The 257,814-nt window shown below is 49.5% G+C and overlaps 3 protein-coding genes and 2 long non-coding RNA genes across 10 annotated transcripts; 2 read left to right on the top strand and 3 right to left on the bottom strand.

The window, feature by feature from the left end:
• Positions 1-18,198: 18,198 nt before the first annotated feature.
• On the top strand, positions 18,199-51,684 carry TFAP4 (transcription factor AP-4). Of its 4 annotated transcripts, none has more exons than XM_044980561.1 (7): positions 18,199-18,372; positions 28,069-28,234; positions 30,634-30,732; positions 32,816-32,986; positions 36,396-36,479; positions 49,430-49,588; positions 50,624-51,684. In XM_044980561.1, exons 1-7 carry the CDS (start codon positions 18,284-18,286, stop codon positions 50,816-50,818), a joined length of 963 nt encoding a protein of 320 aa, XP_044836496.1. In that variant the 5' UTR covers positions 18,199-18,283; the 3' UTR covers positions 50,819-51,684. The 4 variants fall into 4 exon arrangements, with proteins under 4 accessions (XP_044836496.1, XP_044836497.1, XP_044836495.1 ...); XM_044980560.1 differs by having other exon boundaries at positions 18,204-18,372; positions 36,396-36,533; XM_044980563.1 differs by lacking the exon at positions 18,199-18,372 and adding an exon at positions 26,582-26,728 and having other exon boundaries at positions 36,396-36,533.
• A 25,442-nt stretch (positions 51,685-77,126) lies between these two features.
• LOC123344109 (paraneoplastic antigen Ma1 homolog) lies at positions 77,127-78,893 on the bottom strand. The gene has a single exon (XM_044979907.1). The coding sequence runs from the start codon at positions 78,891-78,893 to the stop codon at positions 77,127-77,129; it is 1,767 nt and encodes a 588-aa protein (XP_044835842.1).
• Positions 78,894-88,332: 9,439 nt separating this feature from the next.
• SRL (sarcalumenin) lies at positions 88,333-194,089 on the top strand. Of its 3 annotated transcripts, XM_044981177.1 has the most exons (7): positions 120,794-120,938; positions 151,816-153,030; positions 157,515-157,613; positions 159,409-159,504; positions 186,655-186,771; positions 188,094-188,327; positions 189,585-194,089. In XM_044981177.1, the coding sequence occupies exons 2-7, from the start codon at positions 152,004-152,006 to the stop codon at positions 190,394-190,396; spliced, it is 2,385 nt and encodes a 794-aa protein (XP_044837112.1). In that variant the 5' UTR covers positions 120,794-120,938; positions 151,816-152,003; the 3' UTR covers positions 190,397-194,089. The 3 variants fall into 3 exon arrangements, with proteins under 3 accessions (XP_044837111.1, XP_044837110.1, XP_044837112.1); XM_044981176.1 differs by lacking the exons at positions 120,794-120,938; positions 151,816-153,030 and adding an exon at positions 88,333-88,429; XM_044981175.1 differs by lacking the exons at positions 120,794-120,938; positions 151,816-153,030 and adding an exon at positions 110,601-110,949.
• On the bottom strand, positions 110,524-117,213 carry LOC123344711. The gene is made up of 3 exons (XR_006572628.1): positions 117,124-117,213; positions 115,027-115,090; positions 110,524-111,244 (listed from the first exon to the last, which is right to left on the bottom strand). It is a non-coding gene; the product is annotated as an uncharacterized LOC123344711 (long non-coding RNA).
• LOC123344712 lies at positions 183,572-217,778 on the bottom strand. Its single transcript, XR_006572629.1, has 3 exons — positions 217,690-217,778; positions 201,062-201,204; positions 183,572-183,662 (listed from the first exon to the last, which is right to left on the bottom strand). It is a non-coding gene; the product is annotated as an uncharacterized LOC123344712 (long non-coding RNA).
• Positions 217,779-257,814: the final 40,036 nt, after the last annotated feature.

The following is a 257,814-nucleotide window of genomic DNA, read 5'->3' on the forward strand; positions in this document are numbered from 1 at the left end:
TCCTCTCCCACTTTAAATCACCCATGTTGGATGAAGGGGACCCTGGAGTGGAGGTGGAGCCTCTGGGGCTGGCCCGGATGCTGAGTCCCATACCCAGCCAGCCCTGGCATGCCTCACTTGTGTGTGTGTGTAGGGGTGGGGGTGGAGGAGGCTCTGTCTGCGTGTTCACCTTTGGAATGCAGCTGATTTGCTGCAAAGCAGCCATGTGCTGCTGCTGGTTCTCCAACATCTGGAGGGCTGAATTCCTGGTGGGAGAGCTCACAGCTTCCTGCCAGCACAGGCCACCGCTTGGCAGGCCCAGCAGAGAAACAACATGGGGGAAGGGGGCGGGGGGACTCCCTGTGTGCTCAGGAAGGCAAGAAAACCACCCTCAGAAAAGGGCCAGGCCTGCCAGAGCCAGACAGCACCACACGGCCTGAGCAGGACAGTGCCAACACAGGACACCCAGCACAAGAGGTCTGCGGCATGACACCAGCAGCTGGGGGAAGCCCTCCCGCCCCTGAGATCCTGTCCTGTTGCTCTGCAGGGCCAGGGATTCAGTCCAAGGCCCAGCCTAGACAGCCTATCTGCACTGCCCTCCGCTGTCCAACAAGTGACCCACCACAGATGCAGTCCCAGATTCAGTCCCAGCTTGTGAAGCTCCTGGGCAGGTAGGAAGACAACAGCACCTCCTGCTGGCCAATTTCAGGGGATGAGTCAATGGGCTCCAAAGTGCCCCCAATTCAATGCCCTTAGTTGGAGATTATCCCTGTTTGGGGAAAAGGGAACCTGAGGGAGAGGGAGTTGGTGGGAATCCTTGGTCTGCAGAAGGGTGAAAGGCCATGCTGGGAGAGCTGGAACCCATCCACTGGGGCACCTGGTTCTGCTGGTCCCCTCCTGCCCGTGCCCTTGGCACACTTGGGATGCTCCTCCTCTGGGCAGCACCCCCTACACCTGCACCCTTCCCCTGGGAAGGCTGAAAAGCTATGGCACCTTCTGAATGATGGGGCAGGGCCTGAAGCCTGAGCTGGGCTCACGCTGGGCTGTTGCTTTAGTTCTGTGAAATTTGGTGCTCATGAAAGCAAGGAGCCCACTGGCTGTGGCCAGGTGTAGTGTGCTTTCACGGCTTCCTTCAGCTCTGCTAGTGCCCCTCAGTCCCAGCCTGCAGCCCGCTGCTGTTCCACTCCCAGGTTCCCCATGCAGCCCTGCCAATGCCCCTCAGTCCCAACCCACAGCCCCCTGCCACTCCAGTTTTGCCCTCCCACCCCTACACAAACAAAATTGCCAGTGCTGAGTCCTGCCCCGCCCCCCACCCCTACTCTAGTTTTGGGGTCTCCTCTGGGCACATGCTGCCAGTTCTGACAAATTCTGCTTTTTGCTCTTTGAGGTGGGCACATGCTCACGACCTGCAGGCTGAGATGCCATCAACTTACTTCCCGGGTGACGTGAACCAGGAGTACCTGGTTCCAAGGCCGAGCGTTTGGAGCGTTTGGACGGGGTCTGTGCCTAGGAATCTTATGCATCTCCTGCCTGGCATAGCTGGGCAGACCCAGAACAGAGACCATCTGCTCTCACTCCACTCAGAAATCCTGCTGGGCGGAGAGTCCGGGACAGGTGAGTCCTGAGCACTAACACAGCCAGCCCCTGCTGCAGAGAGCCAGAACCACCCCGCCTGCAGCAACACACTGGATGCAGGAGTGAGAGACCACAAAGATTTCAGGCCACTGACCCTGCCAGTGGCTTAACCCCTTCAGTGCCTTGGGAGGACAGACAGTACCCACTGGATGAAGGGAAGCTCTCTGGGTGCTGTGGACACACAGGAACCCAGGTGTTCTGCTGCCTCCCTGTCTCTAACACCACTTCAAACTGGGAGCAACCAAAAGTCTGATGCATCTGGTGGCCGTTTGTGGCCTCCGTCAACTGAGCTTGTGGTGCCAGGCCTGGTCCCAGGGGCTGTGTGCAGTACAGGTCACTGGCTCAAGGCCTCCTCGGCAGGATCGATTGGATTGGCCCTGGAGCCTGAACTCACCGCGCACATGAGGACTGGGCTGAGCAGACTGGGAACAGGCTGGGTAGGGGGCAAGCTTGGCCACTTGGCGAAACCAAGGATTTGGTCTCCAGGACCGTGGAGCCAGCACTAAAGAGACAAGGGGGGACGATGGCTGCTGGGGAGAGAGAGGAGCGATCCTGGGATGGCCACAGCTACTACATGGCACACAAACCGGCACTAATACCAGTACAAGAGTAGCCTGGCTGTCTGGTAGATGTGGCTATATGCACAGGTGTGGGCTGAGAAGGGTTAAACCCAGCTCCCCACAGGGTGAACCCAGGACCCTGCATTTGGGGAAGTCCCTCCATGGCTGGGGGAGGGAGGTTATCAGGTCTCCAGCACCCCCATCCCTCCTTAGCTGCATCTCAAAGTGGTGGGCTGGCGGCAGGAGGAGGGCGCTGTTATCTCTGCCCCCTTCCCCCCAGCCCTTTCTCCATGTCTCCCTGGGGCTGGGGAAGAGGGGTGTTCACAGATCGCCAGGCCCCAGGCCATGGCTGCCTTTCATGGAGGCTGCAGGAGGTTGTTTTTGGCAGGTCTCACTTTCCCCCTTCTCCCAGCTGCAGCTCACCTTGGGGCTAGGGGATGTTCAGGAGTGGGTCCCTCCCCATGTGGGGCACAGCACCGGGCAGGATTTACCTGTTACCAAGAGGGGGCACTGTTGGACTATAGCCAGTGCTCACTAGCTCCTGGCCATCCCACGGGGGCTTTCGAACCTTCCCTGGCAATGATTCTGGGAGAGCAGATTGAGATAGAGCAGATCGAAGGCAAGAGAAGGAGGCCTCTAGTCTAGACCATCCATCCCAGCCACATAGCCCCCAGGGGAGGGATTAGAGAGGCTGCAGCATCCCAGCACCACCAGATCTGCTCCCGCCTAGCCACTTCTATGCTCAGGGGCAGAGGCAGTGAGCATTATAGACCGGCCCTGGCTGAAGAGCTAGGGCTGGACTGACTCCCCTGATTTACCAGCAACCAGTGGCAGCTGGTAACACAGGGTTAATTGGGCTAAGCCCCACCCCTTCTGTTATTACTTTAAACAAACACACATCCCTTTGTGGCAGGTGTGGTGCTGCTCCCCTCCCCCCGCATTAGGATAGGGAGCAGGGGGTGGCTGATCCAAGTGCCTTCTGCACAGCAAGGGAGAGGCATCAAGCTCCTTCCTCTGTGGAAAGCTAGAGCAGTGCTGGGAGCAGCACGACTCCCTTTTTAACCCCCAACCCCTGAAGAGCAGGTGCAGTGCAGAGAAACAGCTGGGGGAACTGGCTGGGCTGTGATTTCAAGGAGCCAGCCAGTGTCTGTGCTTGAGGAAAAAGAGGGATGGGGGGCTTTTGAGCCAGTTATGGGGCTGAAAGGGGCCTGTGACTGTGGGAGGCAGGGCTGAGTGGGAGGCAGTGGCTCATGATCTTGCATCTGGCAGGAAGTCTAGGAGCAGAGTGGGATGGGGCTGTGGACTCATTTTTCAGGAGGAAGAGCAGCGAGAGTCAGATGAGCCCCATGTTCTGTAATTGGTTGATTTGGGGCCAGAAATATTTTCATGGGGTGGTAGCTGCCTGCCTTATCCTGGGTATATGCTGTCTCTGCTTGCCACCGGTGCCAGGTGGAATGGGCATCCGGGACAAGGGAAAGGACAACAAGCTGCAAAGTGTTCTCTGGCTTCTATTAAAAGGGCACCACTGCAGGAGATTCAACTAAGGAGCCCTTTGGGGGTTGGCCAGCTTTGTCTGTGGGCCAGCCTGTGGCTGGAGGAGACTATCAAGGCCCCTTGGAGGGCTGCATGGAAGGGACCCAGTTGTGGTGGCTAGTCCCAGGTTTGGACCCTAGAGCACCTCTGACAGCTAAAGGGCCAGGTGGGCGCTGTGCTGGGGATGTTGTTGCTCATGGATGTTCCAAGGAACATGACCGGAGCCGCTGGCCTGGATACAGACATGCTGCTGAACTCTGCAGGTTTGTGCAGCACTTTTATACAACGTAAAGACCCTCTTGCCCTGCCACTCCTGGCCTTGTGCTGGCTTGTAAGTACTGGGAGAGCACAAAGCCATAGTGATGGGACATAGTCCCCAGGCCCTCTCCTTTATCTCTGCTCGGCCGGCGTGTAACTTTCTGGATCCTCTGCCATGTCCTAACTAAGGAAGCATTTGCCCTGCCAGGTCTGTGCGTGAATCTGCAGCACTGAAGAGAATGAGAGGGACAGCTGCGGAGGGTATCAAATGTAAAGGCCGTGGCAGAACATTTACCATGCCCCCAATTACATCCTTCCTGGGTCTCTACCTGTGAGTTGTTGCAGTTTAATTGGGCTGCATCCAGCCCTGCCTGTGAGGAGAGGAGCAACTGACTGATGCCTTCTCGGTGCCTGTTCTAAGGGACCAGGTGCCTGGGGGCCACGTGGGATGGGAGTGGAAGAGTCTGGAACTGCTCTCCAAGCCGCTGCACGCTGAGACGTGCTTGCCACTAGAGAGAGCCAGTTTTCTTGTGTCTTTCTTGTGTCTTCACTTGATAGCTGGGCTCTTTGGAAAGATCCAAGCACTTCCTCCGAGCAAAGGACGATGGAGTTTTCATCAGGCTAATGTGGCAGTGGAGATGTGGCAATGCCAACATCATCGCAGTCTGCTGGGGCAGCCACAAAATACCAGGGGTCAGGGATCAGGTCAGAGGGTAAAAGACCGTCTGAGCAGGGCCAGCCTGCCCCACCATGATAGCATTCTTTGGGCTGCCAGATGACGTGTACATGGCAAGCAGAAACTCAGGGCAGCGAGTCTACAGACCTGGGCTCCAGGGCTAAAAATAGCCCAAGCCGAACATCTACATAGCTCTGAAGCTTAGGGAGAGGGCTGGCCTCAGTGCTGGGTTTACAATGGCGCCAGCGGCTCCTTTTGAGCCGGGCCCATGCTCCGAAGGGACCCCGTCATGCTCCGCTTGCACTGCATCCCAAGACCCCCCCCAGCTTGCTGACTCCCTGCCACCCATCACTTGATCCTCAGGCCAAGGGATCCTCTCAGCCCCTTGGCTCCAATACCCTGCTCCTTTCTGCCACCTGCCTGGACCCCAGTGCACCTCTGGCTCTGGTCAGTCTCTGCTGCCCCCCACTTGTAGGGCCCCGCCTGTCTCCCCAGAGCTGAGCTGCCTGGGACTGGTGCAGAAGCCTGGCCAGTCTCAGCCAATTGGGGTGGGGGACTTGCCTGGGCCCCTCCAGGCAAGTGCATCTTGAGAGAGCCCGGCCAGGGCAGGCCCTGCCCTGGCTGATTGTGCCACTCCTGAGGGGCCAGTGATTCCAGGCCCCGGGACCAGCTCTGGCTGCACTTCTCGAATGGGTCTCTGGGGGGTGCTGGGCTGTGAGGTGGCAGGGAAGATCTATGTGTGTTGGGGCACTAGGGAGTGGGGGGTTCTGTGGGGGGTGCAGGGCAGTTGTGGGGCTGTGGGCAGGGGGGTACTGGGCAAGGGTGGTGTTGTGCAGGGCGTTGTGCATTTGTGGGAGGGATGGGGGGAGGTGCTGGCATAGCGGTCTGGGGGAGCTCTGGCCATAGGGAATCGCGGGGGGGGGGGATGTTCCAGTGTTGGGCAGGGGGGCTGTGTGGCGTGGCATAGGCCGGCCCCTGAGGGGAAGGGGCAGGCTGGCAGCACAGAGCTAGGTGAGCCCCTGTGCATCTGGCAACTGCTGGTTTGTAAATAGTGCCCTGGGCTGGACGGAGCGAGGCCGCCCCTGCCCTGCCATGCCCCATTGCCTCTGCCTGGCCCCTTGCTCTAGGGAGTGACGTCCCTGTGCCATGCTCCATTGCCTCCATGGGGGCCCACATACATGTTTGGCGCCGGGCCGTCAAAAAGTTCATCCAGCCCTGGCTGGCCTGAGCTGCAGCCCAAGCCCAAATATCCACACAACTATCTGTAGTGCCGTAGAGCGAGCCCGGATCTGTAGACTTGCTGCTGCGGGTTTCTGTTTGCCATGTAGACCACCCCCCGGTGGCCTCCAATGTTGAACTCTGATGTCTTGTCATGTCCTTATAGCTAACAGGCCTGACTGGAGCTTCGTTCCCAGCTGCCACCATCCTGAGTTTTAATGAATGTATTTACCAGCTGCCCACATGATGCCTAACTCTTGCCAGTGCTGCTAGCGCTGCCCTTTCATGCTCAACTGAAAAGAACCCACAAATTGAGAAATAGTCTAACCTTCTATTGTTACATGGGAAGAAAATGCTGTAATCTCTCTGGGTTCTCTGGTGATTCCTGTGCTGCTCTTGTGGCTTAAGCTGTCTCCAGAAACCCTTCAGGGAATTTCTTATTTTTACTTAAGAATTTTTTTGTAGTTCAGCTGCTGTTGAACTGTTTCCAGTGAGGACACTGGACTTTTCCATGAGTCTATTGTCAGAGATGGAGAATCCTCCATGACCCTTGGCAAACTATTCCAATGGTTAATTACTTTGACTGTTAAAAATTGGCTCCTTATTTTGGGTCTGAATTTATCTAGCTTCAACTTTCAGCCATTGGATCATGTTATATTTTGCTCTGCTAGTTTGAAAAGCCCATTATTAAATATTTGTTCCCTAGATAGGTACTTATAGACTGTGATCAAGTCAACCTTGAACATTTTCTTTGTTAAACTAAAGAGATTGAGCTCCTTGAATCTATTGCTATAAGACAGGTTTTCTAATCATTGAATTGTTCTCATGGCTTTTCTCTGAACCCTCTCCAATTTATCAAAAGGTGGGGGAAAGGTCCTTCTAAAGGGAATACACAGGCTGCCAATTTGCATCATCTCTCACCTGGAGGACTGCTGCTATGGCACACAGGGGAGCTCAGTTTTCATGGGGCACTCAATCACTGGACTCTCTGAGATGGCCAACAAGAATACCCCTTGGAGCGGTGTGTGCTTTTTATTGTAGATATCTGTGTGTTAGGAATTGGACTGAGGCCTGCCAACTCTTTAGCAGCCTGGGTGAATGCCATTAGAAAGTGACCACTCTCAGTCACTCCCTGCCTGGGCTGACTTTGAACTGAGAACCTATTAAAGACAGGCTTTAATAGCAGTCCCCTGAGCAAGCCAGTAGTGTCCCCAAAGCCTTGTTAAACAATGGGCCTTAGGTTCTTAATTTGTACTTAAAACTACCATTGAAACTCTTGAGAACAGATCTTGGAATTTGGGCCACTGTGAATGAATTGAACTGACTGGCCTGTAACAGGGAATGAGATGCCATTCTAAAGATTAGCTACCCTGCATGCCTAAGTTGTTTAGATATATGAATTTTTGGAATAAATAACTTCTTAGTAGTTGATCTGGTATTATAGGAATAATAATAACCTGACACCATTGGCTGAAATTAGGCAGCTGCTTTTCTGTTGCTTATCCTGAGGCTGAACAGGACAGAAAGTGGCAGTACTCTACTAATAGTGAAAGCAAGTGCTCGCTCTTTCTTTTCCTGGGATTTTTTGTCTCTGCACTTCTCTTCTGTCTTTCTCCCACATTCCCTGCTGTTATCTTTGTATTTCTCCACTCCAGTTTTTACTTTTTCCTGATTTGTCACTTTTTTTAAAGTTTCCTTCCCCTTTCTTGCTTCTTTGCCAGGCTCAATGTTAAAGAGATTGCAGCAGGGAACTGACTAATCCTAGGCCCTGATCCGGTTGCACAGACTTGCCAGCATGCTTAACTTCATGCACTCTAAGTGGTTCTGTTGAGTTCATTGGAGCTACTCAGTGCATAAAGTTAAACATGCGCATGTTACCAACTCTTGTGATATTCGGTAGTTTTGTTTTGTTTTTCTTAAGGCACCAGCTTTCAGAGAATCACAGCTGTCACTTAAAAATTCTAACTCCTGATTGCAGAGAAAAGCTGGTAAATGTGACCTCTATACCTCAAAACTGAGAAAGCAAATAGAAAGTATACACAATGTATTATTTATTTAAGCCAATGTCATGATCTGCTAGGGCCTTACTCATGATTTTTGAATATACTATGCATAAATCTTTGCAGGGGCAGGGTTTAGGATTGTTCAGTTTTTCTCCTGCATCAAACTCCCTACACACTGAGCTGTATTATTACAAGGGGAAACCGGCTTAGTCAGTTTCTGCATAAAGCTGAACTAGATGCAATAGGAAACTGACTAGGATTAGTCAATTTCCCTTGGCCTCCACCTCCCCTGCGGCTGGGCTCATCTTGGACCTGCCCCCTCCCCCATGTTCAGCTCCTCCCTTCCAGCTGCTGAGCAGCAATGTGAAATTAAGACTATTAATTTGCAGGGGGAATCTGCGAAGTTTCAATACATTTTACCAGCCCCTGGCACCACCTGTTCCTCTTCCTTCATCAGTGGGGCTAGTTCTTCTTCGAGTGATTGCTCCTATCCATTCCATGTAGGTGTGCGCGCCGCGCGTGCACGGCTCTTCGGAACATTTTTAGCCTAGCAACTCCGGCGGGCCGGCTGGCGCCCCCTGGAGTGGCGCCGCCATGGCGGCGGATATATACCCCAGCCGGCCCGTCCGCTCCTCAGTTCCTTCTTTCCGCCCGTGACGGCTAGTAGGAACAGTGGAGTGATCTGCTTTCCTCCACAGCCTTAGCGTTCTCCGGTCGTTAGTGTATATAGTTATCATAGTTGTTAAGTCTTGTTAATAGTTCTATAGTTAGTGTTTACGATAGTCATTAGGGAATTAGAGGGGTTAGCCCTCTTCTTCCGCCCCGGTGCGGGCTTATGCCCGGACCGGCAGGTTTCAAGCCCTGCGCGGCTTGCCAGCGGTCTATGCCGGTGAGTGACCCACACGACTCCTGCCTCCGCTGTCTTGGAGAGTCGCACCGGTCGGACAAGTGCCCCATTTGCGTCGCTTTCAGGCCTCGCACGAGGAAGGAACGGGACTCACGGTTGAAACAACTCCTCATGGAGTCAGCCCTCCAACCTCCGGCACCAGCACCGGCGGCGCCAAAGACTGCCTCAGCTAGCAGCACGCCGACCGCACCCAGCCGCCCCGGTGCCGATGCATCTCGGCACCCGGCACCGAAGACCCGGCACCGCTCCCTCTCCCCGGGAAAGAAGCGCAAAGTGCCGAAGACGGTCTCTGACAAGCACAAGAGACCGTTAGCCCAGCCGCCTCCGACTTTAACAGTGCAGGCTGAGGCTGTGCACAAAACGTGCACCGTGCTGTCGACTCCGGCGCCGCAAGGCCCGTCGAGTCCGGCACCGCCCAGCTCCCCGGTACCTACCGAGGAGGAGCTGAGGCTGCCGTCCACGCCCGAGGCGTTTGCGACGGCAAGACATTTGATTGACCTTACCGCTGATGCAAGCGCTCAGCTGCCGTTGCCACCGGTGCGGACTCTCAAATCTATTGGGAAGCCACTTATGATGCGCCCCCCGTCCCCGGGCGACCGAGCTGATCGCAGCACCGCCGCCAGATCTCGATCCCGATCTCGCTCATGGCACCGCTCTCCACCGCACCGGGCACGACGATCCACGTCAAGACGACGCTCCCCGTCTCCTCGCCGGTCGCAGTCCCGGTACCGCTCCCAGTCGCGGTACCGGTCGCACTCCCGACGACGTTCCAAGTCCCGGTCGCCGAGTCGCCGGCACTGTACCAGGTCCGGCTCCAGGCACCGCGAGAGGCGTCGAGAGTCACGCAGTCGCTCCAGGCGCCGCCGCACGCGGTCCAGATCCGCATCCCGACGCCGCCGGTCGCGCTCCCGGGGCCGCCGGTCGCGCTCCCGGGGCCGCCGGTCGAGCTCCCGGGGCCGCCGGTCGCGCTCCCGGGGCCGCCGGTCGAGCTCCCGGCACCGCGCCACGCGCAGGTCCCGTTCGCCGGCTAGACCACGTGACGACCGGCACCGTCCGTCGGCACCGCGGGGGCACTTTACTCCGGCACCGGACGTCCGCCCGGCCACCGCTTCGGCTCCCCCCTGGCCATCAAGAGAGCCCTCAGTCGCTTCCCCTGGGGGCAGCGCAATTGACTTCCGGGCGGGGTCCCTCCCACCAGAACATGGACCTCAGCAATGGGGATTCTGGGTGCCTTGGGCCGAACATGAACAGGGGCCTCCCCTTCCGCCGCGACAGCCAGGCTCGGTGCGGTCGGTACCGGTAGCCACTGTCAGCAGGCCACCTCCGTCCCCCACTCCACAGGCCGCCGCTCACGGCACGCACTTGGGGCATGAAACGCGGGCACCTATTCCCGCAGACACGGAGCAGGCACCGGAAGAAGTGCTACCGGGTCCTTCCTCATCCTCCTCCCCCGATGAGGCGGTGGCAGGGGCGTCACCGTCGGAACCTCCGCCGATCGACCTCAAGGCACACCAGGACCTTCTCAGAAGGGTAGCTAAGGCCATCAACCTACCCGTGGAAGAAGTCCAGGAGGTCGATGACCCCATCACGGACGTGGTGGGAGCGGAGGCCCCCGTGAGGGTAGCGCTCCCCTTCATTCGGACAATACAAAAGAACAATGCCGCTATCTGGCAGTCGCCCTCCTCCGTCCCGCCTACAGCGCGCGGAGTTGAGAGGAAGTACTCGGTCCCCCCGAGGGGGTACGAATACCTTTACGTTCACCCGGCTCCGGACTCTCTAGTTGTCCAATCTGTCAATGACCGGGAGCGACACGGACAGCCCGCCGCTGCGCCAAAGTCGAAGGAGTCCAAGCGCATGGACTTGTTAGGCCGAAAAATTTACTCAGCGGGCGGCCTCCAACTCCGCATCGCTAATCAAATGGCCCTGCTCTCAAGATATACATTCAACATCTTGGGCTGCCTAGGGAAATTTGCAGAGCTCACCCCGCAGGATTCCCGCCGAGAATTCTCGGCACTGCTGGAGGAAGGAAAGCTGGCTTCCCGAACCTTGATTAAGGCAGCGGTAGATGCAGCGGACTCGGGGGCCAGGACCATAGCATCAGGGGTAACCATGCGACGCATTGCATGGCTTCAGTCCTCTACTCTGCCGCCGGAGGTCCAATACACGCTCCAGGACCTTCCTTTTGAGATGCAGGGTCTATTCTCAGAAAAAACTGATACCCGCATTCAGACCCTAAAGGACGGCAGAGTGGCGATCCGCACATTAGGAATGCACACGCCGGCCACCCAAAGGCGTTCCTTCCGGCATCAACCTTATCGGCCCTATCAACACAACAGACCTCGTCCGCCTAACAATCGGCGCTCAGCCCCCTTCCGCCGCAGACCATCGGGCGGGCGGCGTAACCAAGCCCAGGGATCGTCCAAGGCCCCTCAAGGCCCAAAGACGGCCTTTTGATGGGACGCCCGAGGGCCGCCCACCTCTCTCCAATCAGGATCCACCCCTTCTGTTTTCCGATCGCCTTTCCCGCTTCCTCCAGGCGTGGTCATCTGTAACATCAGACAGCTGGGTCCTCAGCACTGTCCAATATGGCCCCTCCCTCCCACCCACCTTCCCTGTCCCTCTTCAGGGACCCCTCTCACGAGCAAGTCCTCTTACAGGAGGTCCAATCTCTGTTGAGCGTGGGTGCCATCGAGGAGGTGCCTCCCAGCAGGCGAGGCAGGGGATTCTATTCCAGATACTTCCTCATCCCCAAGGCGAAAGGAGGCCTTCGTCCCATCTTAGACCTCCGGGAGCTCAACAGATACCTGTGCAAGCTCAAGTTTCGAATGGTAACCTTGGGGTCCATTATCCCTTCCTTGGATCCGGGAGACTGGTTTGCTGCCCTCGACATGAGGGATGCCTACTTTCATGTGGCAATCTACCCCCCCCCACAGACGCTTCCTGCGCTTCATGGTCAACGGAGCTCATTACCAGTTCACAGTGCTCCCCTTCGGCCTCTCCACCGCGCCGAGGGTATTCACCAAGTGCATGGCGGTCGTCGCCGCAGCCCTCCGCCGTCGTCGCATCCACGTCTACCCATATCTCGACGACTGGCTGATTCAGGGCCGCTCCCAAGAGCTGGTGGCGAATCAGGTGACCGAGATTCTACATCTGTTCAGGTCTCTCGGCCTGCTTGTCAACACCGAGAAGTCCCTCTTAGTTCCAGCGCAAAGAGTGGAGTTCATAGGAGCGGTCCTCGACTCCAATCTGGCCAGAGCGTGCCTCCCTCGCACTCGGCACGAGACGTTGGCCTCCCTCATTCGGGCACTGCAGGCCTTTCCGACGACAACGGTGCGATCCTGCCTCCGCCTCCTGGGTCACATGGCAGCGTCCACATTTGTGACCGCACACGCCAGGCTGCGACTTCGCCCATTCCAAATGTGGCTGGCGTCGGTGTACCGCCCTCATCGCGACCCCCTAGACATGGTGGTAACGGTGGCAAGGCCCGCTCTCCAGACGCTCACCTGGTGGCTGGACCCGGAAACGGTCTGCGAGGGAGTTCCGTTCCGCCCGCCTCGCCCGTCAATCACCCTGACGACGGACGCCTCGGCGCTGGGCTGGGGGGCTCACGTAGGAGACCGACACACCCAGGGTCTCTGGTCACCCCAGGAGCTCTCCCTCCATATCAACGTCCGGGAGCTGAGAGCGATCCGCTTAGCTTGTCTCGCCTTTCGGGCTCACCTGCAGAACCGCTGTGTAGCGGTCTACACGGTCAACACCACAGCCATGTTTTATGTCAACAAGCAGGGCGGAGCGCGGTCCTCCCCACTTTGCAACGAGGCATTGCTCCTCTGGGATTTCTGCGTAGCCCACTCGATTCGCCTCGAAGCGTTTTTTCTGCCAGGAGCGCAGAACACGTTGGCCGACCGCCTCAGCAGGTCCTTCGCCTCTCACGAGTGGTCCCTTCGCCCAGATGTGGCTTATTCCATCTTCCAGAGGTGGGGCTTTCCCCAGATAGACCTCTTTGCTTCCCGGTCCAACCGCAAATGCCACAGGTTCTGCTCCTTCCAAGGTCAAGCTCCAGGCTCCCTCTCAGATGCGTTTCTCCTGTCATGGACAGAGCCTCTTCTCTACGCGTTTCCTCCGTTTCCGCTCGTCCACCGAGTGTTACTCAAGATCCGGAGAGACAGCGCCCGCATCATACTCGTCGCTCCGGCCTGGCCGAGGCAGCACTGGTATACCCTGCTGCTCGAGCTGTCGGTTCGGGAACCCATTCCCCTTCCGCTGTGGCCGGACCTCATAACCCAGGACCTCGGCAGGCTTCGTCACCCGAACCTGCAATCGCTGCATCTTACAGCTTGGTTCCTGAGTGGTTAACCGACGCAGAGAGGGATTGCTCCGCAGCGGTGCAGCAAGTTCTGCTCGAAAGCAGGAAACCTTCAACGCGAACTACTTACCTCGCCAAGTGGAAGCGCTTTGCCCTCTGGTGCGACCAGAGAGGTATCAACCCTTTCTCGGCCCCTATCCAGACTGTCCTCGACTACCTTTGGTACCTGAAAGGTCAAGGTCTTGCAATCTCGTCCCTCAGGGTGCACCTGGCAGCGCTGTCAGCATTTCGACCAGCTATAGGAGGTCGCTCGATCTTCTCCAACCCGATGGTATCACGATTCCTTAAAGGGTTAGACAGTCTCTACCCGCAGGTGCGTCCTCCTGCTCCGACATGGGATCTGAACCTGGTCCTCGCCCAGCTCATGGGCCCACCCTTCGAGCCCCTCGCTACGTGCTCTCTCCTCCATCTTACCTGTAAGACGGCCTTCCTCGTGGCGATCACATCCGCCAGACGGGTCTCAGAGCTCCGCGCCCTGACGGCGGGTCCCCCGTATACCGTCTTTCACGGGGACAAGGTGCAGCTCCGACCACACCCGGCCTTCCTCCCCAAGGTGGTGTCGGCCTTCCATCTCAACCAGGAGATCTTCCTCCCGGTCTTCTTCCCGAAGCCGCATGCCTCGCCTCGGGAACAGCAGCTGCATACCCTCGACGTCCGCCGAGCACTCGCGTTCTACATCGACCGCACGAAGCCTTTTCGGTGTTCGTCCCAGCTGTTTGTGGCAATAGCTGACCGCATGAAAGGCGAGCCAGTTTCCTCGCAGCGGATTTCTTCCTGGGTGACGTCCTGCATCAGAACGTGTTACGAGCTTGCTCGCGTTCCCCCGTGCCGACTCACCGCACACTCGACGAGGGCACACGCCTCATCGGCCACTTTCCTGGCCCATGTCCCCATCCAGGACATCTGTAGAGCGGCCACCTGGTCTTCAGTCCATACCTTCGCTTCCCACTACGCGTTGGTGCACCAGTCTCGAGACGACGCAGCCTTCGGCTCTGCGGTATTACACTCCGCCACGTCTCATTCCGACCCCACCGCCTAGGTAAGGCTTGGGAATCACCTACATGGAATGGATAGGAGCAATCACTCGAAGAAGAAAAGACGGTTACTCACCTGTAGTAACTGGTGTTCTTCGAGATGTGTTGCTCCTATCCATTCCAATCCCGCCCTCCTTCCCCACTGTCGGAATAGCCGGCAAGAAGGAACTGAGGAGCGGACGGGCCGGCTGGGGTATATATCCGCCGCCATGGCGGCGCCACTCCAGGGGGCGCCAGCCGGCCCGCCGGAGTTGCTAGGCTAAAAATGTTCCGAAGAGCCGTGCACGCGCGGCGCGCACACCTACATGGAATGGATAGGAGCAACACATCTCGAAGAACACCAGTTACTACAGGTGAGTAACCGTCTTTTCTTGCTTTCACACTTGATGTTTACATCACAAGAAGTTGGATAGACTCAGGCTATATCTACAATACAGAGGTGATGTTGGCGATGCCTTGGCGTTAGACACAGTTTACGCTGACAAGTTTTTCTGCTGCTGTAGGAATGCCATCTCCCTGAACAATGCCAGCAATACTGACAGAAATACTCTTGGGTCTCGCTGCGTCTACACTGGGAGGCTTCAGGGGTTCTGTCATCAGAAGTGTGGTTTTTTCACACCCTGATCAACATAGTTATGCTGGTACAAATTTTAAGTGTAAACCAAGCCTGAGTCTAACTGCCACTGATCTGACCCATATTCACCTATGTTACAGGGTTAATTGCTTACCCCAAGAGCTCCTTTCTGTAACCTATTGCTATTTCTTGCTACTGTGGAATAGCTGTGGGAAGCTATTTCTTGCTATTGTGGAATAGCTTTATTGCTGTGTCCAGTGTTGGCTTCACTAACATTACTACAACATTACAGTCCTGTCCAAACATGTGTACCTACTGCTGGAGAAAAGACCTACCACTGGAGTTTGTGTTAACATGCAAACTTTGAGAGAAACAACAGCCAATTCTCCCACATTGTTAATTGGACACCTGTATTAACAGCTGGAAACTGTTTTCACAACACTGCTAGCAATTCAATTCCAACTCTATTTCTCTGATCTAGTGGTCAGGGCCATTGTCTGAGAGTCAGAAATCAGAAGAATTATCTCTAACTCCATCATTAGCTATATGGCCTAGCACAAGACCCAACCAACATACCCCAGTTTATCCATCTGTTACTTGGGGATGATGCTTATCTGAAGAGGAGGAGAAATTATTGTATAGTGGTTTGTCCAAAGATAATCTGAATTTCAAAGTTGGTGTCAAACAAAGTCTTTCACAGTTTTCTTAAACACATACATACACACATACATGTGTACATTAACTTGTATGGAATACTGTGTCCCTCTCTCAAGGGGAAGTACTGTATGTACCTTATTGTCTTTAAAATCCCTGGATACATTGACTGGAGCCTCTTACATGAGATGGAACATTAAAACTGGCTGAGTTTCTCTGGTGTGGCTACATAAGGAAATTGGGTTGGTATAACTACATTGCTCAAGGCTGTGAAAAATCCACACTCCTGAGTATGGCAGTTAAACCCACCAAATCCCTGGTGTAGGTAGCACTAGCTAACACCTCTGAGGTAGATGAACTATGCCGATAGGGGAACCCCATCTATTGGCATAGGTAGTGTCTTCACTGAAGCGCTACAGCAGCCCTGCCTTAAGTGTAGACAGGCCCTAAGTTATCATCATCAACAGCAGCTGATAACAGGTCTTCTGTAGCAATCCTCATTCTCAAAGTGCTTTACTAAAGAGGTCAGTAGCACTAGCCCCATTTTGTGGGGAAACTGAGGCACGGAGCAAGGATGTGACTTGCCCAAGATCTCCCAGCTCTGCTGTCATGCCTGCTGTGTATAGTACCCAAATCTCCTGAGTGCTAGTTTGGTGCTCTATCCATTAGGCTGCACTGCCTCCCACTGTGCACACCTTGGGGAGAACAGGTATGGAATTCCTCTCCTCTTGTTTTACCCCTCCTCCCATGTAGTTGGGGGCCCAGCTGGCTCAGCATAGGAGTTCAGCAAAGCAGAGCAGGGCACATCTGCTACTTTCTCCTGTTTCAGGCTCCCAAGGGCCCTGAGGTGGGAGGCTGGCCTTCATGCACAGCCTGGCTTTGCCTATTGGTCTGGTCAGTCTGTGAGGGACAGACACACAAGATGAGTCTCCTCCTCACATCTGCTAGTGAGCCAAACAGCAAAGCAGCCTGTGGGTGGCTGGTTGCCAGAGGGATCCCTGGCATCCTGGCAGCTGGGGATGGTGGTAGTTAAAGGGAGGATGCAATGACATCAACAGGGTGCGGGGTACAGCCAGGGCACAGTATGTACAGTGGGTAGAGCTAGGCCTTAGCAGGGTAGGAGTGCAGCGCTAGGGCAATGATCCCTTGCTGATGCCTCCTCGCCCCCTTCTCAAGCTGATAGGCACAGATTCCCCCGGATGGGCTGGAAGTGAAGATCACACCTGAGGCCTGACAATTGGCACAGCCAGGCAGTAAGGAAGGTGGGGGCTAAGAAAGGGGGCTCCCCAGGCAGGGTATGACTCCCGGACATGCCCCTAGAGACTGATCCTAGGCAGCCCCTGTAATAGACATGGGGCTGGAGCGAGCCCTGAGGTAGCCTGGAACAGGATTCAAACTGCGGGGGGCTCTGGCCTGGTGCACCAGCTTCACGCTGCCACCCCGGGGAGCGGGGTGGGGAGAGAACCGGGCTGGCACCCTCCGCCCTGGGAAGGGTAATCTTGAGGCAGCCAGGGGCAGGCCAAGTGTGGGGTTAGGACTCCCGGCGATCCCCGCAGCGCGGTGCGAGCTGGGGGGCAGGACGCCGGCCGGGAGCCAGGAAGGTGCTTTCCGCAAGGGGGCGGCGCTGCGGCCTGTTCCCGAGCTCCCGCAGCTCGGCCCGGCGCCCGGCAGGACCAACCCGCGCGGCTCGGCCGCTGTGGAGGCTGCTAGTGTAGGGCCAGCGCATCCCGCGTCGCTCCGGCCCGGCCCACGCGGCCGGGAGAGGTGCCGCTCCTGGGCGGGCCGATCGGCACCGCCCCCGTCGGGGCTCCCCGGATCGCGGCTGGGCTGAGCCGTTCAGCTGCTCACCAGCCGCTTCCCCGGGCCGGGGGGGTGTCACTGCCGAGGGAGCCCGCGGGGGCCGGGCACGGGCCTCCCTGGCCATGCCGGACACGGACCAGTGCAGGGCGACTCCCCCAGCGCAGACGCGCGCTCCCGCCTCCATCCCCGGGGCAGCTCTGGCTCCGGGTCCCCTCCCCGGCCATGCAATGTGCGCCGCGGCGCGATCAGCCATGCAGCCTCCCCCATGTGCGGAGCCAGCCCTTCCCCTCCACTCCCCTCCCCCGCCTCATGTGCATCCTACCCAGGTGCGGGGGAAGCCCTATCCCTTCTTGCCCGGTGCGGAACCAGTCCTACCCCTTCACCCCCCTGTGAGTCGAGCCTGCCTCGTGTGCATCACCTCATCGGCAGGGCTAATCCTCTCCCCTCCCCCACCGTGCATTGACCCCTCCCCGTCCGGGGCCAGCCTCCCCCGCCCGCCGCGTGCATCCCGCAATGTGTGGCTGGCCCTGCCCCGTGCATTCCCCCCCATGTGCAGGGCCAGCCCTACACCTCTCTCCCACTCCCTCGTGCGGGGCTGGCCCTGCCCCTTTCCGCCCCGTGCATTTCCTTCCCCCACCCCCGCCCCATGTGTGGGGCCGACCCTGCCTCGTGCATCCCCCCCCATGCGCGGGGCCGGCTCTGCCCCTCCCCCCGGCCGTGCATCCCCCGCCCCCCTTGGCTGCTCCGGGCCCCGCTTGCCAAGCTGTCAGCTGATGGGCCGCATCACCCCGTAGTGGCGCAGGGAGCCGGGCAGCCCGGGCGCGGGTGGGGGCGGTGCTGGGGCGCGGGCTGCGGCGGGGTCGCTGCGGAGGGGTGGCGCGGCGCCGCGGGGGCCGTGCGAGGGGGCGGCGGAGGCCGCGGGGGCGGCGCGGAGGGGGCCGGGGCGGCGGCAAATAGTCCTTTGTTTACATGGGCCGGTGGCTGGCGGAGGCGGCGCCGCCGGGGGAGGGAGCGCTGCGCTCGCACCAGCTGTTTCCCGCCTTGAGCGGCAGAGGCGCGGCGCGCTCAGCTGGGGCCGGCGCCCGCATGGAGTACTTCATGGTGCCCGCGCAGAAGGTGCCCGCGCTGCAGCACTTCAGGAAGTCGGAGAAGGAGGTGATCGGCGGGCTCTGCAGGTGGGTGCCGCCCGCGCGCCCTGGGGGGTTCGCGGGGCGCGGGCCGGGCGGCGCGGCTGGCCGGAGCACGTGGGGCCGCGCACGGCGCTGAAGCCCGGGGCCGCGTGCGGGGCCCGGCGGGAGCACCGCGCCGCCGGGCTGTGGCGGGGCCCCCCTGCCCCCGGAGCGGGGTGCGGGCCGGGCCGTGCGTGCCCTGCCTGCCGGCCGCATGTTGGGGGAGCTTTAAAGGGGGGTGTGTTTACTACGGGGCCTGGCCGTGACTCGGCAGCCCTCCCGCGGGGGGCGGGCCCGCGCGCCGGGGCCGCCGGGACATGTAGTGCGGCGGCCGGGGCCCTGTGGGGAATGTAGGCGCCCGGCCACGCTGCCCCGCACAAAGCGGGCCCGGCCGCGTGGGCCGAGTGCCGCGGCGGAGCGAGGAGCCGCCTGCTCCCCGCGGGGGTTGGAGCGCCCCGGCCCACGCGTGCGCGGCCCACGGTGCGTGCAGCAGCTGGCAGGGGCGGGCCCAACCGCCGCTCGCCACAGGCTGCGGGGAAGGAGCGGGCCCGGCCCGGCCCAGCCCAGCGCCGTGGCCATGTGGCCGCTCCAGCGGACTGGGCTGGACAGGTGCCTCCGGCGGCGCTGCGCCCTCTGCTTGAAGGGTTGGTTACAGCCCGGGCCCCTGCGCCCTGAACGAGCCCGGAGCCGCGTGCGGGCTGCACGTGGAGATGCACTCCCTGCTGGGCCGGGGACACAGCCCGCGGGCAGCACCGCTGTGCGGAGCCGGGAGTACCCACTGTACCTGTCGGGCCACCTGGGGGGGCAGGAATGGTCCCACTCAAAGCTGTTCTTCCCCCCCCCCGCCCCCGTATATTTGGACCTTGGAGATTCACTGTTGGTTGACTAAGTTAAACAGCACCACTATGGCAAGAACAAGGTGTTAAGTTAGTACATGCAGTGGGGAAACTCTCCTAGTGCCTCCAGAAAGATGCCCCATTTCCAAATTGGGGACATGCAAATTACCAGCTGTATGGATACTGAAAGGTCTAAAGGGATGTGCTAAGCAAGGCTCCAGAAAGTCCTTTTCATCATCTTTCACACTCTTGCCCATCTTAGTGGCCTGGTGGGATTCACTGTATAGAAAGAGTTGGACTCTTACGCTTGTGTACTAATCTTCAGAATGAAAACTGGGAGGGAAGTAGCCAGAATACACAAATGCTGTAACTAACTTGGATCCATTTACAAAGGGGGACCTGCTATTGAGCAGTTTGCATCATGAGAAGGAAATTGTCCTTCATGCTATTGCATTAATATTAATGAGGATCACAGTTTGGTGTAGTCTTTATGCCATATGGAATTGCTTCGTATCTTAGCATAAACTAATACATGTATATTTTAAAAGGTACTTTCAGGATATTCTCTTAATTGTGGGAGCAGCACTAAAATATAAGTTTCTCTCTGCCTACAGGATGCTGTCTTTATTTGAAATGTCTCACAGCTGGCCTATTTCCTACTCAAATATCAGTGCTGGACAGGTGGTGATGGCCATCTTTAGTTAACCGCAGTGGAGATTATAACCTGTGTTTGAAGGCCTGCCCAGAAAGGTGCCACCAACAGTATTCTTTCTGTGGCTCATTAAACTTTCTAGTTTAGGATAGAAAAAAGGAATCCTTCCATGAGCACCTTGAAGCTGTATTCATCTAGAACAGTGGTTCTCAACCAGGGGCCCGGGGGCCACCAGCAGGTTTCAGAGGTTCCGCCAAGCAGGACCGTTGTTAGACTCACTGGGACCCAGGGCAGAAAGCTTAAGCCCTGCTGTGCAGGGCTCTGATCCTGCCACCTGAGGCTGAAGCAGAAGCCTGTGCAACTGTGTGAGGCACCCTGTGGCAATTGCTTTGCATGTTGCCCTGAACGCCAGCCCTGGCGTTTCTATGTAGAAAACAGTTGTTGTGGCACAGGTAGGCTGTGGTGTTTTTATAGCATGTGTGGGGGATCTTGGGAAGAAAAAGGTTAAGAACTCAAATCTAGAATATCATGCTTAGAAGGGCACTGACCATTATTTTGGGTAGAATTTTACAGAACAATGTATTCACTCATCCCCTGGGAAGCTTGAGAATAAAATCTGCATCTTTTCAGTTTCACTTACATTAGATAGTTACAGGATAGTTGTCCAAGGGTGTTATTTCTAAATTTTATTTGTTATTGTTGTCAGGGGGGAGCACTGAGATGCATTTGTTTTAGATTAATAAAACCACCACAACTTTTGAGAGAGACAGAACAGGTTTGTATCTTTGCTTTCGCTTGGTGATTGGAGCATTTTTTGCTTGCCACCAGGATGACTTCCTATAGTCTGCTTCACTGCTGAAGGAGAAGATGAAGTTCTACTCAAACACCCAGAACGCTGTAGGAAGACTGTATCCCTAGAGTTCTTTGGAATATCATGGGTTCGTAGAAACCCTATGATCACTTTCTGTAGGAATTTCATTTTATTTTGACAGGTTTCAGAGTAGCAGCCATGTTAGTCTGTATCTGCAAAAAGAATAGGAGTACTTGTGGCACCATAGCGTCTCTAAGGTGCCACAATTACTCCCATTTTATTCTGAGACTTCTTACTAGTTTGGGTACACTTGTGCGGGAACAACTAGCACTGGTGAGAGTGAACCTGTTTAAAATACCACCTTCATACTGATGAACAAGTCATTGGTATACAGGCTGGAAGACTGACTACTGCTTACGTCTCCATATCGTCAGTGTCTGGAGACTGGTTTATTGATTAAGTGGATCTCACGCTATAGAACTTCAAGAATCTCCAGTGAAATTTTGTCTCCTTCAGCTGCTTTATAGCAGCTTTATTCTGCTGAATAACTAGCCAGTGTTTGTACTTAGCATGCAGGTATCTTCCAGGTGGTTATTTTATTTATTCCCAACTAAATGAGAGCTGAAGTTACAGAGACAAGGAGGGTGGGGACCAAAGTCTGTTGGTGAGAGAGACAAGCTTTTGCACTTATACAGAGCTCATCTGCCGGTCTGGGTGAAGTTACAAGTATTTTATATTTTATAATTGGAGATATACCAATCTCCTAGAACTGGAAGGGACCTTGAAAGGTCATCGAGTCCAGCCCCCTGCCTTCACTAGCAGGACCAATTTTGGCCCCAGATCCCTAAGTGGCCTCCTCAAGGATTGAACTCACAACCCTGGGTTTAGCAGGCCAGTGCTCAAACCACTGAGCTATCCCTCCTCATGATGCTGCCATAGAATTCCCTAATGCTGTGCTGCGAGTTTTAGTCCAAGACTCAGTATGTCAACACTGGTTTATGTTGGTTTCCTCTCCCCTGTAAATGAAACCTAGGGCAGAAGTATCAGGAACCCCAGGGCAGAATTGGTCCTCTGTCAGAGACTTATGTGCAGTTGGTAGTCTTCTGATTCAGCAGATTAGAGCCTAGTATGGTGCAGGCAGGTTCTAGGCAAGCTTATTCCTGCCTAGCTGTATGAAAGAACCTTGCTTCTCATCTGCAGCGTCCTACCCTGTGCTGGATCTCTTTTGAGCAGAGACTGAGTCAAGTTGAATTGTATTTGTGTGTGTGTGGGAAGGGGCTATGAATAAACGTCTGAAGGGACTAGCATGAAAATCCATTGAACTCGCTTTATTTGTGACAGACGTCTAAATCTCCACTCTAGCCTCCCCAGGTAAAAGATCAAGGTACTAACTCCCACTGTCCTATTTAATCCACCAGGCTAGCTTCTAAATGCATTTTTCTTTGTTTAGTTCTGTCGCTTTTTTAAAAAGTCTTTCCCCAGGAAGAACAGTTGCGGGGGAAGGTTATGAGAGGTCCCCTGATGAGGAAATGGGCTCTTCCTCTTTCTCTCTTGTTAAGAACCTCTGCTTCCTAGATGGCCCTCTTGAGCCACCTTGGTCTAATTTCCTCATGGGCCAAAGGTTTAGACTCCCAGACACAGATAGGAGCTGGGGCTCATACTTGTGCTCAAAGGAAAGCCATAGTGGCCACGTGGAAGACTTCAGGGTTGCACTTGAAAAAATAAATAAAGTAGGCATCTGCAATATGCTCCATCTTTAATATGGGGATGATGATCAGAAAGGCTACAGGCCCAGCTCAGGCCAGAATGGAGCAGATCACTGCCTTGTTAAAGATATGGATGGCTTGGGATTTTTAGTGTAGAACAGTTGGACTTGTGGGTCTTGTTCCAGCCAAGCCTGGGTTAGAGGAAGTCCTGCTGCCCCACTCACTGAGGTTGGCCTTCTGGCTTGTGGGCACCGACCAGGGTATTTCTGGATGGATCCAGGGGGAGTTTGTGGGATCACTGGTTTTGTGAGGATGCAGGGTAGGAAAGAGTTAACCTCAAATATATGTCAGAGGGGTTGTTATATCCTTTCTTTCTTTCTACAGTCTGTTCTTGCCTCCTCATTTCCTGTAATGAATGGTGTAACCAGTAAGAGTTTGATCCCCTACCCCAATGTAATCCCTTATTCCTCCCCAAATATCAGTTTTACTCAGCCATAGCTGTGTTCACTGGATTTTGTGACCTACCCGCTGTGACTACTACACCTTGGCTCCTGCTCCTCTTTGCTCATCTCGCTGTCCATTTACCTGATGTTTTGTCTGCTGCATCAACGGAGATTTTTGCGGACACTGAGGCTGACAGTCCCCAGTGTAGAGCTATAGTGCTGGAGGTGGAGGGCCCCAGACTAGAACTGCCTATGCCACAGTTCAGGTTTGAGCGTGAACCTTGTTACTTTCAGGGCACAGTGTAAGATCGTTCCCTCCATACAAGCTTCTTCCCCCTCTGCCTCTGGAAAATAGCCTGGCTGCCTTCTCCTAGCTCATATGGTTAAAATGCCCTCTTTCGGACAGGAGCGATGGTGTGGTTTGTAGATCAAGTTCAGCTCCTATTCTGGACAGTGGCCAACGTGACTATGAATGTGCCTACGTTCTGCAATGTTGAGTAGATTCAAGATGCAGCTGGATAAATGGCTTTTCCCAAGCTGACATAACCCTTCTCAGCCCAGGGATACTTATTTACACCCCCACCCCCCAAAAAAAATATAAAGTGGAGGTGGAATTCTTGTTACTCTGCTTCTGCCTCATCACTTATTGTCTTTGATGCAGAGTGTAGGGCTGCATTGCTGTCCTCTGATGAACCGCAGGGAGAACGTGACCCCACGCTCCGCTGCTAGCAACCAGGTTCTCGTGTGTCCCAGAATCCTTTGTGCCATGTCACCTAGCACTCCAGAGTCTAGGTTTAGTGACTTATGGGATGCCTTTGGCATCTGAGGAGAATTCAGTTGCGACTGTTGACTGCACTTCATCAGGAAATGAAGGAATGCCTGGGGTCATGCTAGGCCCTTCTCTTCAACACCCCAATGCAACCAATTCTGTTGGTTTTCTTGGAGATAAGTTGTAAGCCCACTGCAGTATCCAATCTGAGGGATCCATTTTTGGCTGGTCCATTTCATCACTGTTGTCCCTTCCCTCAGAGAAGGTGATTTGTGCTGTGTGAGCTCAGAGACTGGCTGCTTAGCATGTAGAAATAAGATGACTGTTCCCATGGGGATGTTTCACAATAGTGGGAATGAAAGGTGAGGGCCCCCAGAGCAGCCTTCTCGATGGGCCTGCCCGCACCTGCACTGGAGTCATGAAGCCCTGCTATCCACCTTTGATATCCCTACAGAACTGCAGGGCCAGAGCTGATCTGCAAGATTGTTTGTCTTGAGCAGGGAAGTGGCCTTAGAGTTAGTAGTGAGAGACTGTCTTGTCTTCAGATCCTTCTGAATATATTTGGTGAATAGTCATGTACTTTCAACTATGCTTTCACTTGTGCTTTTTTCACTCTTGCTGTGTGACCAATAGCACAATGGGGTTCCATGTTCAGTGACTGGAGTAAGAAGGTATTTCCCCTAACTGTGAGGCTGTGAACTCAGCATGGGCTCTGAGAGACAAGCTGGGTTCCTTCTTGCCCATCTTCCTCGATAATCAAGGCACTGCCAGATGCACGGCTCTGAGTGATACTTGTGCAATCCCATTGCCTTCACTAGGGTTGCTCAGGAAAAGTTGAAGGTGGAATTTGGCTCAGCAGTTGATTTAGTTAAGAAACCTGGTGTGCAAGTCTGAATAGAGCAGACCTGTGCTCACTGGGCTAATGCAAGCCAGAATGTACTTTAGGGGGCCCTGAATATATACGGGCACAGGTCTGACAGCTGCTCTTCAGAACAGAACTGTGCTTTAATATTGCACTCTTGTGGCGTAAACCCCAGTCTTGGTTCTCTTGTCGCTCCTCCCTTGGGGCTCTGGCTTTCGGAGCCTTCTGCTTCCTGGGGTGGTAAGAACGTGTCAGTTATATAATGCAGAGCTCTTGTCCAGGGGCTTTGCTCTTTTCTCTCCTGTCACTTTGGCTGTGATGTGATGAACTTGTGGGTGCTTCCCTGAAGTTCAGCAGCTTCTTTATGACTTGACACTATAGGCTACTGACCCCACCCTTAGTGGTGACCTTAGAAGTTGGACTTCAGCCCACGAAAGGAGGAAAAGATTGAGAGGTCAGGCTGAGTCTCTGGCCCTGTTGTGCCCAGGGGCTGGCTCATACCTGGTGTACTGGATCATCCCCATTAGCCCTCTCTGCGCTTCTGTTGTATAAGATGAATGAAAATGGGCAAATAAACCTCAAATCTCTATCTGCAATTTCAAGCAATGTGATTTTTCTTCGCTCTAGGAAACAGTTGCTAGTCTTTAATACTTTGCATTTGTATAGCTCCTTCTATCCGAGGATCTCCTAGCACTTGCAGTGTCTTCCTTTGCTGGCTGTCTTTGCAGGTTGATTGTAGCGTGCTTGACACAACTGGCCAGGACTGGTGACTGAAAGACACATCAGGGTAGTTAACAGAGAGGAAAGTGGCTGTCAGAGTGAGTTAATACGGAATCTCTCAGGGGCTGAGATCTTGCTGGCTGTTAACAAGTGATAGTGGATAGCAGGTGGCTGGAAGTGCAATTTTCATTGTTCTTGAATTCCAGCATGACTTTAGTAACTGAATTCTCATGCAGTCTTGGCTATCATACATACATAATGGAATAGTCCATACCCTTAGAAAGCTGCTTTCTAAGTCTAATTCTTGATATAGCAGCTACTAGCATCGTGATGGGAAAATACAAGAAATGCAAGATAGTAATCAGAAAGATGTGGTCTGTGGCTTTTTAAAGGCATGCATCTCATGGCTGGTCAGGGCTAGAAACCACCTCTTTAGCATTAAGTAGCATTCCCAGCTCTCCAATGGCCTAAAGCTTTTAGGTGATTTGCAAGGTATGTGACCTTTGAAATTGCCACTGGTCTTTCCTCAAGTGTTGTGTGTCTGGCAGTGGGCCAGGATTGCTATTCCAAGGCCTGGCCCATGGATCAGTTTCTGGTTGCTCTGCGAGATGGGCCACACGTGCAGGTTTGTTAGGAGGGTGAGGCTGCTGGTCGTGCATTGCCTGGAAAGGATGGAGGGGTAGATCTAGAGCTGGGCGTGCTGTGTAAACACTGCTCCACCTCGTTGTGGAGTTCAGCTTCCTCTTTTGGTTTTAATAACCCTAATACAGAATATATTTTAAGTCATCCAGTTCTCTTTTCCTCCCCCAGGCCTCAGAAATGCCCTCTGTTGAGGAAAAGTCTGGACTAGGAATATGGGTTGGCATGGTTTTAAACACTAGTGTAGACAGGGTTTAAAAACTTGTGAGCCGGTCATGGTCAAGCTCAGGTTCCCTCGCAGGACTGACCCCCGTGTTTCTTCCTCCTTCTCTCCCTCTAGCTAGCTGCTTGGTGGTGGTTGGTGTGGGAAGTGTTTTCCTGGCCAGTCTGCCAGATCACTCGGGAACGGAACGCGCAGCGGAGGCAGCAGGAAGCAGGCGGGAGCCGTGGCTTTGGGTGGGGCGGGGGCTGCCTCTGCTGGGAGCGATCATCTGGAAGCCATCAGCAGGAGGGGGGAGGGGGCCTCTCATCCGATTCTACCAGGGCCACACACACAGGCTGGCCCTGTAGGGACCTCAGCTTAGATGCTTGCCTCTTTCTTACCATGGGGGGGGGAAGGATGGTGAGTAACCAGAGGCCCTTGCTGCAGCTCACAAGCTCTTTTAATCCTCCCTCTTCCCTGCCTAGCTCCGCACCTTTCAGCAGCCCTCAAACACATCCTGGAGGAGCTGTGACTCCTCAGCTGCTGCAGTGACCAGCTCAGGGCCTGGCTCTACTCTGCTGGTACTGGAGGGTCCCTTTACCTTGGTCTTGCTTTGCACCTTTGAACTGAAGGATTCTTCCCATCTCTCTGTATTGGAGTCATTGTGTCAACTGGTGAAAGAGAGCCCCGCAGGGACTGAACCAGGCCATTTCATAGTGCAGGTAACCAGTCCACAGCAAGGAGAGGCCACTGTGCCCAGTGGAAAGTGAATTGGTTGTTCAGTGAAGTAGAATGTAATGACCAAGTTAGAAGTTGGGCAGGATGCTGGGGCTGACACCTTGTCTTACAAGAGGTACCCTGGGCTCTAATGAATACGTATGTCTAGGCCCTCCGTTCTAAGCCACAACTGAAAGATGCAGGGTCCCATGTCTCATGCTGGGCATTGGGTGTTTTTAATATTAATTCAGGGAGGAGTCCCACCTACTGCGTCACCACTTTCTTCAGCACCTTGGATTTTCTTTAGTGGCTTCCTAGCCAAGCTTTGTTCTGCCCTGATCCTGCATATCTCTGGAGTTTGCAAAAGATCCCAGCCTGCAGTGGTGTGGATGTAGAATGAGAATTGGGGAGTGGATACACTTTGAATCCCACCTTCTGCTTGCAGTGAGGGTGGGGGAATGCCTCTTCTTCCCCACCTCTCAAAAACAAGATGGGGTGAAAGGTCTTTGGGCTCAAATAAACTGTCGCCATTAATAGGGGCAGAGTCCCAAAGCAGTTAGTTTCTCACTTTCTCTGGGACTCTGTTTGGAAAGCTGATTGCTCCCCCAACCACTGGAATGCTGTGGTGTCCCTCCCAGGTGTGGTCCCCATTCCTAGCTCTTCCCTCCCTCTGCCCTAAAAATCACATGGATACTGCTCTGTCCTCCAGGGCAGCAGCACCTTGTCCTCTGCCTCTTCTGGGCAGGAAGTGCTTTATGTAGGAAGTATGAGGCTGATGGGGTCTGGTTAGTTTCTGCAGGCACAGTGGCCCAAGAGGGAGTGACTGACACTGACTAGGTTTCTGTCTTTCCTTCAGGAGGATCAGCACCATCTTTACCTGCAGGACTGTCCCATGTGGCAGATCTTAAAATGCAGGGTCCCAGCAATCCTTGAATTTAAATACGTGGAGAAGGACCTAGGGACTGAGTTCTAGCCTCAATTTGGATTAGCCACATTCCCTGGACGCCTCCAAATTGTCATGTAAATGACCACCGCCCTATTCCAGGTGCAGGTGTGCTCTCAGGTTATGATCACTGCCTGGGAAAAGGACTGTGGATCCATAGCTTGAGGTGAAGTGCAGGAATGGCCGCTTCTCTATCTCAGGAGAATAGTCTTTTGTTTGGTTCCCTGAAAGTTTCTTTGCCTACCAATCTGATCCTCGCAAAACAGGTAGCATCTGGGAAGAGCACCCTGTGGGGGTCTTTCCTGTAATGCAGTATATCATCACGGTAAGAGTGAACCTCCATCTGAAGGTTGGGGCTCTTGAGCATTGGCTGTCCTCGCTAACCCTCTGTCTCTCTCACAGCCTGGCCAACATCCCACTGACCCCAGAGACCCAGCGGGACCAGGAGCGGCGAATACGCAGAGAAATTGCAAACAGCAACGAGCGAAGGCGGATGCAGAGCATCAATGCCGGCTTCCAGTCTCTAAAAACCCTCATTCCACACACAGATGGGGAGAAGCTCAGTAAGGTGAGGGGGAGTCTGTGTTTGTATGGCTGTGAGGGTGTGCACATGCCCCAATCTCCACATTCTGTCTGAGCTGCCAGGATCCTCTAGCTATTAACTTGTTGCTGACCCATTGCTTTGTAGCAGTGACATTCTGTCATTAAGTAACTAAACCTCCCAACCATGTGGAGCTAAAAAAAATCTCTAAGTAAAATAAGCTCACTCAGAAAACTTCAGCTTGTAGTTTAAGGTTGCTCCTGTGATTATGTAATGAGACGAGAACTTCGATGGGGGGGAAGATAACGTGAGCACTGAAATTATAGCAAAGGTAAGTAATACAGGTGTTCCCTTAGCCTTGCAATTCATAGACTACACTAGTGATTGATATGTTAAGAGTTTGTAGACGTGTTGTAGAGCAAATATGCAGGTTGCATTTTTTTCATGTCAAACCAATGAGTGGTGTGGCAAGATAATGGGAATATTTGGATAAATTACTGTCACTGGCCACTTTCCTGCTTTTGACTGAGTAGGGATTGTAAAACTGATGGTCTTGTTGCCTCATATGAGGCTGTTACCAGTGAAGCAATTTTACCTGTGCTATTAGAACGTTCTGTGTGGGGAATTCCCGGGGCATGCGTGTGCGATGTGCTTTAAATACCCCGGACATTGAAACAATCAGGGTAGCATAAACATGGAACGCTCTGCGTGCATACATTGATGCTAGGTCCTGGAGCCAAAAGTCCCAATGCTGCTTCTGTCCTGAGCAATTCCTCCCAGGAGCTCTGGAGCAGGGAGTGGTGGTGGTGAGAGGACTCATTCATATATTTTGGGGTGGGGTTTAGAAGTATCTTAAACCCTAGAGAGCTGAGAGCCCTTTCCCATCTCCTGCAAGACTTAGGAGCTCTGCGGGAGACAAGGAGCAGAGTCTCTTATCTTTTAAGAGTTCCTGGGCTTTGCAGGATGGGAATCTTTTGCCAGTGAGCCCCTTAGAGCTTCTTGCGAGCAAACCGGCTTCCGCTGAAGCACACCACGGCCTATGCACATAGCCAGTTAGGCACTGAAGCACTTAGTTTCTACTAATACAAGACCAAGGAGCCCAGCAGGGTTTAGGAGCTCCTAAATCGCGGTGTTGCTAAAGTTCCCCTTGGTGTCTGGGCTACGTGGCTTGCTCTGTTCTCCCTTGGCCTTCCTGGAGCATATAAAGTTGTGGCAAATAGTGCTAATAAGTTTGGTCTTTGCAGCTGCTATTTATGGATGTTGCTGTGGACGTCTCGTGTAGAGCCACAGCTTGCTATGGCTTTCCTTTTGCACCTGAAATGTCTTGTAAAAAATCGCAGACATCTGAACAGTGGTAGACACCATCCCTGCTGTTCAAAAAGGATTAATTTAACCCCTTCAGATTGCAAAATGACTCCCGTGACTTACATGGAGCCCTGCAGCCCACCCCACGTATTCCCTTAGTGCGAGAATGTTGTCACGCAGGGCCGTAAATGCTGCTCCTGCCATTCTAACTAGGCATCTGCTAATGATGCTTCCAGAAAGAAAACATAGTGCTGGGGAAAAGGTGGTGGTTTGGGGGGAGGGTGTGTGTGTGTGTGTTCCTCTATTTATTGGTGCAGCATGGGCATCTCCCATGTTGCCCTGCCATTGTGCCTAGCTGACCTGGAGAGAATGCCCTCCTCATGGAGGAGAGGGCACTTGAAGTCTCATTCAATTCTCCTCAGACTGAGATCAAAGAGGTTGGTTAGTGCTGCATACACTGGTAGATTTTGTAACATGGAAACTTGTCCGCTAGGAATTGGTCTGAGACCGAGCAACTTACATCGCAGGCCACCAAGTAACTCTCAGATGCTAACCCCTGACTCTTTGGGGCATAGGCTCTGGAGCTTCCAGGAGGCAGCAAGCATGCTGTGCGTGGTCCAGGAGGCTGGTGCTGGCATGGCCCATTGGCAGAGTGCTAGGAGCGGGTGTAAAGGCACGCCCAGAACAAGTTGGGGCTCCAGCTGGGGTAGGAGGTGGCTCACGGCTACCACCAGTGCACCGAGGGCCAAGGTGCATTTCATTGTCTGGGGGGAGCTCCTTTTAGCACTTCACAAGCACTGAAGGCAGGTCAGGGCTTGAGTGGGGAACACTTGAGGCTTAGGGGCCTGGGAGGCAGATGACTGGGGACTCATCTTCACATGGAGTACTACACTGATGGGAGAGTTAATCTGGGAGCAGTGGTAGTTTGTCTCCTACCCCCAGTCGCCATTTGGGGCAAGGACTTCAGCTGTCTGACATTCTTTTTGGAAGAGGCACATGAAAAATTCTCTGGTTATATTTGTTGATTGGGGGTGAATATTGAGGGGTGGGGGCATGAGAGGGGAGATGGCTTGACACACTGACCTTCCTGTGCCACTAACCTTCTTGCTGGTTCTCCCCAGGCGGCGATTCTTCAGCAAACAGCTGAATACATCTTCTCTCTGGAGCAGGAGAAGACTCGGTTACTGCAGCAGAACACACAGCTCAAGCGGTTCATCCAGGTAGTGCAGCTGCTGCTTGGATCTCCGCTATTCCCTTTTCCTACCTCTCTGCCAGGAAAGCTCCAGAACACAGAATAACCCATGCCCCTTGGCCAGCATGAGAAGCATGTTATTGCCCAGTGTAATCCCCACCCGCCCCGGTCTCTCTCTCGCCCACCCACACCCCACAGTACTGGTTAGCTGATGGACTGTCGCTGGGTCTCTCTGTGTGTCACCTGTTGGAGTTATTCTGCTCTCTCTGGGTGCGTAGCCAGTCAGGTCTCTTGCTTCTCCCCCAGACTCTTCCAGATCAGGAGTGGAAACCCTGTGGGGGTGGGAGAGGGGACTTCCTGCCACTCATCCTTGTGACATGCTGAAGTTGGGTATAGGCCTCTTCCCTGCCTGGCTGTGTATCCCATTTGTCTTAGCTGCTGCAGGTGCCTTGTTGGCAGTGACTTTCCACTCTGATAATGTGCTCAGTGCTTATGTAAGTGAGGGTCTGGTCTGGGTTCCTGACCTGCAGCCCCCCCTCCTGGGACCCCACACAGCTGTGCCAGTGCACCTCGGCGTAGCTATCTGGAACTGTGCAGGCAGAGGCTGCAGCCATGCAGCTCTTAGCACTAGTGGTGAATGTATGATGAGCCCACAGCTCACATTTGCGGGTTTTTCAATATTCTGGCAGGGCCCACGGCAAGTTCAGTTTAACCCCTCGCTGGTGGGATGGAATCCACATTGCTGCACCATCCCCTTGCTACTCCATTTCAGTGTGGCAGTTACTTGGGCCCTGTCTGGGGAGCTGACTATGTTTTAAAACTGGGTAAATCTAGTCGCATGTAACCAAAATATTGATGGCTTTTACAGGCTGGGTTACAGTTCTCAGGCCTTTCTGGAGAGTTGTCCGAGAAGGCTGAAATGTGTCAGTGGCTCGTCCCTGGCTGTGATCTTATTGGCTATCAAGTGAAGCAGGGTCAAGCCTGGGGATGGAGTTTGTATGGGAAACTGACGAAAACTCGGGCACAGCAGGAACTGGTGGTGGTGACTGAGGGGAGAGAGCACTTTCCCTGGGCATGGGTCCTGAGCCCAGCGTGGTGTCAGGAAACCACTGTGCTCCTGCAGGTGTCATGAGCTGCTCTACCAGAGTGTTTGCTGAAACCTGTGTCACTAGGAGTGTTAACCCCCAAGTCTGGGCAAGTGCCAGTGGGGTAATTAGTAACTGCTGGCACTTAGCCCTTTTCATCTGTAGGCAGAGCTGGTGCAACCATTTAGGCAGTGGCCGCCTAAAAGCCGCCTCAGGCGAGGAGGTGGAGTGGAGGTGAGCTGGGGTGGGGGGCGCGGAGAGGGCTGCCCGCAGTAATGGGGGGAGGGGGGCGCACAGGATCCCCGCCCCAGATCACCTCCACTCTGCCTCCTCCGCTGAGCACGCAGCCCCTGCTCTACGTTTCCTCCAGTCGGCGCCACAAGCCTGGGAGGGGAGGAGAATTAGAGCGGCTCAGCAGAGGAGAGCTGGGGTGGGCTCCCCAGGCAGGGTTAGCTGCCGTGGGGGGAGGGCGGTGGGCTCCCTGGGTGGGGTTAGCTGCCGCGGGGGTGTGTGTGTGTGTCGCTGTGGGGGGGGTAGCTGCTGCGGGGGGAGGGGGCTCCCCGGGCAGGGGGGTGGCGGGCTCCCTGAGTGGGGGGCTCGGTTAGCTGTCATGGGAGGGGGGTTTAGCGGGGGAGGGGCACAAGGTGGAAGTTTCACCTAGGGCACAAAACTTCCTTTCACCGGCCCTGTCTGTAAGTCTTTTTTCACAAAGGGGCCGGGTGAAGGTGGTTATTTCCCTCTCCTTCCCCCCCCCCCCCCTTCAGAAGCTGAAGACTACAGTTGGATCCAGAAAAGGAGTCTCCTGACTCCCAGCATTGACACCGCTGCCTTGTGTTTACTCCAGTATGGGTTCTTCACTTGCTGCTGTCCTGTTCGCTACTGTGCTCCACTCCAGAGGTGGCTGCATTTTGCTGTGTAATCTGTGGCATGCTCTGGGATCCCTGTGGTGATGGAAGGGTGTACGTTGACAGGCCCCTGCGGTCACTGTTTGGTCCCTTTGCCTCTGACTTTGTGTTTGATTGGCAGGAGTTCAGTGGCTCCTCTCCGAAGCGGCGGCGGGCGGAGGACAAGGACGAGGGCATTGGCTCGCCGGACATCTGGGAGGATGAGAAGGCAGAGGATCTGCGCCGAGAAATGATCGAACTCCGACAGCAGCTCGACAAGGAGCGGTCGGTCCGCATGATGCTGGAGGAGCAGGTGAGGCCTGTAGGGGTGGTGTGGGCAGCCTGGACACAAGGTAGCCAGTGCAAGGAGGGTGCTCTGCTCTCCAGGCAGGGGTGTCCGGAGGAACTGACAGCCTCTGAGGAGCCTGTTCAGGGTAGTGACTGGCAGAAGGAGAGGACCCAGCCTGCACCACCTAGCTCCCTTGTGCTTTCTGCAGGGTGGTGGAGGCCGTCTGCAGGCTTGTGGCGCCCTCTAGTGCACAATGGCAGATCAACACAGATGAGATGTGCTGAGACACTAATTTCTCTGAAGTACCATCTGCCAGGAATCTCTTTGTCTTGGTGAAGTGAGTACAATTTGTAAGCAGGTGGAGTGGGATCATGGCACTCTGCCGGACACCGTGTGCCATGTCCTGAAGGATATACATGCTGCCTTCCCATGTTCCAGCCATTATCCCCCCCTTGGCTAAGGAGCTCCTGATGTGCTGTTGCCGCCCATGTCCTTGTTTGCCTGGCAGTTGCCTACATTCTGTGGCCACAGCATGTTCTTGTAGCCCATCAGGGCTCTGGCTGTATCAGCCTCAGCCTTGCTGGGCGCGCTCGTCTCTCTTGACACGTCATGTCTTTGCTGGTGTGTGTCGGAAGGCGAAGCAGGGCTGCTCCTTACCTCCAGGTCATGTCTATGTGGCAGAGCTGTGTCTGTGATGGATGCCTATGCTATCTCCCTAGGCCAGGATGTGCAGGGTGACTGTCTACCAGTTTTGCTCATTGCATTGAAATGTGGGGCATCTCCAGGGAGACTCCTGGAAGTCCAGTCTGAGGCTGGCCCCAAGTGTTTCAAAGGGTAAACTTCAAAACTCATCCCTGAGCTACTCAAGACAGCAGAGCACCAAACTCTGCGATTGCACCCGGTGACGGTGCAGACTGGGCTGTGAACTGCTGGGTCCAGTGAAGCACACAGCTCCATTCTCATTGAAGCCACAGGCTCTGCCCAGTGCTGGCTCCTTGGTGCACTTGGGCCTTCAGGGCTTGAAGCCTGGATGCAGAGCTCTAGGTCATGAATGAGGTGGAACCGCCACAGTCAAGATGGAGGTGCTGACACTCCTGGCTCCAGGCAGCTTTGCATCAAGGCATTCAGATTTCTTCCCCCTCCAGAACTCATCCACTGAAAGGGGAGAGGGAGTGTGGATTCTGAGTATTGGTGTATGCTTGGTGACCTACCCTGATTGCTCCCGGTCCCCTGCAAGGTTTCAGTGAGGCCTTCCTTATCTGCTTGGAAGCATCCCTCTAGCCTGGACCCAGCAGATGGAGTTGGAGCACTTGTGCTGAGGCAGTCGGCTCTCCCAGCACAGGAGATGTCAATGTCTCTGCTTTCCAAATCTAGGGCCTCCCAACTCCTCCCCCAATCCGTTCGATAATTCCAGCTGCCTGCATCAGGGCAGGCAGAGAACCAGGCTGACTGAGGCTGCTCTCTGGACTCGGATGATGCTAAATTCTCTTCCACTGTGGGAACACCAAATTCGTTCTCTTCACGTGAGGATTCTGCTCTTCCTTGGTTCCTACTGAAGCTCTTCAAGATGGGTGACTTGGAGCTGAAGCCAGCCTGGGATTCCACCAGGGCCATGACTGAGAAGTACCTGGACTAGGAACTCTCTCCAGCCAGATTGCCATGCTCATGTACATCATTTTGGCTCAGCTAGTGAAGGAGGGGTGCATTTGGCAGTTCTGTGACTACAGGGACCACATCCAAGTGGCTGGAGTAATGCGTGGTGCCGTGGCCAGGCTAGCTTGGAACTAGGTGGCCGTTTCAAGGCAAGGCTGTCCCCGTGGGCTGTCTCGGGGTGTTTCTGTTGCAGAGATCCTGTAACGCAGTGCTGCGGTCTCTTCTCTATACATACAGAGCCTCACTGCCTTGATTTGCTCTCAGTAGGGAATGCCATTACAGCCTCTGAACCTGGTCCCAAGGCCAGGGACCCCTTGTTCTTCAGCCCTCAGAGAGGTCCTTTTTTCATTGCAGGATGTCCCTTATTGCCTGTCTTTTTGTATGAAGGTTTTTTTTGTTTCTAATTTATGGTCTCTCAGGCGCAAAACATGCAAGCGGCTGAGACATTGAAGAGCCGTCTTATCCCATTGAGGTGTCTGTATTAAAGCACAGCGTGTTCTTCCCACTCCATTGGCTGTACAACTTCTCTTGGCCATTCTGTGAGCTTCTTACTCTCTGTGCACCTCCTGGGGGATGGGATCTTCAGGGAGGAGAGAGTCCCCTCTCCTCAGAGAAGCAGAGTGAAAGGGATCAAACAAACAGGGTTGTCACCTGCCCACCCAGTGCCTCTTTTCCAGGTGTTCTGCTTGCACTGTTTCTGTTGGAGCCTAGGTTCTGATCATCGTGACTTGTTATGGGAACTTCACCTTCAGCAGAACTGAACGAAATGACTGGAGCTTCTGGAAGGCTGCATTTATATCCCCTCTGGAGGGTGACCGGTAGGGGGCCTGGCTCATGCCCCAACCTGTTACCGCTGCCCCGGGGGATGAAAATCCTTTCAGAGCAGTGGGAGTCCTGTTGGTCTCATGCTAAAATCAAATAGCAACAATCCTGTTGCAATGGTCTCCTCAGAGGAGTGGAGTTTCAGGTGGATAATTCCCTGGTGGCCAAGCGGAGGGAGTTGCCCGTCTCTTCCAACACCGGTGGTAGCGATGGCTGGAACTCTCAGTAGCATGGCACATGGATCACACTGGTACGGGAGTTTGAAGACAATGAATTGGCCCTTGCGTTAGTGGAGCAGAAACTTGTCAGGAGTCCCCTGACTTGATCCCGTGCAAGACTGGCATGTAACAGTCTCAGCCTTCCAACAGGGGACATCTGTGCTGACCAAGGAGTGGAGCCCAGGCTCATGTTAGATCTGTTCTTCCAACAGATCTGCATCTGATTTGTATCTTCCCTTGTGGAACTCTGGACATTTCTCCAAGTGGTGTTCACCTAACACCCAGCCTCACTGCGTTCTCCCAGGGGCATGCTGTCAGGAAGACAGGCTCTTTCCTATCTCTTTGCTTCATTCATCCCTCTTCACCGCAGAAGCGCAGCATTAGGGAGTGTGTCAGCCATGTGCTGCCACCTCGTGTAGCTGAGGCACTGGTTGCAGGGGCCTCACCACAGAGGAACATCCTTTGGCATTTGGCGCTGGTTGCTCCCAGCAGTTGCTGAACTCTCTTGCTGCTGCCATGAGCAGCTCTGCCTCGTGGAAGCCTTGGGGGTGGGCGGTGTGAGGACCCCATGATGTGCGCTGGTGGAATCCCTGGCACTGAAATGGATTCCACCGGAGTACCAAGCCACCAGAGTGCCTTGGCGCCGTCTTGATAAGCAGGGTTGATGTATGTGTGGGGGTGGGGTTGTGCTCCTCTTCCACACCCAATGGTATGGGCTCCTCTCTCTGATTGGCTGGCAGGTGCGCTCCTTGGAGGCCCACATGTACCCTGAGAAGCTCAAGGTGATCGCCCAGCAGGTGCAGCTCCAGCAGCAGCAGGAACAGGTGAGATTGCTGCACCAGGAGAAGCTGGAACGTGAGCAGCAGATCCGAACGCAGGTGAGTGCGCTGACCCTGCCTCCCATCTCCCACCGCCCCAACCCCCTTGAGATCACATGTGGCCCAAATGCTGACCCTGTCCTTAGCTCCCCTGCAGGGAGATTTCAGATGGTTTTGCCCACAGCCTCATGTGCAGGTGTTTAAATCCAAGGGTGTTGGGGGGAGCGGCCCGACGACATGATGCGCCTCCCATCAGGAAGACCTTGGAGTCTTTCCATCCTCGGGCTGGCTGGGGCTGAGAGCGTGGTGTTGGCAATGCTCTCAGCTCCAGGGGAGGGGGAAGGGGTGCAGCGCCTATGGCCTTCTCGCACCTCCCCTGCTGGGAGGCAGTGACGTGGCAGTGGTGGCGGAGAACTGTCTTCCCAGCTCTCAGGCTGAGGGCATCATCTGAGGCTGCTGCTGTGGAAGGGCTGGCTCCTAAGTGAGAGGGCTGAGGGAGAACCACAGCTTGTAGCTTAGTCCTTTTGCTCTAATACTCCATCCGGAAGTCTCGGTCACGGTTCCATAGGTCCCCCTCTCTCTCCCTTGGGTAGCAGTGAGCTTTCTTCACCACTGGTGGTGGTGGTCCCACTGGGGAATGACCACATTGAGGAGGGCCTGGGTTATCATGTTGGATCAGATCTTGTGCCTAGATGCCACTTTAGGGGGGGAGAGCTAGAGCTAGAGAATGTGACCTTTGGCTCTGCTTGGGCCCATGTCAGGTGCGGTCTGGTTAGTGCTGGGTAGACAGCTCTGCTGGCTGGAGCGTGATGTCCCCCTAGTAGGCGCAGCATAGTTGGTAGCCAGGTGAGAATCTCCCTGAGTGCTGCTTGGAGGGGTCCATCCAGGAGTAGTGGAAGTTCGTTGTCAGTTCAGTCCTTGGCTCTTCTGCTGAGGGGTAAGCAGGGGCAGTTCTTGGGTTCTGGTTTGCAGAAGTCTGTCCACGAGGACCTGACAGCTCTCCTAGCACAGGACCGCTGTGAGCTAACTGCCATCACAACAGACCTGGTCTGTGTTTGGACTAGTGCCAAAAGCACCCGCTTCACCGCAAGCCAGCCGGTTCCCTCAGGGCTGTCAGTGCCTCTTAGCCTAGTAAGTGCTAACATTCCCCCTCCTTCTCCCCCTCCACCCCCATTCAGAGTTTCTGACACCATCCAGCATATGATGTTGTGTACCCCCCATGAACTCTCCATAGAAAAGCCGTTCCATGCCCAGGGAAAATGAAATCTCCTTAATCCTCATGGCAAAGAGCAGGCAGATGGATCGTGTGGGCTGTGAATGTCCAGTTTGGCCAGGCCAAGCTAGCGTGCTAAACATCCAGAAGTCAGGACATGCCCAAATGAAGGTTGCTGCATAATCTGACCCCTGTTCCCTCCTTGGGCATTAATGTGCAGTTGAATTTCATGGTCACGTACAAGATTCTTTCCTGTAGGTCCTCTGCCTCATTGAGTGCCCTGGCTGTGCAGAGTGTAGTGAATGAGGCAGGGTGGGATGTTACTTTTTAAATCCCCTCAAAGCAATTAGCTCCTTCCTGCAAAGCTGATGTTCCCTATATTGGCGCCTTCTACATTTTGCAGCTGGTTCCTGCTTCAGCACAGTCTGCAAAGGAGCTCGCTGCAGAAGACTGCTTGGTTGGCCATCACTCTAGCTCTCTATCGGATCCCAGCATCCCAACAACGCTTGTCAATTCCGTTTTGGTTCCTGTACCCAATTGTTAGCTCTGGCCTTGGGCCTTTCGGTCCTGTCCTCTGCAGCGCATAGTATCTGTGTTTTTGGGGGACCCTCTTAGTCTTTGATGCTTTCCACCTTATTGTTGGTGTGTTGGTGCGCCAGCACTGAGTGTAGATGCTCTGGCTAAAAACCTGGGCTGCCAGCCGGAAGGGTGCTTGGTATCGGTGCCTGCTCTACTGTTTGGTGTCAAGATGACTTTGTTCTGTGGAGCTTGCGTATGCCTCTGCTGTGCCAGTGCTTCCCTGAATGTGCTGGTGCCCTGCTGTCTCTGCAGGAAAGGCATGGGGAAGGAGCCCACTCAGGAGCTTCAGACCTTGTCAGTGCTGCAGTCCTGATGGTCACATCATTAGGGTCTGCCTTGGAGCCTAACACAACGTGCCAGGGTGCCAGGCACGTGTGCACATGTTACCCTGAGCACATAAGAATCATGGAGCAAGTCTGCAAGTCCTCCCTGAGGGACCGTAGGGGGAGACCTGTAAGTCCAACTCCAGGCTGGGATGGAGTGCTCTGGGGAGTAACCTCCCCGAACTAAAGCCTGAGTGGGATGAGACAAGTGCGGATAAAACAGTATCTCTGCCGTCCCTCATTAGCTTAGTGCAGGGCTTGCGCTTTGTGTCAGTGGGATATTACTGTCCTGCCAAAGCTTATGGAAGAGCCTCTTGCACTTGCTCCTTGTGAGCTTGTGTCTTACACAGAAGAGGGGGACTCTCTTGGTGCCAGTGACTTCAGCTTGATTCAGAGCGAATGAGCTTCAGGCCCTCGTTCCATCTGCCTTATTGCAGGCTCTTCAAGGGAGATTGCTCTCCCAGGAGATCTCTGAATTCCTCCTGAAGGAGGGGATTGTCCTGCCAGTGTGCTTCCATGCCTGTCCTGGGGAGGCCCTTCTCCGTATACTCCATCCTACGCTCACACCTGCCTGAATGTGACACCGGGCATCAAAACTTGCAACAAATGCCTGAAATGTGCTGCACCTGATCTGTGATGGGCCATAACGAATTGGATATAATGGCTTAATTCCCCAACCTGTTCTTTAAAGGACTGCTTACTGCTGTGTGACCCAAACAGGTTTTAAAGAGAACTGGGCAAACAAATTCAGTCACGTGCAACCATAACGGCTCCCTGCTTGAGCCATCAGCTTGGTTTGAACCATGGACTTTTGGATCCCAGCACAGATCTCTACCATTTGAGCTAAAGGAGTAACTTATCCTCTCTGTGGACCAGCCACCAGATGCGGGGAGTTGGCACATTTTGCCATTCTTTTACTTTTTGCTAGGTGTGATGGGGTGTTCACCCCACACTGGAAAGGAAGAGGTTAAAAGCAGCCTAGAGAGGCTGCCCAGGGAGCATCCAATCAGAGAGAGGCTGCACAAAGCAGCCAGTCAGGGCCCAGTGGGCTTAAATAAAAGAGACCTGCAGGGCAGAACCGGGTCAGTTGCTTCAGGGAGCCCAAGAAGAGAGAATGGTGCTCCTAGTGGGCTGAAGGATGGAAGCACCTTGGACAGAGCAGTTGGTAGCAGGGACAGGAGGAGCTAAGAGGTAACTCCTGGCTAGCTACTGGGACTTGCAGGCTGGAGGCCCTGCAAAGAGGATGAAGAAGGTGCAGGGGCTGTGGAGAAGTGGCCCAGGGAACTGAAGCAGCACTAGCAGAGAAGTTAAGGAGAGGCAGCAAGAGGCTGCTATCTACAGGGTCCCTGGGCCCTGCTGCCCCCCACTCACCTCTGGGGAAGCAGCTGGACTATTGACGGAGATACTCCTCCCCCGCAGAAGGGGGAAAACACAGATGGTGACACAGTCGGAGGGCCGAGACATGAAGAGGATACTGCGGTTCTAGGACTGAGGCAAGTCTGCAGGCAGAGAAGGCAGCGAGAGAGGCACCACCAGGAGAAGGCGTGCCAGCTGAGAGAGCTAATCCCTGAGATGATCGGCAGGAGGCGCCGCTCTGGTGAGTGAACTCCGTCACATTAGGCAGCAAGCAAATGCTGGAACTCAGGAATTCCTGGTCCCATTCCTGGCTCTGGGAGGGGACTTTGATTTAATAGAGCAATGGTTACAGGAAGTCAAGCCCATAGACTTGGCACTTTCATTTGGAGAGGCAAGGTGGCTGAATAGATAAGACTTGGATCTACCATATGAGACCTGCATTTAGTCCCAGTTTTGCCTGAAGGGACCGTGTGCAATCTGTTACCATATTGTAAAACGAGGGGCCGATACTTGATTGCCTCTTAAGTTAATGAGTGAGGCTCCACTCAGTAATAAGTGTTCTGATGAGCACAGAAACAGTTTGCTAAAGATGCGACAGAACTCCTGGCTCCAGCTCCATGCATTTTCTTCTTGGCTACAAAGTGCTTGGGTGGGCAGTCTCCCCTCTCCTCCTGTTTCCTTGCAGGACTATGCTGTTGTCTCAGCAGCCCTGAAGAATTGGCAGCTTGGATCATTGGAACGGGGGAAAGTCCTGCAAAATCTGGTGTACGTGGGAGCGCTGTGCTGTATGTCAAAAGGTCCCTAGGGTTTGCCGTTCGCTCTGGGAAAGTCTCCTTATTTTAAACCCCATGTGCTGGTAGTGCTGTTACTGAAAGGACTGTGACTAAGTGTCTGTCTCTCTTTCTCTCCCCCTTTCACATTGCTAGGACCTGAGTGATTTGAATTGAGAAGGCCACGCCAAGGGTTGAGGCAGTACCTTCACCCTGGCCTGTCCTAGAGATGCATTCATCACAGATGTTCTGTAACATAGCTATATCATCTGCTCTGCATGTGCTTACCGAGCTCTGCGGCTTGGTTGGGCTCAAGAAGGGAATCCCAGTTTAGTCTCTGTGCACTAGGGTTTAGTTCCCCTTCTGTGGAAGCCAAACTCTTATGTGTGTTTTGGTTTGGCCAGTTCTGCTTCTCTTCTCTCCTCCCCCCTCCCCCTCCCAGATGCTTGTTTTGGTCCTTGCTGAACTTTCGCACCAAGCGCAGCTAGTGCTCTGACCAGCCTAGAGCAGCACCTTTCCCCGATCACACTGTTGAGCAGCAGCACCAGGCCATCACCATTTCAGCTGTGCTGTGTGTTGGGCCACACCTAGAGCTTGCTCTCCAAGAGTGAGAATCCTGCACAGGAGACCTCTGAGAGAGGAAAATTCAGTTCCCTTATTACTCTGTTTTTCCAGAGCCCTCCGGCAGGATTCCCACCGATGCTTGGAAATTCCCTGTTTTAAGGGTCTCCCTTCTCTCGCGCACTCCTGGGTTTGTGAATTTCTGAGGCGCTCTCTTTTTGTGCATTGATCAACTTGTTTGCTCTTTGTGGGAGCTTCACCTTCTCATAGGAATTGTCTGGAATGGTCTGAAGGCATCATTTTACCTTGGCAACGGGTGGCACATAGCTGCCGTCAGGAAGCCTGGCTTGTACTTTAACCCACTTCCACTGCTCTTAAGATCTAAGGGAGTTCCACTAATCTCTCGCTAGGAGGCAGGAGTGAGAGCCCTGCACAGATAGTATTGGAAGTGAAAGTCCCCCGTCGTGTCGGCCCCCCCCCCCCTGGTAATTCTACTTCTCTGCTATCCTCTGTGAAAACTTAAAGGTAATTCCTAGTACGTTTCTGGGAATTCACAAATGTGCATTTTTAAAATGTAACTAATACAAACAGGGTGTCTGATAGAGGAAAATATATGTTCTAGTTCTGCAGTCAGACAAATGAAAGTTTTGATTTTTGCGTACAAATGTAAAACTAAACATAACATACGAATTTAGGAGCCAAGTTTCGCCTTATTCTCCCCCTCTGTTAAAAATAAAATCCCTGTTGAAGTGTTTCTATATTAACTTCCCCTTTCTGTATTCCCGAGAACACGCAACATTTTTAAAATTCAGCTACAACCAGCAATGCTGAGGCCTTCACCATGTTTCAAAAATAGTCCGATCTTCTTTATGTCAAAACGACTTCTTTAAAAATTGTGGCTCACTCAGTGCACCTGGCCTCATTCACTGTTCCCCATCACTCCCAGGCACTAATGAACACATTACATAGTTATACCATTGTAGACTTGGACTAACTCCTTTGGTTCAGTTACTCCGGATTTACATCGGTGTAACCATGAATAGAACAAGGCAAGGATCTGCTGGACCCCTGCATGTTCATTGTGTGCTGAGTGAGGTGGTAAGTCTTGTGGAAATCTTTGTGAACATAAAAACTATAATTTGCACATCTTCCTTTCTTTAACACTATATTATGCTAAAATACCTACATGTGCGCACCCTGCCTGAGCAACAGCCAGTAGTTAAAGAGCATGTGAATGAAATTCTTGCAAACCCTGTACTGCATAGGCCACACTCATACCTCCAACAATCCCTCCCCTCTGTCTAACAGCTGGTATGCTCATGAAATCAACCTCTCCCTTTCTTCTCTATGTAACCTTTACATCTAATTGTAAAAAAAATTAGGTTTGTAACATTCGATTCAGTCCAGACTGGCTCTTAAGATTGTAGGGTTTTGTGGGGTGTTTTTTGGACCACATCAAGATTTTGTCCTTGGCCTGAGATGAGATTGTGGTTACACTGAGCACAGGTGGTTTTGTCTTGCTTCACCAAGTTCCCTGCTTCAGAAGGGCATATGCACCTCTAACGTTTTGGGAGAGGGCTGTTTGCAGCGGCTGAGCATGTATGTTCTTCTTTTCGCCTTTCTGGGCTTCTTTAGGTTCAGATCTAGAACCTGCTCTAGTAGCATATAAAACTGGGTGACCTCCTTTAAAAAAGTAATAAGTGAGGCGGCTGTTAAGCCTCACTCAGTGCCACAGCCTGATGCAAAATTCTAGGCTGTAGGGGGTTATCCTGCTGGAAAGGTGCCCTGTAAGGAACTCAGAATGGCCCCCAGGGGCCCAGCAACGAAGTCCATCCATGGTACAGAAAAGAAGGGCTACAGCAGAGATCCAGCCATCAGATCTGGCTTTCCTGGATCCTAAGACTCCTGGCAAGGGAAAGGGTTCCTCAGGTCCTGGCTGAGTAAAGTGGTCAGCTGCCTGGGTGTGCCCATCCAATTTCACCTGGGAAGAGTTCCAGCAGCGCCTGGTCACGGTTCTGGTGTGTGCATGTGAAATCCCAGGATGTGGGATTGACCCCTATGTACTCCCCCACAGGCTCCATTGGATTGCTTCCTCCGAAGTTCTCTCCAGAGCAGTCACCTTCTGGCACCATGGGGATGAGTCCTTGTGCAGACTGGTGCTGTCATCGGAGCTGTAGGCCCCACTGCCCAGCTCTCAGCTTGGTACTATGGCAGTCTTGGCTCCAAAAGTTCTGCTGTAGTTCCACCTCAGGGGGAATCTTGTTCAGGCACAAGAATGTCCTTGGAGCCTTGGTTGTCATGTTGGACAGCCCCAGGATTTGTGAAATTTAATACACATGGGCACTGCGCACCTTTTAGCACTATGCTGCTCTTCCTTCTAAATTGGCTTCTTCTACAAGGAGTGAAGCCAGGGTCTCCTCCTAAGATGATAAAGGTTCCTATGGAGATCCTTCTACTGCAGCTGCCTCCTGAGTCCCTGGAGTAAGTGGTGGTGCTTTTAGGGAGCCACTTTCTCTTGCAGAGGAGGAAATTGCCTCTGGAGGGACAGTCCTTGGAGGCATCCTCTTGACTCCTCTTGAGATGGGACTGACTTGACTGCTTCCTCCAGCCTTTGGAGCTGTCATGGTGTTTCAGGATCACCTGGGCAGAGGGCTACTAGAGGAACAGCAAACCCCAGGAAGCCATTCAGGCCTTTGAGGTCTTGGAGCTCCAGGCCAAAAAGAGAGAACAGCCCTTGCTGGCCACGGGCGTTCCTTTGGAGGGGGACTAAAAGGGTCTGGAACCCTTACCTCCACTTCTGTCAAGTGGGAAATTCTTCATCCTTCAGGCTAGATTCTAAGGGAGGCTGGCTTTTCTTATCTTTTCCAGCATCTGACCTTGGGGCTAACTTGTGGCTGCTGCTGCAAATGGAAAGTCTAGAACAGAGGAGGAGTCATCAGTGTCCAAGTGAGTGGATGTGTTTGGAAATGAGATTTACCTTTCATCTGCCTGGTCCCTGAGAGCAGCCAGTTACGAGGCAGTTATGGTCAGATAAACTCTCTCCTTCTGGTCCAAAGCTACCCCTTGAGCAGTACGTTTCCTGAGGACAAAAAAATTCCCATTCCAGAAGCTCAGACGTTGGGTGCCGTCCCATGAGTGAATGCTGAGGTGCAACTCTTGGAGAGCCGCAGTTACTGGTTAAGTGACCTTTCTTTTCTGGAGATGTTCCAGAAGGGGTCTGGCTCCCTCAAGTCTTTCTTTGATGTATCTGGATGTCTCTCTCAGCACATGTTCCTGGCTCAGGTTTTTTGGTCACTCTACTGCAGCTCAGGTGTAAGCTATGAACTGACCTTGTGAAAGCACAGATCTCTTCAGCTTAGAGGCAGATGTGGGAAAGATGGAAGTCCATGGGTGCATCTCTGGGCTTGAGTGAGTCTGTTTTCCACAGGAAATCTTCAGTTAGATTCCATCAGGGACACTTAACAGCAGTTCTCTTCAGGATCTGGCTGCCTGCAGAGGCCAGACCATTTAAGAAACCCTTCTGATCCAATCAGAAAACAAGTCTTGCTCTTTGGCCTCAGCTCCTGGTGGCACTAGAGGAATTCAGACCAGTCATGGGACATTGAGTCCTCATGCTTTGTTTTACCCCTCCCTTTGTGGACCATTCCCAATATTTTCAGGCATGGCAAGCCATTTCTTCAGACTGCTGGTTCCTAGCACTCATGGAATGTGGGAAGCCATGCTAATAGCCAAGCCCTCTTCCCTATTCAAGGATCCCACTTACACGAAACTGCTCCAAGAGGAGATCTTGGCTGATTGAAAAGTGGGAGCCATAAAAGGAGTACAGGAACCCTAGCAGGGAAACGGCTTGAATCCCAGTATCCTTATTCGCAAAAGAAACTGAGGCCTGCACCCTATTCTAGACCTCAATGCATAGGACACATACCCAAGAGAAATCCAGTCCTGCTTGGTTTTTCTGGGGAGTGTAATTCCTGCTCTCAGCCCTCAGGACTGGTAGAGGGAGGGCCCTAAACCTTAGTGATTTTATTTCCATATCTCAAGGGAAAGTCCAGGAAGCCCCTCAGATTCACGGTGTGTAACTACCAACACGTGAGGGTGCCTTCGGGCTGGCGTCCTGAGGGCATTCAAGCACTTGGCTGTAGATGCAGCCTCTTTGTGTTGTCGAGACCTGCAGGGGTATCTGGAAGACTAACTTGTGAAGAGGCAGCATCAGTCAGTGGATATGGCCTTGGCGTGGGAGTCAGTAGACTTGGGTTCCAAACCATACTCTGCCATTTACCTGCTCCCTTGGGCAAGTTTGGGGTAATGCTACTTGCTTCTCAATGTAAGGCACTTTGAGATCTCTAAGTGAAATGTTCTACACTCACCTTTACCCCCACTATACTCTAACGGCAGCAGTGTCCATGCCCTGGGGGAAACTGTCTCTGTAGATCTGAGACAGACCAATCTACCACGGTCCCAACTTGGGCTTGACCTTCCTGGGAGTCACCCTAGATTTCAGAAAGGCTCTAGTTGCCTGTCTTTAGGATGTCATCCAGGCCGGTGAGCTAGGCACACCCAGGGTAGAAGGTCCAGTGTAAGTTCTGAGTCCTAGGCCTGGCAGCCTGCACAAACGCCCTTTCCCAGTGTCATGGCTGCAGGGGTGACAGCCTTGTGTGCCCACCAAACACTCACCACGTGGATGTGATCATTCCCCTTTGGTGTCTCGGATGCTCTCGACTCTAGTGGATGCTGCCACAGAACGTCTTGCAGGGATGTCCTGCTTGTCAGGTGATGTGGAGGATACTTCCAATCTCGTCTGAGGGCACTTCAGCCTACCATCCCCAATGACACGAGTCTTAAAGTGTGGCTTCTTATGAGCAGTCACTCACTCTGGGGCTTGTCTTGAATCTGCAGGTGAGGTCACCAGGAAGGGAACTTGTTTTGGTACATGTCAGAACAAGCATCCCAAGACCCACCTGAGAGCAGGCAGTGATCCCCGGTGTGGATTGGATCCCTTTTACGCTGGCTTAAATTTTCCTGTTTCCTCTCCTCCCCGAATACTGAGTAAGACTTGTCAGGACAGAGCCAGAGTGATTGTCACTGCCCCAGCATAGGTGTGGCAGAAGTGATTTTCCATTCTCAGAGCTTATGGTTCTGTCCAAATGCCATCCATTCAGTCCTCCCTCTTCCTCAAGTAAAGATTTCTTATCCCAGCTGGGTAGTGTATCCAGACCTTGCAGCATGTTGGATCTCTGAGGTCAGGTGGACCTGTGCTTATCTCAGGAGATCAGGGGAGTGCTGTTAGATTCCAGAAAGCCGCCTGCTCAGAAACTACCAAATGGAGCTAGGTGCTCAAGGTCAAGGCCTTGACTTTGTCTGTTTTGGACTTCCTGTCTCTGCAGTTGCCAGGGTTAGCTTTGACAACATGAAAAGCTTCCTTGGTTGCTACTCCTGCCTCCTGTATTTCTGTGAAAGACACCTCCCAGTTTTCCCTCCCCTAGTGAAACCATTAGATGTTCTTGTGAACTTTACCCTTCACTCAGGGGTCTGCTGTTCCATGGCCATGAATGTGGGGTTATCCAGATTGCCTTGGGCATCTCCCTGTCTATGCCCCTCACACTGAGGGGATTGGAGCTAAAATGCCTGCTGACCAATTCCCCTCTTCTGACATCCCCCAAAGACATGGTGGTGGTTCGGCCTCAGCCCAACTTCGGACAAACAGTGTTGGACTTTCATTAGGGCCGTTGATTTTAGTCAGTCGCTACTACCTGTCTCCCCCAAAGCCAGCCTTGTGCTGGGGTGTGTGGGAATTTGAGCACCTCGAGGGTTAAGAGTTGGTAGCTGCTGCTCAGAACTAAGCAGTGTGGAAAGCCAAATCGGTTTGATCTGTGGCCTCTGGAGAAAAATTTGAGTCAAGCTATGTCGTCCCGAAGGCAAAATGGGTAAGAGTCTGCGTCCATTCCTGTGACAGGCCATCTCCAGCTGACTTGCTTAGCGTGATGGCAGCTCAGTGGTGTTTTCTGAAACTTGTGCTGGGGCTGCTGTCAAACGCTGCAGCAAAATGGATGTTGCTTTCTGGGGCTGAGGTTTGGTCACTCTTCACCTGGCAGGGCTTCTCAGCCCCTCTTGGCAGAGGTCACTGCTGGCTGCTCTCCTGCAGTGGGAATCTGAGAGCCATTGTTGGGAAGGAAGGGATCAGCACAGCTACATGAGGACATTGTCCAGAAGTAACTCCTCTCCTTTGAGGTGGTCTCTGCAGGTCCCCTCCTCATCTCTCGTTAGCCTGGTGCTGCTGGAAACCAGCTGGGAAGCAGTGCTGGATCTGGCTAGCTTGCTGGATTTCCAGTTGCAGGACACATTCACGTGTGGCAGAATTTTTTTAATGGAAGTTCCTGGCCCTTGTGCTTCTGAAGATAAATGTCCAGACATGAACCAATGCAGATATTCCTGAGTCTGCAGCCAGCCTGAAACAGTAGCTGGAGGAAGTAATTCTCCCACCACCACTTTGTCTCATTGGATGTTAGCTCAGGCTGATGCATTGGTGTAAGCAGCACTGATTTTATTGCAGATTCTCTACCCAGTGGAATGGACAGGGGCTGGACCGTGCCGCTCTTCTTTGTGCCCACAGGGGACAGTGAGTCCCCGGTAGAGGGGCAGGCTCAGCTGGGAGGGAAGTGTGATCGTAGACCAACGGGCTTGTGTCAATACTTATGCAGGCTGGTTAGCACCTCCAATCAAGAGCCCTCCCTGTGCCCGTGGCCTTCAGACCCCAAGAGCCAGCACTGGGGGGGCGCGGAATTGTTCTGAAATCTGAACCTAATAGTTTAGTATTTAGGGGAAATTAGTGATGAGCTTCAGCGCTGCTGATTGGCTTGTCTTGGTGAGGTTCTCAAAGTGCTCTTAGCCATGCAAAGGGTTCGAATCTGTGTGATGGCTGGGCTTTGCCTCCACAATTCTGGACTCCCCAGACTAGGTGGTGGGGATAGTATGGACATCGCCCACTGTAAAGGTCTGAGCTCAGCCAAACCTACTGCGATAGCACCCTGGATTTCTAAGGCTGCCAGCTGTGCGAGCCCTGAGAAGGATGTGTGGGGTCAGATGTTCCCTCTCCCTCCGAAGCGTTCAAGGGAATGAAAGAGTTATGGACTCATTTCAGCCCTCTCCCCTGGCTGGGGGTGTAGTGATTTACCTCTTTTGTCTTTGCTCTTTTTGTCTCCAAATGCCTGGACTCAGCGCTCATCTCTAATAACAGCAGAATGAATCTCACCTAGCTCCCAAAGCCACCTCTCTGATTTGGCGCCATGTGGACTGGAATGGAAGGGGGCTCCGGGTTGGGATTGGGGTTGGACTAGATGATCTCCTGAGGTCCCTTCCAACCCTGAGATTCTATGATTCTATGAAGGGCATTGGCAGATCTGTTGCATCATTTGCCTGCTCCAGTTTATCAATCCTTCAGCCTTCCCAGCTGTATGATCCTGTAACTTTATTTTTGGAAGTGTTGGGGGTTGCCAGTAGAGTCCAGATTTGTGACCCTTTGGGCACACTGCCAGCCCAGCCTCTGCTCCTTCCCTAAGGCGCTGTGTGTGTGTGTGTGGGGGGCGGTTAGATTTGTGGGTGTGGGGGGGGGATGATGGTGTGTTTTAGTGCTCTAAGGGCCTATCCCTGACAGGTTGCAGGTGGTTGGATTGTCCCTGGAGGCATCCAGAGGGAAGTGACCCTGCTCTGGAGTATGGCAGAGTTGACAGACTGGTTGGCATTGCAATGTCCTCATCTGGTGCAGGCTGGTATAGCCACAGAGCTGGTGGGTGGCCAGCAGTGTGCCTGGTTGGAGACCCCAGCTGTGCCTTCTGGGGACTTGCCAGAGCTGTTCTCTTGGCTCAGTCCACAGAGAGCTTGTGGCTGAGCTCCTACCTGTGGGCGCAGAGGGCGAGGGGTTGGCAGCCCTGGTGAAGAGGGGAGGGGTGTGCATGGCAGGCTGTCGACTGAGTATTTCCTGGGCATGGAGCGCACTTGTTGGCTCCATTCCCTTTGTTGGGGTGCTGTGACCTGTCCCCCTTCGGGGGGAGCTCCTCCCCCTTCCTGCGCCCTGGAGCTCATGGGCACTGGATTCACCTGCACTGGAGGCGTTGCTGGGCAGCTTCCATACTCAATGGCATCTCTTTCTCTCCCCAGCTCCTGCCGTCACACGGTCCCCCAGCACCCACCCATCATCCCACTGTGATTGTACCAGCGCCGCCTCCTTCCCATCACGTCACCGTGGTAACCATGGGCCCATCCTCCGTAATCAACACAGTCTCTACATCCAGGCAAAACCTGGACACCATTGTTCAGGTATGGGAGAAAATCTGGGAGGGAGGAAGCCGGAGGAACTTGGGGGCACCTGTCAGAAGAAAGGGAGAATTTAGGACAGGGCACCTTCCAAGGCCAGGATTGTCCTTAGTGGGGAGAATTTGAGGGCCCCTGGGGAAACGTCTGGGCTTCTCTCCATAACCCCAGCACTGAGTGAACATCAGTGGTTCTTGTGGCTGAGACTCCCAGGGGCTCGGGCTTGGAGATAGGATTGCTTAGGAGAGAGCCGTCTGAAGAGCGTCAGATCTTGCTATTTCCACCCCGGATGTGTGGGCAGCACCCCACCTGTGCTAGGTCCTGGGAGAGAAGCAGCACCTCCAGTTCTCTTCTACGCTGTGTCAGGAGGTTTGCCCTGCAGTCAGAGGCATACATGAGAGCTTTAATCCAGCTGGCTCAAGCAGCATGGGCTTCAGCCAGAGTTAGCTGCTCAAGTACGGTCTGTGCTGCTACAGCAGCTTCCCTGCTTCAGTAACCGAGTGAGCTAGATCAAAGCTAGCTTGGGTACATGCGCACGAGCTGCGGTCACACCCCATGATTACAGCATAACTACGTACCTCTGAAGGGTCTGCAAACCCAGCTATGTGTCCGGTGAGCTGCCCATGTGATGCTACTGAGTGCTGGGGGGTAGCTAAGGGCTGCTGTGCACTGTTCAGGCTGGATATCCCAGCCACTCCCTAGCATGGCTCAGTTTTGCAGAGGAGGTGGGAACCAGACTGTTGGTGTGTCTGACCTGGGATGCAGCATGTCTCCATCCAAGGTACCCAAGGATGGGGCTAGATCATTGATGCTGCAACATTAGCAGAGTAGTGGCTAATGTTGTTGGGGACCCAGCCCAGAACTAGCTGGGGAGGAGAGTGATAGCAGCCTCTCTGGAGGAGACCCCTCCAGAGAACACGGGCACCAGGGGATAAACAGGCATAACTGGGTGGTGCTCTCCTCCCTGCCTCCCCCAGGGATGTAAGCCCCTGTAGCCAGGGTTCCCTCTCCACTCCTCTCACTGTTCCTTCCCCTTGGCAGGCAATTCAGCACATTGAAGGGACGCAGGAAAAGCAGCTGCAGGAGGAGGAGCAGAGGCGTGCGGTCATCGTGACGCCTGTCCGGGCGTGCCTGGAGCCCTCCAATTCTGACACCGCCTCCGACACAGAGGGGGATGACAGTGACTCCATGGATCAGAGCAAGGAAGATCCCTCAGGGGAGGGGGAGCTGCCCTGACCCCCCCAACCAGCAGCAGGGAAAGGGGTGGGACTGGGGAGGGGAATGTCAGAGAATATGCTGAAATTTTTAAAAAATACAATGCGATTTGGGTCTCTTTTATGACCTTTTTCAATACTGTAAATCGGAGCGCTAGAACCAGATACGCTGAAAGTTCATGCTGCAGTTGAAAGCAAACCGGGGGGGCGGGAGGGGGGTGCTGTGTCAGTGAACCAGCACTGGGGGAGGGAGGGAGCTGTTTTTAACTAGAGATGGGCCAAAACTGGAACCCAGGATCTGAACTCAGATGAACTGTTTGGGGGTTCGGGTAACTGGGACCTGGAACCAAATTGCTTGTGGTTTTGTAAAACTCAAACCCGACTTACAGTAATCTTGCAAAACTAGTCCCAGCTTTATCCAGCACTGGTGCAATGGATGGCGTGGCTGGTGCACGGGCGCTGGGCTGTTCATGGGCCGGCCTGAGTTCTTGTTTCTTGTTTGTTGGTAGTTTCTCTATTTTAAAAAAAGAAAAAAAAAAAAAATTTAAGGGACACCATCAACTGAAGTCCCATGGCACAGAACGCGTCTCTTGCTCTCAAGCTGACTAGTGGAGAATAGAGAGGAATGTGTTGAGGTTACTTGGCACATTGGACGATGCTCTGTGTGTGGTCGGTTTCACTACTTCTCCTGCATCACTGGGCACTTCCCCTGAAAGAACCCCCACAAATGGCAACAGGGGCGAGAAAACACTTTTTAAAAAGAAAGATGGGATTGTAAGGCCACTGGAAACGTGTGGGGGGGTTGGGGAGCAGGTGTAGTACTTGAAAGGACTCTGAACTCGCTTAAAAATTGACTGACTAAATTTCAGTTTGGTGTTGCTTTAGATTTAAAAAAAAAAATCCCAACCCTACAAACCCACATCATTTCCAGCCCCGATGGCAGGAGATGCTTAACAAGACGATATCAACTTCACGTTCTTTATTTTTCCTTTGTTTCCTCCTAAAGCACTTAATCCATTTTGTGGGGTCTGCCCAGTCAGAAGAGCTGTTCTGTTCTGTGATTGTGTCGCTTCTGTTTCTTTTTTTTGTTGTGTTTTGGTTTCCTTTCTGCTCTCCCCTGCCCCCTTCCTGTTTGGCTGTAGGTTTAGGCCAGTGTTGTGTAGAGCCTTGTGGGTATTTGGTAGGTTCCTCCCCGGCCACAACTGTTTCTCTCTGTTTTTCTTTCATTTTTTGTATTTTTTTTACGATTTTCAGGTCTTTGTGTTCATCGAGAAGCTATTATATTTTGTTAAGAAAGTGAAAAAAAAAAAAAGGCTTGTGCCTTTGTAAAGAAACAAAATAAAGTTTGTACTTTGTTTTTTAGAATCTCTGCTTAGTGTAAAATCTGTGGGCTATGCACGAGCTATGTAAGGGACATACTCTGCCTCTCAGAGCGGGCTCCAGTCCCACAGCTGGTGCCTGGAACGCCATGGCATCTTCTACACCACACGTGTCCCACCGCCGGCCCAGGGACTGCATCTGGCCACCTGGCTGCTTGTTCAACCTTTGCAGAGTTTTGGCTTCCCCTTGCCATGAGCCTCTAGCCTGAATGGCTGTGAAGAAAACCTTTTGAAATGGGAGTCAACTAAACTGACAGTATTGTTACCTGAGTCTGCAGCCAGCCTGAAACCCTGGCTCCAGAAGGTGGTGAACTCCCCCTCCACTCGTAATCTAAATGGCATGTTAATGCTAAAGCGCAGTCATTTGCTGTGCCAGTGGTAACTATTCAGTTGCCGATCACTTAAGCAGGTGAGATGAGGAGACTTAAGAATGAAATGCAGAGGGAGGAGAGCCACAGGCAGGGAATTGGGGGAGGATGAGGAATGGAGAGAACCCAAGGATAAAACTAATGCAGACTGAGTAATGCGGCGTTAAAGTACTCCCCAAGTAGGTCCAACTCCTTAGGTGCTGTAAATCCGCATCATTCTATTGACTTCAGTGGGGCTACACCAGTGTAAACCTACTGAGGATCTGGCCTGTAATACCTGATAGCTAAGCTTCGTTATCTGTGGTAGATAACAGGCTGTGATATTCTATCCCTTAATTTTGAACCAGCTCCCGCTGCCCTCAGGGGAACTCTGCTGTGGGTGGACGATACGACCTGTTGTAAATGTCCTCTCCTGCTTAGGGTTGTGAATCTAAGACCAGGTCTAAACTAGTGGGGGGGTTGACCTAAGATAATGCAACTTCAGGGCATATCTTAGGTCGACTTACCTGGCTGTGAGGACGGTGGCGAGTTGACCGCTGCCGCTCCCCCGTTGACTTCGCTTCTGCCTCGCGAGCTGGAGTTCCAAAGTCAATGGGGAGCGCGATCGGGGATTGATTTTTATCACGTCTACACTAGATGCGATAAATTGATCCCCAATAGATCGATCACTACCACCCAGATCGGTGGGTAGTGAAGACCTGCCCTGAGCCACTCCCTTGGCCTTGCCTTCACACTAAGATTTTCAAAAATAGCTGCATCAAGTGAGCGAGCTGCCTGATCCAAGAGCCCTGTGTATCTGCACCTCCCTTTCCTGCCCCTGCACTGCTGGGTGCTCAGTGCTCATGGGCATCCAGCTCCTCTGTGAGCCTAACTTCTTGAAGATCTTGGTGTCACTCAGGCTTTGTGTGCGGTTGGCAGATTGGCACAGCCATGTGATTGCTGCTCTTGTGCATGCTCCCACACTCACTCTTGCAGCTACAGCCCTGCCTTTGCCATCCTGTTACTGGAATCTTGGGGGACACCCAAATAAGCTGCATTTCTAAAGGCATTAACCCCCCACCCCTTGCAGAGATTTGTGAAACGAGTAAGGGTTACAAATCAATCAAAGAACCTCCTCTCTTTGGGTTTTGCACAGCTGCACATCACTGCTGATGCCTACTGCACACAATAGATAAGCAATAGCAAAGTCCCTAGTGAACTCTCTGGCTCTTTGCCCCCTGTGGGGGTTAGTGGAAGCCCTGCTTGGGGTATGCTCTCAGTTTTTGATGGGGAGGAGGGGGAGTAGTGGTTAGGGTGACAGAGGAAGTTTTCAGGTGATCAGCCACCACACTCACCTTGTCTTTGGAAGTTCATTCTGCCGGATGCCCTTGACTGAGAATGCTCTGACAGCCTTTCATGTACTTCAATCTGCATTACCCAAGCCTCTGTTTCCTGCGGCCGTGGCCCCTTGCTTCGTGTAGGGCCCAGCACTGGGGTGCTGTAGAAATCCAGCGACCTGGCAACAGCAACCAGATCAATGTAGTGAGCCCTGTGAATGTGGTGGGGGCTTAGTGGGAGTCTGCAAATGGCACTGAGAACAATTGTAGCAAGGCCATGGTTTCCATCCATGGGGGATGGAGATTCCTGGGCCTCAGGTAGCAAGTCCTGGCAAAGCCCAGAGACATCCCAATGGTCCCACACTAGCCCTGACAAATGGCATTCAGCTCCATTGTAGGCTACAGCTGAATCCCACTGGAGCAAGAGCTTGGCCTCTGCCCATCACTCTGAGCCAGGGCACTGCTCATCCCAGTCTGGGACCTGCTGCGAGGCAGAGATCTGTAGATGTGTCCCTGAGCCAGTGGCTATCTGTCTACAATGCCAAAGGTTTGCAATGTGGTGCACTCAGGCCCAGCCCTTGACTTGCACTGGACACAGGCTGCTTGGCTGCCTGCCTCAACTTGCCTAGGGGCAGCACACAAACCTACCCCATTCAGGCATGTTGCACAGCGTGAGGTGGTTGAAGGTGAGCAGTCCCTGGTCATTGGGTTTGTCCAGGGCTTGGCACTTCAGAAGCCTCCCAGCAAGAGGCACCTACGTCATGGGATATTAATGGGCCCTGTCCAAGCTACCAAAAGTCCTTTATCAACTGCTCTGGTTCTCTTACATGGGAGGCTATTTTCTAGCGAGCTGGGACTCTCCCAATGAGTGAACTTCAGGCCTTAGCTCCTGATGGTCACTTTCTACCAGACTTGCAAAGATCAGCGGATGTGGAACACAAGCCAGAATAGGGAAAGAACAGGTTCAAGAATATTTAGATGGTAGATGTATTCAAGTCACTGCAGCATGAGGAAATCCACCCTAGGAACTAGCTGGAGCACTCTCAGAACCATTGGCTATTATCTTTGAGAAATCCTGGATGCCCCAGAGGACTGGAGAAGGGCAAACATAGCTCCTGTCTTTAAAAAGGAGAACAAAGAACCTGGGGAATTAGAGACCAGTCAGCCTGACTGTGATATCTGGAAAGATACTGGAACAAATTATTAAACAATCAATTTGTAAGTACCTAGAGGATCAGAAGGTGATAAGTAATAACTAACACAATTTGTCAAGAACAAATCATGCCAAACCAGCCTAATTTCCTTCTTGACAGGGTTACTGGCCTAGTGGAGGGGGAGAAAGCTGAAGCTGTGATATACCTTGATTATTTGGAGTAAGCTTTCTGGCACAGTCCCATAGGCTGTTCTCATAAGCAAACTAGGGGCATATGCTTTAGATCGGGGTGGGCAAACTTTTTGGCCCGAGGGCCAAAAGTGGGATGGCATGGGTTCATCATCATGTTCAGTTTCCTCAGGGAATGTTTGCAGCCACTGCCTCCTCCCTCCATTCGTGTTGCCTTGTAGAGTATGAGGCTACATTAACAACAATGTGGTAACCTTTGAGGGCTCAGCCGAGTGCTAGTTCATTATTTAGCAGTAAGGCATTCCCTGGGAAATATCCCACCCTCTTCTACCCTCTGACTCCACCACCTCAACCAAGCTTCACAATCATCATTGCTGTGTACAGTATTAAACTGTTTGTTTAAAACTTTGTGTGTGTATGTATAGATATAGATATGTACCCGGTATATAAAATGCCTTTTGTCTGGTAAATTTTTTTTCCCCGGAACCTAACCCCCTCCATTTACATTAATTCTTATGGGGAAATTGGATTCGCTTAACATCGTTTTGCTTAAAGTAGCATTTTTCAGGAACATAACTACAGTGTTAAACAAGGAGTTACTGTAGTTCCCCTTTATGAAATTAAATGCTATTGTGTTGGGCTTCTTCGGTATTTTCCCTCCCACAAGGATGTTAAATTTAATTAATTATAGTTGCTATTACCCAAGTGGTTCAGCTATATTTACCTCTTGGGCCAGATCCTGTCCTCCATTTAGCACTAAATCAAGAAGTGCCTTTTCCCTTGTGGATTCTAGGACTAGCTGCTCCAAGAAGCATTCATTAACGGTGTCTAGAAACTTTATCTCAGCATCCTGTCCTCAGGTGACATGTACCCAGTCAGTATAGGGACAGTTGAAATCCCCCATTATTATTGAGTTTTCTATTTGTATAGCCTCCTTAATCTCCTGGAGTATTTCACAATTGCCATCACCATCCTGGTCAGGCGGTCAGTAGTGTATTCCTACCACTATACACTTATTATTCAAGAATGGAATTTCTATCCATAGCGATTCTATGGTATAGATTGATACATTTAAGATTCTTACTATATTTGACTCTATGCTTTCTTCCACATATAGTGCCACTCCCCCACCAGCATGACCTACTCTGCCATTCCTATATCTTTTGTACCCTAGTATTATTATGGCCTATTCATTATCATCGTTCCACCAAGTTTCCGTGATGCCTGTTATATCCATATCCTTATTTAATACCAGGCACTCAAGTCCACCCATCTTAGTATTTAGACTTCTAGTATTTGTATATGAGCATTTATAAAATGTCACTTTTTAGTTGTCTGCCATTATGTGATGTCATTGAATGGGACTCCTTTTCAATTGACTGCTTCTCTTCAGGAGTTGTTGGACCCTTCTATTTGTGCCCTAGAGATCCCATGCTACATCTGATTGAGTTAATTGGTGCAGCAAGGTCAGCTGTGCAGTCAGTGTGCAGGGAGGTGATTTGGGTTTAAGGTGTTGATGGCTGTGGCCACTAGAGGGTGATCTGGCTCTACTAGGTCATCTGAGCTCTGGGCCTGTAGCTGGGCCCTTATTCTAACTAGGGCATTCTGGATACTTGAAGGCAAATAAACTAGTCCAGACTGGTTGGAGTGAATTCATCCATTAAGTGGGGAGCTGGGAAAACTGCCATGTCTGCTTCAAAGAGGTGATGGATGGGCCAGAAAGGAGTTCCGTTTGCTGTGTTCTTGATGTCCAGTCCTGGGCTGAATAGCCAGTCCAGTCTGCGGCCACCTGTGTGTGTGTTTGAAGGCAGAATTTCATGGTTTCCATGCTGGACTAGTTTGTTGAAGTCTCCTGCATGGTCATTAGGGCCTCCAAGGCTCAAGAATCAGAGGCACCTCAGTGTCAGAGCACCTCAATTTATTCTTTTCTGAAGCCTGCAGAACTTTGGAGAGACTGGGACACTTGGCTGAGCCTGATGTTCTGTGGTCTCTAGAGCCACACCTCATATGGGTGGTCTCAAGGATGTGGCTGCAGGATTGGGGTCTTTTCTGTTCCCAGGACAGAAGGGAGCACGAATGATTCTAACTCTGCTTCCCCTCTTTTGTTTCGCTTGCTCTTGCCTCCTTCATGGTAAACGTGGCCCTGAGCAGCCAGCAAAGTCAGCCCGGTCCATACTGCGTTGGCTGGGCCGTCTAGCCAGATCTCGGTGACACAGCGAGGGGAGTCACTTTGTCTGACATCAGATCACCAGGAATGGGGTTTTACTGATGACAGACCTTGCGTTTATGAGCAAGGGCCACAGCTGCTCGCTGAGGGTGCGCGTTGTTCCAATCTGCTGCCCGGCGCAGCACTGGCAGGCGAATGGGGCTGGCCAGACGTGCCTGCTCTCGGGCTCTCCTGGTCGTGCTCAGATAGGAATTCAGACTGCAAGTCTTGGTGTCTCCTTGCCTGCCTGGCCTTGCTCCCTCCAAACTGCAGCAGGAGCTCCAGCTGGTCTTTCCCGGAGGGCTCCCAGGGACGGGGCGAAAGCCGTAATCCTGCTGCTCCCGGCCTGCTGAGTGCTCACAGTGGTTGAAGGATTCCTACTCCTCCTTCCCCTCTGCAGCACTCCCACCCCCAGGCCTGCTCCCCCTAGGATACAGTATCCTTGTCCTGGCAACAGGGAGGCCCCCAGTCACCAACTCTCCCCCTGCTTTTGTGACTGATAGGACTGGAGCCAGTCACTCATAAGATGCTCCATCCCCTTATAGAGCATTTGAACCCTTGATTGGCTGTCTGCCCCATTTGCCCACCTCTTTAGGAAGAACAGCCAATCAGAGCGGCTGCAGGTGGAGCTTTCTCGTCCTCCTCATAGCAACCCAAAGCTGTTCTCACACGAGGGGATAGGACAGGGGAGGAGCTAATAGTGTTGCCAACACTCCCGGATTGGCTGGGAGTCTCCCAGAATCGGCATCGATCGCCCAGTGGCTATTGAAAGCATTCCTGGAGATTTTAATCGGACACCAAAAGTCCAGTTGGCGGCACAGTGGGGCTAAAGCAGGCTCCCTGCACGTCCTGGCTCCGCGTGGCTCCTGGAAGTGCCAGCATGTCTGGCTCCTAGGCACAGGGGTGGCCACGGGGTCTCTGCATGCTGCCTCCGCCCTGAGCTCCAACTCCGCAGCACCCATTGACTGGGAACTGCGACCAATGGGAGCTGTGGTGGGCAGTGCCTGCGGGCTTGGGCAATGCGCAGACCCGCCTGGCCACCCCTGAGACTAGGAGCCGGACATGCTGGTTGCTTCTGGGAGCCTCCCGAGGTAAGCGCTGCCCTGCCAGAGCCTGCATCCCACCCCAACCCCTACCCTCCACCCCCCTGCCCCAGCCCTGAGCCCCCTCCCACACTCCAAACTCCTTGGCCCCAGCCCAGATCCCCCTCCTGCACCCCAAGCCCCATATCTTTGGCCCCCACCCCAGAGCCCACACTCTCAGCCAAAGCCCTCACCGCCCTGCACCCCATCACCCTGCCCCAGCCCTGAGCCCCCTCTCAGGCCCGGACTCCCTCCCAGAGCCCTCACCTCCTCCCTGAGAGGGCGGGGGGCAAAATTAATTGGTGGGCAGGGGTGTTCAGACAGCGCAGGGCAGCCTCCAAAACAATAACAGCTTTTTAAAAAATCTCATGATTTTTGGGGTCCAGCTCATGATTTCTCAAGGCTGACAATGCTGAGCCTGGTATGTCCTCCCTGGCCCATGGCTGCATTCTCTGCCCTACTTGCAGGCCCGTCCCCAGTGGCCATGGCCTCCCCCTGCCCCAGTTTCTGACCCTGCCATTTCCCTTGCTGGGTGCTCTGCTATTTCCCAGGCTTAGCCTCACTGTGCCCTGCCCTCCTCCAGCCTGTGCTCGCTCCCCCCATGCTCACTGTAATGCCCCTTTGCCCTTCCCTCATCTCTCTCCCCTGGGATTGTGGAGAGGAGCCAGGGCTGGGGAGGGGCCTGAAGGAGCCAAGGGCCAGTGTCTTATAGCTGTTGTGCTGCCCTGCACCCCCAGGAGCTCTGGGTGAGCATAATGTCTCTCCTGCCCGCTGGGCTGAGGGGCAGCAGCCCCCGAGGAACCTCTACTATTGGGGGAGGAGCTACTGGGCTGTAGCTGGTGGCCTCAGGAGCCTGCCTCCTTGCTGGTCAGGTTGCTGTTTGTGCATGGCTCCTCGTCACCTTACAGCTCCCTGGGAGGCGTGGGGGGAGGTCTTAGCCCCATTTCACAGATGGGGAAACTGAGGCACGGGAAGGGGATCTGTCAGGTCGTCAGGGGACCCAACCCCATGCTAAATCCCCAGAGCATCCCCAGGCCAGCCATGCTGTGCTATCACTGTGCTGCTGTTGGCAAAGTTTGTGTTTGAATGGGTGGCGAATGGTGGAGCTGGGACTGGCTCTGCAGGGAGGTAGCTGAAATATTTGTCACAATTAGCACAGGCTCCCTGTCATCCTGGGAGTGGAGAGCTGTGGGGCTGGCCAGCCCTGGGAAGCCCTGTGACCCTGGGGTGAATGGAGGGGACCTTTAGCGCTCACCAGGGCTCTCTGACCCCTTGCGCTCCTGGGGCTAAGTTCCTGGTGCGTGCACACGGGTAGGGGGTGACGAGGGGTCTTTCGGGCTCACTGCTGTGTTTTGCCAGCCATTTTCAGGCACCCTCCCCAGGCTCTGTAAATGTCCAGGTTTTTCACTTTGCTGCAGCAGGTGGGAGAGGAAAGTGGTGAAACCTTGCATTTTGCTTCTGAAAACAAGCCTAAGGTAGCATTAGATCCTCTGCTGGAAGGTGCCACAGGGAAGCTGGAGTAGCTGCTCCCCATTTGTATGGGCGTAGCCTGCGAGGGGAGCATCGGGGGCCTGAGTGTGTGGGGTTCTCACGGGCCCATTACAGGGAGTCAGGCGTTCAGCAAGGGAGCAGGCAGAGTTCACGGCTATATTTAGGACCAGGTTTTCCTTAGCACTCAGCACAAAGTGGCATGTGCCCTAAGGATGAGGGGGAGAGGAGCATAGGAGGGGATTCTTCATTGATCTCTTGAGGAGTGGGGGAGGGAGGATGTTTCCTTGGTGTTTCTGGTGGGGAGGGGGGAATGCTCTATGCTTTGTTTGGCGGGGGCAGGGATCTCCAAGGGTCTCTGTGGGGGCTGAGCTCTGTTGCACATTGGGTTCTTAGTGCATGTTAAGATTCTGGGCCCAGCGCACCCCGTGGGGTGACTGCATTGGCTCCAGCCATCCTGCATCTTAGCATAGGCAGGGGACTCTCCCCAATCACTTCTGCCCCCTGTGAGTTCTAGCTGGAGCCTGTGCCCGAGGCATGCCTGGCGAGTGGCGTGGGGAGGCCCGGGGCAGGAACGGGGAGCCGCGGTGCTGCTGGCATCAGGACGTCAGGGCTATTTTTACTGCACTGGGAGCCTCATGCTCCAAATAGAAGAGTCTCTTTCAGCAAGTGGCACCTTGTATTTCCCCTTCCACATGGAGTGGGGCGGGAGAGAGAGGGAGGCTGAATTAACCCTTCCAGGCCTGGCTTCCAGCAGGGGGTTCCCCTCCCTATGTGCTCCAGCTTCCCATTGCAGCATGATGGGGCAGGGCCTGGAGGAGGTGAAATGTAGCAGCTTTCACCTTCTCTCTCCTCCTCCTCTTCTCCTGTCCCGTCTCCTGCTCCCCTCCTCTGGCCCTAGTCCCTGCCGTGGTTCATTCTCCCTCCTCTGCCTCATCAATCTCTATTTTCATTGTAGACCTTGGCACTCGCTGGCTGTGTCCCCCCGCTCCTGTCCCCCCATGCCACACCCAGCTTGACTGTGTTGAATCGGCGCTTTCTGTAGGTGACTGACAGGAGCCAGTGCTGACTCAGCGAGTGGGGAGCCTGCCGGAGGAGGAGGAGGAGCAGCAGAGGCAGTTGCCATCAGAAAATGTTTCAAATCTCAAGGGCCAGAAAAGCTTCTCAGTTCTCCCCAGGCTGTCGTCCCTGTCCCGCCTGCCCCCTCAGTGGCAAAAAAAATGCTTTAAAAAAGGCCCAGCAGCGAATAGAAAATGCTGGGCTGATGCTTCAGGGACAGATTGCTGCTCAGTGCAGGGCACATTGTGAATTTCTCATTGCACCACAATGAGCCCTGAAGACTCTGCCCCTGCTTGGCCCCATATACCCTCCCCTTTGTCCCTAGATCCTGGCCCCCACTGCTGAGTTTCCCCACACCTGCTCTGCAGTCCCACTTCTGGCTCTGGCCTGGTCCCTCTTTGGCCCTGTGCTGAGGTTCCTGGTAGTGATGGTGTTTTTTGTGATCTGGCCCCCTGCTCAGCAGGAACTGGACTGGGACCCAGCAAATTCATTTCACAGCAGACACCCTAAATGATCGCTGTCCCTGCACTGGAATCAGAGCGGCACTGTCAGGGTGGAAAGTGCCCTGCCCCCTATCCTCATAGAATCATAGATTATTAGGGTTGGAAGGGACCTCAGGAGATCATCTAGTCCAACCCCCTGCTCACAGCAGGACCAATCCCCAAATCCCTAAATGGCCCCCTCAAGGATTGAACTCACAATCCTGGGTTTAGCAGGCCAATGCTCAAACCACTGAGCTATCCCTCCCCCCAACGTGCATGTGATTCCCCAGATCTTTCTATCTTCCAATGCAGTATCAGGCCCTGGGCAGGGTGAGTGCAGCAGAGGAAAGGGCGGGTGGCGGGTAAATAGGTTTCCTTACCATGACCACATGGGCAATCAAAAGCATATTATTTCTGACATAGCAGGATCCTCGCCACGTTTCACAACAGACGGTGAAAGCACAGTCGTTTCTGTAGAGCAGGTGGAGCTGTGGCATCTTCTCCTGGCACCTGATCTATTAGCTAACCATTGGCATTGTAACAGGAGCTGAGCGGGGAAAGGGAAAGCCAGCTTATGGAGTAGTTCACTATCTTGAAATGGTTTTGTTCTGATCTAGAACAAAAAACACAAATTGCAAAATTCTCCATGAAAAGGGATGGAGCCTGACTCTGCCACAGTCTGCCTGATGGATTACCCCATAGCCAGGGACCCTGGAAAATTGGGCTACCCAGCAACCTTCCAGGCAGACTACAAAGAGGTCAGAGTTGTTGGCCAGGTGAGCTGGCAGGATCCCAGGCAGAATCCCAGACCTGCCGGGCAAGAAACCTGCCAAGTTTCCGGAGGACCTTCGTCACAATCTGACTGATTCTGTAGCACATTCAGATTTCAACAAATCAGCAAATTCCAATGAAAAACTATTTCAACTGGCATTTTTCCGACTTGTTCTAATTTTAATTCTTCTGCCTGGTGTTGGCGGCAGCAACAAGGGCTGGGTTCAATACCTACCAATCCCTCTTAAAACTAACAAACACACTGGCTTGAGCCTCCATGCAGAATTTCTAGAATAATTAAATACCTTCTTTGGGTGCCTTTGTGTCTGAAATAAAGACAATGTATTAGGGGAGACGGGAGCACAGCATCAGCTTGGGAAAACAGCCACAATACAGCAGTATGAATTATAAGTAAACACCCCTCCCCCCATGGCAACTTTGGGTAACTCAGTTCCCTACCCACCAGTGTGAACAATCAGTAAGCAAATGTCCCTCTACATCACTTCCCACTTCCCCGAGGGCTAAGCCCCACTCATTGGGTGATGAAATGCCAGACTTCTGAAGTCACTTGGACACGCCTATCTCCAGCCCCTTGGGAAATGCTGCCTGGTCCTGTCCTTTGGTCCATCACGTAATCCATCTACAGTGATTGCTCCTTCATTAGTAGCTCGGTAGGACAAGGCCTCACCAGCGTTCACTCTGCTCTACTGCTGTCCTCTACAGCTTCAGAAAAGATCCTTCTTTGTCCCCATTGAAGAGCATTCTTTCCTTTGTTTCATCTCCCATTCAAGAGTCCTCAGTGGTAGCAAGCCAAAAGCACACAAGACTTTCTAGCAGAGTCCTTCCTTGATGCAAGAAGGAACCAGCTCCCTCATGTTTCATTTCCACTATCCAACCAATTCTGAGTTTGTGTCTAGTTCTGGTGACTTCCAAAGTGTCACTGGAGGAATTCTTGGTAGAAAACTTATGCAAATGAAGCTCTTTCTCTAGTAGGCAGGCCACTCATCCAGTTTGAAACTGGACAGGCCTGCTTTTGTAAGGTTTGTCCCCCATCTGATACTGAGACAACACCAACTGTAGTTTTGTTTGGTGTCAGATGGGGACACCCTACTGGAGAGTGCACCGCTCTACCCCTGCTGGTGTGACTGCTCCCTGTGCAGGCATGCCACTGGGAATGGGCCCATGCCATTCCCGGAAGTACCGGAATGCCCAATATTCCAGGAATGTGCGAGTGGCCACCCTCATCTGTAGCTGTAGGGCCTAAGCACTATCATGAATATTCATGCTAATGCCAGGGCCGGCTCTAGGCACCAGCAAAACAAGCAGGTGCTTGGGGCAGCACATTTGCAGGGGGCAGCATTCGGGCCATCCTTTTTTTTTTTTTTTTAAACTCACTTCCTCCCCTCTCACAACCCTGCAGAAGCAGAGCCATGGAGCAGCTGGGGATCCAGCCTGGGAGCTGAGAACCCATAGGACCCTCGGAGCTGTAGTTCCTTGCCTAGCTCCCTGCCTGTAAAGCCAGCCCTGGAGCAGGGAAAGAACTACATTTCCCAGCAATCCCTTGGCGGCTATCAACAGGAAAGGGAGGGGTAGGGAGTGAGGTAGCTGAGCCATGCTGCAGTGAGTCAAAAGAGGTGGCACTGTGAATGGGGAACAAGTGTGCCCAAGAAGTAGAAGGCTTTGCCCCAGATATCCTCTTCAGAAGACTTCCCCAGACTGGATTAGGGATATTGGTGTGACCTCACCTTGCAGCCCCCAAAGATGGAATTGGGTGGACTAAACGGACAGTGCCCTTCTCTATCTGAAGCCTAGCAATGGAGGTACGTGGATCCCACTAGAATTTAAAATGAAAAGTAAGGAAGGAGAGGCTCTGGACCTGGGCAGCTTTAGATACAGTACCAGGCACTTGGGAGGATTTCTACCTCTGAGCCATGGAAGCAGAAATTGACTTTTCCTTTCCAGATTTAGCTAGTATTCAGAAAGGGAATTTAGCACCTGCCTTCCAGATTTGAACACCCTCAAAATTCAGGAGTGCTCAAGCTCAATTTGGGCAGCTCTTACTTCATTTCTCCCAAATCAAATATACTGATCCACTGTAACTTGCTGTAGAAAAAGTCGGATAAAATTGAGCAAGAAATGCTTCCCAGTGGTTTTTAGGACTGGAATTGCTATTTTCAACAGCCATTGCCTTTTTTTTTTATTTGTTTGTTTAAAAGGAAGACAGTGATATTGCACTGGCAAATTCCCCATAGAAAGAAAGAGTGGAACAAAAGAATAATAAAGGCACCTCAACTTTTCCTCATTTATGTAGGACAGTCTTATAATATGCATCCAGATATCCTCCAATCACACAAGCTGAAAATTGTTCCACTTTACTGCAGTTCTGTAACCATATGGGAACCAATCCTGTCTGTGTTCTGTGCACATCCAAAATTCCTGCTGAATGACCCGCCCTGGGAGCGAGCTACCAGTGACCCAGGGCTGGGGCAGAAGGAGGGTGCAGGTTGGGGGGAGAGCCCAGGGCTGGGGTGGCAGGGGGTAGGGGGAAGGCATTGGTGGGGGGAAAAGGAGGGAGCCCAGTGCTGGGGTGGCAGGGGGTGTGGGTGGATCGGGGGAGAACCCAGGGCAGGGGCAGCAGGGGAGTGTGAGGGGGAGCCCAGGGCTGGGGTGGGGGGCAGCCAAAAAAAATTTTTTTTTTGCTTGGGGCAGCAAAAAACCTAGAGCCGGCCCTGGCTGTACTTGATCCATAGTGTCCATCCATCTGGAGTTCTGGGTAAACAGCTTATGCAGGTCAACTAGCTCTGTGGCTTTTCTTCCAACAGAAGGGAGCAGAGAGCTCCTTACTCTAGAGCATCAGGCCCTGGCGCTTACCTCCATTCGGTTACCTGGCTCTCTTGTGACAAAAGGAGCTGTCTAGGCACAGCAAACTTTTCACACCCAGATCACACCTTGGGCAGCCAGGTGAGACTCTGCCTTAGTTACAAATTATTTCTTCATTGGTCATGAGGTCCCATGGTCACCACTGCTCCTGGCTCAGGGAGTCTCCCCAAAGCAATTAGCAAGAGTTGCTGTCTTGCTAGCCTGGTGCCTGCTTTAGGTCCCTGGGCCCACCAAAACCTCAGTCCTGGTGGTAGTAGCCGAAGTCACAGGTTTTATTTTAGCCTTCCTCAGCACCAGGCCAGACATAGCACTTCTGGGGGCTGGTTGTTTTGTTCTTTCACAAGCTGTTCGCTGAGCTATTGAGGGATCACTTTGCGTGGTTACTTACAGGAACAATCATTCTGAGCCGTGAAGTGACATTGCAACAGGCAATGTGTGAGAACGTTCTCCCGGAGACAACAGAACTGTGTGTGTGAGGGCCATTATCCTGAAACGTGACATTCCCCAGCAGAAGTGTTGACAAGGGACACAGGTACCATCAGTTATGCTGCAGGCATCCTGCTTTCTGATGGAATCTTGGCTGAGCTCCCAAGCAGGGCCTAGGCCAGGCTTAACTGGAAAGCCTCCAGAGAAACCCAACTCTTTGGACCACAGATGTTGTATGAATAAATAAATACCACAGATCATGTCAGGCTGGAAGGAGTAGCACTGATGATTTCAGAGGGAAATCCTCTTCCTTCTGAGTTAACGCTGAACTAAAGCCCCAGCATGCTGCCAAGACATTGTGCTGCCAGAGCTGTGATTTTTCATATGGGACGTAAAGGAAAGGTCCTATCCATGTGTGACCATTAAAGATCCCTTCGTAGGTCTTAGCTCTGCTGTGCTAGTCTAATTCCAGTCATACATTCCGCCTCCCTAAATTTCCCCTGCTGATTTATTTCTATACAAAGATCAGGAAGTGAGGTGAGATGCGTCCTGATCTGAACTGTTGTGTAGGATTGCTCAGTGTTTTTAAATAGCTGCTATATTCCACCCCAGAGGTGGCTACTTTTCAGAGCTGGGTGAAGTGATTCCTGAATGTGGGTGGTTGTAAAGCGATCTAGCTCCGAGCTGACAGCCCTCCACCCTTGGGGAGGTTGGGACTTTGGTGCTTTTCTTGGCTAAAATCCACTGAATAGAAGTGGATGCCCAACTCACATGGACACCATTGCTGATGCCTGTCTGGTGGCTTACCAGCAAAATGCCATATGTCACATTTTGATTTCAATTTGTGGCCCATAATGACCAAGTGATTGAATTTCAAGACAGTAGCTGCTAATGGCCTCTGGTTTGAGATCCTAAATCTTCCATGGAAAGGTTAAAAGCTGATGAGGATGGATGGAGACCTGTGAATGACATCTGAAAATTCCAAGGTCAAAATGAGGTCCATAGGCAATGGCTCGTAATGCGTGAGTTGGCCAGATATTACTATTCTGTGCCTCTGGTGGGCACCATAACTGTCTGAATCCAATACAAAAAGGAGGCTGACCTCTGACAGGTCAAAGGGCAATGTTCAGATGTGGGATTTGTTTCTTGTACTCAGCAGCCCATGATGAATGAATGCACCACATTAGTTCAGGGCAATGTAGAAGTAAATTTTGCCAGTCATTATTATACATGTAGCATTTGCAGTATATCCCATATATATATATATATAGCCTGTGGTCATGGGCAGTGGGTGAATCCCCCCTTGGGGAGGCTAGCCTGCTGGCTCTGCCCCTTCCACCGGGATGAAAGAGGTAGGATGGCCTAGTGGTTAGACCATAACTTGAGAGGCCTGGGTTCAGTTCTCTCCTCTGCCACAGACTGTCTGTGGGACCTTGGGAAAGTCAGATAGCCTGTCTGTGCGTTAGTCCCCATCTGTGCAATGAGGTGTGTGAGGGTTGAACCATTCAGGTACCGTTTTGACAGGGGCCAGAAAAGTACCATGGAAAGATAGAAATGAGCTTGTAATGATGATTTTATTAGTAAATAATAATGATGTTAATGTTACCTTTCTAACCTGCAGCTCAAAATCTGTGGGATGATGCTAGGGAGCATTGGTTTATTCAGGGGCCAGCTCTAGCTTTTTACTTCTGGCACCAGTTCAAGTCCAGCCTAGGTTAGCAGCGATCAGAAGGCCTCCCATCTAATGGCTGTTGGGTGGCTCAGGTAAAAGGTGCTGATGGTCTCAGTCCAGGCCCCAGAGGACACATATTAACATTAGGCGCCACCAATACTATTGGCACTGATTGTCGGATGTCTCAGCAGAGGGACTAAGAGGCAAGCAGGCAATGGACAATGAATCCCCCTCTCCTGTAGAGAGGGCAGGAGTTCGGTACACTGGGGAGCTCACCCTGTCGCTGTGCCCGCTGTACCTGATCTGTGAATAAGCAGAGGCCTTGGTCTCCGGCACTGTCACTTTCCTCCATTTCATCAGTACAAAATTCACTCATTTTTTAACCTTGTTGTTGATTAAGAACAAAGAAAATGGAAAGCACCCATTGTTCTGTTGTGAAATTGTGCATGCATTGAAAATGGGGACACATGCATATGGCTGTGAGTTGTGTTCTATACAGTGTTGCCAACTCTCATGATAGTTGGTGTTTTCCCTTAAACCCCCAGCTCCTGGAGTCAGGTGATTATGTAAGCATCTCAACTTGCCTTAAAAAAAGGACGTTTCTAGCACCCTGGTCACAGAGCAAAGTCTGAAAAGCCTAAAACTGAATCTTAAAAACTCAAAAACCAGCAGGCCAAGCAAAAGAACCCACCTTTATTCTATTTTTAAAATTGCATTATTTTTAAGTCAATCTCATGATTTTTTTGAGGCCTGACACATGCGTTTGGGGTTGACAATGCTGTATTCATTACCCCACCTTAGTCACTGTGGCAAATACCCCGCCCCCACCATTACCACTTAGTTGTCAATGTGATGGGTGACTGCCGGTGGGATCTGTAAAGTAGGGTCGTAAAGCGAATGTAAAAGGGACCTTTTCTTCCTCAGAACATCTCCTCTCTGGTTCTTTGAGACCAGTCTGCTGGCTTTGCTGGCAATGGCATGTTGTTCCTCCCAGCCACCTTGCAGAGCCAACACAGCTACAGGAGTGGGAGATGGAGGCTGTTCTGGGAACAGGTGTCATAGCCAGAGTCACTAATTAAATCTCAGTTGTGGTGTTATTTGTAGCACCTGCTGTCCTCAATGAGGACAGGGCCCCATTTTGGTTGGCGCTGCATGGACTCACCAGAAGAGCCAGTCCCTGCCCTAGAGACTTGTGCTCTTAACATTGGGAAGTGGCAGGTGGGCCAGTCAAGCCAATGGGGTAGGGAGTGAACCCCTGAGCGTGTTTGGCATGGACTAGCTGTGCCCACAGTTCATACATGTGCCTATCAGCAGCAGTAACCTCAGCCAATCACCTGCCTGGCTGTTCCCAGATGGCAGAGTTCTGAAGCTAAGGTGAGACTGAAGGAGGGTGTGGCAGGCCCCCGCTGGAGGCCTCATGGTCCTACTACACTCCGCCCCAGAAAAGGAGCAGTAAAGGTGGGTCCTCCAGGCCTGCCTAGAAAGGCTGCAGGGAAGCAACCAATCCAAGTGCAGCAGGCCCAGTTAAAAGGATCTGCAAGGGCTGAGCAGATCAGTTGCTGGTGGGGACCAGATAAGTGAGGAAGGTGCTCCTTGTTGGCGTGCAAGGGAGAGCCAGAAGATGGGTACTGGTGACATTGACATTCTGTCAGCCCTGAGACTGACCTGGGGCAGCAGACACCTCCCAGAGTGACCCGGGTGCCTAGTGACTGCACTCTGTGTGTGACCTGCTGTTGATCCTGCCCCCATATCTGTACCCTGGTAATGGTGGCTGTCCTATGCAATTAACAAACCCCTATCTCCCCTTCACACAAAGTCTTCTGCAAAGAAACATGACGGAAACAGTAATGAACAGCAAACTATTTTTAATACTCAACTACACAGTTGGGGGATGAAACTGGGATTTTGGATTGGGTGAGCCAGGAAGGGAAGCAATTCTCAAACTTTAGGGAATGAGAGCTGTTTGGTACATGAGCGCTCTGCTGGGGTGGAGTGACAGTTTTCACGGCCCCTAGCGCCTCTCCTTCTTGTGATTCTGGGTGAGGGGGGGGGACAGGACTTTGTGGTGGGGGAGGGCGGTTGCAGATACAGTTCAGGGGGGCTCTCTGCTCCTGCCTGCGGTCCTGCAGAACATCCACAAGGTGCCGGAGCGTGTCCGTTTGCTCCCTCATTAGTCCAAGCAGCGTTTGAGTCACCTGCTGGTCTTCCTGCCGCCACCTGTCCTCCCGTTCGCTGTGTGAGCACTGCTGCTGAGAGAGGGTCTCCCTCCACTGGCTCTGCTGGGCCGCCTCGGCTCTGGAGCAGGCCATCAGTTCAGCGAACATCTCGTCCCGAGTCTTTTTCTTTCGCCGCCTAATCTGCGCCAGCCTCTGTGAGGGGGATGCCGGGGCAGTTCGGGAAACAGCCGCAGCTGTGTGATGGGAAAAAGGAAGTGATTTCCTTGCAAAGATACATGTTTGCGAACACTGAACACAGTCTACTCAGTTTCTGTGAACAAGACCATACAGGGCACCTATCTCATGTGCTCTCAGGACAAGTTCGAATTTTCGGCATTCGCTTTCATTGCCTGGGGTCTTGCACTGGAGATCGGACAAGCGGGGCAGGACAGCAGAATCCGTGTAGCAGCCAGGCCTGGTAAGCCATAAACTTTAGGCTGCTTAAAAGTTAATGGATAGCAGTGGCCTCCTGCTGCAGGCAATCTGGAAAGCATAAAGTCTGACCCTGTTCCAGCCCCTCGTGGCTGTCCCCGGGAAAGATCCCTGTATGCTTTCCCTCTGCAGCCTCCAACACGTGGCTGTTAAACGACGGTCATTGTTATGCAAAGGAAAAGTCAAGCATTCACAATAGTAACATTACATTAATTCCCCTAATTAGATGCATCAGTCGCCGAGCGAGATCACCCTGAGGCGGGTCACTAGGACAGACAGAGAGCGCATGCTGTGTGAATCCCTGCACAGACCAGGGCCCTATGCTGCCATGCTGGTGGAGGCAATGCTCCCATTGTACCTCAGGATGGCCTGGCGTGGAAGAGTGTGCTTCCACGGAGCACCCAATAAGGCACCTCTCCCCAGGAACCTCCTGCGTAGGCTTTTCGAGTACCTGTACGAGAGCTTCGTGGAAGTGTCCCAGGAGGATTTCTATTCGATCGCTATATGTATTGACCTTCTTTTCGTATAGTTTTTATTCCTGATTTTAAAAAAATAAATGTTTATATGTTTATAGCACTTACCGACTGATCCTTCCCCTGATTCAGAGTCCGGGTTAACAGCCGGGGAGGGTTGGTAGGGGATCTCTGTGAGGGTGATGAAGAGATCCTGGCTGTCGGGGAAATCAGTATTGTAAGCGCTGTCGCCTGCCTCGTCCTCCACAAACCCTTCCTCATCTTCCCCATCCGCGAACATCGCCGAGAAACTGCCCCTCGACACTATCCCATCCTCAGAGTCCACGGTCACTGGTGGGGCAGTGGTGGCAGACCCACCGAGAATGGCATGCAGTGCCTCGTAGAAGCGGCATGTCTGGGGCTGGGCTCCGGAGCGTCCGTTTGCCGCTTTGATTTTTTGGTAGCCTTGTCTCAGGTCCTTGATTTTCACGCGGCACTGCGTTGCATCCCGGCTGTATCCTCTGAGTGCCATGGCTTTGGAGACCTTCTCGTAGGTCTTTGCATTCCGTTTTTTGGAGCGCAGCTCCGAAAGCACAGACTCATCGCCCCACACAGCGATCAGATCCAAGACTTCCCGGTCAGTCCATGCTGGGGCCCTCTTTCTACTCTGAGATTGCATGGACCCCTCTGCTGGAGAGCTCTGCATCGCTGCCGGTGCTGCTGAGCTCGCCCCGATGTCCAACCAGGAACTGAGATTCAAAATGGGCAGACAGGAAAAGGAATTCAAATTTTCCCGGGGCTTTTCCTGTATGGCTGATCAGAACATCTGAGCTCGGACTGCTGTCCAGAGCGTCAACACAGTGGTGCACTGTGGGATAGCTCCCGGAGCTACTAAGGTCGATTTCCGTCCACACATAGGCTAACTCGACATAGCCATGCCGAATTTAGCGCTACTCCCCTTGTCGGGGTGGAGTACCGAATTCGAACTAAAGAGCCCTCTAGGTCGAACTAATTAGCTTCCTGGTGTGGACGGGTGCACGGTTAAATCGAATTAACGCTGCTAAATTCGACATAAACTCCTAGTGTAGACCAGGCCTCAGAGTAGCAGCCGTGTTAGTCTGCATCCGCAAAAAGAACAGGAGTACTTGTGGCACCTTAGAGACTAACAAATTTATTGAGCATAAGCTTTGGTGGGAAGTGGGCTGTAGCCCACAAAAGCTTATGCTCAAATAAATTTGTTAATCTCTAGGGTGCCACAAGTACTCCTGTTCTTTTTATCATGAAAGTTGAACTTACAAATGTAGAATTATGTACAAAAAAACTGCATTAAAGATAAAACAATCTAAAATTTTAGAGGCTACACGTCCACTCAGTCCTACTTCAGCCAATCCTTCAGACAAACAAGTTTGGTTAAAATTTGCAGGAGATAATGCTGCCCACATCTTGTTTACATTCTCACCTGAAAGTGAGAACAGGCATTTGCATGGCACTTTTGTAGCCGGTGTTGCAAGGTATTTATGTGTCAGATGTGCTAAATGTTCGTATGCCCCCTCATTCTTCGGCCACCATTCCAGAGGACATGCTTCCATGCTGATGATGCTCATTTAAAAAAATAATGCATTAATTCCATTTGTGACTGAACTTCTTTGGGGAGAATTGTCTCTCTCCTGTTCTGTTTTACCTGCATTCTGCCATATATTTCATGTTATAGCAGTCTCGGATGATGACCCAGCACATGTTTGTTTTAAGAACACTTTTGCAGCAGATTTGACAAAACACAAAGAAGGTACCAATGTGACATTTCTAAAGATAGCTACAGCACTCGACCCAAGGTTTAAGAATCTGAAGTGCCATCCAAAATCTGAGAGGGACGAGGTATGGAGCAGGCTTTCAGAAGATTTAGAAGAGCAACAATCAGATGTGAAAACTACAGAATCTGAACCACCAAAAAAGAAAATCAACCTTCTGCTGGTATCATCTGACTCAGATGATGAAAATGAACATGCATCGGTCCACTCTGCTTTGGAGTGTTATCGAGCAGAATCCGTCATCAGCATGGATGCATGTCCCCTGGAAGGGTGGTTGAAGCATGAAGGGACATATGAATCTTTAGCGCATCTGGCACGTAAATATATTCCAGCGCGGACTACAACAATGCCATGTGAACGCCCATTCTCACTTTCAGATGACATTGGTATTCTATTGTTTAACAGTGTGATTAATTGCAATTAATTTTGTAACTTTAGCGCCCTCGTAGCCAAGATGGAGTCTGCTCTGCAGGCAGCTCTGGCCAAGAGACAGCGCGCGCAGGAATGCAGCAGGAGAAATCCCTTCCACCCCAGGGGCACCTGTTCCAAACCCCCCAGAGTGAACACACACACCCACAGGAAAAGTACAATGGACATAACAAAGGGAGATATTTATTTACAGAGGGCTGGGAGGAGAAAAACAACAAGGAGAAATATAGGGGGAGCAGTAAAACAGGGCTGCATTCAAAACAAGGCCCCACGGACCCAGTGGTAGCACAGTCTGGAGGGGCAGACACTAAGCAATGTGTCTGCACACAAAGTTCAGGAGGCCTGAGCTTAGTTCCAGTCCGGTGGTGAGTCTTGGGTGCTCCTGGTCGTCTTCGGCGCCAGTGAACTCTCCCCAGCAAACCCCTCCGGTGCCTCTTCTGCCGCTCTCTGCAAAGCCACACAGAGCGACCACCTCCCCACTTAACTATCTAACAGCCTCCCTCCTTATTTCCAGTGCAGAGTCACAAGCCCCAGTACTCACAGCCCCAGGCAGCTCCGGGCAGCCGTGATACTGGGTCCAGCTCCGGCCTGTCCTCCTCGGGTGATTCCCCCCGGCACAGGGCTCCTCCTGGCTCCTGTCCTGGGCTGTCCCCGATCGGGCCTGTCCTTCTCAGGCCTCAGGCAGGTTCTCTCTGCTTCCTTCTCCAGGGCCAGCCATGCTGCTCTCCTCTCTCTCCCTCCAGCTCCAGCCCTGCCACCTGGAGTTTCCCTCCTTTTTCTTACTCTCCCCCTCCCCCTTGGGAAAAAGATTTAAAGGGGCCATGCTCTCTAGACCCCAAAGGGGTTACACTCTCCCCCCCCAAAAGAAATAATCCTTGATGTCCCCATCAAGGTAGGCAACTTTAAGCCATGGATCCCCAGCAGGAGACCCAGGGCCCCCATTCGTCAGAAGCATTCCCATCATCCATCCCACAGGACCCCGAGGGGTGGAACAGGTTTCCCATGAGGCAGCTCGCCCCCCGTGGCACCCCAGGAAGCTGTAGGTCACTGGGTTCCCCTAAACGATCATACGTCAGCACACACCTGGGCTTCCCTTCCCTAGAGGAACGTCTAGGCTGGCTGTCGGATGTTGGCTGAGGTGACACCACCGGACATGGAGGCAAGATGATGGGTCCTTGAGGCACGAATTCAAGTGCATCTGGGTTTAAAGTGGCTGTTTGGGGTACAGGGTTCTCTGCCTGCACTGAGCCTTCCTCATCATGTTCTTGGGGGGTCTCCACAGCTTGGGACAGTGAGGCCTCGGGAATGCTCAGTGTGGGGTCTTCCCCTTCACCATCTCTTTGCGTGACAACAAAAGGATCCATTAGGGTCAGGTCATTCCCAACTGGATGTTCACCAAACCCTATTTCATCCTCACTCTCCGAGGAGCTGGGTGTTTGCAGAGGACGGGTATATTTCCATCGTTGGGACCGTGTCCGACTTGCAGGTCCAGGAGTCTCAGAATCTGTGGAAACATCCTCACGGGGAAACAATACTTGTCCTATAGGTAACAGATGATTCCGGTGGAGAGTTTTGGTGGGGCCACGACTGCCCTCAGGACGTATGCGATACACTGGTAGATCCCCAAGTTGCTTCTCTATAATGTACGGGTGTGACTCCCAACGATCTGCAATTTTGTGTTTTCCCTGTAGTCCGAGATTTCGGGCCAAAACTCGGTCACCAACCCGAATCTCCTGTTGCCTCACTCGCTGATCATATCGGGTTTTATTCTTTTGATTCTGGTGACCAGCTGCTTGCGTCGCTATTCGATATGCCTCTTTCAGTTGATCTCTTAAGCGCGCCACATACCCCAAGTATGTTTTTGGGAGTGCCCCATCTGAAGACACTTCAAAACAGAGATCGATCGGCAACCGGGCCTCTCGACCGAACATTAACATGTATGGTGTGAACCCAGTTGCATCGTGTCAAGTGCAGTTATATGCATGAACCAAATGCTCTACGTGCTGGCTCCAGTATTTTTTCTGCTGAGGCTCCAGAGTTCCCAGCATGTTCAGTAGTGTGCGGTTGAATCGTTCTGGTAGTGGATCCCCTTGGGGATGATAAGGGGTGGTACGTGATTTTTTTTATCCCCATGATCTTACAAAGTTCTTTTATTAATCGACTTTCAAAATCCCGTCCCTGATCTGAGTGTAGTCTGGCGGGCAACCCATAGTGGACGAAGAACTTTTCCCACAGGATCTTGGCGACCGTGGAAGCTTTTTGATCTTTGGTGGGATAAGCCTGGGCATAACGAGTAAAATGGTCAGTGACCACCAAGATATTTGCAGTACCCCGGCGATCAGGCTCTAATGACAGAAAGTCCATAAAGACAAGCTCCATGGGTGCAGAACTTGTGATGCTGACAAGAGGAGCCGCCTGCTTAGGCAGAGTCTTTCGTTGGATACATCTGGTGCAGGTGCGAATATGGTGGGCGATGTCAGGCCCCATTCGGAGCCAATAGAATCTTGCCTTAACTAGGGCCTCCAACCGCTCGATTCCCAGATGCCCCATTCGATCATGGCAGGCCTCTAACACGCCTTGCCGGTACTTCTGCGGTAGCACCAACTGCTTATGGTGAGGCCTCTGAGGATGCTTCTGCCCTCGGTAAAGTCGTCCATCCCGAACCAATAAGCGATCCCATTCTTTCAGCAAAAGGGCCTCCTCTGGGTGACTCGGTCGAATAGCCCTGGGATCTTTTCCCCTTTCCAATGCATAAAGGATGGGATCGCTTATTGGTTCGGTATGGCTTCTGGTGGTGCACCCAGACAGTCAATTGCTCGTTCTCCATTGGCTGTGGATTTTTCCTCCACAATGGATACCCGTTGGCATAAAGCTCTCAGTGCAGAGGTCCCCACATTCATCTGATCACTGGGTAATAAATCCTTAGAGTGAGGTTGCCGAGACAAGGCATCTGCATCCACGTTTGTTCGACCGGGTCGATACTGCAGAGTGAAATCATAGGCAGAGAGTGCCGCTAACCACCGGTGTCCTGCTACGGATAATTTTGCTGTTGTCTTGATGTATGTCAAAGGGTTATTATCAGTTTTTACAGTGAACTTGGCCCCATAGAGGTAGTCATGGAACCTCTCTGTGATGGCCCATTTCAAATGCCAGGAACTCCACTTGATGTGCAGGGTAGTTTCTCTCAGGCGGTGTGAGACCTCGACTTGCAAATGCTACCGGTCGGAGTTTGCCTTCACGCTCTTGATAAAGGACAGCGGCTAAACCAGTGTAGCTTGCATCAACATGAAGTTCATACGGCTGGGTGGGATCAGCGTACACCAAAACAGGTGCTTGCGTGAGCTGTTGAATGATTTTATGGAAAGCTTCTTCACACTCAGCAGTCCACCGTTTTCCAAAAGGTGCACCCACATTGAAGTATTTATGGCGAGGTGAGTTCCCCTTCTTCTTATTTGTGGGGGGGTATCCCTTGGTGAGCTCTGTGAGTGCATGTACGATGTGCGAAAAATTCTTGATAAACTTGCGGTAATAGCCACAGAATCCCAGAAATGACCTTAATTCCTTGAGAGTTGTGGGCCTCGGCCAGGTAGTTACCGCCTTCACCTTCTCTGGGTCTGTAGCTATACCATCTGCAGACACTATGTGTCCCACATACCGCACGGATGTCTGGCAGAAGATGCACTTGTCTAAGGATAACTTGAGGCCAGCCTGTTCCAAACGATCCAGGACTTTGCACAGCCGAGTCTCGTGTTCTTCTAAAGTGCGCCCGAACACTATAATGTCATCCAGGTACACCAGACACTCCAACAGGTGCATGTCCCCTACCACCCGCTCCATGAGTCGCTGAAATGTGTCTGGAGCTCCAGATACTCCTTGAGGCATGCGATTAAATTGGTAAAATCCTAAAGGGCAGATGAATGCTGTCTTCTCCCGGTCCTCGGGTGCCATGGGCACTTGATAGTATCCACTGCGGAGGTCAAGGACAGAGAACCAGCAGCTACCATTCAGGCTATCCAAAGCGTCATCCACCCGGGGCATTGTGTATTGGTCAGGGATCGTCCGCCGGTTCAGAGTGCGATAGTCGACGCACATGCGCACCTTTCCACTTTTCTTTCGTACTACGACGATTGGCGATGCGTAGGGGCTCCTGGATTCCTCAATGATACCTGCTTGAACCAGTTCCTGTAGGTGCTGCCTCACATCTTCAATATCAGCGGGGGCTAATCGTCTTGACCTCTCTCGAAAAGGCCGACCATCCTGCATGTGGATATGGTGCTCCACATCATGTGCACACCCAACATCCCATTCGTGCATAGAGAAAACAGCCTTCCTCTTGACTAACTTCTCACACAGGCGGTCCTTCCACTCAGCAGGAATGGGGGAATCCCCAAACTGGAAACTATCCCTCCCAAAAGGCCTAGCCTTGGTCTTCTCTTGGGATGGGGGCCCCCTGGCTCGCTGGTATGCGGCTTTACATAAAGCGTGCATTGGCAGCTCCTGCAGATAGTTGTTCCCTGCCATCTCACGGCATTTCCACGCCAACCTCTGGAACAGGTTTGCATTTGTCCCTAGGATTAAAGGTGCTTCCCTTTGGATCTGGGCAGACCAGTGCCAAAGTTTCTGTTTCCTGGTTTACCCCCGCAACGTTCTTTGGGAACTGAACATTCAACAGGATATATCCCCGATAGGGGCAGGAGTCACAGCCAATTCCCCAGACTGTCAGGCCAGACAGGGGACGCAGGGGCAAATGCTGCAGGTGTTCTCGGTAGTAAGATTCATAAAGTATGGTGACCTGTGATCCACTGTCCAGCAATGCCTCACACAATCGTCCTTCTATACGAACAGGTACTATAGCCTGGGGGCCTATCAGCCCACGTGGGTAGCCTCTGTTTGTGGTTTTTCCTGGGGAGCCTTGTCTTGGGTTGCTCCTTCCCCAAGCCCTGTGGGTGTTTCCCTGAAGCCTCCTAATGGTCTGCTGCAATCTCTGAGATACCCTTGCATGATCTGTCTTGTTTTGACAGTCGAAGGCATAGTGACCATCTCTTCCACAGTTATAACAGAAACCTTCACGCTGGCTATCACCCCTCCTGCTACTCTCCTCTCTTGAGGATGGCACAGTATGTCCCTGAGCTTTCATCATGGCCACTTCTCGGGTCAAATCTCTCAGTGCTGCTGCCACTGATGGGGCATCTTCCATCTCTCCAAGCACTGTGGTGGTGTGACTCCCTGCCGTCTTCGGCTGCAACACTGCATCCGCTTGCAACAATCGCTCCTCCTCCTCACGTATCTCTCGAATGAGCTTGTGGAATGGGGGTGGGTCTTGGGCCCGCTCCCTCAGCTGCAGTTTCCACAACATCAACCCATCTTGTCGGGTGCCCCGGAGGATTTGGTCCAATCTTGCGAAATCAATGCGCTTGGTGGGGATGCCCTCCTTCCGCACTACCTGCTGTAGCAAATCCTCTAGTCTCCTGATGAAATCAGACAATCGTTCGTGGGGCTCCTGATAGGTATGGCGAAACCGATAATACAGGTCTTCACTGCTATCAGTAGCACCGTAGACACTCTCAAGAGCGGTTAAATAGTCTTGCACTGTGGCGGCTGGTTGTGAGTCTTTCAGGGCTCGGATAATTCGCATGGCAGGTCCCCTCAGACTCTCAAGCACCCGTTTCCGCTTCTCAGCATCAGAGCATTCCCACTCTTGGACAAGTGGCACCGTAAAATCCCTCCAGGTTTCATAATCATCCTCCCCTGATGGTACAGGTGACACCCCCGAGAATGAACGTAACCGCTTGTATGGAGAATTTTCATGTACCGGCTTCAATGCATCTTTGAGAGCATTTCCTAGCTCTTTGGCCCATCCCACCAGGCTGGGTGCTGCAGGTGTTGGATCCCCTCCTAATGCTAAAATTAATTCTTCTCTTGTCCGCTTCTCATCTACCATCAGAGCTTGCAATTTCTGTGCTAAAGAATCCACCTCAAGTGACTCAGGCACACTAGGAGGGGACTGCTCTGCCCCGAGAATTGTCCAGGGGATACCTTCTACTTTCACCTCTTTGGGCACTTTGTCAAGATCTGCTTCCTTGGAGTGAGTACATAGTGCTACCATGCCCTTCACTTTGCGGTTGTAAATACGGGTGTGGACCTTTACCCTCCCCAGTATTTCAGCTGCATCTAGGCTTTCCTCAATTTCATTTGGTTCCATCTCTTCTGGGAACCCCGCCACCAGCACAGCTTTGGTTACTGGGATTCGTGCCCCTCGGCACAGGTCTTCTAATAATCCTCTCTCCATTTTTTTTTTTTTTTACTGAGATGAAAGTCACTCAGGAGTTTCTTTTCTCTGTGAAGAAAAAACCCAGGGTGCGCAACGTAGGGGTGTGGGTATGTGTGTGTGTGTGCTGCAAAGTCCCCGTACGGGCCACCAAGTGTAACTTTAGCGCCCTCGTAGCCAAGATGGAGTCTGCTCTGCAGGCAGCTCTGGCCAAGAGACAGCGCGCGCAGGAATGCAGCAGGAGAAATCCCTTCCACCCCAGGGGCACCTGTTCCAAACCCCCCAGAGTGAACACACACACCCACAGGAAAAGTACAATGGACATAACAAAGGGAGATATTTATTTACAGAGGGCTGGGAGGAGAAAAACAACAAGGAGAAATATAGGGGGAGCAGTAAAACAGGGCTGCATTCAAAACAAGGCCCCACGGACCCAGTGGTAGCACAGTCTGGAGGGGCAGACACTAAGCAATGTGTCTGCACACAAAGTTCAGGAGGCCTGAGCTTAGTTCCAGTCCGGTGGTGAGTCTTGGGTGCTCCTGGTCGTCTTCGGCGCCAGTGAACTCTCCCCAGCAAACCCCTCCGGTGCCTCTTCTGCCGCTCTCTGCAAAGCCACACAGAGCGACCACCTCCCCACTTAACTATCTAACAGCCTCCCTCCTTATTTCCAGTGCAGAGTCACAAGCCCCAGTACTCACAGCCCCAGGCAGCTCCGGGCAGCCGTGATACTGGGTCCAGCTCCGGCCTGTCCTCCTCGGGTGATTCCCCCCGGCACAGGGCTCCTCCTGGCTCCTGTCCTGGGCTGTCCCCGATCGGGCCTGTCCTTCTCAGGCCTCAGGCAGGTTCTCTCTGCTTCCTTCTCCAGGGCCAGCCATGCTGCTCTCCTCTCTCTCCCTCCAGCTCCAGCCCTGCCACCTGGAGTTTCCCTCCTTTTTCTTACTCTCCCCCTCCCCCTTGGGAAAAAGATTTAAAGGGGCCATGCTCTCTAGACCCCAAAGGGGTTACAATTTTTTTAATCACAATTAATTTTTTTGAGTTAATCACATGAGTTAACAGCAATTAATTGACAGCCCTAATAATAATGCATGCCGGCAGTGGGGTCTGTGCCTATCTCCCAGCCCTCTGCAGAATCACATAGTAGATCCTATCATCCCTGTGCGCGGCAGATACTGCTTGAATTGTGCACGAATCTCCATGTGTACAAAGTTGTGTCTGTAAATGGACACCACAGTTTGAAAATGTCTTGTGCATGGATCCACAGTGCTGTCCACTGGCGGGAAGCACTCGTGCTTACCAAGCTCTATATCCAAACGGGCTGGTGGCAGCTTGAAGAGACCATTTGGAGTCTGGTTTGCAAAGCATTCTTAAGCTCCATGTGGGTCTGAAGAGGTGCAGTCACATACGCAGTGCAGGCCCAGATCTCCAGCCTTCATTTCCAGCTTTAGGGTAGAACCTGACCCATGGGTCTGGATCCATGCTGACCGTCTGCCAGAGATGCTGCGTTGCAGGGATAGTGGGAGGGGAAAGAAGGGCTTTCGAATGTGCCCATGCCAAACACTGCCATGACTGCCACTTGGAAAGTGGGTGGTGGGGACTAAAGGGCAGCCAATCTCGCTCTGTGTTTGTGTGTGACGTTCCTTGGCCCTGGTGTGCTGAGTGAGCTGAGGGGAGGTGGAGATGTGATAGGCTGGCCAGCAGAGGTAGTATGAACTCATTCCCCACCCCACAGAGATGCACACGGCAGGTACCTGAAGGCAAGGCACATTGCCAGCCAGCAGCCCGATGCTGCGTGGGAATCTGAGCAAGCTAGGCCTGTGGCACTCTGAAAGGGCAGTACGTTGGGCCTTCAGCAGCCTGGGAGTTGGGACTGAAGCCAGGCAGGGGACTGGCAGGCTCAGCAGCAGGGTGATACAGGGCAGTGACCGCAGGAGCCCATGGGGGTGGTTACCTCTCTCAGGCTGCCCCTAGTGGTTGGGACAGGACCTACAGGTCATCATTCCCAGGGGATTTACATCTGTCAGTTTCTGGCAGCCCTAGTAAAGACTCCTCTGTCACTCAGACTTTGGGAACGTTCATGGGAAGCCCGGAGAGCCTAGTTCGGACAGCACTTTCCTCTTAGCTCAGGGCATTCCCTGGACCCAATCAGCCATGTAGGTTACTGGTGTGCACTGCACTGGCAGTGACTCCCTGTAGCAAAAGGGTCACTTACACTGCTTTTTCTGGTCTGGTTTCCTGCATACAACTCATAGAATCACAGAAGATTAGGGTTGGAAGAGATCTCAGGAGGTCATCTAGTCCAACCCCCTGCTCAAAGCAGGAACAAACCCAACTAAATCATCCCAGCCAGGGCTTTGTCAAACTGGGCCTTAAAAACATCTAAAGATGGAGATTCCACCACCTCCCTAGGTAACCCATTCCAGTGCTTCACCACTCTCCTAGTGAAATAGTGTTTCCTAATATCCAACCTAGACCTCCGCCACTGCAACTTGAGACCATTGCTCCTAATACTGTCATCTGCCAACACTGAGAACAGCCAAGCTCCATCCTCTTTGGAACCCTCCTTCAGGTAGTTGAAAGCAGCTATCAAATCCCCCCTCACTCTTCTCTTCTGCAGACTAAATAAGCCCAGTTACCTAAGCCTCTTCTTATAAGTCATGTGCTCCAGCCCCCTGATCATTTTTGTTGCCCTCCGCTCGACTCTGTCCAATTTGTCTACATCCTTTCTGTAGAGGGGAGCCCAAAACTGGACGCAATACTCCAGATGTAGCCTCACCAGTGCCGAATAGAGGGGAATAATCACTTCCCTTGATCTGCTGGCAACGTTCCTACTAATGCAGCCCAATATGTAATTAGCCTTCTGGCAACAAGGACACATTGCAGACTCATATCCAGCTTCTTGTCCACCTTAAACCCCAGGTCCTTTTCTGCAGAACTGCCGCTTAGCCAGTCGGTCCCCAGCCTGTAGCAGTGCAGGATTCATTGGCTCTGGCCGAAGAAGTGTGTCAGTTATTAGCACTAGGTGGCTTGTGCTGTGAGCCCAGCAAGCCCTGTGAGGTGTGTCGCAATCTTCCAACAGCCGTATTGCCACCCTCAGGAGACCAAAAATCATGTCAGCTCCTAAAAAAATCATAAGACTGATCCCCACAAATCATGACATTTAAAAAGCATCATCAGCCTATGTGTTTTACTCTGTCTTTTTGGCTTTTTAACCCCCCTCTGTGTGTGTGTGTGTGTGTGAGAGAGAGATCATTTTGGGATGGATGGACCCTCAAAAATATCCCTTCAAAGATAAGGGGTGGAGGGTAGGAATTGGTGCTGGTGGCAGATTGGGGAGTATGTAGGTTACATTCTTATACACAGGGATAACACAAGTACTCAGTGGTGAGCTCACCAGTGTGATAAAGTCTAAATGTGTGATTAGGTTTTTCCACCATATTTTAAAATATACTGTACAAGGCCTATAAAGTGGGTGTAAATGAACTGCTGAGAAACATAAAGCGCTGTCTCTGTGTATCAATATTTCCAATATTTTTCAGTAAAGATTTATGTGCCATGCAAGGATCTTGATGTGCAAGTCTATCTTTGTTCCATCCACCGCTTTTCTGAGCTTTCTGCATGTCAGTGCACTAATTATATTATATAACCCCTAAAAATTCCTTTTTAAAACAATCAGTTCAGTCCCTTTCAAAGCAGTTCAAAAATGATTTTAAATAATTCATTTTTCTCTGTATAATGTTGATAACTACATAAATATCTACATCCTCCAGTAGTCATCATAAATGTAGTGGTATTTTAATCTCATAATTAATTATCCAAACAGCTAAAAATTAATTCATTTTTATTTTAATCATTCTTCCCTCCAGCAGCCTCTGGGGCTTCTCCCTTCCCCAAGCTCAGCAGCACCCCTAAGATCCAACCATCAGTTCAGCCCCTCCATCAACCCTACCCTCCAGTTTAGCCCCGCCCAGGCCTCACCTCTCCTCCTGGGGTTCTTCACTCCATTCTGCCAGGCCGGGGGCATGCAGCTGGGTCCACTCTCATCTCTCTCTGCCAGCCTTGGGGGGTCAGCTCCAGGGGCTCGTCACTCCCTCTGCCACTTCCCAGCTAGGTGCTGGAGGGGAGAGGAGAAGCTACACAGGCACTGTTCTGTCCATGTTTCTCACAGGAGGGGAGGAGGGAGGAAGGTTGGAGCCATGGTGGGCTGCTGGTCTCTTTGCTCTCCTCATCCCAGCCCCCAGTCCTGTGAGAGCAGCGAGTGGAGGGCAGAGACTCTGCCGGCCTCCAGTAGGGCTGAATTTCAGGAAGGGATGGAGCTTCTTGCCTCATTGTGAGACAGGCTCCAGAATCCTTGCGATCAAATCACAAGAGCTGGCAATACTGTAACAGTGCTGCGCATGGATCACATTCTTAAAACCAAGCTCTTTGCCGTTTGTACTGATCTGCTTGCTGACCCATGGGAGTACATCGTCAGGGTAGGCGGTGGGGTGCTTGCCCTGAAGTATCAAAGGCATTGCTGAAATGAGCCATGTGTGAATACTGTATTAACCCATCCAGCGGATCAGACAGTGATCTGCAAAGTGCTGTTATGTTGCTACTCAATAGCAGCTCAATTTCCAAAAACATGTGAGCATTAGTGCACTAGAAAGGGGTGATCGCTGCTGTTTAATTCAAATAGACCAGTGTCAGTCTAGAGCCAAGCACATTCAGGAACTTCGTGAGATTCCTAGTGCTGCTTTGCAGTCTGCTTCCTGTATAGATGATAGAGTTCACACTCGAACTCTCAGGCCTGACCAGAGGAGAACATTGCAGGGCTGTTCTTACACTTCTGAATAGTCAGCTGGGCTCTAGGTTAAGCTTAGCATTGCTGATTCTGTGATAGAGACAATGTGGGTGAGATAATATCTTTTACTGGTGAAAGAGACAAGCTTCTGAGCACTGCAGAGTCCTTCTTCAGGTCTGCCTTGGAGTTACATGTAGTGGTCAGATGGTTATAGATGGCGAGTCCTCTGGGGATGATGCTTTGTTTTGTTTCTTGCATTTGCCCAGGAAGAAGACCTGAAGAAGAGCTCTGTGGAGCGCTAAATCTTCTCTTTCACCAATAGAAGGTTGGTCCAATAAAAGATATGACCTCTCACACCTTGTTTCTCATACCCTGGGACCAATACAGCTGCCTCAGGTCATTCTGTGAGTAATTATACTGTGTAAGGTTCTGATCTGGCCCCCATCTGAGCAGCTCACTGTCTTTACATGCATTTATCCTTACATACCCCGCTAATGCAGGGCAGTGCTGTTATCCCCATTTTAGAGATGGGAAACTCAGGACCAGAGAGGCTAAGGAACTTGCCCAGGGGCACACAGAGTGGGGATTTGAACCCAGATCTCCTGAGGACAAGGTTATTGCCCAAACCATGGGATCATCCATTAGCTGCCATGTCCTTTGTACAGAAGCCCATCATTTGAAATAATTTTATCTCCGTTGATCCGATATGTTTTTATGCTTGGAGGTGGCTGGACATTTTCAGTTGATCATCCACCTAGTACTTTTATCAGCATATTTATTGTCATTAGGGGAGACGGTGTAGCTATGCTGGTGGAACTTCTTTCGCGGGCATACCCTGCATCTCCACTAGGGGGCTTTGCCTTCATCACTATACCAGTAAAGGCTCTGTAATGTTAACAAGCCCTTCCTTTCAAAACTGGGTAATACTTGAGCCATGTTTACTTCACACACCTCTTCCAGCACCTCCTAGGTGCTCTTGAAAGTATATTTGACATTCAGATTGGGTGGGTGCTAATCATTTTGTATGCACCAGCTGTGGTCCTTGTGCTCCAGGATCTGTTTGGAGATTCTTTGTGCTAGTTTATTTTCAGTGTCACAAAGCAATCAGTTGTAGAATATCACCCTTTACAAATGTATTGACTAGAGCTAGGCAAGACCTGGATTTTTCAGTTGATGGGAAATTCCACAATTTTGATTTTTTTTCCATTCTGAAATGGAACCAAAACAAAAAAAAATAAAAAATTTCTCCCGAAACAAAATTCCAAAAAGAAAAAAAAATCTATTTTGGGTCAAAACATTTCATTTCAATACAATCAAAACATTCTGTTCCAATTTTGGCCATGAAAAAAAGTTTATATGTAAAAAAAGAGATTTGTTTAAAAAAGTTATTTTGAAACAAAAAAATCAAAAACATTCTGTTCTGAAAATATCAAAATGGTTTGGTTTCTTTTTCCCCCAAATGAAATTTCATTGAAAGCCACATGTTTTTCAAAACATTGTGATGAAAACTGTTTTTCAATGAGAAACAGTTTTAATGACATATTTCTGATTCCCTCTAGGATTGAGATTAACAAAGAACTTTGTTTCCATATCACCAGGAGGAGAGGGAGATGAAAGTAGCAAATGCACCGAGTACACACTTGCTTGTGGTAATTATTATGTGGGTCACTTTGAGAAGTGGCAATCAGGTGTCCGTACAGCCTGTATCCTTATGCTCACCCTTTTTACAAGACTATGATTATTTTTGTACAAAGTATGTCTTGTGAGGTATCATTTGAAAACTCATAATCTGCTGAACATTATTGTCCTGGTAAAATATGTGTGGCAACATCATATGTGCCGTTATAAAATTTTACTGTGTAAGACATGTTCCAAGTCTAGGGAAACAGTTTCAAACCAATTCTCCAGAAATAAAAGGCTAGGCAGCACCTCAGCCAGGTGTCAGTATAATCAAATGAACTATCACCTGATTAAGTCATTCTTTGGCAGGAACAATGGTGTTAGCAAGAAAGTTACATGCTGGCAAAGGAACAGCTGGAAGTTCCTGTCTCACAGATTTGCTGTCTCCTGAACCCCAGCTGGAAATGATTCTCAAAGAGCAGAAAAAGATATAAAAATGAGGAACAGAGGACACAAATCATCTCTCTCTTCATCTCTACTCATGGCACTGACAACTCTTGAAAGGCAAAGGAAGCATCATTAGACTGGGAAGAGATCCTGGCTGAAAGATCCAGCCAGTCTGCAGAAGAATATGTGGGGAGAGATACCCTTTTGCTTTAAGTTCACTTAGCTTGTTAAGTTAGGTATTAGTTTGCATTTTACTTTTTATTTCTTTGTAACCAATTCTGACTTTTATGCCTCATTACTTGTAATTATTTAAAATCTATCTTTCTATAGTTAATATTCTGTTTTTTATTGATTTATCTAAACCAGTGTGTTTGGGAACTCCCATTTGAGATAGCAGGGTTTGTGCACATCATCTTCTATTAATAAAATGTCAGACTTTCTATGAGTTTGTAGTGTCCAGGAGAGAGCTTCGCAAAACAAGACACACTCTTTTGGGGACAAGTCTGGGACTGGGAGTTTGCTGGTGTGGCCCTGCAATTCAATTCATGGGTGGCTGGCTAAGCACTCACACATAAAGCTGGGAGTAATTTACATGCTAGAGGCTGTGTCTGAGCAGACCAGGAGTTGTTGCTCTCACAGCGAAGCAGTGTAAAAGGCACGCTAATTTGGAGAATTCAGGGGACATACCATCCATCAGTCCACATTGTACCCTGGGGAATGTTCCAGTGTCTAAATAACTTAGTGGCACATATCAGGCTTAGTCTTAGAGTTAATGAAAATAATGTATTTTATTTATTACACTAAGAACAAATCTGATCTAACATGGAACTGGAAGCATTAAAGAAATAGTTGTATGCACCAAAACATCTTCCCCTTCTGTCAGTCTGCCTTGAGCTTCATAATTATTTACAGATATACTTACATATCGTGCAAGTGACCTGTCTGTCTGATGTCACCACCTGCTGCTGGGATGCCTTTGGGAGACACTGAGAAATCTCTCCCCTCCCAAGCCCACCACGATCTGCCAATGCGGGGAGCTCCTGAGGTTGGGGACACCAAGCTGAGCTCTCTTCAGCCTCCCTCCTCATGGCTCTACAATCTTTCCTCAGTCATCCTACTCTCCAGGCAATGCCAGCCAGACCTCCTGACTGACCCTCGAGCCACCTGTTCATGGGACCCCCCCCCCGTCACCATTCCCAGAGCTCCCTCCCCGAGATCCCCACACACTGTCCCCTTGACAAACCTCCCCTTCTTCTGGCGATGTCAGCAGCTTCAGCTGTTCCTTCACTCCACATACTGTGATATCATCAACCGCACCCTATAGCTCCACCATTGTGCTCTTACTCCAGTAATATCCTGCCCCCCAACCTATAACCCCCCGTGCTGTGTGCTGACCCCAGTAACACCCCACCCCTGCCCTATAACCAACCCTTGCTGTGCTACCGCCCCAGAAACACACTCCACCCCCAACCTATAACCCCCTCTGCTGTGCACTGACCCCAGTAACACACTGCCCCCTGCCTCAATGCTCCCTGTAGTGAGGCGGAGGGGCCTCCCACTGAGCCAGAGGGGTAGGGATCACTGAGCTCCCTGGTGGGTAGAGCCAGGCCAGGCCTGCCCCACATGCTGGAAGCTAAGGGGCAGTACGGGAAGTATAAGAGGTGGGACCTCTAGCCCAGTTTAGCCTGAGCCAGGGAAGGAGATGGATATCCCAAACCTGCTGCAGGCCCTGGGCTCTGCACCGAGCCATGGAGCACCCTGACCCCAGAGGAAGCAGAGAGTGGAGCGGAGCGACTAGGATTGCCGGTGGCCCAATACCTCAATGAGACAGAGGACCCTTGGACTATGGAACCCCTTGGCCAGATGGTGGTAAGAAGCCGTCCCAGGGAAACCAGCCTTTGGTCATCCTGCTGCCAACTCCACCCCTGTGATGGCAACCTCCCTAACATAGGCCAAATGGCCTGTGTTCACCTGCTGTGGGACTCCGCCCTTTCCTGCCAAAGGGGCCTGGAGTTCTGGTGCTAATTCCCTGAGACTGCTTGGTGCCCCACTGCCGTAGTGAGGCGAAGTGGCCTCCCACTGAGCCAGAGGGGGAGGAATGAGCACTAATGCACTACACCCGTGGCCATGCTCTCACCCCTGGGAACACCCCGCCCAGCATCCCTCCCCCCCAGCCATTCTCTTGCCCTCGGGAAACCCTGCATTTCCCCCGCCCCCGGCTGTGCTCTCGCCCCGGGAATGCCCCGCAGCCCCCCCCCCCGGCTGTGCTCTTGCCCTGAGGACGCCCCGCCCCCCTGTTTAATGCACTGCTGAAGGGGCTCAGATATTACAGTGATGGGCATGGTATAAGGAGCTGTATGGAACAGAACCCTCTCTCTGCAGTTGTGCTGTCATTGCCAGGAGCCCCTGTTTCATGGTGTTTGTGACAGTTAGAGCTGAGTGTAACCCTGTGAAAATCCTCCAGCACACTCAGGGCGGGGAGGGGGGGCAGGGCCCGAGACCCACACCAGGGAGGGTGCATATCGGGCAGACTCTATCTGTGCAGGGCTGTGCTGCCGCCCAGTTGCCCTAGTGACTGTGGCCTGTCCCCTTCTCCCAGCTGCTGTATAAATAGAGGTGCCGAGCAGCAGAGAGCTCCTGGCAGCCACCATGCAGGGACTGAGGCTGCTGTGCTGCTGCGTGGCGTCTCTCCTGCTCCTCGGGGCTGCAGGTAAGGCCCGGCTCTGCTCCCCACTGCCTAGGGGGCTGGAGCCCTCCGGACATTGTCAGGGGTTGTGCATTGTGTGTGCTGCAGTTCCGGGGCCCTTCCCTTGCCTCAGCTGTGCCTCTCTCTGCCAGCTCCCCTGTTCTGTGGGGACACAACAGGGGGATTGTCTGTCCTGTCCCCTGCTCCAGGGCAGTGACTGTACCCCCAGTCTGCAGCTGGGGTGTGCATGCCACGCAGGTCTGGGGCGGAGGCCTAGAAAGCACTGGGCATGGCATGAGTAGAACCCTGTGGGAAGCTGTCGAGCTCGGAGGCCCCCAGGGGTATTTTGGCTTGAACTGGCCCAGGCAGCCCCCCATGCCTTTTGGGGGCAGCTGCCATGATGCAGTGAGGCTGTCCTGCAGCAGGCAGGCATGTGGGGGGGTGTGTTCTTTTGCTGTGTCCATGTTGCATGAGAAGGGCAGACTTTGATGCAGTGGGTGGGTTATTTCTGTGCTGCGGCTGGGCATTATGTTGGGCCTGCCCATGCGCTGAAGTCACTCCGGAGTTGGGGACTCTGTGGATGTCCCAGCTGTGGGAGGCAGCGCAGGAGCACAGCAACTATCCGATGCCTGATTTTTTTTTTCTGTGCTGCACTGGGGGAGGCTGGGCTGGATTTTACCGTGGGGCGTGGTGGCGGTGTTGTGTGGGGTTCCTCTCTGTTTCCTTGCCCTGATGTTGCAGATGTGCCAGGCAAAATGTAGGTGTAGTTCAGTATTTTGAGTCACATCCCCAGGACCTCCCCTCGGCCTCCCGCTTTCTCCCCATGCATAGGGCAGTGACCCCATGCTGCCATGGGGCCCAGCTCCAAGAATTCCTGGGTTGTATGTGGATGCTTCCTGCAGGCTTCTCTACTTTGGGATGCTGTTGGAGGAGTGGGGCAAGCAAATCAGCATTACCCTTGCTTGCCCTTGAGTTAATTTGGTCTCTGTGCTACACTGGCTGGGGCTGCGTATCCCAGGCGGCTGCAAGGTGGCTAAGTATGGAAACAGCCTTGTAACTGGACGCTGAGCTCCCCGCAGCCCTCCCGCCCCTCCTCCCCCTCCGCTTCCCCAGCCTCTCCCACCAAGGCCATGCCCAGCTGCTGCCTTCTCGCATTGTCACACAAGGGACTGGCAGCAGGAGTTTTGTCCTTTTAAGGACATCCTTTATCATTCACAAGAACAAGAGGGGAGAGGGGCTGACAGATCCCAACTCTCCCTCCAGTGTGTCCTGGGCTCCGAAGGTTATTCCCCAAGCTGAGCATGAATGTGGAAGGGCTTGGCACCGGGAGAGCCAGGAGAGGATTCAGCCCCCCTTGGCTGTGGAATGGTTCAATAGCTGCTACTGCAGCCTCAGGGCTGGGGCAAGGAGAATGGCCCGTGGAGCCATGTGCTGGGGCGTCCAACAGCCCCTCCCCTGTGCCCATTGATGCTCAGGAGGGGTGGAGCCCTGCACGGGCTTCTGGTGTCCTGAATCACATCAGCTTGGCTGCATTGCACTCTGGATTGGAGAGCAGCATTCGGACAGTCAAGGTCCTTCCGGAGGCCGCTTCTATACGGACCATCTGGGCGGGATTTGGTGCCATCAGCACCTGCTTGGGCATGCCCAGGCCACATGACACTGTTGCTGGCAGGGCCCACCAGAGCCTGAGCCAGAATGGCAGGAGTCACCCAGGTTCTCAGCATGGGTGCCCAGAGAGAAACTGGGACCATGTCATGGTGGGACGCACAGAGCACAGCGTTCCACTGCCTCACAATCCATGGGTGGGGAGGGCACAAGTGGCACCCCAAGGGGGCTGGCAGGGAGCTGTCTGGGAACTGTCAGACACATCCTGGATCCCTTCTCAGCTCTGACCTCCCATCTGCTTCTCTGGTCCGTAACCTCAGAGCTGTCCCCGAGCCCAGCTCTCCTGTGTACCTCACTACGCCACACACTGCATGTGCAGCTACCACCCTGCATGTGCCACTTCCTCCGTTCAGACTGCTGGGTGGCAGCCCTCCCTCACATTCCAACACAGGGACACCTGGAACCCATCCCCTGCTGTGGCCTACACAAATCTACCCATCTCTCCCCACACCCTCCTTCCACCCTGCCAAGTCTGCTCAGCTGTGTCCCTAGCTCCCGTCCTTGGCCAGACACTGATGCTTTGCTGCCACCGCACCAGCTACCTGCCTCCTCATGCCTTGCCCATTTCCCATCCCGAGGTAATGAGCCGCGCAACACAGACTGTCAGTCCCATTTGAATCATTTGCATACTGGAATCCTATTGGTTTCATCATTATGATGTCACAACCGTGAATTAAAGTTTACACCGAATGTCAGTCAGGGGAGGTTTGCCCTCATGCCACCACCTGGGCCGTAGCCTTTACAGAGGGATGGGAAAGCCATGGCACCTACCAAGACTTGAGGTCAGGGATGCGTGTTTTGCTCCTCCCCTTCCTCCTAGCAGCGACAGATGCAGGGAAGGGTTTCTCCGATGGCCTGAGAAGGAAGTGGAGAGATTAGCATTTCTATTTTTATGTACTTAGGAGACACTCCGATGCTCCCCTCACTGGAGTCACACAAGTATCTAGAAAGACAGCTGGTTTTTCCAGCAGCTACTGCTGAGCCCACCAACCCCTCAAACAGGAGCGGCACTTCTCGCTTTGCGTTAGTGACTGTAGCAACTATGCAAGGGAGGAGTTACTTTCTTCTGCACGTGGGGCCTCAAATAATCTGCTTTACCCACTTTTAAAAAGCAGTTCAGTTTTCTCCTTTTAACTAAATGACCCCACCTCCCATGCAAATACACATATACACCCTCTGCTGTGCAGCATGCACCTGTTCAACTCTGAGTTCCTTGTTGGTTGCCTGTCCCATTGCTCTAACTGTGTGTGTGGCAGGAATACCATGGGGAAGTCACAGAGATGCTGCAAAAAGCATTTTGTGCGCTCTCTGCAAACCCTTCCCATACCAGTCAATGCCCATAATCAGATCAATGCCTTTTGCAGTCCTGTCACTATAGATTGTATCATCCCTTATGTGTGCACCTCACTAGCACAGCTGGAAATTGTGCCTTGTTCTGCAGTGATAAGAGTTTTCATCAGGGGCCCCGGGTGGCATTGTTGCTGGTTTTCCATGGCTATGCATTATTTTTAGGGTTCCTAGGTACGTGTAGCATATACAGGACTGAGCCATTGTGATGCCAGGGACTAGACCTGGGCAGCATCTCTTGCTGGGAGGCACAGATGGGCTTTGTGGAGCTACCTATTTCTGTGCTGCTCTTTTGTGCACTTCCTCATTTTGCTTTGTGTCATGTGACAGTGGTAACAAATCACAAGAGAGAGACACTTTCTTCTAGCACGGAACAAGGAACTTTAATGGACTACAGGAAACGGTGTCATTCCTGAACCCCCTCTGCAGAGCTGCTGCCTCAAACCCTCTCCAGCCCTGTTAGGCTCCTGCTATAGATTTAAAGAAACATGCATCTTCTGGCAGCAAGAGAAAACCGCGACATCCCAGGAGACAGTGTGTTCTCACATGACCTCCACCCAGAAGCTGGTGTCCTGCAGGAATGGAAGATCAGATGTATGAGGAGAAATGAGCAAGGCAGCTAAAAATATATAGTCTGGAAAGAAGGCAGCTCAGGGGACACGGGGTTCCAGCCTATAAAAATACCGGCAAGGGCTTAGATATTGCAGGACAACCTGAGAATTATGCTGTGGGGCCATTTACATAACTTATTGCAAAAGCTCTCTGGCTCTGCCTTTGGCCTCACTGGCAGTGGTGTGACCTGCTGAGTGCAATGCAGCTACTCCTTATTTACATGGATGGAAGAAAGAGCAGAATCCACCACAAACTATTGGAACAAGTTACCAAGGGAGGAGGATGGATTCTCCATCAGTGACAATTTTAAAATCAAGAGTGGATGTTTTTCTAAAAGATCTGCTCTAGGAATTATTTTGGGGACGTTCCCTGTTCCATGGTCTAAAGGAGGTCACACTAGATGATCAAAATGGTCCCTTCGAATCTATGAACCTATGTTCAGGTCATGTCCAGTTAGGAGTTCATGATGTAACATGAGAGGCTACGTAGGTGTCTTCATGGTGCTTTCGCCATCAGAGAGGCATTCCGTGAGTCACTTTTCAGCCTGTATCTCTCGGTGTCTTTCACATCACGTTTTTCCTGTTTTCTTTCTTTTTCTAATTTTAGTTTATGGGAATTTTGTCTAATTCTCCAGGTTTTAGGTCTATATTTGATGGCTTATAGTAGAAATATATTCTCCTTGCTATCACATCACCGACTGTATATTTTTTATGTATTTTGGCTTCCAGGGAAGATTATTCCCTGTGATTCTTACCATGTAATGAAGCATTTAAGGAATAACATAATTTATGATTAAAAATAAACACCACTGAGGTAACAGTATAAATGAAAGAAGAGAATTGTTCAGACTTGACCAATGGCAGCATAAGAAGCAATGACTTGAATCTAAGGAAGGATATAACTAGGATAGAAACCAGGAACAGGGTTTTTATTAGCAAGGCCCAGACAGCAAATAAAGATGGTAACAATTTTTTTATACAAAGAGGTGTAGGGGAGTTTGTGAAAAATGCTGAGGTTTTTTTTTCCAGAAATGTTTGCCTGTGTGGTTGGTTGGTTTTTTCAAAAATTTCCACTGATTTGCAAAAAAAAAATATTGTGCTATTTTCACTGAATTTTCATTGTATTTTCACTGAATTTTTTTATTGCTAGTTTTTATTTTTCCAAAAACCGACTTGTCAGTAACAGAAAAATTTCAGTCTCCATTTTGAGCACCTTTCTGATGAAATTCAATTTAAAAGATTTTGCAAAAAAAAAAAAATCCGGAAAAATAGGTCATGTTTGAACCTTACAAAATAGAAAGAATGTCAAAATGTCAACTTCGTTTTTCAGTTTTTTATTTATTATTTTATTTTATCATCAGCTTTGCTCTCAAAGGAAAAGGGTTGAGACACTTTCACTGGTAGTGTTTAAGAGCAGGCTGAATAAGGTGTTAGCAAGCAAGAGAAAGAATTCTGTACAATTCAGGTATGACCAAAATGGTCTTTTCTTCTGTGTCTCTGATTAAACGGCAATTACGTGCCATGTCATTGTGACAGATGTCAAACTAAGAATGCTGAGAGCCAATTCTTCTCTCAGCTACACCCCTGCAGCCCCATTAATGCCAACGAGATTGCCTGGGTGTGGGCAGCAGCAGACTATTAGTGTTTTAAAATTAGAATCAGTTGTCTGATTCTTCAGTGATACAGATTGATTGTTGATTCATAAGACTGGAGACATTTATAGAACATAAGTCACATTTTACACCATGTAAAATATTGGCTGATGCATGTTGCAGTCTGAACTGGGTACCTGTAGAGCTTTGTTGGAAAACCTAGTGGGAATCCAGCAGAGCCCCTGGATGGGTCATCTGCGATGAATTAACTGGATCTGAAACCTGAGTGTCTTTTGCTTGAGCTGAAGTACCAGGTACATTAGTTCAGAGGCAGGAGCAGACTCATAGACTTCTCCATATGGTCTTGCCACTAGAGGGGGACAGAGCCGCACCATTTTTGAGTGGGTTACTGTACTGCAGTGGTTTTCAACCTGTGGTCCACAGGCCCCTGGGGCTCCACAAACGATGTCTAAGATTGCCAAAGGGCAATCCACACCTCCATTAGAAATGTTTTAGGGGTCCTCAAATGAAAAAAGGTTGAAAACCACAGCTCCACTGGTATCCAAACTTTGTGATGAAACACTCCATATTATACCTGAGGAAAGATTTTCATATTGGAGCTGCTGTGCACCCCTGTAATGCTCTTTCAGTGAACGGCCTCACAGGCAGGAAAACTCAGGGCAACAGTGACGTTTAGAGAATATTCCCAGAGATCAACTTTCAAAGGTGTAAATGGGAGTATTTGTGCCAGACACCTGATTCCAAGGGTTATGCTCCTCCTCCACTCAGGGTAAGGAAATAATACCATGTGACCTATGTGTGCAATCAAAACGAACTCAAATGTTGAATGCTAGAGTACTGGCAAAAGAGCTGCTTGCACCCAACAGAGCAAGAATTATTCACCCGAGGCGGGGGTGGGGGGGATTCCAGAGGAAATGGATGCTGGAAAATTGTAATGTGCTCGTTCACAGTTCCCAAACAAGAAAGAACCCCCCCTCTCTCTTACTCCCCCTACACATGAAATTCATCAGCTAATAATCCCTAAGAATCACGTGTTCAGATCTGATATCATTGTGCAGCAGCTGTTGTAATTTTATCTCCTTGGGATAGACCAACAGGTGTGAGATTACATCACACAGTAACGCCACAGTATGCAAATCCATACATGGGCCGGGCCTGTCTGTGGCTGTGATCACAGGTGCTGCTGGGCTCGGTTCTTGGGATCTCCTTGGGTGTGAGGCCACCTCTCTCAGCTTTTCTGGGTGTTTTGTGCCTAATGTGGTCTGTACTTGTGTAGTAGTAGGATTTTATGTTAGTGTTTTGTATAATTTAAAATGAAGGACAAAGAATAATAATGTAGCATGTATTAAATGTATTGGTGTATGATTTTACCATATTGTGCCAGCCACCCTTTCGGAAAGCAGAAAGGAATGGCCTAATGGGCCATTGGTAGAGATGCATCAGCCGGAATCTGTGTCTGTGCTGAATTTAAGGCCGTGACAGATCTTTTAGGGTCACCACTTAGTTGTAGGTTTAGCATTTAAAAATAAGTAAAAGAATGCAATGGTTGTTTTTCTCTTGCGTTGCAATTTGATGTTTCTGTTCAAATGTTCTGTGTATATCAATTCTGTGTTGTGTGTGAATAAGGAATGTGTGTTAAGAGATAAGTGTGAAGGCCATCACTGAACCAAATGTTCTAGGGAGGAACTGAAAACAGACGCAAGGTTGCCAGGAGGTTGCAACGCGCCCCTATTGAAATGTCAGAACAGGGCAAATTGACAACTCTAAAGATGAGACAGGTACCTATAAGCATAACACTTGTGCTGTAGACATAGGGACTGAGGGACCCGCTGCTGAATTGCTGCCGAAGAGCCGGATATGCCGCCCCTTTCCATTGGCTGACCCAAGCACCTACTTGCTGCGCTGGTGCCTGGAGCCGACCCTGATTACATGGGGGGTTGCAAGCTGTCAGCCCCCTCCCCAAACCCTGCTTTGCATCCACCATTTATAATGGTGTTAAATATATTTAAAAACTGTTTTTAATTTATAAGGAGAGGTCGCACTCAGAGGCTTGCTATGTGAAAGGGGTCACCAGTATAAAAGTTTGAGAACTATTGCTATAGGAAGTGCCGGGGGCAGGAAAAAGACTGCAGCACCACACCCAGCCGCTAGGAAGCACTCAAGAGGTGAGTGCTGCTCTGTCACATCCCCCCTTTTCTTTTTCCTCAAGAATAAACATGCTCAGTTTTTTTTATAACTGTAGCAGGGTGCTTACCCTGCTCCTGACCTGAAGGGGCAAGGTTGTGCGGCACAGCCCTGGGGGAGGGTTGTGGCTGGGAGCTACTAAGCTGGGCTGATTGGGAAGTGGCTGCAGCTGGATCACACCCTAATCAGGCCACAGCTGGCCTGTATAAAGAGGCCAGGGAAGCCAGGGGCAGACAGAGTCTCTCTCTAGCTGTAGAGGGAGAAGGGCCTGGCTGCAGGGAGCTAGAGACAGGGTACCTGAGTGAAGCAGGGCTGGGGAAAGGCAGAGAAGCTGGGGAGCTCCAGCCTGGAAAGCCTCAGGCTGCGGCCTAGCAGAGGGCCAACAGGTACTGGGGATTGCAGAAGGCAGCCCAGGGGTAGGGCAAGGCAGCAGGTCCAAACTCTCCTTGCCAGTGATGAGTTGGCTGATACTGCAGTCTGCCCCAGAGTGTGGGGCTAGATGATGACTGGCAGTAGCCTTATACTGAGGCAAGGTGGGAATAGTGGGTGGGGGTTCCCCAGGGAGGGGAGACCCTAAGACTGAGGAGATTACTGCTAGGGAGCAGCACCCCAGGTAAAAGGGCACCGGGGTCCTGGGAGGAACACGGGGGCCAGTAGCTGGAAGGCGGATCACTGGCGTGCAGAGGGTGCTCCGGAGCTGGAATGAGCTAATTCCCAGGAGTCACCAGCAGGAGGCGCGGCAGGGGTGAGTCCGCTCATCTACAATAACATTTCCTCATAGGTCAGGTTTTCAAAACCTTTGATAATTTTTGTTGCTCTCCTCTGGACTGTCTCTAGTCTGTCCACATCTTTCCTAAAGTGTGGTGCCCAGAACAGGACACAGGACTCCAGCTGAGGCCTTGCCAGCGCTGAGTAGAGCGGGGCAGTTACCTCCCATGTCTTACATACAACGCTGCTGTTAATACACCCCAAATTACTATTAGCCTTTTGCATCTGCATCACACTGCTGATTCATATTCAACTTACAATTCATTATAACCCTGAGATGCTTTTCAGCAGTGCTACCACCTAGCCAGAGATTCCCCATTTTGTAGTTGTGCCTTTGATTTTTCCTTCCTAAGTGAAATGCTTTGCACTTGTCTTTCACACCAGTGAAACAGGAAACCAAGATTCAAGAGGCAGCAGTTCACGCTGCCTGCTGCCATGTGGAAAATATTCTGCATGCTGACAGCATCCTCCACCCCAGGGCAGCTGTCTCTGGGCTGGGGGGTGGCAGCTCGCTCCCGCATAGCAAGCTGTGGGCACTCTAGCTGGGGCGTTGGGGGGGAATGTTAATGGCCTGGGAATGTTAATGGCCATACAGAGTGGGCCTACTGCAGTCTGGCTTGGGGGCCTGGAGGGGAGGAGGCGCCCCTCCTAGAGTGTGGTGGCTGCAGTGGGGCTGCCTTCCTGCACTCTGCAGGGCAAATGTGGCACATGGGCTCCTGTAGGGTGGCACATCTCCAGGGCTTCTGGGAGCGAGGACACCCCCAGCTCTAGCTGGGCTGCAGGGGTGGAGCAGGGAATGCCTTGCAGTGAGTGCAGGGAGGCTGCCAGCCTCCGCTCTCACAGCTTCCTCTGCTGGTGCCCAGGCAGGGTGCAGGAGGTGGCAGCAGCGGCTGGCTGGGGGCGAGGGGCTGCAGGGGGGAGCAGGCGGAGAGAGGCAAATGGGAAGCTAGGGCAGAATGGTGGAGGCTGATCCATCCCTGCCTCTCCCCTGGCTGCTTCAGGCTTTCCTGCCCTCCTCCTATCCCCAACTAGACCTTGGCTCCCTCCCCCACAGTCTGCCCCAGTTCTTTTCTGCACATGCATGGAATGCTCTGCCTGCACCTTGTCTCTGAACTGTCCCTTGTGCTTCCGCCAGCTGCGCCCTGCGGCGAGGGCAGGGGGGAGCTGGGCCGTCTGTGCTCACTACCCCAGCTGTGGCATGGCCCCTTGTGCAGGGAGTCAATTGGGCTTTGCCCCCAGGCTCAGCTCTGGGCATGTAGGACACCCCACTGACCCCGTAGAGGAGAACAGGTTTGCTTGTCAGTCAGGGAAAGCCCCTGCTTGAGGAGAGCCCCAGCGACGGCCTCAGCAGCAGGGTAGGCGGCTGGGTCTGAAGTGCTGAACTTGCCCTAGCCACAGAGTTTCCTGGCTCCATTCGGAAACTGGGGCTGCCAGCTGGGATCCATGTGGGGGGGAGGGTGCCAGGCCACGAAATGGAGCTGTCACCGCCCAAACCTCACGCCTGCATGAAGAGCTATTTTGGGGAGATGGGCCCAGCCTTAAATCATTCACACCTTCCAGTCCGCTGGCCACCTGGACAGGCCCTTCCCTGCGGCAGGGCAGGAAACGACAGCAGGGGGACACGCACGCAGGCTTTCTGCTTCTACACCCCTTATTTTAAGCCCTTACTTGCTGCTGGAGCCCATGGGTGTGTCGGGGCCAGCTGCAGCCCCCCTTGAGCACGATGAATGGGACATTGGGGCTTGGCTGGCTGGAGGGCAGCTCCCAGCTGCGTCACGTGGCACCATCAGTCAAAAGGGCTTAAGCTTGACACTTGTATTAACTGGAGACAGCATCGCAAATTCCGATGGGAAGGAATGCTCCTGAGCACCTGATCCACCTCCGATCTGGAACCTGGACAGCAGAGAGTTCAGGAAAGCCCTGAGACCGCATACGCTCCTCCTCAAATTCAAGCCATGTTTGCAGACTGGGAGAGACCTCTCCCAATGGGTACTAGTGCAGACGATTGCTCCCAGCCCAAAGGAGCCGCTCTCCATCTGACCCCGGCACAGGGTCCAGGATTCCAGTCCGAGGGAGCTCCCTCCCCGTCCAATCTCATGCAGACAGTGAACGCTTTCCATGAATTCTTGGTATGTCTGACTCCAAGTCCCCGAGCTCTCACTGCTCCAGCAGTTACTCCAGGACTGTGGTGCCCAAATTTCTCCTGTCACACCTGCCCCTTACCAGTAATGGAATCTGTGGCTCCCTCAATTACTGCACAGCCAAGGCTGGGGTGGAGCTGGGGCTAGAGGCAGAGCTGGCCTATGGGTGGAGCCGAGCTGGGTGGCACTCCCTCCCCAGCCCTCTGTGGGGACTGGCCCAGGACCTGCCAAGCTCCCCACCCCTAAACATTCCTCTGTGCTCCCCTAGGGCCTTTTGTAGAGCTCTGGCTCTGGAGAGGGAGTTTGTCATTCTGATCACTGTGCAGGGCGTCACTGCCACTGACAGATCAGAGGAGCGGATGGTTTATTTAAGTTGGAATCTGCCAATTCCCAGTGCATCTGATGAGACCTTAGCTTGGACCCCTTCAGCCCTCGAAGCTTTGCTCTCTCTGCCTTCAGCCTTGTGCATCATGGCTCACCCCCGTAAAGGAGTGGGCAGAGAGGGCTCAGAACCTGACGGTACAGCACCAGGATACTGTGGTGATAGGATCTTTGCAGATGTTACGCTATAAAGATGGATTAGCTAGAAAGGAGCAGTGCAGCAGCAGCAGGAGGCAGATAGTACCTCTCCTGAGGCTTGCTGCATCCCTGTAGTCACTGCCCTGCTGTCATGGCTCGTGGAGGGCAGAGTTTAATAAGAATGGACTCTGATTTTTCATGTGCTTTCTCCTACATTCATCTTAGAGGCCCAAGAGAAGGGAGCTGTCATCCCGCCCCAAAGTGGTGCTGAAAACGGAGAGGCAAATGTGCCTGAGGCCAGGTCTACACTGAAAAGCTGGATCAACGCAGCTACCTTGCTCAGGGGTATGAAAAATCCACACCCTTGAGTGACGTTGTTAAACTGACGTAACCCTTGGAGTACACCGCACTAGAATTTTTCTATCAATCTAGCTCCCAGCACTTGTGGATTAACCCTCGCCTCGCTGTAGTGAGTGTCTACACTGAAGCGTACAGTAGTGCAGCTGCAGCGTGTCCAGTGAAGACATGGCCATAGGAATTTTTGTTTTGTTCTATTTCCCCCCCTTCTCTGCTCAGCATGAGATAAAGTTCACACCGGCTCAACACCTTCCACCTGGTCTTTCCTTCCAGAATGGATCTGTGTTTGTAACTGCCTGCTTTAGTCACCATGGGAGCATATTCATTGAGATGGAACCTCCCACAACTCCAGCCCATACCCAGTCTGCCCTGTGCATCATTATACCACTGTCCTACTCCATTCTCAGCCAGTGCATTTCAGGCCTGATCAGCAGCTCCCCCTCCTATATCAGTCACGAGCTCCCACAGTTCTGCCAATGCATCTCACCTTTGACTTGCAGCCCCCTTTTTCTACCAAGTACAGTTTGCCAAGTGCCAAGTTGGATGGTCGTTTTGTGTTGTCTGGTACCTCCAGGTCCAATTCACATAATGTATCTTGGCTGGATTGGGAGCCAGATCTTCCATATGACAATCCAGTTGATGCATCCCTGTCATCCACTCCAGCCATATATTTAACCACAGGAAGAACTTTCGCTAAGGTGCAAAGTGTGTGATGTTTGTAATATCTTATTAGACTAAAACGTAGTTCCCAGTTTTTCACTGCAGAGATGGCTGCATTTCATTAGTGGCCAACTGCATCTTTCTTTGTGGATTTTATAAAGTGCCGAATAAGTCTTTGGGAGGTACCTTAGCAGTAGAACTGGTTGAAATTTTTCTATCAAAAAAAGTTTTGATGGAAAATTGGGTTCTAGACTGAATGAAAACTTTCTTAGAAAGTGTCTGCATCCCTTGAAACTTTGATTTTTGTTCCCCTTGTCTGAAAACCCCAATTTTTTTTCAGTTTTTGGCTCAATGAAAACTCAATATTCTGTGCTGAATGTTTCAACAAAAATATACTTTTTCCATTTTAAATGAAATATTCTTTGGGGGTAGGAGGAATCCCATTTTCTGACTGGCTCTGTTTTAGTAGTGTCTTGTAAGTAAGTGCTCTGAATGAATGACTGGAGTTGAACTCCTCTGAACTATTGAGAGCAGCAGATCTGGCTGTCTGCCACTGGAAAGATAATTTCCTGTAGTTTTGTCACAAGGTCTTCTATTTGACCTCCAGGCTGACCTTGCTTTCAAGAGGCTCCGATGCCCCGACTCCAGGGTGGTAATATTCAGGCAAGCACATGTATGACATTTGGGTAGCTAAGCTAAAATTATATTAAATTACAAGAATAAACTCCAATCTAGTAGCACTCAATTTCTGAAGTGTAACCTCCTTGCACGAGATATTCCTGTTCCATGGGTGAGGGAGCTCTGCTTTTATTTTGCTCCCTAGGAATAGTGTTTAGAGCATGGGTGTTTTCTCATATTGGTGTCTGTAATGGAATGCTAAACTGTATTACACTGTTCAGCCACTGTGTATAAAATACCTTTATTTAAGCTAACATTAATTCCTGGCAGTGCATTAAAAATTTTTATGAGGAACACATCTGGTGTGTATCTTGTTCAGAAGTAGCTCTGGAGCCAGTCTATATCCGATATAGGAGCATGACATGATGTTAGAAGTAAACAGTGCCAAAGGAGAACAGAAACAGCAGGAAAATAACAAAGGTTGCAGACAGAAGGAAAAAGATAAAGGTTGAAAGATCTCATCAACTTGTTGCTCTTCAGTGCCCCTAGAGAACTTCAGCTTTGACAAACCTTCACAATGGACAGACTGGAAGCAGTATTTTGCAAGATTTCAAAGAGCAAAATAAGGTCCACCAAGAAACTGGAGATGTAAAGGTATCTTCTTTAATTGTATGCTATGGGGAAGCAAGCAGAGTACATCTTTAAATCCTTTGACTTTGCTGAAGACAGAAAGATGATTATGAAAGGATTCTTTCTTGATGTATAACTTTATACCTCAGAGAAATGTGACTTATGAAAGAGCCTGTTTCCATCAGGAATTCAAGAACCAGGGGAAAATATTGAATGTTTTATAAGAGCTCTGCATGCCTGGGCTGAAAACTGGGATCTTGGGACATGAAAATACCAGAGACAGACTGGTTATTGGGCTGACAGATAAGTACCTTTCACAGCAGCTACAATTAAAAACAGATTTAAGCCTACACATGGCTATTCAGATTGCAAAGCAGTCTGAACTGGTGAGACAGCAAAACTAAGAGCAACTAGGAAACCAAGACACTAGCTTAGAAGCAGTAAATAGGCTTAGCATGTCTGTTAAAAATCATTATCATAAGATCTCTGAGGCTAAGAGGGACAAATTCCAGCTTACGTGCACATGGTGTGGAAAAAGTCACATCCCAAAAGATAATGCATGACCAGCCAGAGGAAAAAAGTGTAATAAATGCACAAAATATGGACATTTTGCAGCTGATTGCTGCACCAAAGCAGTCAGGGAGTTGACTTGTATCACAGACAATCAAGAACCATTGTTTCTGGGATCTATCACTTGTAACAACACAGAACCTGCCTGGAGAGTGAAATTGAACATTCATAGCAAGACTGACTTTAAAATTGACTCCGGAGATAATGTCACATTCATCTCAGATGGGACTTACAATCACTGTAAACCCCACCCAGAGCTGAAGCCGCCTGACACAGCTCTGACTAGCCCTGGAGGTATCCAGAACTATATGGGCCCGTTCACCACAGAAACAACTTACAAAGACAAAAGCTTTGCATTCAGAGTGCATGTGATCAAAGGACCACAGACCAACAGACTTCTCATTTGCAGTGTGGCAGCCATGATGGGCCTAGTGAGAGGCAGAAGAACTTAATGGAGGATTTGATGTTTTTGGACTTCTGAAAGGAGCTCCACTACAAATCAACTTAAAGAGACAATACAGTGTGAATTCTGAGGACATCATTACCTGTTTGTAGTGGATTATTTTTCCAGGTGTATAGCAATCATGTATTTGAAAGAGATGTTGCAGTGTTATCAAAAAACTGAAGTGCACTTTTGCTCACTTTAATATTCCAGAATAACTAGTGATGGGCTACGGACCACAATTTACTGCAGCAGAATTTGTCATTCTGAATGAAATATGATTTTGATCACATTATTAGCAGCCCCCATTACCCACAAGCAAATGGAGAGGCTAAGAGACCTATACAGACAATCAAGAAAATCCTACAGCAAGAAGATTCATTCCTTGCTCTTCTGAGTTACAGAATACCAATAGCAGCTACTGGATATAATTCAGCACGATTCCTGATAAGAAGACAACTCAGATTAGTTTCCAGAGTTGGAACCATAATTCCATCTTCAAAGTGGCCAGAAACAAAGAGTAGCCAAATCGGATAAAAAGGCTAAAAGAGCTTATGAAGACTTGTTTTACAACAGATGTCACTCAGTTAGAAAACTGCCAGGTCTGGAGCCTGGTGACCAAGTTCATGTCAACTTGGAGGGAGAAAAAGGATGAACAACTCCAGCTGTCATAAAGACAAAGAATTCAGTGCCCAGATCATATGTGATTGAGACCGACAGTGGAGAGTTCAACAGTTGACATCTACAGTTTGTTCCTCAGGAAGAACAACCAAAAGAGCAAACTTTATAGATGGTAGATGCAGAACAATGAGGAGAAGAATAATAATCAAGAATTCTAAACTGGCCACAGCCCGATGTTGCGACTAATGGACAGTCAGATGACCAAGTTGTTACGTGTTTTGGTTGTGTAATTAGAAAACCAGTATGATTCAGAGACAATTAACACTGATATGTACTGAACTTCAAAGGCTGTGTGATAGTGTATGTTGCATAGATGGTAGGAATGTAGAACTTAAATGGGGAGATGTAATGGATGCTAAACTGTATTATACTGTTTAGCCACTAGGTGTATGACAACTTTTATTTTAAGCTAACTTGAGCCATACCTAGCAGAGCATTAAAGGATCTTATGATGAACACATCTGGTGTGTATATTGCTCAAAAGTATGCTCTGTAGACAGGCCAGATCTGATACAGGAGCATGACAGTGTCTAAGGGAGGAAGAAAATAACTCTTCACTGAGCAGAGGACAACAAACTCCACTTTGCAGAGAACTGCAGGCTGTGGGTGAAAGCCTGGCCCCACTGACATCAACAGCAAAACTCCCACTAGCTTCAATGGGGCCAGGCTTCCTAAGTGTGTATCTCAGTGTCACTCTTTAGCAGGGCAGAGGAGGTGTTGCCAGTGGCTTGAAGTGCCTCCTTCCCGCTGCATTTTTCTTCATCGCATCTCATTGCAAAATACACCAAGAAGGCTCTTATGGCATGAAACAGCTGTGACCTAGGGCTGGATATCTCAAGGGCTGTTGTACTACAGAGTTTTTTGTTCTCATGTCATGAATAGTTAGTAAAGGGTTAAAAATAGTACCTGGTAGGCACCTGACCTGAGGACCAATCAGGGAAGAGAATTTGAAATTTCTAGGAGGGAACTTTTTCCCTCTGATCCTGTGTGTTTTGTCTTTAGCCATCTGGAGTTACAAGAGTCCAGATGTTTTAATCAAGTCTACAAGTTTCCACCTTTCTGAACTAATTTCTTCTAGCCAAGATAGTGAGTATTAGAAAGATACCTTGTGTCATTATCTAATAATCCTATGTTTGCAATTCTGTGTGTTTGTTATTGATTATTCTTAATTCTGCTTGTACTGGTTGTACTGAGAAAGAGAGAGGATTCTCTCCAGAACTTAGCAAGGTTATACCTTATGAGTGTCCAGCTTGGACTCATAGAGATTCTGTATTTTCTTTTTGTTCTCTTAATAAACTCTTTTTAAGTTCAGGACTTGGTTAAGTTCCTTACCTGTGGATTCAGGGGAAGGAAGCTAGGCGCCACTCTGTGGAGACAAGGGTTGTCTCCAAGCAGAGAAAGCAGGGAAGGGAGAGGGAAGTGAAAGAAATCTTTCTCCCCCTGTGATTTGATCTGTGCTTCCCCAGGAAAGTCTCTGGAAGGAGGAGGGGGGAACAGAGGGGTGTCTTGATTCACCGAAATAATCGAGTGGTGGCAGCGAGAAGGAAACCTACCCTAAAGGTTAGGGTGGGGGGAGAATACCTGCGGGTCCCCATCTTTGAACTCACAAGCTCAAAGTGGGGGTGAGACCCTAGGACATGGTGGCATGCGGGTCCTCACCTTGAAACCCCCCAGTTTCAAGTGAGGGTAGACTCTGACATGGTTGGCAGCGGTGACGAACCTGGCAAGGCATTTCTACCAAAAAGCAGCTTTTCTTTCTGTTTGCTTGGACAGGCAGCTTGAGGAAAAGGCAGTTTTGAAGCAGTTTTCAGGGTTAGAAGGAGTTTTTTTTCTCTGCTGGCTATGCTGAGGAAAAACTCTTCCCTAGAGGTGTGTCCTTCCTTTGTGATATCAGGTATCACTCAGGATTCCTAAGGTGGGGGGAAGTGCTTGACAAAGTACATTCCCATCCAGTGGGGAAAACAGGTTTGGGGGGGGGAGACAGAAACCCTCCAGCCAGATTTTTTTTCCCTGTGTCTTTTGAAATCCTCTGGAGCCAGGGAATACAAATCCCTGAGAGGATTTACTACACTTTTCTCGCAGGTACTAAGTAGCACCAGCCGGTCAGCTGGGCTTATTAGTACCACAGCTCAGAAGGAGAGGAAGATTGTTTTTTTGAAAACATATTTTCAGCTGGGTTTAGCTGGGGGAAATAAGGTTTTCTAACGGGCTGTGTTAGGAAAGGATTTTTTTTCTTCTTCTTTTCTTTTTTTTTCTTTTTTCTTTGTCTGCTTGAAAACAGCTAGGAAAGAGGTGTAAGTTTTTCTAACAGGCTGTTAGAAGGACCCCCACTGTGAGGTACTTAGCAAGTTGCTAGAAACAGGACAAACCAGTTTTTTTTTGGTTTTCTCAGTATATCAGCAAACAGCAGCTACACAAATGCAAATACAAAGTTTTAGTTTTTTTTTCTATTCAGTCTCTTCGTGAATAGAAAGGGTTAGGAATTGGGGAAACCAGTTCACTGACTGCAGAGGGGTGTGGCCAGCACCAAAAAGCAACACCAGCAAGCCACACATAAAATTCACTGACTGCAGAGGGGTGTGGCCAGCACCAGAAGGCACTGTTCCCCATCCCAAGAAATATCCCACCGCTACCACCATGTCAGAGTCTACCCTCACTTGAAACTGGGGGGTTTCAAGGTGAGGACCCGCATGTCTTCCCCCACCCCAAAATCCTAGGGTAGGTCCCCTTTGCTGCCACCACCGCGGTCAATATGTGGGCCGGGACACCCTGTTTTCCCCCTGCCTCCCTTCAAAGACACTCCCTGGGGAACACAGATCAACTCACAGAGGAGGAACCTTTCCCCTCTCTTCCCTCTCTCCAGCCTGCTCCGGAGAGAGAGATACCTTGATTCAAACTCCTTGAATCTCCCACACACAGGGAAGCAGCCCACTTCCCCCCTCCCTCTCTGCTAGCCACTGGAAAGAGATACCTGATTCAAACTGCTTGAATCAAACCCAGGAGAAATTCTCTCTTCCCCCTCCCCTCTCTGCCCGGAGATAAGCTGTCTCACCACTGAGAGAGTGGGTCTTAGCCCCTTCCCCTATCCACAGTAGAAGGGATTTAATCAAATCTTTATAGAAAGAATTTATTAAAAGAAAAACAAGAAAATACAGAATCTCTATGAGTCCAAGCTGGACACTCATAGGGTATAACCTTGCTAAGTTCTGGAGAGAATCCTCTCTCTTTCTCAGTACAACCAATACAAGCAGAATTAAGAATAATCAATAACAAACACACAGAATTGCAAACATAGGATTATTAGATAATGACACAAGGTATCTTTCTAATACTCACTATCTTGGCTAGAAGAAATTAGTTCAGAAAGGTGGAAACTTGTAGACTTGATTAAAACATCTGGACTCTTGTAACTCCAGATGGCTAAAGACAAAACACACAGGATCAGAGGGAAAAAGTTCCCTCCTAGAAATTTCAAATTCTCTTCCCTGATTGGTCTTCAGGTCAGGTGCCTACCAGGTACTATTTTTAACCCTTTACTAACTATTCATGACAGCTCATGTCACTGGTTCAAATCCAGCCCAGATAGTGTTGACTGCATCAGGGACATCTGTACCTCACTTTGGGGGCCCAGGTGAACTGAGTTGATTGCCTCCATTCTGTTCCTTGTGGCTAGGGGACCACACTGCAGAACACTACCTTAACTGGCCCCTTCCCTGGCACACTCAGCAGAAAGGCCAAAGAAGCCACTGGAGCCCACCCCCCCAGCTGCAGCTTGCCCTTCCCACCCAGCACTGAGGTGTGCCATGGGGGAGTAGTCTTGGTGGTAATCAGCCAATGTGCCAGTCTTGGTGATAGTCAGCAGATGTTGGCAGGCAAGGTCTCTCACTCTGGCATCTTTCAGCAGCATGAAAGTCAGGTGAGAAGGACCCAGCACTGTGACTCTGGCTACCACCAACAAGCACAAGCTATCAGTACCTCATTGGTCTGCCCATGTTTGTACATAGCTCTGGCATGCTGTGCAGAGGAAGCATTAAGCAAAGCCTCCAGCAGAGCATTTGGGCAGAGGGGGTGGGTGTTCCCCATCAGGTGCTGCACTGGGGAAGTTGCAGTTACTCACTGTGCAGCCATAATTGTATCAATGACACTGATAGTGATACACTCTGCCTTCCCCCGCTCGGTTCCCTATTCTTCCCTCCGACCCATCAATCCTTCACCTTCATCCCTCTCAGTCCCCCATGGGTTTCCTTTCCCAGTGTCTTACGGAAGCTCCTCCTCACAATGTGAGCCATCCTGCAGCCTCTGCCTGTGGAGTGCTTGTCTGGGTGGAGGGGGGGTTCTGTCTGGAGGTGGGCTGGGCGGTTGGTTGGAGAAGGGTCTGTTTAGTTGTTGGGTGTGTGAGTCTCCCCTTGCCAGTAGGGAGTGGAAGGTTGCGTTAGGTGGAGCAGCTCTCCCAGGGCTGGTGTAGGGACTCCGCTAGAGGGCTGTGGCTCTCTTAGAGCAGCTGTTGCCATTATGAGACCGGCAGGTGCACTGGGGCATGAATGAGCAGCAGTGGCTCAATCCCAGCTTCAGAAGTGCTGGAAATGTTAATGGGGATCCGACCTGAATGCTTTAGTGCATCAGCATCACTGCAGTCCATGCATCTCGAAACCAAGCACAATGGTTTGTTTTCCTCAGCACCTGGCTCCTTGGCAGTGGTTAGAAACGGAGGAAGGTGGGGTCGCCCTGTTAGAATGATGGAAATGCCTTGACTGGGTCTTTCTCTTCAATGCAATGAAGCCATTTCTTCTGCTGCCTGGGAGGCCCCCAATGACTTCAATGGACTTTGGCTTAGATTTTGGCCCACAGCCTGTCAGATTGCCACAGAGAGAAAAGTTCGTGTCACGGAAGGATTTAGATAAACTAGTCACTGTCCTGGGGCAAGAGATGGGCCAGCCAGCCCAACACCAAAGTGCACATTTTCAACTGGGACTCTGGGGTGCTGTCCCACAATCCACCACAGCCTGCCTACCCCGATGCATAGGCGCCAGCTTCTCCTGGTGCTGGGGGGTGCTGGACCCCTTCCCGCCCCAGGCCCTGCCCTGACTCTGTCCCATTCGGTTCCTTCCCCAAATCCCTGCCCTGGCCCTGCCTCTTCCCCGCCTCCTCCCCTGAGTGCACCACATTCCTGCTACTCCCCCCCACACCTCCCACAGCTTGTTATGCCGTGAAACAGCTGTTTTGCAGGGCACGTGCTGGGAGGAGAATCAGGGATGCAGCGTGCTCAGGGGAGGAGGCAGAGCTGAGGTGAGCTGGGGCGGAGAGCTTGAGTGCCGGTGGGTGCAGAGCACCCACCAATTTTCCCCTGTGGGTGCTCCAGCTCTGAAGCACCCCTGGAGTTGGCATCTATACCCCAGTGCTCTGGAGGGGAATGACTGCATCACTAGCTCAGGACCTGGCACCAAACACCCTGTCACCTTATTCGTTCACTCTTTCCCCCACTTTGTCACTGGTAACTTGTCCAATGGAGATTCATGGCACCAGTGGTATCTGGTTCCCTAAGGGCCCACCTCACTTTGCTAGTCAGGGCTAGTGGCTAGAGCCAAAAGTGGATTCGTGGGTCCTAACTTCAGCTCCATGAGTGACTCATGGGTAAGTTACTTCTTGGTGTGCATTGATTTCTCTAAGTGTAAAACAGGGGTAATTGGTCAAGTGAAGTGAGACCTAACACTCAGCTTAGCTGGCACGTCTTTGCTTGTAATGTGATAACTTCAGAAGACAGCGTCCAGTCACTCCCAAAATTTCAGGGACTGTTCTAGGTACCAGCGGCGAGAACCCTGTTGATTTTGGTGAAGTAGGAAGATTCTGTTTATGGCTGGGAGGGAGAGTGCCGCTGTGGCCTGGCTGGCATGATGCATGATTCAGAGTGGGACTCTGGTGCCGGCCAGGCTGTGGGTCCCAGTCTGCCTTGTGTCACCTGCAGCATGTTGGGCAGCACCTCTTCCTGGAGCCCTCTTGGTGCTAGGCACCCGCTGGGTCTGGGCAGCAGGACAGACCCATCACCCAAGGTCTTGGGCTTGCCGGCAAGGAGGGAGGGAGACAGGGACTCCGGGAGGATCAGGCTGGGGCTCCATCAAGGGCTCAGAAAGGTCAGGCTGGTGCAGGGGGAGGCAGGGGCTCTAGGGGGTGTTGGCTGGTGGACAAGGCAGGGGCTCTGGGAGGGTCAGGCTGCTGGGAGGGGCTCCCTTGAGGGCTCTGGGAGGGTCAGTCTGGTGGAGGTGGGGGGGAGGCAGGGGCTCCGGGAGGGTCGGGCTGGTGGGGTGGGTAGGAAGGGGCTCTGGGAGGATCAGGCTGCTGGGAGGGGCTCCCTTGAGGGCTCCAGGAGGGTCAGTATGGTGAAGATGGGGGAGGCTGGGGCTCTGGGAGGGTCAGTCTGGTGGAAGCGGGGGGATCCAAGAGGTTCAACTAGGGGAGGCAGGGGCTCTTGGAGGGCCCAGCTGGTGGAGGCGGGAGGAGGCAGGGCCTCCAGGAAGGTCAAGCTGGTGGGGTGGGGAGGCAGGGGCCCTGGGAGGGTCAGGCTGGTGGGAGTGTGGGGAGTGGTTCTGGGAAGATATCGTATAGTAAAAGTGAAAACCAAGGCACTCTTGAAAGTATTTGAGTAAGTGAGGTGCATTATGGCCTAGTGATTGGTTCAGTATTGGGTCAATCAAGTTCTGTTCTCCCACTTGACTCACTGTGTGACCTTGAGCAAGCCGTTCAGGCAAATATTTCCCAAATGGCCACTAATTTCAGGGGCGGGGGGGGGGCTCAATTTGGCCTGGATCACCTCTTGTCGGACTCTTAGAAGGGCTGAACACTCATGTTAATTGACATCCATGGGAGCTGCCCGTACTCAGTGCCTTTCAAGAGCAGGCCTGAGCTGTTTCCAGAAAAGAAGGCACCCCTGCTGTGTGGACACTTTTGAATATTTCAGCCTTAACCTATCTCTGCCTCAGTTTCCCTAGCTGTAAAATGGTGACAATAATACCTCCCTGCCCTTGTCAATCACAGTGAGAATCATGGATAAAAGATATTATTTCAGTGCAATGTGCGGGTAGCTGCTGTGATACTATGTGGGTAGGGAGCATACAGCAAAGCTAGTATGGATTATTATCTTTAATTCATGCATTGCTTGCTATGGTTCCCCTGTCTCTATTAATATTTGCATCATCCTGACAGGAACTGGATGAGGTAGATTAGTGACTGACTGACTGTGACTGGCATGCAAGGGGTTAATAGGGCCCTAAGGGAGGCTGCTCAGGAAGCAGCCAATAGGAAAGGGACTGCAAGGAACAGCCAATCAGGGCCCAGCAGCCCAATATAAGGCAGAACAGAGTCAGTTATACCCTGGAGCTCAAGGAGGGAGGACTGGATGCCTGGCAGGCAGAAGGAAGTTAGCATCCTGGACAGAGCACTGCTGCTAGCAGGGACTAGGGGTGATAGAGAAGAGCTCCTGGCTGGCTGCTGGGATTTGCAGGCTGAGGGAAGGGCAAAGAGGGTGCTGGGGAAGTGGCTGGACAGTTGGACTGCAGCACTGGCCTCTGGAAGGGGGGAGTGCAGATTATGGCACGGACAGAGGGCCGTGTCACGAAGAGAATGCCACGTTCTTTGGAATGATGTGGTCCGGGAGCATAAGTGATGGTGGGCGAGGCACCACTGGGAGTGGGTGTATCCACTGCGGAGCTAATCCCCAAGATGGCCAACAGGAGTTGCCAGCATGGTGAGTGGAGCCCCGTCACACAACACAGGCAATGACAGAATTTACATTGTGGTGTTATGGAGAAACTAATAATTTCTGTTGTTGGCTCAGGGTGGTGCAAACTTGGCAAGAGATTATGGTTTGTCTTCAACGCTCTGGATCAGTTGCCTGAACATGCTTCTCTGACACATCCCAAACTCCCACTGAAATCAGCAGTGGACGTCCGATGTACCAGTAGGGCCGTGGGTCTGTGGATAAGCTTTTCAGATCAGGGACCTCCTATTTGTCTGCAAAGCAGTCCCACGTGGTCAGTGCTCTAGACAGTAAATAATGAAATAATAAGATGGAAGTTTATTGCTATGGAGACAAAGTAGACAAACCCTTTTAAGAAAATGGAAGTTGTAAAACTGTCAGGAAGATAAAAATAAAGACAGTAAATTATTAAAGGGATGTTTGAACTTTCCACATGTAAGAATAGCAACAGAACTGTCTCATGTAGACTATGTACTGCCCCCCTTTTGGAAGTGACATGAACCAATTGGCCTCTGCATGTTGAATCTGCTATGATTTTATTTCGTTTTCCTTGCTCAGTCATAGGATTTCAGCAAGACAGGGTTGGAAGGGACCTTTGGGGGTCATCAAGTCCAGCTCCCTGCACTGAGGCAGGACCAAGTAAACCTAAATCAGGGGTCGGCAACCTATGACACGTGTGCCAAAGGCGGCACGCGAGCTGATTTTCAGTGGCGCTCTCACTGCCCAGGTCCTGGCCACCGGCCTGGGGGGCTCTGCAGTTTAATTTAATTTTAAATGAAGCTTCTTAAACATTTTAAAAACCTTATTTACTTTACGTACAACAATACTTATAGAAAGAGACCTTCTAAAAACATTAAAATGTATTACTGGCACACAAAACCTTAAATTAGTGTGAATAAATGAAGACTCGGCACAGCACTTCTGAAAGGTTGCCAACCCCTGACTTAAACCATCCCTGACAGGTGTTTGTCCAACCTGTTCTTAAAAAACCCTCCAGTGACAGGGATTCCACAACCTCCCTTAAAGGCTTGTTCCAGAGCTAAACTACCCTTAGAGTTAGAAAGTTTACCCTAATAATTAACCTAAATCTCCCTTGCTGCAGATTAAGCCCATTGTTTCTTATCTTACCTTCAGTGGACACAGAGAACAATTGATCACCATCCTCTTTGTAACAGTCCTTAATATATTTGAAGACTGTTATAAGGTTCCCCCCTCAGGCTTCTTTTCTCAAGACTAAACGTTCCCAGCTTTTTCAACCTTTCCTCCTAGGTCAGGCCAGGGCCGCCGTCAGGATTTATGGGGCCCTACGCAGTATTATCCGACTGGTGCCCCTATGCCCAATGGCAGCCCGGGCTCGCAGCCTGGGGCAGGGAGGGACGAGGCAGCAAAGGATACCAAGCTGCCTGGCCCGCCTCACGGCAGCAGAGTCACAGTTCCCTGCAGAGACCCCCCGGACCCTCTCCCTCATGCAGAATGCATGGAGCCAGCGCATTTGGCTCTGTGAATACGGCCTCAGCCTAAGGAGCCTGTACCACGTGCTGGGTGTGTGGGAGTTGACCTGCTCTTACCTGCTGTCACGGGCAGTGGGTGAAACTGCCGCTTGGGGAGGCTAGCTCCCCAGCCCACCTCTTCTCCCACCCACACTCTACCCCTGCTCTGCTCCAGGCCCTGCCCCCACTCTGCCCAGGCCCCACCCTCTCCCCACTGTCTCCCTCCTCTCTTCCCTCCTCCCTGCTCACCCCCTTCCAGCCAAATCCCTGAACCCAAATTAAGCAAATGACATTTGGAAAAAAACACTCTTCTGCAATTTCATTCTAAGGGCATGTCTTCACTAACAACATTAAAGTGCTGCTGCGGCAGCACTTTAATGTGGCTGTGCAGTCACGGCACCAGCACTGGGAGAGCTCTCCCAGCTCTGTGTATTTAAAAACAAACAAACAAAAAGAAAAGCCAGCTACCAGCGCTGAAAGCACAGTCTACACTACCACTTTACAGTGCTGCAACTTTCTTGCTCAGGGGTGTGAAAAAACAACCCCTGAGCACTGCAAGTTTCAGTACTATAAAGTAGCAGTGTAGACTCTGCTTCCAGCACTGGTAGCTGGCTTTTTTTTTTTGTTTGTTTGTTTTTAAATACACAAAGCCAGCTACCAGCGCTGGAAGCACTGTCTACACTGCTACTTTATAGTACTGAAACTTGCAGTGCTCAGGGGGGTGTTTTTTCACACCCCTGAGCAAGAAAGTTGCAGCACTGTAAAGTGCCGGTGTAGACAAGACCTTAAGAAAATGAAGCATGTTTTCCATTGCATGCCAGATGGTGAAAACTAATTAAAAGCACTAAACTTGAGAATAAACAATGTCAGTCACAGCTTTTTTGATATACCCTGAAGTTTGTCAGAGATTTATTTGCAAAAACTGTGTGTGTGTGTGTGTGTGTGTGTGTGTGTGTGAAGGGAGAAAGGGATAGACAGAAAGGACAGGACGACTTTGCATGTAAGTTTTTTGTATTATAGTAATTGAAATTAAAATGTGTATTTTAGATAAGGGTGGTCTTTTGAAGGATTTATTTGAAAAAACTATATATCTGAAGATCCAAGCATTTAAGGCTAAAGATGAATACTCAGATTGTGCATCTAAAAATCTATGCAAGGATTTTTTAGAGATGTGATTTTTATAATCTTCAGCAACTCACTAATGAAATATTTTTAAAGCAACTTTTAAACTAAGGTCCTGTTGACTAATGTGTTCTGAGTAAATATGATACTGATGCACAACTGTTTTTGTCAGTAAATTCAGAAACTGACAGTATATACCTGGGGTTGGCAAATGCCTGTTAAATGGCTTCATTACCACTCTTTAACAGTTTCAATGTTGTGCTAATAGGTCTGGCAGGCTGGAAGGCTTTTTCACTTTTAAGTTACTAGATCCCATCTGGAGGAAGACTCACCAGGCTGCAGCAGCTAGTTTTGGGAGCCTGCAGGAAGGGTCAGAACAGTGATAGGAAGAGGCGGAAGGGTGGTTACTAAGACCCAGGGGTGCCCCAAATTTTTGGGTGCCCTATGTAGCCACATATGCCTATGGACGGCCCTGGGTCAGGTTTTCTAAATCTTTTATTCTTTTTGTTGCTCTCCTCTGGACTTGCTCCAATTAATCCACATCTTGGCACCCAGAATTGGGCACCATACTCCAGCTGAGGCCTCACCAGTGCCAAGTACAGCCGTACAATTACCTCCCATGTCTTACATACAGCATTCCTGTTAATATGCCCCAGAATGATTTTAGTCTTTTTTTACAACGGCATCACATTGGTGACTCATATCCAATTTATGATCCCTTATAGCTCCCAGATCCTTTTCAGCAATACTACTGCCTAGCCAGTGATTCCCCATTTTGTAGTTGTGCATTTGATTTTCCTTCCTATGCGAAGTACTTTGCACTTGTCTTTATTGAGTTTCATGTTATTGATTCCTGACTAATGCTCTGACTTATCATGGTAGTGTTGACTTCTAATCCTGCCCTCCAAAGTGCTTGCAACCCCTCCAGGCTTGGCGGGATAAAACAAGTAAACAAAGTTTCCAGAAGGATTTATATGTCAGGTTTATATTTCAAGTTTTTCTAATGGAGTAATTTTACTTTAAATGGTAAAAAAAGATTAACCTACCAGTGACGACATTCCCCACACTGGATCAATTATCTATGTTCAGAATAAAATTTAATCAAAACCTTTTCAATATGCACAGCTGTTTGGCAGCAGAATAGGCAGGTCTTGTGATGCTCCCAATAGTGACGCCAGAGCATGAGTACCAGCCTCAGGGCACGCTACTGAAAACCAGGGCACAAACACCAAACAGGTTGTGCATTCTAAACTTAGATTTCACCAACAAACTGCACCAAGTGCAAACTCCTCAGGCACATTAACATCCTTAAACAGAGTCACGGACAGTTCCCTTGGGTACTCTGGTCTGTCTTGCCACCCAGGTGAGCATATCTCTGTTGTAGATGGCCCCTTACGCCAAGAATCAAAGCACTATTCAGGTTGCTCCTAGTCCCAAAGAACCAGTCACTTACCCCAGGTCAGTTGTGCCTTAGGTCTCACACCAAGGACATCACTTGTAGCCAGTCCTATAATAAACTATAGGAAAATGTATTAAATAGGAAAAGGAAATTAGAGATATTTACAAGATTAAAGCAAATAGACACACAAATAAGTTACAGTATTAGGTTTCAAAAGGTAACAGGCTTCTATACTCAGCAAACTCTATTTGACCTTTAGGGCTAACCCAGGCTAACCAGCTGGGGATCTCTTGCTTATGCCTAGAACACCTTGACCCCTCTCACCCTCCCCCGAGCAGCATAAAGATCCTTATTTCCTTTGGTTTGAGGTTTTTATCCCACTCCTGTGCTCTGAGTTGCGAACTCCACTGATGGGAGGATCCACTTTCATGACTCATCCTCACTGGGAGGAGAGCAGAACAACAGTAAGGGTCTTTAGTCCTTTTGCTGACAGTTTCGCAATCCTGATGTAGCCAGTTTCCAGTTGTAAGATCCAACCCTCACCCATCTGGTATCAGCAGGTCCCCTCTTTCGAGGCAGGGGCAGAACAATGTCTGTAGAGAAGCAGCTTGTCACACTAATTAATGTCCCTCTCCTGCATGGTGATTCGTACAGTCAGAGGCTCACAATACACCTGTTCAGATCTTACAGTACAATTTGGAATACAGATGTTATAAGTGAGATCAGTTCATGCAGCAACTCCGAAGCATTCGGTAGAGTCTGAACACTTAGAGCTGGTCTACACTAGGAGGGGGATCGATCTAAGATACGCAACTTCAGCTACGTGAATAGCGTAGCTGAAGTCGAAGTATCTTAGATCGATTTACCTCTCGTCCTCACGGAGCGGGATTGATGTCCGCGGCTCCCCCTGTTGACTCCGCTACCGCCGTTCACGCTGGTGGAGTTCCGGAGTCGACGGGAGCGCGTTCGGGGATCGATATATCGTGTCTAGATGAGATGCGATATATTGAGCCCCGAGAAATCGATCGCTACCCATCGATACGGCGGGTAGTCTAGACGTACCCTGAGAATTCTAATACCTGTTTTATCAACGTTAACCCACAAGTGAGCTAGACAGATTCCGACTATGTATCTGTTAGTGTCTGTGCCAATTTTGCTGTGTGTGGAGTACATATTTTGTAATGGTTTGTAAGTTGGTTAAAAATAAGCTAAGCACTGCAAGAAAACATTGATAATCATCTATGTAATATTGGGTTCTTAAATGGGATGGATTGAAGCCATTCAAATGAGTGATTCAGCAACATCTGTTCCAGCAGACCCAGTGAATGAAAATATCCATTTGACCACTTCTGACCAATACAATCTCCTGTTAGGAGCACTGTTTTATGTATCATTATTTGAACTGGCTTTCTTTCCACTCAGCGTATCTGCCACAAGGGAGTTGGACTGGGTGGCGTTGCGGTCTGGTGCACTCCAGGGTGTGGGGTGTGTTTGTAGGTGGGCCAGGGAGAGGCGCATGCTGCAGTTATGCCTACGGTGGCGGATTATCTTAAGCCTCTGCTAAAATGAGTCAGCAAACGAACTGGCAGCATTAAGGGGTCCGGAGGTTCAGGGGCTGGCAGGAATGAGGCTGGAGATTCGTACTGTGGTTCCCTCCACGCTCTGCCTGGCTCAGGCAAGATTGTTGACCTTTGCCCAGTCAAAATTGTTTTACTTTGTCTAAACTGTACCTGGGAATCTCTGCCTGCAGCACCCAGTGGGCACTGCCAAGGGGAGAGGTGGCGGAGGCAGGCAGCAGAGAGAAGGGCAGGGTTTGGTTCTCTTTGCCAAAGGAAGGTTGCTGAGATGGAGGGGAAATAAACAAAGGGACAGGAATCCTCTAGGGAGTATCCTCGCCCCTCTCAAAGTAAACCCAACCACGTCAATGTCACTGAGAGACGGGAGGAAGTGGGGGGCGGGAGGGGAGCAGCACTGTGCATGTCACTGACGGCTTGGGGGGCTGCTTGCATGTCACTGAGGGTGGGAGGAGGAGCTACGCTGCATGCATGTCACTGATGACATGGGGAGGGGAGCAGCGTTGCATGTGTGTCAAGGGTGGGGACTGTATGAGTGTCACTGGGGTCCCATGCAGTGGGGGAGGGAGCTGCAGACCTGTCCCCGTGTCCCGAGGCAGAGCTGGCTGTTTCCCCACTGGAGTTGTGCCGTGCAGTCCCTCTCCCTGAGTCTGCTTTGTGCTGTTCCCTTTGGCACGGATTGTGATGTACCAGCTTGTTTCCATAGTGACGCTGCTCAGTACTGGCACTTCGCACTTCTCCAGCCCTTTTGCTCCTGGCTATCCTCATGTGGTATCAAGGTGCATGAACAGAGCCTCACAACCCCTAGGGAAGACTCAGCCCTGTGTGCAAATGGGAGCTGAGGAAGGACGAAGTGAAGACCCCCATCACAAAAATGGCCGCTGTGATTGGGTACCGCGGTGTTTGTTTCCCAAACTGAGTCTTGCTGGGTCTAATTTGCAGAGGGACTGAGACTCCTACTGGAGTCACTGGGATTTGGGGGCTTAGCACCTCAACCCCAATGGACTGAGTTGAATACCTAAAAAGCACGGTACCCCAAATCAGTAGCCACCTTTAAAAAGTGGCTGTATTGCTCTTAGTCATTCAGTGAGTCTGTAGCAGAGCCAGGAATAGACCCCACAGCCTCTACTCCCCAGACCTTCACCTTAGCCAGAAGCTGCAAAGGCAATACAGTGATTAACCACAAAGCTGCTATCATGAGCAGCTAGTGCTGTAATGAACCTAGCTCTGAGGAACTTGTGACCTGCCTCACAATGTCCTTGGGACAGCAGGGCAGCCTCACAAGTTCAGTAATAATAATGAGAGCTTGTCTTGCAGGAAGGAACCCCCAGGGGAAAGAGACCGGTGGGAAACTCATTTGTTTGCACCCAAAGGCAGCTGTATTGCTTGGCTTCAATAATCAGGAGCAGGAAAGCACCTAAAGGAAGCTATAGTAAGGGATAATGGAACACCACAAGCTAGAAAACTGGATAAGGTCCAAGGAAAAAAAAATGAAATGCTTGTACACTAATGCAAGGAGTCTGGGCTATGAAATGGAGGAACTGGAGCTACTGGTGTGGGAAGTTAAACCAGCCATTATAGGGAGTACAAAACTGGTGGAATAGCACTCATGGCTGGAATACAGGTACTGAAGCATAGGTGGGTCAAAATCACTTTGGGGAAGGGTTGTAAAAGATGATTTAGGATGTTAGGATGATTGATTTTAGCAGCCCTGTTATGGGCAGTAATCTCTTTAATATTGTTAGAGAGAGAAACACTTTGTGGAACTGTGTCATAATGGGATACTTTAACTTCCTGGCTATAGATTGGAGAATAAATGCTACCAGTACTGGTAGGGTCCAGTTATTTCTGGCAGTGATAAATAAGTTTTCTTCATCAAATCATCACTGAACCAACAAGAGGTGATGCAATTTTAGACTTGGTTTTACTAAGTAGTGAGGACATCACAGAAGAGTTGATCGTAGGAAATTACCTTGGATCACATGATCATAGAACTTGAAGGGACCTCGAGAGGTCATCTAGTCCAGTCCCCAGCACTCAAGGCAGGACTAAGTATTATCTAGACAATCCCTGACAGGTGTTTGTCCAACCTGCTCTTAAAAATCACCAGTGATGGAGATTCCAAAACCTCCCTAGGCAATTTATTCCAGTGCTTAGCCACCCTGACAGTTAGGAAGTTTTTCCTAATGTCCAACCTAAACTGCCCTTGCTGCGATTTAAGACTATTGCTTCTTGTCTTTATCCTCAGAGGTTAAGAAGAACAATTTTTCTCCCTCCTTCTTGTAACAACCTATTATGTACTTGAAACCTATTATCATGTCCCCTCTCAGTCTTCTCTTCTCCAGACTAAACAAACCCAATTTTTTCAATCTTCCTTCATAGGTCATGTTTTCTAGACCTTTAATCATTTTTGTTGCTCTTCTCTGGACTTTCTCCAATTTGTCCACATCTTTCCTGAAATGTAGCACCCAGAACTGGACACAATACTCCAGCTGAGGCCTAATCAGCATGGAGTAGAGGGGAAGAATTACTTCTCGTCTTGCTTACAATACTTGCTTACATGAATTGATTCAGATTAAATTAAATAGAAAGATAATCAAAACCAGGTCATCAACTATGGTTTTTATTTCAAAAGGGAAGACTTCGGGAAATTAAGGGAATTAGTTACAAAAATCAGCTGGACTGAAAAGCTCAAGGACTTAAATGTGGAGGAGGCTTGGGATTTCTTCAAATCAACTGTACAATATATCTGAAATTTGCACCCCAAGTAATGGGGGGGGGGGACTTGTAGGGAAAGGTTCCAGACCTAGCAGGATGAATAACCACCTCAAAAAGATTATTAGGAGTAAGCAGAGAGCCTACAGAGAGTTGGAAAAGGGGGTGATCAGCAAAAAACCCTACATTGTGATGGTTATAAAATGTACAAATAAAGTGAGATTTGTTAAAAGTCAAGCTGAGTTAGCTCTTGCCAAGGAAATAAAAAACCTCTTATTATTTATTTTAAGTTATATAATAAAAAGAGTAAGGAAGGATGAGGTTGGGCTGCTATGCAGTGGATGGGAGGGAGATTAAAGATAATCTAGGTATGGCCCCAAAACTAAATGAATAGTTTGCCTTGGTTTTCAGTTACGGGTGATAATATAGAAAATGTACATGAAGGCAGTGTAGCTGATAGGGAATGAGCGTCTAGAAATGGAAATGACCAAATATGCGGTGGAATTAAAACTTAAAGTGCTTAATGTGCTCAAATCAGGGGGACTGGATAACTTCCACCCCAGAATATTGAAAGAATAGGCACATGAGATTGATTTATTAAAAATCTTTGCTACTTAATGAGCACTCCATTCGGGGGTAGTACCATATGAGTGGAGAATAGCTAATGATGTATTTCTATTTAAGAAAGGGGGTTGGGGAAAGTGATCCGAGCAATTACAGACCTGCTAGTCTGACCTCAGTAGTACGCAAGGTTTTAGAACAAAAGGAAGGAAAGAATAATTAAATGAATAGAGGTAAAGAGGATGCAAAGACTGATCATGCCAGATTAACCTGATTTCCTTCTTTTTTTTTTTTTTTAGATAAGGGAGGTGCAGTAGATCTAACTTACTTGGACTTTAGCAAAACATTTGATACAGTGCCACATGGGCAAGTATTAGTTACATTAGAGAAGATGGTGATCAGTATAAGCATTGTAAGGTGCATAGGTGCTGACGCTGAGGGTGCTCCGGAGCTGGAGCACCCATATGGAAAAAAATGGTCACCAGTAGCCCCCCAAATCGGCTCTTCCCTCTTTTCCCTCCAGCACCTCTCACCCGCTGGCAGCCCCACTGATCAGCTCCTCCCCCTTCCCAGCTGCTGCATTCGGCTGTTCCACGAGGTGCTGAGGGGTGGAGGAGGAGAGAGGGTGGGGCACACTCAGGGGAGGGGGCAGAATGAGGTTGGAAGGGCCAGGGTAAGAGTGGGAAGGGCAGGGGTGGGGCAGGGTTGGGAAGAGGTGGGCTGGGGCCTTAGGGAAAGGGGTGGAGTGGGAGCAGGGCCTGGGGCAGAGCAGGGGTCCAGCACCCCCTGGTACATTAGAAAGTCAGTGCCTATGGTAAGGTGGATAAAGAATTGGCTAAAGGGAAGAAGGCAATGGGTTGTGCTGAAAAGTGAATTATCAGACTGGAGGGGAGGTAACTAGTGGAGTTCCTCAGACTTTGGACCCATCTTATTCAATATTGTTATTAATGACCTTCCTACAAACAGTGGGACTGTGCTCATGAAATTTCTTGGTGACACAAAGTTGGAAGGTCTCATCGGTACAGAAGAGGATTGGAACACAACACAGGAAGACGTGGATGGCTGTGCAGACGGGAGTGACAGAAATGAGATGACATTCAGTAGAACAAAGTCAAGGTCAGGCACTTAGAGTCTAGTAACAAGAATTTCTGCTGCAAGCTGGAGGGGTCCTCAGTTGAAAGCAACAGAGGAGGAGAGAGACTTGGATGTGTGTGTCGATCACAAGATGACTCCAAGCCACTGATGTGATTTGACTGGGGAAAAGGCAAACACAATCCTAGGATTGTATCAGGCAAGGCATTTCCAGTAGAGATAGAGATGTAGTAATGCCATTGTACAAGGCACTGGTAAGACCTCTTTTGGAACGCTGTGTGCAATTCTGGTCACCCATGTGCAAGAAAGATTAACTTAAACTGGAACCAGTGCAGAGGGAGCTACTAGGCAGGTCAGGTGAATGGAGGGCCTAGAAGAACTTGGCTTGTTTAGTCTAGCAAACAGAAGGCTGAGAGGGGATACATACGGTGCTCTCTATAAATACACTAGGGGGTAAATACCAGGGTGAATTCCTATTTAAGCTAAAGGACAGTGTTGGCACAAAAACAAACGGATATAGACTAGCCATGAACAAATTCAGGCTGGAAATTAGGTTTCTAACCACCAGAGGGGCAAGGTTTTGGAGTAGCCTCCCAACAGGAGTTGTCGGGGCAATAACTTAGCTTTGAGAAAGATCCGGACAAACTGATGCATGCAGTTGTATGATAGGGTTGTTTTGATTTTGGGTGGGGAGAGCAGGACTCAGCAGCCCTGGCACTCACTTCCAGCTTATGTTCTATATTCCTGAAGCTCATGCTCCAGCATTTCAGCCAGCCACTGGCAGGGATCAGGAAGGGATTCCCACCGCCCACCTTCAATGTATTCTGGGAGGGTTTTTTAATCTCCTTCCTCTGAAGCATCAGGGATGCCTAAGGCTGGAGATGGGACACTGGTATCAAGTGGGGTGCCCGGTATCAAGTGGGGTGCCCCAAGGGTCGATGCTGGGGCCGGTTTTATTCAATATCTTCATTAACGATCTGGAGGATGGTGTGGACTGCACCCTTAGCAAGTTTGCAGATGACACTAAACTGGGAGGAGTGGTTGATACGCTGGAGGGTAGGGATAGGATACAGAGGGACCTAGACAAATTAGAGGATTGGGCCAAAAGAAATATGATGAGGTTCAACAAGGACAAGTGCAGAGTCCTGCACTTAGGACGGAAGAATCCCATGCACTGCTACAGACTAGGGACCGAATGGCTGGGCAGCAGTTCTGCAGAAAAGGACCTAGGTGTTACGGTGGACGAAAAGCTGAATATGAGTCAACAGTGTGCCCTTGTTGCCAAGAAGGCTAATGGCATTTTGGGTTGTATAAGTAGGGGCATTTCCAGCAGATCGAGGGATGTGCTCATTCCCCTCTATTCAGCACTGGTGAGGCCTCATCTGGAGTACTGTGTCCAGTTTTCGGCCCACACTACAAGAAGGTTGTGGATAAATTGGAGAGAGTCCAGCGGAGGGCAACAAAAATGATTAGGGGGCTGGAACACATGACTTATGAGGAGAGGCTGAGGGAACTGGGATTGTTTAGCCTGCAGAAGAGAAGAATGAGGGGGGATTTGATAGCTGCTTTCAACTACCTGAAAGGGGGTTCCAAAGAGGATGGATCTAGACTGTTATCAGTGGTAGAAGATGACAGAACAAGGAGTAATGGTCTCAAGTTGCAGAGGGGGAGGTTTAGGTTGGATATTAGGATAAACTTTTTCACTAGTAGGGTGGTGAAGAACTGGAATGGGTTACCTAGGGAGGTGGTGGAATCTCCTTCCTTAGAGGATTTTAAGGTCAGGCTTGACAAAGCCCTGGCTGGGATGATTTAGTTGGGTTTGGTCCTGCTTTGAGCAGGGGGTTGGACTAGATGACCTCCTGAGGTCCCTTCCAACCCTGAGATTCTATGATTCTATGATTCTATGGGTGGAGGCAGGGCTCTGCAGTAGCACTGAGCATTCTCTCTCTCTCAGTACGTGGCTAGCTGGTTCTTGCTCATATGCTCAGGGCCGCCCAGAGGGGGGGGCAAGAGGGGCAATTTGCCCCAGGCCCCGAGCCCCACGGGGCCCCCACCAGAGTTTTTCGGGGCCCCTGGAGCGGGGTCCCTCACTCGCTCCGGGGTGCCCGGCAAACTCTTGTGCGGCCGGGCGCAGGAGCTTCTGCCGCTCCCGGTCTTCGCCGGCGGGGGGTCCTTCCGCTCCGGGGAGAAGGACCCCCCGCTGGCGAATTACCGCCGAAGACGGAGCGGGACCCGCCGCCGAAGTGCCCCGAAGACCCGCGGCGGGGCCCCCCTCCGCCGAATTACCGCCAAAGACCGGGCTGCGCTTCGGCGGCGGGTCCCGCTTCGGCGGTAATTCGGCGGCGGGGGGGCCCCCGCCGCGGGTCTTCGGGGCACTTCGGCCGCCGGTCCCGGAACGGAAGGGCCCCCCGCCGCCGAAGACCCCGGGCCCCCGGAATCCTCTGGGCGGCCCTGCATATGCTCAGGGTCTAATGTTACCAGATCTGCCCGTTACTTCAGTGTATGCTCATTTATTTGGGTTATTCTTCTGGGGGAGGAGGGGAGTTCTGTAATTCTATCAATGTACTGCTTGTGTCACGTGTATTATCATATGGAGCTCTACTTCTCCCTTATGCAAGTCCCCTCCCAATGGAACTATCCTTCAAGACCTAGGTTCTCTAGGGCTTGGTTTCTCCAGCCCCAGAACCAGATGAAAACACACACACAACAAGTCTGAGTGGACTGGGTCAAGCATGAGGCTTGAACTGGTTGGGGTTCGGGTGATGATGGTAGCTCAGGGTCCTGAGTGCTGGAGACAGACAGAGCCCCCAACACGATCAGTCAGGAGAAGATGGAGTCCCAGTGGAACTGAGGCATAGTTTGAATCTAAGCATCGGAGCACTTAGCTGAACATACCTAGGGGTTTTTGTAGAGAGAAAACAATGGTTCAAGAGAACACTAGATTTGTGTATGGGTAAACTGATGACTCAAGGGTTTTCTTTAGGCTAGACAATAGGAGCTGATCACTCTTGGCTAGGGATGGTGTTTTCTTCCAGGGAGCTCACAATGCAACTAGGCTGCTTCAGTGTTTTGGATATCAATCAAGGATTCATTACTAGAATTGGTCTGATAACTGCTGAGCTGGGTGTGGGCAGGCCTAGGTTCATTAACATCTGGAGCAGAGATTCCCATGATGCAGTGCTTCCCTGCTTTTTTGGTCCCAGTGCGGTTCTCTGTTCTTCATTCTGTATGCTAGTCCCTGTCCCATCTTTCATGCAGATGAGGCTAGGGGAGTTATCTCTGCTCTCCCTTCTGTATGCAAATGGAGATGTCTTAATCTTGTCACACTTGTCAGGAGGGGTCTAAGTGTGTCTCCCAATGCACTTCACTGCTCTCTGCAAGTCTATTCTCTGATCCGTCTTGGTTCAAGCAGAGACCGGCGGGGGGGGGGGGGGTCCCCCACGAGTCAGACAGGCCAGACACTGCACCCTGGTTCCCTAAAAACACAGAGCTGACTGGTATCACTAACTGATCACATATGTGGAGTTGGGAAGGAATTTTCCCCCAGGCTAGGTTGGTAGTGACCTGCAGTTTCTCACCTTCCCCTGCAGCGTGTGGGTGCAGGTCACTTGCCCCAAATGGGGTATTGGGTCAGGGTGGTTAGCTATCTTCGTAGGTATAAAAAGCCTGTGGATCAGATGGGAGATAGAAATGAAAACAGCCAGTGAACACTGGTGAGGGTGGAAACAGAATTTCCTGAGGGGCTGCTCCAGGGGAGGGTGGGCTGTGGGCCATGAACCCCTGGACAGTGGGACAATCCCTCTCCCCCTTCCCCCGTGGCACCATTCCACTGCCTCCTCCCTCTAGAAACCATCCTTTCTCATGCGTTGATGGGCCAGACACATGGCAGACAGCCTCCCACCGCACTGGGACACAAGAGAACTCTCCTGCTCACCATCAGCTTGGCCCCTCGTCCCCATCTACATCCCTGCTAGTGATCAGAAAAGCCAACAAATGCATTTGCACATTCACCAGTTGATTCCCTTTGCCTGGGCTGGGTCTGGGTGAACTGCGTGACTGTTGAATGCCACCTCTGTAATAACATTGGTCTTTTCAGAACTGCCAAAGCGATTGTGCGTAGCCTTAATGCCTTCTGCGCCAGGCTCTCACCATGCTTTGCAGCCATTAATGAACTGAGCCTCACAGCATTTAGATTCAGAATCCCCATTTTGGAACATGCCTGCTACACAGAGACACTGCCCTCTCTTGCTCTGAATCCTTGCTAGAGACGCACGGCTCCCCCAGAAGCCCACAAGGAGTGAGCCAGGCATTTCCATCAGTTTAACAATAATAATGATAAATGTACATTTAAAAAAAAAACCAGCCATTGTCTCCTCCGAGCTCCCCAGCGTGTGCCGTGTCTGCTGGCTCTGTTGTGTTTACACAGTATGTGCTGTCTGGGCCGTGTGTCTCAGATAGAGCCAGGGACACTCTCAGCACTTAAGAACGGCCAACGGCCATACTAGGTCAGCTCAGTTGTCCATCTAGGCCAGTATCATGTCTTCTGAGAGTGGATAATGTCAGGTGCTTCAGAGGGAATGAACAGAACAGGTAATGATCAAGTGATCCATCCCTGGTTACCCATTCCCTACTTCTGGCACATAGAGGCTAGGGACACCATCCCTGTCCATCCTGGCTAATAGCCATTGATGGACCTACCCTCCATGAATTTATCTAGTTCTTTTTTTAACCCTGTTATAGTCTTGGCCTTCAACATCCTCTGGTAAAGAGTTCCACAGGTTGACTGTGTGTTCTGTGAAAAAATACTTCCTTTTGTTTGTTTAAAACCTGCTGCATATTAATTTCATTTGGTGACCCCTAGTTCTTGTGTTATGAAAAGGAGTAAATAACACTTCCTTATTTACTTTCTATACACCAGTCATGATTTTATAGACCTCTATCATATCCCCCTTTAGTCACCTCTTTTCCAAGCTGAAAAGTCCCAGTCTTATTAATCTTTCCTCATACAGAAGCTGCTCTAATGTCCTAATCATTTTTGTTGCCCTTTTCTGTACCTTTTCCAATTCCAATATATCTTTTTTGAGATAGGGCAGCCATCTGAACACAGTATTCAAGATGTGGGCGTACCATGGATTTATGTAGAGGCAATATGATATTTTCTGTCTTATTATCTATCTCTTTCTTAATGATTTCCAACATTCTGTTCACTTTTTTGACTGCCATTGCACACTGAGTGGATGTTTACAGAGAATTATCCACAATGACTCCAAGATTTTTTTTTGAGTGGTAACAGCTAATTTAGACCCCATCACTTTGTATGTATAGTTTGGATTATGTTTTCCCAATGTGCATTACTTTGCATGTATCAACATTGAATTTCATCTGCCATTTTGTTGCCTAGTCACCGAGTTTAGTGTGATCCCCTTGTAACTCTTCGCAGACTGGTTGGGACTTAACTAGTTTTGTATCGTCTGCAAATTTTGCCACCTGACTGTTTACCCCTTTTTCCAGATCATTTATGAATATGTTGAACAGCACTGGTCCCAGTACAGACCCTTGGAGGACACCACTATTTACCTCTCTTCATTCTGAAAACTGACCATTTATTCCTATTCTTAGTTTCCTGTCTTTTAATCAGTTCATGATCCATGAAAGAACTTTCCCTCTTATCCCATAATAGCTTACTTTGCTTAAAAGCCTTTGGTGAGGGACCTTGTCAAAGGCTTTCTGAAAAATCTAGGTACACTATATTCAGTGGATCACTCTTGTCTACATGCTTGTTGACCTCCTCAAAAAATTCTAGTAGATTGAGGCATGATTTCCCTTTACAAAAAACACATGTTGACTTTTCCCCAACAAATTGTGTTCATCTATGTGTCTGATAATTCTGTTCTTTACTATAGGTTCAGGGCCGGCCCACTACATTTTGGCACCTGAGGTGGGGAGCTCAAATGACACTCCCATACCCCTTCGCTTGGGCCAAAATTTCGAAAGGTCTCAATTCTGCCTTCTTCCTGTTCTACTCCTCTCATGGTACTGCTCTTCTACCTACCCCAATAAAGGAGAACTAACATCTTAAAATGCCTTGTTCAATTTATTCATAAATGATCTGGAGAAAGGGGTAAACAGTGAGGTGGCAAAGTTTGCAGATGATACTAAACTGCTCAAGATAGTTAAGACCAAAGCAGATTGTGAAGAACTTCAAAAAGATCTCACAAAACTAAGTGATTGGGCAACAAAATGGCAAATGAAATTTAATGTGGATAAATGTAAAGTAATGCACATTGGAAAAAATAACCCCAACTATACATACAACATGATGGGGGCTAATTTAGCTACAACGAGTCAGGAAAAAGATCTTGGAGTTATCGTGGATAGTTCTCTGAAGATGTCCACGCAGTGTGCAGAGGCGGTCAAAAAAGCAAACAGGATGTTAGGAATCATTAAAAAGGGGATAGAGAATAAGACTGAGAATATATTATTGCCCTTATATAAATCCATGGTACGCCCACATCTCGAATACTGTGTACAGATGTGGTCTCCTCACCTCAAAAAAGATATTCTAGCACTAGAAAAGGTTCAGAAAAGAGCAACTAAAATGATTAGGGGTTTAGAGAAGGTCCCATATGAGGAAAGATTAAAGAGGCTAGGACTCTTCAGTTTGGAAAAGAGAAGACTAAGGGGGGACATGATAGAGGTATATAAAATCATGAGTGATGTCGAGAAAGTGGATAAGGAAAAGTTATTTACTTATTCACATAATATAAGAACTAGGGGTCACCAAATGAAATTAATAGGCAGCAGGTTTAAAACAAATAAAAGGAAGTTCTTCTTCACGCAGCGCACAGTCAACTTGTGGAACTCCTTACCTGAGGAGGTTGTGAAGGCTAGGACTATAACAATGTTTAAAAGGGGACTGGATAAATTCATGGTGGCTAAGTCCATAAATGGCTATTAGCCAGGATGGGTAAGGAATGGTGTCCCTAGCCTCTGTTCGTCAGAGGATGGAGATGGATGGCAGGAGAGAGATCACTTGATCATTGCCTGTTAGGTTCACTCTCTCTGGGGCACCTGGCATTGGCCACTGTCGGTAGACAGATACTGGGCTAGATGGACCTTTGGTCTGACCCGGTATGGCCTTTCTTATGTTCTTATGTTCTTATGTTCTTAAAAATGTTAAGTAACACTTAACTTTCAAACGGCTGAACAGCAAATGTAACTTTCCTTGTCTTCATAGTAAACGCTGGAATTTTTATCTGTTTGAATAATTAAAGTGGTGCTTCCTGTGCCTTCTTGGTTGCAAAGATTTGAACTGCTTCCTGAAGGTCCACAGTCGGGGCCAGCTCATGCTCTATTGAGATGGTTGCAAGGCCGACCAGCCTCTCTTGTGTCATTGTGGAGTGTAGATGTGTTTTTATTAACTTCAGCTTGGAGAAGCTGAGTTCTCCACTGGTAACTGTTACAGAAAGTGTTAGAAGTATGCACAGAGCAACAAAAGCATTTGGAAAGAGGGTGGTCATCTTATTTGTGCACATATATTCCAGACAGCCTTTGAAGTTGATCCTGCTGAAATGTACCTTGAAAGGGCTTTCGGTTCATCACCTAAATCACTTTCATCAATGTCGTGCATGTCATCATGTGTCAACACTGTCTCTAGTGCCCTGCATTGCTGATGTAGGTCTTCTTCAGGTATAGTGAGGAGTTTTGGAATATCATATAACATCCCAGATATACTGCTGTGTTCCTTGAGCTGTATGAAACATTCAACTGACTGTATTGCACAATCTAGCACCTGGTTAAAGAATTCAACTTTGAATTGTTGTTTGGGGTCTCTTATGGGATTATCCCATGCCTCATAATCCAAATGTCTTCTTCGGTGACTCTTGTATTCTTGAATGGGTGGGAAAATAGCTTCAGTGTGAAGTTCCTCTGCCAACTTCTGTGCACTCTTCAGAAGGTTTTGAAATCCCTCATCTGACCAGTAAGACTGTAGGTATGACTTTGCTTTGTCCAGTTGTTCCATTGCTCCAGATATATCAAGGTCAACACCTTGGAGTCTCTTGCTTACAACATTTATTTCAAACAGTATGTCATGCCACAACACTAAGCCACACAAAAATTTGAAGTTACATATGTTTCTGGTGATTCTATTTCCCTCTGCCACTGTTCTCCCACAAACAGTTCCTGTCATAGCATTATCCTCCATAATGGCAACTATGGCATCATCTACCTTCCCACTTTGGTGTTTGATAGGCTTTATCGCCTTCATTCGACTTTCCCATCGTGTGGCACTCAGTGGTTTCAGTGTCAGAGAGGATGTTCCCAGATGTTCCTTCAATATTTGCCATCGATGAGTTGATGCAGAGAAAAATACATAAATTCTTTGAATTATGTTAAAAAATTCAGCAACCTCACTGGAAGCTGATGCTGCATCACTGACCACCAAGTTCAGTGAATGAGAGCTGCATAGGACAAAAAACACTTGAGGGTTTAACTCTTGGATCCGTGTCTGCGTTCCTCTGTTCTTTCCTCTCATGTTGTCACCATTATTGTAGCCCTGACCTCTCATGTCAGCTATCGCAATTCCCATATCTTCCAGCTTTTTAAGAAGGACATTTGTCATACCAGCTCCTGTAGTATCATCAATGTCCATAAATTCTAGAAAATGCTCTCTGACAGTCACCATTGCAGGGGTATTTTTGCTAGGTTCTGTTACAAAATGCACCATTAAAGTCATTTGTTCCATATGGCTGATGTCAGGTGTGCAGTCCAGAATAACAGAGTAATATCTTGCTGTCTTCAGATCTGCCACAATCTTCTGTTTGACTTTTGTTGCCAGTAACTGTGTGATCTCATTTTGAATTGTTTTTCCACAGTAGTGATATGTGTACATTTCTTGGGTGGTGACTCTTAGATGCTCCTGGAGTACAGCATCAAACTCAGCCATCAGCTTCACAATTTTAAGGAAGCTTCCATTGTTTGGCACATACAGCTGATCTGAAGTGCCACACAGTCTAGGTTTTGGGTAGCAAGCATTCTCACAATGGCAGTGAGCCTTTTCGGAACATGTTGCCAGTAAAGAGACTCTGATGCAATCTTTGCTTGATGCTGATCATCTATGATGGCCTTTAACCTTAGTCTCATCTCAAACTCTGTGGAATGCTCTCTGGTGATTTGCTGCCTTCTCATGGCATGCCAGATTTCTAGCCAGATTTTTCCAGTCCTTTGTTCCTGTAGAACCCAATGTGACTGGAACATTAGACTGCAAGAATTTGCAACAAAAACAGTATGCTGCATTCTGGATTTTTGAGTACATAAGCCATGGCCTCTCCACTCTGTCACCATTGGGGATTTCACGCCAGTAATGTGTTGGATGGAAACTTCATATTCCCTAAAGGACAATGAAAATAGAAGTTTTTCACTTGCTGTGGCCCTTGCAGTACAAGGAAGTCCCTCAGGCTACTGCTCAAGTGGGTCCACAGTCCTGGATCATCTAGACTTAAGTAAATAACTCAGCAGCAGCTGTTTCTTGCCCCTCCACCACACTCTTCTCTGATCTACACTTTTCTTCAGGAATGTGCATGGTTACATCCATTTGAGATGGAGATATGGATGCTGCAGTAGCTGCACTCTGACTAACTGGAAGATCAGGCATCTCCTCACCACTCACATCCTCACTGGGGTCGGAAGGTTCACTGTGAACATTTGTGTCTATGCAGCTCAGGAGAGCTCCTTCCTGATTCCTTCCTTCGCTTTCTTTCTTTCTCTGAATGCTGCCCAAGAGGGGCGTTTTCTTCTTTCACTCATGACTGCTGTTCTGTACCAGCTATAGTGGCTCTCAACACTCAGTTGAAGGGGACAAATAAGCAGGCTGGTAGCAGGGCCTGAGTGAGGGAAGATATCAGTGTCTTAAGGGCCTAACTGGCTCCTAATACTTCAGTTGACTGCATGTTCTCCTCAAGCAGGTTCAGGGAAGCAGCAGAAAACAGGAAGCTCCCTGAGAAGCTGGTGTTAATTAGTCCAGGCTCCTGGAGGTGCTAGAGACCTCCTCTCGCTCCCTGCAGTTCCTGCTGCTTTCTGTTATTCCCTCTCACCTTTTCTCCTGCCTGCGTCTTAGGTCTCTTGTGCCCTCCTTCCTCCAGCACAGCACTCTGCCATCTGTGCATCTAGAGCAGAGAGAATACATATGCACCAGGAGCAGACACAATTTTCTACACTCTGGGTCCTAGTGGTGCACCCCCGCCCACGTCTGGCACGCGAGGCAGCTGCCTCAGTTCACTTCATGGTAAGGCCAGCCCTGTATAGGTTCAACCAATTTGCCTGGTACTGAAGTTAGGCTTGCCAGCCTGCAATTGCCAGGATCGCCTCTGGAGCCTTTTTTAAAATTGGCATCACATTAGCTATCCTCCAGTCACCTGGTACAGAAGCTGATTTAAGTGATAGGTTACATACCACATTAGTAGTTCTGCAATTTCACATTTGAATCCCTTCAGAGCTCTTGGGTGAATGCCATCTGGTCCTGGTGACTTATTATTGTTAATTTATCAATTTGTTCCAAAACCTCCTCTATTGACTCCTCAATCTGGGACAGTTCCTCAGATTAAAAAGAATGGCTCAGGTGTGGGAATCTCCCTCATATCCTCAGCTGTGATGACTGATGCAAATAATTCATTTAGTTTCTCCACAATGGCCTTATCATCCTTAAGTGCTCCTTTAGCATCTTGATCATCCTGTGGTTCCACTGATTGTTTAGCAGCCTTCTTGCTTCTGATGTATTTAAAACCAATGTTGCTATTATTTTGTGACTTTGACTAGCTGTTCTTCAAATTCTTTTTTGGCCTGCCTAATTATAGTTTTACCTTTTACTTGCCAGAGTTTATGCTCCTTCCTATTTTCTCTAAGATTTAGCTTCCACTTTTCAAAGGATGCCTTTTTACCTCTAGCTGCTTTTTTTACTTTGTTGTTTAGCCCCGGTGGCACTTTTTTGATCCTCTTACTATTTTTTAAAATTTGGGGTATACATTTAAATTGGGCCTCTATTATGGTGTCTGTAAAACATTTCCATGCAGCTTGCAGGGATTTCACTTTTGCATTTGTACCTTTTTAATTTTCTCATTTTTGTGCATCGTAATGATTGTACAGAGAAGGAAACTAAGCCACAGTGAAAGAGTTGCCAGAGAAGTCACAGGAAGGCAGTGGCAGAACTGGAACGAGATCCCTGATCTCCTGCCACCCTTTCCTGTGCCTGAGAGCCAGCCCTTTGCCTAGCACAGGGGTCTCAAACTTCCGGCCCATGGGCCATCTGCGGCCTGTGAACCTCCCCAATGTGGGCCATGGGGAGTCCAGCAGTTCTGGGGCCGAGTCTCTCCCTTGGCATGATTTACAATGGCCAGGGGCCCTGGCAGCACACTGGAGCTGAGTGGCATCTGCCTGCTCGCTCCACGTAGCCACTGGCTCCTCCCTGAGGCCCCGGGGCGGGGTTGTGCCTCCGCATGCTACCCCCACCCCAAGCACCCCTGTGGCCAATGGGAAGCTGCAGGGGTGGTGCCTGGGGGTAGCAGTGTGCAAAGGGGCCCTGGCCTGCCCTGCCTTGGAGCCCCAGGTAAGCACCACACCCCCACACTCCCTCCCAGAGCCTGCACCCCCTCCCACTTCCAAACTCTCTCCAAGAACCTGCACCTCTCCTCCCTCCCAGAGCCTGCAACCCCACCCCCTCCTCCTGCACCCCCACCTCCTGTCTGAGCTCAGAGCCTGCACCCAGCACCCAAACTCCATCTCAGAGCCTGCACCTCAATCCCCTACCCCAGACCTTCTCCCCCACCCGAACTCCCTCCAAGAGCCTTAGGTAGGTGGGGGATGGAGGTTTTTTTTCGGGGGGGGGGAGTTTTGGGAGGAGGGTTCTAGGCAGCATGAGTGACATTATTGGCCCACTGGGAGGATGAGAGGACTGGCACTAGCCCTAAGGTAAATTAAGTTTGAGACCCCTGGCCTAGCACCATCATTCTTCCTCCTCTGAGCGTGGCCACTATTGCTTCCAGCTGATAATCACCTCTACTGGGCTATTGCTGGCTGAGGCTAAGGAATATCAGCCCATTTTCAATGAGAGGAGCTGCTGTGAGCCATTACCAACTAGCGTTTCAGCAGGCTCGAGAGGTGCTGGCAGAAGCCACGGGGAAACTAGACAAATGTCTCCATGCACCTATCTGAGTGCTGGCCTCTCCCTATTGCAAGGCAAATACAATCCTGACTCATAATGGCAGCTAAAGTGGATTGAAGCGCTTTATCCAGTACAAATGTCCTGGATTGTTCACTGCAGACTGCACGTCCTCCCATTCCAGACATGCAGCTGCAGTGAGTTCAGTTCACCTCGCAGAGATAGCCTGGGTGGTTTATATCACCTGTCACATGCTCAAGTGCAGAGGAGGGTTACAGAGGAGGGCACCGAAACACAATGTCCAGCTGTAATTGCTGCAGATATTCTTGCCAGCATTAGAAAGGTCACCGGGGGATTCTTTCCTTGCTCTCTGTGCCAGCAGAGCTGTGGCTTTGTTCTGCATGAAGGTGAGATCTGTGCTGTGCCTTCCCTGTCCCCCACACTCTGGCGCCGACGTGAGGGGCACTCTTAGAAGGGAGCTATGCATGTGGGGTATCCTCAAACTACTCAGAGGCCAGACTTCCTGCAATGATGTTACTGTGGCTGAGGTGTCATTCTGTGGAGCACCAGCTTCTGAAGGGGTCACTTGTAGAAATAACAGTGAGAAACAGCATCCCCTCTCCCTGGTGAAGGCCTAAGGGTGAGATCCTGGCTCCCCCGAAGTGAATGGCAGAATTGTGGTTGACTTCAATGGGGCCAGCATGTCACCCTGCACATGCAAACAGATCGCCTGTTCCGTGGTGCAGCCCTGCCCACCCGCATCGTGCACACGTCTTGCCATCTGCACACGCACTGGTTCTTCACATGCACTGCTCTGGGAAACAGAGCGCCCCCCCTGCTCACACAACTTCACTGGCTCCCCATGCCTTTCTGTTCAAAACCTCCCTCCTCTTCACAACCTCCTGTGGGCTTGCTCCAACCCACTCCCCAGGCCTCCTCTCCCTTCCCCTCTCCCAACCCTGGCCACTGCTCAGTCCCTGCTCACTAGCTTGCCATGTTGGCTGTCCTAGAATAGCCTTCCCTTGTTCCCCTCCCCACGGATCCTTCAAACCTTGCATTTGCTTCTGCCTCAACTAGTATTTCCCTATTGTCCCTGGACGGTGTTGGGGGGCCCTGGAGGGGTGCTGCTGCCCAAGGAAAGTCGTGGTGTTCCAAGTGGTATAACAATGCCGAGATGCTCCATGGCACACAGCTGACTGAGGCGTGACTGGTACATCTCCACTCCACCTTCTCTGCTCTCCCCACCTCCCATCTTCACGTGCCAGCTCATGACACCCGTTCCCCAGAGGACCTGCTGGGAACAGTTACAATATTCCAGAAAGGTCAGGAACATAAGACTAATCCTCCTTGACTGACTTTTTCCAACAGCCAGATTGATGGCTGGCAGCAGCCTGGATTATTGTAATCTGCGGCCAGTAAAATAGCCTCGCTGGCATGCATAGCACAGCAAGCCATGTTTGGGCCTCCAGTTTAGAGCCCAAGCAGCACCAAAAGCAAGCTGTAGGGAGCTTGGTTAGAATAGAGGCAAGTGTCTCCAGCTAACCCTGAAGGGAGGAGACCTGGTAATAAACTCCTTGCAGATGCCAAATCAGCCCCTGGCATGACTGACCCAGGCTATTAGCCAAGCTGGATTTTGCTAAATCTCTTTGCCTTTCAGCCACCTACCATTGGGCAGTCACCTTCCTTTTACCCAAGCAGGGCCGGCTCCAGGAACCAGCTCAGCAAGCAGGTGCTTGGGGAGGCCAAGGGGAGGGGGCAGCAAGTCGGGCTCTGCGGCGGCAATTTGGTGGCGGGTCCCTCTCGGGGGGGAAGGATCTGCTGCCGAAGAAGAAAGCGGCGCGGTGGAGCTGCCACCAATCGCGATTGCAGCTTTTGTTTGTTTGTTTTTTCTTTCACCGCTTGGGGCAGCAAAATCTCTGGAGCCGGCCCTGTACCCAAGTGACCCCTTTACCCCATCTGTGTAACATAAGGGTGCTGTGTATCCTGGGCCAGGAGCTCCTGGCTGCATCCGGTGATTTTTTTTTCCCAACCTCCTGAAGTGTCTTGTGAGCCCTGTGAATGAAACTGACCAGCTCTTCAGCCTGGGGGAGCCTTTGCTCACAGGCACCCAACAATTCCTCTGGCCCTAACCCTCTCACCCAGGGTCTCCTGGTGCATTTAAAACACATTGTTCCAGCTGGGCTCTAGCTTTAGGAGGAGCAGCCGCCCCAGGACTGAGGTGGGTCTTGAGGTGGTAGGCTGGGGACGTGCCCTTGAAGGACAGGGGGAGAGGGAAGTGGAGACCTGGTATGATGGCTGCCATCTTGGCTGATAGCAGGACTTGATCTGGGGCCCAGGAGACCTGAAAACATGGATCTCTACAGCTGGAGCTTAAGGGCCAGGCTCTGTGGCTAAGAGCTGTGCCGCATCCATAATCTTGGTGGGTTTGTCACTGAGGGTGACTTTTAGCTCACACTGACCAGTGGGTTACACTAGAGTGAGATGCTTATTCAGCATCTCCACCCTTCCGAGCTGCTGACTGCCTTGAGACCAGAGAGAGGATAGACTGGTGCATCAAAAACCTGGTGACTTGGGGGATTTAAGTCAGCTCTCCAGGTTGCTCTGCTGATCAGCAAGGGCATGGGAAGCCAAGTGCAATGGGAGGGTGGTTGCAACCAGTGCCAAAAGAATAGTGCAGGGACCTTCCTCCTGTCTGGAGTCAGAGTGCATTGGGCCAGGACCTCTCTCTTCCTAAGAGAGAGGCTGAGGTGGTGCCCATCTGGGCATGGGCTTACTCCATAGGCATGACCATTGCCCACCTTCCTCAGCTCCTGCTATGGATATTTGATTCCTACCAGAACATCCAATGACCGTGTAGCATTCTCCTGTAATGTAGTTATAAGATCTAGGATTAAAAGTACCCAAAGGTGAGAGTAAGAGATGTTTCCATACAACATAATAAACAAGAAGGAGCTCTCTGATGAAGTGCTGTCCCCTTAAGAACCAGGCAGGCTGGGAACCACCTGTAGAATATAAATTGCCATCCCCTGATCACTCAGTCTCAGGTAGGCACACAGTAAGCGGCCTAGGAAGGGAGCCCAGTTCGGAGTAATGAACTGTACCTGATTCTTCTAATAATAATGAAAATAAATTAGAATGTTGAAACAATGAACTGAAACTTTTCCATGAAAAAATCTAGGGGAAAAATGAAAAATGTTAATTTAAAAAAAAATTCTTAAACATCTTGAAGTTTTGTTGTTTTTTGTCAAAGTGCAAAGAAAAATTTTGACTTCATTCCATGGTTCTTCCCTCCCCCCTTCTTCAGAAATGGAGGGGGAGGGGGGGAAGGAAAAACGCTAAAAAAGTGAAAACAGAAAATGTTTAGTTTTGATACGTTTTGTTTTGATGAAAAATGAATATTTTTGCAGAAAAATTTCAAATGCATGTCAGACATTTTTCATAACAAAAACCTTTTTGATTAAAACATTTTGACCAGTTCTAAATACTAGTAGTAATTAATACATTGTTGCTGACAAACTGGGATTTGGCCTTGTGCTCCTTGAGTCCTCATAAATCTTAGTTGCTGAGCTCTATGAGTCAGCTGAAACAGCTTCCCTGTACCAAGAGGGCAGGCTTGGATCCCATACAATGAAGCATTAGAAATTATTATTATTGCCAGAAAGGATCTGGGCCAATCATACAGAAACTTCTCTACCAGGGCACCTGTTCTCAAGACTTCTCTCTAGTCCAGTTTTGAAACATGGTTGCTGGAAAGTTCAGTGGAGCTTGTGGTCTTCTCAATGAGCCCAGAGCCAATTGTCCAAGCAATCGAGGGACAAGTTTCCAGTGAACTTCAGTTGATTTATGATTTTGCAAAGCTCTGTAACATCTAATCATTTCACCATGAAACGAGGCCAGTCGCCAGTGCTGCTTGGTTTTCAACCTGAATTCTTGGGTTTCTTTGAACCCAAGTCAAACTAGGGGATGTGAATCCGAGTTGAGTGAAACTAGACTCAAAATTTGCATGGACCCTTGCAAATAAAGACTGCTGAATGTCTCACGGCACTAGTGTATGAGAGCGAAGCAATAGTTTGCACATATCCAGCAGTTTAAACATTTAGTAAACCAATATCACATATGTAGTCTCATGGGTGAAACTGCATGAGCCTTGAGCACATCTGAGATACTTAGGAATCAAAGGTCAGGGGGTGGTCATGTCCCCTAGATTGACCTGTGATTGCAGTGTTATGAATCATTCACAATCTCGATTCTATTATTTCTTCATGAGTATGTTTGTAATATAGTAGCTCCCACCATATATTAGGCACGTCCACATATACAACACACAGACAGGGACACACAGTCCCTTATAAGTAAGAGACAGAAAACATAGCCAGCCATCTTGGGGTAGATTCACCATTATTTTAATCATTTACAAAACTAAACTCCCTTAGGAGAAGTTATTTCTTTCTAAAATTGTCCATTTTAAAACCTGCTCCTGATATTTAATGGCGAGTCTGCGCTTCTAACTGCTTGGCAAGGTTGCTGTGAAAGTCAGGATTAACGATAAGTGTGGTTTTTACGTTTCGCCATCCGCAGGTAGTGTGTGGGTGGGTGGGAGGGATTTTGCATTACCCATAGAATGGTTAATATGAAAGAAAATGAGGCAGTTCTTATTCTAACACAAGCTCAGGAGGCAGCAAGGGGGTTTGAAACAAGAAAACCCCACCCTAAATTATCATCAAAAGCCAAATTGGAATTATTTTTGTCAACAATATTTCTCAGCACAGAAGCAACAAGCACAAACTCTTATCAATTTTTCATACAGTGCCAGAGGGCTCAATGCCATGTTACAAACAAGGGAAGACAAGATCAAGCAAGGTTAGACGCAAAGCACCAGTTCAGATCCTGGCACATTTGCGAAAGGATCCTCAGGCCAGTCTGCCTTCTTTGATGTCTGTTTCCAGCAGGTGCAACTAAAATAATGGAAAAAGGGGAATTGCTGGCATCCAGAGTGCATGCTCCCTTCCCATCAGCATTACTTCCATTTTGCTTTGAACAGGTCCAGACAGCTTGTGTTAAACTTGGCTCTAACAAATCAAGGAAACGGCGGTAAAAATGTCCTTGCTGCACCCATGTTATGTGCCACTAGAGCAGCCCAGAGAGCTAACCTGTTTAAGAGGTATCTTAATACGTATCCCACAAGCTCCCTGGGACTCAGATTGAGTTACATTTTGGTCAATGAAAGCAGATTAAACAGGCCTGCGATTCATTCTTCTTTGTTGGGCTGCCAGGAGCAGAGATGAGGATGCTGGCGTGACTCTATGCAGATCTCTAACCTATCGTGTCACATGAAGCACTGCTTTCCCATCTCACTGGCCTGGCCGTACTACGACGGCATTCTCACAGACCCACCCAGCAGGCGGGAGTACTTGAGGCATGTTCTTTTGGGGCAAGGTTGTTGTATCAACCAGGCAAGGTACTAACAAACTTCAACAGGACTTTATTTTTAAAGTGAAAACCTCTTTAACTAGCTGCTGCTGCACCCTCTGTAACTCTCACTCTGCCTCCTCAACTCCTCCCCCCTCTTCCTGTTTCCTGTCCTTTCAGACTCCCAATAGCCAGTGTTCCCAGTACTAATAATTACAAGCAACATCTAAACACCACATTACCTCCTCTCTTAAGAAACTCTCCCAATTAAAATAAACATTGTTGTTCTAACCACAGGAACAAATAGGAAACAAGACACTATACTATTGGCAGAAATATTACACTGAAAACACTGTAGATACTACATAACATAGTATATAGTTCAGACAAGTGGTCATCTGGGTCTGACAGGCCGTCTCTCAAGTCCTGGTTCCAATGCAACGTTTTGTTGTGTTGATACTATGGTGAAGTCATCCAATGCAGACTGGGTGTTGGCATAATCTCCTCTTGGTGCATAGGCAGGTGCAAGATAAGAAGCATTCCATATACACCCATCAGAAAGTCGATTGGTGTAAGGTCACTTCTTCTCTATGACTTTAAGAGGAGCTGTGAATTTATGGTCCCTTTTGCATAAAATTCCAGGTTTTCGTATTCTAACGAAGGAACCACACTCAAACTTTGGTTCCCTAGCACCCTGCTGCTTATCCGTGAAAGCCTTATACTTTGCTTGGTTCTGTTCAACTGTTTTTCTCACATCATCCTCGGTTGGGGCCTCAGGTCGTGCCTTTAACAATCCAGCAATGTTCAGTTTAGTATTCATCTGTTTGCCATGCAGTAACTCTGCAGGTGATCTTTGCGTTGTGGCATGTCGTGTAGCCTGGTATGCTTGCAAGAAATCAGTAGTGAAGGGTATTCACAATCGTCCTTCCAGTTTAGCCGTTTGGAAACTCTCTTTCAAACTTCTGTTAAACCATTCAATTTTTCCATTGGCTTGAGGGTAATATAGAGATGACCTTCTGTGTAAAATGTTCCTCTCTGCTAGAAAAGTTTCAAACTCCAGGGAAGTAAATTGACGACCATTATCTGAAACCAGTTCTTTGGGGTTACCTTCCCTGCTAAAAACCAAAGAGAGGAACTTAATTATTGCAGCAGAAGAGATTTGCGATGTAAACGCTACCTCAGGCCATTTACTGAAATAGTCTATTAAAGTGATGGCATAACGACAGTCAATTGGAGCAGTATCAAAGGGTCCTACAATGTCAATCGCCACTTTTTCCCATGCAGATTCAGGAAGAGGAACAGGCTCTAATGGAGGGGTACATGTCACTGCTGTCTTATCATGCATTTGGCAAATGACACGGGATTTTATGAGTGCTTCAGTTTGAGAGTCCATCCCTGGCCACCAATACAGATCCCGTAGTCATTGTTTGGTTCTGACAATTCCTTGATGAGTATCGTGTGCCAGGTGTATGAGTTTTGACTGTAATTCTTCTGGCACAAGTAGCCGGTGTGTACCTCGTAGCACACAGCCATCCAGCAAAGAAAGTTCATCCCAAACTCTAAAATAAGGCAGCAAAACTGGGTCAAGGTTTTTAGGGTTACTGGGCCATCTCTTTGTCAGAAATTCCTGTAGTTTTTGTTGAATTGGACACACTGAACAAGCATCTTGAAATTGTTCTCTTGTAACTGCAATAAGAGTGCTTGTAATAAGCGCAACTACTACATTCTCATCCTCCGATGGACCATCTGGTGAAGGCAAAGGCAGGCGAGAAAGACAATCAGCTACCACATTTTTGTTTCCAGGCTTATATTCCAGTTCATAATTGAAAGAGAGTAGTCTTACAGACCATCTAGCAATACGATATCCTGCTCTTCCCTGTCCTTTCATGGTGAGCAATGTCGTCAAAAGTCTGTGCACAACTTGAACGTGCGGCCCCACAGGTAAGTTCTCCATTTTTCAGTGGCCCAGACACAAGCAAGTGCTTCTTTTTTGACTGTAGAATATTTTCTCTCAGCATTACTTAGTGTCCTTGAAGCAAAGGCAACAATCCTCTCTGTGTTGTCCTCATGAAGTTGTGTGAGGACAGCCCCAAGTCCATAATCAGAAGCATCAGTAGTTACAACTTTGGGCAATGCAGGACTGAATAGTGCAAGTACTGGACTATGTACAATCAAGTCTTTCACCGTTTCAAAACTAGCTTGTGCATCCATTGTCCACACTAAGGTTGAATTTCTCCATAGTAATTCTCGTAACGGCTCAATGACAGAAGCATAATTGGGAATTAATTTTGCATACCAGGAGGTAAGACCCAAGAAGGAACGTAAGGTTTGCAAATCTATTGGAGATGGAGCATTTGAAATTGCCAGGATATGATCTGGATCAGGTTTTATTCCAGCCTGTGAAATTGTATGCCCCAGAAAGGAGAGTTCAGTTTGTCTAAATTTGCATTTGGACCTATTGAGCTTGAGGCCTGCTTTGCTGATGCAGTTTAGTACAGACTGCAGGTTATTGTCATGCTCCTCAGTAGTATTTCCAAACATGATAATATCATCCAAATAGCACTGAACTCCATGTTGATTCTTCAGAATCAATGACATCATTTTTTGGAAGGCACTTGGGGCTGATGCGAGACAGTATGGAACACGTTTAAAACAAAATAGTCCCTCATGTGTAATAAATGCTGTGAAGCCTCTGCTATCTTCATGCAACATAACCTGGTGGTATGCGCTCTGCAAATCAAGAGTAGAAAACATCTTTGCTCCACTGAGTTCTGCAAATACTTCTTCTATGTGAGGAAGAGGATGGCTGTCAATCACAATAGCTTTATTTGGCTATAAGTCCACACAAAGGCAAATGCCTCCACCCTTCTTCTGTGTCACCACTATAGGTGAAACTCATTCTGAGGAGTTAATCTCTTCAATCATGTCCTTTTGAACAAGTTTCTAAGTTCCTCTGAAACAGCTTCCCTGACTGAAAATGGTAAGCGCCCTAATTTCTGTCATACAGGCATCACATTATTCCGCATTTTAACTTTATGCAGAAACCCATAAGCACAGCTGAGTTTCTCCTCAACCTGGTGTTGGGTCCCAGCTGAAACTGGTGTGTGTACCGCAAGAGTGCTTTGCTGAGGAAGATCAATTCGTCCATTAACTATCCTGAGATTTAAAGCAGCCAGTAAATCTCTGCCAAGGATAGGAATGCCTTTGTGGACAATGTAGAACTCTGCAGTTACACAGCAATCACCAAAAGTAACTATTGCTGGCAGGCAGCCATGTACTGGAATATGGTTTTTCAAATAGCACACCAACTGAAGTTTGGGTTCAGTAAGAGGCACATCTTTAAAGTAATGCAAATAGATGGAATCGGGTAGTATGGATATTGCTGAGCCAGTGTCCAACATTAGCTGAATAGAGTGTGATTTGCATGAGGGTATGGCAGAAACGTTTACAGTGCACTTTATCTGTTCTGGAATATGTGCAGTAGTGGTTTTGTTCATGCTCAGCACAGTAACATCTGGTATTGTAACTGCATGCACCTGTTGATTGAACTGGCTACTGCAACATACTTTAGCAAAATGCCCAATCTTTTTGCAATGATTGCACTGAGCTACTTTTGCTGGACATCCTGTGTGGCTTGCAAGGTGTTGTGGGAATCCACAGCGAAAGCTTTTACTGTATTTTGAATTTGCTGATTCAATGGCTTTTCATTAGTTTTCCTCCAGCAATTGTTTGTCTGCAGTGATAGTGAACTTTTCTGCAAAGGAGTCACAACCTGGACTGTGCCTCCTGTATCCCTGCTCATTATTTTGGCTTCAGCTGTAGCTGACTCAGTCTGAGTAGCAATGGTTATTGCTTTTTCTAGTGTAAGTTGTAGTTCTAGAAGTAAGCGTTCTCATATACCAAGCATGGTTGTTTTCTCAATGAGCTGGTCTCTAATCATCTCATCTGCCATATTCCCAAATCACAAGTTACAATCAGACTCCTCAGGGAAGCAATATACTGCATTATAGTCTCCCTTGGTTTCTGCTCACGCTGGCGAAATCTGTAGTGATTAGCTACTACATTCACTTTTGGCACAAAAAAGTTCTTAAATATGAGACTGCACTCAGTGCATTAATCATCTGCAAGGGGAAAAGTGTAAAATATACGCTGCCCTTCTGCTCCAAGGCAGTGGATTAGCAGAGCACACTTTCTTACTTCAGAAATCTCTGTAGCACTGATTGCAAGCAGATACGTCTCAAACATATGGATCCAGGCAGTAAAAGCAATTGGAGGCTCACCTGGGCGTTGCAGAAAGGGTGCAGGTGGGTTCAGAGGCAGAAGATCCCACCCTCGTCGCCAAAATGTTGTATCAACCAGGCAAGGTACTAACAAACCTCAACCGGACTGTATTTTTTAAAGTGGAAACCTCTTTACCTAGCTGCTGCTGCACCCTCTGTAACTCTCACTCTGCCTCCTCAACTCCTCCCACCTCCTTCCTGTTTCCTGTCCTTTCAGACTCCCAACAGCCAGTGCTCCCAGTTCTAATAATTACAAGCAACATCTAAACACCACAAAGGTCTCCTCTGTTTGAATGGCCAGTTTCTGATCCCGTTTACACCAGTGTAAATCCAGAATGGCTCAATTTTGCATATTTACAGTCATGTAACAGATCAGAATCTGGCCTGTAGGCTCTAATGCTGGAGCAGTTTCTTCTCCACCATAGCGACTGACTGGGGTATCTCTATTCCAGTGAGCACTCCTGAAACTCACTCTTTTGCCTCCTTCCCTGTCTCTGCATTTCTGTGTAACCAGCACAGCAATCTGGCCTGCAGGTGTGTTTGTAAACCAAGCCAATTCCACCATCATTGTCTCAGTCTCTTTCATATTGTCTTCTTGTCCTGCTAATCTCTGCTCCATGACTTCTGTGCTGCTCTCTGAATTAGGTCTTAGGCTTCCTCTCGTGTTTAGGGGGCATCACTGATTGGCCTGTATCCCTACAGCAGGACCTGAGCAAACGTCAAATTGAGACACTGTTTTTCATTGCAGTGTTCTTAGCATAGGCGAGGGTTGGCAGTGGAAAGTCACCTTAAGGCAGATGTAGATTAGACATTTTAAGACTCCTTTCCATCCATTTAATTTTCCGTGTCCTGGACCTTTAAATTTCTAAGGTCTCTGCTGACCGTTGTTTTGGGTGTAGCTGGGTGTGCAATGGCAGAGGAGACACACGCGCTGCTCTCCCTCGTGGAGACTTGACTTTTGTTCTTTCTTGTTTGCTTCCCTTAATCCACAACAAATTGCCGCTGCTTTGTGAGTATTGGGAAATATAATAGCCCCTAGCTAAAAACAGATGTAAACTGGTGCCAACTCTTCAATGGCCTAGCTTTGGGAGATCAAATGCAATGGGCCTCACCACTCACCCAACCCTGGATTTGGATTTGCCAAACTAAATCCAGTTGATGAAGTTTTGTGGAAGCAAAGGCAGTTTCCCTGCAGCCTACCCCTGCTCGCAGCCTGCTAGAGCTTTCCTTTCCTTAGGCATAGGAAGAAAGCAGCGTGGTTTGGCCCAGCCACCGCAGTACTGCCTCTGCGAATGCCTTTATCAACATTAAATAACAGTTTCTTCCTCGCCCCGGTATTTTGTGCCAGTGACAACACATTGCAGGAACGCTGATCCCTAAATCAGCTGCCGTTGACAGGAATATCTCTCTGGTCGCAGCGAGGGCACCCGGTTTGCTGCCGAGCAAAGCAGGGCACAAAAGCCTTTGTCTCTTTTCTGCTGTGTATCCCCTGCCCTGTGCTCCGTGCTTCTATTTCTGCTGGTGGGGGTGCCTCTCCAGCCCAGCCACCTGTTCCAGTCTGTCCCATTGTGCCCCCTCCTTCCTCAGTGCTTTCAAGCTGCAGCTGGGATCTGAAGGAAAACTCCCCCTCTAGCCTTAAAGCTATTGGCATTAGAAATAAATACGTAGATGGCAGGGTTACTTGCTCTGGTTTTAGGGCCTATGTGCTGCAAGGGCTAGATCCTCTGTTTGGCATGATCTGTTGTGAGAATGGTGTTCTTCCACCACCAGAGAAGGAGAAATAATCTCCACACAGTGCTGTTGCTGTAGGAGGTAAAGCCATCTGCAAACTACCATAAAGAAGTATCATTCTCCCCACTTTATGGATGGGGAAACTGAGGCATGGAGTAATGACAACAGTGTGTCAGTGGAGGTGGAGTCCATAGGGGAAATTAGGAGTCTGAGGCACCTGAACTACAACTCCCATGAGGCACCGCAGCAGATCAGGCAGACACAGAGATTACCGGACCCCCTCTGAAACATTATGATTTTCCTGACAAAACATTGAAAAATTTCAGCAAAATTGTCGTTTTCCGCAGAACATTTTCCATTTTGCAGAGACCCCATTTCCCACTGGAAAAATAGGTAGGTAGAAAATTCCCAGCCTGCTCTAGAAATTAGACGCAGATGACAGGCCACTCAGCCATTGTCACTGAGACACCACACTGGGCCAGCCCCTCTGGTGAGACAGACCTGAGCTGCGTGCCCTCCTCAGAATGTGGAAAGAGACCCCCCCCATCCCTGGGAGTGAGGAGAAAGAGCTGTCCCCCTACTGCCTAGCCTCCGAGCTAATTCCCACTCTGATTTCCCAGTGTGCCCTGCGCAATGTCTGCCATAGCAACTGTCATGCCTGATGGTTTTTGTGGTGGTTGTGGAAAAGTCAGATGATCCCCATCTAACTGCTGTGTGGCTGTGATGTGGCAAGGGGCTCAGCTATCATGCTGATGAGGGAAGTATAAATGCTGAGAGATTAGACAGACAGATACTAATGAACAGGGCCCTGACCCACCTCCACACTTGAAGAGGAAAGTAACTGTGTAAGAGGAGCCCTGACCTGGAGCCCAAAGCTATGCTGAGATGACGAATGCCCCAGGCTCTGCTGTGGTTCTGGGGAATAGCCCGATGACGTGGGTGGAAACTATAATGGTGCTCTGGCACCCGTTCCTTTCTGCTGTAATCCAGTCCCCAAGGCGCGCTGAGCAAGGTATATTGTCTTACATAACTTTCCACTGCTGTAACTGCACTCAGCTGTCTCGGCCTGGTACCTACAGCACAGGGCTCCAAGTCCTGGGCTGCACCAAGTGTCATTTTACATGTTTGATAAATGCTTTTACTTGTTCCCCTCTCTGTCCCTTCCTCCCCCCACCTCATCCACCCGGAGGAGGTGGACTCTTCCCACATCTGATGTCCCACATTGGTTACATTTTATAATTGAAATTGTGGCCTTTGGGAGGGAAACACACGCTAGTCGGTCGGGTAATGTCTTCCCGGGTAGTTCCTTTTCTTTTTTGAGTTTGAAGGAGCCACTTCTTCAGTTTCCACCATCCAGTTGCTGGACATATTTTTAGCCTTAGGAGGAAGGCCAGAGGGCGCTAAACCCATAACCTTGGCCCCTTTGGCTGCCAAGTGATTGTCAGTCGGCCGTCTGCAGATCAGCACAATTTACACTCGATGTATTTAAAGAACATGGAGGGGGGAAAAGGGAGAAGGAGATGGGGAGGACCTCAGGAACCTTACATGACACCCCAAAGGTCATGAGAAATCACGTACACGTCTGAAACAGCAGCAGAGGAGTCCAAAGCATGAAGGCTAATTTGATCTGTTCAAGGAATGTTTTAGGCTCTACCTTTTGGGATGGGCTGGTCCAATGCCACTCAACATTTCAAGCAGCTGTAGCACGTTACCGGCATATGGGTCTTTATGTTGCATGCTTATTTAGCATTAAAATCAACAAGCGCAGGCTCCAGGTGCCATGACAAAGCATTAAACACAAAAGAGAAGCAGCAGCAGGTCCCACAGCGCCCAGCCCATCTTGAAAACACGCCGTGTGCCCTTCAGCCCAATTCCCCCTCCTCGCACACTGCAGCACTCCTCAAATGCCTGGCAGAAGAGACAAGCTTCACAGCATGCCCTGAAGCTGAGGTTGCTAGATCCCGGCTATTTTGGACCAAAGGGGAGGAGTGAATTCCCAAGTGCTGGTGTCCTGGAGAGCACGCTGCCAGGAACTCCGAGAAGCTGCACTGATCTCAACAGCAGCAGTGTCGTGTGCTGGGGCCTCTCTCAAGTAGGTTGGCACCAGGCCATTTAGAGCTGTGTGGGTCAGAAGCAGCACGTTCAGCTCCCACCCAGATGCTCAGTCCGTGCAGCGCTTGCCTTTAGAGGTGATGTGTCACTTTACATTAGGCTCCCTTAGGCCTGCTTACACCACTCCCTGATGTGGACAGGAGGGTCGGGGCGGCTCAGCTGGTGTGGAAGAAGCATGAGGTGCAGGAGGGTGGAGGCTGCTTTACCGGTAGTTACGTCTCTCCTACAAGCGTTTCTGGCCCCTGCGTGGGCGAGTTGCGCTCTCTTAGGTGCCCCGTGGGCCATACTCAGAGCTGATGTGCTGGGAGGGCTGGCTGCAAGTGACACACTGGCCAATGGGTGAGAATCCACATTAAGACATGGGTCAACCTTGCAGAGTAGTTCTCTTGCAATTCACTCAGGCTGCCATGTCAGTCTTCTTCCCGGGTGTGTCTGTGTCACTTGACTCAAGGTGAGTAGCATGGCTGCCCATGGGACGTTCTGCTCTGACATGCAGCCGCTTGGTTGGGGCTTTGCTCAGGAGAGGCAGGGCTGGGGAACAGACTGGGGCAAACTTACCTTTCAGCCTTCTAGCCTGCTCTGTAGTGTCAGGATGGTGGGTCCCTGGGGATGCAGTGACTGTGTGCCATGATCAGAGGGTATGAATGCCGAGGGGTGGGTGGGGACTGTTTTGCGTGGTGCAAACAAGTATAACTAGAAGCAATGAGGTGGAACTGAGCAGTCAGGGTGGCTCACAGAAAAAATCCCCTGAGAGTGAGATCTGTTAGGCCATGAAACACTCTCCCCAAGGAAAGGGCATTTTAGAGGGGACTGAACTATGCTGCAGGAGCAATCCTGAATGGCAGGCCTGGGTTTTGGGTCAGGACCTGCTCCATAGCTGGGAGCCAGGTGGTGGAGAGCAGGAGATTTGGAGTCAGGGCGGCAGGTTGCCGTTCCCAGGTCCCACTGACTGGCTGTGTGAATGCAGGGCAATGGCTTGTCTCTGCTGTGTCCCCATGTTCCCATTAGAAGGAGGCTTTGGGCTTCAGTCGGGAATGTCTGGGAATTGCTGTGAAAGGGGAAGGGGCTCTTGGAGGGCAGGCCCCAGCTCCTGGGTCGGTGACGCTATGAACTTCATGCTCAGTTTGTGCGACTGACCCCTTTGCTCCAGCCCCAGTGTCCCCAGGCGAGCTCTGAGATCAAAGAGCAATGAGACTCCCAGCAACACTGAACCCCTGAAGCACCAGGGACCAGCGTCATCCCCTCCCTCTCCTCATCCCCTCTCCGTGCTCACTGGCTGGCAGCTATATGAGCTCCTCCCTGCACGGCCTGGCAGCCACTACAGCATACCCCAGTGCCCAGGCTCAGCTCCCTCGTGACTCACCCACCCACACGGCATCCAGCTGGGTCCCCCCACAAGCCTGACAGCTCTCACCACTAAGCTGCTCAGCCTCTCCTTGCTCCCCTGCTGCATCTCCTCCCCCAGCCCTGCTCCTCCTCCCCACCTACATGCCTCCGACCCACGGCCCTGAGTCTCTCCCGCCACTGCTGTGCAGCCCTGATGCCCTCACACCTCCCGCCCCGCCTCCCTCCCACCTCTGCCCGCTGCCCTCCTGCCTCCTCCCCCAACTCCCTCCCACCTCTGCCCTGCAGCCCAACACCCTTCCTTCCTCCTCCCACCCACCCACTGCCCCAACTCCCTGCCCTGACACCCTGCCTCCCTCCTGCCTCCCACCCACTGCCCCAACTCCCTCCTACCTCTGCCCACTGCCCTGACTCTTACATACATGACACTATAGTATTAATGACCAACATGGTACCAGTTTGCATATGATTCCTTAGATGACACCTGTTAGATACAGATTATGACAACACGGTGTTGGGGCAATGAGCGTAGAAGACCTGATGTGAGTTATGGTATGGTGTGCACTGTGGGGTTCCCAGGGTCACAAAAGGTAAAAGTGTTACTGTAAGGTACTTAGACTTCTGTAAGGCATTTGACTTAATAGTGTATGACATTTTGATTAAAAAAAACCCTAAAAAGATATAAAATTAGCATGGTACCCATTAAATGGATTAAAAACTGGCTAACTGACATGTCTCAAAATGTAACTGTAAGCGGGGAATCATTATCAAACTGGTCTGTTTCTGGTGGGATTGGTTCTTAGCCCCTATGCTAATTAACATTTTTATTAATGACCTGGAAGAAAACATAAAATCACCACTGATACAGAGTGCAGACACAAAAATTGGGGGAATGATGGTAAATACTGAAGAAGACAGGTCACTGATACAAGCGAGCTGGATTGCTTTGTAACCTGGGGTCATGCAAATAATGTGCATTTTAATATGGCTAAGTGTAAATGTATACATCTGGGGGGGAAATGTAGGCCGTACTTACAGGATGGGGAACTCTATCCTAGGAAACAGTAACTGAAAAAGATTTGGAGGTCACTGTGTATAATCAGCTGAACATGAGCTCCTAGTGCAACACTGGCCAAAAGGGCTAATGTGATCCTGGGTGCATTAACAGGGGAATATCGAGTAAGAGCAGAGAGATTATTTTGCCTCTGTATTTGGCACTGGTGTGACCGCCGCTGGACTACTGGGTTTAGTTCTGGTGTCCACAACTCAAGAAGGATGTTGATAAATTGGAGAGGGGTCCAAGAAGAGCCACAAGAATGATTAAAGGATTAGAAAACCTCCCTTACAGTGACAGAGTTAAGGAGCTCAATCTATTTAGCTTAACAAAGAGAAGGTTAAGGGGTGACTTGATTACAGTCTGTAAGTACCTACATGGGGAATACTTGGTGGGCTCGTCAATCTAGCAGAGAAAAGTCTAACACGACACAACGGTTGGAAGTTGAAACTAGACAAATTCAGCCTGGAAAGAAGATGCAAATGTTTAACGGTGAGCGACATTAACCATTGTAACAACTGACCAAGGGTCGCGGTGGATTCTCCATCAATGGCCATTTTTAAATCAAGACTGCGTGTTTGTCTAAAAGATCTGCTCTGGGAATTATTTTGGGGAAGTCCTATGGTCTGTGTTCTACTAGAGGTCAGACTAGATGGTCAAAATGGCCCTTCTGGCCTTGGACTCTCTGACCCACTGCTCTGACTCCCTCCCACCTCTGGCCTGTTTCTCTTGGTCCTTCTCTCCCACCACCGTCCCCCTCACAGCTCTGTTCTTCTCCACCTGTTCCATCTGCAGGGTCCTGTCCCATCTCTCCTTGCCAACTTCCCAGCTCTCCCGTGCCACTCCCCACTTCCCATCTCCATTGCTCTGTGTGCATTCTGCACCGGACCCCCCTCAGCCACCTCCCACTTCATAGCCTTCCCACTTCTGAAGTGAAACCCCATGCAGGAGTGAGAGAGTGGGTACCACGGCTCTCCCCACGGGACTGACTTTGGTGAGCTACTGAAGGTGGCCAAGCAAGCCACAGCAGAGGCACTAGCCCACAGCACCCCTCCTGTAGAGACCCTGCAGACTCACGCGCTGTCTGACCATCTTTGGATACGTCTGTACTGCAGCAGGAGGTGTGATTCCCAGTTTGGGTAGACAAGGGTTCAGTGTACAGGGAATCACTCACCGAGCAACCATCCCTACTGCTCAGGGGAAGCTGCAGCATAGCCCCTGAACAGGGAGGCCTGGGGAAAGAAACTGATCTGTCAGGGTCAAGTCGCACAGTGCAGGATCTGGGTCCAAATGATCACAAAGGCCAGGAGCGTTCAGGTCCTAGGTTTGACCATGCTTCTCTCTCTGGTAGTAGTATAAACAGAGACTGCGCTCCCCTAAGTGCAGGTGCTAGTGCCTGCAGGATGAGGTCTGCTGGGCTGAACTAAGCTCTGTGTATGGCATGACTGGCTGGGCAGGGCAGTGCTTTGAGATCCTTGGATACAAAGTGCTAGCATGCAAGCACTGCTGTTAATAGTAGTGCGAAGCACTGTGCCGGGTGAGACTGGACACTGCTGGGCTGGAGGGCAGCGGGGCACTTCCCACACTTTCTCCAACACAGCATTTAGGAACATGGCCAGTGGGAGGACCATCGAAGGGTCACGGGAGAAGACTACAGGAATGGCCCATGTCAAGCTCTGGTTGCTATCTGAGAGAGCCTGACAGTGCTACTCCTTTTTCCTCCCTGAGGATGGTACTTTCTGGTTGGCATCTGCTTGCCAGCTGGAGTACAAAGGAATTATTCTCTTTTGAAATGTGTCCCTGGTATGTGGACATTAGACTTTTCAGGGGATTATTCAGACTAGTAGCAACTGTTTGTGACAGAGACGCTATAGCCAGTAATGCTTTATTTTAAGTATCTGTTGACTAATGTTGAATTACAGAGGGGGGCCCATGGAAAACGCAGGTGACATCTCCCGGAATGCAGAATGAATTCATTGCATTCCAGTCAGTTTCAAAGAGCGGCAAATGTTTTCCTAATGAAAGGCCACTCACAATAAATAGCACTCTAGCATGGACTCTGGGTCAGACTGCACCCTCAAATCTGTTCACAGGGGTCCGCTTTTCTTGTGGCCAGTACATTCTGCATCCCCCTTCCTTCAGCTCTCACCCTCACCTCTATTATTGATCCAGCTAAACTCCAATTGCTATGCAAGAAACAGAACGTGGAAATAACCCTTTATAATTTGCCTAAACGTTCTGGGCTAAGCTTCCCTACATCCACCCCCCATCCCAGCCAGTATATTTATAAAAGGTCACTTTCCTTGAGAATTTTCTACTGTTCACATCTGTTCCAAACACTGCTTCTGCTGGGGTGGACCACAAGGGGCAGAAGGGTTCTAGCAAAAGGCAAGACCCAGAGGGAACAATTGCTGGTATGACTTACTGGGGCTAAGAGCTTCTCGGCAGTAATCTCCTAAATACTGTCCATGTAATATAAGATATTCTCCCCAACAAACACCTGTTTGTATCCAATTTATTGATAGGAGTATTAAAAGCAAGATGGCACCAAAGATGGTTTTTGATGCCCATGGATCAACAGGGATAGCATTAAAATTCATTTATAATAGCCTCAAAATAGAGATTTTGTAACATGCTGGGACTCCATATGCAGCATCCTTTTAGTAAGCAACTGAGTTTTACCCCCACATCACACACACATATGCATGTGTGATTGTGAGCGCACACACATATTGTGTAGGCACATGTAGGCTCTTTTGAGGAGAAGAACAGAATCAGCCTCAGATAAAACTGACTGCTAATGTTCTAATCATTTAGAATTGCAAGTTTCTGCCTCGGGGGGCACTGAAGATGTTACCAACTTTGTTGAGAATCACTTATCAGCTGGAGACCAGAGCCTAGAGGGGAACGAAGGGGTACTTTGCCCAGACTCTGTACCTCCTGAGAAGACTGTTCTCCTCCAGCCTGCAGACAGCAATGAGGCAGCAGCCCAGGAAAGGAGCGGAATGCCACATGACTCTGGTTCCAAGACAGGTGCTGATATAAATATCCCTGTTGATGGCTTGAACAATGACAGCCAAGAGGAGGACAATGACATAAACGTTGCTAATGCTTCTTCATCGGTTTCAGAATGTGACGCTGCCACAGGCAGCAATGCTGATGGAAGCGAGATTGTGGCGAGAGAGACAGAGCCAGCAGAAGGGACTCCTCTCCCAGGGGAAGACATAGAAGAGCTGCTGGCCAAAGAACAGCCCGGAGGCAGGAGGAGTGAAGCTGCAAAGGACAGCGAGGAGGAGGGGGAGCTCCATGCGGCAGGGGTGGAAATCAGGCTGGAAGAGGCTGGGAGGGAAGAGGACAGGCAAAACTCTCCTCCCGCCACAGCAGGGAGTTTTGAAGAGAGCACCTGCCTGCCTGCAGAGGAGAGGCAGGTTTCCCAGTGTGGTACAAAGGGTAGAGAGGAGGTAGCAGCAGCAGAGCACCACTCAGGGCCTGACGATGGCAAAGATGCTGCTGACAAGGAAAGCGAAGTCAGTGAGGCCTCCCAGAGGAGCACGCCGCCCTCGCCAGCCAGTGGGGAATCGCCCCCTCAGGGAGATGCACATGGGGCTGAACCTGCTCTAGCAGAGCCAGGAACTCTTGAGGAAGAGGGGACACAGCTGGAAGAAGGCTCTAAAGAAGACAAGAGCCATATTCCACATGCTAGCCAAGGTGCCGAATCTCACATGCAAAGTGGGAATCATGCAAACAAGGAAGACAAAGAAGTCTCTGGCTCAGAGACCAGTCATGTCTCTGGGGACCCTCTTCGGGGCAATGGACTAGCTGCAAAAGAGAAGGAACCTGATTCAGGCAACAGAACTGGTGACAGTCCTGTGAGGGAGACCACCACTGATGGCCAGGCAGTGGAAAGGGACCGAGAGGAACCAGGGACTGCCTCTGCTGAGGGAGTGGGAGAAAACCCTAACTTGGAAGCAGAGGAGTCTGAAGAAAGTTCAGAGGAAGAGGATGATGACCAGGAAGAGTCTGAGGAAGAGGGTGATGATTCAGCAGAGGAAGAGAGTGATGACTCGGCAGAGGAAGAGAAAGAGGCGGCTGGCTTGGCAGAGGAAGAGGGTGGTGACTCTGCAGAGGCAGAGGAGTCTGGCCCTGCAGAGGAAGAGGGTGGTGATCTGACAGAGGCAGAGGAAGAGAGGGCTGGCCTGGCAAAGGAAGAGGAAGAGGGGGCTGGCCTGGTAGAGGGGGCTGGCCTGGCAGAGGAAGAGGGTGGTCATCTGGCAGAGGCAGAGGGTGGTGATGAGGCAGAGGGGGCTGGCCTGGCAGAGGCAGATGGTGGTGATCTGGCAGAGGAAGAGGAGGCTGGCCCAGCAGAGGAAGAGGGTGGTGATCCGGCAGAGGAAGAGGGTGGTGATCCAGCAGAGGAAGAGAGGGCTGGCCCGGCAGAGGAAGAGGGTGGTGATCCGGCAGAGGCAGAGGAAGAGGCTGAAGAAGTCATTGCCCCAGATGTCCGAGTGGCTGCTAGTGACATGGAAGACCACGGCCATGTCAAAGAGGAAGAGATCCGTGAAGTGGAAGCTGACTCTGATTCTGCAGGCCAGAAGAATGCACCCTACAGAGACATGGAGCAGGACAAAGCTCACTCTCACAATAGTAACCCAGCTGTAGCAGGAAGCCTTTCCGTGGATGCGCAGTTAATGGCAGAGACAGATAGCCCACCTGGCAACAACCATCTTCCTGCTGCTGCTGTGCCTGACCCCAGACAAATAGGTCTGACTTTTTTGTTACTAGGTGTGCCAGTAGTAATAGCCTAACAGCAAGGGCATTGGTTAGTATCAAACCCAGAGCGCCGCTGAGCTTGGCAGACATTAAAATGCACCCAGTGCACGGCCCTTGTTCTAACGCTTGTGCTTTCAGTGTGTGACCCTAACCAACTGCTCAGACCGGAAATCCCTGTCCTGCCACAGCCAGGAGGGGTGGCATTGGTGATATGGGGTGGTAATGGGCTGTGGTTAGTACTTGGTAATGGGAGATGAAGGCTTTCACCCCTTGGGCATTAGGCTGAATTAGTACAAGGTCAACAGCGACGAATATCCATTGCCATCTGACAGCTCTGCCATGGCCTGCATGAAATGAAGTGTTATGTTCCCTCCCCATTTCCCAGGAACGGGTTGTCCAGCTCCACCCCAGTTAGCACCTGTTGGGAGCCTCAATAGAGATGCCAAGGACTCCTGGGCCATGGCAACTGAACTCCTCTCTCAGCACTACAGGTGGTCCCTCCAGGATGGGGCACATTGGCAGGGGGTGAACTGGGCAAAGGTTGGCCTGGATCTGTTCTGCGGATAAAAACAGAAATCCATGTCCAGGAGCCAACATGGCCCCTTTCACCAGCATTGGATTCATGTCCTAATACTTCTAAAGGCAAAGGACCCTGGTTTTTCACAGCTCCGTGCTTTGTGCAGTCATTGATACCAGTGCAAAGTGAGTGCCAGCATTCTGCTGTGATAGTGATTGACACCACTTTGTACCAGTGGGGTAGTCCTGAATGGACATCTACCGGATGTCCCCTGCCAGCGTGACCTCACAGAACAAAATGGCATGCTCCATGCAGCAAATGGACCAGGACACTGTTCCGCTGCAGTCCGGTCCTAATGCACCATGCTTTGCACTGGCATAGATGATTACACAGGCCGTGAGACAGCAGAGAGCCAGGTCCAAGGAATACAAACACTCTGAAATACTCCACACCTTTCACACAACCAGGCAATTTAAGAGTCAGCACAGACAACACAAGAGAATTGGATCTAGACTGGGTGATGTGTCCAGTGTACACCAGTTTGCAAAGCTATCAGAATCAAACTAAGGGGAATGAGCTATCCTGGGAATAGCAGGTTAGAACCCTGAGCTTTCACCTGGGAAAACAACAAGGAGTCCAATGGCACTTTAAAGACTAACAGATTTATTTGGGCATAAGCTTTTGTGGGTAAAAGAACACTTCTTCAGATGCATGGCCATGCATCTGAAGAAGTGGTTTTTTATCCACGAAAGCTTATGCCCAAATAAATCTGTTAGTCTTTAAGGTGCCACCGGACTCCTTGTTGTTTTTGTGGATACAGACTGACATAGCTACCCCCTGATACTTCGCTTGCGAGTCACTCATGATGCCCCTTAGTGATAATCCCTTCCAAAGATGTGAATTCCAAGGGAAGTCTTAGATAAATCTTAAACACAGTCCCCAGTTCTTCCCAGATTGCATTATTGTTTCAGAAGGCACTCTCTGAGCAGTGCTGGGATTGTTTTTCCCAGAGCGCTGGGAGGGGAAAGGTGGATGGATGAACTGGGCATTCAGATTAATGCCAGATCATGAAAAAAGGAGGCCTAGGTCCTGCTCCTGCAACGTGCAGCTCATGGGCAGAATGCAAACCCGGGCAGAACCTCATTGACTTCAGCAGCGCTTGGTGTGGTCACAGCCGCTCGCTCTCACACTACATAGTGCAGGATTGGGGCCCTAGATTTTCCCAAGAAGCCGGCAGAAATCTGGTAAATTTCCAAATTGCACAGACCGCACGCGCCAGTCAGCCACAGATGAGTTTGTGGGTGAACAATGAATAATAATCTCTCTCATGTTTTCTTTGGACCTACTCATGAAATCTGTCACATACATTTTTCAGCCTTTGTCACTGATTAGCTTACATGATGAGGAGAAACTCCACCCCCTGCTCCTCTCCCCTCCCCTCCTCTCCCCTCCCCTCCCTTTGCTTAGTGCTGCGCTGTCACATACGGACCTACTGAGCAAGCTGCTGGTGCCCAGATGTAACCAGAGCTGAGTCTCTGTGGCTTTTCTTGGCAAATCCAAAAGCCCTTTCTTTGTATGACGTGTGCACTTCAGTTCAGGTTCTCAGGCTTGTGAGGAGCATGAGGACGAGAGCTGCCCATGTGGTGAGTGGTGGCTCTATTCCCAACCCAACAGGATGGGCTGGGAAGATGTTTGGTCACAGAGCTGTTTGCAAACCATTCTTGAGCCTAGGGCCCAATCCTGCACTTGCTGCTTTCAAAGGGATCTTTGCCACTGACATTAATAGGAACTAATGCAGCTATAGAGGTCAACATACCTACAAGGCCAGACACACACCCCTGTGTGATACATCCTGCTGCAAACCCTTTGAGCACTAATGTTCATATTGACATTAAGTGGAGGTCTAGCTATATAGCCCTATTCTGTTCCAAGCAGTTTGTCTCGTGCTACAGCCCTTTCCCCCTAGGCTGATGTAGTGTTGTTATTATTACAGTAGCAGCTCGAGGCTCCAATCAAAAGCAGTGCCCCCATTATGCCAGGTGCTGTACAAACACATAGGCAGGGCCAGACCCTTTCCCAATGAGCTGATAGTCTAAATGGCCAAAACACACAAACGGTAGGTGAAGGAAAAGAGTATTCTTCCCATTTGAGAGATGGAGAAACTGAGGCCCAAATGATGTGAAGTGACTTGTCCAAGGTCACCCACGGATTCTGTGGCACAGCCAGGAGTTGAACCTGGGTGTGGCAAGTGGCAGGCCAGGGCTGTCCAGCAGGGCCACGTTGCCTCATCCAGCACCCTCTGTGATCAATTTCAGCACATTTCATTTTCACTTTTGGTTTGTAAAGAGTGGATGTGGGAGGCGTTTAACTCTTCTGCAGATAGATGCCTGGGTGGAGAGACAGAGGGGGTAGCCAGGCTAAAGCCAGGCGTTAGCACTATTGCTATAAAAGAGTTGTAGTTCGGGTCTGACCAGCTGCAGGTGAAGACATATTGAAATCTTTCTGCCCATATCAGTGCCAGGGCAGGGACTGCCATCGAGCAAGCTGGCATGTGGAAGTTGATCAGTTGAACATATTGCTTAATAGTTTTCTTTATTATCAAGCATCCCTTTCAGATGAATATTTTGCATTCATAGTATTGATGTCAAGCTCTTATTTCTTAGTTTGCCCACAGGCATGGTGGAGTCTCCATCACTGGCCATTTTTATATCAAGATTGGATGGTTTTTAAAGCTGTGCTGTAGTTCAGAGGGAGTTATTCTGGGAAAGTTCTCTGGGCAGGTGTGATACAGACGAGATGATCAGAATGGTCCTTTCTGGCCTTGGAATCTATGAATCTGTGACTTTCCAAATCAGGAGGAACATGCCAACAGGACTAAGTGGGTCAGTTGCTGGTCTCTCTCCAGAACCAAACAGAAAGATCACCACATTGCAAAGCCGTAATCATAATTGGCACCAACAGACACCTCTGTTGGGAGCCTCAGCAAAGTTTTGCAAGAGAGGGAGAGAGGGGAGGGAGGGGGAAAGGAGTGTCTGCAATAAAAATGGCGGTGAGCCAAACCCATTAATGACTTAGCCATTCAAAGATTCTTCCCTGGCAAGGGGGTTAAAGATGCTTCTCAGCCCCCTCTGTGGCCAGGAAGTCACTCACCATGTCGTGCTGTGGTTTGCGTGCTCTTCCTAGCCTTGTTTTCAGCCATGCCTAACAGGCTGTTTTCCTTTTTCTCCAGAAGAGACAGAAGATGTTGGGGAGACTGCCAAGAGGGACCGGTCCCATATAGAGAGCACCCTTAAACTGAGTGAGGCTAAACCTGCAGACGACTACTCAGGTAGGAGCATGGCAACAGGCGTGCACAAAGGGGGCGGGGTAGGAAATACACTCAGGAAGCAAGTAGGTGGTTGGGTGCAGTGGGGGCCCCAATCTATTGCAGACATAGAGCCTGGGATTTGGGGAGATTCTGTGGCTTCTGGGGCCAGGCTGTGGGAGATGGCCATTTATCCAGCAGCCTCTAAGCGCAGACTTGTTACACATGCATAACAAGAGGAGAAGAGCCCATACTCCCACCTCTGAAAGACAGAATCATGTAGTTAAACAAAAAGCACTAGTGGCAATGTCTTTTTTGTTGTTGTTGTCTTAAATCTTGTTTCTTACAAAGCTAGTAACTTTTCACGTTCTCCTTCAGTTTCTTGCCTCTTAAATGCTTATCTTTCCCCTGGATTTCCATCATTCCGATAGTTCTAAGATGTACACATGGTGTGCGTAAGAAGGAAGTTCAGATAAGTCTGGAGAGCCACAAAAATAAGAACAAACATAAGCTCCCCTCAAAGCCAACCCAATCCAGCCCAGCCCTGAACATTTATTGAGGAGCAAAAAAGTTTTGAACAACTTTTAAAGTTTTATTTTTTGTTTTTGAAACTTATCGTTTGCTGCTGCTCTCCCCAGTGTCTGCTGGGACTAGATGAAGAAGCACCAAAATACAGTGGGAAGAGCTGTTCCTGCCACTCTTCTGGCCTGTAGAAATGAAGATGTACTGGGCATGTCATAGAAAGCCTGTTCTCACTGGCACCCAGACACTACAATGAAGGGCCCTTTAGGAATTTGTGTTTTGAATATTAAATAGTAATGAACCTTGTGATTTCTTACCCAACGTACCGATACATTTGCAGGTTTGGAGAAGGCTGGGGAAAGCATCTGGAGTGAAATCCTGGCCATAATGATGCCAGTGAGACTTTTGCCAAAGAGATTAATGAGGCCAGGATTTCACCCCTGAACTTCTGGGTACTTATTTGAACCAACCCTTTTAACCTATTGACGTTCTCCCATCACTAATGGAAAACTAGAGAAAGTTCTAAGGCTTAAGAGGGGTGGGAGGTGGGAGTGGAATCATGCCAGAGCCACAGGATTGCTTCCTCTGTGTCTTTTATGGGTGCTTCCACAGATGCAGTGTTACTGACCCAAATTATGACTGGTACTAACAGGCAATTTGTTGCAGTGGGGAGGGATAGCTCAGTGGTTTGAGCATTGGCCTGCTAAACCCAGGGTTATGAGTTCAATCCTTGAGGGGGCCATTTGGGGATTGGTCCTGCTTTGAGCAGGGGGGGTTGGACTAGATGATCTCCTGAGGTCCCTTCCAACCCTAATAATCTATGATTCTATGAAATCAAAACTGAACAACAGCTACAGCCAGGCAGCAGCTACCTCCCACTGAACAGAGGTTAATGCCACCAGAACAGCTCATGGGACAGGCCTGGAATCTGCCAGCCCTTCTCTAACTACAACACTTAATCCAGAGCATCTCAAAGGGTTTTATTCTGTGGTACCTTATTTTCTAAAGACGGGAACATAGGACTAGGGCATCTCCCTGGTCATCGACTCAAGTCCCCTGCTATCATGAGATTTCGTGCCCATTCTTAATACCTGTCCCAACCAGAAATCTCTACCCACAATGAGAGGCCTACTATTCCAACAGCCAAATGGAGATCTGTTTGCTTGTTTATCTGCACTGCCTCTGTGTGTGTACATGAAAGAGAGCCAGGGAGGTAAAGATGGTCAAAACACCAGACGCATCTGGGAGTAGCTTTGAGTTTGATTTGTTTCTATTTTATCACTCCTTGAACCTGTAGCAACACTGCAGCGGTTGAGGAAGATCTACCACTCCTCCATCAAACCCCTGGAGCAGTCCTACAGATACAACGAGCTCAGGCAGCATGAGATCACAGGTAAAGCTGAGGGGCAGTAGGGATGCATCGGGCACAGTCAGTGTTCTGCTGTGCATAGGTTCAGAGTACAGACACTGGATCCGTGGAAGACCTCAAATGTCGAGTCTTCCTTTGCAGCAGACAAAGAGATCCAGAGAGTGTTGTTACCTGGGTCCCATGCAGCCCAGCGCAGCGGGTTTCAGTGTGTGGGAATTCTGTGTATGCACATTGGCTTTTTAGGTCCCTGCATAACGCCACCTCAATCAATGGGAACAATTCCTCCTTTTCCCTGGTGGAGTGCGTCAGTGCACTGAGCTGATGAGCCTCAAGGGCCTGGCTCTGCACTGCCGGCACCTGCGCAGTCAGGGGCACCTGTGCCATGTGCATGTGAAACGCTGTCAGATTAGAACCCTCCACTCACCCGACAGGGGTGCTTTCTGCCTACGCTGCATGGGTGTGAATCACTGCACAAGGCCCAGAGAACCAGCCCTCAAGAAGGCACAGGACAGCTGGCTCACAAGGAGGCTTAGGGTGTCTGAACCCTCTCAGGAGTAATAATTCTGTAACACTCCGCCCTGTTAAGAACCAGACACGGATGGGTGAGCTGCTTCTCCTGCAGCTCTTCTTCTGGGTGCAAGATTTTGGCCTAACTTCTCTTTCCAGGGGAGTGGATGACTCAGCGGGTGTGATGGAACATGGGGCTTTTTAGCTCCAGGTCATTAGCAATGGCAATTCGGCCTAGGCCAGTCGTGATCAAAGGTTGGTCCCCCGATGGTTGTGCCAGGGCCTGCTAGTAATTGCTAAGCCCTAATGGTGCGCTTGGTCCACTCCAAAGGAGGTAAGAATGGCCGCTGCTCCAAGGAGCTTGCAGACTACACGAGGCCCTTGCAATCTGCGTGACACGGCAGCCGCATGGCTCCATTTCTAATGCGTTAGTGTCAACATCACAAAACCCTGTCGGCAGCCTCAGCAGAGCAGCCAAGGTCTGAGGTCCCAATTCAACGGGAAAACTCACATGCTCAAAGTTAGGCACATGTACCTTGCTGGACTGGGGCCTGGATGGAACCGTGGAGATGAAATTCTCCTCTCTCAGCGCCGGTGGAGCATCCTGGAGCCACGGGACCAGTGGACCCTCCGCAGGCACGTCTGCGAGAGGTCCACCGGTGCCGCTTGGGGCAGCGGAAATCCTAGAGCCACCCTTGTAGACTGGGGTGAGGCACATCAATTGAGGTGGGCCGGCAATGCTTGCCCTGCTGCTGCCCATGCTACACCTGCCCTCTGGGCTTTTTACTCATGCTACAAAAAAGATAATTAGCTCTGGGGATGGGGAGATTACTCCATAGCAGAGTCCTGGAGTTTATCCTTATTGCAAGGAGCTGATCTGTGGCTTACGCCCTCCCTGCCTTCCCATCTCTGCTCCCCACAGTTCCACTCATGCACACCCTCAATCCCACTCAAGATGCAAATTCCACTCACCACATTGCAGGTTCCCCCATTACTATGGTACATCTGCCCCTCCTGGTGCTACCCTCCCCTCACTTGGTTCAGCATTACTCTGTATCCCACACATATCTGCCATTGCAGCTGTTCTCAGCTGAGCTACTATAGCCCAGCAATTTAAATAGCCCATGATCCATATTTTGCCCTTAGAGATCCAATCAGACATGCCAGTTCCCACAGAAGCTACAGCTTTACGGGCCTGGTAGGACTCTACACCAAGCTCAGCACCTTGAATCTGCAACATTATTTTTTTATAACTCGATTTTGCAAAGCAATGAAAAGGGTCGTCATCCAGCAGGTCCTTCCAGAGCTCCTGCCTCCAAACGGGGCCACGTCTCCTGGTCAGGATTGTCCGTGGCTCATGTAGGCTCTGACTCCCATCCTATTATTTTGGGTGGGCTGGCTGACTTGTAGGGGATTATGACCCACGCTAAAACCCATGGCTAGCATTCAGCTTCCCACATTTAAACACACACACACACACACACACACACACACACACACACACACACACACACACACACACACACACACACACACACACACAGCCTCTCGGCAGCATCTCCTCTTTATGCTCTTTGAGGTAGTCTCAGTTGGACCTTTGATATTTCAAAACCACCAGTGCAAAAAAGACCAACCACAAAACACTTCAGTGCATACTCAGTGCTCCGTGTGCTGTAGCAGAAAGACACACTTCTACCCATCATAACCACATGCTAGGAACTCCCTGCATCCATGCCCCATTCCTCCTCCACTCCTCCCCCTGAAGCATGGTGGCTCCAATCAGTGACACCATTTCAGATCCTTCAAAGCTGCTTCTTTTTGCAAGTGCTGCAGAAGCCGGTGCTTGTGCTCGGCTCTGATTAATATTTGGGCATTGCAGATGGTTTGCTCTGAAATCACTGAACTTTAATAATTCCCAGCTTTTGTTCTCTGACTTTTCACCTCGCCTCTGTGTGCATGCATGTGATTGTGTGCACGCCCATGTGTGGGTGCTGTGGTCCTGTGCACGCCAGTCCTTTACAAGGTGTAGAAAGGCACGCAGCATTGCAGGATGCTTGTGACAGCGATGTGATCCTCACTTTGGGATTGCCTGGAGCTGGGGCCAGGGGAGCAGGAAGTGGAATTCCAGTTTAGCAGGTAGAGGAACATGCTCGATTATGCACAGACAAGTCTCTTTGTTGTTGACACTATCAGGCTGTCATTTCCAAGCCAGAAAATTTAACACAAATTCCAAAAGAGCCACAGAACAGCAAAGGTGGGTGGGGAGTGTTGTTCAGGGAATGTCTACACAGCTAAGCCACTGGGCACTGTAGTGTAGACACATGGTGCAGCAACAGAGGGGATTTTTACACCCCCTTGAGAGGCAGTAGTTACGTTGACAGAAGAATTCTTCCGTCAACCTAGCTGCATCTACAGTGGCGGGGCGGGGGCGGATCACACAGGGCCTGGAATTATTCACAGCACTGAGTCATGTAGCTAGATCAACCTACATTTTAGGCATAGACTAGGCCTCAGACTCGCCAAACAGGGATTTTGCCCTCCCCTGCCTCCCAAACACACAGCTAATCCCTCCCCAGGCAGACCCATCGCTGGTCGGGTTCAGCAAACGAGGGAACAGAAATCCAGCCCTACCTCTTCTCCTCTCTCTTCCGAGGGGAGTGCCGAGCCTGCCACCTGGCTGACCGCAATGCGCGTTACCTGTACCAGGGTCTGACCTGCTGGAGTGGATCGGGGGCTGGCCCTATGAGGGTTACCATTTTCCATCCTGTGGGGTTGCTCTCCAGACTGCACCACTGGGTAGCATTCTGGCCTCATGTGCGTGAACCCACAGAATTGATATTGCCAAGGAGAACGGTGAAATGCTCACCCTGCACCTTTCATCAGTCTCTGCAGAGGCCTTTGCCCCCAGCCATACCAACAGTGGCCATGGCAGTGACCCCTACGGAGGTTATTAGCCAGAGTGTTTGATAGTCCTAGTGCGATGGAGCAATGGCACCCCCAGGCACTGACATGGAGGATGGGGATAGGAGCCACATGGCTTCCCAGGAACCAACCTGAATGCTCAACTTGGCATCAGGGCATCCTTTCAGGGACTTCTTTGTGGATGATTTAATGCCCTGGGGACAGCCTCTCCAAGTTCCTAGCCTGGACTATAGACCAGCTGAAATGACTAGAGACACCAACCCAGGTTTTACACTGTCCCCAGTGCATGCTGGGTCAGGGCTCTGGGAGTGTAGCCCGTGGTTTTTAGATATCCAGGCAGTGCAGACACGCTCAGTCAAAATGACAGTTTATCCACCTCACTCTTGGTTCTCGGTGCCACAAGTTCAGACGCTCTTCCATTGATAGCCTGGGCCGTAACAGATAGCTGGTGCCTTGTGCACACAGTCCCCATTCCCAGGAGGGCTTGGCACTGACAATGGGTCATCTCAGTGTTCCATTTGGCACCACTGTCTCCTGAGTCATGTGTCCACGGCCACACCCCATTCCGTTTGGAAAATAGCATCTCCACCATTGCCTTTTCTACAGCACGTGGCAAAGGGCCATTTCTGTAGCTGCTTTGTAGTCACTCCTCGGGCTCCAGTGCTGCCACCTGCCACCACTTCTCAGACTGCCGGCTCTCTCCCATGCCTGACTCAGCAATGCCAGCACTTAAACCAATACACCTGATGCCAAATGCTCCTTCTGCCGTGCACCTTCAGGCTCCTGGACTGAGCAGAATGGGCGATGTTTGCCTGGAATACCTGTAGCAAAGGCATCTCCCATCATGCCCACTGGAAGCCCGGTGGAAGAGTAAATACAGCAAACTGTCAAGTAGTTAGAGGGGTGGTGATGACTGTGTAGCACCATGTGCCAGGGAGCCCCCGTAACTCAGCAGCCCAGGTGAGCACACTGCAGTGTTGAGTGAGTGGTCACACCTGCCTCCGACTTTGGCTTCACTGCCAGAGTTTCTCTGCATGGCAAGTTGCTGCTGCTGCTGCTGCTGTGGACGGTACAGGCTGCATCGACTGGTTCCATTTCCCTCTGCCACATTAATAACCTGATGGTGACTTCCCTGAGCAGGGAAGGTCTGAATGCGTCCCTGGTGTGTCCTGAATGCCATCACAGCTCTTCTCTAGAAAGGGGTGGGGAGGATATATGGAGTTGTCTGTGACCCCCCTGGTGGCCGTTAGCTCAATAGCAGGCCCAGGCAGGGCCCCAGTCTGACAGGACTCGTGATGGATCATACAGGTTAGGGAAAATGTGGAACAACAGGAGTGTCAAGAAACAGAGATTATGTTCCAAGGGTCAAACCAATATGCAATGGTAAGTTCTCTATCTGTTCCTAGCAATCCGCTTCTTTCCCTCTCCATTATACAGCAGCCCTCCGGGAGTTTGTATCCATGGGCCAGTTCTGCCCTTGGTTACATGGCTGCAGCTTGCGCCCATGTACATTGATAGCGGAGCTGAGCTGCATTGCTATGCCTAATACCAATGCTAGGGTCATTTGGGTATTGTAGTATTATTAGCACTCTCTACTGTAGCTCACCAGGATCCTAGGTCACTCAGCAACTCCTGGCACATAGCAGATTTTATTTACAACTGGCCGGCCTGAAGTCTCTTTCTAAAATGTCTGGAGGCTCCTTATCTGGGCTGTGTACGACTTCTCTGGAATGTGTTTGCAGATAGAAACCCTCTCTTTAAAATGTGCTCATGTTTCAGTATGAGCTGTGCCATCTCCATGCTGGACACCTCTCTGATGTGTACACAAAGATACTGTGTTTACACATCCCATATGGAGGCCTGCAGGCTGCAGAGCAATGGATGTCTCCATGCATGTGGGTGTGTATATGTCCATGGTATACGTATGCGCTCTCTCTGAGTTAGGGGTGCCAGTTTTCTCTCTAGCATGCTGGGATTGCTCTCCTGGTTCCATCCTCAGAAGAACTTCTGCCTGGTTGGGGAATGTCCTGGTCCAACGACAGGGGCCTGAAGAGATGTCACACCAAATTGCGGTACATGCTGGCAACCCTAAACCATGTATGTGTACATGCAGACTAACATGCCTGCACCGGGGACTGCCTTGCTCGTAACCAAAGTATCTTCCACAATCTGTCATTGTAGGAGGGGAAACAGGTAATCATAGCCCAATGGAAGGGGTATGGGACATTGTGTTTGTGACTGTTCCTGCAGTTCAACTGAACAGACCCTAATTAATATGGCTTGTTACAGACAATTCAGCCGACTCATTTGCTCTGTAGGAGAAAACAATTCCTTAGTGTGAAGTTGTTACTATTCAAGGGGCTCCCAGCTGGCCCTCACTGGACCTGCTGCTGGAGCCAAATTCCAGATCCTGGGGGCACAGAAGGATGTCAGTGAAGGAGGAAACCTGTCCTTGGGCCACTCCCAAAAGACTGGTCAAGACCTGGGATTTTAATCGAAGACCAGTAATTATAACTCTCTTAATGCATGCGCCCTCTGTTCCTGCAGGTCATTCATTGTGTCATTCTTCCTGGAGTGTTTGCATTGCTCATTGGTTCTGCTCCCTGTCTCGGAGAAGGCTGAACCGACCATCAGCTCTCTCTGTGGGTCCTACCCGACCAATCACCTCCTTTCCTTCCTTCTACTCATGTTGCCTTTTCTCTCTTCCCCTGCCCTCTCCCTGCTAACAGCTTACCATGGACGTACCCTGGGCTCCTCAGCCACAGGTTGGTATTGCTGCCTGCCATCTGCATGCTACTAGCAGCCAGATAACCACTTCACTGCCTCTCAGCTGTCATTGGTCAAAGGCACTGAAAATCCCAGCATTCTTCCTCTTTCCAGACAGCCACTAGCCAGAACAGTACTCCCAGTGCCCCCTGGGCACTAGTCACAGCAATACTCCCAGTGCCCCTGTGCACTAGCCAGAGCCACGCACCAAGTGCTCCCCATGCACTAGTCACAGCCATACGCCCAGTGCCCCTGTGCACTAGCCACAGCCACACGCCCAGTGCCCCGTGCACTAGCCAGAGCCACACACTCAGTGCTCCTGTGCACTAGCCACAGCCATATGCCCAGTCCCCCCCATACACTAGCCACAGCCACAAGCCCAGTGCCCCCTGTGTTGTAGCCACAGCCACGCACTCAGTGCCTCCTGTGCACTAGCTAGAGCTATATGCCCAGTGCCCCCTGTGCATTAGCCACAACCATATACCCAGTGCCCCTGTGCAATACCAAGAGAAATACGCCCAGTCCCACCGTGCACTAGCCACAGCCTTACGCCCAGTGTCCCTGTGCACTAGCCAGTGCTAGTTATATACGTAGTTGTCTTTATTATTTTGCAGTGGCTGGCTTTGTCCAGCAGGCCACACATTCATGGCATCCTCAGATAAACGTCTGTAGTCTCCGGGTACATCGTCACTGCAAGTGAAGGTGCGGTTGCAGCATGGGTAGGCACTTCTGTGCTGGGATCAATATAGCTAGAATGGATAACAACTACCACTCTATACCCAAGGCCCACAGTTGGCTTGTACTCAGGCACTAGCCCAAGGACTATCCTGGGCCACCACGTTGTCACTGCTGTTGCTGCCTGTGCTAGGTTAACGCTAGCCTACCCACACTACATCCGTAGGTGCCGACTTCTACTCATGCCAGTGGGTGCTCCACCTCCCTCTGCCCCTGGCCCCGCCCTGACTCCACCCCTTCCCAGAGCACCCACGGAGTCAGTGCCTATACTACAATCACAGCACTGCTTTGCAGCAAAGGCACAGCTTGTGTGACAAGAGAATCGGCCCCACTCAGTCACAGATGTCTGCAGTCCCCCACCTTGCACAGGCCTGCAGAGTGAACATTGCAAGGCTGCCCATTTCGATGAAATCTGAGGGTGCAGCAGTGCGAGTGACGGTAGCTACAGTTCCACCTCCTTTGATGGAGACGGGTGGGTATTGTCCCCTCCAGTGCCCAGCAGCACCCTCCCAGGAACACAGCGTGCCCTCGGCCCCGGGGCCGGTGTAAGGATGTTTCGCGCCCTAGGCAAAACTTCCATCTTGCGCCCTCCCTCCCCCGCGCCCCTGCCCTGAGCTGCCACCCCCGCAGCAGCTCCCCCCTTCCGCCCTGAGGCACCCCCCGCCCCAGCTCACCCCTGCTCCGCACACGAGCACCCCGAGCACGCCGTCACTGCTTCACTTCTCCCACCTCCCAGGCTTGCGCCGCCTAAGCTGATTGGGAGGCGGGAGAAGTGAAGCGGCCACGGTGTGCTCGGGGAGGAGGCAGGGCAGGGGTGAGCTGGGGCGGGGAGTTCCCCTGCGTGCTACCCCCCCCCATTTGCTGCAGGCGGCCCTCCCCGCGCTCCCCTGCCCCAGTTCCCTCCACCTAAATGCCAGCGGCGACTGGGGCGGCCGAAGATCCGGCCGCTGCGGTTACTGCCAAAGAAAATGGCGCCCCCCAAATCCCGGTCGCCTAAATGGTTGCACCAGCCCTGCTCGGCCCCTTCAGGACGCAGAACCGGCTCTAGCCCTAATGTATTCTGCTTCGAATGGTGTTGCCAGGGTACCTGTGTCACTTCCATGAGGACCATATTTGGGTGATGGGAGTTAAATTGAAATAGGGCCCCTCCAGGATGGTGCCCCAGAGAAAGGTAAGGGCGTGGCTATCCAGTACAGCACACTCCCAGTTGGGTTGGCAGGAAATCCTGGTGCTTGGAGGTTCCTGAGTCTCTCGCAGCCGGTCAGCCATACAGGTACGGGTTAAAAATCCATACAGGTAGCAGCAGTGGTGGCTGGGTTGGTGCCATTGGCAAGGTCACAGCCACATGATCAGCCAGCAAAATGTTAAAAAATGTCCGCCATTCCTTTAAGCCTGTCCCTCGCAACACACCCAAAGTACAGGGGGCTGCTGCTGGAAGAGCAGCCGTCCTTCCAGAGGCACTGGTTCCTGACTGCACAACGGCATCATAGCACCAGTGCACTGTGCACACTGTGCACCTCACCCCCCCTCACACTAACATGCCTGCCAGACACACTCTGGCTTTCCAATTTAATTTTATTTAACCCTCTGGAAACTGGGGAGATAGCTGTATACTGTGACAGACCCAGGCCAGTGGGGTACAGGAGTCTGGTAGAGGGCAAATATACTGGTCACTGGATGAGTAGTTTTGTGTTCCCTGAGTGACCAGAGCAGGGGCTGCACTAGAGTAATCAGGAACCTGCTAGAACCAATTAAGGCAGCCAGGCTGATTAGAACACCTGCAGCCAATCAAGGCAGGCTAATCAGGGCACCTGGGTTTAAAAAGGAGCTCACTTCAGTCAGGTGAGGGGGAGCCAGAGGAGAAGAAGTGTGAGTGAGTGAGAGAGGAGCTGGGAGGAAGAGGTGCAAGGAGCTGAGAGTGAGAGGGTGTGCTGCTAGAGGACTAAGGAGTACAAGCGTTATCAGACACCAGGAGGAAGGTCCTGTGGTGAGGATAAAGAAGGTGTTTGGAGGAGGCCATGGGGAAGTAGCCCAGGGAGTTGTAGCTGTCATGCAGCTGTTACAGGAGGCAGTATAGACAGCTGCAATCCACAGGGCCTTGGGCTGGAACCCGGAGTAGAGGGCGGGCCTGGGTTCCCCCCAAACCTCCCAACTCCTGATCAGACACAGGAGGAGTTGACCCAGACTGTGGGGAAGATCACTGAGGTGAGCAAATCTGCCAATAAGTGCAGGACCCACCAAGGTAGAGGAGGAACTTTGTCACAATACATATTCAGCTAGCTAGAGTTACCTATAGCTACATGTATTTATCTATAAACACAGCCTATCTACATATACACACCAGCTATATAAATGTGTATGTTTACAGATGTAGATTTATAAACATATGTGTATATATATAATACAAATGTGTGTATGCATATGCAGTGCATATAGCTATAGATATATAGCTGAAGATCTGTAGCCAGAAAGGCCCTGAGAGGGCAAAGACATTGCCCCCAGGGAGGGAGCCCTGGGGCACCACTCTATACCAGAGCAGGGACAGCTTAAGAGAAATGATACAGAGGGCCCTGAGAGAGACCCCTGTTGGATTTGTACCCTAAAGCATTTGCTTTGTTTTTATTTCACATACTGACTGTGTGTGACTCAACCAGAGGGCTGAGTCACCAGGCCCCACCACAAACCAAGAGAGAGAGAACAGGCACATGCACTGAGACGGGGTCACTTGCAAGCGGTGAGTGCACCCCATTACAGTCAATCTGTGGTCTTTGCTGTGCTGTTACCCCCACTCGTCAGGTTGTAATGTGTGTTTTGGAGACAGTCACTTTTTGAAATCAAACACTGAACGAAGCAATTTTTGTCTCTCATTAATGGAGCCCAAGTGGCTGTGGGGCAGGCCTGGCATGTACCATATACACCATGGACCTAACCACAAACATCTCTACCCAACAGCTAGTGCGAGCTCTAGAGATAAGCAACCTCTAAGGAGAGCTTTGACGTTAGAAGCAAAATGGCACGGCCCATGTTAACCCAGTGCAACAAGGGCACCTCTCTGGGTGAGCATGCCCATTCATATAGCCTTAGAATCCTGCCACACGGCAACGGCCCTGTTGCAGGCGGAGACCTTGTTGCCAAACTACAGCCTAAGTGTGCTCCACAGCATGACAGTGTAAGATATTTTTCAGCTTGTTGCCCATTTTGATGGATGTATGTATGTCCCACCATGCAACACAATACACACAAACATACTTCAGGAGGCAGCATGGCCTAGTGGTTAGGGCACTGAACTAGCACTCAGGAAACCTGGGGTCTATTTCCAGCTCTGCTACTGGCCTGCTGGATGACCTTGGGCAAGTTACTTCCCCTCTCCTGCTTTAAATCTGTAGCAAGAAGCCACTTGGGGGACCGTAGGAAGGTCCTAGCCAGATGCTCTGCTCTGGGGATGGATAGCCCAGCTTCCCTGCCTGGAGAAAAGTCTCTGGAGCAGGGCTAGAAGAAAGTGACTCTCTGTGAGGTGCTGCCACTGTCACATGGCATCAGGTGTGGACACATTCTAAGCCCACAGATATAAGAGGCAAGGAAAATGCCAGAGTGCAGCCTTTCAGCTTGCTGAGGCATGGGATGGTGGAGTGGAAGGATCCCCTCCCCAGATGCTGAACAGCAATGAACCATCACACAGTCAGCCACGAAGGCATGTCAGCACAGTCCTGCAGTGGGGAGCAAAGCTGAAAACCTTTATAAATCATTTCCCATGCAGAGGAAGCAGATAACTGTGGTGTCTGATGAGCATTTCATTGCAAACAGGGATGCAACACAGGCATGGGCATGCTGTTGCCAACGGGCCACACTCTGCCATCCTTACTCATGCTGCCTTACCCAACACATGGGCTACACCCAGAGTAAGGTACTGCTGAATGATCGCTTCATCCCTGGAATGCAAGGGACAAGCAACACAGTGAGCCTATGGAAATCACCCAGCAAGGGAGCTGGAGCAAGAGCCAGTAAAGGAGATTCCCCCCCCCCCCCCCAGAACAGAGAAGCCCCATTAAAATCCCTCCTAGGAGCCTGGGGTTCTGTGGGCAGATGTGGCAGATGAGTAGGGCCCTACCAAATTCACGATCCATTTTGGTCAATTTCACAGCCATAGGATTTTAAAAATAATAAATTTCATTATTTCAGCTATTTAAATCTGAAATTTCATGGTGTTGTAATTGTAGGGGTCCTGATCCAAACGGGAGCTGCGGGGTGGTTGCAAGGTTATTGTAGGGGGGTTACAGTTCTGCTACCCTTACTTCTGTGCTGCTGGAGATCGCGCTGCCTGCCAGAGAGCGGTAGGGTGACCAGATGTCCCGATTTTATTGGGACTGTCCTGATATTTACTTGTTTGTCCCACATCCCGACCGAACATCGGTTGGGACACAAATTGTCTCGATATTTTGCCCTCCAGCGCACAGGCTGAGGGGGATCGCACCCCCCGCCCCAACTCCACCCTGGCCTTGCCCCGACTCTGCCCCCCTCCCCCACTGGCTCTCTCCCCAAATCCCCGCCCCCAGCCCCACCCCCTCACTGCCCTATTGGATCTGTCCCCAAATCCCTGCCCTGGCCCCACCTCTTCCCCAAGCACACCGCATTCCTCCTCCTCCTCCCCCCTCCGTCCCAGGCTTGCGCTAATCAGCTGTATGGTGGCTCAAGCGCTGGAGGGAGGGGGGAGAAGCAGGACACGGCAGCCAGATCAGGGGAGGTGGAGGCAGAGGAAGAGCGAAGGCGAGCTGGTGCAGGGGGGCAGGGTGTGGAGCTGCCGGTGGGTGCTCAGCCCCCATCAATTTTTTCTATGCTCTGGCAGCTCTTGGTTGTTTTTTGTGGTTGGTTGTCTTTTTGTTTTTTCCTCCTGCTGCCGGGCTGTGTGTTTTTTTTTTTTGGGGGGGGGGTTGTTGCTCCACCGGCACCCCCCTTCCCCCGCATCCTGATATTTCACGTCTCTCATTTGATCACCCTAGAGAGTGGCGGCTGCTGGTCGAGATCATAGAATCATAGAATCTCAGGGTTGGAAGGGACCTCAGGAGGTCATCTAGTCCAACCCCCAGATCCCAGGTCTGAAGGCAGAGCCCCCGCCAGCAGCAGCGCAGAAGTAAAGGTGGCATGGTACGGTATTGCCATCCCTACTTCTGCACTGCTGCCTTCAGAGCTGGGGCCTCAGTCAGCAGCCGCCACTCTCCAGCCACCCAGATCTGAAGGCAGCGCAGAAGTAAGGGTGGCAATACTGCAACCCCCCTAAAATAACCTTGTGGCCCCCCCTTCAACTCCCTTTTGAGTCAGGACCTCCAATTTGAGAAATGCTGGTCCTCCCTGTGAAATCTGTATAGTATAACATAAAAGCCCACAAAAGACCTGATCTCATGGGAGGAGACCAGACTTCATGGTCCATGATGCGTTTTTTCAGGCTGTGAATTTGGTAGGGCCCTACAGATGCGGCATGGGAGAACACAGGGCAGCTGAGGTCTGCTGGGTCTGGAAGCCCATGCAGGAAATGTGAGGAGGAAGGATGTTGGGGGCAAGTCTGTGATAGCCCCAGGGCTCAAGTGAGAGCCAAGCAGTGTTAGCCACAACTGTGGGGTACTGATCTCAGCATTAGCAATAGGGTCAGATTCGGACTGCGGGCAGAGGTGACTGCAGTTTGTAAAGAGGCTTTTAAGGAGACAGGCCATCACCCAAAGCTAGAGAAGCCCAGGATAGCGCTCAGTAGCCCTGCAGGGTCAGATAGATTACCTGGTGAATGCAGGGGCGGCTCTAGCAATTTCGCCACCCCAAGCACGGCGGCATGCTGCAGGGGGCGCTCTGGCAGTCGCCGGTCCCGCGGCTCCGGTGGACCTCCTGCAGACATGCCTGCGGGAGGTCCACCGGAGCTGCGGGACCAGCGGACCCTCCGCAGGCACGCCTGCGGGAGGTCCACCGGAGCCACCTGCCGCCTTCCTGGCAACCGGCGGAGCGCCCCCCGCGGCATGCCGCCCCAAGCACACCCTTGGCGTGCTGGGGCCTGGAGCTGGCCCTGGGTGAATGCATAGCTTGCACTGGCTACAGAGGTAAGGACTGTGTGCATGGGGCCTCCTGGCTGGAGTCATAATCAGTGAGATGGGCCTCCTGAAACACCCAAGGGAAGCAAAATAGCCTGCTTAATGAAGAACCAGTAAGGGTCCTGCCGCCCTGGGTGCTCAGTACCGGCCCTGAGGTGCCAGTCCCGCTGCTCCCCAGAGCAAGGGAAGAGCTAGACAGCAGAGAGAGACTGGTGTGGCAGAACGCACTCTGGAGCCAAAGAGCAGGGATCCCCTTGAGAGTCGTGGGCGGTGACTGTGTCTGCAGAGGCCCTGAAGCTGGGAGCAAGGAAATGTGAACTCTCACCACTGTCACATGACACAGTCAGAGACTGTGACTGGAAGTAAATATGGCCCTTGTCATCCTGACAAAATCTCAAAGTGCTTTATGAACTCTAGAGCTACAGGGATCACCTTGGGCCCTGCTATTAAATAGCCACTTCTGGAGAGGAACATGTCAGTGTATTAATGCACAGTAACACTACTCAGTAGTTTAGGACAGGAAGTGAAGAAGTAAATTATGCCCTATTGAAATCCCAGGGAGAATTTATGTAGGAAGGATGAAGTTACTCTGATGGCTTTAGGTGCTGCTATTTCAGCTATTTGCATGTATTATATGTGATCATTTATTGCTATGAATAAGAACCAATACCATTGGCTAATCAAACACTTAGCTCCACAAAACCAGAACATATTAAAATAGAACACTCTTCAGATTATATGTTTTAATAACTTGCTATTGTCACCATAACCCCTTGTAAAGTTACTATACAAAAATTCCAGTGTTGATCATTTTTAAAGGTGGAGATGTCTCTTTTTTTCTAGGAAGACATTTTAGCAATAATCTATCCTGGAAACAATTATTTTAACTTGTTTTCAAGAGATTTATTAATTTTTTTCAAATAAATAAATAAATGGGACTGATACATTCGTGAACAGTTAAAGACCTTACTGTGAATGCTTCTTTCTTATATTATTGACATGGTAGAGAGTTCAAAGTAATAGCAATCTTTGCTTAGGAGGCAGATAATAGTGACAAAATGGTTGTTTTAAGAATATGGGGTCAGATCTATGACTAGTGTAAATTGGTTAAGCTCAGTTTAAGTCAAGCAGGCTGTAGAGTTATACCAGCAGAGGATTTGGCTGAGATTTCACAAGTGAGAAATTAAACAAATGGCTTCCCTACACAATATAAACTAGCACTGCGCAAAAATTTCTCACAGAAATTGCTTTTTTATGGAAATTTATTTTGACTCAATGGAATCTTTTATGAGAAGTGTCTGCTTTCCATAGAAAATTTAAATTTTTCATTGAAAAACCCAAACACTTGAAAATCAAAATATTTCAATTTGGAAATGCTCCTGGGATTTGTAGTTCAGTTACCTCAAGTCCCCATTCTCCTTTATGGGCAAGTCTCCGGCCCAGACTACATCTCCCATGATCCACCACAGCAAGGCACTCCCATGATGCATTGCCTCCCCTCCCCAAGCAGGAAGAGTGTGGTGCATCATGGAGGTTATAATCAGACCAGGGAACATAGCCTATAGAGGAGAATGGGAGCATGAGGCACCCATACTGCAACTCCCATGAAGCACTGCAGAATTTCCAAACTGGTGTGCTGTGTGTTTGGTCAGTTTTGGCCAAAATTTTTTGGCTTTTGAATTTCCACCCAAAAGGCATCCATCCGTGCAGGGGAATTTTTTTTTTTTAACCAGCTCTACAGCCCTTCTCCCCAGCCCTCAAACCAGCATCCTGACATGATTTTGAGTTCATGCCCAAGCAGGAAGGGATGGAAAGATCAGCAGAGACAGGCTCTGATATAATGAGAGGACAAGAAGCATCCAGTGCTGTAGGAAACCACCAGAATGCAATGGAACCTCTTCAAACCCTCCGCTTCTCTCCTGTCTGCTGGTCCATTCTGGGCCATGACTCTTGAGGATGAGAAGGCTACAAACTAGCCATGCTGCAGGCACCATCGTGTGGGAGCTGCAGTCTCCTTTGAGCTATTTAGCTTCAAGCAGCAACTTAAACAATATTTGGACAAACCAAGCAGGGGCGGCTCTGTTTTTTGCTGCCCCTGAGCACGGCAGTCAGGCGGCCTTTGGCAGCATGCCTGCAGGCGGTCTGCTGGTCACGCAGATTCGGCGGTGTTTCTGCGGGTGATCTGACAGTCCTGCGCGTTTGGTGTACCCGCCGCTGAATTACCACTGAAGCCGCAGACCGGCGGACCTTCCGGAGAAATGCCGCCAAAGGCCGCCTGACTCCCACCCTCACGGCGACCAGCACCGCCCCCCCCTCCCCGGCGGCTTGCCGCCCCAGGCACGTGTTTGCTGCGCTGGTGCCTGGAGCTGCCCCTGAACCCAAGTATGAGACTTGTGGCTGTAGTTCAGCGCCAAATGCCTGCTCAAAGCGAAATTCTCAGCTGAAATTTTTGGCACTGAGCTTTTGATTCTGTTGATGATGCATGGGGCAGAGAAGAATGGAACACACTTTGCTCTCCCGCAGCTTTATTGGCTCTGCAGGGCTGGCAGGAATAAAATTGTATTTTACCAGTAAGCTCAGTGAATACATCTCATGGACTGAGAGAAAAAGCAGCAGGCACAGTATCTTCTTGCCACTTTTTGGATCATAACCACATACCTTAAATCCCCTGGAGATCCATCCTGAGATGCTAAGGGTGGAGAGGTTACCCTGGAGATGGCCAGACTCTTGCCACATGATCTGTCTGGGTGAGGAGACTCTAACAGGACATGAATTTAGGTCTCACCCAAGCTCCACGGATGAACTACCTACAGAGCTGAGTTATCTTTGGTGTGGGTTATTGTGGGTGTTTGTTTCTGTCTGTGGAAGGGAGCTGCTAGTGACAAATAGTGAACCTATTTCATTTGTGTGCGGTCATCATAGATAGTTCTCTGAAAACATCCCCTCAATGTGCAGCAGCAGTCAAAAAAAAAGGCTAAGAATGTTAGCAAGCATTAGGAAAGGGACAGATAATAAAACAGAAAGTATCATAACACCTCTATATAAACCCATGGCATGCCCACACCTTGAATACTGTGTGTAGTTCTGGTCACCCTATTTCAAATATATATATGAGAATTGGAAAAAGTACGGAGAAGGGAAACAAAAATGATTAGGGGGATGGAACATCTCTCCATCTGAGGAGAGATTAAAAAGACTGGAACTGTTTGATTTCGAAACGAGATGACTAAGGTGGGGGGCAGGTTATGACAGAGGTCTATGAAATCATGAATGGTGTGGAGAAAGTGAATAGGGAAGTGTTATTTACCCTTCACATAACGCAAGAACTATAGGTCACCCGATTAACTTAATAGGCAGCAGGTTTAAAACAAACAAAAGGAAGTATTTGTTCACACAACACACCGTCGACCTGTGGAACTCATTGGCAGGGGATGTTGTCAAGGCCAAAAGTATAATTGGGTTAAAAAAAGAATTAACTAAGTTATTGGTGGATAGATCCATCAATGGCTATTAGCCCAGATGGTCCGGGATGCAACCCCATGCTTGGGTGTCCCTAAACCTCCAACTGCCAGAATCTGGGAGTAGACAACTATGGACAGTCACTCAAAATTGCCCTGTTCTCTACACTCCCCATGAAGTTTAAGTCACTGGCCACTGTCAGAAGACAAGATACTGGGCTAGATGAACCATTGGTCTGACCCACTACAGCTGTTCTTATCTTCTTATGTGCCCCCTTCTTTAAAATTCCCATTTCAAGGTTCTAATTCAAGGGCCAAATTCTGACCTCAGATGAGCATGTGGTGGGATCCTAGAACTTGGCCTGTGTGTTAAACACTTATATCTCAGCTGGACTTGGAGATGTGGCCTGAGACCCGGACTGTTAACCTGGATCTCTTAAGTAAGGAAAGACACCAAGCTAGGGAGGCTGTGAGGAAAGCAGTGAGAGGGACTATCTGGCTGCCATCACGCAATCATGTCCCCCTCCATTTGTATGATCTCGCCTTCCCATGTCCTAGAACATCGCAAAGAATGCTGCTGTGGGAGATGCTTCTGCAGCACTTATGGTCTCTCCACAGGGTGGGGGAGAAATGCTGCCCCTTTGCATATGAGAAGGTATGACCATAGAAAATCCCATTCTCCCTTCTCCAGGAAAGTTCTCACTCCAGTCACCCCCCTCCTTCTGTTCTGGAGATGAGCACTCTTGTTTCACCGCTCCTCCATGCAAACACCACAGTTACTAAAACAACATACATCACACCCTGCACCTGCTGGTCCCTTTTAGCCTCGGTCCGCCCTGCCCTCTGGCAAGGTGTGAGGGCAGTGAACGGGTTTCAGGGCCTGTGCTGGGCAGTTGCTCATGAATGCCGCTTCAGTCTGGAATGAACCTTTTCTCTCAAGATGCAACATCCCTCTTGTTGGCAAGGGCTCAGCCTCCAAAGTTCAGTGTCCACCAATCAGTCGCCCAGGGGTAAAAGATCTCTCTCACATGCATGCAATATAGGTCATCTGTGGCCAGCCGGCCCTGCCCCCTCCCACAAATTGTTATCCACTGGGAACCATAATGCTCCAATATCTAAGCCTTTGAGCTGAAGCTCCCATGGCACAAGCCAGCACAGAGACTGGCTGGAGGGTCGCACATTTACAGCACTGAACTAAATGAAACACCAGGGGACTCCTGATTGGTGATGCTGCACTTTTGAAAAGGGTTTTCGGTTGAATTGAAAAGTCTTATTGCTCTGCTGTGGAAAAGGAGGCAATTTTTGCTTATGAGCACCCGTTGGTCTGTCTGCTCCCCTGCTGTTCCTGCTTCTGGCTGGATAGGGTTCATTTCTCTTGCTTGCTGACGTCGGACCTGTAACTGGAGAGGCTCTGAATCCCACTGTTGTATTCTTTAGGTTTAGCTATGTTAAGTGTTGGCAAGAGAAGAGAAAATAGCAACGCTCTAGTGCCCTGTTCATCTTGTGAAAACCTCTAGCTTTGGTAGGCCCACAGCGCAAAACCATGGCAACAGAGAGAGGAAATGCCAGACCCCAAACGAGTTGCCCTGAACTCTACATGGTGATCAGCAGAGAACCAGCTTGTGGGGCCTGTAAACTGGAAATGTTCTTTGTTTGCTAAGATTTGTTTAACCAGCTGTGTTTAGTGAAGAATAAAAATCCCCACGTGTGGCTGGTGCCTTCTAGGAATTCACAGCTACTCAAGTAGAGGATACCGAATATTTGCGTGACACTGGCTGTTTCTCTCACCTCCTCGTGTCTCCACTGCGGGCAGGGTGTGACTGGCCACTGGTGCAGACGTACCCGCACTAGCTGTACTCTAGCTAGCTCACTAAACCTAGCAGTGACAAGGCAGCCGTGTAGGCTTCAGCATGGGTTTCACAAGCCCACCTGACCCCCCAGTACGTTCTACAGCCAATACCGATGCCAGCGCTGCAGCGTCCTCGCTGCTCTTTGTAATGAGCTAGCTGGAGCACAGGAATGTCTATATGAACTGCAAATCATACCCCGGGAGGCAGTGTAGACATCCCCTAAGGAAGGGGAAAGGGAAAGAGACCAGTGAGAGAGAGAGGCGGGGGGTGGAAGGGAAGTGCTGTGCTGTGCTAGGAGATGGAGAAGGGAGTGCAGAAAGGTAAGACTGGGAAGCAGGAGAGTTTTACTGCCCAATGTTCTGTGGCACCCATGCCTTCAGATGGAGCTGCAGGTACTCAGCACCTCTGAAAACCGAGCCTAAAATGTCTGTCCAGCTGCAATCCCACGGTGCCACGGAAGGCCCAGGGTGCACCTACTGTGCTAATTGCAGGTGAGCAGTAGCAGGTCTGGAGCACCAGCTGAGCACCCCCACAGATGTCCTGGCTGCTCACCTTGGCATGAGAAATGTTGTTTCCCTGTAACCCAGTGGCAATGGGTTAAGGACAAGATCCCTCCCTTGGTGCTGGAGCTCCAGATCTGCTGTTTAAAGGTTCCTCGTTGTCACGTGTGCATTATCTGCACACCAGTCACCAAATGACTGGAGGATAGCTACTATGATGCCAATTTTTAAAAAGGGTTCCAGAGGTGATCCCAGCAATTACAGGCCAGTAAGCCTGACTTCAGTACTGGGTAAACTGGTTGAAACAAAATTGTCAGAAGCCTTGATGAACACCATTTGTTGGGGAAGAGTCAACATGGTTTTTGTAAAGGGAAATCATGCCTCACCAATCTACTAGAATTCTTTGAAGGGGGTCAACAAGCATATTGACAAGGGGGATCCAGTGGATATAATGTACTTAGATTTTCAGAAAGCCTTTGATAAGGCCCCTCACCAAAGGTTCTTAAGCAAAGTAAGCTGTCATGGGATAAGAGGGAAGGTCCTCTCATAGATTGGTAACTGGTTAAAAAATAGGAAACAAATGATAGGAATAAATGGTCAGTTTTCAGAAGGAGAGAGGTAAATAGTGGTGTCCCCTAGGGGGTCTGTACTGGACCCAGTCCTGTTCAATATATTCATAAATGATCTGGAAAAAGGGGCAAACAGTGGGGTAGAAAAATTTGCAGATGATACAAAATTGCTCAAGATAGTTAAGTCCCAGGCAGACTGCGAAGAGCTACAAAAGAATCCCTCAAAACTGGGTGTTTGGGCAACAAAATGGCAGATGAAATTCAATATTGATAAATGCAAAGTAATGCACATTGGGAAAACATAATCCAAACTATACATACAAAGTGATGGGGTCTAAATTAGCTGTTACCACTCAAGAAAGATCTTGGAGTCATTATGGATAGTTCTCTGAAAACATCCACTCAATGTGCAGCAGCAGTCAAAAAAGTGAACAGAATGCTGGGAATCATTAAGAAAGGGATAGATAATAAAACAGAAAATATCTCATTGCATCACTATAAATCCATGGTAAACTCACATCTTGAATATTGTGTGCAGATGTGGTCGCCCCAGCTCAAAAAAGAAATATTGGAATTGGAACAGATTCAGAAATGGGCAACAAAAATGGTTGGATGAAATGGCTGCCATATGAGGAGAGATTAATAAAACCTGGACTTTTCAGCTTGGAAAAGAGATGACTAAGGGAGGGGGGGATATGATAGAGGTCTATAAAATCATGAGTGGTGTGGAGAAAGTAAATAAGGAGGTTTTTATTTACTCCTTCTCATAACACAAGAACTAGGGGTCACCACATGGAATTAATAGGCAGCAGGTTTAAAACAAACAAAAGGAAGTTTTTTTTCACACAACACACAGTCAACCTGTGGAACTCCTTGCCAGAGAATGTTGTGAAGGCCAAGACTATAACAGTGTTAAAAAAAAACCTAGATAAATTCATGGAGGATAGGTCCATCATTGGCTATAAGCGAGGATGAGCAGGGATGGTGTCCCTAGCCCAGTGGTCTCCAACCTTTTTATGCACAAGATCACTTTTTGAATTTAAGATCAACCCAGGATCTACCTTGCCCCTTCCCTGAGGCCCCTCCCCACTCACTCCATTCCCCCCTCCCTCCATCGCTTGCTCTCCCCCACTGTCACTCACTTTCACTGGGCTGGGGCAGGCAGTTGGGGTGCAGGAGGGGGTGCAGGCATTGGGCTGGGGCTGAGGGGTTTGAAGTGTAGGAGGGGGCTCTGGGCTGAGCCTGGGGCAGAGGGTTGGGGTGCAGGAGTCAGGGGTGCAAGCTCTGGGAGGGAGTTTGGGTGCAGGGGTCTCGTCACACTGTACCTAATCTCATAGAATTCATTGGACATTTCTTGAATTTTACTTTTTATTAGTGTCATTTGTGGTTTATAGATCCAAAATCCTTCAGGGATTGTCACAAACGAGTGTAACATTCTGTGCATTGGCTGAGCCTGGGGCAGGGGCTTGGGGTGTAGGAGTGAGGGGTGCAAGCTCTGGGAGGAAGTTTGGGTGCAGGAGGGGGCTCCGGGCTGCGGCAGAGTGTTGGGGTGCAGGAGAGGGTGAGGGGTGCGGGCTCTGGGAGGGAGTTTGGGTGCAGGAGGGGGCTCCAGGCTGGGGCAGGGGGTTGGGGTGCAGGAAAGTGTGTGGGCTTTGGAAGGGAGTTTGGGTGCAGGCGCGGCTCTGGCAGGGGATTGGGGTACAGGAGGCAGGGCCAGAGTAACCTTTTGTTGGTCTGGCACCAAACATATTTGTGGGCCCCCATGGAGGCAATGGAGCATGGCGAAGGGAGGTCAGTCCCTAGAGCGAGGGGCCAGCCAGGGGCAATGGAGCGTGGCATGGCAGGGGCAGCCCCACTCTGCCCAGCCCAGTGCGAGGGCTCTATTTACATGCTGCCAGCACGCCCCTTCCCCTCGGGGGTGGGCCCATACCACGCAGCCCCCATGCCCAACACTCCATAGGCACCGACTCCATGGGTGCTTTGGGGCTGGAGCACCCACCGGCGGCCCTGCCAATCAGCTCCTCCTCCTTGCCCCCAGCACCTCCCACCCACTGCTGATCAGCTGTTCAGCAGCAGGCAGGAGGTGCTGGGGGGGGCACGGGGAGCGAGGGCTGGGGACACTCAGGGGAGAGTGCAGAATGGGACAGAAAGAGGTGGGGCAGGGATGGAGCAGGGGCAAGAAGAGGTAACATGGAGATGGGGCCTTGGGGGAAAGGGTGGAGTGGAGGCAGGGCATGGGGCAGAGCAGGGTCAAGCACCCCCAGGGAAATCAGAAAGTCAGCACCTCTGCAACACCCCCCCAGACCTCCCACAAATGCACGGCGCCCTGCACGACACCACCCCTGCCCAGTGTCCCCTGCCCAGAGCCCCACAACAACTGCCCAGCACCCCACACAGAACCCTCACTCCCTAGTGCCCCAACACACACAGATCTTCCCCAACCCCTCACAGCCCAGCACTCCCCCCCCCAGACTTCCCAGAGACCCACTCCCCCATGCCCTGCTTCCCAGCCGCACTCACCGGCCCTGCTGGGCAGTGACTGTGTCTGCCGGGCTGAGCCAGCAGTGCAGCCAGAGCTGGTCCCGGGGTGGGGAATTGCTCCAGCCCCTTGGGAGTGGCACGATCAGCCAGGCCACACCCTGCCCTGTCGGGCTCCCTCAAAACCCACTTGCCTGGAGGGACCCAGCCTAGCCCCCCATACTGTCCCCCGCCCCAGCTGGCCAAGACTGGCCAGGCTTCTGCACTAGTCCCAGGTGGCTCAACTCCAGGGAGAGAGGCGGGGCCCCACAGGTGGTGGGAAGCAGAGACTGTCCGGAGCTGGAAGTGCACTGGGGTCTGGCCAGGGGGCAGAGAGGAGACAGTGGGTGGGACCAGGGGGGCAAAAGGAGCAAGTGATGGGAGTGGGGAGCCAGTGGGCTGGCAAAATCTTGGGGTGCAGTGCAAGCAGGGCAGGCCTGGGCCCCTTCTGAGCATGGGCCTGGCTCCATGGTGCCACTGGTGCCATTGTAAACCCGGCACTGGAGGAGCAGGGGAGGGGTGCGGGCTCTGGGAGGGAGTTTGGTGCAGGAGGTGGCTCTGAGCTGGTGCAGCGGATTGGAGTGCAGGAGGAGGTGAGGGGTCTGGGAGGAAGTTTGGGTGCAGGAGGTGACTCCGGACTGGTGTAGGGGGTTCGCGTGCAGGAGGAAGGGCGAGGCGCAGGCTCCTACAGGGAGGCGCTTACCACAGGCAGCTCTCAGTCAGCAGCACAGTGGGGCTCAGGCAGGCTGCCTGCCTGTCCTGGCCCCATGCCGTTCCCGGAAGCGGCTGGCTTTTGGCATGTTTCTGCAGCCCCTGGGAAGAAGGGGGGCAGCTGGTCTCCATGTGCTGCCCACGCCCACAAACACTGCCCCCGCAGCTCCCATTGGTCAGAAACTGTCCAATGGGAGCTGTGGGGACAGTGTTGGGGGTGGGAGCAGCGCGCAGTGACCACACACACACACACACCCCAGAGGTCGCAGAGACGTGCCACCAGCCAGCCGCTTCCGGGAGCAGCGTGGGGCCAGGGCATGCAGGCAATCTGCCTGAACCCCACTGTGCCGCCAGACTTTTAGTGGCCCGGAGATTGCAATCGACTGGCAGAGGCTCCAGGATCAATGGGTTGGTGACCACTGCCCTAGCCTCTGTTTGCCAGAAGCTGGGAATGAGAGACAGGGGATGGATCACTGGGTGCTTACCTGTTCTGTTCATTCCTCTGGAGCACTTGGCATTGACCACTGTTGGATGACAGGATACTGGACTCGATGGACCTTTGGTCTGACTCATTATGGCTGTTCTTATGTTTACTGCCACCAGAGCTGTTTTCTTTCCTCGTTGACAACCCCAGGAGAGAAAAGCTTCACTCCAGATTAAAGCTCTTGTCTGAGCTCCCATGCAGGGAGAGGTGAGGGTTTGAGGGCAGAGAGGGGGAGAGAGAAGCACAGGGACAACGCTGAGGACTGACAACTTGCCCCTGGTGATTGGTGACCACATGCCATTTCTGACCTCTCATTCCCTGAGCTGGGACCACTGTGCAGGCAGAGAGCTCAGCATCAGGGCTGGAGGGAGAGAAAGAAGTTCCTCATTTCGCTCACCAGCATCCCTTCCAACTGACTTCAAGGAACACCACTAGACTCAACATCACAGTCCTCGGTGAATGCTGCACGTAGGGTGCCAGGAATCAGAGCTCCATGGCTAAGTGCCCCAAGTTGTACCAATGTTGAGTTTTTAGGTTGTGCAAAAGGGGGTGAAGGCCACCTAGGTGAAATCATGGCCCCACTGAAGTCAAGGGCAAAGCTCCCATTGAGTTCAATGGGGCATGATTTCACCTCTAGAGTTCAGAAAGGGGTGAGCTGCTGGAAAGGGGGATGGGGCCAAAAGAGGAAATATCCGGGGAAAGTCCCTCTGAGGCAATTCAGGGGTGGTGCCCAGAGACAAAACGTGACTCCCAGCAGGGGTGTGATGTAAAGTTGCCTCTCCCACTATGGCAGAAATCCCTGTGGCTCTTGGCAGCACACACAAAGCCCCCCCCAGACCCCCGCCCCATTTCTGTCAAACAAACACCATTTCCCCATGCAAAGTATGTTTGAAATATTATGCAGTTGGCACCATTTAATACAATATTCAGCTGTCTTGTACAGACTGAAGCCATAAGAATTCTCAGCTCAGAGTGGGGGTAAGGCCAGGGGTTGGGAGCTGGTCGATCTGGATTGCCTTCCTGAATCTGCTTCAGAGTCTCTAGGTAACCTTGTGCCATTCTTGTCGCCTCCCTGTGCCTCAGTTTCCCCATCTATAACATTAGAAGAAGAATATTTCACTACCTCACAAGGGTCCTACCCAGGAAAGTACTCAAGCACCTTCTTAAATCCCACTCGAGCTGGTCAGGAATTTCCTGGTAACTGTTTTCTTGTTGAAAATGTTGATTCATCAAAATCAAAACAGGAAAGGGTCAGTTTGGCCAAAATTCTCGACTCGAAGAAATATTGAAAAACAAGTTTTGAAACCAAAAATTCTGGTTTCCCAGTTTGAAACAAATGTTAGTTTCCAAATTTGAGCTCATTATAGTAAAAAAACAAAACCCCAACTTTTAAAATTAAAAAATAGTTGAAATTGAAGCAAAATGTCTCAGTTGATCCAAACCATTTTTTTTTAAAATCTCAAATATCTTCCTAGAATGGGAAAATCACTTCCTGCCCAGCTCTAAGCCCCACTGATTTTAAGCAGATGGGTAAGTGCTGCCCTAAGTCGGAGCCAGAGAGATTGCAGGGATTAATTCATTCTTATTTGTAAAGCATTCTGAGACCTTAGTGCAAAAGTATAACCCATATTGCTGGTGATATGTTTTGCTTTATATATGGATAATACATTATTTGTAGATACAATAATATATTATTTCCATATGAACATATTGCCTGTATTATATATTTGTATCAATTATACATTTTACTTTATTTCTATAATGACATTTATTATACAGTATATGATATAGGATTTAAGTTAATGTAAAGCAATAGGTATAATAAATTATTATGCAGAGTAAATGCTATAAACTACATGGTTGTTTTCAGCATATGCCCTCCCTTTCCCGTCGTAGGCAATGGTTTCAGTTTTAGAACATGGAAACAATTCTTTTAATGTTAGTGTTACACTGCGCCCCCTGAGCAGCTCATCAGGAGCCACGACTGAACTTGGGATGGGTAGCTCTCAAAACATGAGCCTTTACTGCCTGAGCTAACATAAGAACATAAGAACGGCCATATTGGATCAGGCCAATGGTCCATCTAGCCCAGTCTCCCATTTTCTGACAGTGGCGGTGCCAGATGCTTGAGAGGGAATGAATAGCACAGGGCAATCATCAAGTGATCCATCTCCTGTTGTTCAGTCCCAGCTTCTGGCAATCGAAACACAGCGATGAGGGACCAGGCTCATCAACCTTTGTGTGTCTGTGGCCCAACCACCACTGGAGGGTGACAGAGCACTGCACTGAGTAGGTTATGCTGGCAGTGTGCCTGATTGCTGGTCCGGAGATGTTTCTCACACATCTTTTTCCTTCGCTGTGGTTGTCCAGAGGCCCAGACTCTCCATGGGTCTCTTCATGGGCTCTTTGTGCAACATCCTCTGCAGCATCCTCAGCAGTCCTCCTTTGCTTGTCTCTTTTTAAGTGCCAGGTGTATCAGGCCTGAATCCTGGGATGTGCTGAACATAGCAACTCCCTGTGGCCCCTTGGTGATGTTAGTTGTCCATGCTTCTCAGCAGATGGCTCCAGGTTTGATCCTGAAGAACCTCACCTCAGTAATTCTTGCCATTGACTTCAGTAGGGCTAGTTACATGAGTAGCCTCACTTGAAGTACTCCTCACCTGAGTAAGGGGCTGCAGGATCAGGCCCTTATGCCCTGATCCCATGAAAGTCCACAGCAAAACTCCCATTGATTGTAAAGGTGCAAGATCAGGCCCTTGATGAGTTTCCTACTGGCCCTACCAGCTGGGGCATGTAATGTTCCCCGGCTGCCAGCCCCATTGTGTCAGTCTGCCCAGCCTCTGCACCTGGCCTTGCACCTCTTGTATCATGGGGATCATGGCAAAATCTCCAATTGATTTGTGTTCTAAAAGAAGCTGTAAAAGGGGCACCTGCAAAAATGCATGCATGTCCATTCCACGTGCAAAAAATGCCTGTGTCCACACAAATTGCCAATTTGCTTCCACAAAAGAAATAATTGCAGTCACAATGGCCTGCTTGGCGTGCACAAGGGCATGTTTTTGCAGGTGCATGCATATTTTTGGGAATGCACTGCTGCCTGCAAAAAGATGCCTGCAAAAATGAACTCAAAATTCACTAAGCAAATCCGTCTTCAAAAATGGAGTAGAAAAACATTCTAGAAAAACATTTCAAGACCTTGCATAATTCGGGTAGGGTCAGCCTGAGGGGACTTTTATGCAATAATCCAAGATGGCCAGGAGGGGTGGAATCAGTTAAATACCTATGGCTGGGTCGGGTGGTGCTTTGAATCTGAGGTACTAGGAGATCCTGGAATTACCCCGAATTTGTCCATCTCCACTTAATAGAATTCTAAAGCACAATAACCATTGGGACATGTGTGGTCATCCACATGTGAAGCTCCTACAGAACCACTGTTCAGTGAGGTCTGCCCCCAACTCCTACTGTAGTCAATGGGCATCTTTCCATTGACTTCGGTGGAAGTTGGATCAGGACTTTACCCTATTGTGCACCACAAGCAATGCACATTTGGTGGAGTCGCTCACTGCAGCATGTGGACAGAGGTCCAGCCGTAGGGCTGTACATCATCAGACAGCCAAAGGGTGAGGCTCGTTCCACTCTGAATATAGTCAGGAGGGCAGAAATCAAGTTCATATCATTTCTTCCATCTCACAGATGAATGATCAGACTGAAGGAGTCTCCTGACTGTCTAGCACCAGCACAGACTTATCTAACATTGGGCACCTGGGTCAGTCACAGACTGGACTGTTTTGTTCTACATATTCAGTCCCAGTACCAGGGTTCTGAAGCTATGCACAACCCTAGCAGCATAAGTAGCATGTGTGCACCCGCGTATCCGTGACCCTGGCCCCGCGCGAGTCAGTCGCTATGCCCTGCTCTTGCAAACAGCTGAAGGAACTTTAGAACATTTCCCTGAGCTTGGAACATTTAGCTAAGGGTGTGGGATGGGGCGGCTCTTGTTCACTCTTCAGCTGGGACATTCATTACAGCAGGGAGCTCAAATTCTAGTGCTTGTTCACTTCCTTTTGTTATTTCCTCTCTGCAGATGGGGAGATTACGTCCAAGCCAATGGTGCTGTTCTTGGGACCATGGAGCGTTGGCAAATCCACCATGATAAACTACCTCCTAGGACTGGACGACACGCCCTACCAGCTGTACACAGGTAACATGCACTCCGGCTTGCCCATTGTTTCTGCTTAATGTGCTGTGCAAAGGGTACAAGCAGGCATTGTCACTCATACATTCACTTCTCAAGTCAATTCCAGCCAGAGCTTGGCTGGTAAACATTGTCCCCAGCTGCTCTTTGAACCTCTCTTTTTATTCATTGCAACCCCCCAGGCTGTTAGGTGACAGCCATCTCTTTGGTCAGGGAGGGCTTGAATCCTTGCAACTCTGCTCCTGTAAGAGTCAGAGGAGTTAGTGCAGAGAGAGACAGATGAGATTCCTCTTCCCCTCTTCACCCCCCAGGATCAAGCTGTGCATCTGCCTCCGCAGCATTCCCACTTCCTGCAGTCCAGAGGCTCAGGACTGAGATCTTCCAACCCGATAGGGCATCGCACTGCAGGTCACCTTCTAGGCCAGCAGAGTAACAATCCTCTAACAAGGGGAACTTGCCCTTTTCTTCTATCCTTCCCCTCCACGCATGGAGCCAATTAATTTACTTTAACAACAGGCGTGACATTTCCCATCTCCTCTTCTCAGCTCCCACTCCCTTTTATCCTTGAACACAGCTGAGCGTAGCACTGCTGAATTAAAAACTGTACTGAGCTCTGGGCATAGGGAGAATCAAGGCACTAGAAAGCAGAGCAGGAGTTGGTCCTTTATAGTGCTTTTCACATTCATGATGTCTCAGTGTAGATTAACCACTGCAGGAAAAACTGCACTCGTGCATCCATGGAATAGCTACAACCTGCTCTACGCTACAGAGTTAGGTCGACATAAGGCAGCCTATATCAACCTAACTCTGTAAGTGTCTACACCAAAATGTAGCTGCCACCGGTGTAATCTGCCCACTACACCAACTTAATAACTCCACCTCCATGAGAGGCATAGCCCATAGGTTGATGTAGTTAGGTCGATGCAGTGTCAGTGTAGACACTACATCACTTACATCGACACTTGCTGCCTTTCAGATGCCGTACCACAATGCCCCACACTGACAGTCCCGGTGAGGACACAAGGAGTGTAGTGTGGACATGCAAAGCAATTTAATTACTGTGGTGGCTGTACATCGAACTAACTTAGGTTGACTTAATTTTGTAGTGTAGACTTGCCCTGCGTTTCCTCAAGACATTCTACAGGCATAAGGTACATGATATTGCAAGATGCTCTCTGACCATACCTGTTGCTTTGGATCACCCTCTGTATATTCATGAGTAAGCAGTATCCTCCGCAGATAGTCTCAGACACAGAGTCTGACTCATTTCCAGCAGGACAGCTTAGATTTTACAGCTGACCTGCTCTGCTTCTCTTGTTACTGGACAGGGGCCGAACCCACCACCTCTGAGTTCACGGTCATCATGCACGGCCCAAAGCTGAAGACCATCGAGGGCATCGTGATGGCTGCTGACAGCGCACGCTCCTTTTCGCCCCTCGAAAAGTTTGGGCAGAACTTCCTGGAGAAGCTGATCGGGATAGAGGTGCCTCATAAGCTTTTAGAGCGGGTCACCTTTGTAGACACACCGGGCATCATTGAAAACCGCAAGCAACAGGAACGAGGTAGTAACCTGCTTTGTTCATTGTAAGAGAGACCAGAAAAGAAGGAGCATTATAAATGTGAGATAAATGTGCTCTTCTACAATGCTGTTCATCAGTAGATCTCAAAGCGCTGTAGCATTTTCCCTGTTTTACAGATGGGAAAAAAAGTGACAGGGGCTGATCCAGGAAGAGAACCAAGATCTCCTGAGGCCCAGTTGAGCGCTGTAGTCATTAGGTCACACACAACGAAGGGCCAGTGAGGAGGTGTCGCAGGGTGTTTATTTTTATATTGCAGAAGCACCAAAATTTTGCCTGTCTGTCTTTGTAATGGCCACTTGGCAGGGGTCTCAGGGACACACACAATATTAATAAAATAGAGCAGATACAGCACACTTCCTCTTTCATATGGAGGGGCAATGTTCAGAGACTTAAGCAAGATGGGGTTGTTTGTGGCCTTTGGGCTGTATTTAGCCTATGGGCTGCACTTTGCCGATCATTTTCTATCATGTTTCTATCATGTTCTTTGATGCAGGCCCCTGCCAAAGTCTCTGTGCTAGAGGAGGACACGATGGAATGCTGGAACACCAGCACTTCCAGTATAACATATCTCACAACTGGGGTAGCACTGCTAGGGTTTGTCAGCCCATATACTAGATACATTAGGCAGCATCGGAATGGCCAAAACATGGCCTTAGAAAACAATCAGAGCACAGATAATCAACAGCAGGCTACAGAGAAAAAGAAAGTTTGGAAGTGACTTGGAAGGAATTTAATTCCAGAAGAAGCAAAACACACCCCTAACCACTAGGAGGTAGCAGAGTGTACGTCAGAGTGGGCCTAGAGGCAGAAGTCAGTACCACCATATTAATAAAGTGTTCAAATTGTCTGCTAAAATCTGTTATTTACCTATATGCTCATCAGTGCATTCATTACACAGCATCCCCACCTCGGTTCTCCCAATATCTACCTTAAATCCAGGGGGAAATCCTGGCCCAACGGCAAAACTCCCGCTGGGGCCAGGATTTTATCAGAGAACGCCAGCTAAGGCACTAGTGCCAACTGAATATAGACTGATTGTGGATATTAGTGCCAAGATGTTCTGTGATGGCTTTAGTAGCTGAGAAACGAGATTTCCCACTGTATGAGGTCTAAGTCTGAAGGGGTCTGAGACATAGTGGGCTTGTGTCATATCTATGCCGATGACTGAATGGATTGGTCCTGTGTTAGATGTGGGGAGCGGGACATTTCTCTTTGATTTTTCTCTCTCCTCTCCCAAAGGTTACCCATTCAATGACGTGTGCCAGTGGTTCATCGACAGAGCCGACCTCATCTTTGTCGTCTTTGACCCTACAAAGCTGGATGTGGGGCTGGAGCTGGAGATGCTGTTTCGCCAGCTGAAGGGCCGGGAGTCTCAGATAAGAATAATCTTGAACAAAGCAGACAGTCTTGCCACCCAGGAGCTTATGAGAGTCTATGGCGCCTTGTTCTGGAGCTTAGCTCCTTTGATCAATGTCACTGAACCTCCCAGGGTCTATGTCAGTTCCTTCTGGCCCCCAGAATATCACCCTGAAACCCACAAGGATCTGTTCCTTAAAGAAGAGATCTCGCTCCTGGAAGACCTTAACCAGGTGATTGAAAACAGGCTGGAGAATAAGATTGCCTTCATCCGCCAACATGCCATCCGGGTTCGCATCCACGCCCTCCTGGTCGACCGCTATCTGCAAACCTACAAGGACAAAATGACTTTCTTCAGTGATGGGGAGCTGGTATTCAAGGACATTGTGGAAGACCCTGACAAGTTCTACATCTTCAAGTCCATCCTGGCAAAGACCAATGTCAGCAAGTTTGATCTCCCCAACCGCGAGGCTTATAAGGACTTCTTCGGCATCAATCCCATCAGCAGCTTCAAGCTACTAGCTCAGCAGTGCTCCTACATGGGAGGATGTTACCTGGAGAAGATCGAAAGGGCCATTACTCATGAGCTTCCTGATCTCTTGGGGAGTATTGGCTTGGGGAAGAAGCCCAGTGTTCTCTCCTGTGACACAACTGGCTGTGGTGAAACCCCAAGGAACCGCTATAGGAAACCATAATATGCTATGTACTAACATAACCATTCATGTGTTCCTATTGGTGAATGAGCTTATGTCTTATCTGTCCAAGAAGCCATGGTTTATTAACCCTTTGAGTGCCACACTGGCAAGAGCTACTGTACAAGGAGGACTTTGAGTCATTGACATTAATGGCAGGGGAAGCGGGGTGGGCATAGAAAAGAGAATAAAGAACTGTGAATTCCTGACATTTTATCTTTGTTATTTCAAATAGAAAGCAATGTTTAAGCTGTACGTAAAAGCAACAAATGGTGACCTAAAGCTTTAGCTGCTTTTTCACTGGTACTGAAGTTCATGAGTGTGGAACAAGAAGTTCAACCTTTGCATACACTAAGCAGGCAGGGAGTAGGAAATGCAGACTCTGGAATGATAACCTTAAGGAAGGCTCCGACGCCTTGACCTGAAGAACCGGAGAGGGTCACCCCTGGGGAGAGAGAGATCCAGCAGAGTAAATGTCAGCTTTTGGCGGCTGTATATAGGCACGAGGACCACAGAAATGCCTATAAATAAATAATAATCTGTTTTTTTCTTTTCAAGACTTGTAGGCCATCAGGTTCAGTTCTTTGTGAGCTCCATTTGGATGACAGTTGAACTGTAACTCAGGATCTTTAGCATTCACCCAGGTATTAGTCCTCTCCTATCCCCAGGGGTAGGGAAAGAAAGACCCCATGTCTGTGTTTAGACTGGATTCAGTCCAATCTCTGGGAACATATGGCATTTTTAACACAAAATGCATGTCCCAGGTGGGATTTGGAAGTCTGGCTCATAAGGAGAAATGGACTGGAGTTGAAAGAGCAAAGGCTCTTAAGTTACATTTGAGAGACAGTGGCTGTAACTCAAGAAAGTTCAGAAGAAAGCCTTTGAAAGCGTCAGTCTGTCCCTGTGCCTGAGAAGAAGCAGGGAGCTTAGTATATGCATTTGCTGTTAGCGTCACGCAGTTGTTGGCAAGTCAAGCACAAACCTTGGTAGGTCTCAGAGGGTTAATCAATTTGCATTTTGACCTTGTTTTTGCCAGTGTTGCATGTTTTCTCCAAGTCAGATCCCTGTGTTGTTGTGTGGTTTGGAGGAAGACAGGAACACCCTCCGTTTCACAGCTGTTGCCTGTTTTCTCTTCCAATCTTTTTGCTGTAGGTTAGGAAGTCAGAGGTGTCTGGGCCCTGTCTTATTTGGGCTGAGCCAAGCTGTCATATTTATTTGTTGGCGTTGCCATGTTGTTCACCTGCCCCAACACACCAACACCCAAAATTGTGAGTTGCAGGAAATGATGCCATCAGAACCAGTGCCAGCCTCTCTGTGGACATAGTTCGTTGTAGATGGCAACTAAAGAACAGGGGAAATATGGGAGTCCTCTTCACTAAGCAGGCATTGTTTGGTTGCAATGACCCAGCATGGCTGGTGGTTGAGCTAAGCACTAACTGAAGAAGAAGGTGGATGTTGCCCTGAACGGTGAATGGTGTACGAGACCTGCTAAATAGCCTTTCTTCATTATTCTCCCTGTCAAATGGACCAGAGCTGAGGCTGGTCTTCAGAGAACCTTCTGAGTAGAAGTACTCACTGTAACTTACCTGTGGGCCTTATCTGCTCGGGGTCAAGAATTTAATGAAATGCCAAGCAAAGCAAGACAAAGATCGAAAGACAAAAGGAAATAAGAAAGCCATATGTTGGCTTTTTAAAGAAGAAATTTGAGCAGATGAGAAAGTGGAAGGTGCTGACCAGAGCCTGTTGGGAGCATGGCATTGGGTCTGAAAGGCAGCACATCTCTGATCCACATGTGTGAATAGAGATGGAGCTGTGGCTACAGGAGAATCAAACATATCTAGCACTGGTCTGGGATTCAGCTTCCTTGGTGCCAAAACCTTGAGTTTAAAATAAACGGTCTTTTAAAGCAATCCGGGTTAGTTCTAGTGGGCATTGTTTCATGGGTGCTTGACTTGGTCCAAATGTGTCACCCTGGAGGACACAGCCGATGGGTAATGAGTCCCCAAAGGCTGGGTGCCGGAGAAGAAACAAGTACATCAACGAGTACTGCAAGAGGGCAGGTTACATGCCGAGGGATTTTGTGCACAGCGCTGAAAGGAACAGGGTCAGCTAATGAAGGCAAGAAGAGGCGTCAGAGAAACTGGCATCTGAAATAGCTCAAAGAGAAGTGACATGCTGGTGAGTCAATACTGAGTGAGGTCTCAGACTGCCTTGGAGCTGCTTCCTCCATTCACTTCTGTTCTTCTCCTCTCTTTCTTTTATGTTACCCCATTCCTCCTCCTCATCCTTCTTTGTCTTGGTCACCCACTCTTTCTCACTTCTCATTGTCCTCCATTAAGCTTACCTGCTGCTCCTGTCACTTGGCCTAGTTTGCATGGTGTTCTTAGGAGCGAATGGAAAAGAAACACTATCAGAACTATGCTAATTTTGCCACTGCTTCTGCCATCACATTATGTTTTATTGTCATCATAAGCAAATAAGTCTGTTAAACTTTTCTAATTCTCGGTGCCTTATTCTTCCTGCTGGTTCTTTGCCTTTTTGTTTCTCTTCACTGTGCTGTCATCTTCTTTTTGTCTTTCTCCTGTTCATGTTCTCTTCCCCTTTTCTTCAGTCTTTCTCCTACCTTTTCTTTCCTCCGTTTCTTGTCATCCTCTTTTCACTATACCCAGGTCATTCCTTCCTAGTTCCCTCTTGCTCACTAGCATTCTGCTGGTCATAAAGCTACTGCTCTCCTTTTGGGTGTTGGTGTAGGTGATGATTGTGGTGTGGCTGGTGTTACCAACACGATATAGACTGAGGAACGTTGGCAGCATTGAGGAGGATGGAGGATGTAAAGCATGGTTGTCTACAGGTACTGGGCCTGTTGGTTGACGTCCTGTTGGGTAAGCATTCATTGACAATGAAGATCTCTGCATATACTCAAGAAAGTCTCCTGTACTCAGATGAGTTCACCTTTTAACATGTGACTGACAAAAGCATATTACTGGCTCAAAAGCTCAGCGTAGAGGCTCATGCATTGATCATAACCACCTTCCCATCTGAAAATTTACACTAGGATTCTCTTCTTAAAAGCACTCCTGGCGCTCCATGTTTAACCTCCCTGAGGCCTGATATCAGGTGACCCTTAAGAAACAGTGGACCTAAGAAGTGCATTTGTTTGTTAATTGCACATTAAGCTGGGCCCACTCTTAGCTCTGGTTGGCTACCACAGCCCTTGTCGGAAATCTGACACATTTCTGATGGCCTTTCTTCCCAAGCCCCTTGACACTTGAAATGACTTGCATGGCCACAGAAAATGATTGTTAGTCTAAGAAGGACTAGTTCAAAGCCCATCTCATCTGTCACACTCTGGTGACACAGCAGACTCCTACCATCAATCTGACTGTCTCTGTTTTATGAAACAAAATGAACTTGATTAGAAACAAAATATAAAGTGTGACATGAGCGATGTGTCTCTGAGTTACAGGAAATGCATCGGGAATGAAAACAGGGAGCCTGAAGATCTTTTAATTTTGCTAAAAAACCCAACATCCCTAGACCCACTGTTGTGTGCTTCTTTTTTAACAGGAATCTGGACAGACAGCATATCAGGAATTACATGCTGTAATATATTCCAAATTAGATGTTCATGATAATGTGCATTTGGATAAAATTGTTGGTCCTGTACATCAACCCGTCTAATAAAATCAGTATTTTTCAAACACATTCCACAGCTACATTTGCTTTGTTTGCTTGTCCACAGAGATGCTGAAACCATGGGCTTGCTTCTATTGAAGTCAATGGGAGTTTTGCAATTGGCTTCAAAGGGAGCAGGATTGGGCCCCATGCAGGAGAGCGGTGCTTATACAAAACCCGGGGAGGGAAGGAGAAAATCCCAGATTGCGCCCCTGAGTTCCAAAGGGAAGTGAAACGTTGCAGGTGGCTCTGGTTGATGTCAATGCTGTTAGCAGAAAGCACAGAGCAGTGCCCAAGCTAGACAGGGAGATGATGGTGGAATAGGGAAGCATCACAATGCCCAGCTTTCAGCCTTTCCCATACCATGATCCCGTGTTACAAAAGAAGGACGTTTGGGGACCCACACCCTCCCAGCGAGCCATAGAGAAGGGGAGAGCTCTCTTCATAGTTCCCCACACATGGCATAGTGGAGCGTCTTGGCATTAGGGGTGAGGCACTCCTCCAAACTCAGCTTCTACTGCCTCACCTCTCCTGCAACCGTCTCAGGATGTGCTAAAAAGGGCATCTCACCTAAACACAATCCAGCCTGCACAGTGCCCTACGCTCACCAGGGGAGAGCTCCCCCGTCATCTTCTCACTCTCCCTCACCCAAGAACCCACTGCCAGGCCTCGTCTCCCTTTTGGGGCCTCACAGAAAAAATGGCTCATGCAGGACATGGCTCACCTGGTACCGCTCCAGTACAGGCCCATCAGTTAGTAATAAGAGGCATTCTTTAAGGACAAATTCAACCCACACTTTTCCAGTTGAGATTTGCTCTGGACACTGCTGGGAGCCGTAGAGTCTGCAGAGGAAGGGCCATGGGCATCACTGGAGGCAGTTCAATGAAACTTCTGCTCAGTGTGCAGCTGCGATCAAAGCAGCGAACGGTATCAGGATGCATAAGGAATGGGATGGACAATAACATGGAAAATGCCTTCAATCAGTGATGTGGCTTTGTGCAGCTCTGGTCACCCCATCTCTCACACGACAGGGCAGAACTAAAGGGGTTCAGAGCAGGGCGATGAGAATGACCAGGGGCCTGGAAAAACTCTCATGAAGAGAGATTGGAAAGGCTGGGATTGTTACCTTAGAAAAGGGAAACATCATCATAAAAAATCTATGAAATAATGAATGGGCTAGACAAGGGAGATGAGGAACTTCTGTTCTCCCTGTCCTCTAACACAAGAGCAAGGGGACAGTCAGGAGATTAAAAGGTGAGAAATTCAAACTCCAGAAAAGGACATACTTTTCCCACACAACATGTGATTACACTGTAGCACTCGCTGCCGCAGGAAGTCACTCAGACCAAGAATTTAACAAGATTGTAAATGGGACTGGATATTGATATGCAGGCCATGAATATCCAGTTATTGTAATTAATTATGACAAATTCTGGAAGGGGTATTAAACCTCACACTGCAGGATTTAGGACAGTCAATCGCTAACTAGCAGAGACCAGGTTGAGACACAGCTGGGGTGGGTCACAGATTATCTCACATCTGCTACTGTGGGGCTCTTGCACCTTAAATGCTGGCCATGGTAGGAGAGAGGCTCCTGGTGTGGATGACCCTCGGGTCTGATCCAGCCTGACTGGTCCTACATTGCTCTAAAGATTTAGCCGCCAAATTGGGGGCCTAGTTGTCCTCTCGCTTATCCCAATTTTACGTGGATTCTTCCTAATCTACTCCGGCTACATCTACACTGGGAGCAAGGGGTGCGATTCTCAGCTTGTGTAGACATACTCACACTAGCTCACATTGAACTAGAGTGCTAACAATAGTAGTAGTAGTAGTAGTTGCGGTTGCATAGGCAGTAGTGAGTGGCGGTACAGGCTAGCTGTCCGCATATGTACTGTAGTGAGGCAGAGTGGCCTCCCTCTGAGCCTGAGCTTGAGGGACCATTACACTCTCCTGGTGTGTGGCGCTGGGCCAGCCTTGCTCCCCGTGCCAGGAATATGGGGCAGGGCAGGAAGTATAAAGGGAGGGCCCTGCAACTCAGTTGAGTGGGAACCAGGGAAGGAGACAGATGTTTCCACTGCTGCAGAACTCTGCAGCGCCCTGCCCCCAGAGGAGACCAACCTGGGAGAGGAGGTGCTGGGACTGCTGTCCGCAGTGTACCCCAAGAAGATGGAGGACTCTTGGACTACGGAACCCTCAACCTGGACTGTGGTAGGAAGTAGCCCAGGCAAACCAGACTTTAGTCTGGTTTTGTTACTAGAGCCCAAGTCAGCATGTTTTGGAGGGATCCCCACTGACCCAGTGGTGAAATCATCTGCCACTGTTAGGGCTCTGGGCTGGGACCCTACCTCCTGCCACCAACCCCACCCCTGGAGTGGCGACCTATCACCCCTAAGCCAAAAGGTCTTTGCTTTGCTTGTGGCTTGTGCCAGCCAGGAGACCGTGGGCCCAGACTGTATGTTTGTGGGCTGCCTTAGCCAGGAGGCTTAGGCTAAAAGTCTGCTCCCTGCTCTGCCCGCCAGAGGGATAGATGGCTAATTGACTGTTTCCTGACACCTCGACACACACAGATTGGCCTCCATCTGAACCTGAGCCTGAGGAACCCTGCACTACCCACAGGGTTCAGATAGGTTTGTACTTGAATCAGCTGCTAGCCCATACCACTGCTGCCTGTGCTACCATGGCTGCACTAGCATTTTTAGCACATTAGCTCCATGAGAACTAGTGTGAGTATGTCTTCATGAGCTGGGACTCGCCCCCGTGCCATCTCCAAGCACAGACATACCCATTGTGTAAGAAGAGGATCACACCCTGCATGAAAAGCAGAGGCACCTAGTCTGAGCATACATCTATGCCTCAAAACAGACTCATCAGTGCCTCTGAGCTCTCTTGGGGGTTGGAGGGAGGGGAGGAAGAGGTCTGACTATTCTTGGGGCTGTGGTTAGCACACAAAAAGCAGGCCACACTGCAGTTCTCCACCCACTGCCATGATACTGAACAGGTTCAGGTGCTTATCACAGGCAGAGTATGGGCTGCTGCAGACACAGAAATCTGCCTTTGCAAAAAGGAAGGACTGGTCCCCCATCCATCTGGTCCTAAAAGAGCACACTAAGGTAATCGCAGGCACGCCGTGGCAACCCAGCAAGCCCCTTTGTCACGAGGACTGTGGCACTGGCATGGACGTAGGAAATGTGACACAGGGTGCGTCTATCAGAGGCACCAGTCCTGCCTGACAGGGTGAGACTGGACCGCACCCCATTTGACGTCCAGCTGATGTGTAGGTGAATGGCCCTTTGTCTGGAGCGTGAGTCTTGTTACTAAAGTCCTCCTTGTGAGAAATGTCAGGCTGTAATCCTAGAAAGGGGCTGTGATGGTCACACAGGTGGGGAAAGATTAAGGAAGGGTTCAGAGGCCAATTAAACCCCCTGGTTACACCCAGGCCTGGTGGAGGAGGAGAGAGGTGGTGCTATAGGAGTCTGGCGCAGAAGGAGGTGGCAGGGAGAGGGAAGGACTCTGCTCTTGGTACTAGAGGGTGAAGTGTGAGGGAGGAAGCCCAGGCCAGAGTTGGCCCTGGGATCCTCACCTGGGTAGAGGAGTCTGGGAGGAGGCCAGGAGAGACACGGAGCTGCTTCTGGGCTGGAGCAAGCTCAGGTGGTGAGGAGCCTTGATAAAAGGGCAGGATCTGGAGGGGGGGGGGCTCCACTGAGGAACCGAGCGAGGCCCACCTCAGAGGATGGAAGTTCAGGTGTAAGGAGGGTAGCAGAGGGAACAGTTTGTACTTTCCATTTGGGATTGTGTTGGGGGACACCGGGGGGGCATCATGTCCTGGCCCTGAAGGAAGGGTGAACATAGAAAAAACGTGTGGGGAAGGCCTGAAAAAAAGGCTGTGGTAGGAAGCAGTCTAGGCAGGTAGCAGCAAGGTATCTCACAGAGCAGATCGTGGCTGCTGGCTGTAGAGTCCCTGGCCTGGAGCCTGGTGGAGGGGGAGGGCCTGGGGTCCTTACCAGCTATGGGGAAGAGGGCATGAGGCCCCGAGAAGGGGATAAAGGTGACTGAAAGCCCTGATACCTGAGGGTGCAGGGACATGGGACCCAGAGTTGCAACCGAAGACCTGACATAAGGCGGTGAGCAATTGCTGAGAGCCTAGTCGTATCGCTGGATCTATGCAGGATTAGATGCATCACGGCTGTGACTTTTAGTCACATGCACAGGATTAAACTGGTCACCAGATTAGGAGGCAGGAAGGATTCCCCCTCCCCCCTGGGGCAGATTGTCAAGGCTCCTGGGTATTTCCCCCTCCCTTAGAGCAGGAATCCCTATCATGATGAGGGTGGGAATCTCAAAGACAAATGCCCAGGGCTTTGTGGACGTTGTTCCTTCACCGTCTCCATTTCCACATGTGAGTGAATTTGCACTATTCTGTTCATGGATGGCAGAGCCATTCTGCAGATGGCGAGACCGGCTCACTGCTGCCATGGCGCACGGCTTCTGCAAGTGCCATCCCCATCAGTGCTGTCAGAAGTCACAATGGGAACGTAGGTTTCCATAGCACCTTTCAGCCCAAAGGGCAACTTTGATGTAGGTCCCTATGGTAGCACTTAAGTCCAGCGTCATAGGGAACTTTTCTCTCCGAGCTCAGAAGCAATTTTTCTTGACAGAAACGCTACACACGCCCGGGTGCTGTCTATGTCATTCAATACAGTAGATGGCTGAGGAAAGCAGCCAGCCATCCACACTTCCGCAGCCCTGCCTGGCTTTTGTCTGGTGCCACCAGCTTCCAGGCCCCTTCTCTAGCTTCCCAGCCATCCTTGCAGAGACTTTGACATTTGGCCAGCTGCCAAAGGGAGCGAGGCAGGTTGCTCACATTACCCCCACCTCCTTCTCTGCTAGCCAGTCAGGCTCCCTCTCTGCCCTCAATTCCTTCCCTCTCCGCCAAAGAGACATCCAGCAGGGGAGGTAGAAAATGGAGGGGAGGGAAATGAAGGGGAGGGGAGAGGAGGGGGAGAATTGAGGGAGGGTAGAGGTGAGGGAACTGATGTGTTTGTGTAGGAATAATTAATGGATCTGGGGAGAAATGATGGTTGCATGGTGTGGAGTTCACTGTAAATTTTGTATGAAATTTGCTTATATAAATGTCATGCAAATTTTCCTTGGGCTTTTTGCTGGCCTTGTGGAAGCAGGTCAGCCCTGCAGTTGTGCCTGGATCCTTAGAACAACGGCATCATTAGTTCAGTAACACTAGGAACAATGCACACACATCAGACTTCAGTTATCCGGCAGCATGCCAGCACACTGTGACAGGAATAGACCACTTCACATGCCCCTCCCACCGAAATGCAGCCATCTCTGGGATGGAAGGCAATAACTCTTCAACAGTGCATGGGAACAGTACACAACCGTTTAGGACAGGAAATGAAGGATACAGAAACCAATAGAAGCTACAGGGGAAATTTTAAGGAGGCAGAATGTAATTACCAATGCTGGAGTTTGGCCAGGACACACGGGTTAACTTCTGACTCCTGCTAAAAGTACCCTGAGACCTAAAGTGCCCCTAGCCACCAGGACCTCAGTTTTACATTTCTTCTGAAAGACCCCCCCTTCATTACTTCAGTACGACTCAGCAGAAAAGCAGCACCTACAGAGATGCTAGCACCATTTCCTTCACCAGCTGGGTTTTCTCCCATCCAATATGGACTGGGCGCAGTCTCACCCTTACCCATGGAGAGAGGAGTGGTACAGACTGCCCAAAGCCTTCCTTCTGGAGCAGGATAGGATAGCCCAGGCAGACTGGGACTCTCTCACTGCTACAGCGGCTGCCCACTTAGCACAGGTAGCTGTATGAACATACACGCCTCAGTAATTCCCCAGAAGCCCAGCGGAACCACAATATGTGGTAATAGTGACCAATATTAGCTAGTTCCCTGAGAGTCACAGCCTCAGTTGGGGCTGTTGATCACAAAGCCTGTCCAGATGCTAAAGACAGGCCATAGGAAATAAAGCTGGGGGCTTCCTTTATGAGCAAACGAGGACTGCAAGGTTTCTCGGATTCATTTCTAATCAAGTGGCCTCTGGGCTCCTTTCCTTCCGCAGCCTCACCACTACCCAGAGGGTGTGTTAGCTCTTTGGGGCAAGGCCTGCCTTTCTGGCCTGTGTTTGTACAGCACCTGGAGCAATGAGGTCTGGGCCCATAACGAGGGCTCCAAGGCACTACCATAACACAATGAAATAAAAACAAGAATAAAATTAAAAATGGGATTTCATTCTGCAGAGTTATGCAGTTCAGGCCTTCCCCCAACAGAGGGCAGCACTTCTATGTACAGTACTTACTGTTAGGAAAAAATGCTTGGGAAGAAAAATCCCCCAGGAGCTGCCCAGCAAATTCCCTCTCAGGCATACCCAAGTCTCTAGGGCAGTGAGTCGCTGTTTTCACTATTTACTTTAAGCCCGTCTGGTGCATTAGGTAGGATACAGAGATGATTCCCCTTCTCTATCCCATTGGACAGAACTTCCCACAGCCGCTGACTATGGAGAGAGAAAGATGAAGACTCTCCCGCTGCCTCCCTGGGGTTCCAGCATGAGTCAGGGCCCTACCACGGACGGTTCAGATCCCTACACTGAGGGTCTGGTAATAGACTCCAGGGAAAAGCACGGGTGGTTGGTAACCCCAACGATCTCACTCAAGCTGAGTCATTGCTAGAGGCCCACAGATTCTTCTGCAGGAAGCACGACAGCCTGTCATGACTCAGAGTCCCTGCAGAGAGTCGGGGGGCTGGTTAGATCAATCAATAGCAGCTCGCCTGTGTGCAGAATGGGATTTCACTTTGGTTACCCACAGTGGGGCTGAGAGATTTGCTCCTTCCCTCTCCTCCCCTTTTAAATCAGTTTCTCCCACCTCCTAATCAGACCTGGTGGCCTCAGTGGCCATTCAGCCAGTTTACCCCATCCTATGTACGCTGCTATGTGACCTCGTGCAAGTGGCTTCGAATCAGATTGTACCTGGCCCTGCATTGGTGCCTAAGAGGGCAGCGGATGTGAGCATTCTAGCCCATGCATGCCTCCCATAGCAGTTGGGCATGGTCTCGGATGTCTCCCGAGTGTAGCGACAGTGCGTTCTGACAGCCTGATGGAGACGGGTGCCTCTGAAAAACAAGAACATTAGTGCCTCTGAGAATGCAAGACACACCAGAGGGGGCATGTGCAGGGTAGGCCAACAGCCCCTCCCCTGTGCATTGGCTTTGCACAGAGAGAGGATGTGTGGCACCACTAGGGTGCCACCTGGCCGGTTTTCATCCAGACAGTCCAGGTTTCGGGAGGCTTATGTGCCCAGGTGCCATTTGACAAGCCCGGATGTCTGTTTTTTTTTTTAAATCTGAGCAGAAAGAGGTGGAACAGAGAGGAAATCTTGGGGGAAGAGGCGGAGCATGGGGCAGGGACTTGGGAGAAGAGGTAGGGCAGGGGGCGGGGCCTCAGGGGTCTGGTTACCAGCCATTAGAAAGATGACAACCTTAGTGCAGCACTACCCTAAGGGAGAGGCCAACAGGTGCCATTAGGGTAACCAGATAGCAAATGTGAAAAATCGGGACAGGGGGTGGAGTGGTGGGTAATAGGAGCCTATATAAGAAAAAGACCCAAAAATCAGGACTGTCCCTATAAAATCAGGACATCTGGTCACCCTAGGTGCCATTGTCCTGAGCATCGGAAAGCTCTGGAAGGTTTGTGCAGCTCCACACCACCTCCAAGGCAGGGCTGGGCCTCTGGGGATAAACTGAGCACACCTAGCGGGAAAGCTACAGTTCGGGCCTTCGCCAAGAACTTCTGGTGAGCAACTCACAGGCCAAGAGTTAGCACTGACCTCACTGGGTGAATGATTTAAAATATGAAATAAATTCAAGAAAACCGTGAACTGTTCAGGACAGAAGTGTTGACTGCTCAGCTCTGTGTGTGTGATAACAGTCCTGACAGCCGCCCCTGCAATCTATGTTGAGAGCTCATCATACCCCAAGCTCAGCAGCAGCAGACCTGGTCATTCCTTAGATGGGAAATCGCCAAAGAAGACCTGGGTGGTACAAGCAATGAAGTTGGTAACTCAAGAGGTGGCATTCGTTCCTCTGAGTCATTACTGAACGAGTGCCCCCACTTGGTGACAATGGTGTTGTGCAGCTAAGAGTGCCATATTTCAGAAGAGACGTGACACTGACGGACTGACCCCTTGTGGTCATTAAAGATGCCCTGGCACTTTTCATTGGAAGTTAATAATGCTTGTGTCTTGGCCAGGTTCTAACTGGTTACAAACTTGAAATTGAGTAAGATCTCACCCTGAAGTATTATATGGCTGCAGAGGAATAATTCCATATTAGGTTTTATCCTTATGTTGTTCAACACTGGAAGTCTCAGCTTTCTTCCACCTAGAGCAAAGGGGTTACAAAGGCTAGTAATCCTACTGGGCACGGAACAGACAGTTCTGGCTGGTGGTTAGCACTTTGTTTCTAGCAGCACCTTCACTGCAGCAGGCACTTTCAAGCATAATAGCAGCCAGGGTCCTTGCCCCAAAGAGTCTGCAGTCCTAAGTGGGGAGAAGTCTGTGGATTGCAGGAAATGCCCCTTTATGGAATACATCCTGTGCTATGGGCCTTGTGTTGAACAGCTCTGCTGAGCCCTGATTCCAATATGCAATGAGGTTAGATGCTCTTGTGAAACTGGGATAATTAGGAGTTAGGGTTTCACCCAGTTAAAGACAAGCTGTTTTTATTACACCTGTTAAAATAGGTCACATGTGTAGCCTTACCGGTCTTGTCAATGTCTCTGATTTCTAAGGGCACAAATATCCCAGCAGCTTGTTTTGAAGCTGTAGATAGAATTCCAAATCTGCCAAGGGCTGCCGAGGAAGGTGCTGCAGGGAGCAGGACGAGGAGGGAAAATGTGGGAGTGGATTATTGATTTTTTTTTCTCACTGGAAACATCAGGTCAATGCTTCCTGTTGAAAGATACATGCTCCACCTCAAGTTATATTGTATAAAAACCATGTGGTTTCATTAGCAGGTGAATAACATATTCATGTTTTTCATTGCAAAAGTGCCTACAATAAACTAAACACTAGAGTCACTTCATTCACAGCAAAATCACAGCTTTTTGGGGGGTCAGCCGCAGAAGCCAATGTCAATGCATAGCCACACTAAACAACAAAGACCTGATTTTGCAAGCTCTTCCCCAGGCAATAGATCCTAGGAAAGTCAGTGGAACTGTGCTAATGAGGACTGCTTGTTAAAGGGCTCATTTACATGACTGACAGCAGCAAGCCCCAAGTCAGGACAGGCAGCGAGGGAGAATCCTAGAGCCAGTTGAAACAGGGGAAATGTAGAGAAGCAGATTAGCAAAGAAATGAGCCTGAAACATAAATTTGCCATTCATTTTCCAGGTTACACCCTAGAGTCTCCTGCACTTCCTAGAACTATTTTGCAGGGCAAGTAAAAGGGAGAGATATGGAGAAAGTGGGAGGGACATAGGGAAGTCCCAGAGAGGGCAGAATGAGACACTCCCCCCCACACACTAAGTACCCCCAGGGAGAACTAACTACGCTAATACCCCGCATGCTCTTAATTCCATCCTGGACCAATCAGGTCCTGCTGCCTTTATTTCATGCATGAAGCCGATGCTGCAATGCAATGCAATGCAATCCATTGGCCTTTCACTTACGCTTTGTATACAACTGGGTATACAAAATAAAAATCCAAAACATATAAGGCTAGATCTAGCCCTGGGGTAACTCCAGGGAGGGCTGCAGAGTTACCCCACTTACACCAGGGCTTGATTTGGCCCACTGGGTATTTTAAAATCGTTTTCAGTTGCCCATATTACTTTACTCTAGTTTAAAACAATAAAGCTGTGTTCCTTTGTGGAATAACTCTCAGGAGGTAGAGCAATTGCCACAGGATAACAGCAGGTTTCAGGCACTGGAGGTTTGGCCATGCGCCATCACTATAGACCAGGGACATGTAGTTACATCTCACAGCCACCACACACCCTGTTGTGCGTTATCCCTTACATAACACTCGCCAAGGTGTGTTTTTTTCACATAATCCCAACACACCCCAAATGTGAGTCGAAAAGGGAAAGCGACAGAATTGTGTCACGTGAGCTGCAGCCCTTGCTGTGACTCTTTGATTACCTCCCAATCAACCTACATGAGACCTTGTTGGAGCACACGTTGCTGCCAAGCAGGAAAACCTGGGTTTGGTTCCTAGTGTTAGGTTGGTTCCTACTGCTGGCTGGTCACTCATTGGCAGCCTGGCCCAGAGCATGTGCTGGTGCAGTAGGTGTTTAATCCCAGGGGAGCAAAGGCATCGTGATGCCCAGTTACGGAGTGGCACTCCTTAAATATAGAGGTGGATGGGGGCAGAGGGAAACCTGGTTGGGAAAGATGGAAAGCCTTGAGCAGAGTGGAGCTAGCAGAGGAGAGGAAGTGGAAGGCAGAGGAGGCCTGAAACATGGAATTGCAGGGGCAGGCAGGGCTGCCCTGATGGAGGCTTTTTTATAACAAACATTATAGCCCCACTGTTTATGATTGTAATGTCATTTGGTTTATTATTTGTTAGTGTCCTACTCAATAACCCAGTAGATAATAAATAAAAACACTTAACAATGATACCTGGCACTGTACACTAACCAGGCAGTCTAGGTTCAATCCTGCAGTGTGCTGAATGTTAGCTTGCTCTGTGCATCTATGTACCTTGTTAGTTACTAGACGAGGTGCCAGTAGGGGCAGTCAAGAACATGCAGCAGAGTTCCTGGGGGTTTTCAGGACCAATAGATGTTGATGTAATCGGCACCCATTTAGTGCTCTGTTCCCCTCTAAGGGGTGGCTAAGACACAGTGCTCGATGAGCCTGTTACAGCCTTGGCTAACAGTGCTGGGTCTTTCTGCTCAAGACTGTAGAGGCTCATGCTTTAGGATCAAGAGGTCAGAGGTTCAATCCCTGCTCCTGATGACTCAATGCTGTGCACTGCAGATGACTTCCTCTGTCTGCTCTTTACATCAGCTCTTAACTGTGAACTCTCTCCTGCTAAGTGCCCTTACTTCCCACTGAAGTCAGTGGGAGTTGAGGTGCTCAGCACCACACAGAAGTAAGTGTTCAACATCTTGCAGGATAATACCCTCTATGGACATTGGCTACTGGATCATACCAGCTCTCCCCATGCAGCCAGGGATAATCCACCCTCTCTGATGGGGGAAGCACACCTCTGTCCCAAAAGTCTCTGCTGAACAGCAGCATTCTGCAATGTTACCGGTAGATCCTGCACTCCAAGAGCAAAGCCAATGATGTGAAAATGACCACAGACTGCAAGGGTCATCATGACTAATGTATGGGAGTTAGACGCATGCAGGCTTCCACACTGAGTTGCTGACACTCACCATATGAGACCCTCAGCTATTGGGTTTCAAATCACAGACACACACATAATTTTTATTAGAAGTCAAAGTGCATTTGTGCGTGTTCCACCCATGTGACTTCTTTGTCTCAGGCCTGGTTTACACTACAGAGTTAGATCAACATAAGGCAGCTTACGTTTACCTAACTCTGGAAGCGTCCACACTAAAATGTAGCTTCCACCCCTGTAACTCACCCACTACACCAACTTAATAACTCCACCTCTGTGAGAGGCGTAGTGCTTAGGTCGATGTAGTTAGGTCGACACATTGTCAGTGTAGACACTGCACTGCTCACCTCAACCATTGCTGCTTTTCAGACACTATCCCACAATGTTCCACACTGGCTGTTAAATCGGTGCAAGCACTCCTGGTGAGGACGTGCACCGCTGACACAAGGAGCACGGTGTGGATGTGGCTTGTATGGTGACATAACTTAAGTCAACTTAATTTTGTAGTGTAGACTTGACCTCAGTGCCAGTGCTTCCTGTTCCCCAGCTGCGGACAGGAAGCACCTCTCATCCAGAATCACTTTCTAAATCCGGGGCAATAGATTTTCACAGCCATTGTCTCATATTCGACAGATCAGGACAGCTGCACTGCTCACAGCATGAGTGCACATGGTGGCAGGCAGATTTTGGGGAGCTGCAAGAAGGGTGGGAGTAGAGTGAGGATATAGCCCAGGGGTAGGCAACCTATGGCACGGGTGCCGAAGGCGGCACGTGAGCTGATTTTCAGTTGCACTCACACTGCCTGGGTCCTGGCCATCGGTCCGGGGGGCTCTGCATTTTAATTTAATTTTAAATGAAGCGTCTTAAATATTTTAAAAACCTTATTTACTTTACATACAACAATAGTTTAGTTATATATTATAGACTTATAGAAAGAGACCTTCTAAAAATGTTAAAATGTACTATTGGCACGCGAAACCTTAAATTAGAGTGAATAAATGAAGATTCGGCACAGCACTTCTGAAAGGTTGCTGATCCCTGATGTAGCCAATGGACCTACCAGTGTGCACCTCCCCAGTCTCCTGTGGAGGTGGGCGCGGAAGGCAGAAAGCTTAGGACTGTAGGTTGGACGTCCTTCTGCTGTCTTTGGCCTCTGCAGGGCCCCAGAGTAGAGGGCAAGTACCGTATTACACAGCACTGCAGGCTGAGTGCTTTGGTCAGGGGAAGAGGGGGTGACTGAGGCCTGTGACTCTTTTTTGTTCACCCAAACTAGCTGAAGAGGAAGACCCCAAATGCAGCAGGTGGCTGGGCAATAGACTCGTCACAAAGGTTTGTTGTTGGGAGCGAGGGGGGGGGAGATATTAAAGTACAAGTTATACACGGGGATGGGGGGGAGGAATCACTTTTCTGAGTTGTCTTGCCAGCTGGCCTCCCCTGGGGCAGGAGCAGAAAGGGATTGCTGCTGGGAGACTGCCTGAGGAAGGATGCCTGTAAATGATTCCTTGAAACACCCAGCAAAATCCACCTCCATGCACCACCCCCTCCACAACAAGCCGTTGCCTTGACATCAAGGACAGAAGGAAATTGCAGGAATGAAACACACTGGTTCTGGCAGTTCTAGGCCACAATTCATAATCTCTCGGGGCTGCTCCAACATGGGCAGCCTTAATATTTTTTCAACTAAGCCATCAAGCCCCAATGACAGGGTTAAATTCTTGAAGTGACATCCCGGCCCCGTGGGGTTTTGCCCTGGTAATTGACTTCTGTGGAGCTGGGATTCCACCCCTGAGCTCTGTCTACACCAGCACTTTCACCATTGCTGCCATCCTGTAGGGCCTGCACTGGGGTGATCTCAGATATTAGTTTCCTTAGTGTAGACAATGCCAGAGTAAGGGAGAATGTTCAAAAGCAGCAAGAACTCGGGCTGTCTTCTTCAGAGCCCGCTGAAGTTACATGAAAATTACAACTGTCTATTGACTTGAATCAGAGGAGCTGTCAGAAAACCCACACCACACAAACTCCTTTATGGCTTTGTTTTACCCTAGGGCGTCCTTCAGATTTGGTTATTTATTAGTGGGCATATGAATTAAAACATTCCCACAAATATTAGAGGTTTCTAAACACCTTTGCTTTGACTGTTCACTTTCCAGGAATATACCAGCGACTGAGCTGGCCACCAGTTTAGCAGCAGGAATGTTCTCAGCAGCAGTGGCAAATATTGCCAAATATTCTCAGAAAGTGAATTTTTAGATTATGAAAATTGTGAACCTGACTCCGAAGAGGTACACTCTTCTGTTAGCCAAAAGGGCTCGTTTCCCCCTGGAGCTTACCTAATTACACCAAGGAGGCACGGAGACAGGAAGACAAGTACCACACCCTTTATTGATCGGTCAGCTGAGCGGGTGTTCCTCTCGGCTAGTGCCAGAGAAAGAGACACACCTTTCATGGCCAAGCGGCCTACCTTTATACCCCGAAACAAACAACTTAGCCTACGTTTGTCTACGTCATTTGGTTGACCTGTAGAACCTGTACATGCATCTGTTAGGGGATAATTGGATATGCAGGATACATATATCATTTTGTGGGGGTTACAAGAGACATACAGCTGTTGAGGATACATTTGTCATTCTGAAGGGGACACAAGATACATCCGTTGACCCTTTGTACTAGATACTTTGGATGGATACATGTGAACGCAGCTGCATACACTTGGGGAGCCAACATATACTTGGGGAGCCAAACAAAACTGATAAGCGAAATAGCTGACTTAGGTAGATACACGGCCTTCAGTCTAATGAGTTCTGTAAGCTTTCCAACACAGTTTGGACAAGCATAACATAACTTTGGTTTACTCAGGCCTAATACGGAAAGGCTTCATTAGCACTATGATTTTCCAACAACTCCCCCCTTTGAGAATACTCACCAAACCTTTTGGCTGAGTTTTCTCACACTTTGAGGCCAAAAAGCAATGAAGCTCTGCAGAAATATTTACAACTGCTCTTTTAAGCTTAGTCACCCCCAACCCAGGAATGAATGCATGGACAAAAGAGTGGAACCTTGTTCATTGAACAACTAAGGGATTGGGGCACTGACTATAACTCAGGTAGGCATACCTAATGGTTTAATTTCCCAGATGTCTCAGTGAATAATTTAGTCCCATATGCATCCTCCCCATGGACCCGGCAGGATTCGGTATGTGGTAGCCACACCCACCCTAACCGGTTCATATGCTTGGAAGGAGCACTGTAAATGTTCACACTTCCATCCAGAAAGTGTCCAAATATGTTTCCATGACCACAGATCAGATGGTACTTCAGATGTGTCTGTAAGGGCAGTGGGCCAAGTCTGGTGCTCAAGATTACTCCAAATGGCCATCAGCTGGTCATTCAGGAAATCCTGGATTTCTAAACATACTAGATCCCACTGCAATGCCTTCCCAGTCTTAGTGATATTTAACACCATTTCTGTCAGTAACTTCTGGGTCATAGAACTAAGGGTGGAAATGACATGTAACTTACCAACTCCAGCCTATACTTAAGATAGCTGAGCTTCAAAAATAAGGCTAGTGGCCTTTTCTAGTTGGCCCAATTTCTTAGCATATTCTTGGCTTTGAAAAATAATTCAGATGACTGCAACACTATTGGCCCCAGCCCACAGGGATCTGGTCAATTCCCCTTTCTCCAGAGGAAATAACCCAGGCTCTTTGTTGTGCTAATCTAATGGCAGCCCCTTGTGAGCAATCTGGGTATGTAAAAATGATCTGAAAACTGGATAAAGGCAATGTCATTTAAAATCCAATTAGGGAGGGCAATACATACTAAAGGATTTATCCAAAACACAGGGCGCAGCCTGTAGAATAAACCCCAAAATTCAATTAATACCACATTTCCAAACAGGATCCCACAAGTTTCTTCCTGCCAGTGTAGAATTTTTGTTTCTTTACCAGGGTCAGTTCTCAATGTCCTTTTTAGTCAGGAATTCCTGGACTTTGGCAGTGTCAGTGGAGTGAGTGTTTCTTCTAGAAAAGTTCAAAGGCACAGTAGGTCTGTCAGCGGACAAGGGAGAGGTTAGCTAGCACGTCACCTTGTCCTTTTTCCCTGCTGTCCAGAAGGCACAGTGGAGCTAGAAGAAGGAATAGGCTAATCATATAGGAGAGTTCTCCTGATGTGGACGGGTCTTTTTGCAGTGAGAATCATGGGTCCAAGCAATCAGTCTTTGGCACTTCACAGCGGTGTTGGTAATCAGCAGGACTCAATAAGGGCCTTTCCAGTGTGGAGCCAAAGCAGTCTTTCGTTGGTGGACCTGTACATTGATCCGGTCTCCAAGTTCCATGGAGTGGCAGGGCTGCTAGGGTCTTCGGGTAGTGCGTCTTTACCTGTGTAAAAAGGAAACCTAACACATTGCATTAGTGTCTTTGCAGATTGTACAGCCCCCCTTTTCTGGTTGTTAGCCAAGTGTCCTTGAACGAAGTCAGTGTATCTCTTTTTTTTTTTTTTTTTTTTTTTTTTTGGACTGAGCTTGCTAGTTAAAGTTTTTCTCATTTAACTCGTTCTTTTTCCTTTTCCCCTTTTTGGCTTCCTTTTTTTTATCCTACAAAGGAAACTTTTACTTTTGACTTATACACCTTTTGTTAACAATGAACACATACACATTGCTGTTATACAGTACATTAGTCTTATTATTTAATGTATGCCACATATACCCTTCTACTAAAATAACCTTATTACAGAGCTTTGGAACAACAAGCCAGGACAAGCACACCCACTTTGATGAGTTCATTTAATACAAGCTCTAGTTCAATAGCTTCCCACCATCCCCAGCCCTCTGGCTAGAAATCTGAGGTAGCCAGAAGGATCCCATGTACAATATGGGGAGTGGGTTAACTTTTTATGTCCTTGCTTCCAAAGACTGTTAGTATGCAGTTTGGCCAATGCAGTTTTTTTCTTTTACTTAAGAAAATACATAAGACTTTAGTATATCACATTTTTCTGATGTATCCAAACACTTTGTATTTTAAGTTGAACAAAACAAATATCTGCATTTCAATTCAAGCCTTCTGCTTTATTTCAAACCAGACCATCCCATGAAAATATTAATCACAACAATTTGGCTACAAGACAAACACCACAAGACAGAACATAGAACACAAAACTTAATTTTTACTCTGCCAGTAAATCACGATACGTTGAATGCTGTTCAGCTGGCATTAGTTTTCTTTGATTATCTGAAAGACCAAAACAGAGGTCTACCCCTTCTGGGCAGTCAATTATTGCTTAAAATATACAAATACCCTTGTTGATTTCAGGCAAAACAAGGGAATTATCCCATATTGTCTTATATGTGTTTCATAGACAGCCCAGATTTCAGTGGCTTTTACCTTATCAGTTAGATAATTTGCATTAATACAGATGCTTTCTGGCTTGCTTTTTACTTTTAACTCCTGCTTTTAAACACTGAAAGAAAACATCACCACTTATAGTGCCTTAGAGCCTAATAAATTTTCATTTACATAGCACTGTATACATTCTTCAGCTAATTCAACAAAATTGTTCATAGCCAAATGATTACAATCTAATAATTTCTTTGCCTGAATTTATTTACAAACATTTAAAAAAAACACCAAGAACTTTTCTCTTTAGCATTTTTACAAAGTTCAACTACTATTCCCTCCAGCAACTACAGAGTTAACTTTTCACTCTCCTTCAAATCACTTGCTCTTTCCTTATATCACTTGCTTGGCTCCCAACAGCCACTTACCAATTCAAATCACCATTCCAAATATCCTTATGAGTATTTGAAATCCCCATGCTTACACTCACTTACTTCTTACTTCCACTAGACCCTCAAAAGTTTCCAACCTGTTCTCCAAGCTCTCTGTCTGTTGCCTGCCCGCCTGGGCCCGATCCTTTTTTTTTTTTTTTTTTTTTTTTTTTGGCGCTGAACCGTTTCTTTCATGGGCTTCTGCCCCCACCCTTCTGGTTTTTTTTTCCTAAAACATTTTATTCACAAGACGACCCGAGTCCTCCCTCGTGAGGCTTGCCACCTGGGCAAAACGCATGGCCCACTGGCGTTAACTATTTAATTGCCTCTTGTAGCAAACACACTGCTGTTACGGCATATGCTGAGCACGAATGGTTACATTTTAACAAGTCCCTGAAGGACTGGTACTTGCTTAGCCAGGGCTTCCTTTTCTCCAACTACTCTATTGCCCAGTCCTGCTACGACTGGGGGTAGATTCACCTGCCACCCTTCCTGGTCAACCAGGGTGGAGAGAGGAATGCTAAACCCTTCTCCAGTTCTCAGACTTACTGCAGCTGAGAATGGGCACACCTTTAATTATGCAATCCTCAACATATAACACCAACAGAACCAAATAAAACAAACATAAAACAACAAGGGTAAAACAAATAGATGGTGTAAATTCTGCAGGGTTCCCCCATCTCTATTGCTCACCAAACTGTGACAAATTTCTGTTACCAATTATCCCTCATGTCAGGTGATCAAACTGACACTGCAGGACGTTGCAGGAGGATAGAGAAAATACACCATATAACCAAATTTTAAAGCTTCATTAAAATGATAAAACAACAATGGAGAGTGTTGGGAATGCTTCCACATCACTCATAAAAAATACGAATGCCCCATACTTACACATATCCAGACTGGCCACGTCTGTATATAACATTCAGAAAAGGGGAATAGGTGGACGGGAGATTATCCTGTATACAGCTTGTTCAGAATTTCCAACATGCTTCCGCTCTTGGGAAGGCTGTTCTTTTACACCCTGGAATCTCCTGCGGTGTCTCTTTCAGAGATTCTAGTCCAGGTCAGCTACCTCTGGCTTCTCCAGTGTCACCAAGCCACACCAGCACCGGCATCCGTCACAAAGTCAGACTGTTGGATCTCACCAAACAGTTAAGCTTTGCAAATGTAATCTCAGTTCTGTAACTTGTACTGCCTTTGGTTTGCTTGACCTTGAGCATAAAACAACTTTCTCTTTTTATCTCTGGGCGAAGCTGAGTTTTAAATTAACCCGTTTCTAGACAAATTGCTCACACTGTGTCAGAGGCTTTTCTTTGGTGATTAAAAGCTCCTCTGAGATATATGATCTTATCTAGATTAAAGGTACCTTTTAATGGGCATTGTTTAGATGGATCTTCACGCGTATAAAGATTCCAATTCTCTAAATACCTGCAGGTTTTAGAACCATAATGTACGTACATATAATATGCTGGGGTACCCTTAGGGGGTGAGGTGGAATGTTTAGACTGTCCCTTACCCACACGGAAAAGAAGGGGGGGGGAGAGAAGATGGGTTCACACGCTCCTAGACCCGATTACAGTTTTGGCTTCCAGCATACCAATAGAACAAGAAACAAAAGTACCCCTACCAAAAAGAAAAGCCAGCCCTGGGGCTGCTCTAAGTCCCAGTAATTGTTCAGCACGGCCCACGGACTCGTGGAGTTAATGGAATTATTCATTAGCCATGTCTGAACCTAGGTACCTTAACCAGAAAGCTTTTACCCACACTCACCTTCCTATTTGTGGGTTCCTTTACCATTAGGGGCCCAAGGTCCCAACCCTCACTCTTCGGGGGCGTTAATCCTCAAACCCAGGAGGTAACGCACTTACCACGCCCGGAGTGGCCACGTCTGGCAGGTGGACTCCCCTCTTCTGGTACTGTCTTGCCTCCGTGTCGTTTGGAGTTCTCTATGGAGGGGGCGTAGCCGTCCTGGCCGATTGCGGCGACCCGGAGCTTGAGCAAACCAATAGCTCAAGGTGGCCACTCTCCTGAGCCGTCCTCGGCCGCCGGTCAGCGCCCCCAACAGGGAGAGAAGTCCCATCTGGAGTCGCCATTTGTTAGCCAAAAGGGCTCGTTTCCCCCTGGAGCTTACCTAATTACACCAAGGAGGCACGGAGACAGGAAGACAAGTACCACACCCTTTATTGATCGGTCAGCTGAGCGGGTGTTCCTCTCGGCTAGTGCCAGAGAAAGAGACACACCTTTCATGGCCAAGCGGCCTACCTTTATACCCCGAAACAAACAACTTAGCCTACGTTTGTCTACGTCATTTGGTTGACCTGTAGAACCTGTACATGCATCTGTTAGGGGATAATTGGATATGCAGGATACATATATCATTTTGTGGGGGTTACAAGAGACATACAGCTGTTGAGGATACATTTGTCATTCTGAAGGGGACACAAGATACATCCGTTGACCCTTTGTACTAGATACTTTGGATGGATACATGTGAACGCAGCTGCATACACTTGGGGAGCCAACATATACTTGGGGAGCCAAACAAAACTGATAAGCGAAATAGCTGACTTAGGTAGATACACGGCCTTCAGTCTAATGAGTTCTGTAAGCTTTCCAACACAGTTTGGACAAGCATAACATAACTTTGGTTTACTCAGGCCTAATACGGAAAGGCTTCATTAGCACTATGATTTTCCAACATTCTGATTGGGACAGAACCATGCATGTAACCGATGTGTCCAAGCAAAATATTAATTCCTCAAACAGCTCAGGAACACACTTGGGAATAAGAGTGATCTGCAGAATTTAGTCTGCAGCTAATAGTTTAGATAAGTGATCTGCAGAATTTAGTCTGCAGCTAATAGTTTAGATAAGTGTCTTTGAGAAAATTCCAACCTGAGGATAAGATACAATGAGAAAATTAGATGAAATAATCTGATGAATTATTCGCCTCATTTTGCTTATTTTCTTTTGTAGCTATTAGGACACATTGCAAACATTTTTGCATAGTCAGCCCTGTCTGTTTTATCTGCATGTTTAGGCCCCAATCCTGCAAACAGTTATCCACACTGAGTAATCTCACTGAGTTCAATAGGACCATTAATGTGCATAAGGGGATGTGATCAATGATGTGCCATAAATGTGCTTACAAGACTCCCTAGACAGGAAGTTAAGTTTACCACAGATAGATCCTGGGATTTAACAGCAAGCTGCTGTTCAGATTCTCTTCTAATTATGAGCAATTTGGAACATTCCATGCACATGTGGCTGAGGCCAGCCCTTTTGCAGCAGGGGCCTGAAGGCACAGACTGCTGACAGCTCTCTGAGCATGCTCTTCCTTACTCCAGCTCCTCTCCTGCCTCGGCAGGCAGCTCTGCACACACACCTGCTACAGCACACCTAGAATTTCACAACCTCCACCTTGATCTCAGCAGAGTCAGCATCCATCCCCCTGGTGAAAGCTGCAGGAAGTCTTTGATCTTGGCCAGCTTCTCTGCAAAGCACGTTGGGATCCCTGGACTGCTGAGGGCTTGGGATTGGTTTTCAGTTGCTTGTTGAGAGAAGGCTGACTGACACCCATTGCCCTCCCTATTACAAACACCTGCTCTCAAACACACGTGGGCGCGGCTGGAAACATCTCAGCACTGGTTAGGTGCACTTGCTTATTACTGTTTAGACAGCAACAGTGATTCAGGCCTGCTTCTCTGAACAGAATGGACTGTGTTTGCATTACAGGAGTCAACATTCATAGTGGGGTGCCAAGAAAACGGTTAGTGTTTGCTGAAGTCCCACGGCTTATTTGTGTTGCTTATGCAGATTAGGTTTACGTGTGCCAAAGTGAACAAAGTGCAAGACCTTCTGTTCTGAGTTGGACTATCTAGGCTTCCACTGCCCTGAAGGCTACCAGCAGGTGTGCTGGGGCCATCCCCTGTCCTGGGACTGTCACTTGTCTAAGAGACAGTGAACCACACAATCTACCCAGTTTCAGCTTCCATAGTTATTATTAGTCTATATTTGTGTACAGTCCTGTAGGCTCCCCTTACTGTGCTGGGGCCTCTGAATTTAACTGGAAGTGTTCCAGTTGGGTAGATCCTGAGCATTGCAATCCAGCCTTGGAGACTACAACTCCCAGAATGCCTTGAGAGAGAGAGAGAGACTTCCTCTCCTGGTAGAGTTTGTTGTGAGCTCTGAGAGGAGCTGAGATTGCTTGTGTGGAGCTTTGTCCATACTAGAAGCTGCTGCTAGGGCTTTGACCAGGGAGCCTCCGAGGTGCTTGGTGGCTTCCCTGAGCCAGGGCAGAGGCTGTTGCTGTGTTCAGAGCTGATGGGGGTGGGCCTGCAGGAAAGGCAGTGTGAGTAACCAACCCCCTTGTTTGGGAAAGTGCTTGCAAGAGAAGTGGGGGCAGCGAAGAGACTTTAAGGGGTTGTCTGAGAAGAGACAGAGTGGGCTTGTCAATGAACCAGAGCTCAGAGCTGCTGACATCTGGTTAAAACAACTCCAGTCTTCAGATGGGTTGTGTAGCTTGGGATGATCCCAAATTAGAATTGTTCTGCCTCCTTTTTCCATAGCTGGATGAATCTACTGGACCAACAGAGTGCTGTCCCCAGCTTCTAACACACCCATGCAAGCGTCTGGAACTCTGAAATCCAGAGGAGTTAGCTAACTGGTGGTAGTGTAGAACAGAGCGCCACTCCCAGCAAGCAGGGGGTCACATACTCCCCCTGGGGCAGGGGAGTGCATCCTGAACTTCAGAGACTTCCCAGTTGAATTGCTTGTGGGCCATATGGGCCACCATTTGTGATGCCGACCCACATGCAGGCATCAGTAGTGGGGATCAAATCTGGGACCTCTGGAACTAAATGCATCTGCTAAAAGACATGTCTATTAGCCAAGACTGTAGCAGGCTCATCATTCTCTAGGTGGCCTAGCCGCCATGAGAGGACAGTGCACCACGGCCAAGTAAGCGGGGCTTGCAGGGCCCTAGATATTAAGGCCAGAAGGGACCAGTTTGAGCCAGGTATGAAGACTTTGGGTTTTAATTTGTCTGGTTGGGATTGGTATACCCCGGAAGGGTGGACTTTTGTTAAGTGACTTAGCTGGAGGACCAAGTCACTGAAGCAGCCAAACCAGGCTGTAGAAGCCCTGAGAAAGGGAAACTGAGGCAGAGAGCCTTAGCGCTACCCCAAACCATGAGGGGGTGCTCAGGAGGCAGCAACCCAATTACAGTTCTATTTAGGGTGCTCCACACAGGACAAGATACAGGATATTTTTCAGGAGCTTGGTGACACTGAGTTAATATACTGTACTGGCCTCTAACCTCTAGACAGTAAACTGGTATGATCTTTAAAACCACTGTACAGTTGTAACCTGCTAGTAGAATCAGATACTGTACAAGCTGTTGTTTCAGCTCTGCCAATAAAACAGCGTTCTGCCTTTTCACACATCTGTATGCCTGGATTTGCTTCTTACAAGACAGAACAAAATCCCAGGTTCTAATATCTTAATATGGTTGAGTTAAAAAGACCACACCTGCCGTTTTCTATATGATGTCCCTGCATAGATGGTAAAAAATTGGACTTTACATCCTATGGGAAATTCCTATATTTTGACGTTTATTTTTGTCCCCAATTGGGAAGATATGTAAATTTTTTTAATATAAATTTGGAAACATGATTCCGAAATGTCAATATAGTTGCCCTTGGGTTGGCTCACCTTTAAACTCTGCATCCGCTTGAGCTGCTGTAGTACTTTATGGGAGTTGTAATTTGGGTGCTTCATGCCCCCATTCTCCTCTATGGGCCAGGCTCCCTGGCTGTACTACATCTCCCAGGATGCATTGCAGCAGTTCAACCAGTGCAGAGACCGTGGTGCATCCAGGGAGACATAATCCAGTTTATAAACCCAGGCCTAGGAAACCAGGTTTGCCCTATGTTGGTGTAATCTATAAAGAAAACAAGAGGGAGTTGAATTACAATTGTCACCTTCTGGTATTTGTCTCCCTGATGACCCCAACATTAGGAAGTCAGCATACCAGATGGTAACAATCTGGCACAATACCACATCCCACAATGACATAACATAATGGCCTTGCATCAACATCATCATGGTATGTCAAAACAGCATCATAAGGCAACACAACATGTCAAAGATTAATTCATTTGAATTTCTAGCAAGTGGTAAGACACAAGGTTGCCCCAAGGAAATCAAGACTTTGCTACAAAATCCTGGATTGATGGTGATCCTAGGTTGGACAGTCCTTTCTCTATGGACTGGTTTTAATTTGGGCTCTCCTTGCTGGTTCTGATAGGGCAGAGTAAAACAGTGTGAAGGATAAGGAGAACAGGGAGCGGGGAAAGGGTAGAGAGGGCAAGGAGACAATAACAGATGGGAGGAGTGGGAAAGGAAGGACGGGAACATGAATGCCAAATGGAGGGGGATGAAAGGTCCCACAAATAATTTTCATTCCCACACTCTGGCTCCCATTACCTTCATTAGGGACTCTGGTGAGCTGCATCCATCAAAGTCCTTTCAAAACTCTGCCTGTTGTGATAATGATGCGACACATTGGAATGCTGGTATGTGATTGGTCTTCTTGCCTAGCCCCAGTCACATGACACAAATCAGGGTTTCAAAAGTTTACACACCTTTGACATGGCAGGGGTCAGTATCCTTCAACTCTGCTGGCTGATGTCACATGTGATGTGATATAGTGATGCAGAATCTAGCAGAGACGCTTTCATGAGGGCACTGTCTGAAAGAAGAGCCTGTACAAGATACAAGGTCTCATGAGTGATTCACCCAGGATATGTGTCACATAGAAAAACAGCAGGATATCCCTGGGGGGAGGGATAGCTCAGTGTTTTGAGCATTGGCCTGCTAAACCCAGGGTTGTGAGTTCAATCCTTGAGGGGGCCATTTAGGGAACTGGGGTAAAAATCTGCCTGGGAATTGGTCCTGCTTTGAGCAGGGGGTTGGACTAGATGACCTCCTGAGGTCCCTTCCAACCTTGATATTCTATGATTCTATGAAGTATGTATAAATATCTTCTCACTGTATGTTCCAGTCTATGCATCTGATGAAGTGGGTTGTAGCCCATGAAAGTTTATGCTCAAATAAATTTGTTAGTCTCTAAGGTGCCACAAGTATTCCTGTTCTTTTAGCAGGATAAGTGTGAGGAAGTGTACACGGCTCTTTAAATTAGCAGCCGGCAGCCCAGCAGGATGTGGGCTAGGGTAGGTTTTTGGCAGAGAGAGCAAGAGAGAGATAGCGACTTAGAAATTATACCGGTTACCTTATTTTAATAGAGTTCCTGGTTCAGTTTTAGAAGCTAGTAACTCTCTGATTTGTTACCATTGTCACATGACAGTGGGAAAAGCAGTACAGGGAGAAAAAGGACTTAGGAGGACGAGACAGGAGGGAAGGGGAGGAAAAAAATAAAATTAACATTAGAGCAAAAAAGATGCTGGTTCCCAAGATTTCTATGCTTAAAACACTGGCCTTGTGGTGATGCAGGTCCTCCGACAAGTGGACTGAGTTGGGAGGGGCGTGTGTCTCAGAACTCCAATAGCAGCGGGGGCTGCAGGTCAGGATTGAGGGGCATGGGCAGAGCTGTGTGAGTGCAAACACGCAGAATTACAAGGGTGCAGTAGGTCAGCCTAGGTATATGATAATGGTTTCTGCCTGCATTATGCCTGGATTCTAGCCAATATATAGAGCCCTGTGCAGATACAAAATTTGTACCCGGATCCGATCCATGATCTGCAAACATGTTCCATAGATAGCTGCAGATTTGCAGGCCGGTACAGTAAGCCTGTGCTGCAGGAGACAGTCACTAGTTTCACCCAAAAGTAGTGATGAAGAAACTAAAGAGAGCTGAGCTTTCCCTCCCTCCCCACATTGCTAGCAAACCTCACTTTGTATATAAACATGAAATGCCAAGATATGAGTCATCTTAATGGTAGTGTAGCTAGTACATAAAAACAAGCTGATAAATGTTTGTTAAAATGAGAGTTGATTTATTACAGTTTGAAAATCTCCCTGCAAGTTGTTTCATGGCAGTTAGAATGTTTTCCTGTGACATAATGGTCATGAACAGTTGCTTTCTACCAGCGAACAAAATTTCTCAGCTTGAATCAGTCTGTTTGTATTAAAGGCTCATGCTGGACACCATACTTCAGAATGGAAAGAAACCCTGAAAGCGTCTTCCAATAAAATAGATTCAAGCTATTTTAAGGTGGCTTTTAATACCAGCTGAATAAGTATGTTCTCTTGCACAAAGCCTGGGATCACCTAACAAAAGATCCTATTCACACATGAGGGAAGATTAAGGTTGGTTTAGGAATCTTTATTCCTTAATTTCTTGGTTTGTTCTGGATTTAACGAATCTCAAAATTAATGTTCCATTTATAGAGATCTTGGCACAAGAGCATTTTCTTGGTAGCAAATGCTATGGTGAAAGCACCATTCCTGTAAGCACTTAGGCCGGTACTTAATTTTACATGTGTGGATAATCCCATTCAATTCAGCATGTGTGAAAGTGTTTGCAGGAGTAGGGCCAAAGATTGAAAAATAATTTAAATTATAAATTATAATTTTCACTAGTTCCTAACTTTCTGCAAAAAATCTCCTTTGCGTTTGAAATTCTTCATGTTTTTGTTTCAGCCAAAGGTGATTTTTTTTGTTTTGTTTGTTTTTTGTTTGCTGGAAGTTTAAGCAAAATCCCTCCAACTGTTTTTGAATTATGTCAGGCTAACAAAAAATACACTCTTCTCACTGAAAAAAAAAGTGCTGCTGCTTTTTTTTTTTAAACAGATAGTCACTTTGAAACCTATAATATAAATATATCAATCATATACAATATATAATATAAATATATATCCTCTGATGGATGGAGCAGAAGCAACTTGCAGCCCCCCTCTGTCAGAGGAAAGGCTATTCATTCATTACTAATGATTAATTATTGCTATTCTATGTTGCCACGTATGAGAAAATCACTGGCATAGAGCTATCGGGAGGTCCATCCGTTGTTTCACTAGAGGCTGTGTCTGACTGTTCATGTGCGATTAATGATGCTTTCTCCCTTTTAAGTAGGAGGAGGAGAGGAGAGGTTGGTCATGGGAGTTTTCAGAGGTGAGTGTTCAGGCTACAATCAGGAAGCTGCTAGTCTCTGCCAGGGCCCTGCCAAGATTTCTTGCTTCGAATAAAGATTCTGTTTGCGTTTATACTCAAGGGACGAATGTTTTTATTATGCATGCAACAGATCTACCCACGGAAAAATAACACACTGAGGTTGCACCTAGGTGCTTTCTCTCTATACAAACAGAAAGGAACTACCAGCCTGGTCCTGTAAGAGACAGGACATGTGGTGCGATGAAGCCTGATGGGTCATTTGGAAAAACAAATACAAATCAAGATGGAGCAAACTAAGTCATATTGCAAGTTCCCAGGGTTTGAGAAGAACGATACATCAAAATGAAGCAAGAGACTCAATATGTACAAATCCTCGAGTGTGATACAGAATATAAACTGGTTCAGGCTATGATGTTAGGTGGCCTCTGGCCTTCCTGTTTATGCTGCACTGCTGGTATGTTTCTCACATGTATTCTCCAGCCATAGTCATCTGTGCTGTCTTGGAATTCCTTATTACTTCCTAAACATGCAACATAAAAAGATTAAAACCAAAAACTGGAGGGGGTGATAACCAGAGGGGGTGAGGAGGGCTTGAGGTGGTTCCCAGGGAATAGCCTTGTGCCCAGTCCCAGATCTCCCTGAACTCCAGTCAGAGGTCACTGCTGGACTGCATCCCTCTGGAGCCTTTTGAGAGTGTTTCAGAGACAGCATGCCTGAAAAACGGGCAGGCACCATAGGATTCACAGTGGCAAATATGCAAAGAATTTTTAGTTCTATGGACTGGGATATAAGTGGAAGCACAATTGCTTCCTAATCCTTCCCACCACCTCTTCTCCCCAGTGGTCAGTTCAGTGCAGAATGTTGTATGCCCAGTGTGTGTCCAACAAAAGAATGGTTACATTGAAAAACTATATAGCATAGCCCTCATGTGTTTGGGGCTTAATAAAAGCAATGTGTGTCAATTATACCTGGCAGCTGAGAGGTGTAGAACATGTTCAATACTTGTCCATAGAGCCTAAAACCTAGAAAGGAAGAACTGCAAATAATATAAGGGAGAGAAATTGCTAGACAGGAAAAGGCCACTTAGCCCGGTAAAGCTGTTCCTCTCTGGCATTAGCTCAACCCTCACTTTATCCTGGAGCCATCTCTCTCTCTAGGGAAGCGTCTCTGTCGCCTAAAACCATTATACTGCTTCACTGGAGTGTCCTTAGCGGAGGATCTAGCGATCTGTTTTTGAAACACAGAGTCCTCAAGGGACACATGAACACAAAGGCCAGCAGCTACCATTGTATGGCAAATCTTGACTGGCACATGAGTGTCCTGTAATTATTTATGGAGTTACTTGGGAAGAGATTGAGGCTGTTATTGCTGCCCAGCGGAAATGGCCAGGGGCCCTGTTCTGTAAGAGGCTGAAATTATTTGTTGAATATTTTTCACTAATAATTTTTGGTCTGCAGTTTGTTTGTGAGCAGGTTCCCACAGTCTCCTAGAACCAGCTATTTAAAGTCAGAGCTGTGCCGACTGAACACACAAGTTGCTTTTTTGTTTTGCATTTAAAAATGTATTGAGAGTGAGTTTCAGCACATGCATACCTGTGTTACTTTCAGTGCATTCATAGGAGACACGTTCCCAAACAGAATATTACAGAAAATGTATGGAATGGTTTTATGTCTGTCATGACAGATAGTCACATCTAGTAACACAGCAGTAATTTACGGCCTTTGCCGGCCTTGCCTTAGGAAATATCCTTTTATAACCACCTTGTAAAAGCACACTGCAGTGTTATATTTCCACCATTCTCACAATCACAAAAAATAAGGATCTGGGAATCACCATGCTGGAACAGAGTAGGGCCCATATAATCCAGTATTCTGTGTTACACGGGCCAGCACCAGGTACTTCAGAGAAAACCCATAATCAACAATTAGGAATAATCTACAGTGGGGTAGTTTTCTTCCTGATCCTATCAGTTAGAGGCTGGTTCATGTCCTGAAGCACGAAATCCCTAATTTATTTCATTTTATCCTACTGAATGTAACTGTAGATGTTGTTATTACCCATACAAGCCCCAGTGCAGGGACACTTCCCTATTCAGCAGAGCACTGAATCCCATTGCTTAAGACATGCTTAAAGTTAAGCATGTGTTTAAGTGCTTTCCTGAATCAGAGCCTAAATCACTTGGAAATCCCAAAGGAAATCGGTCAGGAATTGCCTGGAATGCCTGATTTATCTTCCTCATACCTTTCATTATTTGATATATCTATATTATTGCTGCCTATTCATCTCTTCTCTAAACAGTTCCAGTTTTTTTCAGTAAAATCTCATACATGGACTGTGCGATGGCCTAAGGAGACAGGCAAATGGGGCAGACAATCAGCATGGTACCCCTTCTACCAGCACTGCACCACCCATCTCAGACCTTAGCATGGGATGAGGTGGCAGAAGGAGGACAGCAGCCCCTAAGGGGTTAGGAGAAGGGAACTCAAAAGCCACACCTCTTTCCAAGGGCTGTCCAATGGAAGGGGAAACAAGACGATCCTGGGGGCGGCAACAACAAGGGAGGTGGAGGGAGGGGAGGCAGGGGCAGTGTCAGGAACAGGACTGGGAACGGGCAGAACCGGGAGCAGGGACAGAATTGGGAACCCTGGCAGCCGGGATGAGGCATCTCTTGACTGGGCACAGGGGTCGAGGGAGCAGGAAAGGGACCCATGATGATGCCAGACTCTGATGCCATAGCCAATTCAGTGCCTGCAACCATGGCATTAGGAGGGAGGGAGTTTTCACTGGTAGGGTCCCCAACCAGATGGGGTGGCAGCTGCCCTGCATCAACAGGGGACACTCCCGATGGCTCGGAGCCTGGCCACTCACCACCAGCCATCGCCCCAGCCGTCTCAGAGGCCATGATTAAGGTGCCCCCTATGGCCAGGCAGGTGGACGAGACAGGGGGCACCTTGCGAGTAAGAGCAGGGACAGCAGTCAAAGGGAGGGGAGAGAGGAGAAGATAGGGCAGCGTGATGGAACTGCCACACAAGTAGAGGCCTGCTGGCAAAGGGTCATTTTCCCCCTGGGTAACCAGGATCAGATCTCGATCTCCTCAAAGATGGAGCAAAAATTCCCACCTGCTACCCTGGAGTCCTCCGCGCCAGTGACCGAGGTGACACTTGCCACGGTGCTGATGAGGGTGGGGGAGGCTCCACCCAAGACCCCCACAGGGAGAGATTCCAGAAGGGAAGCGGTATTTCTACCCATTGCTGCCATGACTGCCCCAGCCAGCTCTGCTGGCTCATTGCCATTGTGAGAATGCTTGCTACCCAAAACCTAGCACTGCGTGGCACTTCAGATCAGCTGTATGTGCCAAACAGTGGAAACTTCCTTAAAATTGTGAAGCTGATGGCTGAGTTTGATGCTGTACTCCAGGAGCATCCAAGAAGAGTCAACACCCAAGAAATGTACACACAACACTACCTTGGAAAAACTATTCAAAATGAGATCACACAGTTACTGGCAACAAAAGTCAAACAGAAGATTGTGGCAGATCTGAAGTCAGCAAGATAGTACTCTGTTATTCTGGACTGCACACCTAAGATCAGCCAGGCAGAACAAATGACTTTGATGGTGTGTTTTGAAACAACAACAACAGGACCTAGTGAAAATGTCCCTGCAGTGGTGACTGTCAGAGCATTTTCTAGAATTTATTGACATTGATGAAACTACAGGAGCTGGTATGACAAATGTGCTTTTAAAAAGTTAGAAGATACAGGAATTACGATAGCCGACATGAGAGGTCAGGGCTACAATAATGGTGCCAACATGAGAGGAAAGAACAGAGGAACGCAGACACGGATCCGAGAGTTAAACCCTTGAGCGTTTTTATCCCATACAGTTCTCAATCATTGAACTTGGTGGTTGATGATGCAGCATCAGCTTCTAGTGAGGCTGCTGAATTTTTTTAATGTAATTCAAAGCATCTATGTATTTTTTCTCTGCATCAACTCATCGATGGCAAGTTTTGAAGCAACATCTGGGAACATCCTCTCTGACCCTGAAACCACTGAGTTCCACACAATGGGAAAGTCAAGTGGAGGCGATAAAGCCTATCAAACACCAGATTGGGAAGATAGATGATGTCATAATTGCCATTATGGAGGATAATGCTATGACAGAAACTGTTCATGGGAGAACAGTGGCAGAGGGAAATGGAATCACCAGAAACATACATAACTTCAAATTTCTGTGTGACTTAGTGTTGTGGCATGACATACTGTTTGAAATAAATGTTGTAAGCAAGAGACTCCAAGGTGTTGATCTTGATATATCTGGAGCAATGGAAGAACTGGACAAAGCAAAGTCATACCTACAGTCTTACCGGTCAGAGGAGGATTTCAAAACGTTCTGAAGAGTGCACAGAAGTTGGCAGAGGAACTTCACGCTGAAGCTATTTTCCCACCCATTCAAGAATACAAGAGTCACCGAAGAAGAAGACATTTTGATTATGAGGCACATGATAATCCCATAAGAGACCCCCAAACAACAATTCAAAGTTGAATTCTTTAACCAGGTGCTAGATTGTGCAATACAGTTAGCTGAATGTTTCGTGCAGCTCAAGGAACCACAGCAGTATATCTGGGATGTTGTATGATATTCCAAAACTCCTCACTATACCTGAAGAAGACCTATATCAGCAATGCAGGGTGCTAGAGACAGTGTTGACACATAATGACATGCGCGATATTGATGCGAGTGGTTTAGGTGATGAACTGAAAGCCCATTTCAGCAGGATCAACTCCAAAGGGTGTTCTGGAATATATGTGCACAAATAAGATGACCACCCTCTTTCCAAATGCTTTTGTGGCTCTGCTCATACTTCTAACACTTCCTGTAACAGTTGCCAGTGGAGAACGCAGCTTCTCCAAGCTGAAGTTAATAAAAACAAATCTACGCTCCACAATGACACAAAAGAGGCTGGTTGGCCTTGCAACCATCTCAATAGAGCATGAGCTGGCCCAGACTGTGGACCTTCAGGAAGCAGTTCAAATCTTTGCAACCAAGAAGGCACAGAAAGCACCACTTTGATTATTCAAACAGATAAAAATGCCAATGTTTACTATGAAGACAAGAAAAGTTAAGTGTTACTTAAAATTTTTGAACAAGGCATTTTAAGTTGTTTTCCTTTATTGGGGTTGGTAGCAGAGCAGTAACATAAGAGAAATAGAACAGGAAGTAGGCAGAATTGAGACCTTTCAAAATTTTGGCCCAAGCGAGAGGGTGTGGGGGGTCATTTGAGCTCTCCGCCTCAGGTGCCAAAATGTTGTGGGCTGGCCCCGCTCCCAGCTAAATACAAGATCAAACAGATAGTTAGAATATGTGCTAGCTACTTATTCTAAACTAAGAGACAATTCAAGGTGAAGTGGCCCATCAACACCCCTGTAGTCATAGGACAAAAAGTGGAGGTTGTGGGTTACAGATTGCTGTAATAAGCCACAAATCCAGTGTGTCTGTTCAGTCCATGATTGTTGGTGTCTAGCAAAGTTATGAATTTAAGGTTCCAGGCTCGTTTTCTGAAGTGTTGTGCAGGTTTCCTTTGCAGATGAGGACTGAGATTTCAGATATAAAGTGATCACTTTGTGAAAAGAATTCACCCACACGGACAGTACTGGGTTTACAATGGCGCCAGGCCCATGCTCAACAGAGGCCCATCAGCCGGCCAGGTGCTGCACTTCACTTGCGGTGCCAGCCAAGGGGCCACTGCAGGCTGGCTCCTCTCCTCTCTAGCCCTTCCCCCGTGCTCCTCTCGACTATCCGGCCAGCCCAAGTATCCCCATCCCATCCCCTCCGCCCACTCGCTCCTCTGCTGGCTGGGCTGGAGGGCTCTCGGGGGTCACGTCCCACAGGGATCTGCCTGCGCAGCTCTGGCTCCGGGCAGTCTTGCTCTGCCCGCCACCTCCTGGGGCTGAGCCGCCTGGGACCAGTGCAGGGGCCAGGTCATTCTCGGCCAGCATTTGGGGGTGGGGAGGAGGGGGCTCATCTGGGCCCCAGGCAAGGGGGTTCTGAGGGAGCCTGGCCTGGGCATGCCCCTCCCCCTCTGATCCCTGACCAGCCCTAGCTGTGATGCTGCTCATTCCAGGCAAGGCAAATAGCCCCGCCCAGTGGGCTAGTGAGTGTGGCTGTGGGGCAGGCAGGGTGGGGGGAGTGGGTCTCTGGAGATGGTGCTGGGTAGTGGGGGTCTGTGTGGGGTACACCTGGGCCCCAGGGGGAATGAAAACAGCCCAGGTCCCCCTCCTTCAGCATTCTTTGCTTCCCTGCAGAAAGTGAAGGAGGAACAGGGGTGTGTGATTGGGAATGTTCATGGCACAGTTTGGGGGCATTGCCCCCCAAATAGAGGTGAGGGGGTGGGGGCCACAGGGGTGCAAGATCACATGCCACTGCGCCCCACGCCATTTCTGTGAACGCAGAGCTGCACAGCCTGGCTGAAAAAAGAAGGTGCTGCTCAGCTCCCTGGACTTTGAAGCTGACACCACCTTCTGGGTCCTAGTGCTGGTTGTGCTCCCTTCTGTGTGCTGGCAGCCATCCTTCATTTTGTACAATAGTGAGTGCCTGCGGTAGGGCAGGGGGAAAGAGGGAGTGGGGAAGGAAGCGGGTGGTATGTGGAGGAGATGGAGTGGTGGGCCAGGGGCATGAGATGGGGAAGCGGGGGCCCAGCATGCAGATCCCCTTGGCAGCAGCTAGGGCTCCCCTGTTTAAGCAGGGTCATCAAACCCTCACCCTGACAAGCCCCACCTCCCCTGCATCTGTACCACCCTGATGAGCCCCCCAGACACCCTCCCCACTGAGCCCCAGCCACCTACACCCCCACCCAAATGAACCCCACATCCCCTGCACCCAGACCCCTCCCCACTGAGCTCCAACCACTTTCATTTGGTGCCCCCTGCAGACTCTCATTGCCCCTGCACCTGCACCTGGAACCTCCCTGTGCATCCAGATCCCCCACTGAGCTGCCTGCACCCAGACTGCCTCACACAGAACCCTCTTATCCCCATCTGGATTCCCCCCCTCACACTAAGTCCCTCTGCAGTTGGATCCTGCTGCCAGGCTGAGCCTCCCTGCCCACAGCTGGTGTGCCTGGCGCAAAAGGGGCAGGGCCCCAGGGTGTTTCTGTGGCAGGCATGGCCCTTGTGCTGTGTCAGGGTCAGTTTCAGCCTCACTGCCAAGACCCTGTCCCAGGGGGGCGGGGGAGGCTGCAGGGTATTCTCCCACCTTCATGTAGCCAGTGTTCCACATTTATTTGTGTTTTTTAAAATTCTGCAATTTTTTTTTTTAAATATGCACAGAATTTGATGCAGAATTCCCTCAGGAATATGGAGCACTGTACAGCAGTGATGATGGGACTGTGAAGGTGGTGCTGGACAGTAGGGGATCTGTAGCTGGGGGAGCTTGACAGGTGGTATGGTGTGCAGATCAGCGGGAGGGGTCTCTAGGCAGGGGGTGCCGGGCATAAGGGCAGGGCACTGGGTGGGGGCCATGTGGAAGGGGCACGCTGGCAGCACAGGGCTGGGCGGGCCAGTGTGCGTCTAGCAGTTTTGGGTTTGTAAACAGTGCCATTGTGCTAGGCTGAGTGGGGCCACTGTGCTGCGCCTCATTGCCCCCAACCAGCCCCTCGCTTTGCAGAACCCCCCCCCCCATCACATGCCCTATTTCCCCAACGGGGGCCCACAAATATGTTTGGCGCCAGGCCCACAAAAAGTTAATCCGGCCCTGCCAACGGACAATGTGGTGTTTTTGTCTTTTATCTCTTTCTTGTGTGAGTTCATTCGAGAGCCTAGCGAGTGTCTGGTTTCACCCACAGAGTTGTTATTGGAGCATCTAGTGCACTTTCAAAAGATGAGCCTGGGAGCTTAAATTCAGAACTTTGCTAAATCATTGTCTGAATAAAGACACTGGATTTATGGCTTATTACAACCATCTGTAACCCAATAAGCCCCTTCTTGTCCTATTTACAGGGTGTTAGCAGGCTACTTCACCTTGAATGGTCCCTTACAATATGTGCTAACTACTTATGCTAAACTATCTGTTCGATCTTGTATTTAGCTGTGGCACACTGAGTACTTTTCCCAGACCTGAGGAAGAGCTCTGTGCAGCTCCAAAGTTTGTCTCTCTCTCCAACAGAAATTGGTCCAATAAAAGATATTACCTCACCCCCACTCTCTCCAATCATAGGCGCCGACTTCCCCATTTCCTGGTGGGTGTTCAACCCCTCCCCGCCCCCCCCCCGCCTCTGCACCACCTTTGCCACGCTCCCATTCCACCCCTTCCCCAAAGTCCCCGCCCCCTTCCTGCACCCATTCCACCCCCCTCCCCAAGTCCTTGCCCCTGCCCTGCCTCCTTCCCTGAGCGCACCGCATCCCCATTCCTCCCCCTCCGTCCCAGAAAGTCCTAAATGCCGCCAAACAGCTGTTAGGTGGCGGGAAGCACTGGAAGGGAGGGTGAGGAGCGGGGATGCAGCACACGGGGGGGGGAAGAGAAGGAGGCGAGGAGGGGGGAGCTTGGCTGCCCGTGGGTGCAGTGCACCTACTAATTTTTCCCCGTGGGTGCTCCAGCCCCGGAGCACCCACGGATTCGGCACCTATGTCTCCAATATTCTGGGACCAACATGGCTACAACACAATTGTGTGTACTCACCAGAGCAATAATGCATATAAAAATGGCTGGAAGAAAGAATTACAAAGATCATTCTCAACAGTCTATGCCAGGGGTCGGCAACCTTTCAGAAGTGCTGTGCCGAGTCTTCATTTATTCACTCGAATTTAAGGTTTCAAGTGCCAGTAATACATTTTAACGATTTTAGAAGGTCTCTTTCTATAAGTCTATAATATAGAACTAAACTATTGTTGTATGTAAAGTAAATAAGGTTTTTAAAATGTTTAAGAAGCTTGATTTAAAATTAAATTAGAATGCAGAGCCCCCCTGGACCAGTGACCAGAACCCAGGCAGTGTGAGTGCCACTGAAAATCAGCTCGCGTGCCCCCTTCGGCACCCGTGCCATAGGTTGCCGACCCCTGGTCGATGCAGTAGTGATTCAAAGATGTTTTCCTTCATCTTGGGTATGTAACCTGGAAGAACTGGACAAACACTGGGACAAAAAATCAGTGAATTCACATGTTTAAACAAAATTGCTTTGACTGTGTTCCTTCTCCATCAGTACCCGGGTAAATGAGTTGACTGTCATGAATGCTCATGGAAGCGGCAAATTATAAGAAAATATTCCACAAATATTTGTTGAAAGTGAATTATGAATTTGTAATTGCAAGTATTTATTCTAGAATTTTTGTTTTAAGAGTTATCTTCATCTAGTAAGAAATCAGAAACCTACTCGATAACCTATGTATCCTGCCAAAGCAGTTTAAATTTTGAATATAAAATATTTGTAACAGTCTGTCCACAAACAGGCTTCAAGAATTATTGGCAGAAATTATCTGACAAAATAACAAATAAATTTTGCAACATTCATATATGTCTGTGGACTATTCAGGAATAGAAAAAGGCAAAATTAATTTAATAAATTGTTCACTATGAATCTTTTGCCAAGTTCTACCCTGAAGCAGCCTCCAATACCATGGCATAGAAGGAAACCAATGCAGTAATGTGCCAAAGAGCCCTAGAGCAGTGTCTTCAACAAGACATGAATGAAACAGAGTTGCTCGAAAGCAATTTGTTTTGTTGGATGAGTGGCTGTTCTACCCACTGTATAATATAGAGAAATTACATACTAGCCCTTTAAATAGCTGGAGTCCTCTAGTGGCTCTCAAAATCTTCTATGATTCAGAAGCCACCAGAACCCTGCCAAAGTAGCTGCCTGTATGTGTAGCTAGGCCTTGCCTGTTGTCTATAGTAGGTCAACTTGGTTATTTAGATCCCATTGTGCCCTTGTGGTTCCTTCATATATATTATCTATGCAGTGTACAGAGCAGAAGACACGACACTACCCCTTACTTAGTCGCTCCTATTCTCTGCCTGTGGTGCATAATGGTTTAGTCTCCTTTGGGCCAGAATACTTTGGTCTCATAGGTGCCAACTCTGTGGGTGCTCCGGGGCTGGAACACCCATGGGGGAAAAAATTGTGTGTGCTGAGCACCCACCGGCAGCCCCCCTATCAGCACCTCCCCCTCCCTCCCAGCACTTCCTGCCCACCGTGATCAGCTGTTTTGCAGCATGCAGGAGGTTCGGGGGGGGGGAGGAGCAAGGATGCGGCGTGCTTGGGGGAGAGGGTGGGGCAGGGTGAGTGGGGTGGGGTCTGGGGCAGAGCTGGGGGTCAAGCACCCCCTGGCACATTTGAAAGTCGGCGCCTGTGTTTTGGTCTAGTTTCACTTGTTGGGTTTAGTGTGCAGATGCTGGATAGAGTTGGTGGCCTGTGACATACAGGAGGTCAGACTAGATGGTTGGTTGGTTTCTTCTGACCTTAAACTGTGATTCTGTGCCTTACAATATGTTAAAGTGGGCACTGGGAGATTGTGGCTATTAGCCAGGATGGGCAACGATGGTGTTCCTAGCCTCTGTTTGCCAGAAGCTGGGAATGGGCGACAGGGGATGGATCACTTGATGATTACCTGTTCTGTTCATTCCCTCTGAAACACCTGGCATTGACCACTGTCTGAAGACAGGATACTGGGCTAGATGGACCTTTGGTCTGACCCAGTATGGCCACTCTTATGTGTGGAAGGAGCAGAGATGGGAGAGGGTCCTGAACAGTGGGCTTCTTCTATTGGGAGTGGATTTGTTTGAGATAGGGGATCATATGGGCTGGGGCATATATGGAGCCTGAGATATGGAGTCAGAAATGGGTGTTCCTGGAAAGATGATAACAGAAAAGAGAAGACTGGATAATAATTTTTGTAATATTTCATATGAGTCTATGAATTGAATGTATGAGTTCATTTGAAGTAATGAAGTTGACCATGTGCAAAAATTCCACGTATGGTGCCTCACTTGTGATTTTTGAGGAGAGGCCTTGCTACTGTGACAATCGGTCATCACCATGGATCTTGGGAATAGTAGGGTTTACATTTAAAGTATTAAGAGCCCATTTGCATTTTTAGAATTAAAGCATATTTTAATTTTTCTCCTCTCAGGTTAACCATGGAGAGTCAAAGAATCATAGAGTTGTAAGGCTGGAAGGGACTTTGAGAGGTCATCCAGTCCAGTCCCCTGCACTCATGGCATGACTAAGTTCTAGATCATCCCTGACAGGTGTTTGTCTAACCTGCTCTTAAAAACCTCCAATGATGGAGATTCCACACCCTCCCTAGACTATTTATTCCAGTGCTTAACCACCCTGACAGCTAGGAAGTTTTTTCTAATGTCCAAACTAAACCGCCCTTGCTGCAAGTTAAGCCCGTTGCTTCTTGTCCTATCCTCAGAGGTTAACTAGAACAATTTTCCTCTGTCCCCGTTTTATGTACTTGAAAACTGGTATGTCCCTCCTCAGCCTTCTCTTCTCCAGAATAAACAAACCTAATTCTTCCAATCTTTCCTCATAGGTCATGTTTTCTAGACCTTTAATAATTTTTGTTGCTCTTCTCTGGACTTTCTCCAATTTGTCCACATCTTTCCTGAAATGTGGTGACCACAACTGGATACAGTACTCCAGTTAAGGCCGTATCAGCGCAGAGTAGAGTGGAAGAATTACTTCTCGTGTCTTGCTTACAAACACTCCTGCTAATACATCCCAGAATGGTGTTTGCTTTTTTTGCAACTGTTACACTGTTGACGCATATTTAGCTTGTGATCTACTATGAACCCCAGATTCCTTTCCGCAGTTCTCCTTCCTAGGCAGTCATTTCACATATTGTATGTGTGCAATTGATTGTTCCTTCCTAAGTGGAGTACTTTGCATTTGTCATTATTGAATTTCAGCCTGTTTACTTCGGACCATTTCTCCACTTTGTGCAAATCATTTTGAATTATAATCCTATCCTCCAAAGCACTTGCAACACCTCTCAGTTTGGTATTGTCCGCAAACTTTATAAGTGTATTCTCTGCACCATTATCTAAATCATTGATGAAGATATTGAACAGAACCAGAACCAGGACAGATCCCTGCGGGATCCCACTCGATATGCCCTTCCAGCTTGACTGTGAACCACTGATAACTGCTCTCTGGGAATGGTTTTCCAACCAGTTATGCACCCATCTAATAGTAGCTCCATCTAGTTCAGGGGTCAGCAACCTTTGGCACATGGACCATCAGGGTGATCCGCTGGCGGGCCGTGAGACATTTTGTTTACGTTGACCACCCGCAGGCATGGGCCCCCGCAGCTCCCAGTGGCCGCGGTTCGCCGTTCCCAGCCAATGGGAGCTGCAGGAAGTGGTGCGGGCCACAGGAACATGCTGGCCACCGCTTCCCACAGCTCCCATTGGCCGTGGTACACCATTCCCGGCCACTGGGAGCTGCGAGGTGCCATGCCCACAGGCGGTCAATGTAAACAAAATGTCTTGCAGCCCTGATGGGCCGCGTGCCAAAGGTTGCCGACCCCTGATCTAGGTTGTATTTCCCTAGTTTGTTTATGAGAAGGTCATGCAAGACAGTATCAAAAGCCTTACTAAAGTCAAGTTATACAGTAACTCCTTGCTTAACGTTGTAGTTATGTTCTTGAAAAATGCGACTTTAAGTGAAACAATGTTAAGCAAATCCAATTTCCCCATAAGAATTAATGTAAATAGGGGGGCTTAGGTTCCAGGGAAATTTTTTTCACCAGACAAAAGACATATATATACACACAGTATAAGTTTTAAATGAACAATTTAATGCTGTACACAGCAATGATGATTGTGAAACTTGGTTGAGGTGGTGGAGTCAGAGGGTGGAAGAGGGTGGGATATTTTCCAGGGAATGCCTTACTGTTAAATGATGAAATAGCACTCGGCTGAGCCCTCAAGGGTTAACACATTGTTGTTAATGTAGCCTCACACTCTACAAGGCAGCACAAATGGAGGGAGGGGAGGTGAGGCAGCATGGCAGACAGAGACAGACACACACCGTGTGTGTGTGTGTGTGTGTGTGCGTGTGTGTGTGTGAGAGAGAGAGAGAGCTGCACATTGCCCCTTTAAGTACACTGACCCCACTCTAAGTACACTGCCTTTTTAAGTAGATCAGCAAGTTGAGACAGCAGCTGCTGCCAGCAAGCTCCCTCCGTCCTGAACCCTGTTGTGTGTCCCCCCTGCTCTGTAGAGATGGAGTAAGCGGGAGCAGGAGTAGGGGGGAGGGGGACACCCTGACATTAGCCCCCCCTCTGCACCCCTCTGCACACCAAGCAGGAGGCTCCCGGGAGCAGCTCCAAGGCAGAGGGCAGGAGCAGCACACAGCAGTGTGGGGAGGGACAGCGGAACTGCTGGCAATTGATAGCCTACTGGGTGGCTGCCGCACACTGAACTTAGGGAAGCGGGGAGCTGATGGGGGGCTGCTGGCCCACCCTGGTTCCAAGCTCCCATCAGCTAGCTGCAATGGGCTGTTCTTTCTGCAAGCAGTGGACAAAGCAGGCGGCTGCCAGACAACATAAGGGAGCATTGCGCAACTTTAAACAAGCATGTTCTCTAATTGATCAGCAACATAACAACATTAAACGGGATGACTTTAAGTGAGGAGTTACTGTACCACATCTACCACTTCTCCCTATCCATATGGCTACTCCAAGAAGCAAAAAGCTTCAAATGACTGGTGATTCAGGAGGATTCTGTGCCAGAAGATTTGTAGCAATTCAGCTCAACAGAAACAGAGATGGTATTGCAAACAATACGTGCCTTGGAAATTCTCTCCCAAGGAGTTTAATGCAGCAGCAAGAGAGCATGTCAACTCTGAACAGCATGGAGATTCTCATGAACGTGCAGCCAAGTTCTTCAACATCCTGACCAAGAAGAAAGCAAACATTGAGGCACACGCAAATAACTTCCAAAGGTATAACAGTGAAGAAAACCATCAAAAGCTGCATCCAACTGTAACTGTGTCTCTCATCATGGCTTGAACAAGGCAAGACATTTGGTGTCTGGCAAGTCTAGCACCAGAAGGAATGTGCAGTTTCTTCAGTCAGGCAGAAGACAAAGTATTAAGGAAGCATTTTAAAATGGTTTCACTTACGGCATGGTACACGTCAGCCCAAACCAAAAGTGAACTGACTGAAATATGAAGTCAAGTAGTGAGACATTAAATTATAGAGGCAGCAAATATGTCAGCAGGATTTCTCTAGGCTAGAAGAAAGCCAGTGTAGGGAGCATGCCAAGGCAGGCCAGGGTGGGGCTGTTCTAAGCCATGACAGGAGCTATTTTGGCCCAAAGTCAGGCCAAGGGTTGAACAAAACATAAAAGTGGCTTAAAGCCACCTTTCTTCCTCCCCCCCCCCCACCCTGCACCTCCCTCCTGAGTTGTATCCAGCATGCGCTCGGTGCAGCTCAGGACTGAGCCCTCTGATCTTTTGATAAAAATGCCACAGCCAGGCAAGCTTTAAAGAACAGACACGTTCACAAGACTCTCATGAAAATGTGCATATGTTCTACACTTCCTTTCCCATCCATGGCTGCTTTTGCATTTCCCCTCCGTATGTGTGACACCATCATTTTGCACCATGAAACTAGTGTGATGTCACAAAGTATGGATTGTGGAACCAAAGCATGAACTGGACATAACGGACAGGCTGGTGAAGCTCTCTCCTTCATTTATTGCCAGAGATGCCACCTTTAGACAAGTGGTGGTCACAGTGCAGTCTCTGTGACTTAGACCACGGGAAGAGCTAGCCTTCAAGAGAAAAAGAGTCTCTTTTTAAAGCTGCAATAAAATGCAACTCGCAGCAAGTTTCTCTAGACTGCCCCATGGAGCCCTACAGGCATGTTTCCCCTTGGACTGACAGACCTGGCAGGATTTGGCTATATAGCACTTAACTTTTTCATTTCCTCACTTGTGCAACACTATGATTTAATTTAATGTATCATTCAAACACAAAGGAAGTATTGGGAATCTACACGTATCACTGTAGGTTTATGCAATTGTCTTTTGCACAATTCCATAGATTTTTAAATCCACAGAAAATCCCAGCTACGGGATAATACAATATTGTGCAATGTGCAGCAGTGTGGTACCTCAGGAAATTACATAACTTAAAACATAGTAAAACATTTGCTATGCGTGCGCCAAAGCTTTTTTACCTCAACACTACAGTGCCAGATGTGAGCATCGGCCTTTGAGGACAGGAGAATTGCCATAGCTTTGAGAAGACTGGTTCCTGTGCCTCATATGTTCTGTCCTGGAAAGTCCACATTGAGTTCTGTTGTGTTGGAAGTGTCAGGTGGTGGCAGTGGTCACCGCGAATGTCCCTGAGATAATGGTGAAATTTGAATAGGGGCAGGTCTTTCCTAACTGCCGAGGAACTTTCAATAGATCTCACTATCTCTTTCTCTGCCTATCATGTCAGAGTTGTGCAACCACAGATCTATTATTCTCTGTTACTGATACCAGAATCACTTATGTTAACACTGGTTGGCCTAAATATATCCACAAGACCAGAATTTTCAAGAATTCCAGAGGAGATAGACTAAGGCAACTTGCCTGTGGCACATCTAAGAATGTAATTAGATAGCAGTGCCTGCTGTGGTCCTTGGGAACGCATCTTAACCTTTGTTCTCCTGGGTAATGTACCCATGCCCTGACAACTCAGAAATAAGCAATTATCACCCGAGCAGGAGCAATATGTGGGTGTATGCTTTTGCAGAGTAAAGTGGTGACTACTGAAGCCCAATGGCAATTTTGAATGCATCTCCAAGGTCATTGCTATATGCTGTGGACTCCATAATGTCTGGGAGAACCATAAAGAATATTACCTCAAGGATTCAACCAAAGAAACAAGAGTGGTCCCATTCCATCAGTCTGAACTTCCTGCTATGAGGGTAGGTATAAGACTTTGATGGCTGCTAATGCCAGGAGAGCTAATCATAAAGGGGAAATCTTGACTTTTATTTTGCTAGCATTTTGGCTGAAACAGTGGTGGCCATGGGCAGAACTCACTTTATTTCTCAATGGCCTTTTTTTATAGAGTTATCAGACATCATAGCGATTAGTTGAGCAGCCAATAAGAGCATGTGTACACAACAACTGCGAGCTTGCGTGCGTCCCAGCATGGATAGACAGACATGTGCAAGCTCTGCTCAAGCTAGCATGCTAAACATAGCAATGTGACTCTGGCAGCAAAGGCGGTGGCTTGGACTAGCTAGCCACCCGACTACATAGCCGGGGGGATGAGTGGGTTTGTACTCAGAAGGCTAGCCTGAGCTGTTGCCTGTGCTGCTGTGGCCATACTGTTATTTTTAGCATGCTAGCTTGAACAGAACTAGCATGTCTGTCTACCTCCACTGAGAAGCACCCTCCTAGCTGCTATGCAGAGCTACCCTAAATGAGAGGTTTTACATGCACATTTTCTCAGCTATCTTAATACCTTTGATGTGTATGTACCTTTGATGGTGGCAGCCATTTTGCTAAACAAATCAGATTATCTTCTGAGCTGCTGTCACTCCATGTGGATAAGACTATTAAAAAAAACTTCTGAGTAAAATTCTGACTCCACTGAAGTCACTGGCAAAACTCTTATTGACTTCACTGGGGCTAGGATGTCACTCTCCACCTTGGGACAAATGTAATGTTAAGAGATCTTTGACCTCCTTCTCTTCTTTCCCCTTCCCAGCATACACCTATGAGTCTCTTTCAGGACATTGTTTTATACCAGCAAGAGTTAGCTACATGAAACTCAAAGTCTCAGAAAGCTGGGCTCACTGCACGAGGCAATTTTTAAAATATCAGTGTGATGCATGGCTAGAAAGGGTTAAACATCCTGCAAAATAAACAACCCTCAAAAGACATGTGTGGAAATAATTGTGTTTTTGTGTATTTACATATGCATGAGTAGGATCGACAATGTAATCAATAGTTCCTGTCTATGCTGTATTCTGATAATTCAGAGATCAAAAGAACATCCTAGCATTTAAATGAATTGTAAACATGGGATATCTGGGTATTCATCTCTCCTTTTGAAATGTACTGTGAATGGTGGCGGAACAAGCAAATTGCCTTATGTTAATTCTGTAACTAAGTACTGGTGATGGACCTCCTGCAAAGTCATGCTAATTACCTTTAGAACTCCAACTTGTCAAAAGACATGAAATTGTATAAAAGATCCTGGGGTCCTGATTCTGTCATCTCAGATCTGCTTAGGCTTCATCAGGGAAATTTGAGTCACAAGACTGAGGTCCCAGTTTTGTTGGTACTCCCTGAATATGATATTTGAACATTGGACTGTAACTTGTGAACTATTTCTCAAAGAACTCTTTGCAACTACAAAGCTCACCATCTCTGCTATGAATCTGAACCTAAAGAATTGAATTCATGTCTGTACGTATATTGATCTTTTAACCATACTCTCTCTTTATTAAGAAACAAAAGTTAAGTTTAGTTAATAAGAACTGGCTGTAGCACGTATTTGGGTAAGGTCTGGAATATTCAATAACCTGGGAGGTAATGTGTCTAATCCTTTGGGATTGGTAGAACCTTTTCTTTTATATGAAAATTTCTGTAAATCTTATTTCATCATCATTTGACATGGGTACCTGGATGGAAGTCTGAGGCTGGATTACTTTAAGGGAAATGTGTTTGGACTTCTGAGTAACCAGTAAGGTAATAAAGAAGCTGTTTATGCTGGCTTGGTAAAACTAAGTATTGGAATATCCACCAGCTTTATGGGGATTGGCTGCCCCATTCTTTGCAGTTCACCCTAATTGAGTGATCGTACCTGGCTCCCCACTAGAAGCCCAGTCACAATCAGACTGGGACTATCTTAAAGAAATAAAAGAAAAGTATCAATTATTTGACTCACCCAAATTTCATTCTTCTGCTTCACTCGAAAAAGGTGTGAAAATCAGTGGTTGTGCTGTTCTTATGCCTGTTCTTCTACAGAATTGTGGCATAATTATGATGGCATTTAGTATATGATTCCTCTGTTTAATAACAACATCAAACTGATCTGGGAAGGCATGGGTTTGTAGTAGTCTCTCCAAAATACAAAAGTAGCAATGTTTTCTAATGTTTAATCACTGATTTATTAACAGGAATCTGAACAAACATTTTCTTATTAATCACATCAAGTGCTTTTACTTAGGGTTTGCAGCTTAGATTCAAAAGAAGGTTCAGATTGAGAGCAAGACCAGTCAGAAAGTGATATCCTACTGTCTCTCAACAGCTAGAACTAGGGAATGGAACATCACCAGTGTCTTCCCACAATCCTACTGTCTTTGGACTGTATAAATAGGTTGCCAGCACTTTTCCCCCTTATAATTTTGCTGTCTCCAGAGCAATAAGGGGTGGGTCCCTACTAGCAATCTCTGTGCAAAATGCCATATCTTCTTCCAGATTATAATTATCTTAATTATGTATTGGTAAAGGAGAATTCATCAAGCTCTGAGTGGCATTCCCTCAGCCCAATTATTCTACCTGGCCTGACACTACAGGATGCATTTATTATTCTAGCCAGTTGAATTAAGCCGATCTGATGGTATGTACTTTAAATACAGAAGTTCTGCTTCACCGATGGATTCTGTGAATTCTGACACAAAGAGCACCCAAGCTCCATCACATTTTAGAACAAATCTGAATAATTTAATTCCATCATGTGAAGTGTGATGTTATGAATGCTAAAAATAAATAAACACACACAAATTGGAAGAGCTGACAAAAATAAGTTACACACCCAAAAATGGAAATAAAAGACCAAATCCTCGGCAGGCATAAATCAGTCTTGGCCCAAAGACTCAGAAAAGTGTATATTGAGGTTGCATGAATTTAAAATATATATTAAAATTAAATTTGGATTTCTCTGAAATATCACACTGAAGTTTTGCCTCACCTAACTCAATCACTGAGGAAGGACAATAACTGTAGGAGATTTTGGAAGGGCAGCCAGAATTCTCAATGAAAAATAAGGGGCATCCATTTAACTGAGATAGATGAGAGATTGAAATTAACACAGGGCTCAAAATCAATACTGAGATACAACTTGAGGTGGTATCAAGATGGGCTGCCCCTGCCTACCAAGAAAGTTGCCAAAAGAAATGTTTTCTTTAAAGGATGCTACAGACTTTATCCATTCAAAACAGATGCGTGGATGAGCAAACCTCTAGCTGTATTATGTTCCAAAACATAAGGGTAAACATGTTTATGTTATAAAAGTCCGGCTGGAAATGAACCAGACTGTAGAGGGAAAATAACAAATATGACCTTGAACCATTTTTTTTGCCCATTAAGATAAACTTTACCCAAACATTTGAAATGAACTGGCATTTTTTGATTACTGCTGACTAACATATGCTTAAACTGTTTCTCAAACAAACCTGATAAAGAATAATTTTCATAATAAAAGCAGAGTGAAAGAATATTGCACATGACACAAGAACCAATCTTAAATATGCGGAATCTTTGAGGAATGCAGCACTAGGATTTTCCCATGAAGTCCAGAGCTAACATAAATAAATACAAGATATCTACCCTCACTTTGCTGACATCATTAACGTTTGCATTATAAATAGAACTTGATCATGACAAAGGAGCTGGAGAATGGTTGCGCTGGTCCTGCCACACTACAGTGCCTGCAGTAACTCAGTTCTTAGCCCTGGACCTAGGCCTGGTCTGTGCTATGAGGTTAGGTCGAATTTAGCCGCGTTAGGTCGATTTTATAATGAATGCATCTACACAACCAACCTAGTTCCGTCGTCCTAAAGGGCTCTTAAAATCAACTTCTGTACTCCTTCCTGGTGAGGGGAGTAGTGCTAAAATCGACTTTGCTGAGTCAAATTTGGAGTAGTGCAGATGCAATTCAACGTTATGGGCCTCCAGGAGCTATCCCAGAGTGCTCCAATGTGACCGCTCTGGACAGCACTTTCAACTCCAATGCACTAGCCAGGTACACAGGAAAAGCCCTGGGAAATTTTGAATTTAATTTCCTGTTTGGTCAGCATGACAAGCTCAGCAGCACAGGTGACCATGCTGGTCACAGGTGATTCCCCCCAGAATCACAAACGAGCTCCAGCATGGACCGAATGGAAGACACTGGATCTGATTGCTGTATGGGGAGAAGAATTTGTTCAGGCTGAACTTCAATCAAAAAGAAGAAATGCCAATATATAATGCCAAAATCACACAAGGCATGATGGACAGAGGCTACAACAGGGACACACAGCAGTGCCGTGTGAAAGTTAAGGAGCTCAGGCAAGCCTACCAAAAGACAAAGGAGGCAAACGGTCACTCTGGGTCAGAGCCCAGTACATGCCGCTTCCATGATCAGGTGCATGGCATTCTAGGGGGGACCCTACTACTACTCCACCACTGTCCGTGGACACCTGCAAGGGGGGAGTCTCACGCAATAGGGAGGAGGATTTTGTGAATGAGGAAGAGGAGGAGGAGAAGAATGCGCAGCAGGCAAGCGGTGAATCTGTTCTCTCTGGCAGCCAGGACCTTTTCATCACTCTGGAGCCAATACCCTCCCAAGGCGGAATCCCCAACCCTGAAGGCGGAGAAGGCACTTCTGGTGAGTGCACATTTGTAACTACAGTACAGGGTTTAAAAGCAATTGTGTTTAATGTTTGATTTGCCCTGAAGACTTGGGATGCATTTGCAGCCAGTACAGCTACTGGAAAAGTCTGTTAACGTGTCTAGGGATGGAGCGGGAATCCTTCAGGGACATCTCCATGAAGCTCTCCTGGAGTACTCTGAAACCCTTTTCAGAAGGTTTCTGGGGAGGGCTGCCTTATTTCATCCTCCACAGTAGGACACTACCACGCCAAGCCAGTAGCAAGTAGTCTGGAATCATTGCAGCACAAAGCATGGCAGCGAATGGTCCTGGATTTTGGTCGCATTCAAGCAACATTCAGTCTATATCTTTCTGTGTTATCATTCATGGTCACCTGGTTGAAATAGGAGAATTTCTGTAAGGGAACAGTAAAAGGACCCTTTCATGCTGGGCTGTTTGTGCTTGGCTAAAAGGGATCATCCCAGAGAATAGCCATGCGGTGGGATGCGGGGAGGTGTGTGTGCTGCACATCCACCCAAAAACCGCAGTCCCTCCTTTTAAATGGCAAACCCATCCGGCATTGCTTGCTATGGGAAAGAAGGGCACTGCAGTTCGAAACCACTCCACTCAGGTGGAGCTGCAGGAAAGCCAACAAGAGCACAGACCACCACTGCATCCACTGTATAACCGCCTGCCCTCCTCCCCAAGTTCCATATCCTCCTCACTCAGATGCCCAAGAATGCTGGGGGGGGAAGGCTCCAGGCACCCAGCCACTCCACTCCAGATGATGGCCCAAGCAACAGAAGGCTGACATTCAAACAGTTTTGATTTATAGTGTGGCTACAATAAGCAATGTGGCCTTGTCCTTCCCTCATCGTCCCCCCTCAGCTACCTTGTCAATTATCTTTCTTTTTATTAATTAATAAAGAAAGAATGCATGGTTTCAAAACAATAGTGACTTTATTTCCTTTGTCAGCTGTGATTGAAGGGGGGAGTGGTTGGCTTACAGGGAATTAAAAACAACAAAGGGGGTGGGTTTGCATCAAGGAGAAACACACACAACTCTCACCCGGTAGCCTGGCCAGTCATGAAACTGGTTTTCAAAGCCTCTCTGATGCGCAGCATGCCCAGCGGTGCTCTTCTAATCTCCCTGGTGTCTGGCTGCTCAAAATCAGCTGCCAGGCGATTTGCCTCAACCTCCCACCCCGCCATAAACATCTCCCCCTTACTCTCGCAGATATTAAGGAGCACACAGTAAGCAGCAATAACAATGGGAATATTGGTTGCACTGAGGTCTAACCTAGTCAGCAAACAGCGCCAGTGAGCTTTTAAACGTCCAAAGGCACATTCTACCACCATTCTGCACTTGCTCAGCCTATAGTTGAACTGCTCCTTACTACTGTCCAGGCTGCCTGTGTATGAGCCATGGGAGTAAGGGGTAGGCTGGGTCTCCAGGGATGACTATTGGCATTTCAACATCCTCAGTGGTAATTTTCTGGTCTGGGAATTAAGTCCCTTCTTGCAGCTGTTCAAACAGCCCAGAGTTCCTAAAGATGTGAGCACCTTTCCTGACCATCCCACTTTGATGTTGGTGAAACGTCCCTTGTGATCCACCAGTGCTTGCAGCACCATTGAGAAGTATCCCTTGCGGTTTACATACTGGTTGGCAAGGTGGCCAAGATAAGGATATATGTTCCATCTATCGCCCCACCACAGTTAGGGAACCCCATTGCAGCAAAGTCATCCACTATGACCTGCACATTTCCTAGAGTCACTACCCTTGATAGCAGAACATCAGTGATTGCATTGGCTACTTGAATCACAGCAGTCCCCACAGAAGATTTTCCCACTCCAAATTGATTCCTGTTGACCGGTAGCAGTCAGGCGTTGCAAGCTTCCACAGGGCTATCGCCACTCGCTTCTCAACTGTCAGGGCAGCTCCCATCTTGGTATTCCTGAGCTTCAGGGTGGGGGAAAGCAACTCAGAGTTCCAGGAAAGTGGCCTTATGCATGTGAAAGTTTTGATATGATATGAATCATCCCATACCTGCAACACTATGCGGTCCCACCATTCTGTGCTTGTTTGCTGGGCCCAGAATTGGTGTTCCACTGTATCAACCAACCCCACTGCAGCCATGATGTCCCAATTGCCACATCCCATGCTTTCAGGAATGTCTGTGTCCATGTCCTCCTTACAATCATCCTCGTGTTGCAGTCTCTTAGCAGGTTCTGCACATACTACAGTATAATGTGTGAGGTGTTTACAATGCTCACAACAGCAGCGGTGAGCTGAGCAGGCTCCATGCTATGGCGTCTGCACGGGTAACCCAGGAAAAAAGGCGTGAAATGATTGTCTGCAGTTGCTTTCACAGAGGGAGGGAGGGGCGACTGATGACATGTACCCATAACCACCCACAATAATGTTTTTGCCCCATCAGGCATTGGGAGGTTAACCCAGAATTCCAATGAGCAGTGGAGACTGCGGGAACTGTGGGATAGTTGCCCACAGTGCACTTCTCCATGAGTTGATGCTAGCCACAGTATTGAGGACGCACTCCGCCGACTTAATGCGCTTAGTGGGGACATACACAATCGACTGTCTAAAATTGATTTCTAAAGATCAACTTCTATAAAATCGACCTAATTTCGTAGTGTAGAAGTACCCTTAGAAGCTGGTCTTTGACTCCTTGAGTTCTGGGCTTAGGGGCAATCAAACAGCATAGTTGGTCTCACCCAGAAGATGGAAGAGGAGGGTAGTGGGAGTCTTGTACAGAAAGGAATCATGATGGCAGCCTCCAGATGGGAGGAAGGGTACTGAACAATCTCATAAATATATCTGGAAGCTTGTCAAAATGGGGTTCTGACACATACAGGAGAGCATGTTCCAAAGGTAGGGGCCTTCAGCTGAAAGTGTCCTGCTGCCAACCCCAGAGAGCTGAATTCCAGGCACTGACAGCTGAGAGAACTCTATAAGACCCTGATTGGGGCCTCTGGGCATTACTGTAATATAAATAATAATAATTTTAGCTCGTCTGTTTTCAATTGTTGCATGTGTTTGTAATTTGTGTACACAAATGTGCCTATTTCACACAGTTCTTTTAGTTGTTTTTTTGTTAAGGAACTGGAGGCTATAGTTGCTCTTTGCTACACTGTACACTGTACAAGTATATGCAAATTAGACACAATTAACTCAGGCCTAAACAGAGACTGGGAATGGTTGGGTCATTACACTAATAGATTCAATTTCCCTATGCTAAGTTCTCCTCAGATCTTCTATGGGTCATCTTAATTATCACTTCAAAAGTTTTTTTTCTCCTGCTGATGATAGCTCATCTCAATTGATTAGACTCTTCCTGTTGGTATGCATACTTCCACCTTTTCATGTTCTCTGTATGTATAAATATCTCCTGTCTGTGTGTTCCATTCAATGCATCCAAAGAAGTGAGCTGTAGCTCACGAAAGCTCATTCTGAAATAAATTTGTTAGTCTCTAAGGTGCCACAAGTACTCCTGTTCTTTTTGTGGAAATGAATAAAGACTGGGAGTGGATGGGTCATTACACAAAGTAAAACTGTTTTCCCATGCTAATTTCCTCCCCACACACTGTTACTCATGCCTTCTTCTCAATGGTTGGAAATGGGCCATCCTGATTATCACTACAAAAGTTTTTCTTCTTCTGCTGATAATAGCTCACCTAATAGCTCACCTTAATTAATTACCCTCGTTACAGTTGGTATGGCAACACCCATTTCTTCATGTTCTCTGTGTGTATATATATATATATATATATCTTCCTACTGTATTTTCCACTGTATGCATCCGATGAAGTGGGTTTTAGCCCATGAAAGCTTATGATCAAATAAATGTGTTAGTCTCTAAAGTGTCACAAGTACTCCTCGTTCTTTTTGGTGAGAGAAACCATCTTAAATAAAGCCTGTATCTTGCTAGATTAAGTTTTAGACTTTTAGAAGTGTATTTTGTTCTGTTTTACTCATAACTCTTTCTGTCTTCATTCCTTATACTTGAACTCAGCTAATCCTATGTCCACTTTGTTAATAAATTTATTTCATTTTTAATCATAAACCAACTCACTGCTGTGTTTAAAGGGAAGGGTGTATTGATCCCCAGTAAAGTTAATAAGCTATGTTGTGGTTTTGTGTCTTTAAAGGAACAAACAACCCATACTATTTCTCTGAACTGTACAGGAGAGGGCTGGGCACTGCATAGCACACAGTTTTGGGAAAATTCAGAACTGGGGATGTGTTGGGGTCGCCCTGCAAGGGTAACCAAAGCTGGTGGAAGCCAGAGCTGGGCTGTGGAGCTGTAGACAGCCTGCTGGGGTCAGAACTGCTGAAACAGGGTTGTGTAGCACAATGGTTTTCAACCATATCCCTTGGGGTCTGTAGAATTTTTCCATCAACTTATCTAAATATTTGCCTAGTTTTACAACAGGCTACATAAAAAGCACTAGCAAAGCCAGTACAAACTACAATTTTATACAGACAATGACTTGTTTATACTGTTCTATATACTAGCTCAGAGGTTCTCTAACTGTGGGCGAGTTCATTTTAATGGTGTCACCAGCATTAGACTCGCTGAGGCCCAGGGCAGAAAGGCCAAGCCCAAGCCCTGCCGCATGGGGCCGAAGCCTGAGTTTTTAAGTGAGGTGAAACTTGGGGGTATGGAAGACATATGAGACTCCTGAAAGGGTTACATTAGTCTGGAAAGGTTGAGAACCACTGCATACAGACACAAAATGTGCAGGTTGTGAGCTACAACAGCAAAGCATTGTGAGGAACCCAAGGTTACAGGGCAGACAGTGACACAATCCCTCACTGGTCTGGATTGCACCCCAGAACATGACACCAGGGACCTCTTGATGCCAATGGGCAGAGGGCAAGGAGTGCATATGCAACCCACATGCCTAATAGGAAAATATCATTTTAAGAACTCTATAGAGCGGGATGGGGAGGGAGGAACAAGTTGTGTCGAGGTTATTGTTGCTATGCAGCTATACAATTAGCATTCCACTCCCAGAAGTTTCTGGAATTGGTTGTGGTAGTTTTGGGCATGCTCAATAGATTCCCGGTTGCTGGACTCAGACTCCATTGAGGGCAAGTAATCAGGGCAGCTTCTTTAGAAAAAGACATGCGGCTTGTCTGGGTTGGGAGAAGCTGGATCACAGGAGTCCAATGCAGGCTGTTTTCTCCTAACTCGGAAGCATTTTGCAGCAGGCTAATGATACTGTTAATCTTCCAGCAAGGAAGCCCTGGCAGTGTTAGTTATAGAAAGGGGAAATTGGGAGGGAAAGCTAATTTCTTTCATTTTAATGGCATATTTTGAATGTTTGTTTTTAGCCAAATTGTTTTAGTTAAATTGTCTCAACCAGTCTGGTCCACCAACTCTTTTCTTATTTAAATGTGCTGATGGGGAAAGAATCATTTATATTTTGCTATTCGCAGTTTTGTATTTTTCTTGTAACAGGGTTTTTGTTTTAGATACTCAATCTGAGGGGTTGATTAATTAGTTAGCTGACTAGCTAATCGAGGCCTTGTCTACACCGGCAAGTTACTGCGCAGTAAAGCAGCTTTCTGCGCTGTAACTCCAAGGTGTACACACTGCCAAGCCACTTAGTGAGCAGAAACTGCAGAGTTGTCACTCACTCACTCACTCATGCCCGTCACCCCAATCGGGGTATGGGCCGCCAACCACAGATCTCCAGAGTCTTCTATCCTGGGCCATTCGCTCTAGCTGGTTCCAGGTATAGCCCATTCTTTTGCTATCAGCCTGAAGGTCACGTCGCCAGGTATTTCTTGGACGGCCTCTTTTCCGCTTGCCTTGGGGGTTCCACCGCAGTGCCTGTCTGGTGATGTTGGTTGGCTGCTTGCGTAGTGTATGTCCTATCCAGCCCCACCTTCTCCTTCTAATTTCTTCCTCTGCTGGGAGTTGACGGGTCCTCTCCAAGAGGTGGATGTTACTGATGGTGTCTGGCCAGCGGATCTGGAGAATCCTTCTGAGGCAGCTATTAATGAAGGTCTGGATCTTCCTGGTGGTTGTTTTGGTTGTCCTCCAGGTTTCAGCTCCATACAGTAGGACTGATTTCACGTTGGAGTTGAACAGTCGAATCTTTATTGCCAAAGACAGCTCTCTGGAGCTCCAGATGTTCTTGAGCTGTAAGAAGGCTGCTCTTGCCTTACCAATCCTTATTTTGATGTCTGCGTCTGTGCCACCCTGCTGGTTGATGATGCTACCTAGGTAGGTGAAGGACTGCACTTCTTCCAGGGGACGTCCATTCAGTGTGACTGGGTCGTTGCTGATGGAATTGATCCTAAGGATCTTGGTCTTGTCCTTGTGGATGTTGAGGCCAATCTGTGATGACGTGGCTGCCACTACGTTGGTCTTCTCTTGCATCTGCTATTTACTGTGCGAAAGGAGTGCAAGGTCGTCGGCAAAGTCCAGGTCATCAAGCTGGGTACACAACGTCCACTGGATTCCATTCCTACGCTCGTAAGTGGATGTCTTCATAATCCAATCGATGACTAGGAGAAAGAGAAGTGGTGACAACAAGCATCCTTGTCTGACTCTGGTTCGCACCTGGAAGCTGTTTGTGAGCTGCCCTCCATGGATCACTCTACAGTGTATGCCGTCGTATGAGTTCTTGATCAAGTTGACCACCTTTGCTGGGATGCCATAGTGCCGAAGGAGCTTCCAGAGGGTCTCTCGATCCACGCTATCGAATGCTTTCTCATAGTCAACAAAGTTGATGTACAACGAGGAGTTCCACTCCATAGACTGCTCGACTATGATGCGGAGCATTGCTATCTGGTCCGTGCATGATCTGTTCTGCCGGAAACCTACCTGTTCATCTCGTAGCTGTGGATCGACGGCATCCTTCATTCTCTCTAAGAGGACTCGGTTGAAGACCTTCCCTGGCACCGACAGGAGTGTGATTCCTCTATAGTTGGCACAGTTGCTGAGGTCTCCTTTCTTGGGGATTTTGATGAGGTATCCCTCTTTCCAGTCAGCCGGAATCACTTCTTCTTCCCATATCTTCTCAAAGAGGGGGTACAGCATTTCCACTGAAGCATCCAGGTCTGCTTTCAGGGCCTCTGCTGGGATATCATCAGGTCCAGCCGCCTTCCTGTTCTTCATCAGGGTGATGGCTTTTCTGATTTCGTCTCTGGTTGATTTATCGCAATTGATTGGGAGGTCCTCGTTGGCTGGGTCGATGTCTGGTGGATTAGGTGGTGCTGGTCTGTTCAGGAGTTCCTCAAAGTGCTCTGCCCATCTGTTCATCTGTTGTTCTATTCCTGTTATAGACTTTCCCTGCTTGTCTTTAACAGGACGTTCTGGCTTGCTGAACTTTCCAGACAGTCGCTTGGTAGTATCGTACAGCTGTTTCATGTTACCGCTGTATGCTGCCTGCTCTGCTTCTGCTGCCAGTCCATCCACATAATCTCTCTTATCCTTCCTAATATTCCTTTTCACTGCTCTGTGGGCTTCAGCATACTCTTTTTGAGCTTTGGCCTTTGCTGCTCTAGTCCTGCTGTTGTTGACTGCTGCCTTCTTCTTCTTTCTGTCTTCTATCTTAGTCAAGGTCTCTGTTGTGATCCACTCTTTCTGCTAGTGTTTCTTAATTCCAAGCACTTCCTGGCATGCTGACCTAAGTGTCTCTCTCACTTTCTGCCATCTGTTGAGTACACTGTCTTCCTCTTCCTCAGACCGATCCTGTAGTACTGAAAACTTATTCTTCAGCATCAATCCAAAATCTTCCTTGGTCTTATGGTCCTTCAGAAGGCTGATATAGTACTTCGCTCTTCTGTCTGACACGTCTATCCAGTTCTTCTTCAGCTTCAATCTGGCCACCACTAAATGATGGTTGGACGCCACGTCTGCTCCTCTTCTAACTCTAATGTCCTGCAAGGATCTTCTGAACTTCTTGCTAATGCAGACATGGTCGATCTGGTTTTCTGTCGTGCCTGCTGGCGATACCCAGGTACTCTTGTGGATCCGCTTGTGAGGAAAGATGCTGCCTCCTATGACCAGGTTGTTAAGTGCACACAGATCCACAAATCTCTCTCCATTCTCACTCATCTCTCCCAGAGCGTGGGTCCCCATGACTTGTTCGTATCCTGTGTTATCAGGTCCAATTTTGGCATTAGGATGGTGATGTCTTTGTCTGGGAGAGTCTCTAATATTTTCTGGAGTCTGTTGTAAAAGTAGTCTTTGTCCTCCTCTTCACTGTCATTGGTTGGAGCGTAGCACTGAACAACATTCATCTTAATCCTCTTCATTTTAGTTCTGAAGGATGCTGTGATGATCCTGGGACCATGTGCCTCCCAACCAATCAGTGCTCTCTGTGCCTGCTTGGACAACACGAAGCCTACTCCCTGTGTGTGGGGTGCGTCGCTCTCTTCATGTCCTGAATACAGCAACAGCTCTCCTGTCAACAGTCGTCTCTGTCCAGCTTGCGTCCAGCTTGTCTCGCTAATGCCTAGTAGGGTCAGGTTGTTGCTCCTCATCTCTGCTGCAACCTGCGCCGTCTTTCCTGACTTGTACATGGTCCTCACGTTCCATGTGCCGATGGTAATCCTCCTGGTTGTAAGAAGGGTGATCGGCTTAGTGGCTTCCTCGCGGCTTTCACCACCCAGCGTCATGCATCTTCGAGTTGAAGACCCTTCTTTTTCCAGGCTAAAAGTCTCTGTTAACTCTATTGTTGGCGTTTCTGTAGCAAGCTGATTTTTTATGGGGTGGAGTTGCTAGCCCCACGCCCAACCCTCCTCCTTTACCCTGACTTGGGACAGGCAGATGGCCCCAAAGGACCTCTCTGGTGGAGTTTGCACAGTTGTAGCGCTCTAAAAAAACCACCCCGATGAGAGGCGTAGAGCTTTCTGCGCTGGGGCTACAGCGCTGCAGTGCCAGTGTAGACCCCATGGCGATTACAGCGCTGTGATTGGCCTCTGGGAGGTGTCCCACAATGCCTGTTCTCACCTCTCTGGTCATCAGTTTGAACTCTACTGCCCTGCCCTCAGGTGACCAACCGTTATCCCCACCCCATACATTCCTTTGCAAATTTGAAAGTTCCCTTCCTGTCTGACTGATGATGTGTGCAGTGGTGTCAGTGCATCTTTCCAGGTGGCCATGCCACCAGGCGATCCCCCACTTGGAGCAATGCTGAGCTGCTGGATCTCATCAGCATTTGGGGAGAGGAGGCTGTGCAGTCCCAGCTGCGCTCCAGCCGTAGGAATTATGACACCCACGGACAGAGTTCATGATGCATGATAAAAATGGGCCATGACCGGGACACACTGCAGTGAAGTGAAGGAGCTGCAGAATACCTACCACAAGGCGTGGGAGGCAAACCGCCGCTCTAGTGCTGTGCCCACAAGCTGCCGGTTCTACAAAGAGCTGGATGCGATTCTTCGGTGGCAACCCCACCTCCACTGCAAAGGCCCTTGTGGATACTTCATTGGCTCGCATGCCAATCGAGAGTGGACCAAGCCAGGAGAAGGAAATCTTGGACGAAGAGCTGGAGAGGGACCCAGAGGCAGAGGATGACTCGGAGGTCAGACATGCATGCAGTCAGGAGTTCTTTTCTACCATGGAAGAGCCTAGGCAGTCACAGCAGTCGGATCTTGGCAAAGCGCAAACAGGAGAGGAGGCCCCTGGTAAGTGGATCTGATTTGGGGAATTGCTGAAGCGAGTTGTTGGGAGGAGGAGGGTTGCAGGAAGCAGGCTTGTCTCCCACCACCTGCCTAGTCTGAACGGCAGAACAGGCTGTTGATAGACTCCCTCACTTCACGTGAATCTCCCTCATTGATCTCCAGGAAACTCTCATGGAGATACTGGGCAATCTGCTGATGCAGGTTCCTCGGCAGAGCTGCTTTGTTTCTTGCTCCAATAAACAGTAACTTTCCCATGCCACTTTGCCATCATGCAGGTTGTGGGGGGACACCATTGCTGCACACAGGTGAGCCGCATAGGGGCCAGGGCAGAAGCCGCAGGCTTGGAGAAGACCCTCCCTTGATTCCCTGCTCACCCTCAGCAGCAAGGTATCTTCCATAATGATCACCTCCTGTGGAAAGTGTGACAGGAATGATTATCAGACTCCCCCTACAGTGCTGGTTCTCCCCAAGAGCCATGTACCCAGTGTACAGCAGGGTCCAAGAACAGTGATTTACCCTGCCCCTGAGGATACTCACTGTTTTGGGGGTCCTGTGGCTCATGTGTACTTGCCTGGGGTCAGCCAGTTAGTGACAGGTGTGTGAGTACTGGCTGTGTTTTAAAGCACTGACTCAGTGTTATCTGTGTTGCAAACAATACTGCTTCTGTAAAATGTTGCATTTAAACTCCACAGAGATGACCTTGGGAGCCAAGCCTCCCTCTTTGTTATCGGTGACAGAATGGCTGCGCAGAATTAGAAAGCAGCCAAGAAGAACTAAGGAGGACTTTCTCTGTGAGGTTATGATGCATTCCACCGCCAAGAAACAGGAATTGAAGGCGTGATAGGATGGCAAGAAGAGGGACTGAAAGGAGAATGCAGCACACCAGAAAGAAGCCATGGAGAGGCTCTTAAACGTTATGGAGCGCCAAGTGGACACGCTCCAGGTGATACTAGCTCTTCAAACCAAGCAGCTCCGTGCCTGCCCTCCCCTGCAGCCGCTGTTGCAAAACTCTTTCCCATGCACCCCACACACACCGCCAACACACTCTTATCAACCTCCTGGCTCCACTCTCTGCTCGCAGCATTCCACTCCTCCCTCCTCACAGTCCAGCACTGTGAACTCCCAATATCCAGGGCACTCAAAACCCATCCCTCTACAGTTTGGCCCTGCTGAAGTACAACACCTGCTGCATTGTACTCCAAAGGAGAAGGTTGGGCATGATCCCTGGACATACACAAATCTGTAGCTGTCTTGCAACCCACTCCTCCTCTTGAGACCTTTCATTCTCCCATTCCCCTCCCTGCTGATGAATTTTTTCATTTGACTCTTTCCTCCGGTTGTTGTCTTTTAATAAAAGAATTGTGTTTGTTTGAAAGCAATTTTATTCTGTTAAATGAAAGCAAAAAGAGCACTGCAAAGCAACATACCATTATGTTAAGCCCCCTTCTTGCATCATGTGCACCAATCACCTCCTAGCATTACAAGCACTGCAATCCCAAGCATAACAACAAATACTAGTGGCTTTCAGCTTCAAATTGCTGCCTCAAGGCATTCCTGATCCTTATGGCCCTGCGCTGCGCCCCTCTAATAGCTCTGGTCTCCGGCTGTTCAAACTCAGTCTCCAGGCACTGAGCCTCTGCGGTTCAGCCCTGAGTGAAGCTTTCATCCTTCCCTTCACAAATATTATGGAACATACAGCATGCAGCTATAAGCATAGGAATATTGTCATCGGCCATGTCCAGCTTCCCATACGGGCATCGCCAGCAGGCTTTTAAATGGCTAAATTCACACTCCACAGGCATTCTGCACTTGCTCAGCCTGTTGTTGAACTGCTCTTTGCTGCTGTCAAGTTGCCCTGGGTATGGCTTCATAAGCCACAGCATTATGGGGTAGGTGGGGTCTCCCAGGATCACAATGGGCATTTCAACTTCCTCTATGGTGATCTTCTGGTCCAGGAAGAAAGTCCCTGCTTGCAGCTTCTTGAACAGGCCAGTGTTCCGAAAGATGTGTGCATCATGAACCTTTCTGGACCAGCCTGCGTTAATGTCTGTGAAACACCCACAGTGATCCACAAGTGCCTGGAGAACGATTTAGAAATACTCCTTGCGATTAATGTACTCTGTGGCTAGGTGGTCTGATTCCAGAATTGGAATGTGCATGCCATCTATCGCCCCTCTACGGTTAGGGAAGCCCATATGTGCAAAGACATCCACAATGTCATGCATGTTGCCCAGAGTCATGGTCTTTTGAAGCAGGATGTGATTAATGGCCCTGCACACTTCCATCAACATGACTCCAATGGTCAACTTTCCCACTCCGAACTGGTCAGCAACCGAGCGGTAGCAATCTGGAGTAGCCAGCTTCCACAATGCAATCGCCACGCGCTTCTCCAGCGAAAGGGCAGCTCTCATTCTCATGTCCTTGTGCCATAGGGTTGGGGCGAGTTCATCCCACAGTCACATGAATGTGGCTTTCCTCATGCAAAAGTTCTGTAGCCACTGCTCGTCATCCCAGATGTGCATCACAATGTGATCCCACCACTCAGTACTTGTTTCCCAAGCCCAAAAGCGGCGTTCCACTGTGGTCAGTACCTCCGTGAATGCCACAAGCAATCTTGTGTCATAGTTACTACGCGTGGCGAGATCAATGTCACACTCCTCTTGCCTTTGTAGTTTAAGGAATAATTCCACTGCCACTCATGACATATTGGTCAGAGCGAGGAGCATACTGGTCATCAGTTTGGGATCCATTCCTGCAGCCCAAAAGAGGCAGGGTACATAGTACACAAACCATTGAACGATGGTGCCAAATGCGGACAGAAGCCCAGGGATTGCTGGTATGCATCATAAGAACATAAGACTGGCCCCAGTGGGTCAGACCAAAGGTCCATCTAGCCCAGTATCCTGTCTTTAGACAGTGGCCAGTACCAGGTGAGCCAGAGGGAATGAACAGAACAGATAATCATCAAGTGATCCATCCCCTGTCACTCATTCCCAGCTTCTGGCAAACAGAGGTTAGGGACACCATCCCTGCCCATCCTGGCTAATAGCCATTGATGAACCTATCCTCCATGAATTTATCTAGTTCTTTTTTGGACCTTGTTATGGTCTTGGCCTTCAAAACATCCTCTGGCAAGGAGTTCCACAGGTTGACTGTGCGTCGTGTGAAGAAATACTTCCTTTTATTTGTTTTAAACCTGCTGCCTACTAATTTAATTTGGTGACCCCTAGTTCTTGTGTGATGAGAAGTAGTAAACAACACATCCTTATCTACTTTCTCTGCACCAGTCTTGATTTTATAGACCTCAATCATATCTCCACTTAGCCATCTCTTTTCCAAGCTGAAAAGTCCCAGTCTTATTAATTTCTCCTCATATGGAAGCCGTTCCATACCCCTAATAATTTTTGTTGCCCTTTTCTGAACCTTTTCAAATTCCAATATATCTTTTTTGAGATGAGACGACCACATCTGCACACAGTATTCAAGATGTGGGCGTACCGTGGATTTATGTAGGGGCAACATTATATTTTCTGTCCTATTATCTATCCCATTGTATCTATTGGGTTATCCGGGAGAGGGGGCGGGCGGAAGCCCGCCCCATTGTAGCAGGGTGGATCCCTGCTCCAGGGTTTTAAGGGGTTTTTAAGCGGCTTGGCAGGGCTTGAGAGCTGCTGCTCTCAAGCTGGGCTGATTGGGGAAGTAGCCACAGCTGGGCCACACCCCACTCAGGCCACAGCTGGCCCCTATAAAAGGCTATGAGCCAGGAAACCCAGGCAGTCTCTCTCTGCCTTCAGAGAGGGATGGACCTGGCTGCTTAGCTTGAGGATAGGTACCTGAGTGAAGCAGGGCTGGGGAAAAGGCTGAGGAGCTGGGGAGCTCCAGCCTAGAAAGCCCCAGGCTGCGGCCTAGCAGTGGGCCAACAGGTACTGGGGGTTGCAGAGGGCAGCCCAGGGGTAGGCCAAGGCAGCAGGTCCAAACCCTCCTTGCCAGTGATGAGTAGGCTGATACTGCAGTCTGCCCCAGAGTGTGGGGCTAGACAATGACTGGCAGTAGCCAAATACTGAGGCACGGTGGGGATAGAGGGTGAGAGTTCCCTAAGGAGGGGAGACCCAGAGAGAAAGGGGTTACTGCTAGGGGGCAGCACCCCATGTAAGAGGGCACCGGGTCCAGGGAGGGACACAGGGGGCCTGAAGAAAGGTAGATCACCAGCCTGCAGAGGGCGCTCCGAACACTGGAACAGAGCTAATTCCCCAGAGCAACCAGCAGGAGGTGCCGCAGGGGTGAGTCAGACCCGTTACACCCATTCTTAATTATTCCCAGCATTCTGTTCACTTTTTTGACCGCCACTGCACATTGAGTGGATGTTTTCAGAGAACTATCCACAATGACTCCAAGATCTCTTTCCTGAGTGGTAACAGCTAATTTCGACTCCATTATTTTATATGTATAGTTGGGATTATCCTTTCCAATGTGCATTACTTTGCATTTATCAACATTAAATTTCATCTGCCATTTTGTTGCCCAGCCACCCTGTTCTGAGAAATCCTTTTGTAGCTCTTTGCCATCTGCCGGGGTCTTAACTATCCTTAGTAATTTTGTATCATCTGCAAATGTTGCCACCTCAATGTTTATCCCTTTTTACAGATCATTTATGAATATGTTGAATAGGACTGGTCCCAGAACAGACCCCTGGAGGATACCACTATTTACCTCTTTCAATTCTGAAAACTGACTATTTAAACTTACTCTTTGTTTCCTATCTTTTAACCAGTTACCAATCCATGAGAGAACCTTCCCTCTTATCTCATGGCTGCTTACTTTGTGTAAGAGCCTTTGGTGAGGGACCTTGTCAAAGGCTTTCTGAAAATCTAAGTACGCTATCCACTGGATCTCCTTGGTCCACATGCTTGTTGATCCCCTCAAAGAATTCTAGTAGATTTGGTGAGGCCAGGGCTGGTGCAAGGATATTTTGCGCCCTAGGCAAAACTTCCACCTTGCAGCCCACCAACCTCCCGTGCACATCGGTTCATTGAGTGGCAAATCCCAACGAGCCTTTATAGACCCCAGGGGCCAGCCTGCCCCAGGTCCAGCCGTGACCAGGAGCTACTCCCCAGACCAGGTTCCCCCCTCCCTGCCCCCTGAATTCCCCTGGAGGGTGCGTAAGGCCCCCCCCATGAGTCCTCCCCACACCACCCCACCCTAGTGGCCACCACCCCAAGTCCACTCACTGGCTTTGCCAGGCTTGGGCCACTGCAGCAGCTCGGCAGGGAGGAGCCACCTTCTGGAGGCACCGGAGAGCCAAAGCGTCCCACTTGCGGTGGCAGCAGCGAGCCCCAGCCATGGAGGAGCTGGCGCGGCGCAGGGGGGCAGCAGCTCTGCAAAGGTGGCAGCACCGCTAGCGGGGAGCATCCGCACCCCCCCCGGCCCCTCCTTCCCAGGCTGTGGCCCAGCGCCCACCCAGGGGCTCCTGCAGGCTGCAGTGGATGCATGCCGGCTCCCACCTTGCCTAGGGTTACCATATTTCAACAATCAAAAAAAAGGATGGGGGAGAGAGCCCCATCCACTCCCTCCCACTTCCCACTCCCTGCCCCCTCAGAACCTCCAACCCTCCCTGCTCCTTGTCCCCTGACTGCCCCCTCCTGGGACCCCTGCCCTTAACTGCCCCCCAGAACCCCACCCCCTACTTAAGCCTCCCTGTTCCTTGTCCCCTGACTGCCCCTCTTGAGATCCCCCCACCCTAACTGCTCCCCTAGGACCCTACCTCCTACCTGTCCTGAATGCCTCAACCCTTATCCACCCCCTCCCACCCCCAGACAGACTCCCAGGACTCCCACGCCCCATCCAACCACTCCCTGCCCCCTGACAGCCCCCCCAGAACTCCTGACCCATCCAACCCTCCCCCTGCTCCCTGACTGCCCCCCGGGACTCCCCTTACCATGCCCATGTTGGTCAGACACTGGCTCCACGTGGAGGCAAAATGCGTGGCCAGGCTGCCGCGTGCACGGTCCCTTCCTCACAGAGTGCTGAGGCAGCAGGAGGGGGAGAGCTCCGGGAGGGGCAGGGGCAGTGGCAGCTCACACGCCGGGGAGCCGCAAAACCCGAGCAGAGCAAGGGGGTAGCCGGAGAGCGCATGGGGGGGCCACTGGCCGCATGCATCTGCTGCAGCATGCAGGAGCCCCCCCGGGGGGGTGCTGGGCCGCAGCCTGGGCAGGAGGGGCGGGGGGTATGGCTGCTCCCCACTAGCGACGCTGCCGCCTTTGCAAGGCTGCTGCCCTCGCTGTGCTGCGCTGGCTCCTCCATGGCTGGGGCTCACCACCCCCACAAGCTGATGCTCAGCTCCAGAAGCTGGCTCCTCCCTGCCACTTGGCACCCAACCACTTGGCACCCTAGGCGACCGCCTAGTTCATCTAGTGGTTGCACCAGCCCTTGATGAGGCATGATTTCCCTTTACTAAAACCATGTTGACTCTTTCTCAACAAATTATATTCATCTATATGTTTGTCAATATTGTTCTTTATTATAGTTTCAACCAGTTTGCCTGGTACCGAAGTGAGGCTTACAGGCCTGTAATTGCCAGGATCACCTCTGGGGCCCATTTTAAAAATTGGCATCATATTAGCTATCCTCCAGTCATCTGGTACAGAAGCTGACCAGGGCATTGGGATGCCCTGCGACCCCCTCTGCCTTCCCACAAGTCTTAGTGGCAGAAGAGAAAGAGGTGCTCTGTGGGATAGCTGCCCAGAGTGCACCGCTCCAAATAGAGTTGCAAGTGTGAACACACTATTGCGCAGGCAGCTGTCAGTGTGAACACACAACAGTGGTTTTCTTTCTGCGCTCTCTGAGTGGCGCTGTACTTGCTGGCACTGTAACTTTTCCAGTGTAGACATGCCCTGAGTGATTTCAGCAAAGGAGGAGAAAGAGTCTGCATGGATTTCAGTTGGAGATTTCTGCAAGCAAGAGGAGGGAAGATATTATTGAAGTGCTTGTCACCAGATTGTATAGATCTGATGATCAAAGACTCTAACTGAGACTCAGGTGAACTCAGCTCTTGGGAACTCTGAGTTACTTCTCACTGTGTTTTTGTGGGGCCTGACCTGTTTAGATTGAATTTTTCTTTTCTTGATGTTTCTGTATAACTGTGGAGGTAATGTATATGGATTATAAAGTAGCCATGTCATGCTGTTGAAATTAAATTGTTATGTCTCTTTATCATGATAAGATTTTATAAAATTGG

The sequence above is a fragment of the Mauremys mutica genome, chromosome 11 (assembly GCF_020497125.1).
Source record: "Mauremys mutica isolate MM-2020 ecotype Southern chromosome 11, ASM2049712v1, whole genome shotgun sequence".
In the NCBI taxonomy this organism is placed as follows: domain Eukaryota; kingdom Metazoa; phylum Chordata; order Testudines; family Geoemydidae; genus Mauremys; species Mauremys mutica.

Bases quoted from the DNA above. Each gene is read 5' to 3' on its own strand.
- SRL (XM_044981177.1), top strand. From the start codon at position 152,004: ATGCCACATGACTCTGGTTCCAAGACAGGTGCTGATATAAATATCCCT. The intron at 186,772-188,093 runs GTAACATGCACT...GTTACTGGACAG, and splicing joins GCCCTACCAGCTGTACACAG to GGGCCGAACCCACCACCTCT. The intron at 188,328-189,584 runs GTAGTAACCTGC...CCTCTCCCAAAG, and splicing joins CCGCAAGCAACAGGAACGAG to GTTACCCATTCAATGACGTG.
- LOC123344109 (XM_044979907.1), bottom strand. From the start codon at position 78,893: ATGGAGAGAGGATTATTAGAAGACCTGTGCCGAGGGGCACGAATCCCA.
- TFAP4 (XM_044980560.1), top strand. From the start codon at position 18,284: ATGGAGTACTTCATGGTGCCCGCGCAGAAGGTGCCCGCGCTGCAGCAC. The intron at 18,373-28,068 runs GTGGGTGCCGCC...TCTCTCTCACAG, and splicing joins GTGATCGGCGGGCTCTGCAG to CCTGGCCAACATCCCACTGA. The intron at 30,733-32,815 runs GTAGTGCAGCTG...TTTGATTGGCAG, and splicing joins AGCTCAAGCGGTTCATCCAG to GAGTTCAGTGGCTCCTCTCC.